Source organism: Scomber japonicus, chromosome 11 (genome assembly GCF_027409825.1).
Source record: "Scomber japonicus isolate fScoJap1 chromosome 11, fScoJap1.pri, whole genome shotgun sequence".
Taxonomy (NCBI): Eukaryota; Metazoa; Chordata; class Actinopteri; order Scombriformes; family Scombridae; genus Scomber; species Scomber japonicus.
Window position 1 is genome coordinate 23131413 of NC_070588.1, and position 288358 is coordinate 23419770.

The 288358-nt window shown below is 39.4% G+C and overlaps 6 protein-coding genes across 11 annotated transcripts; 5 read left to right on the forward strand and 1 right to left on the reverse strand.

The window, feature by feature from the left end:
• The first annotated feature begins 4456 nt into the window (after positions 1-4456).
• On the forward strand, positions 4457-51274 carry itgbl1 (integrin, beta-like 1). Of its 2 annotated transcripts, XM_053328676.1 has the most exons (11): positions 4457-4714; positions 9270-9472; positions 17127-17273; positions 19685-19807; positions 22013-22153; positions 25708-25848; positions 26737-26883; positions 37134-37250; positions 45273-45419; positions 48188-48301; positions 50506-51274. In XM_053328676.1, the coding sequence occupies exons 1-11, from the start codon at positions 4623-4625 to the stop codon at positions 50592-50594; spliced, it is 1461 nt and encodes a 486-aa protein (XP_053184651.1). In that variant the 5' UTR covers positions 4457-4622; the 3' UTR covers positions 50595-51274. The 2 variants fall into 2 exon arrangements, with proteins under 2 accessions (XP_053184651.1, XP_053184652.1); XM_053328677.1 differs by lacking the exon at positions 37134-37250.
• Positions 51275-54753: 3479 nt separating this feature from the next.
• On the reverse strand, positions 54754-156544 carry fgf14 (fibroblast growth factor 14). Of its 2 annotated transcripts, none has more exons than XM_053328485.1 (5): positions 156327-156544; positions 83327-83437; positions 80704-80807; positions 56659-56857; positions 54754-54896 (listed from the first exon to the last, which is right to left on the reverse strand). In XM_053328485.1, exons 1-5 carry the CDS (start codon positions 156532-156534, stop codon positions 54754-54756), a joined length of 765 nt encoding a protein of 254 aa, XP_053184460.1. In that variant the 5' UTR covers positions 156535-156544. The 2 variants fall into 2 exon arrangements, with proteins under 2 accessions (XP_053184460.1, XP_053184459.1); XM_053328484.1 differs by lacking the exon at positions 156327-156544 and adding an exon at positions 90140-90332.
• Positions 156545-171120: 14576 nt separating this feature from the next.
• Positions 171121-179558, forward strand: cdc16 (cell division cycle 16 homolog (S. cerevisiae)). The gene is made up of 18 exons (XM_053328570.1): positions 171121-171314; positions 171506-171560; positions 171816-171913; positions 172086-172124; positions 172245-172385; positions 173113-173272; positions 173376-173470; positions 174102-174235; positions 175031-175110; positions 175240-175289; positions 175369-175442; positions 175546-175671; positions 176260-176412; positions 177145-177208; positions 177306-177367; positions 178087-178222; positions 178480-178570; positions 178752-179558. Exons 1-18 carry the CDS (start codon positions 171267-171269, stop codon positions 179003-179005), a joined length of 1860 nt encoding a protein of 619 aa, XP_053184545.1. The 5' UTR covers positions 171121-171266; the 3' UTR covers positions 179006-179558.
• A 2855-nt stretch (positions 179559-182413) lies between these two features.
• upf3a (UPF3A regulator of nonsense mediated mRNA decay) lies at positions 182414-188619 on the forward strand. 2 transcript variants are annotated; one of them, XM_053328566.1, is made up of 10 exons: positions 182414-182554; positions 183680-183786; positions 183902-184008; positions 184246-184344; positions 184479-184589; positions 184673-184728; positions 184814-184972; positions 185091-185224; positions 186088-186391; positions 187217-188619. In XM_053328566.1, exons 1-10 carry the CDS (start codon positions 182414-182416, stop codon positions 187403-187405), a joined length of 1407 nt encoding a protein of 468 aa, XP_053184541.1. In that variant the 3' UTR covers positions 187406-188619. The 2 variants fall into 2 exon arrangements, with proteins under 2 accessions (XP_053184541.1, XP_053184542.1); XM_053328567.1 differs by having other exon boundaries at positions 186088-186379.
• Positions 188620-190891: 2272 nt separating this feature from the next.
• Positions 190892-192192, forward strand: p2ry8 (P2Y receptor family member 8). Its single transcript, XM_053328568.1, has 2 exons — positions 190892-191178; positions 191493-192192. The coding sequence occupies exons 1-2, from the start codon at positions 190892-190894 to the stop codon at positions 192190-192192; spliced, it is 987 nt and encodes a 328-aa protein (XP_053184543.1).
• A 788-nt stretch (positions 192193-192980) lies between these two features.
• Positions 192981-199560, forward strand: asmtl (acetylserotonin O-methyltransferase-like). 3 transcript variants are annotated; one of them, XM_053328365.1, is made up of 16 exons: positions 192981-193053; positions 193910-194025; positions 194656-194787; positions 194880-194927; positions 195015-195079; positions 195179-195243; positions 195368-195476; positions 195849-196161; positions 196239-196481; positions 196771-196933; positions 197024-197223; positions 197338-197470; positions 197567-197707; positions 197879-198001; positions 198438-198675; positions 198936-199057. In XM_053328365.1, the coding sequence occupies exons 2-15, from the start codon at positions 193933-193935 to the stop codon at positions 198641-198643; spliced, it is 2034 nt and encodes a 677-aa protein (XP_053184340.1). In that variant the 5' UTR covers positions 192981-193053; positions 193910-193932; the 3' UTR covers positions 198644-198675; positions 198936-199057. The 3 variants fall into 3 exon arrangements, with proteins under 3 accessions (XP_053184340.1, XP_053184339.1, XP_053184338.1); XM_053328364.1 differs by lacking the exon at positions 198438-198675 and having other exon boundaries at positions 198936-199560; XM_053328363.1 differs by having other exon boundaries at positions 198438-199078.
• The last annotated feature ends 88798 nt before the right edge of the window (positions 199561-288358 follow it).

Below are 288358 nucleotides of genomic sequence, written 5' to 3' on the forward strand. Positions count from 1 at the left end.
TGACATCAGCTGTTTTCCGGATGTGTTGGGATCGTGTGGGGCGAGTGCGGGAACGCGCGCAGGTTGCAATCACATCAACAGTACCAGCTTGTGAAGCGGCGGAGGCGCGCAGCTCATCTCCATGGTAACAGGTGAACGTGCCTCAAATTGCTGCATCACAGCTTCTGCCTCCCAACTTCCTCATTGCCTTGATTGTTTCCACTTTGTTTAGTACTGTATTGATAAACTGTGTCAGACCACCTCGATTTATTTATTCTCTTTCACTGGCTCTGAAAATCAGTGTCCTGAATTGCATTCGTTATTAGGCATTATTCTGTAAATTGCATGGATTCATTTCTAAAGCAATAACTACTCTAAATGCTCCAAAAACCTGACCCTGTAATAACTGCAACAACAATTTTGAGTGTAATATTAAGGAGAATAATATTGATGACAGCGAGTGCAATGTCGTGTGTGTGTGTGTGTGTTTGTGTGTGTGTCTGTGTGTGTGTATTATGTGTTTATTTTAGTAGTACTAATTTATGTTTAGCATCTTATTTCTTTTTTTACTTATGATACCATAAGGATTGCTTTCAATTTTGACTCCCATAAATAGTAATATATATTCATATTAATATTAATATTAATATTATATTAATATTGTTTTATTGCTTATGACTTCTGAGTACTACAGCATTCTACAACTAAGTACAACTGCTGACTGCTACTGGTACTACTGAGTACTATGGACCTCCAGCTACTACTGTACTATGCACCTCAGCGCATCAACCGCCCAGCTTTTGCATCAGCGGATGAATTACAGGCTCTGTGCAATTCATCTCTGAGCAGTGTCTTTGATCTTCAAGCCCCTGTCAAGATGTGTGAGGTCAGTTTTTTCATGATCTTCTCTCTGGTTCACTCATGACCTGAGGAAAATAAAAACAGCTGGACCTGTCCCGGAATGACGTTTCAGACACTAAATAAAGTGGCCCTCCTTGAACATCAAAGGTCCCTTAAAGATGTTTTGTCACAGTTATATTCCATCCTAATTAATAACAATCCTGGGCGACCCAAAACATCTTTTTTCCACCATAAATCATCTCCTGAATCCACCATCATCTTCAACAATCGAGGAAACAGAAGAACAATGTAACAGCTTCATTGACTTTTTCAGAGCCAAGGTCAACAACATCCACTCGCTGATTTCCATCTCCTCTCCTCTCCTCTCCTCTCCTCTCTGCCTCCTCTTGACATCGACCCTCTGTCTGGGAGCTTGCCATCTCTGCTCCATTTCACTGGCTCCAGGCAGTGCCACATTGAGGTAATCCCAAGGAATATGAAACCCTGCACTTATGCCCTGGAAACCATTCTCACAGCTCTGCTCAAATCATACATCCCCATTCTCAGCACCCTGATCACCCAAACTGTCAAAGTCTTCCTTCAAATTTGTAATGTTCCATCTGCCCTAAAGACGCAGTCATCTGGCCCCTCCGCAAGAAGCCCAGCCTCCCCTTTCCTGTCCAAGGTGTTGGAGAAGGTGGTTGCTTTTGAGCTTCAGGATCATCTTAAACACAACACAACCTATTTGAAAAATTTCAAATAAATTTCAATAATCAAAAAATCAAGTTGTGAATGACCTTCTGACAGCAACTGATGCAGGTCCCCTTCACCCCTTATTGTCATTGGCGTGAGTGTTGAATTTGACACTGTGGATCACACTATCCTCGAGTAGATATAGAGCACCTCCACACTACCATTAGACTGACAGACTCTGAACTTAAGTGGTTGTATGTCTCACTGGGAGGATACAGGTCTAGGTAACTCCTTGTCACCTGTGGTGTTCCACAACGATTGGTTCTCTGCCTCTTCTTGTTTTACCCTCTACATGCTCCCTATTGGTTGTGTCATCATTTTCCAGATTCAGTCATTCCCCCATACCTCATCTAACCTTTGACAGCCCCTTTTCCTCCTCAGTCACTAATCTGGGTGCTTGCTTTGGCCTTCAGCTGATGTTTGCTGACCATATAACACATCTATGCAAAATCTCTTTCTATCTCAAAAAACATTTCTAAATTCCACCCTTCTCTTGACCGTGTCAGTTGCAGAGAAACTTGTTATTTCCTCAACAACTACTCTTCACATACAAACAGCACCTCCAGTATATCAAGAACAGTGCTGCCAGCATCCTGATAAGAGTGTGAAAACATCAACATAACACCAATTTTGTTTTAATTGCACTGGCTCCTTTTCACCTTCATAATTGACTGCAGTGACTGAAGTCCTGCTACTCACATCCAAATCCATCAACAGACATGTGCCTCCCTACCTACAGGAACCAATCATACCACATACCTCAGATCTGCCAGCAGCTTGCTCTTCCAGGCCCCCAGTACTAAGCTCCACACCATGGGGGATCAAGCTTTCTGCTCAGCTGCACCATGCTTGGAACAGCCTTTCTAACCATCTGAGGATTCTTAAAAAAAGCCTAATAACTTTTCTATTCAGGAACACTGTTTCATTTTTAACTCTTATTACTATTCTCTTTACATTGTGTGCTCTATGTTATTTGGTCTTGTATCAAACAGTTTTAATACCCGACCCTGTTTTATTTTGAATGGCTGAAAAACATTAAATAAATTGTGTGTGGACAAATATCAGTTTGGACATGGACAATCAAAAGCATACATGAGAAATATAAGAAGTCAAACTTTTGAATAGTTTGGAAAGAATCCATTTACATTTATTACATGACAACATTTCTGCATTTTATTAAAAAATGTATAAGCGTTTATTGAAAAGTTTATTATAAGTTATAAGTTATTTGCCCCACTCAATAGTATGGAAGACTATAGGAGACAATATTAAAATGATAATGTAAACTTGAAAACAAAAATGTAACTCCACAATAGTATTGTAATGTTCCACATACTAAGTTAGTTGAGTAAAAAATTAAAATGGAAGTACAATAATCCAATTTGCATTTGCATTTTCACACACTTCTATGCATTCTATGACCAGATTAAAATGAATATGGAATGGCTTTTTGATATTTAATTGTTTAAGTCATACCCTACTTTACAGTGGACAATATTCAAATGTAATTTCAAATATTTAAATTAAGATGCACTATATATGATGTACCCTTTCTATTTATCGAAACAATATTAAAGTAACAATTAAAATTAAAATGCCATTTCAAAATGAAGAAACAGAATTGCTCGCATAATGAAAAATCTGACAACAGTGTTTATATTGTATTTTAATTTTCAAATTTGAATGTGTATTTGAATATTTTCCACTAAACAGCAGGCTACAACTGACTGAACCAGCTTTTAGATACAGATACTTATGTAGAAAATTATAATGCTATTGTGGAATTACATTATCATTTAAATATAGTCCTGTATAGGCTTCCATACACAGCATGAACTCTGCAGAGGATAGTGAAATCAATGATGAGATGTGGGATTGTATTATCATTACACTTTTATTACTGAAGAATTTATACTGTGATCTTTCTTCAATGAGACAATTCTTTTATTGAATAAAGTATGCAATACCCTGTTTTCATTCAACACAGTTAATAATGCACCATATCAGTAGGTGATGCTTGTATAGTGGTACTACAGTACTTCTTAAGTGTCCTAGAAAGCCCAAATCATGCACACAATCTAGGCTATGATATGTCAAAATATCAGCTCTGAAAAAGGTCTATAAAAGTGCAACTTCAGTACTCTGCCTCAACTTAGACAATGCCTCATTCTTTGCTCATGGGCAAGAGCAAACAAAGGTATGCTGCAACTAATTCCACTGACTCCACCACTAATTTACAAGCCAGCTTGGTTTGTCCAAATTGGATGGTAGTGTCTTGGCTGCTATGAAATGTCAGTCCTTTGAGACTTACCTGAAATGTATCTTCACATTTTGCTCAAATATATTTAGTATATCAGTTCAGATTTAAAACGTGTATCATTATTCCTGCAGTATTGTTCTTACTAATCAGCCTATTTCACAGCAGATATTTTGATTTGTCATAGCAGGAAAATCACAGGTGTTAACAATAACAAAGATGCTGTTCTAAGTGTTTCAGTATGACAGTGAGCCAGCATACACTACCAGGATACTGAAACTTAAGCAGATAGATGATTATTTACACCTGTGCTTTTCCTAGCGTGAGATGTCAAAATGTCTTTGTGAAAAGGGCCCATTAAGGAAAGATATTGACTTTGGTTCTCGTTTATTATTCACATTAAAATGAAAGATAGAAACAACTACTGCACCATAGAGAGATCATCTGGAAAAGGAAGGGGGAAAAAACTGAAACAAAAAAAATGTTAAAAAAAACAGTCTGCTTCTAATTACATCTCAAACTGGTGACTTAACTTTTTATTTTGGCAGCTTTCCCCACTCCAGCTCCTGCCCAGGACTGTGTCTGAGAGTCAAGACTAATCAAAGGCACTTGTATAGAGAGGACTGTTGGCCTCTGAAGGGATTGAGCTAGTTCAGGCCAGCCTGCTGCTCTTTCTCTCCTTCTCTCATTTTCTTTCCCCCTCACTCTCTCTTCCTGTCCTGTCTGTTTAAGGAGGGAAAGATTGGGAAATTCCTTCAAGCTACTTTACTTCAGGTTTCTGTGGGATTTAAACATGCACACTGAGGCTTTGGTACAGTCCATGTTAGTGCCGTTGTTTCTGATTCTGCTCTCTTCTGTGGAGGACACTTTGTTACAATCGGTGAGGTGAGTTTCCACAGCTTTGTTTTTTTTCTTATTTATTTTGGGGTGAGCCTAGAGAGTAAGAAGGAAGAGGGAGGTACATAGTTTTGCTGACAAAGACAGCATTTGGAGAGTGCAATGTGTGAAAGTTTAGGACTACCTATATATGTAGTTTGTGCTTGAAGTTTTTTTTGTGCAGTTTCTTTATGCTACTTTTCTTGCCTGTCTTAATGCTGCGTGCCAAGTCATATAGTCATAAAAGTCCGCTGCTCAGTTTCTATTATTTAAAGTTGCAGAGCACTTTTTTTAAAACTGAAGGGCACAGATTTATTTCCACTTGGACACCTCACAAATTACAACTATCCCCTACCCATACAATGTTATAACAGCTTTCAAGGTCATGGATTTGGTGGGAAGGAAGCTTGAGTGACATTTTGGCTGGAAGGGGGGATTATGTTTTTCAAAAGCGTTTACTGAGCAATGAACAATATTGAAAAAATAGGGAAATCCCAAATCTGCACATGTTAACACTACATTTATGCAAAATTGCAATTACAGTAGTAACCTTTTGTACTATATACTTGTTTTTTTTTTATTTTATTATAAAATCATAAATATTGACTTAGCGCCTAATACTGTGGAACTTATGATACACGTCTTGTTGAAATTGGCTTCAATATGAAGGATAAAGATTAATTTCTGTTTTTCTTGGCCTTCAACTGTACAGTGGATCCCCAGCCAGCCAAACTGTAAATGTTGCCATATGATTCAAGCTTAACTCAGCTGTAGAGGGGGTGTTTACTCCAAGCAGGTGCACCATGCCTGTGTATGTCATAATGTACAATGCATAGTATTTATTGGATAGCAGTGGCAAAACCCACACATACAGTACTTAAACACAAAAATCATCAGCACCTGAGAATCCAGGTGATTACAGTGTTTTCCTCTGTTTTCCCTCTGTTCATCCAAATAAGATCTACCTTTTTCATTACCAGTTATGTCATTATAACAAATTGACAGTGAGAAAAATGATAGGTGTGAAACACTCAATAATGAAGATTATGCATTTTCACCACATTTCCAAGAACACAAGCGAAGACCTCTAGTCGGTTCTGTTCTGTACTGTACTTAAAAATACTTGACCCACTAGATATCAACAGCACAGTTAGACGATTTCAACTTGACTCACAGTAAAAATATATAACCTTTATTCATCTACACACTGGCTTTGTCCTTTACTAGGCCCTACAGTTTAAGGGACAAAACAAGCTCCAGGGAGCAACACCAGGCTGTGCGAAGACATCCGCAAAAAGGCTTTAAAACAGTCTACACATACTTATATAGAATAATGGATAAAACAGTACATAGGTGCAATATGTATTGTTGTTTCTCTGATACTAAATGTAATTTCTAATAGTACCAGTATAAAGCATGGTAATATATTACAGGACCAGTTGCAACTTCAATCAAAGATTTTTATCAATTTGCATTTTAAGAATATCACAGACTGTTTAGTTAGATTGAGTTGTATGAAAATATTTTGCTTTTCCCTTGATTATTTTTAGACTGCGGACACTGACCAGTTATCTTTTTTCTTATGCAGAATTGTACATGTTGGTAGTCAGGTGGCCATTACTGTATCTGAAGTGTCTGTATTTTGTGTTTTCGATTTAAAAAAAATAATTAATTCATCAGGCCGCTTTTAGCAGTTTCTGACTGAAGCTATTAGGCAGCATTAGTTGGATTAGGATTGTAATAGGCTGCTCAATGATCATACTGACACATTTTGCCTATAGTCTTATTCCATTCCGCTGGCAGATAGGATGCTCTTTTGTAACTCTTTTCTTGTATTTGTATATTTTTGCCACAATAAAACATAATAAGGCTCATACTTATTGGTGACACTTTTATTTGGAAGAACTGGTTTACTTTGATATTGATTTCATCAATTTGCTCTCATCTGCTGATGATGATAATGTTTGCAATGCCTCCCCATATATAAAAGGCAAATCCAGTACTTTGAGTGCCATCAGCATTTTATTGGAGCTCTCTACAGTGTGACATCAACATCAAGAATGATGGACAAATGATGGATTTGATACCATGATTTCATTCCCTTCAATGAACAAATGGCTTGATTGAACAGTGCCACTGAGTTTTCTCAATGAGTTCAAATGGCTTCTTTGATAGAGCCCTGAGATGTACAGTGTCAGAAGGACATACTGGGAGACTGACAGGAACATAGTTGGACTCACCCAGTGCAGATAAGGATTTTGAGACTAAATATATTATGTGAAACATCAGTGCCACATAAAAGCATTCCCTGATCTGCTTTAGGGTGATGTGCTACAGTACAACCATTACTTGTCCAATTTTATCTGGCCAATTTACTTAAAACAAGTAGCCAAAGGAGATGGCCAATCAGGTGTCTCTTCAGACATAGTTACACAACCATTAAAATGCAGTTGAAATTGCTACCAAAAATGTAAATTTGTTCTCTGACTCCATCAGCATCAGCATTTAATTGGACCCTCAGCAATTAATATGCCCTATTTTCTTAGCTTACCTAAGAAAAAAGCTGCAGTTAGACAAGGCTCCCTCTGCCAAAAGCAGGAGAGATTCTAGGCTTGTAAAGTGGAGGTAGGGAGAATGCCAAACTCCCTGATTTTTGGTTATCAAGCACTGAGGCAGTTGTGCTATTCAGATCCTTTACTTAAGTAAAAGTATCAATACAGCAATGTCAAAGTACTCCATTACAACTAAAAGTCTTGCATGAAAAATCCTACTAAAGTAGAAGTTGTAATCTGCAACCTCACCACTATATGCCAGCAATTCCTACATAATGCACCTTTAAAGTATTGCTGTAAAAATAGTGGTTTGGTCCCTCTAACTGATATATTCTTATACATGACATCTTTAGATTATGAATACTGGGACAACAGTGTGTAAGTAGCATGTTACTGTTGTAGCTGCTGGAGGTGGGCTAGTCTATATTACTTTATATACAGTTAGCTGGTTTTGTCCAGTGGTTTCCAACCTAGGGGTCTGGCCCCTACAAAAGGTCACCAGATGTGCGAGATCATTTACAGGAGAGGAAAGAAAGAAAAACAATATTGTAATATACAAATCTGTTTACAATTTTTTGGAATTTCTCTTATCTTTGATTTCAGGTGAAATATTGGATCACTTTAACATGTATTGAAGTTAAACCATTTGAAAAAACAACACTATTTTGTAGAGCTGTTAACAACTCACAGACATGTAAAATGTGACCCTGACTACAGAGCATCACATGCCTAAAAGGTTAAAAACCACTGATATCATCTTTAACAATGTGTTGTATTTAAAACCTTTATCTGAGTAAAAGTAGACAGTTATAATGGAAATACTCAAGTAAAGTACAGGTACCTTCAAATTGCTCTTAAGTAGGCCTACAGTACTTGAGTAAATGTATTTCACTTTCCACCACTGCACAGATAAGGTGGCTAAACTGTGCCGGGGCAGTGAGAGAGATAGAGAGGCCTGAGATGGGAATATCCCCACCATCATTGTTTTTCTTGCTATCTTCTAGATTGCATTACTCTCATCATGACAAAGTCCCAGCATTGCTGAGGCTGAATCAGGGAAAGTATCCAACAGAATATACAAACAACCCTGGCAGCAGCATTCCAAGCTCATAGCATATGTAGCATTCCTGATGGGCATCAGCTGAGGCTGGAGCAGGAGGGGTAGCATGAAATGGTAGAGGCGGTGGACAAGGTCTCATGCTTCACCGCAGAACAGTGTCTTGTTATCATGAGAAAGAGCTATCATCCCGATGAGCAAGTAGTTAAAAATTCAGTGCGCTGCCCGACAGATAAGGGTGGTTAAGCCTAAAAAGATAATCAGTGAGTGAAATGGAACTTGTATAATCTCCCCATGACACATGGCACACATACACGTTGTGTATTTAATTTAATGGGAGTGACCAGAACACTTGATCTGTTGATTATTTAAAATGTGTCTACTGTTCTCAAACTGGACAGCTTCCCCTTATCCAGAGAGGGTAGGAATAGAAAAAGAATGTCAGACATCATCCAAATTAAACAAATCTTACTGAGAAACCCCATAGAGTAAAAACAAAGCTCAGCAACAGCAGCTGGACTGTACTCAATGAAAGGTGAAGGTGGTTGTCTGCTATTTGATCTCTTCACATTCTGTTCCAAGGCATTTTGTTTTTTCTTTTTATAGACCAAACAAGCGGACCATGCTCTGAGAAGTTTCTCCATCGTGTGCTTCTTTTTCTTCATGTGCAATGCAGACAATTAAAAAAAGAAGTTTAAATGAATTATACTTCTAGTGCCCAAACCTGTATCATAATGATATTAATATAAGGAAAATAATGGATTACTAGAATGTTTGTATTCTTACTATAAAAACTATACATACTTAACATGTTGAACAGGTTCTTGTTGGTGTATGAAGGTAGACATTCCTGGTACATCTGAGCTTTGCTATTTTCTTTGAAAAAGCAAAGCACATTTGACCCTTAGTACATTCCACAGCTGCATTACAACTGACCCTTTTTTCTTTTTACCAGCCAGGTGGGTGGTGTGTGTAAACTATCCACAGAGTCATCCCTGCGCCGCTGCCGGACACCTGATGGCAAGGTCTGCAGTGGGAGGGGCAAGTGTGACTGCGGCATCTGCTTCTGTCAGGCCCCAGATCCAGGGAGATTCTATGGGCCTAGATGCGAGTGCCACGACTGGGTCTGCGCCACACACAATGGGAAAACTTGCAATGGTGCGTACAGTGATAGAGTGACATATAAAACAAAACCAGATAGTTTGGTGTTATAATGAGGAGTTAAACATCTTGTAACATTGCTCTCTGTTTTTTATTGGTGTATTGCCTTTCAAAAGTTTGGCTGCCCATGTGTTTAAAAATGTCTATCACATGGCTCCACATATTTTAAATGACTTGGGTATGGTTGTTAGTGATGGGTCAATAAGTGATGCACCAGATCCGCTCAGAGAAACTTGGTTAATAGATTCTCCAGCTGAGGTTTTGAGTCTGCCAAGTGCTGGGAAAAAACTGAGAACTTAATGGTGCTTTCCAAAAACCTAGATTTTTTCTTAATACATTCATTTTTATACGATTTCATGTGGGCAACCATGTATTTCACAGACCTGGAGTGGATTTGGAGTACTTTGGTTTTATCTTTTTTTTTCTTTTCTTTATTGCCTAATCAGAGGCGTGGCAGTGCTGTGTCTTTGACAGGTTATATCACCACGGCACTACTTCAAAGAATTTCATTGGTAGAAGACAGCAGGCTGGTTCACACATGCATTAGCTTTTGTTCAGAGGCTTTGAACTTAGCTTGTTGCCTGAAATGTTACAACACTTGAGTATGAATGCACACTCAACAGAACAGAGAGCAGGCTTATGAAATATTCTCTACCCTGTGCAAGATGAACTTAGTTGCTAATTTATTTGTATTCCTTGTGAAAACTATTGTAATAACTAACAGCAATAATAATGGTAAACTAAAAATATAATACATCAGCCCTGCCCTGTGTTAATCCTTTCTGCATGAGAGGTTTTAGATGACTTTACAGTGTTTTTATAAGCTGTAGTGTGCGGTGTGTTTTTTTGTTGATTCAATAGTTTTTATATTAACAAAGGAATAGCTTATAGTGACAAACCCACTAGAATTAACATCAAATTCTGCTGTTTTTAGTTCTGCTTTGAGTTTATAGCCTGCAACCTCACTATTTTGGTTCACTCTCTCTCTCATCAGCGTCACTTTCAGCTGCAGCAGACAGCTGTTCTCAGCAGAATAAGTTTTGATAAACTCATTGCACATTACCTTCCCAGCAACAAACGGCAGGCAGACAAATTTAGCAACTGGCAGGCAAACATAGTGGAGCACTTAGATGCTGAATAACCTGATATGTCTACAAATATAAAATGTTGTGGAGCTCTTTTTGTAGCTTTCAAAACAGGGCTTAGAGAAGATGGAACATTGCACTTAGTACATTTACCAGTTGACCAGACATGACTGGTAAATGTGTAAAAAAGTGACTGATTACACATTTGCAATAATAACTTTATAAGGTAATAGTATACCAATGTTCAGCCTGTTGCGATGCCCACAACTGGCCAAAAAAAATGATAAATTTACGTTCTAAACTGTGTTGATTCAGCTGGAGTTGTTTTTGGAGACTGTAGTTTGTGGCTCTTTAGAATATTACTATGTTTCTAATTTTCAGTCTACCTTCTTTGATATAAATGGGGCATACCAACCCAAATAAACACCCCTCAGTGTAACATGATGCAATTCAACAACATCACAATACCATGAAATTGAATCAACACCTCCCTGAAACAGTTTCAACAAAAATCGGACATTCTCTCGCTCTCACAAAGGTAGACTTTATTACAGGGGTATACTGTATTAGTTTAAGCTAGGTGCACCTAGTAAAAAAAAATTGGTAGAGCATAAACACACATAAAGGTCACTGGTTGTGACCTGTTACCAAGACTTACCAGACATTTATTAGGTAACAGTAGCATGCTCCTCCTGGAAGATGGTAAGCGGGTGCCTGTATGTGTTGATATAAGAGAAAAGAATCTTTTTGTTGGATGTGCTCTGTGGACATTGGGCTCTGAGTGTCAGGGTTTAATGGAGATATGTGTGCATCGAGATCAGGTCTAATGGAGATATGTGTGCATGTGTGTATGTGTGTATGTGTGTGTGTGTGTGTGTGTGTGTGTGTGTGTGTGTGTGTGTGTGTGTGTGTGTGTGTGTGTGTGTGCACGTGATGGGCAGAGTGATTTATTTGGGCAGACAAGTTGGCTGCTGTGAGGAGCTCATTATGGTTCAGCAGTCTGGAGCGAGAAGGCCCTGCTTCAGCCTGATAATGGAGTTTCACTCACTGCTACACAGACTGCAAATGGAACCTAGATGCATCAGAGGAGGGATGGGTTTTCACACCCAGACACACAATCTACACACGTATGCACACACACACACGTACACACGTACACACATATATGATCAGGCTCATTCTCATGGTGTAATACTTATAAGCACACACATATATGTACAAACGGCCACATACTCACACAGTCACATGCATCTAGGTGCAGCAATTATATTCAAAGCATATTGAGAAGAATGGGCCCACCCCTCCTCCCCCATTGTTCAATGGTCCATGCAGCATGCATGGTCTGCTGTCTAAGATCGGCAGCCAATTTCTCTCCCCACGGCTCCCTTATCTCTGCCTCTCACAACTGCCCACTGATAAGATCCAATCGATTTTTCTCCTTAGGGATAAACTGTGTGTTTTTCCTTTCCAAAAAAATGAGATTTTCTGGCATTGAGATGTTATTTTACCTTGTATAGCATTCATCACGCAAACCTATGCTAATTTGCATTTTTTCGAACATATCAACAAGTCAAGATGAAGCTGTGGATGATGCATTTTTTTTAAAGAATTATGTCTGATTTTTAAAGATAGATTTTTAAAATCTATGTTGAAATGTTGTTGTCATTGTTGTTGTCTGTTGTTCCATTGAAGGAAGACCAGCTGAAATAATTTCAAGTTCATTTTTGTCATTGCTGTGTAGGGCTGCATAGTCAATTGTATTTCCAAGTGAACGCAAGAATGCCTTCTGTTTGAAATGAGTTATTGGTGCTTTCTGTTAGGCTTGCATGGTCTTTCCTGTTACTGCGTGGGTTTTTAGCAGATACCCATGTCAGTTGAGGTTGAAGCTCTAAATTTATATACTCATGTGTTTGTCTATGTATACAGTATAGACTAGTCCAGGGTGTTCTTGCCCTATTCAAAGCTGGAGGTATTATGGAGGCCTATGGCATTAATTCATGTACTGAAATATCCCTATTCTCTGTGGGTGTGATTAGGAGAGCATAAATGTTTTATTCTGAGCAAAAAAAGCATATTATGTTGTTATTATGTATTGCATAATTTTCCTTGGAATAATAGCTGCAGTTATAATCCTCTTTTAATCATTTTTGGTCAGTTTTTGCGATCCCATACATATATCTCAATTCATAGAATTACCAATAGCAATTACCATGTAAACCTATAGTGTACATTATTCATGCTATGTTAAAGAACATTAAGGATATCATTGACCTTTTCAATGAGAATTTACCCTGGTAAAAATACAATGTACCTTTGCAACCAGCAGCTGCTCCTCCCACGCCATGAATCTATTGCATGCATGGTGAGACAACAGCAAAGTGGTCCTGTGAATGGATTGTTTAGCAGAAGGGCAAAAAACATTTTGATTATACCATGTTCATTTCTTTATTCTAAGGCCAATGCCATAGTACACTACTTCAGACACATTTCCTCTACCACTGTGTATTATTTATGCCATATTTTCTATGATAAGACTAAAAACAACATCCATTTCATCACAATATAATATAACCTATTTATTGTAAAACCAACCAGTAACATTGGAGCTTTAATTGAGTAAGTATTGATTCTATGGGATTCTTTCAAAACACTGAGGCTAATTCATGTTTTTTCAACCTCCGGCACATCCAATATTGCAGCAGAGCAGTGTGACGATGACCTGGACCAACATCTGTTCACCAACTGTCCACTGTTTGTGTTTATTTGTTCCTGCTCTGTGTCCCTCATCCCATTTTAAAACATGAGCTACAGCTGTATGAGAAAAACCTCTATTAAGTTATGAAGTTTGAAGTTTTCAAATATTCAATGCTATTTTTCAGTGTTTACAGCTATTTTATATTATGTAATTTCTGCAACATTCCCTTGATTTCAGAGATAAGGCTCAACGTGGCAATGTTTCCTCTTTGCCTTTCACAGCCTTCCCTCTTTTTTTTCCCTCACTGATGAGCCACGTGAAATCTCTTCCTGACTCTGTTTCTCTTCCTGTGCTCAACTCAGGAAAGTGTTTTCCTCTGGTGTGCGTTCAGACAGAATCTGCAATTTATTGTCTTTTTCCATTGTCAGAACACAGAGGGTGTCCTAGGGTGCTGCACGCTAACATTGTCACAGATGGGAAAAAAACCCACTGTATAATCAACTTGTTAATAATTACTATTAATATTACAATACTGAGTAGCATTAGATTATATCTGACTGAACCCCTTAGTGAGCAATCATTATCGTCATTGAAATACAATGACTCATTTATTTGAACTTGTCTTCATTAGAGTTTCTTGTTATAACAACGCCTTAATAGTGCATAAATTGCTCGATCAAGCGGGGGTCAACAGTTCTTTCTGCATCTCTTGTAACAGCTACCACCACCCCAGCCACTGATGTGGCTTGAGGCAGAAAGCCAAGTATGTCTGCAATCCAGAACAATCTGTAACTTTATGATTCTGGCAGACTTTATCATATGCGTGTCCTTCTCACCCTATCTCAAAGGAGCAGTTGAAATGGGGAGGTGCAAGCATGAAAGCGAAAACTCTCTTCCCCCTGATGGATGGTTGGGGTCCTGTCAGAACACATTTTAGCCTCTCTACCACTTTCTCTCTCCCTCTCTCTCTCCCTCTCTCAGGCTATGGGTTTTCAGACCCTCTGTTCTTTTCCTGGCTTATCCCCCAGCCTCTGTGCCCCCTGCCAGAGTCAGAGACGAACCCACTCGAGGGGATGTTATGTCAGCAGCACATACAGTAAGAAGTCAATTGGCCAGCGCTGTTTCAAATCAAACTTCTCCAGATGGACTTTCCGTCAGTATTACATAAGCTCTGCTGCAGCTTCCAGTATAGACACATTATACACAGATGATATAAACTAATCATGGGAGAACAACTCTCTAATGGCAGTTACTGCCCAAAGTGGCTAATAGATTTTAAACATAATTTCTGTTGATTTCCCAAAGAGAGAGAGTCAAGAAAAAAAGAGAAAAAAAGAGAATATATGGAAACAGTGGAATGCAGTCTCTGAGCCATTACTGCCCATTAATTTGTTCATCTCTCTTTTTTTCTAGTACATATTTTGATGCTCTCATTTAGATATTCTGAGCTTTGCTGGGCTATGTGCCTGTGTGGTGAGTCACCTAATGATTCCAGTGTGGGCTGTAAGGAGAAAAAGCCACTTAAGTCTGTCCAAGTCTACTAGTCAAAGGCAATTTAGATTTGGACCCATTAGAGCTCCCAAGATTTCATGCCGCAGGAACAAGTGCTTGTACAATGCTGTGGTCATGTCTTGAGTAGGTTTTAAAAAAAATCTTGATGAAATTACAAAAGTTGAGAATTGATTGCAGTATGGAGAATGATAAAAACTTTGAAGATGAAAACAGGAGTACCTCATTCTGAAGGCAGCGCACACAACGAATGAGTTATTACCTGAGACAGGTGTCTCCTAGATCTTTTCCACAGAACATGACATGCTGTCGTTTTACGCTCCACAACCCACAGCGAGAGGACAGCAAGGAAGTATAATTACTCACCGAAATGAGTATCATGTTTTGGTGAGCATGATCTAAACAAAGTAAGTGGAGAAATGTCATTTGATGAGGAAACATCAATATGAAATTAGCACAGAGACATTGTGTATAGTATGTAATGTATAGTTTTGCTCGAAATTGAAAAGTAAATTTATATCTCAGTATGGCGCTAGATTATCTTGAATATAAGTGATAAGGCATTGTGTATTTACAGAGAGTAAATTACTTTTGGTATTTGCTTCTAACCGAGCAATAACTCAAGATTGCTGAATTATTATTGTGATCCATACAAACTTATTACCTTGTTTATCTCCCTCTCCATGTTAAATTTTCTTTGCAGAGGCAAGTTAAATTCTGATCCTGAAATTAGTTTGCTGTATGAGTCACCATCCTTTCCTTAACAGCACTTAATCATGGTAACGCAACATCACCTGTTATTACAGCCTCTGATGCTGGCACAGATGCACCATCTCCCCGGCCCCTTATTGGATGTTTCTGTGCACTAGTCGGGACCTGATTGGCTGGGTGTGTGTGTGTCCAATGGAGGAGCGTGGGAAGAACTCTGACACCCCCAAGCCACAGAGAATTACTGCCCAGGAAAGATAAACTGTCGACAAGACAGGCACCTTCCCACACACTTAAACTTTCGCCTTGCAGACAAAGAGGGGCCATTTTACATGTCAGAGTGATTGTCAACCACAGATTAATGGCTAGTAGGTGGCAGTGACGTTGTAATATTCTGCTGAATTAAATTGGAAATAGTTTAATTCAATTCTGTTTTACAGCTATTGTGTGGCTGCTCCCATCTGGGAGACTGATACAGTACATTTAAAAAAGGGTGTCAGCACCTCCAAAGTTATTTAGATTGTGTTTGTGTCTGTGCCATAGTGTCTATTGAAATAGGCCCACTGTTGCTGTGGCCTGCAGATATATTTACATGGCCTTATTGATTCAAGAACCACCAGTAACAACAAATTAGGTCTTAATGTATATGAGTGTTATTCTGGATGAGAAAACACATCCAGTGTAGACAGTGAGTAAGAGAACACAATGCACTCATGGCTTTATAACATTATTTCTAGTCAAGCATAGCAATAATATTGAATATGGAACATTGTGTTATTTTTTTGAAATATCTTTATATTTGCTCAGTAGTGCAGTTCCTAGTTCCTAGTGTCACAGTGGTATTCAAAATGTTAATTGCATTGTATAGACAGCCTGCAAGAAACGCAAACTACTTTTTGACAGTTTGTATGAAGACAATTATATAAAAGATTGAGCTTTTTGTGTGTTTTGTTATTTCCAAAATGATCTGGTCTCTGTAGTGCATTCTTTAAAGTGCACTTCCCATAGTCTTCTTTTTCTTGAACTTGTTAGTAAGTGTCCCCTGAGACCTATTGATAATGAGGATAGACAGGGGACTTGCCTGCTGTTAATGACTGATGGATAGCCCTTGAAAAGGACACCACATTTACATGATGAACGAGTCAGGAGAATGATTGAATGTGACATACAAGGCCCCTTGTTGCTAAATGCAATGGACGCAACATTTATAATAACTTGTCAGAAGCCTTCATTTGCATCATGTGATTCCTCCTGTTTTTTATATTGCTCACTACAGCCTGCTGAATGATGAGAAATAGTGTAGCCTCTGAACACTGAACAAGGTAACGCTCAGACTGAGTGATTGATGAGGAAGCCAGTATATCATCTGGAAATGTTGTAACAGGGATGTACTGCAAATAGACTTCAAAATATAAAGAAACACTGCACTGCCCGCTTGCTTACCATGTGTATGTGTATTCATCTCAAAGGAGTTGTATGATATCTCATTATGACATTCATTAAAACAGAATTTCTTCAGAGCACATTGGGTCCCTCCTGGTGGCGCAAAGCCATCATATCCATTTAACACTCATGTATCCTGGTGTTCATAGAGCGATTTGAATGCTTTTCAACACTGATAAACAGCATGTGGTGTGCTGTGTTTCCCTGTCAGACCGTGGCTACTGTGACTGTGGGATGTGTGAGTGTGATGAAGGCTGGTACGGAGATGCCTGCCAGTTCCAGGAGGAGTGTAACCTACCCAACAAGAAGAGCAAAGAGCTCTGCAAAAACCCACAGGGGGTGGTCTGTTCCAACCGAGGTACTGCAGCTACACACAACACACACACACACACACACACACACACACACACACACACACACACACACACACACACACAATGAATCTGTGTTGCACAAAAAACATTAAAGTGTTCAGAAAAAGCTGCATTCATCCCTGCATTGTATTTTTAGAAACACATGCACAAATATATATGTCATATAACACTCATATTTTGATATCACTTTCTGAAGAGTTTATTTCATGATGGTTAAAGGTTGTACAGTACTCACATAGATCAATAGTAATAATTACTTTTATAGATCTTAAATCCTTCTATTACATTGTCATCATTCCTATTTTCTCTCGCATGCTTGGGCTCTAATTGTTCTTTGTTTTTTTGTTCCTTTATTGTTTTGTTCTTTTTCTTTATGTTGTCTTTGATCTACTCTTGTTCAGTCTCATTATCAGCTTGTGAATCAACTGTGAAGCAATTTGAACTACATTCATATTTATGAGTTTGTATAAGTTTGATTGATTGATTGATTGATTGATTAAATACATTGAATGTTTAGAGTTTGTCCTCCTTAATGGCATACTACTGGCCTATAAATAAGTTAAAAAGTCAATTAATTACAATTGATAAAGCAGTTACAATTCATAAACTCCTGATGAAGCATACCCCCTTATAAAGTGAGAAATATTAATTTCAGTTATGGCAGATACTTATACCTGCTAAAAGGCCAGAGCGTTTTGATGCACAAAGCATTGGTACACAGGTACACACACTGTGAGGGGTTGTTTTCCAAGTACTGACAGCCCATCACCCACCTGAGCTTAACCTCACCACTAGCTCACGATGCCTCCAGCTAAATGATGGATGAATGTATATGTGTGTGTGTCTGTGTGAGCATGCACTGTACAGTATGTGGCCTGCTTGAGTGTAAATGAATGCAAATATATTCACAGCATGTAGTTGTCTAGCCTTCTGTCCCTATAGCGCATCATTCAGAAAACTCCATCACACACCCACTCACACACAAACACACCTCCACAACCTTCACTAGTCAGACACCGATCTCACACATGATGCTCAGACAGTGCCTCCCATGCACATCTGCAAACCAGCTGGGTTCTTGGTCTTAAAGTGCATTGCATCAAAAAATACACACATATGAGAGATCCCTTGAGAATTAATTCATACTTGGTCTCACACGCAGCATCATAATCTCACATATACACTACTATACTCATACACAAACACCACTATACTTTCTCACACACACTACTATACTCATACACAAACACCACTGTACTCTCTTACACACACTACTATACTCATACACAAACACCACTATACTTTTTCACACACACTACTATACTCATACACAAACACAATACTCTCTCACACACACTACTCTCTCACGCACACACACACATACACTCTAATATACCCACACACAAACACTACTATACTCTCTCACACACACTACTATACACTTGTTGTCAGATACCCCTTTTCCACCGAGCTGGAGCCAGTGCTGGTTCGGAGCTAGTGCTTAGTTGGTGCTAATCCAAGCACCTCTGACGAACCCGTTGCTTTTCCACCGGCAAGGAGCCACGCGATTATGTCACTGTATAACATAGCCAGCGCGCGCCTGTGAAGCACTTCCATGATTCACCAGTGAGAGGCAGCAACATGGCGCAAGGCATCTAGCCTGCCGGAAACGAAGAAGAAGAGGAGGAAGAAGAAGAAGACGACTGCTCTGGCAAAAAAATGATAAAAATAGTACTTTTAATATAATCTTTAAATAATCTTCAACCCTCTGTAAATGCCACGCTAGTCAGCTAATGAACGTTATCCCCGCTAGTCTGCTAATAAACATTAGCCCCGCTAGCCGGCTAATAAGTGTAAACCCCGCTAGCCGGCTAATAAACGTTAGCCCCTCCCCCAGCCCGCTGATGTAAGCGGTTCTTTCTTTAGACCAGCAAGCGTTGGTGCTTGCTCTGGCTCCGGTTCTGAGGCTCGGGCCTGGAGCTTTGGTGGTAGAAAAGTAAAGAACCGGTGCTTAGTCAGGCTCTGGCTCCGAACGAGCACCAGCTCCAGCTCGGTGGAAAAGGGGTAAGAGACTATAGCAGTATGTGTGAGAAAGTATAATTGTGTATATGAGAGAGTATAGTAGTAACTTTGTGAGAGTAAAGTAGTGTATTTGAGAGAGTAGTAGTACATGTGAGAGAGTATAGTAGTGTCTTTGAGAGAGTATAGAAGTGTTTGTGTATGAGTATAGTGGTGTACATGTGATATTATGGTGTTATGTGTGAAACCAAGTATGAATTATTTCTCAAGGGGCCTGTCACACACATGCACAATCAATAACATATTACACACACACGCAGACATATAGTATATGTAAATACGCTTAGACTGTGGCTAAAGCTGGTATCTTTATTAGGCACATGCCACTGTGGCAGCTGCATGTGTGACAATAAGGACAACAGGGACCTGGTGACGGGACGTTTCTGTGAGTGTGACGACAGCGAGTGTCTTGATGAGGACACCGGAGAGGTGTGTGGAGGTATGCCCCAAAGACCCTCTCTCAACCCCTCACTCTTCCACCAAAACAGAACACACACTATAGTTTAATATGGGTTATTCAAAGACAGTCCATTCTCTTAGTCTCTCTTGATCTATTCCTTCTGTCATGTGTTAGCTGCTATATGGTACTGACTGCAGTAATCATCTGTTTGAATTACTATGTTAAAGGAATACTGCCACTATTTATTCATCTGCTGTCTTACTAAGGGTTAGAGAACACCACTGACCTTTGCTAAAATCATCCTCTGAACTTGTCCAGTCAGCACTGAGTTAGCATGATATAGTGTAGCTGTCAGTTATATTTTGCAGGATTCTCATTTTCAAACCAGTCAGCTGGAGGCACCAAAAGTCAGCTGAAGAAGGAGTTTCACTTACTATTAATTAGTTTGCTAGCTGCAGCTGATAAAATTTGATTATTTCAGCTGCTGAAAATTGAGGCTTGTTTTAGTCAAATTATTTCTGAAATAAAGCTTCTTCTTTTTTTCCAAAATGACTGCAATTATAGAGTGTCTAATCTGCCACATTTAATGTTGTGAACTGCATGCAAAAGTGAAGTAACAGAGAGCTTAGCAAACAGTAAATTAATCCACAGCCGGCTGCACCACCTATTTGTAAGTTCAAACTTAGGCTAGTTATGATTTAAGTGTTTACTGAGTGGGGATTTTTATGTTACTAAATTAAAACTGGCTAGTCTGTAATAAGTAGTAGTTATAAAGAGATTAGTTACTGAATATATACACCTAACTGTCAGACACCTGCATAACCTAACTGAAAGAACCAACTAGCAAAACTAATGTTTGCATACTAGTATGTAACCTGTTTGGATTGAAGACTTATAGAGGTAATATCACTTTACTTTACATTTCCCTCAAACCCCTCAAATGACAGTAATAGTGGTTAGGTTAGTATAATCATATATTTCCCTCTCACTGTAAACTGCATACAAACTGCTGTTTATAAAATACACACATTTCTCTAGCTAGTATTAAACGATACGTTCACAAAGGATTGGCAGTTAAGTTTATAATATCTTTCAGACTGTAAAAGTGTTATTTGGGACGACTTTTTAGCGCCAGTCCACCAAATCTAGCATGCTACAGTGATTTCCTATTGGTTGCTTCATATTGGAAGGCACTACAGATGTTTCCTAGCAACCAATTTACTTATTACTGATGTGTTTACTAGAAAATACATTTCATACATTTTATTTGTGCAACGTGATTGAGTAAATCAATAATTTGAGACTAGTAGTGTAGTTATCAATTTAAGAGGAACTTTACACACAAACTTTGTGATGGATTCCCGATCATAGCTGGTTCAACCCAGTCCACTCTGTTACATCTTCCCTTAGCACAAACGCAGTAGGTGGGAAAAAAGTTTCAAGAAAACTAGCCTCCTATATATTTAGGATTTGAATACCGCTGAAGATGGATAAATCCATTAGCCATCATCTGTTGGTCAAGAATCAACTCTGTAAGCTAATGTCTCCCTAAACCACAGCATATCATTTCATAGTTTCCAGTATGTTGAGTACATAGTTTGCTGTGGAGTGCTTGGTGGTGTCAAGTTGGTTGTTTCCTCTGCGTCTGTGTGTTCTTGGCTAAACACACAATCACCTTTACATTAAAGGTACCAATATGAAATATATATTTATCTTCTAATCTAACTGGTAAGACAGCAATAACCAAGTTGGTACAAGTTCATACAAAAATAATTTCCCATATGTGTCCGTCAATGGAAAGACTCTAAATGAGCATTATGCCTGACGTTTACACAATCTTAAGCTCATCATAAGAGAACACACTAACCTCATGTGTCCATTAAGGTTAATTGGAAAATAAATGTAGTGTCAATTGCATTTGATGGTGTTATAATCACTCTTTTATACCCCACAGGCTTTCCAGTGTCTGCATGTTAATTAACCATATATTGTTGTATTTTGAAAAAACAAGATATGAGAAATACATCAGTTCATTTGTGTTGTAAGTCTCATATAATAACAACTAAATGCAGTTAAAATATTTTTTCATTTGCATGTGACATGGAAAACCCATATCTTTTCTGATATGGGTTAGCAAATATATTATTAACATTTAGAGAATGAGTAGAAATCTGTTTGTCAACCTATAACAGTGACCGAGGTGAACTCATCAGTTGTTTTATGTGCATTCTCATCTGCTTCCAGGCCATGGCCAGTGTTACTGTGGAAACTGTTACTGTGCTGCTGGTTGGCATGGAGACAAATGTGAATTCCAGTGTGACATCAGCCCATGGGAAAGCAAACGGAGATGCACATCTCCAGATGGCAAAATCTGCAGCAACAGAGGTCTGTTTACCAGCTTCAAGGCCAGTAGACAGTGTACAGACTTGATGATTGTGTGGGATCATATTTTTTAAATATTATGTTTTGATAATTGATTCATTAATTAATTTTATCAGAATTTACATATGATACTGATATTTCATATTCATGAAATATAGAATAATACAGTAAATACAAAAACATAAATGCAGAAAATATTTACTATTTTTATGTCAGGAAAAAGTGTTTTTGGTAGTGAACAAATACTATATGTAAAAAATATGTAGTCCATAAAAATGTATAATCAAGGATCCACTATCAATTTATTATTAGCTCTGCTGTACTCTCTTTCTCTAATTTCTAGGTTTGTCCTCTAAAATTTCAAATCCCAGTAGAATGCAACATATTGGCTGCATTCAAAATCACTCCCTTGTTCAATGATTCACTACTCCCCAGACATGCAATAGTTTACACAACAGTAAGCAGTAAATTGAGAATTTGGACACTTACCCACTAACCCTCCTCACGTGCGTCAACACTATGGCTATAGAGTCCCACAACGTTAACTTTCACATTTATAAAATAAGATGCATTGGATTGTAGCATTGGTAGCAGAAAGTAATGTACATGTCATGGACAGTACTTTTTATATCGTGAATACATTTACACACAAAATTCTGACACTCACATAAAATGGTGGACAGTAAACATAACGCTCTACATAGTAAATATGGAGTGATTTCTCACAACCATTGACAATTTCAGTGGAAATGTGTTGCTAGGATACAGAAAACATTATAAAATGGAAATGTATTTCCTGTCTGTTATCTAGGATGATAATAAGAGGAAACATGCACTGTCCCTGAAGAACTGAAACACTAGAAGATGGTGCAGAAAAGAATGGAAGAGATATTTAATCTGGATTAAAAATGTAATTTTGTTTTGTCATAGCTGCAAACATTGTGATACATACCATATATTTGTTGGGGTTATTCCTCTCTAGCTCCTGAGGAGACGCTTATGAAGATCTGTTATCTTCTGTTATCCTAAATGCTTGATTTATTTTCAAATGTGTGTGATCACACTGAAATATTCCTCTCTTATAATGCTAATCTATATAAGTAAGTAGTAGTGGCAGAAATCAGTCTGCTAGCAGTGGATGTAGGGGATCAAAGGGGCTAACCATCATACACAAAATGAACCCTAAAACTGAAAAGAGATGAAATACTGTATGTGGTCTTATGCTAAGTGTGAAATATTAGTTCAGTGTGTCTTCTCTTATCTAACTATCATTGAAGAAATAAAGTCATCTTTGGCATCCACCTTTGAAACTGAGAGTAATACATTAAACATACATTGAAAAGAGAATGAAGAGAATAGACTGGTTAAAAGAAAATCCTCCTCATATAAATTCCACTGAAAGCCATCACAGTATGGTAGACAGTCAGACAGAGAAAAAGCTTCACTTACCTTGTTCAAGTGATCCTGTGGGATTTCAGTAAAGCTCTATGAAATTAATTACAGTGGACTGGCTGAGGGCTGGCTAAGTGGTAGGGCTAAATGGTAGGCTACACGGACAGTGAACCATTGCAGCCGAGCTGCAATTATGGTTAAGTGCACATCGGACACAGTATGAACAACCGCTGTGTGCATGGTGTAGTAGCCCATTGTACTCTTCTTTAGCATGGAAAAGGCCAGTCAAAGGTCTGACAATTCCAAGAGTAAAAGAACAAAGGAAATATGACTTTAAATAATATGAAACCGGTATCAATACTCTAAATAGGTGTTGTTTCTAGTGTTTCTATAATGGACCTGAACACATTTGTTAAAAAATTATTATTTTTTACTTGCTTTATTGGCTTGACATAATTTTCCAATTCAGTCAAAGCTGTTATATTTCATTATTGATTCCTTTATTGATCCCATTATGATACATTGTTTGGCTGGTGTAAAAAGAATCTATGCAGGTTTTATAACCATGTTTTTAATTTGATTTTCTTACACTCTCTGTTGTGGGAAAATGCTAAATTATAAAGAACACACCTCACAGCATATACATATCTCAAAAATGCAAATCATTACACTACTATACAATAAACGTGTAATATTAAATCAATTAAATGAACGAATGCTTGAGATTATTTTTCAAATTTGGGTCTGCCCATGTGGATGTAGTGTTAACAGTCTTGTAAATCAAATTTTGCACTAGATAAAATGCAGCACACCTGTAATGTAAACAGTCCCAAACCAAACCACTTCCCTACATGCACTGCTGGCAAATATGAAAGCAGTATTGTGACCATAAATACTATAAACCATAAATACCATACTATATTTCTTCCTTGCATCTATTTTGGTAATTTGAGCATATGCATTCACACATAAACTATTTTTTTTCCATCCAGCCCCATTTAAGAACCAGACAATTCCTCAGAAGTCAGACAATCTGGCTACTGATTATCATATGAACAATTCTCAATTCCCATCATCCCTGTGTGACATGCAACCATTTCGCTCTGAATTAATCCTCCATTAAAGCAATATGGAGATAATTCCCCGTGATTGTAGGGGATGGATCAAGGAGGATGATTATGTAGAAGATGGCAGATTTGATTTCATACAGTAGATGCAGAGATGTGAAGTGTTTCATATGAGCATGTGAAATGCCTTCCCCCTCTCTCTCCTTTATTTTGCTCAACAGTAGCCTTTATCTGCTGCTCACAATCTGAAATGAATGAGTGAATGATTTGACTGACTTAGTAGATAACTGTTTCATCCAAGCAAACTGTCAACCGCCTCAGCCTGTGAAGCTCACCTAGCCTCCTCATTGGAGCTAATAATACACTAACTGGCGTGCCGTCAAAATGATAACAGCCGCATAACGCTCGAGGCTAAAAACATGCATCCATATAGGATTTCTCGATCAAAACAATTTGACTCTGGGATAATATGGTTGCATGAAACTCACAGAAGAGACATCCCCCTTTTGTATGGAGAGGGAGGATGCTTATCCTGATTTTATATAACCTGTATAGAACATTTTTGAGCAGTACAGGTGCTCTAATATGCTATGGTGAGGCTGGCCTGTAACATTTGTGGCACACATAAAAGTGCATGGCTCTATAAATCCGGGGCTTCAGGGTTATGATGTGGTGAGCGAGACCAAACCTTAGGGCCAGGGGCCAGACACAGGCTTGCCAGAGCCCACAGGCTTGCCAGCTGGCCTGGCTCCCCTGGGGTTCCCCGTGCTCTGTCACCGCTGATAAGAAAAAATGGGATTTCCACTGGCTGCTGCTCAGCTGACACCCTGACTAAAATGTAAAACAAATGAGAAAGAAAGAGACAGACACAGACAGATACATAGATAAAGGAAGAAAAACTGAGACAGGAGGAAAAAGGGTATTTATCCTGTTGGCCGCAGTAGAAGAGTATATCCTCCCACTCCCGCCCACATCTGTGCAAGATGTTTTCTCCCATTTGTTTGATGTTTGCTGTTGATGTATTGCAGAAAAGAACCTTACAAACAATGTGAATTTACGGTTTATATGTTTGTGTTGGACTGTTTGTGTGGGTTTTAGGGACCTGTGTGTGTGGAGAGTGTAACTGTTATGATGTAGATCCCTCTGGCGACTGGGGAGATATTCATGGAGACACCTGTGAGTGCGATGAGAGGAACTGTCATGCGACCTACGACCGATATACAGACGACTTCTGCTCAGGTCAGCATGCTGTTTCTTCATTTGAGAAATACAGTCACAAATATGATGCATGTGCTGCTATCTCTAGGCGTATATACAAGCAGAACTGATTAGTGTAGTGACCATTTTCACCTTTGAGTTTCCTTGCCCTGAAGACCAACCAATACTACTTTCCCATCTGCTCTTAAAACTGGTGCAACTTTGCAGCTGTAAAAGTGAATTTTCTATCTAACATCATAATTATAAACTGGGTGAGATGTCAGAATTAATGAGCAAAATATAATGATTGTTATCACTGCACCTACAACTGATTAGAACTAATGATTTCTGCACCAGAAAAGTTATCTTTACATCCTCATCATGCACAGTCACACTTTGGTGCATAGCTTCATGTATAGTTTATTGTTTGTGAGAATACAGACACAATGCACATTTTAATGTTTTAAATCACATCTGTCTTAATCAGTCTCTCTCTCTCTCTCTCTCTCTCTCTCTCTCTCTCTCTCTCTCTCTCTCTCTCTCTCTCTCTCTCTCTCTCTCTCTCTCTCTCTCTCTCTAGTTGAGTAATCTCTCTGTATCCCTCAGGCTAGACCAGTTTAATTAATTCTGATCATCCAGCAGCTTAGAAAGGACACTGAATTCCTCAGCTCATCTCCTCACTTGTACCACATCCTGTCCCTTGTTTATTTTACTAGCTCCCTTGCTCTTCTGTCTCTCAAACCATCTCCCCCCTCTTCTCTACTCCATCACCTATCCAGCCCCCAACCCTGCTCAGTGTGCCCACTACACTAAATGCTGTATATATTTTTCTCTCCCTCTCTGTTTGCTTATTTTACTTTTACCTGTACACATCATCCACTTGGATTGACCTCTCTGCTTCCTCCACCTCTTCCTCTCTCCTCTTGGCAGGTCATGGCCAGTGTAATTGTGGCAGGTGTGATTGCAAAGAGGGATGGGCTGGAAACAAATGTGAGCATCCTCTGTCCTGCTCCCTGTCTCTGGAGAGCAGTCTGAAGAAGTGCAAGGGAACGTCCAATTTGCCCTGCTTCGGACGAGGTACCTGGTCTTCCCATCTGCTCCTGTTGCCATGGTTACTGCAGTAGGCCTGCACTCCGCTCTCACCTCTTGGTGTAAAATAGGCCATTTCCAGTTGTTCACATCTCTTAATCCATTCTTAAGAGGACCATTGAGGCACTAGGGTGCCCAGCAATCAAAAGGGGAAAGCATTTTAACCATCTTTGAATAGGAACCACAGTAACCACTGCATGATCTTATACTCATACATAACATTTACATGAATGTACAGGCATTTATTTTACTGTTCCTGTTCTTTTTTTATTTAATGGTCCGTGTTGTGCACTTGTGCTCATACCATTCATATTTATATATGTATGTGAGATTAAGGCACACTGCTTGCCTGCAACAATGTGAGCCATGACTAGAACAGTTAATTTGGCTGAACTAGCTGTGGGTCCTTGGTTGTAGATTTTTTACAGTGCACTGTATGCTTCATTAGTGGGCAGAGGACGCCTGTTTTCCTGGAGCCTCCGAATGTTAGATCTGAAACTAAAATCGGCTTCAGATATTGAGACAACACTGGAACTAGGACAAAGGTCCAGGTTGTGCTGGTCCCTGTCAAGGACCCTTGAGCCTGTTGATTGATGACAAAAGTGATCTTGGATCTAGATCAAGAACCTAGTGAGGAGAGAATAACACAAGTAAGTGCCATAATGCTAAGTTCAGGTCTGATAGGATATACAGTAGGTGCCAACTGGCAGCGCATAGAGGCAATGCATCTATATGCATTATCAATCTGTTGCGTGAGCATAGTGGAAGTTGTGCGTTACTATTTACAGTCAAAACACGTTGAAAATATGTTTGTTGTTCTTAAGTCTTTCTATAAAACTAAATACTCATGACAAAATATGATCACAAATAAGTTTGGGGGGGGGGACATCTTCCTTATTTACTACGACCATTAACATTCAAAAACTCAACTAATCTGCTTCATGAGGATTGTGTGGGTCTATATTTGATTTTCTATTCTGGAAAAAAAAGCAAGCAACCCCAAAGCTGTTACCATATTTGCATCCAAATTTTGGTAAACTGTGATTGGTTTGCAGAAGTACAAATATCACCTTCTCCCTGCTAACTTCAAACTAAAGACAGAGCTCAAACAATTAAGTAAAGACAGAAATCTCTCAATTGAATTAACCAAAGCTATTCTAATTTTGGCAGTAAATTGTGTCTTTAAGTAGGAGCTTATCACTCATACTAGGAAGCTGAGTCTTAAATGCCTTTCAATTTTGTCAAAGCCTTGTAAAAACAAAACCATAAGCACCACAAAAACTTTCTTAGAACTGTTTTATGGTAGATTAAGAAACACATGACATTTTAATTTTATTTCTGTTTAGTAGAGATAAAAAAAAACATTTCAAGTGAAACACCCACAATATTAACATTATTAGTTATTATTATTAGGGCCAAAACATGCAGAACATTAAGTGCCCAAGTGCTCCATCAATTGATGCAAAAATCATTAATTAAGGTTACAGAGAAATACAAAGGTACACATCCTGAAGCTACTCAGCCAACAAAGAGAGAAAAAAATGACTCACCTTTTGCAAAGCTGTGGTGATTAATTGTTCCAGGCAGTGGACGAAAATGCCACTGGCCACGTGTACAATATATTGTATTGAACTGATTAAACACAAAACTAATTGGGTAAGCTGAAATCAGTAATACAAACATATGCAGTGCATATCAGGCTCCAATAGAAGTTTGGAAATTGCACTCCAAAAAATAAGCAGTTAAACGAATGAAAGTTTAGGAAGGGACATCAAGCTGTAGTTGTAGTTGTAGTCTCTGGAGGATGGTGTTGTAAGGTCTCATAAGCCAAGCCATAAAAATGGCTTTACCAGACAGATATTGTACTGTTCCCCCAGAGTTAACAATGCATGTTCTTCACTGAATAATACAGGTTGTCACTGACTGACAACTTCCATTGTCTGCTATGGTCATTTGTTGATATGATATATTGGGCAGTAGATCTGAGGTGCATACTTAAAAGTCTTCTGAGGTATCTCTTGGGCCTGTATTTTGAACCGATGCAGTACTCTCAATCAATCACCTTTACAGTCCTGTATGGAGCAGTTTTTGTAGAATACATCAGCAGCATTCTTGTACTTAAGAATGTAAGGACAATTAGATAATGTACCATATGGCAGCTGTATTCTCTTGGTCTCATAGTGATTGAGCTCAATAATGTGGTTGCCGGTGGGCGCTACGAGAAGAAACATAACCTGCTTGGTCTCAGGGCTCTGCGGATTTATCAGGGGTTAATGTTAAGCATTGATTTTTTGTTTCATTTGACTGTGGGGGAAGTCACTGGGGATTCCACAGCCTTTCAGCTGCTGCAGTGCTCCAAATGAAAAGAGAGGATATGTGTAGCCTATTGTATACTGTATGCTATTAGAGTATAGTAGCCATATGTCCCTTATAACTACAGCTGTGGAAGTTGCCCATTAGAACCTGAAACCACATAGGGCAGGGCTACTACTATGGAGACAACTGCGTCAATATCAACAACCCAGTGAATCAACAATGGAATAATGGCATATGAAGTCTTCGCCTTGACTAAGAACGCTCTGCAAATAACCAATGTGTTGTCCTTTGAATACATCAACAATGTATTACATCTGCTCCATTGCAGACTTTGGTTTTGACGGCCTCAAACCAATTCCACAACAACAGGGTTGAGCAGGCATGGTACTCTCCCTTACATAATGAAACAGAAAAGATTAACTTGTGCTGGGAGAGTTAATTAGCTTTAATACCTCCAGCAGTACCTTTAAATTATCTTCAATTGCTGCAACAAAATGGAACTTTAAATTACCCCATGCAAAAGAACAATTAATGGGATCCATAGATTCTTTCTTTAAAAAATAGAATTTTTTACAGAGACTGTTAAAATGTATATTTACACTACTTGGCAAAGTGTTATATACTGTGCATACACCTGAATCATTAGATTCTGATTAGGATGTTCTGTGTGAGGAGTGGTTTCCTTCTTAAAACTGTGTGGAAACATTTATAGAGTTTTTAAAAACAGCCTGTATTGCAGAACCCATCTAAAGCCTTTAGGGCGGCCCTTCATATTGGGGCAGTGACATGCAGTCCCACACAGAGGACACACAGAGCATCATTTCCTATATATAAGGGGCATAGGTTTTTTAGCTGCCATTCTTACCACTGGTCAAGCAAATACCATACTACCATTTAAAAATCCCCAGACTTCAGTAGGAAGAGAACTCTGATGTCTGGTATTTTGAGACTAGCTGAAGCCAATAATTAATGTCCTTTACATATAGAAATCAGACTCTTTATGTCATAACTGTCACACTGTCTGCTTCTCATGCTCCTCCTAATTAGTCATTAATGTCTAAACGTACAGCATTATTCACCCATTCTGTTCAGAAAAACAGAGAGAAACTGTCAGGGTCATAATAAAGGGTGAGGATGACGGTGCATGCATGCATAGTTGAATACTTATGATGGTGAGCGTGTGTGTGTGTGTATTTGTATTTTACTTTATTTACTTAACTCTCTTTATATGAGGAAGAGGCCGTTTTTGTTTAGTGTTTGGAAGGAAATCATAATGGTTGGAAACACATGATTGTGACAGAGTTCATTGGAATTGCGCTGGCTTCGATGGATAGCAAGATGTGAAAAGAAAAAGCAGAGACAACAAAGGTCTGCAAGAAACACACTGGAGGGAGACAGGAAGCAGGGTGGGAGAGTAAGAGAGAGAGAGAGAGAGAAACTGAAGGAGACAGACGTAGAAAATCACTTAGGCATGGATGAATGCGGCTGGTGCAGATGGCAGCTTGAGCGGAAAAGCCTTGAAATTTGAAACAGCAGCTTCAGAGCTTTTCTTCCAGAGAGGTGGAGGCACGAAGCTTGTGGAGAGCACATTCTTTTTACTGGGGTATTTCCTTAAGGAAACACCTGCTTTCATCATCTTTTTTGCTGATTTTTGGGATTCCTTCCTCTGCTTTCTGAGACATGGCCTGTTGTAGACATTAACTATAGGTGATTGTTAATATTTTATAGCACATACCTTTTGCATTACTACACTGCAGTACCTATAATTTTGGGGAAGTCCAGTGATTTATTATTTGACTTGACTTGAGAGAGAGAGAGAAATAGATTTTTTTTTAATAAAGGCCACAGAGAAATGACATTAAGAGAGTCATAAGCTTCTGTAATGTCACATATTTGTTCAATTTATATATTTCAATGGAGAATTGATTAGATTGCTTAAAAGTGGAGTGGGCTTAGCAAATATGTAAGTACACTCATCTGTAGAGACACATAGAGCTGTATGACTGTTCACCTCCACCCACACCGGCGTGTTTTAGCACACATCACTTACAGTACTATGGTACTGATTTGCTAGCAATAGTGACCCACAATGTAATGGTTCAGTGTGGTTTTGTACTGCATGATGTGCAGACTTGGTGGGTCCTAATCACATTTGATTGGATACATTCATGAAAACGCTCCTGAGTGCACGATGAGTCATCAAAACTAGTGTAATGTAACAGGAGGAGAAAATAGTGGGATTTTGATGAGGTACTCTATAAATGTTTTGTTTGACATATATTCGGCATATGAGATAAAAGAAAAAATTACACAGAGACACAGAAGTTAATATTGTTTTTGTTTTTGGTTGTTTCAATAGGGTCTAGGTCTAAAAACCCACTTTAACTCAGTTGCATTACAGGAAGATAAACCTGATTATTTCCATAAGCTTCCCCTAGACACAAAAACATTAAACAGCTGTTTTAGCAGGATGAGCAGTATTGCCCCTGACATATAAACTGATAGTGATGTGTAAAACTGGTGGGGTGCCCCTTTAAGAGAAACAGTTTGCTGTAGTGGAACATAGTGAACATGGAAATGAGACCCACTGTCTCTGTAGCAATGAATGGTGTGAGTATTGCTTGCCGATGCATCAAAACGGATTGATATCAGGAGCTTACTTAAAATGTGCACAATATTGTATGTGTTTCAAATGACTATCATGCACTTAATTCATCTTGATACTGATGTTTGATATAGGATGCACTTTGGAGGGGCTGATGGAATGCAAGGCTTGGAAATAACAAGGCTGCCAAAGTGCCTATTCATGATGAGTCTTATTGAGAAGTTTTGCTTAAAACTCCCCTTGGTTTTAATTGCAGTGGATATCAGTGAATATACAGTATGTAGATTTTACACCCTGGCCCAAATATTTTTCATTAATTCAAGGGCTTTTTCTCATATCCAGGCAAGATCACAGAAGTGCAAATGTGCCATAGGTAGAGGAGCAATTGTTTTGTACATTTCCCTGTTTGTTTGCTTTGCAGTCAAGTTAGATCACAGCTGTGGTTGTGTTTATGCAGATCAGCCAGTGCAGCTCAATTTTGGTACTAGTTTCAGCATGAAAATAGGCAAGAGCTTCCACTGGGTCAGAGCACATCACTGCAAAGGTGCTGAGTATGACATAGTCTATTTGGGAGAGTCACACAGAGTTACAGACCTCTCCAAAATCACATGAATCTTTTATTTTTGTTGAATATTGCATCTTGCCCTTTGATTTGCAAGTTCACATTTAAATACACATCAAAACACTAATTTGCAGTAATGTGCCCTTGTAACTTGATACATTACCTGTTGCTCTAATACCATTGCATAATGTATGATGTTGTTCCATTTACGTTAAAAACTGTAAGTCCATATCTGCAGTCTTTAATTTGAATTTGAAGTCCTGCATGACTTAAACTGGATGGATACTTGCAGTAAAACCTTGGACACAATGTCTACCTATACATCTAATGTATAAGTAAATATATCTGCTATATACCATATGATATATAATCTATAGATATTAAGTACACTCCTATATGCTTATAGTTATATATAGATATGGATATAGAAATAAAATATATATATCTGTATCTCTCTAAATATTAAGTACACAACCTTCTGCTCCTTATTTTAAGCATAACCTCCAGCTATCCCACACAGGATTCAGGTTTATGCATAGTAAATCATTACCAGCACAAGAACAAATAAATTAAATTTCATCAGCAAAATCATCTGCCTAGATATTATACTCTTCAATAATAATTTTGTGTATGTTATCACATGTGAAATCTAATTGAAAAACAGTGAGAATAATTTTAGTGTTTCCTTAAATAAGAATTCAACTTAAGAATAGGTATAGCCCCCCCCCCCCCACCCTGAAAACATACCTGCGTGCTATATATTCATGTTTGGGGGGCTCACTTGGGACTCTAGGTATCGCAAAAAAGAACATTTTGTTCTTTTGAGAAAGTGTCTTGGACTCTCCTTCCTGCCCCTTATTAAAGGTACAATGTGTAAAATTTAGTGGCATCTAGTAGTACAGACTTGGCAGAAATGTTATATGAATTTGTATGTTTTAATGTATGTTTTAGTGTATAAGCTCATGAAAATAAGAATCATGTTTTTGTTACCTTTGAATGAGCCCTATATATCTACATCAGGAGTGAATCCTCTTTCCCAGAGGTTGCCATGTTTTCTACAGTAACCCAGAACGGACACAGCAAATATTGACTTTCACATTTCTCATGAGTTTTGCTGCCACCATAGCTTCTCCTACACACTTGGATGCTAAGGGTTTTGGGCACATGGTATTCAGCTGAAATCTTCAAACCTCACCTTTAGATACCACTAAATCCTGCACATTGGTCTTTAAAAAGGTTTAGTGGGGCTGACTTGTTTGACTATTATTAAAGTCCACCCTACCATTTCCTGGTTAAGTATTAATCTTTTTAACAATGTAGTAATCCTGCTGCAGCCCTTTTTTTGGTTCATTTTGTGTTGTACCATGACAGAGCTTGTGCCTCTGCTCACTTAAATTGGCACACAAAAAAAACTATTTGCCACACCCTTAACTGCCCTGAGTTTGAACATGCATTTGTGTCCGTTGTCATTAAATTGAGACTAAATTATCTCTAGCTCTTGTCTACGGATTTCAAATAGTCATTAAGGTGTTGTTCACCTTAGACACGATGACAAATTAAACATCAACACACACACACACACACACTGGTGTAGATGGTGTGACGACCACAGAAATAATCGATTAGGCAGGGGTGTTATGACATCACTGGTTGCTAGGGTAACTGAGTCCCCAGAGCAGACGGTGGTATATTATATGTGAAGAAGGAAGAGAGGTTGCTAGACAGTGTGTGTGTGTGTGTGTGTGTGTGTGTGTGTGTGTGTGTGTGTGTGTGTGTGTGTGTGGCCATAAGATATGACATGGGAGATGATGCCGTCAACTTACTTGTAAATTCATGTTCTGCACTATTTACTGCCTCCTAATTCCACTCAGTGAGTCATCAAAAGATAAAGGCAGGCACATACACATTAAAGATATGTTTTTGGTGTTGTTTACTGGCACTAAACACAAAATGTACCCTACAGGGCTACAAACTAGGAAACTAGCTCTATAAAAACATGAGAAAAAGGAAGGGACGACCACTTAGAAATCTGTGTTTTTTAGCCACCTGCCTTCACAATGCAATTACTTTACATAGTGGGCAATTTACCTGTTTGTAGCCCTTCTGGGGGTCATTTATGTGCAGCATCAGTGAATAGGAACATTTAAAAGATGTCCAACTGTGTGTTTTTCTCCTTTATCAGTAAATCATAGAGCACAGGGGACAAATGCACATGTCATGGTAATGCCTCATATTATGCTCTTTTCTTAAAGATCCCCTTCAGACTCTATATAAATACTCTGCTTGGAACAATAATGTGTGTCTGATAAGAGAAAGTACTAGCTTTAAAAACCTTAAAATGGCATCTACTCCTTCTCTCTCATTAAAAATTCAAAAATATGCAAATATTTCCTTTTAGAAGTTCATCTGCTGGACACAAAATGTTCTAATTCACTATAAAGTCAGTTCTCAGCGTATGTGCACTGGAGGCTTCAAGTTTCCACATCACACTTCTGTGAGTTGAATATTGGAACAGGATTGCCTTATAAACTAGATATGTCACAAGTCATGCTCATAGGCCCACTACTAAAATCAAATTTCCAATAATCACAGTGAAAGTTTCCACTATTAGCACATGAATGTGAAAACAGCCTTCTAGTGTACGGTACACATCTTTCTGTACATCTTTGAGTGAAGGGGGGCTATAAGCTCTAGTTAAGATCATAATAAAAAGGCATTCCTGCTTTGAACTGAATGATATTTCATCCCTCAGTTATAAGGTATGTTTATAGATACAGTATTAAAGAAACAATTGATTCAGTTACTATGAGGAAGTTATAAAGAGCAAAAGGTTAAAATCAAGTTTGAGTATTGAGAGTATCAGAGGACAGCCTTGATTGCTTTTGAATTTTTCTAAACGTAACATTACTTTAATTCCTAAGAAGGAAGTGAAGAGTTTAGCAAACTATCTAACTGGCCTTTTCTCATCTCCCAGTGGGGGTGACAAAATGGAGGCTAGCCAGACCTCTAGAGATGCAGTGGCTGACAAGATGACTTTACATAATCACCATACAATGTTATTTTTGAAATCATGATTATTGGACCATAGTGTTTGAGTTTTAATTCAATTTACTAAAATCAGGAGATATGAGCTGCAAAGGATAAGCAACCATCTTAGCGACACCATGTTTTTCCACTGAGAACAAAATGATTAATATTCATGAGTAGTTTCAGCGGAAAGAGTCTCACACTCAAAACCTTAGGAACTGATAGAAAGAAGCCTCGGGGGACTTCTTCGCTGAGCTCAGAAACCTTTGTTTTTGTTTTATCTTAGTTTTTCTTAGACATCTTTCTTTAATTTTCTTTTGCTTGCCTAAAGTATGCGTTTTTAACCTCTCTCTAAAACAAGTCTCCATACACCTCAGTGTTGAACTGAGGGAACTGTGTCTTTTAATATCTCTGTGCCAAGAAGCCTTGTGTTTTAAACATTGTAGAGTTTTCCTTTTTGAAGTCTTATCTGTCCAACGCAATAAGAAGTAGCGTAGCCAGATTAATTTTATTCAACACTCAACCACAAAAAGCAGAAGGATTCATCGAGAGGTCACATCGCCAGCCGTGTCTAACTGACTGAGAACAGCACTAGTGACACATCGATCTGGACCTCTGAAGCAAGCCGCTAGATCAACAAGGCCCTGCTGTCAGGTCCTCATCTCTGCAAATACTGCATCCAGAGTTGCCTGAGAGCATAGCCAGCAGCAAAGGCTCCTTCATGGCATAGCCCTGCAGGCAGCCCAGACCGCTTTTTGCTGGTGACAACAACCCAGACCTGCTGAGTTGGTCACATCTCTGCACTGAAACTCTGCAACGAAGTAGGGATGACCCACGGCTTTCTGTGACTATAAGTTGATGCCGAATCAAAATTATTATCTCTTGGAGAAGTTGATCCTCCCCTTAGCGTCCCTCTGTACTCTTAATTTTAAATCACTTACTTACTAGGGCTTCCATCACTATTTATCCCACTGTCTCTTTTATTCATTTGCTTGATCATTTTCTTCATCACTTATTCTTTAGATGTTTAGCTATTAATATTTTCATTTTGTCAGCAAGAAGTTATCAGTTTGTGTTCTTTGAGGCAGGGGACAGAGGTCAATGTTTTGAAAAGAATTCAAATTTCAGATATAAAACTGATTGACAATATTTGTTCCTCCCAAGGGAGTTGGTGCCCTGGTCATAAAGAATAAAAAAAAATGTAATTTCTAAAGGTAGGCAAAACCCTTCAACGGAAAAGTGAGATGAGTAATGTATTAAAAGACCTCCCTCTAAGCCTGCACACTTCCAAGGATAGTTTAGAGTAGGTGATGTTTTTCTAATGAGCTTCACCATTAGCCAGCATGCTCACTCAGTATGTTCCCCTGTGGCCTTCTTCACTGGCAGCTCGCTGATTGAAGTGGGATAGCAACATCTTGAGGTGTGTGTACATGTGGGTGTGTAGCGTATGTGGTTGTTTATTAGAGTGATTGATTTACATATAAGAGTTCCCTGTGTGTCTGGAGGGAACGTTGTCAGGCAGATTAAGTCTACTTTAAAATCAGCCATTGCATGCATCTACTTTAAGTATGCAAATGACTCTCCTGAATTACAGTTTAACTGAGTAAGAAGTCAGGAATGGTGTGACACACTTTACTCAAGCAACACTATTCTACTTACAGCCATCAAAGAAAAACACTGCATAAATGTGGAGAAAAAAAAACACAATAAAGGTCTCTGTTTTTGTAGGTCAGTGCCAGTGTGGACAGTGTACATGCTACCCACCTGGGGATAGTCGGGTTCATGGCAAAAACTGTGAGTGTGACGACCGTCAGTGCGAGGACATGAATGGAGAGATCTGTACAGGTGAGAGCACACACACATACACACGCAAACACACAACAAATCATATTGTCCATTAAGGGAACTGTAAGTTGCATGAGGAACAGAGGGAATGAACAGAACATGGTAATAAACAGATGGCAAGTCTACTGTATGTTTTAACATTACTGTTAAAGGTGTATCGAGCAGACAATTGGGAGGTGTTATTGCATAAATACCTCTCACATAAAGTACTTTCAGAAGTATTGCACATCTGCACATTTTCTGCATAGACAATGGGCTATGCAGGAATCACTTGTATGAACAGATTTTTGGCACACAAATGTGATGAACACAACTTGCTGCATTCACCAGTTTTCTCGTGCTTAGAATTATCTCTTAGGTCAAAGTTTAAGTCATGTGGTGAGTGTTTCTCAATAGGGGAAAACACTTAATAGATTTAATACTTATAATACCTTAATCTGAATAAATAAGTATGTAGGATTCAGTGGCATCTAGCAGTGAGGTTGCAGATTGCAACAAACTGAATACCCCACACCCCTCTCCCTCTAAGTATGTAGGAGAGCTAAAAGGCCCTCTCTAGAGTCAGTGTTTGATTTGTCCATTCTGGGCTACTGTAGAACGATGGCAGTAAAGCATGGCAGCCTCCTTGGAAGAGGTCCCTGTCCCTATATAGATATAAGGGGCTAATTCTAAAGTAAAAAATATAACAATTCCAATTTTCAGGTCATTACACACGATTCAGAACATATGAATATTATATTACATGTCTACATAATCCGTTCTGCTAGATGTTGCTAATTTCTACACATTGCACCTTAAACTCTGTGTCAGACCTTTCACTGTCTTTGTTTCCATCACAGTTAGAAGCTGCTCTGATGACATGCTGTTGGCAGCTGTTCAGATATTTTCTAATTGTTTTTGGTACCACTAATGAGACTCTTGGAGACTCCCATGTTTCTATGTAAACAAACATAGGCATTATCAAATTTAGCAAATTTGCATATTTACAATGAGCAACATACTGTCAGAACTGACAAATGCACCCGCCTCATACATTCCTAGCGCACACAATATATGTATATCTACTGGTGTACACGATTCACACACATTTTGTACAGCATGTGCACACACTCACCCACTTTGAAATTATGCAAGGAGCAGATGCTGAATTTGAAGATCAATACAGTGTGATCCGATCTGCTCTCTTTGATATCCACAGGCACAACCCTCTAAACCCTTGAGCTGAATTTTAGAGAAATTGCTCCAAGCCTTTGAAGCCTCTGTTTGAGGTCTGGGAAGTGTGTGCTCTTAATTTGAGCCATTTAAGCACAACCACTGTAATGGAGAGATTGGACGAAAACATTACAGGCAGAATTGAAATTGATATTTCAAGTTGTAGCTGCTGCTTCTGTCAGAGAGAGACAGATAGAATAGAGCAAGCCAGATTAACGAAATCTGCAATTCTAGGTTGCTCCTAAAGACAGGCAGAAAATAATACAAAGAATATTATAATATTTTACAAAAAAATGAACTGTTTATGAGTTAGAATTGTCAAATGTGTTCCTACCAGACATGATTCACAATCTAAAGGCTTTCATGGGAAACATTGATTCAAGACTCAAACAGGAAAGCAGACAAGCCTTTTTTTTGTTTGTTGAAGTATTGTTTATCAGAAAAACTGGTTCAAATATTACTATATTGCTATATTATTATTAAACTGTTTAACTGTTGGGATTTTACAGTTCATAGATGGTCAAGTTCAAACTGTTTAATGAACACAGCCTACTCAAAACTTCCGCTTTACAAGATGTACAGTACTACGATAGCATGTTCTTCATCAGTAGCCCAGTTGCCTAATTTTAATTGGTTGCACGGTTCATAAATTCAAACTTAGCCCAGGTAAAATGTAAGCATTTACTAAGTTACTAAATTAAAACTTGGTGAACCACAGAAACTAGTCATAACGTAGAGATTAGTTGTTATTAAATATTTACACCTATTGTCATGTGTAGCTAACCACTGCGTAAGCTAGCTGAATTAACCAACTGACTAAGCTAATGTTAGTTTGCTCTGTTTAGATTGAAGAGTATAATGTGGAATACGGTCAACATATCTAACCTGATATTTTACATAACATTACACATACCTTATATTACAAAATGTCTTGCCAATCATATTAGCCTAAATGACCAAATAATCACTGGGTAGCTTAGCATAATTTGATATTTTCCTCTGACTGTAAAATGAATAAAGCTGAATTCTAAAACACATATATTTCTCCAGGTATGTAGATATACATAAAACAAAGTAATATCTACATTTACAAAGGATTGACAGTTTAGTTTATTTGATTTTTTTGGCCCTAACACTGTTGTTTATGAAATTATGGTGCAGGTTGTAATGCTATACGTTTTCATTACTTAAATGTTAACTAGATAAGACATTTCTTAAGTTTCATGGGGAAACTCATTGACTGTATATAATCATGACAACTCCCCAATAGTTAAGGCCAAAACATCTATGTCACCCTTGTAACACATCAAATCCATTTTTCCCAAAGATGGTTTCTGTCATTTAAAGTAGTTCTTATCACACTGATGTTTGTCCAAATGCTCATGTTTCTGAAAATGTTGTTTTTTAAATAGTTATTTCACAATCTAAAAGGGGGTGTGACGTCATGACTGACAACTGTGACAGCCACTCTCAAACCTTCTTTGGGCATTGGGGGTGGGCGCATCCCGCAGGATGTGAATGACGATGCACATGCATGCAAGATGATGATGAAGATGCAGCTCCCAGAGAGAAGATATTTTGGCTTCACTTTTAGCAGTAGGAAGTAGAGAGACATTGTCCATGTCTATATACAGTCAATGGTGAAACCTGATTTTGTAAATCACTAGTCTAAATTAGGCTAAATAGTTACTAAGAACATAAGAAAGACGAACTTAGTGAAGGTCTTATTCCTGAGGCAGTGATTTTTCTTCCAAAAGTATAATCATCCTCTGTTAACATGTCGCCTCCTTTTATTTGTGTGTTCTTCCCTTCAGTGCATATGCAATGAGGAGACAGTCTCCAGCCTATCATCTCTATTTGATAAATACACCGTTTGAGTTAGGGTTGCAAAAGTATATCTGGTCCACAGTATCTCCTCAACAGTGTCTCCTTTTTTGCCTTTGACACAATTGCAGCACATCAAAAGTGATACAACATGACACATGGACAGATTTCCAGCTCTCAAGGTGTAAACTAACAGAGAGCAGATTTTCCCTAACCTGTTTTTGTTTATTAACTCTTTTCAGTGTTCAGTGTATTGTCTGTCTCACTCTGAAATCATGGACACATGTAAATGCTCAGCTTATTTATTTTCACTCTTAAGTTGACAGCTACACCGACATGTGTGTTCAAATTCTTCCCTCTGAGAGGTGCTTTTGGTGGGCTGTGCCATTCTGTATCAGTGGTGCATTGCACCATCTGAGGGTAAATGTCTCCTTTAAAGGGGGGTGCAGTATTTCTGTGAATGGATTACTGGGACTCATTTTGTGCTGGGCCATCCAGAGACAATTATTGAGGCTTGGGGGAGAGCTTGTCTGTGCACCAAACACTGTTACACGCACACATACACACTGTCTCACTGTTTAATACACAGAGGCCTATGGAAGTTATTGGGTGTTTTGAGAAGCTCTGAGTGGATCAAACAAAAAGCAAATTTATAAGGGAGGGGATGGAAGAAACAGGTTACACTCCTGTAAAGCTCCTGGGATTTTGGGCCTCAATGCAGACAGCAGATAGGGGAGTAAAAAGGTAAATAATAAATTACATAAATGAATTCAGTCATTCAGTATTAACCATCTATGTGGTTGTATGAGCTCGTCGTATGAGGGTTAAAAATACTAACTGTTGACAGTATAGCTCACTATCCATTAAATGTGTTTGTCACACAGCCTCTATATCTGCTTGCCTTTTAAGACATCTAATCAATATTTAGCTTCAAATGTGATATACAGTTTTTGATCATTCAGAAATATCTGAATTTCACAGTCATAATTCATGACAGTCATGATAGTCATAATAACAGTATTTAAAAATCAGAAACTGATTATTATGTTAACCCCCACAGGACATGAGCGTGGTATTAGTGTCTAACCAGATTTCTGCCTGATGCTCAGCTGTACTTTCTGCAAGACCCGACTTGACTTGTGATAGCAGGTAAAGCACCAGTGCAACTTATACCATTCAGGATGGCTTCTCTCTATTTATGTTCTCCAGTAAGACCATGTTAAACACCAGGTCCTGGAACTGAAACACCTATATAGCCCTACGTATAGCCATTCCCATACACTCGGACATTCTCTCCCTGCACGTCCATTGAAATGCATTGCAGAAAGTCAGTCAGTCATTTCATTCGGTTTTATGAGATTTTAAGTTTAAACACGGTCAAACAGTGTTCATGGGGTACATGCAACTCTGACACAAGGTATCCTGAGAGGCTGGGCGGCAGGTTGTCTTCTTTGGATAAAGTTGTGCGGTAGACCAAGGATAACAAGGATGTCTACATCTGTTCTAAGGTAGGTAAGTCGACATCATATTTGAGGCAACATATTGTCACTTTGCTGGAAAGAAATATAAAGTTATCTTTAACATCTCTAACGTTAGCCTAACATTAGCTCCTAGCTGCGTTGTTCATCATGTCACTTTTTTTCCTGGGAGTTCATTGGCCTGCTTTGTTCTAGTTTTTGTACTTTGGTGATCGTACATCATTGTTAGCTGTTGAGAGACACTCTTGGTAAAGATGGTAAAAAGTCTGTTATATTTTTCTCATATTCTGAGCCAAAAACCTTAACTTCAGTGGCACTTTGATGTCAACGATGTTGTCTGAGATGGTGATGGCAACGAGATGCGGTTTATCACGTTTGCACTGGGACCTGTACATTTTGGCTTGTAACTGAAGCTTTTTAACGACCTTCTCAACAATAAAATGATTAATATATCCCTCCAATGCTTAGTTTAGACCCTTTTCGTGACTTCTATATGATATCTGATCTTTCTGTCTCCAAAAATCATCAATAGCCTCCTGCAAAATGTCTCCTACTGTGACACCTGCCATAGCGTCTGTCACTGAATGTTGATTGTTTGTCTGAGTGAGTGGAGGGGGGCGTGGCTTAGCCATAGGTCAATTGAGACAGTCCAGCCTCCCAGAGACTGTAACTAATACTGTGTTTTGGCACTATTCATCTACTTACTTTACATCAGTTATTTCCAAGTTCAGTGCCAGTGGGAAACTATTACTTTAAAAGTTGGCGAGGATTGCCTGAGTCCATCCTCAAATAACTGACATTTGTTGAGATTCATAAGGCTAAGATTCACAGCACAAGAAAGTTCACTTTCCAACATTAAAAATGGGAGAGGCAGCCTGTTATGATGTATTTGGTTTAGAAAATGCATAATTTCATCTGTCAAAGTATTGAACTGGGACACTCACTCTTATCAAGTATGTTCTGTCACTAATTGAGTTCTTAAAGTTTTATTTTATTGTTAAGTGAAATATCTGCAACTGCATTGAGCACATTTTAACTTGTATTTTCTAAAACATACTTGAACTTTTCTTATTTCTTGCAGTCTGTCTTGCTGTCTCTTGTTACAAAATGCAGATACTAACTAGTACATTCTTGAAACAGCTTAATATGTTTTGGGAACTCAAAATTTCTAAACACAGACTTGATAAGATTGTTGCAGTGCAGCTTGCAGGGAGCTTAGATCCTTCACTCACCCTCACCAGTCTTCCTCACATTACTCCCTCAGCTCCATCCTTTCTCTCTGGCATTGAACTCTTAACCTTTGACAGACTATTTTGCATACAGTGCAGATCTTTGCTGGGTTAAATACCAGATTCACTACTACCCCTCCCCTTCACAATCCATCTCGAAAAGCTCTAGCACAATGCATGTTCTGTGAAAGGCAGGTGCAGTCTAATTGAATAAGGGCTAGGTTGCTGTTCCTCCAAAGCAATTAACTGCTCTCCCAGACTGGCTGATTGAGGCAGCCATGCGTGGCCTGCCATAGCTGCCACTCCACTCCAACTGTGAGACAGACACTAGCTAACTTTCATTTATAACCTCCACAACACACATCCTCCATACACCATCCCCCACCTTTGCCTCTGACTGATAAAAACTCAGCATCAGGAAGCAAGGTGTGATAGTGATCAAGAGAGAGAGAAGACAAGCCATTATTGATGCTTTTTTTTTATAACGGGAGAATACTTGATAGATGTTGAGTTTATATTATATATATAATAATATTTATATAACAGGTGGTGTCACAGCAAAAAGAAACATCCTCAGTATTCACCAACCCCAGGGTTTAAAAATCATCAATGCATCTTGTTCATCAACATAAAGCTCCATCTGTCTGAAAAAAAATTGATTAAAATAATTGAATATTGTATAAGATATAAGATAAGATATAAGGTATATATTTTCATGGAAATATTGACTGCACTTTTACATTGTGCTTTGAAAACAAATACCATTGATAATTAGATACAATTTAAATGAGATATCAGACTGATCAGTTTAATCATTTTAATAGATTGTGTTATATTTGCAATATTTGAGTCTTGTGCTGAATGTGCTGCTTTAAAGAGCACATACTATGCTTTTTGTGATGTTCTGTTATTTATATAGTGTTATAATGTTGGATAGCTAAGCTAAATATGGTCAAAGTTCTAAAACTTGAGGTTAACATATGTAGAAATGCTGGCTTGCTCAGTACTGGCAGTGTGCTGGCTTCAATCTGAATCTCTGAACGTTTTGTGATGTTTTTTTTCTTCCTTGCTGACAGACTTATGTCAGCTTGTTGCTCATAGCCTGTTTCATAGCCATGTTTTTCATGGGTTGTTTACCTTGTCTACTCTCAGATTTCGGGTAAGATTCTGGCCCAAACATGCACAGATAGCCTTAAAGAGACAGGAGCTAAAACTGCCTGTTTCAGACGGCGGCTGAACTGAGGGGCTGTGTAAGGGTCAGTATCAATTAAAAAATAAAACGTTTTTTGAACTGTAAATCATTCAAAGATATTACAGTTGAACCCCAGATTAAAAATATAGACCTGGCAATGTGCATTATATTTCCCCTTTAAGAGGCAATGAATCTCAGCTGAGAGAATCAAAATTGATATGAACAGCTGTTTGATTGAATCAATACACCCTGGCATCAAACAATTTCCAGCAGCACAGTATGGATTTACAATCATGGAAAATGATGGAAAAATGCTCTGCTCATTATCACCTCTTCAACCTGGCATCTGTAACCAGATGTGAACATAAAGGGATCAATCAATGACGGAACTGCATCGACACATCAACGATTTATATTGAAGTGAGTGTATTGTGAGTGATCCAAAGGAGGGCATAAGTGAATCTGTGTGTGTGTGTGTGTGTATATATGTGTGTGTGTGTGTGTGTGTGTGTGTGTGTGTGTGTGTGTGTGTGTGTGTGTGTGTGTGTGTGTGTGTGTGTGTGTGTGTGCTTGTGATGCTGTTGACTATTAAGGCATCCCAACACTCAACCACCTCTTTCAACCAATTAAATGTGCCTGCTTTCTTTTGTGTGTATGTGTGTGTGTGTGTGTGTGTGTGTGTGTGTGTGTGTGTGTGTATTTGCGTCTGCCATTGCCTTTCTTTGTTTTTCATCTCTCTCTGAAGCGCTGGAGATTTATTAAGGACAGGACAAGACCAGTGATGACAGTTCCTTTCATGTCCCCAGGGAAAATACAATAAGCCTGCTGCGTCTCTCTCGTCTTCCTGTGTGTCTGTCTCCTTGTACTGCCTATTAGTGTCAAGGTTCAATGTCTGCTCCATCAGCTTCCTGTGTTTATGTGCTTTATTGTTATCTTTTTCCTCTCCTGTGCCATATCTTGACTTTTCACTCTACCTGTGAAGGCTTTATTTCTTTTTACTTTCTATTTATGCTTTTTTTTTCTTCTCATGGCCATGCTCCATATTCTGTCTCCTTTAAATGAAGGCCCTTCTGCCCTCCACCGCCAGGTCACGGTTACTGTTCATGCGGACGGTGCATCTGTGAAGAAGGCTGGTTCGGGAAGCTGTGCCAGTTCGCCAGGTCTTGTGACATGAGCGACGCCCAGAGCAAGGAGCTTTGTGAGACATCTGATGGAGTCATGTGCAGTGGGAAAGGTGATTTTCTTTTTCAGTCCATGCTTTAGAAATGCTCTTATAAAAAGTCTCTTTGAGTCAGTGTTTGACTGACACACTCTCACATATACAGTCTACACACAGAAAATACATCAATATTATTTCAAAGAACCCAGTTAGGACACATTTGTGTGTGGGCACATTTACCAACAGTTGAAACCTTGAAACGTACCCTACCTATGAAACCTATAACCTATAAAATATAAGTAACTGAAACTTCCACTGAGATCAGAGATTAATTCTGCCAGTATCAAATTGTTCATGATGTTTCAGACTTTTGTTGGAGAAAGTTATAAGAACAGCAATATAGAAATCAATCGACAAGACACTACTGTTAAAGAAGCTCTGACAATTTATGTTATTCATTATGTTATTCATAAGAATCACAGAAAATGAACAATTTCCAATAAATAAAACCCCTCTCTCATTATAATTGAGCTCTTGCTTAACAAATTCTGCACCACCAATTATAAATATAATATACGTTTTTCCTCTTTCTTCAATTCTTCCCCATCTGTATGTACATACTGATCTAAATTTATAACCCCTTTGATCTCCACTGCAACTGAAACAGCTGAACATTCATATACAAAAAGCATTTGAAAATATAATCTCAACTCAAAGTCCACTGGAGCATTTAACCATATCACACAGTCTTCATTGGCAGAGAAATGAACATAAAGACTTACAAAACTCATGTTTAATTTGTCTTGAGACTAAACTTATACACGCTAATTTATGAAATAGCTCAATAAAAACTTCTGAATACCAAGATAAGGCGTTATCTTTACTCTGTCTCTGATATGAACACTTTCAACAATCTAAATGTTAAAGTACCAAGTAATTTAACTGATAGCAATGCTTCACAACAGATACAAGATTCATGTCACATTTTCACCCTGAAGCCACAATTGTGTTTTTATTGCACAGACTAATGATTAAATAATCTGTAATTAAATAATAATCATTCAAGAATTACTTACTTTTAGCTTCTTTCATGTTGTAATTTTTATGCAGGTATATACACAGATCTTCTCTCCAAACAAAATCCAGAAATCCACCTTACTCAGAGCATATGACTAGTAAACCACTACAAACTCAGATAGCTTCCTGTATTAATATGATTATTGGATATAATTGATTAGTTGATTGACAGAAAATGAGTCAACAAAAAATGATATACCCAGTTAATGGTGTACTGTAAGTCATGTTCCATTCAGAAAGAAGAACAACACAAAAAGCAGGTTTCAATGTATTGCATGTGAGGATTTGCTGCTGCTTTATGTTTCATATCATTGTTAACTGAATATCTTTTTGATTCATTGATTAATCAAGAAGATAATAATCAGATTATCCAATTAAAAATATTGTTAGTTGCAACCCTAGCTGGCTGTCAGCTGTAACCTGTACGTTTATAACGAAGTACTGCACATTATTATTACATTGTATGTATCATTAGGTCTCAAATGACACCACACAACAGGATTCCCTCTGTGTTGTGTAGTAGTGAATCCCCAGAAGCAGAGCGAGTGCCTTGAGTCCAGCCCTGCAGAGCCGAGCAGGCCGTCAAAATGAAGATGCGTGTCATTGTTTACGCTCCACTACCTTCAGACACCGGAGCCAATATGTATAAATGATGCATTTGAACAAAAACCCTGCATATGCCATTTCTCACACATATTAGAGTGCACACTTCACGTAAGGCATACACATGATAAGGTGATGAGAGACCTCATCTTATATTTATATAATATTGCATCTTATCTTCAGTGATGAATTTGTACATTGTGTTTCAATATGAGTGCTATAAATGAATCAATTGTCTTTTTGACATTTAATAATGGCGACTCAGATATCAGTCGATGATGGTTTACAGGTACATGTGATGAATTATTGGTACGGGTGATATAAATAGCCACATCTGTTTGGACTTCTTTTTTTATTGACAGGTTTAAGTGATGGATCAGACAGAATTATTGATTAAGGGCCTGTCATCATCCATTTATGACTAATTGTAGGAGTGGAAATGAGACTCATGCGTGTGCGCCCACTTCCACAAAGATTGAGATTTATAACAGAACCATGCACAGACACAGCCTATTCAATTTGAATATAATGCATATGCGTATTTCTGTATTTGTGCACACACATAGCTTTAGTCCTGAATCTACAAGTTTTTTATATATTGCTCCTCAGTCCCTTTCTTGTCTCGCCTCTGTCATAACTGTTTCACTTTCTCCCCTCCGTACCTCACTCCATCTGTCTCCCTCTGTCTGCCTCCATCTTTCGTAGATTCCTGTAACTCAGTGTATTTTGATAGAAAACTGGGGAAATTGAAAACATAGTTGCTGGACCTCTGGATGTGAGCTTTAGGAGAAAAATGAAGCAGACAGAGGTAGATTTGTTTCCTTCTCGCCAGGCTGCCTCTATTCCAATCCTTAACACCTTATTATCCTGCCCTTGAAAGAGAGAGAGAGGAATACATACTGGTAGGAAAGAGAGGAAATTTAAAGCGTGAGTGGTTTGGTTTCCCGGTGGCAAGTTTCCCCGAGGAATGAACGCCATCCATTCTGCCCAACACTATTAATCTTCTGTGTAAAACAAATAATTTACAGGAAATAATATAAATAGTGTTTATTGAAAAAACACAAGCGGCGAGGGAAAATACACAGTATCATAATGTTGAGAAAAAAGTGGTGTTAATTAACAGTGTTTTGTTTCGTGTGTGTGTGTGTGTGTGTGTGTTGCAGGCTCTTGTCACTGTGGCCAATGTATCTGCTCTCCCCAAGACTGGTGGGTGTCTGGAGAGTACTGTGAGTGTGATGACCGAGAGTGCGACAAACACGACGGCCTCATCTGCACAGGTACAGTGTGATAGGACTCCAGCACACTGTTATTTCTGCAGGTTTTTCAATGAAACATCACACACACGCACAAAAATACACATGCATACATTTCCCCTTATATAGCCGCTTATCCACAGGAGCTGTCTTCTCCCCAGTGATAATAGAAATCCCAGAACATGTTTATAATTATTTTTGCCCCGGGGCCTGTCAAAATCTAGACAGCTGTTCAGAAGTGTTTCTCATCATGACTTCATGACTCCAAATGTCAGCCTTAATGTCATTCAAACGAGCGTCTGTGGTTCCAGATGCAGTCTAACGTTGCTTAAAAACTGTGGAAAAAAAGTAGAAAATAAAGGAGATGTATGGCAAAATGTATTAAATGGTCCTGATTTCTACGTTACTGACTTTGACATGAAAAGGTAATTCCACAGTGGGGAATATGCCGATAAAAAATGTCAGCTTTTCTTAACCTGGTAGCAGTGATGTACCCACAAATGTTAATGATGCAAAAAATTTGTCGGGCCAATAAGTTTGCCGTTAAATAGCCCTGTATCCGGAGATTTCATGGACCCTTCAAAGCTGTAGATTCTCATTACACTACAAGCGATGAGTGATGTGGAAAATTGAGCGTCTTAGGAATGCTTGCTGGTTAATTTCATGCACTGAATATGAAGATTTCAGCAACCGTGTCAGAAAAGAGACAAAAAAAATGTCTGTGTGAGTTAAGTTTAAGTGTAAAAACTAATGAATTACAACATTTAGTCACCATGCAAAATACATAATTGTGCTTATGCATGTTGATGCATGTTAAATTTCATTTTCCCATTACAGCAACTACTGTATAATCACTTGAATGAATGAGGAATAACGCAACATAATAACTGCTTGATTTAAACAAACACATCTTTTCTTAATGTTAAAAAAATTCCCATGAAAACAACCAAAAAACAATGATCCTACAAATCATTCAACAGGAACTTATAAACACATATCATCTGCGTAGCCCAAGTCGGATATATCTTATTCCCTTGAGCCATAGACCTCCACTGTCCAAAAACTGTTAATAACACTTCAGTGAGCCACACAGTAGAACTGTGACATGTTCCTTTATTACAATTAACATGGGCACTAGTTTATTTTAAGTTCCACATACACTATTCTGGTGGCATGAATATTTGCTAGAACATCAAATATGTATTAATCCACAGCTGAAAATAGTCCCCAACAAATGCACTGTTCACCCTTGTGTGCTGAAAGCTACAGGATGCCTGACAAACGTTTATAACCAAAACATTCTCTCTCTCTCTCTCTCTCTCTCTTTCTAATAAAGTCACTACCGGCAGAGTGCAAAAATTATTTTCTTTCACATGATTAAATGTCCTTACGCTCCTCTCTATCAGTCGTGCATTATGCTATACAACACTAAAAATGACAACACCCAGCCGGTTAGGAAATGACTAAGTCGTTTAATAAAACTAAACCTAGAGTGTAAAAATGCACGTCATCTGTTCAAAATGAAATGGACTGGCAACCAGGGCAGATCAGTCAGAAAATATTAAGATGAAAGACAATGTTGGTTCAAGTCTTCTCAAAAGATTTATTTGGCAGTAAGAGGAATATAAAATAAAGAGAAGAAGGTCTATGTAGTCTGCACCAGTGGATTTAGAAGATCAACAAACAGCTCTACCATTTGTGTGGGAAATCATATGTTGACTTCACCAGTCCACTGAGAGTCATGTTCCATCTCATACTCACACTCACTTTCATACTTTCATTTCCTAAATAAGGCTTCAGGTCAAAGAAACCAAATCTACTTGAGACATTAGAGACAGATTGTTGGAGATGGGACATGACCTCAAGTCTTTGGTGCTAAAGTCAAATGCCTTTCCACCCACTAAACTTGAGTCGTTAGTATCACTTGAGGAAAAGCCACACAGATTATGGGATACTGTATATGAGCATGGTAAAATGTGGTAGATATTTTAAGCCATAAAGGTTTTTCACTCTTAATTAAAACCAGAGTTTTTGACTACTGCTGTGTGGGTAATAGCAGTGGAAAACCACAAAATGTCCTGAGGAGTGTTGTCAGCCTCCACCCCCCCCCCCCCAACAGAGAGCTGCACCCAGGGAAGCAGGGTGTGAAAAGAGGAACCTTGTTAAAGGTCAGGCATGATGGCACAGCTCTTTTAATTCACAGCTTTTCTTCTCACATCTTCTCACAGGGAATGGATTGTGCAATTGCGGCAACTGTGAGTGCTGGGACGGCTGGACAGGGAACGCTTGTGAAATCTGGGTGGGAGCAGAGTACTGAGGAGAAGAGGACACTGGTGTTAGAGACAGACGCCTGGCTGCCCGGAGCGACCAGGAACACCACCAATGGTCACAACCAGGCGGGTAAAACACCACAGCCTGAAAATCACAGGAGGAGGGAGAAAAGAGAAGCCAAAACTAAACATGGACGTAATTCTGCATATCTTTATAACAGCGTTCGTTCTTTTATTGTACTGGTTACAAATGATCTTTTATAAAGCTGGGTTTTGTAGGTGAAAAGTAAAACTCTGTTTAAAACATAGTACAATGTAAACATTCATATTTCTTTTTTCCAAAACAGCTATATGTATTTTTTTTTTTTTCATAATGTAGGAATGCTTACATATTGCAGAGGGCTACACATAATAGGATGCAGGTACACGATAAATCCAAATGTTGGAGGGAGAAGAACATGTATTATTAAGGTGACATTTTTGGAATATGTGGGTTAGGTCTGTTTTGAACTGAATTCAGAATGCTGTTGTTGTTCCCCAATAGGACTGAAAGTTCACTTGAAAGCTAGAGGCAGAGGTACTGTTTGAGGTTTTTATTTCTTTTTAATAATAAAACATTAAATGTGCCGCATGACACAACATTTTGCATGGAAAACAATGCGAAGACCTTAATCATACATGGTTACAAATTTGTTATAACATGACATAACTCCAGTGGGCATACTTGCAATGGTATACAGTATATATATTTTTTGAAAATAAATCGTTTCAATAGTGCCTATTCTTTTCCACCAGAAATCAAACCAAACTACCTGCCATAAAACCCACACTGTACTATAGGTACATGATGGACATTTTCCTGCTCAACTCATACTAGTGATAAGGTTAAATTGTAAGTGGAGGAAACAAAGAGAGGGCATACATAGTTCAATCGTGGCATGCTGGATGTCCATGTCACTTCAAAAGGTGGCATCAGGGGATGAGAGCTGCATTGACACAAGAGCTCAGTCACCACTTGAAAAGAGGACCGATAAGAAGTCACAAAGAAAATTTAATGTAAATTCTACTTTGGCCTTTTTCATGCTTAAACTAGCCAACCCCTCTGTTTTCTTTGTCCTATCAAAATGACAGGTGCAATAATATACTGCACACTATATTGCATTAAGTATGTTACTGACATTACAGTACACCTTTATATAAATATTTTATTCAATATGTTGTATATGTGTATACAACAAACACAAACTGTATAGTGTAGACAAACTTGTTGCATATATGTATGTAAAATTAGCGGTACATACCAACAGTTCTTGATAGACATAGCCTACTACATGCAGTTCATCAATGCCATCCTCTCCCCATGCAACAGATGGGACAACGTACAAATAAAAGGTTGAAAACAAGAAGCACAGGTAACAAAGAAACTAAGTCTGATAGATAATCCTGTAACAAGGGGAAGGGGGGGGGGGGCAAAGCAAAAAAGTGACAGCTGTCGGGATCAGGAGACGACATCACACACGACCCGTATACAAGAGAAATTAGAAGAACGGACAAACGAAATAAACAAAACCAAAAAAAAAAAAAAAAAAAACGGTGGCTACAGAGATCCAAACAGAGATGTACATTTACACACTGGTCATTTACAAAAATAAAGTCAGCCTCGGAGGAGCCAGTTAACTGGACTGCAGGGCTGGAGCAGCAGCCAGCCCAGCATGTAGAGTTTGTAAGAGTGGAGGGTGATTGGCTGTAATGGGGACAGAACATCAGCCCCAAATACAACTACAGTGGTTTCCAGCTCCTATGTGTATAGTACGCCATTTTTGTTAGAGCATAAACAGCTTTGTACAGACAAAATATTGAAGTCTAACTAATGTGTTTAAATAATGGTCATGTGTAATCCCAATAAAGTCAGAAAATTATATTTACCAAATCAATTTCTTAATATAGTTGCAATTTTAGCAGCATACAGCAGCAACAATCTACTTAATATTCTAAATCTTATCTAACAAAACTATTAGGAAAAATCATTGAAGCAAGACAAATGCTATAAATTGATTGGTCAGATCAGATAGAGCTTTGATAAAACTGCTAACAGTCATGATGAAAATGCGAACAGAAAAGTGCAATGGGTTACCTTCAGAGTTAGCTATGAGTGTGCCGTAGCCTACAACATGCCCATTCAACTCCCAAAAACTGAGCTTCAGTGTTCTTCAGCTTACACAGAGTGAAGAACGTTTCCTATACACCGTTTTCTTTATAGAAAATACATGCATGTGATTAATTCAAGGTATACGAACTTTTTCCAAAATGACATCAAGTCAAGACCTTTGGGGGAGTGGGGGTGGGGGGGTCACGCAAAGGTCTGAGCAGAGTTGATTCTTTCAGAGAGAACAAATGCTATCACAGTGAAAGCTTGGATGGATTTAATCAGAGAGAGAAAATCAGATTTGTTTTTCTTATCTTTTTTCTTTTGAAGATTCAGTTCTTCTGGGATGAAAAAAAGACTTTGGTCATTTCAGAATGAATAGATCTGAGTGTGACTTTCTGATGGATAATGCTACGTGTCCTCTACATGGATGTATCGGGTGGGTGAGGCACCTTTGGCCCAGTGGGGACTGGGAACCTGTTTTTGCATGCCGGGAATCAAGGTCCAAACAGGCACGTGATAGGCCAAGATGATCAGTACTGGACTCTGCATGCTGAGCTAGGAGACAAATCCTCTCATAATAATAATCATAATATTAATCATAATCATAATCATAATATCTAGTCATTTAAAAAGTTATGATTTTTAATAGTCATTTTCCCTAAGTTTTATACAGTGAAAATGTTACAATATAAGCCATCTCTTGTATAACTGCTGCAAGAAGAGAGAACACAATATTAACCTTGCCCATGCTTTAGTTTGCTGAACCAAATAGGGATGCAGCCAGTATAAAGGTCGCCTACTGGTTTTCAGCCATGTTGTTTTCTGGCTTTAAGTAGACGCTGCCGTAAGATGGCTGCCAGTGCTGCAGTTATAGACCATCTGGGTCAAAGCCACAAGCCTTGCCTCGTAGTCCAAAGAAGTCAGCGAGTAAGGGACAGAGGCCTACAAGGCCTAGAGATATTCCTAGAGCCCACGCTCTGAAATAAGATTAAAGAAAAATAGACTTCAGGTTTCTATTTACCAGAGAAGGCGGACTGAACCGCTGGTGGGACTTAGATAGTGATATGTATACACCATTCCTTACAGCGCTTTCCCACCCACACGCACATCTGTTTATAAATGTGTGTGTGTGTGTGTGTGTATGTGTGCGTGCGTGTGAGTGTGTTTGTATGTGTGTAGGGAGCTCCTCGCATTGATTGCAGTGGCGGTAATTAGCACTTCATCAACTGTGATTGCAGGAGCTATCTGCCAGCCTCCAGTGTGTTTTTGTCGGCCGTAAAAAGCAACATCTCTGATTTCCCCCACAAACTTTGTGTGTCTGTTTGTGTGTGTGCATGTTGTAGGCAAGATGAAAATTTGAATTTTTTTTTCATATATGTTTGTTTTTGCCACATCTGTGTGAATGTGTTTCTTAGAAAATCACACAACTCCCTTGCAAAATGTTTTTATCTTTTCTAGGTTACTTGACAAAGAGAAAAGTGTGTGACTAGAGATAGAAAGAGAGGGAGAGGGGAACATACTCGTAAAAAATAGAGGACAACAGTCCAAATATTTACTCTATCTATACAGTCTCTATCCCAGAACATAGCTGGTGAACTGTGGTATAGAAAATAGATCTGAAGGTACACAGACTCTTCTGCAACAGGGCATTATAGAGGTGGTGGGGGGGAGGGGGCAGGGGTTCTTGGATGAACTGTCAGCAAGCAAAGTACCACGAGAGTGTGGTGGTTGTGAAACACGCGTTATTCACATGAATTCTCACAGTTTCAGAGGAATCTAAAGGCATTCCATGATCAGAGGTCCTCTTCCCCCCCTGTGCTGGAGAAACTCAGCCGCCTCAGAATCCATCCACCCATGTTGAGACCGCTGGAGAAAGGGAGGACAAGGCGGAGAAAGAGGAGGACGAGCAAGAGAAGAAAGGGAGGGAGGTTTGCTTGGATCTGATCCACAGAAGAAAAAGGGTTGGGAGTCTTGTGGGGAAAAGCCCTGCCTCCGTCACGTTCCCCCCTCCACACACACACACATACACACACACACTGGGCACTGGTCAGGTGTGGCTATGTGGTGGGCTTGTCGGGCTTGCTGACAGGTTTACCTCCGTTCATCACCGCCGGCTCACTTGTGCTTTTACTGGGAGGTACTGCCGCCTTGGTTACTGTCTCTCCAACATCATGCAACGATGGCTCTCTGTACATGGCGACTGTAGGAGCAGAAAACAAGGGAATAAAGCAGAGAGACAAGTGAACAAAATGTTAGCAGGAACTTTTTCCATATACTTTTTCTGTTCACCTGTCTAAATTCCTTTTTCAAAAGTTTGAATGCAGATAATAATCCCTTAAAACCTGCACTGAAGACATCCTGCAACCTACAGGTGGAAGGGTTAGGGTTAGGGTTAGCTGATACATCTTTCAACCACAGGCTTCATACTTCCATCCCTCTTTTCCCTTCAGGGTTGATTGTGAATCTCAGCACAGGCTTTTCGACAAACAGCACAAAGTGTTTCATTATCCCCCACTTTACAGCCATTACACTACAGCTGTATTACTGTCTTGACAGGACACTTCAACTTGATTCCATGTTTAAATAATAGGAAGCAATCAGGCTGGTGGTGGCTGACGAGAGTGATGGTGGCATCTGCTGGGCTATCAACGTTTCATACTGCACTTACAAAGCTGTCTTGCCTCCTACATTGTATGCTAAAAGCTCAAAAATAATGACTTAGCACACAAATACAATAATATGTCAAACTCAATTAACATAGTGCTACCATTACTTAGGGTGTACATCTGTCTTATCATGTAATAGGTGTAGTCATGCTTTTTACTCATTTGCAACCCCAAATATCCAGATATATGAATGTTTCCAACCCATAGCTTAGATAATGATCACACTAATTTACAGTAACAGGAAGACTGTACAATAGTAGGGTCTTTTGCAATATTAACAGCTCAAAGACTGCTTCAGGCAATAGTATGTGTAGAGAAAATGTAGAAGAAATGCAAATTAGCTGCTGATTATGCCCCTCGAGTCTCTCTGAGAACAAAACAGAAAATAAGTGTTTATGCTTAAAAAATGTGTTTTTATATTGCAATTTTCTTGTATTTTAGTTTATTCCCAACTGAACTGCTCACCCAAACTTTGAGTCATTAAAAAAATCACTTACTGCTTGTTTAAACTGACCCTGCAGAAACCCTTAGTTTTGTTTGCCCAAAATGTGAGATCTCCATCTTGAGACCTTTGCCACCACAATATGATTGATATACAACTTTAAGAGGTGTACACCTCATAACATCAACACATGAAATTGAAACTAAGAAATTTTTATTTTGTGACTTGGGTGACTCTGGCAATAATCTTTGTTCTTATTATTGTCAACACATTTCAAAACTGTGTTAGTGCCCAACTTCCCTTTGACATTCAAACCTAAGCCCATTGGTTTCTCATGGTATCATTAAATATGAATAGTTAATACATTAATACTTTCATGTTTAAAAAAGGCTAAATACATTTCTAAAACAGCTGGGCACTATAGTTTTTCACAAATATTACTCAAACAGGAGTACATAGTGCATTTACTAGGGACTATTTTCTGTGGTGAATTAATCTACATTTGATGGTCCAGTGAGTATTTATGGCAGAAAGATGGCACAATACAGTGCCCATGTTTATAATGGTGAAGGAACACGTCACCCAGTTCAACCCTCTGGCTCACTGATGTGTTTTCTAATAGCTTTTGGACAACAATGGAGGTCAAAGGCACAGAAGAATGTATCAAGCTTTGGGTACAAGAAACAATAATTGACAGTGAGATCAATTCATTGTTGGTTTTGGCAAGAAGAAAAATGATGAATTATGAATTATTCAAAAAAGAATTAGCTATGCCTGCCATGTTAGAACTAAATTCTTACAATAGTGCAGTCTGAAAAATGTTATTAGATCTGATTTGAGTGTTTGTTGCGTACCTTCTAATGGCTTGGGCAGGAAGTGAGCAGCTGGTTTTGTTTTTTTCACTCGGTTCCCCTTCATGGCTTGGCCTTCTTTATTGAGCCCGAGGAACCAAGCTCTCCCCGACTCCTGTTGTCTGTACAACATGGACGAGTAGATCACATAGTAGTTCTCAAACACCGACTCTTTGAACTTGCACTCTGCTGTAAAGAGTTCCTGTAAAGACAAACACACAGACCAGACAGATTGAGAGGACAAGGTATTGTTAATAAAAAACACTACACAGCCTGTTACATGTATATATATATATATATGGACACAAGTTAATCATTCATGCTTCATATTGTGTAAGAATAAAATAGATGTCAAATTAATTATTTATATTTGAACTAATACAGAGGTCACCAAGACAAATGCCATCTTTATTTTACACTCACAATATATAGAATAATGTTATGGCAGACATAGAAACTGCCTCGCCAGGTGAAATGGACTTCATACTTCTACCTGTCATGAAAAGGATGAGTGCTGCAGAGTCTATTTCGCTCTAATCATGTCTGATTCAAGTCGAGCCTAATGACCTGCTCTGATGAAATGCAACTCTCATTCTCTCCTTGGCCTTCACCTTGACATCAGATGTAAGAGCACTCGTTTAGTCAATTAGCTCATGTTCCCAGCAGAAAGTATATATTGTTAGGCACTGACCCTCACACCTCAACACTGGAAAAAAAATCAGCACTTATTTCCCACAGAAGTCCAACCAGACACTCCTGGCTTATGCTAGGATTTTCATTTTTTAAATTGGTAAAACCCAAAGGGGATCCTTCTATTAGCAATGTGTCTATGACTGCCTTCTGAACTTTATATGAATAATGATAGAGCTAATCAAGTGACTCCTCTATCCTCCATCCACACCTCAATCTGGCAATGACGAATGAATGCCGAGGCACCACATCTCTCTCTGCTGTTGCCCATTCATCTCCAACCAGAAGGGTAATAAAAAGCGTTTCCACATTGTCCGCCCTGCCAGGCTAAAAATAAAGGCATTCATCGTGGTGTATTAATCAAAGCGCACTCATCACAATGGAGTTTCACCACATCTGTTGTGAGCAATCCACAGTGAGCCGGCTCATAGAACTACTGGTAGTTTACAAAGGAAATGGATATACCCTGTATCAGTGGTTTCCAATGTCAGGGTCTATGATCCTTCAGGAGATTCTTGAAGGACCTAAGATAAGTAGCAGTTTGATTTCTTTGCTAGAATTAATCAAAATGGAGATGAGTAGGATGGTTTTGTTTGTAACTAGTGATATATTTCATCATATTTACCATATATAGGGATCTTTGCAGTTACAGGTGTGGTTAAAATGAATTCTCCTTTTCTCAGTTTTACCCGCAATGTCAGATCTCAGTATGCAAATTAGCTAGACGTGGCTGGTGGACTTGTCAACAGAAATTTGTAGCTTTTGCCGGGTTTGCTTTAGTTGGCAGGAAGAGATGAATCTTGGTGACCTTTCAACTCTCTGGGATGATTTTTTCCCTAATGAATGTGGTCACGCTGCACAGATCGCATTCACACCAATTGAGATCCAATCACAATGCAAGCCTGACCACCTCCAAATATGGTCTGGCCTATCCAATCGTATTCCAATCACAATGTATTCTGAGTGCATTTACAACCTGCATTAACATATTTCCCTTACCCAGATAACACATCCAGATACTGATTGTATTTTATTGCCAGGTGTAAATGGGGTGTAGGATTCATCCTCTGGGAGCCATAAATATCTGTACGAACTTTCACAGCGATCCACCCAGTAGTTAATATATCTCAGGCTGCACCAAAAAGGTGAACTGACCGACCAATATCTCAAGAGCCCTGCCACCAATATGGCAAAAACAAAAACATCTCATCATTTTAACACTCAATAACTCTTTTCTTCTCCAGCTCTTAGCAATATTTCCATTTATCATCAGCCTTTCCTTTTATAGTTACTATGGTGAAGCTCTCTCTTTGTAAATCACAGTATATTATTCATGGACTAAATGTTCAGTTTAGAACACAGGACACACCATGCCATGATTATGGTGTAATTAGCCCTTTGGTAAATTACTCCTGTCAGAGCTTATCCTCCAGACAGTATTCAGCTGAAAGCAGAGCTGAGCAGGAAGGAGCGGAGGGACACTTGGGATGACCATAATGATCCCAAGAAGCACTAGGTTACATTTTGAGTGTCCTCTCTACCCTTGATTGACGACTCATGGGTATTTCTAAGCAGAAGGCACAAAAACGCATGATGCACGACATCAGCACCAACTGAGATGTCAAAAAAAAAAAAAAAAATGGGTAGGAGGTGCTGCAATTACAGAGATACGCAATCACAGCTGTCAGTGCAGGCATTGAGAGGTCAGAGTTGTGATCCGTTATGCGAGATATGTGTCAGGAAATCCTACATTCGGACTTTGGTCTGTCTGGCCAGCAATTACGTTACACAAGGGAGTTAACTTTAGGTTATTCTAGTGGCAAATGCAGGGATTAGGATCATAACTATTAATGCTGCCTCTATACCAGACCTTGCTGAGCATAGCAATCCATTGATAGACAGACACATTGCAGGCTGAAGCAATAAAAATTCAGCCTTATAAGATAAAACCCCAAGCACGAAGCTCTCTCTGGCAGGTTTAATATCAAATAAATAAACATTCCCTCTGGACGATGCCCAGGCCCGACCCCACTGTTATTCATCTTGTCATGCACATTGGGATTTATTGTGTCGGCGGCAAGCCACAGTTTATCAAATGGCTGCTTATTATGTCCAAGTTGTCGCAAAGAGAGGACTGTGTCCTGTCTGCCAGGACAGGACAGACAGGTGACAGAATAGAATATATTACACACTCTCCACTGCAAATTCAACTTAATAGATTCCCGCAATATACAAAAGAGGCCTTACTCAAGAAAGGACTGTGATTTATATTTAAAATGCACTCACTTGGATAATCTCTAGCCAACAACAGGGAACAAATGTCTTCATTGTGCCGCTTCATTTGTTAAACCAAATAAACTTTGTCCTCTGAAAGAATGCTTAAACATGTTCTGCACATGCTGAAGCCCTGTTGCTGAGCCGATTAGAAGGCAAACACTTTTACCTTCATGGTTCCCTGAGCTGCTTCAATTAGGTAATTAATTCTACTTTCTTTTCGTCAGGTGAGCTACACTGCAGATTGGTTGGCTGCTGTAATTAGACAGATCATTTCCATGCCGGTCCAGGTTTAGCCAAGCACTGATTACGTATGCGGCACCTACAAAACAGCCTGGAGTTTAAGTAATCAGACAAGCTGGTGCCAAGGCCATAATAGTGGCTAATCAAATGCCTTCACGTAGATGCACAAAAAGTCTGTCTTTGTTTACCGAGGCAGAGCAAGTGGAGGTGGTTTGTTTATGGAATGATGTTTGATGCTCAACAAAAAAATGTGGCCCTGTCATTCACCATAATCAGTTTGACTTGAAGATCAGAGCAGTCAAGGCAGCTGACTTAAGCTGTGATGTTTGTTGCATTTTAAGTATGTCAAACGTCAATAACAAGCTTAATGCTGTTATCTCATTCTTCCTCTGTGTGAAAGAGTCTTCCCTTTCCTCATAGCTCATTGTATGCAGTCAATAATTCTTCACACAGAAATTGTTGCTAATCTTAGACAATCATTTATTTGACTATAAAGCAAGTGGACTGCCAAATATGACTGCCTTATATTATTGTTGTACATCTTATTGAACTGTGATTGTGCAACAGTGTCATGTTGAAACAAGACAGGGCCTTCCCCAAACTGTTGCCCCACATATATACTGTACTATTATTAGCATTAAAGCTGCACCAATCAATACTTTTACACAACAATCAAATGACTGCATGTAATGTGAAAGGGGTCACTCAGAATGTCAAAACCACAGTCCTCACAGTTGCCCTCAGCTGTAGCAAGCTTTTTAGCCTTTTTTATAAGCCCCTAACTTTATTGTTTCGGTTTTGGTCCACTCCCGCTGGCCTCCAGATTAATCATAAAAATACTCAATATCTCCAAGATGTGTATATATTGGTTACATTTGCCATAACAACATAATAAGGTGATAATATATCAATGATTTGTTTACAGCTTGCACCGCTCCCCCCAAATGGCCAAAAAAGTGATTGCTGGTTAAGTTTAAGAAAATGATGTGAAACACTCTTACACCAAAGTACGCAAAAAGATTATAGATTGGTGAAAACTGAGCTGTCTACACACTTTTGGCCACGTGGAGCATAATGAACCACTAAATAAAGTTTTAAATGAATCTCCTCATTACCCTTTTGCTATCAATTGAATGGCAAATACAGCAGTGATAGTCTCACTCTGATTATCAGCTTGTAAATGTAATTAAGATGAAACAAGCACTGCCCTGATTGTGCTTTCTTGACAAACTTTTCCCCTGTCTGCATCGTTTTTAGTTGTTTTTTCTTTCTCTTCTTGGAGCCCAGAACATGCAAATTAGGTTTCCATGGCAACACAGATGGGCTCCAGGACAATACAGTGCTGTTGTAAGGTACCGGGCATCCCCTTCGTATCAATGTACATACAAAACAAGACAAACTGGATGGAAGCAAAATCCACTGCTGTATGCTAATGTGCTGTAACCTTCTCAACACAGAGTATTAATCTAGTAACATCCACGTGCCAATTCAGTTTTTTTCTCTCCTATATTTGTATTCTTATGGATCAAATAGTTAAAAAAAATATATCTTAATATAATTAAATACATCATGATGAAATTACCTGATAGTTATTTAACTTATGTTGTATCAATATGCATTTGTGATCATTTAAAGTCAAATCAGAGAAAAAATGTGTGACAGTATGACCTTCACATTGTGAGTTATTTGCTGTGTAATTCTAGTCAACATCAGACTAATATTTGAAAAAAAAAAGATGGGTGACATTGAAGGAGAAAAAGGGAGAAGGAGCCCGGGACACAGCACACACTTTCACACCAGTGGCAAATCAAATCATTTTTGAGGCACCAAATGGTTGATTTTCTTCCCTGTGCGATCTCCCCGCCTGGCGCTCCACATCAGTGGCTCCCTGGACTGTGATTGGCTATGCTCTGAATGGGTAGGCCATAATTGACCTTGGCCACAGACAGTGTGAGGGCTCAGCCGCGCATTATCAGCACCCAGTCACCAAGGCAAAAAGACAGGGAAAGACAGAAAACGCGAGATGAAGAGCACTTGCAAAAAAAAAAAAAAGAAAAAGAAAAAAAAAACAGATTAGACTTAAAGAGAGAAGGCTGAGTGGTTGAGGGGAAGGGGGAAATATAGGGAGGAATACAGTTTCTACAAAAATAATAACAGATTAAAAAGATTCAAATATGGACAGATGGAGAGAGTGGGAGTTTAAAATAAAACACCCTGGAAAAGAATGAGTAGACATTAAAAGACAAGAGCACAAACAGACTCAGCCTAAAACAAACATGCTTTGGAAAATTCACAAAACATGTCGTGATCGCCGAGCATGATCGCCTAAAAGTAGGTGAGAGGAGGCTAATACAGGAGGGGGGGGGGGGTGCACAGTAATATGCGGAGTGACTGTTCACTACCCCACTGTGAAAACGAAGAAATTGTTTATTAATGCTGCCGGCATAAAACCTATTAATTCATGGAAAAAGGTCAACCCCCAGAAAGCTGAGCTGCATTCACAATGCTAAGACACTCTCATATGTATAAGAGTCACGTCGTTACTGTGTGCAGACAGTGGGGGCTTTGGCAGACCTGTCTGATTATCAAACCCAGAGGAGGAAGAGGAGACGGGGGCCGAATGAGGAGAGTCACCGGTAAACAGCTGGATGAATTGTGTACACAGATGTACAGTACAGTTTTTTTTCTGTAATGATTTGATACACATTATATAACTGGAAGCATTTATGTTCATAATATGGACAGATTATAACAGAAAAAAATGAAATACATGTGAAAGTAATCACAGGTTCAGTACATGACAATAACTGAAAGGCCACTTCCTATCAGACACTTACTCAAAGGCTATTCAGCATGACAGTGACGCATTTGAGTATATACATATATATATATATATATTTAGAAAGAGAAAGAGAGTATACAGATTCAAGTCAGAATAAAGAGCAGAGGACAGAAGGATCAAGGCTACTTCCTGTCTGAGCCTCAAAGTCACAACGTCAAAGGAATATTTCTTGACTTTGCTCTTTGTCTTCACAGCTCTATGGGTCTGCACACAGCACCCATATGTGCACGCTGTCATTCTTAAAGTAAAGTTATGATTGAATGGTTTTCCCATCAATATTTCCATTTTATGCAACTGTGTACTATCTACTGTAATTGTTTTTACTAATCTACTAATTTCTACTTCTATGTGTCTGTCAGCTGGTTACTGGTTAGTTTGCTGTTTACATGCAAAATATATGATGAACAAATGAAATATGATGCATTGTAATAGATTAAAGAATCCAGCATTATACATATTATATAAACAAATTACAATTAGCTCCAAAGTATACTTTTCATGCATGATTTTTACTTTTACATTTTTTTATAGTTTGGTATTAATGTGTATAGTGTGGTGCTAGAGGAAAAATCAGAGGATTACTAAAGTCAGTAGGATTCTCACCTCTGGAGACCATGAATGTGTGTACAACATGTCAATGCATCTAATATTTGACATATTTCAGTCTGGACCAAAATGTTGACTCAGAAAACTCAAATGTAACAAAAGATGGTATTTTTAATAAAACTATTGTTATACCTTTGTACTCTGTAGATATGCCTTCATTCATTAAAGCAGACAGATAGAAACCTTTGCAGCCATGTAATTATCAGTCTGCACTCAAAACCCTTAATGCCAATTTACTGAGTGACATATGAAAACCATTCCTAACAGATCATTTACATTCAGTCATCTTAACATGTTGTAATACTTCCTTTTTGAAACCGAGTGAGCATTAAAGGGTCTATTCACTACACTGTATTTCTTTTTTCTGAAAGGATGACAAAAGGCTCTGACACCTTTAAGGGGTTTGGCCACTAGAAGCACTTAAGTGTTCAATAAAAGTTTCCCTGAAGGCAGACACCCTTTAACACTGACCCCAAAGAGCTCCCCTGGCTCATTGTACACACACATACACACACGCATGCACGCACTCCACATGCTTTTGCAAAGAAGTGTTGCTATTCTCAGAGGGAGAGATGAATCTGTGGCATGCAATGTCACATAAAGATTTAAGTAAGGATCCAGATTTTTAAAAATGTGATAAATGATAAAAACCCTTTTATGTGACGGTTACTTCTGACCAAATAAGAGATGATTCACTGTAGTTTCAAATAGGATTTTTGGCAACTAGCTAATGTTCAAATGTTGATATGTATGATACAGACATTACACTCAAGGTTCACTGTGGTCATCAGAGACAACCACACACTGCCAAAAGCCTGGCCTCCAAACTGTTAAAAGTCTTAAAACTTAGAAATAACTCATTGAATACCACAGTGAAGTCTGCAAGGGAAAAATGTTTTGCTCATTATAAATAAAAAGAGAGCCGGTTGGTGATCAAACACACAAACAAAGCGAAAGCACCCACGCCTAAATCAGCAGGGCTTCAAGTACTTCTCAGTGTGTCTGTATCATGTGTGTGTGTGTGTGTTTGTCCTTCTGCTGCTGTTGATCAGTAAATTGATGCCAGATTGGTGTCAAGGCAGCCAAATTTTTTGCTAGACTGGTTAGCCATCTCTACTCAGGCAAGCCAATAGTGCAAAATGCAAAATGTGTGTATGAATACTGAAATAAAAATGCAAGAGGTGTCTGCAGGTATAGAGTTATTTATTTTCTCCCTCTCTCTTTCTGTGCATGTGTATGTGTGTGTGTGTGTGTGTGTGTGTGTGTGTGTGCGTCTCTGTCTCTGCTCTGTTTGTGTTGTTTACACCCTCAGGAACAGTGTCCCAGTTTTCTTTTAAAAAGGAAGTCTATGTCCTCTCCTTGTAGATTTTCTTGTCGGTGACTCTAACTTGTGCTACTTTGCACTTAAAACATTAAACTCATCTGAGCCCTCATATGGAGTGAGTGTTCATATTTACTGTATAAATAAATTGCAGCATCTGAGGAAGGAGAAACTCTCATCCCTTTTGTTGTCGATGTTATTGATGCTGCTGCTGCTGCTGTTTTGGAGCTCACACAGCTTTCACTGTTGCTTTTGTTAGCACTGTTGCAGTTTATCTGAACAATTTATTACAGGTGAGGGGCTCAAGTAGTTGTTGATCAAAAGAAAACAACACAAAGTATAGCAGACCATAAGCAAAAGTATTGGCAAACTTAAAATGTTGATACTGATGATGGCACTAGATATATCCAATTTAATCTCAATCTATCCTGTAGTTGTGAGATGCTGAAAACCATAAATATCAACCTCTCAGTGGCTCTAGCCTTTTCACTGAAGGGTTGTAAATGGTCCCTGCTTTCAAATATAACCTTGTATCTCATCACAGGATCATCTGATGGCCCAGGAACGTTGTCCTCTCCTCATCAATGAAATAATTCTTTCATAGCTATTTTTATAGTTAAAGCACTCTGCCTATTGTGCTCATATAAGCAAGAGCAGAACTTTACTTGCAGCAGCGTTTTAGCACTATAACTCCAAATAAATCTCTTGTCTGGTTGAAGGATAAATGGTAATGGTAAATATGGCAGGGATTGGGATTATGATTGATGAATTATGAACAGATTATGATTTCCCTTCTGTCATGGAATAAAGAAAATCAAAAAATGATTAAAATTATCTATGTGACTATTGGGTATTCGTACCAATAATGTTAAATTGGTTAAATCACTGTAGCCTTAGAATAGCTGAAAGATCTGTAGCTGAATTACATCTGGATTATCTAATTACAGTTTTAGAAATGAATATACTGTCATTTCCAATGTATTACACACCTGACTGGTAAACTGGTATCCCAGGGCTACATCATCATACAAAATGTTTATCTCAGGACAACAAACAACTTAGCAAATTCGGGACGTGCTGCTGCAGCGCTCCAACACAGAAGGTAACTTTAAATTATGCAAACATTTGGTGTTTTGGAAGGCCTCTTCAGAATTCATCCACCATGTAACCTCATCTGAAACCTTCGAATATTTCATTGGTTTTGAAGGTTTTAGCACATTTACTACAAATCAAGTATTCTGATGTATCATTTTGAGAACCATGCTGGTGTGTTTAAGAAATGTAGTCTGCTGCTCTAGTCATTCATTAGTCATTCATTTTTGTGTAATGTCTTCTACTGGGATTTTGAAACTGGATAGAGACGTGTACTCCATCGTCAATGTTATATTCTTTTCTGGAGGCAATGCTATGAAGACTTTTCAAATCAAGCTGCATTTAAGCTAACACAAGCACAAAAAGTCAGTGAGGAAAAACTCTTAAAAAATATTAAAATCTATTACAGCATGCGCTGAAAACCAGTCAGCATAAATTTGAAGTATACATGATGACTTGTAATTAACTATTTTTCCTTAATGTCAAAAAAAATCTTGTGCAGAACCAAACCAACAGTGTGTTCATCCAACTTACAAGTATTGTGTGTTTGTGTGTGTGTGCATTGAAGCCACAAGTGATCAGTGTTACTACCCTTTGGAACGGCTTCTACACAAGCTGTCATACTTGAAATCTTCCTAACAAAGAAACATGTCATCTAGTGCACCGGTGAGGCTCATTGAAGTGTTTTTAATAATGTCTGGACAGATAACAGATACATCAGGCTTTGGATACACACACACACACACACACACACACACACACACACACACACACACAAAATACTTCTAAGTAGGGTGAGCTCCTTCTCGTTCTGGGTCTCCACATGAGATTGGTTGACAATAAGAAAAATATAGAAAATCGCCAGCCTTATCTTTTAATGCACAACTCCATAAACCCTTCACTCTGGATAATCAGCACATTATATTTTGTCTTATAAACAGTATTATTATGGGAGACCACAACTGCATGTGTGTATGCCCTGACTTAGTGTGCCAAGTTTATACACAAATTGAGCCCTGAAGATTACATCTATCTGTGTTCCTCAGAGGCATGCCAGAGGTTGTCATGGATGATAATATTATGAAATGGACAAAAGAGGTAGAGGTTGTATTGCAGTGTATAATCTGAATGTCAGAGTATTATGTAAATAGATGTATCTATAACTGCTGGCATCGTGAACGTTCAACCTGGTTATATCACACAGTTACTACCACGTAACAGATGTATATGAAGCCAGATGTTGATAGTGATGTGCAGCAAACCTGTGACCTCAACACCTGGATTAAGGTTGAATTTTCTTCAGAGTGCCTGCTTTAATTTATAATATGATTGAGGGATTTGCTTTCCCTTTGGAATTTTTCAAATTTGACTGTAGTGGGGCCATTTCACAGTGTCCATCTCTCCTGAAACCTTGTTGACAAGCAGCCAGAGCACTCAGCCTAAGCGTCTGTGCATAAGGGGAAGACGGTAGAGGATTCCCCAACAGTCTGTGTCTCTCTGAGGATAAAAATGTGGCATGGCTACAGCTAGAAGGGTGAGTGATTCAACCAGTCAGCCAGAAAAGATCCACAACACCAACTGGTCTGCCCAGTAGCTGTTTCAATCACAAGCCAAATCCTGCAAATCTGAATATCAGTGAGTTTGTTCTTGTTGATGAAATGCCACACACTGAATTTAAACAAAAATGAAATCCAAAGATACAAAGATTCTCACTAAAGTTGCTGATAATATGTCGTAGCATCGCCATGCATGAGAAGAACAACAAGCTGAAGCTCTTCATCAGCAGCCTCAATGAAGAATTCATGGTGACCTGTACTAGGGAGGTGCTGTACCCAGAGTCCTGCAACCCAATAGTCTCCAGAGATCAGGATGTGACAGGTAGACTTAAGAGGCAGGATGTTGCTGAGTTGCGGCTAAGGCACAGTGTGTTAGTGAGCACAGTGTCTCATGGAGGGGCTGGCCTGTAGGTATCAGCAGAACACCTCACTATGACAGGGTGATGGAAGCCAATTTCCTTCAGACAGCAACAGTGCAACTACTGTAACTTGAACTCAAAGATCAACTTGGATCTGTATTGAAGCTTTCCTTGGTTCTTTCTCAACAATTCAAGCAATCTTTCTTTTCAATGTCAGGCCAATTTTCCTCTGGCTACCACATCCAGAGATGGCTACAGTTTCATGGGCCTTAAACTTCTCAATAATATTGGCAAGAATGGTCATAGAAACATCAAGCACTTTAGAAATGGTCTTCTAACCTTTACATTGTCCATGCTTGGCTATTACTTTTTTCTAATGTCTTCAGACTTCTCTCTAGTTTTCCTTCTGTTTTTCCATGTTCAATGTGATACAAACAGTAGCAGAGTGGTTATTTTCTCCTTGTAAATTGGCTGCATGAGTGAATATACTATGTCATATTAATTAAAACACAATAGTCTGCTTAAAGTATAACTACAAATCAATTATTTCTTACAATGTCTAAAGGGTAGTAACAATTTTGTCCAGGCCATGTTTTAATGTATTTGAAGGATGAGCATGAGTCCAATTATTTTTGTGTTGTTTCACTGCAAACCAAACACAGACATACATTTATAATAACACATCTTTAAATATCAACACTGTTTAGGGCAAATAGTGCATTAGTTCATTAAAATGCAAGGGTACCAGTCATTTTGTATATTCGAGCCATCCAATTCTGGTGTTTTCAAAACCTTTGACCAAAACTATAGTCAGTTCCTTTTGCCTTTGTAAGCATCTTTTAATCGCTGTGATGCAATTCAAATTCAAATTTGTACCCCTTAATCTCAACATCATAACTCTGTCAAACCAGAATGCACAGCCACGTACACACTGTAAAAATCACTGGATTTGATAAGATTAAACATCAGTAAATCCATCTTTTGTAATCACAGAAAAAAAGTATAACTTGAGGTTTTAGGTAATAATCATCTATCACTTTTTCTCCATTAAAGTTAACCCTGTCAATCTTTTTAGAGCTGTGTGCAAACCAGAAGTGTCAACAAGCAAACAGCATTTTATTCTGCAAAAGAGATTCACAATAAATTCATGTTCCCCAAAAACATTTACAATTTAAAGTAATTTGACATTACTAATGACCTATCGATGTGGTTCTTATGCCCCTGTGACCCTGACAATGTCCCCTAACCATTCATACATTGATCTTTGTGCTGCATTGAAAACCTCTTGACATATAGACAAAGAAAATCTTCTTCTCCACAGCACGTCTCCCAGAGCATGCACTGTACAGCACTGCTCACATGCAAAATGATGCATTTCTTAAAAGCCTACACTTGTTCTGAAAAGCACCTCGCTGACATATACAGTGACTATGCCATAAGTCTATAAATGAAGGAAATTGAAAACACCCTATAGGGTTCAAAAGGTTAATACAAGAGGAACGTTCATGTATTCAACAGCAGCTAAACTTCCTTTTCTTGTGAGCCGTATATGTATGTGCATTTTTCTAGTATGTGGGTGTATCACACTATTACTTCCTCTGACCTGCTGACTTCTGCAGTGAAGCTGTGGTGTGAGTACTGGAACCACAGGATCGTAGACTTGTATGGGTCAAAGTTATTCTTAGATACTATTGTGAATGCAATCTCAGTCTGCTTGACCTCATAATGATTATTTACAATTTTACATGAGCTATGACACTAATGAATAATACAAATCTAGGATGATGTATTTACTATTTAACACAATATACACACTGAACTTGAAGTTTCCAGTGTTCCTGCTGTAGCTGTTGTGTTGACTGGACTTGGACAAAGAGGATAGTGGCTTAGCTCTGATTTAAGGGAATGAATTTTCATGATTTACAATCTTCCTGTAAGAGCTCTCACTGTATTGATTTTAAAAACACCGGGGGTGAAGCTTGATAAAATGTTACTTTCATTTCATGGGTGGAACAGAAAAGGGAAGAGGGATTCTTGTGGAGGAAGAGAAAAGACTGCGGCTACTACACCTGCAGGCAAGCTGAACACCAAGAGCTTTCCTGTCATAGCAAAAGAACCTCCAACCCTCTTACACACACACACACACAGGCACACACACAGGCACACACACACCTTCACTTTGATCCAAGTAACTCAGAACAGCTTGAACAAAATTTGAACCTGCAACCTCGCAGGGAAGACACAAAAGTCCTTCTGAGGTTTAAACCTATGAATTTCTTGAGCCTTAAGCATTTCTTAAGAATTTCTCTTTTTGAACGGTTGCACGCTAAAGAGCATCAAGGGTGAATCAAAATCAGAGCACACCATTACCATTGCTACTTTCCTGAGAAATGCTAGACTAAAGTATTTCTCACAGACTTTTTATACCAAACAACTGGAAATGTGATGACTTAGACCTGTGTCAGTATATTTAAATGCATACAGATGCATTGTTAGAATAAAGTAAAGAGTAAATGAAAATAATGAACTTTTCCATCACTGCAAGCTTAACCGGACATAAAGCCTAAACCATGATAAATAGCTAACTGGACTGCTAAAGAGAAACCCTAACATTACACATTAGAGTCTTTCGGGAGCACCACTAAACATATGAAATAAATTTAGACGTTTCCAATTTCAGAGGGAGCAACATTTGATGCATTTCCTCAAGTGATGTCACTCGAGGCAGTGTTGGTTGAGTTACAACTACAACTTTAAAGATATCATATCATATCAAAACATATCTGGGATTGTAGTGTTAGAGAGAACTGAGGTAACCACACCTCCATAGCCTCCTCATATCTGCTTGAGGCTTAATGCTGCACTAGCATTTGCTAATAGCATCACGCGCCCAAATCTATGACCAAACTGTTAGTGGTCAAACTGCTTTGTAGGTAATGTAGGCATCAGGCTTTGACAAGGAAGACGAAGGTATGGAAAAGTGTCCATGAGTCAGTGTTACAGGAGCACAATGTGAAATGAGTGGAGTACCCCTTTAAATGCATCATCTGGCGTGAGTTTGCAAGTGATACACATACTGTTAGTGTTTAGATACTGAGCTCCGGAGGACTACTTGTTGCTTTACAAGCCCTCAGACGGCTGCTGCTCATTTGCGGATTACACTGCTCTTGAGGCAACAAGCACAAGTGTGCCATTTGTATTTGCATGGTGCTTGACATTTACACAATGGGAAAGCAATTAGGACAGAACTAGGGTCATTAATACAGTGAACAGGCTAGACGTGTTTGCTCTGATAGCTACTGCAATGTGTAATCCATGCCATATGAATTTCGACATACAAAAACAAAAAGGAAATGACAATAAATTAAAGCAAAATCAAGAAATCTTAATCTTAAAAGTTCCTTGCACTTACTCTTCTTCTTCTGTTTCTCTTTTATTTCTGCTGCTCAGTGGTGTAAACACACACTTACACAATAAAAATGTGTCTCTGTTTATCACCAGCAGCCTGAATCTAAGCAGTATAAAGGCCCCATTCTTTGAACATGCATGTTTCAAGCTGTTTCAAAAGAATACAAGACTATAACAGAGGCTCAACTGCTGGGTGAGAATAAAAAGTGCTGTTTGCTTTTGTCAATTCAAGCTAAAAGAAGCAGTTAAGATCTGAGGTAAAATAAAAAAATAACTAAAACTATTAAAAAATCAAATATAAACAGGTCATAGTCATCATGGATCAGTGGTTAATGTCAGCAAAATGTTAATGTTTTAAAGATACTGTATGTATTATATAATGTAATGTGCAAAACCTTATAAAATGTGTTTTCTAATGGAATTCCTCAGTTGGGCGGACAATATCTTTCACAAGCAAGTGATATTAAGAACAGCACTTAAACTATGCAAGCATCCTAAAGACATCACACTAAAACAAATGTGCATGGTAGTTGTGAGGTGACAGGGACATTGCTGTGGTCACTGCTTATTAGACTTACTTCCTACCAAGTCACGACTGTTCCCAAAAGTGTTTTGCAGTTGTGTCTGGTTGGCTTAGTGTGTGACAAAAAAAGAAGTTGGGGAGAAAACAGGTGACTCTACATTAAAGCTTTATAATGTATTAAATCTTACAGTATGTTATATCTGCATTTCCTGGAACTAATATCTAATGAAGGACCTTGCAGACCAATAGGGTCCTATGCATCAGAACTTTATGAAAAACACGTTCTCACTGGTACAATATTCTGGGTGTATTTAAGAGTGTATGTTGTATTTTATATATCTAATTTATTCCATGAAAACCTTTTACCACAATCCTTCTGTCTATAACACAACTTATTCATTTGATGTGCAGCTGTTTTTCTGGCAGTATCATAAGGCCTTGGGCCAATATCCACTTCAAATCAGGGACAAGGGCATCGGCTCTTGAACTACAGTTTTCATTTAGCGACTATAAAAATAACAGTGCTAAGCTTCTAATAGGATGTGCACAAAATAGCCCTGTCTTTTTTTGCAGGTTAATCATAAAAATCCAACATATTGGACATTTTATTAGGTTGTTATTTATTAGTACATGAATAGAACCACTTAGCACAAGCACTCAATAATGTGGATATCCGCATTCGATTACATGATATATTCAATTAAAAATGCTCTTGACAAACATTGTATCTTGGATTGAGTAATTCAGGCTTTTAGTGCAGTGATGAGGAAGAAAGTGGGGCTTTTAACAGGATAGGTAAGCAACCACAGCACAGCTCTTAAGAATAGATTAGGACTCCCTTATGGAAATGATCCATTACATTTTCTTTGTGCTTTCATTTAGTGGCCACAGGGACGACAAATAGTAGCACCCTGCATTCAGTACAAGGCTTGCTTATATATCTGTTCTGATTAGAAATGAAAGGCTGTTGCTGTTGTTGGGTGAATTCTTTTTGTGTTGCTCAAAATGGTGAATGCTGTTGGCAGAAGGCACAACAGACAAATGGGGGCAACAAGCAGAGGTGGTCTGCACGGTACATTGATTATATTGACCACAGCAGGGCTTCCCCTGCCAAACACACCTTGGAGTTTCCTCTCCCCTTTTCTCACCGGACTGTCCGTTTCCCAAACAGTCAATGCACTATTTGTATTCTCTCCAGTCTCCTGCTTTCTCATTGTCTGTCAGCAGCACATAATTTATAGCTATCTGTGCAGCATCCATACCATACCAACTAACCACTGTGTGTTTTTAGCCACTCCATTTTAATAGAGATGTAAGGATTATCCTAGATGGATGAGGGAGATTCAGTGTAAGCTCTAGCTGACAGATCGATAGTTGGCTGGTGGCCACCACAGTAGAAAGTCAGTCCACTCTGGCGGGAGAAATATAGCTGGTACATGATTTTATGAAGATAAAGATAAACAACTTTAGAGATACAGAATGGGGATTTCTTGATAGTTCGCGGATGCTTGTTCAGGCTCTAAGAGCAGCCATTATTTAAATTTCTATAATTGTACATTTACAGTCTTGCACAATACTGTTTACTAGAAGAAAGGACATTGTGAAGCACTGGCTCAGGGCCATTACTAAAGCAAAGCAGATAGTTAAAGCAATCAGTAAATCAGATGGCGAATGCTAAAATGGAAAAGTTTCTATGCTGGCTCTTCCAAACCTTGAGGAAACTATTTGTCATTTTGTTGAGAATTTTGCTTATTTCTTTTTTCTGATTAAATAAAATGTTTGTATTTCAAGGTTTATTTTGTGCTAAGTGTACATTCTGGTTACATACATGAGACACTGTCCAATAGTAAGCTGGAAGACATCTACAATATTTTTAAGGCTTTAAGAAACACAGGAGAACCACAACTGACAAACTGATTGACTGGTCTGCAGTCTTGGGACAAGATGTGCGAATGAGTAAAAATAACTTCTACCTAACTGAGGGAGCTCTCGGTCTGCTGAGATAACTAATCCCACCTTAATAAACACACATTAGACCTTAGGTAAATCATAAGCTTGAGTAATTGAGTGTATAAGCAAAGTAAATGTAGAAAAAAGTTATGAGGTTATAAAGAATGATCTAATGTTACTAGTCAGCTAGTCAGACACCAATCTGCAGCCTGATCGCAATGCTCCATATACAGCACATATCCACCAGGACTACTTTACAGGAACCTCACTGAAATTCATTATAACATGGGCACATGATGAAAGGGGAAGATGATACTCTAACAACGCTTACAGCAAAAAAACTGATTTGAATTTAAAAGCCTCCTACCTTCTGGTATGTACAGTACACAACTTGGCAGATTAATGGTGATGTTCTAGACTTAAGAGTGTTAAGACACTTTCTTGATCCATTATGTATTCACTGATATTCCTCCTCCAGCATATTCAGTCACTGCACTGCTGTACTACATGTTATGAATAACCAGTGACTCAGACAGCACCTGCACATATATTTCACATCACTTTAATTACCACAGATTAGCAGGGGAATAACAGAGGGATTGAGGGACAGGTGGGAAATTGATGTTAAAAGACCTTAAAGTGTTGACCTGGAAAGAAATAGAGGACATATCAGCTGTGTTGCATACTGAAGATTTATTGTTCAGAGAGGCATAATCCCCACAGGTAAAGCCTAAGGGGGAACTCCCTGTTGTGACTTTTTCTTTTCGGTAGCAAAACCCAAACCACAGTCTTTAACATTTTGCAAAGTAGGAAGGTGTCTGGCAAATAATATTCTACAAATGTGTGTAAGATTTTTATTACATGCCAGAGTGTACATCCATTAGAAAGCCATTAATAAGAGCAGTGATATTAAATGGCTGGAATAACTCTATTCTTAGCTCCTCTTGGCACTGACCAACAGTTCACCAGTTCAGCTTTGACGCCCACCTCCGACCTTGTTGTTCATTAATGCATGAAGCTGCTCCCCCTCCAGCCCTCATGACCGCCACCCCTCCTGGTACTGATACTGCATAAAAGGCAGGAGAGAGCAACATTTTGGAAATAATGAGGCCTACCCCCACCTCAGCTCTGAGCCTGACACTCCTTCGGATGGGAAATCATCTGAGTAATTACTACAGGTACCACAGATTTGGAATGTGAAAATATTATGGTTCTCTGTTGTTTTTGCTATGTTTTTATGTAAGTCTGAGGATTTGTTCAAGTGCTTCAAGACATCAGCATGTACTTTTTAGAAGCATGGTTTATGCCAAATAACATTGAAGTGTGTTAATCTCTAAATGATGATGCGAGACAGGCAGAAGTTTTCTTTCAAATTCATTTTAGGCGCCACTTTTCCAAGCTAGAACTTCCAATCTAGTGGTGCCTCTATTTCACATGTGTTAGAAATCTACAATCACAACATTATTGTCTGACCTGTCACTTGTACGTTATTGCTCATCATTCAGTCTAATGTGGTATGTCAAGGAGATGGATAATGAATCTCTTTCCCTGCAGAAATAGTCCTTTCAAATGCAATTATACATACTGACTGACAATTTTCAAAAGTGGGGATGTCACTTTGACTGCTGTACACTTGTAAGTATTTCAAATCTAAATGCCAGAGGCTTCAAAGAACCTTAAATGCCCCTGGCTCCTACAGTACTTTCTAAGTTTATTCTGCCAATAAAACACCTATGAAACTGAGAGAGATCTTTTTCATTCAAGGCATGTCTGCAATCAACACCAATAAAACAAACATGCCATCAAACAACAAAGCCATCTGTTGGGCACTAATGCTGCATGTAGCTCAAACACACACACACACACACACAAACACACAAACACACTTGTGTGGCTCTACACTCAAGGTGTTTGTTAAGAGGTGTCACAATTCAGTTCATCTTCATTTATTTATATTTGTGCTTTCCATATGCTGCATGTAAAGAGCTTCAATAGCTTTAGTTATGTTTGGTGACTTTCTCTTTATTCCCTTACACTTAAAACCTGGTCACAACTGGTATTTGCACAACATAAAATGAAAAGCAAGATAGGTAGCACTAGGAGCTCAGTATGTATACTTGCATGGCTCGTTAACAAGTGACGGTTAGCTAACCCTGACATGCTAGCCATCTGGAAGTAGTATATCACAGTAGCTCTCTGTGCTAGTAAGTTGCCCAAAAGCTACACGTTGTTAGGTTTAATGACAGATGCCATCTAGTGGCTGTAGTAATTACAAGTTTTTTGATCATTCCTCAAACTTAACCCTGTGGTTATTATTGTGCTAGGAGTAGGTCGCCTAACTTTAAGGAAGTGGTAACTTTATCCCACACAACATGTTTCTCTGACCTTAAAAAGGTGACCCAAACCATGATCCTTACCTCAACCCAACCAAGTAGTTTTTGTGCATACACATAACCAAACCTGAACTGCATTATTGTCACATCATAAAACATCATTATTTTTTTAACAGTGATTGGTAATGGTTTCTGAAAACACAGATAAATTATGTCATCCTGGCAGTAATCTGTAAAGTTGTTTTTTTTTCTGTCAGCAGTATAAAAGATAAAGATGCAAGGGATCTGTATTGTAGACAGAGGAAATGCAAACCACAAAGTGCACACATCTCAAGACACTTGAAGATGAAAGCAAGGAAGCAAAGGGCATCCATGGGAGGGTGTCCCTAATAGGTAGAACACTTAAGAGCAGCATTTTAAAAAACAGCGTAGGAGGTTGGGAAGATGAAAACGAGCTTTCGTAGGAAAATGTCAAATATCTGAACCTGTGAGACTCCTGGCTTGAATGTTCTCAAAGCATTCTCTTAGTTTCACAATGACTCCTAAATAAGATGCTCTTTTCCAATCTTCCCTACAGATAGGCACAATGCACTTTCATTGTCATACTGATGCTAACAGAGGGAGCCCTCACATCAAGCTCCTTGGGGCTGTCATCCATTCTGAACTGGGTTCTACAGGACTGGGTTTTCAGTCTGTTGTCAAACAACTGATGACACAGCTTATTACAAGTGAAGCTAAAGCCAGTGCACTGCTCCAGATTGGCCCTCTCAAGGATTTCATTTATTAAAGGGCCACTCAAGTGATATGGCATGTCAATTTGACAATCATAAAAGGTAGCACTAACAAGTGCAGGCTCCTGATAAAGAAAGCCTGCCGTGGGAGACTCCAGTGAAGTGAGGGAATGGGGGACTAGCTCTAAAGACAATCAGCCAACCATGAAATGCCCAACCTTTACACATGAGAGATGGCAGGAGTCTGTATAAGCTGGACAGAAAAGCGACAACAGCACACAGGAGTTGCATTCTGGGGCACCGTCATTTCATCATGTGTAACAAAACTACACAATTCAATACTTCCTTGTTTGCTTTTAGGGATTTGATATCAATTCCCTACAGAATAATTACATTTTGCAGGATTTACCTCATTTGAATGTGTCTGTTTTTGAATAAAGAGTACTATTAGAGTGATCTAGATGCTTCCATAAGGTGTGTTTCCACTACCTTCTACAGCCAACTGAAAGAATTCCTCCCCCCTCTTATTACATTTCAGAAGAAACGCCTGATCCAGGGAGCAGCCTGGAGGAGAAATTAGCCGGGAGTTTATTGGCTCAGATAGAAAAGCAGCAGATTGAAAAGGGGTGAGATGATTGAACTCTCCTTTATTCTGTGGTCTGTCCTTTGTGCCAGGCTGCACAGTCACTTTGATGCTATCTCTGTCATTCCAGCCGCACACTGCGCCCTCGGTGCCACACACAAAGGAATATGATGCACTACCAGAGGACTTGAATGGGCTTTCCATCTATTTTCTGAAAGAGTGGGACTCTCCCTTTGATTCACCTCATCTGGTAAAGAATTGAGTGCCACTGATTATCAAAGTACATCATCACAGTAAAATACTCAGTAATGTATTTAAGAATAACTGACTGAGTTAATTCTAGTTAACAAACATGACCTAGCTTTTTTAGAAATCAGGCTACATTAAAACTAATACATTCCCCAATAAAATAGGTCACTTGTGGATGAATTTCCCTATATGCTGTGTATCACACTAACTACAAAGCATTGTGTTTTTCTGCATTAACATAACCTTCAAAGTAGTTTATGAAAATGTGAGTGCACTATGATCAAATACACCTAAAATATACCTAATAAGCAGAAAAAGGTCGCCTGTCAGACCCTCCTTCACAAAGGAACTGAGTGATAATGGGAGGAATGGTTGTACCTTGCTTACAGAGGAGGATAGAAGTGGCAGGGAGAAATGGGAGGAGGAGGAGACGGAGGAGGATGAATAACATCTTTCAAGGCTGCCATTACCGGAGTAATTCACAGACTAAGGAGCAAAAAGAGACCTTTGAGTGGGTGGCTTGATAATTGAGGTCTGATCAGAACCTCCATTAGCACAGAAATAAGCTGCAAATGGAGCAAGGGAGCTACATGAAGAGAGGAGCAGGGCAAACTGTGCTGAAGGAACATACGGCTCCAATCTCAATGAGACCCACTTCACAACACTTCTGCCTGTACTGAACATGTCCAGAGACTAGTGGACAAAATAATATAAACACTTGATTCTGGGTAGGATTGGTAAAAGGATAGAATATGATAGGATAGGTTGAATGCCAATTAGCGGGGTGTATCACATGAACGCATACAGAATAAGCAGCATTTGTCAACTTTGAAACAGGTCTGCCAATCAACACTTGAATGTGAGTTGTCACAGCAATGATTGTCAGCCTACTACAGACGCCAGTTAAAAAACGCTTCACCAAAATCGAATATGACAAATGGAGTGGCATAGAAAATCACGAGAACATATGCTGGACGCAGACAATCCGTGTAGACAAAGAGGAACATCAGTCAGAAGATGAATCAAACAAAAAAATATTTGTGACTGACATGTGGCATTTAGTTTGACTTATTTTGTCATAGAGTTTGAAATAGTGAGAACCTTCACATAGAGCAAGAATTACCATATTATTGTAAAGTGTTTGAAATGGTAGAGAATCATAGAGACATAGCAGCACTGAGCTGAGTTGAGCATGAAGGAGGTAATTAAGGACATGAAATTTGAACATGATTGAAGTAGTGATGAACATAAGAGTCAGTCCTATTAATGTGGTTATGCATACAGGTCCATTATAAAGGGTCTGACAGCAACTTTTTTTGTTCATTATGTCTACTTTGTCTACCCCATGTTGTATCTTATATCTGTGCTGTACATTCAGTATACTGTTATTAAAGATTCATATACACAGACTCCAAATTTTTACAGCTGGCAGTCAAATTAATGCAATTACTGGGCATTAATAATAGTGCAAATAAATGATAAATCAATGTAAATCAAATCAATCAGCACTGATCCAATGATGCTACAAATAGCTTTCCAACACTGATAAAAGAATAAATAAATAAAATTAAACATTAATTATTAAACAGTCTTCTGAAATGGAGCAATGCAACACACGGTTTACAGTAAGATGCTTACACTGACTACGTTCATAAAGTGTTATGTATGCAAATCACAGAATGTTTTTAAATGTATGTATGTGTGTGTGTGTGTGTGTGTGTGTGTGTGTGTGTGTGTGTGTGTGTGTGTGTGTGTGTGTGTGTGTGTGTGTGTGTGTGTGTGTGTGTGTGTGTATTGGAGCACTACATTTACAGGGATATGCTGTTACTGCCAAAATGTACTGGGGTAACACTATACTTTATATTCCCCCTATTTAGCATTCATATGGGGTAAATGAATAACTCACTATAATGTAGCTGTAAGTAGATATATGTGTTTATTAATGTATTTGTTCACAACTATGTGATTATTATGACTAACTGATTATGATTAAGTCCTGTAGGCACCCATAAGTTGAAGCTCGTATATAAGCAGATATAATAATGGATCATTGATGACAATATAGTGAAGTACAATTCTGTCGTTATAGGAAATTAGATTAGTTATGATTATTGAGAAAAAAAACAAACAAACACAAAATGTATTGTAGTTGCATACGACTTAATTGATTTCAAGTAAAGTGATACCTGTGTCTCTGTGAGGGCAAAGACAACAACAAATAGAGCACAATCAACAAACTGTACAAGTTCTGTCTTCTTGTGGGTTATGCAGTATATGGTACTCATACTGTATATTAATTCATAATCCCTAGTCTGCAATTCCTTAACAAAAGCCATAGGATTCTAGGTCAATCCTCTTCAAAAAAATTCATTTCATGGCTTAGGTCAAGCAGTGATTAAGTATTAGAGAATTCCATGGGAAAACCGGTGCGTTGTACAGTAAGAGAAGTAGCCCCTCTAAACCTCCAAGGTAATGAATGAAGAATAAGATTCGCTTGGCACTCTGAGGATTAGGAATATGAGGACAGCAGCAGGAAGAACAGACAGTGAATCTGATGGATACTCCTGTCAGGGAGAAGAGCACTACTTCCAATGTTCCTCTTACTGATTGATCTGAATGACTGGGCGAGGGCAGGGTGGAGGAGTGAAACAATAGGCACTATCTGAGCTGGGTGAGGTCTTATCACCTTCTTGGCTGTCTAGCCGGTAGAAGACTGGTTCATTTTGTAGAGAAGAAGTCAGTAACAAGTACGACATTTGTCAAGGCTTTGCAGCATTTCTCTGCAACAGTGTACATCTAATTCATTTATGGCAGCAGACCGAAAGATTGATACTTTGTAATATACTCTGTAATAGTATGGAAGCAGCTTTCATGTGCTAGAGCGTAATATATGTTCCCACTGAATTATGTCGCCTGATGTAAATGCTTTTTTCTATGAAAACTCTAGGGGCATTTAACCTGATGAATAGAAATCTGTATGCATGAATTTCTGCTTAATGGGATCCCTCACCTTTACTGAAATGCAATTATCCTGTTGCAAATGTGGTAAATATCTGAAACTATCTACATCTATATATTTCTATTATCTATATCTATCTTTTGTGTAAAACATACAGTACACACAGCACAGATGCAAACTTTACTTAAATCAGGACACATATTTAGCATAATGCATCATGGCTGTGTGTCTTGCACATTTAATATATGCTGTTATGTTTAAACATATTAAAGTACATTTTCAAAACATGTTCAGATAATGCACCATCAGAATAGAATCAGACTGCTTACTGATGTGTACAGATGGCCCTCCCCGTTCATGGCGATGTATAATCCTGTCTTCACAGACTGAATGGCGACAACTCTGAGGCCCACGGGAATAAGGTTGAACAAAGCTGAAAAACACACAGGTGAACAGGCAAACATGCACATACATAAAAATATCACCAAAACCCATTGTTATAAACAGATCTAACCATAACATCAGACATGTCCAAGCTATTCCATAAAGAGTTGCGTGGTAACAGGTTTTTGCTCCAACCAATCAGGGGCATACAAATCGACTAATCAACTGTCTGAAGACTGAGATCACTTGATTAAATGAGTCATGTCTGGTGTGCTTCTGCTTGGTTGGAATGAAAACATGCAGCCACATGGTCCTTTATGAAATAGTTTGGACATCCCTGTATTATGTGAACGTTAAATAAAGTGGAGAAAAAAAAAACATTAGGGTATGATTCATTATCCAAATGCAAGCTGCCTCTCATTGATGTTTCATAAAGCATAGATAATACAATTGCTGTAAATAAATGTTGCATTTCGGTAACCTCTGAAGATGAATTGTTGCATGGGTGGTGAATGTGACAAGTGTAGCATAGCCTCAGCCACATAGAGCTACCTAAGAAGTAGCTGTAATTAGGGCCACCACTGGTGCATGGTATTATATTGATTTAATAGCCCTTTTGTTGTTGTAGCAGACTCCTTGGGCCTGGTAGGTAATGGCTATTGTTTGTACTGGTGAAAAACAACAGGACTGGCCTGGCTGTGACATTAAAGTCTAATTTATGGAAGGTCACTCAACTCTTTTGATAAGTGTCGCTCAACAGAAATGACATGTTTTTCACATCCTTTCATGTCATGCACATAGAGAATTGCATTATGCCGTTGTCATATTTTGTATTGGGTGATTGGGTAGGGTTACAAACGTTGCCATGGAGATTGTAGATTTCATTGAACTTCTTTGTTGATATTTTGGACTGTAACTTTAGATGATTTGTAACATCCTTGTTAACTCTTACTTGGACCGGGTCATTTTTGACTCAGACAAAGTAAAGGTTAATTAACCTAACCTTTAACTGAAGCATAAGTTGAAAATGCTGTGCGACCCTTTAATTTCTGTCAAGCAACACTTTTTAAATATCGAGTGACCTCCCTTAAATAGGCCTTAAGTGTGTGTATATACAAGACTTAAAGGCACTTCACAATGACCTCTGCTGACCCATATGTAATTGGTATTGGCAGATTTGGAGCCTGAGGAAGCCTCGTTAACTGATGCGTGACCATTGGCTTTTGGTGGCCTCTAGCCAATTTACAAAAGGTTAGCATTTTGTGCCAACGTTTGATTTTGATTTTAGGAGTTTTAATGGTACAAAATATCCCTTGTCCACACAATCACTAAGACCTTTCAGCCTATCCAATGTGACATGTGCCACATCTCTTCATTGTGACAGGAGTAAATGACACAATGTAGAGTGTCAGGTTAGCGTTAACATCAAGCACTGGAATCAAATTAACCACCTAGCCTAAAGCGCTATAGAGAAGTGCAAGAATGAGCTAATAATACCTTTTCTCCCCATTAAGCCTAATGTTTCCTGGTCCACTTTCCCTCTTGAAGAGAAGGACAAATCTGTGTGATCCTATACTGTAGCTGCCATTTAAGATGACATTTCTGCTCCAAAGGCTACAAAAAATAAGGGAAGCAGTGAGGGGGGGGGGGGGGGGGGGGGGGGGGTGGAGTGGCACGGGCTCTCCAGAAATCTGATTAGGCACCCCCTACCAGAGTCAGAGGGGTGTAGGCAATTAGCTTGTAAGTATATAAATTAAGAACAGGTAGCATGAGAATTGACTGAAATGTAAGCTTAAATAAATATACATGTTGAGTTTTGCTTATTACACAATTTCATATGTGGTATAGATTCAAATGTCCAAAATATATCGCTTTTTTTAAATCCAGCAAGATATTTTACACATATATCCTCAGAATACACTTTTGATTTAAGCAAAACTAATCCCAATTTTCTTCAGTTTCGCCACTTACATATGATAATGTAATATGCCTAACGGATAGGAGCCACGTACAAAATAAAGGAAAGTGATAGTAATAATGGAGATGCATTTATGAATTAAAGTCGTTGCTTTATTACCTATCTGCCATTGACAGCTTATGTGGAGTTCTGCATGTTTATATTTTGTACAAAAGCATTTCAACTGTTTATATTCACTGGAACCAACCAAGACTTTAAATGATCATTTTAAATAATAACCTTGTTAAAATGTTGACTTGTGCATTCATTAACAGCTGCAGAAAAGAGAAATTAAACCCCTGAGCTGCTGAGTGGTTGGTTTCTCATTCCTACAGCTCTTTTGTGTATTTCTTATGGTTGCATTGTGTTACAAATGGTACTTACTTATTGATAATATGCCATATCAGGACACATAGTGTATAGCATATTTGGTATTTCTTACCCTGAATAAACAACTTAACAGTTATTAATATTACTATTAACAGCAGGACTTTAAATATGACACCTTTCAAATGTGCCCCCTTCTTTTAGGATATGCCCCCCCCCCCCCCCCCCCCCCCCCCCCAATACTTCCAGTTGAGTAAAAACAGACACAACGTCATGGTACTTACAGGAATTACTGCTGTCATCCTTGGTCCCATCAAGAGAGCCATCGGGATTCATTTGCAAGTAGTATCCCTGCCTGCAATATAACCTGGTCACTATACCCTTGAGCTGGGGATCTGCAGGAGAGAGACAGAGAGAAACAACAGCAGGAGATACAGATTAGAAAAAACATTATGCCAGAAAATCCATCAGAGAGTAGCAGGTGCAGGCATGTTGAGACAAAAGCTTGTTACAAGGACTACGGTAAGACTCAACAAATAAGCTATTTGCGTCATTGTAGCGAGAATATTCTAATGTGTTGTTTTTCTTAAAGTACAAAACACCATGAAACACAGTGCAGAACTATTTTTACAATACTTTATGACTCCTGTGTATTTTTACAGGCAAATCCCATATCCAACTTTCTGTGCACATAAGCCCTGCCCTGCTCAGAGATAGGGCATCCAATTATAGGGAACAGAATTAATCTGTGGTTGCCTTACTCCCATAATGAACCCAACAGCACCCTCTCTGGGTCCTCAGTGTGTAGGATGTGAGAGCTTCTGTGCTCAGTTCCTTCTAGCTGACCCAACAGGGGAATTAGCCGCATATCCACCGTAAATAAATCACCGATTCGGTTTAATTACCCAGCAGCACTGCAGCTCAAACAATCATGTTGCAATTTAGTTGGCATTTTGGGGGATTTGCAATAACGTGAGGGAAAGTGAAAATGTAGAAAGTTGAAGGGATGGAAAAGTGAAAAGGATACATTTTAATAAACCTGCCTTTGGGGACGCCTCTGGAAAAATATTACTTGTGCTCAATTTGTTTGTGTGTATGTGTGTGTGTGTGTGTGTGTGTATGTGTGTGTATGGACAATCACTGGGGTCATATACCATCAACATTAGTCTTATGGTGGAGACAGCCATCACACTAGATTTCATTCTAAGAAAGCCCCGAGGGAGGTGAACAATCAACTTCACCTGAGCCTAAACCGTGCTCCTTGCAAGTCTGTGTGTGTGGAGAGAGGTGTGTATGGGGGGCTGAAGTGTAAGAGAAAGAGAGAGAGAGAGAGAGAGAGAGAGAGAGAGAGAGAGAGAGAGAGAGAGAGAGAGAGAGAGAGAGAGAGAGAGAAAAAAAAATGTAGAGAGAAAAAGATAGCAAGGCCACAGAGGACAACGCAAAAGGTCTCGACTAGGGCAGGGAAAGGCTTTGTTTTTCTGTCTGTGTGCGGTTCAAGGCGCTCTCCTCTGAAATGGCTCTGTCAGGTGATAGTATTAGGAAGCTCTGAGACCTTTCTCTGCCGCCTGAGAAGAAGAGAAAACGCCTCTCTCCTGCCTGTGTCTGAGCTACGGACGTTATAACCGGCATTCAGCACCAGAACAATGAAACGGTGGCTAAAGCAAAGCAGCCTCCGCTATAAGCTTTGAGCCAGCTGACAGGACAGTGACAGCATCGCTCTGATTAACAGTAACACTCAGCCCAGTCAAAACTGTTGCACACATTCAGCGGGAGACAGATGTTACTATGCAGACATCATGCTTTCTCTGTCTGCTGAGCTAAATATCTGATGAACTTATACTCTTGAACATCCCTTTATTGTCCAGACTCTGTTACCTATCATACCTCAATTGTTTCATTACAGATTAATCTTTAGTTCATTTATTCGATTAACTGATTAAATGTGACTTTCTAACAGTCCATGACCCAATACATTGATTTTACAATGATATAAAACACAATGGAGACGGTGGAACCAACAAATATTTGGCATTCTTTGCTTGATCAATGAGTTACAGTTAATTATTAATTTTGTATTAATTTTCTTGCAGTCTATGTTGCATAAAAGAAAAGAAATTCAAATGCATTACTGATTTTATTTGATTGCAATCTCAATCTTTTCTTTCTTTTTTTTCTATTTCTATTTCTATTATAACAAAAGACATTGGGTACACACATAAAGCACCCAGAAGTCAGATCACGTACAGCCTCAAGACCACACCCATATTACACAACAATGTAATGATGGAAAGATGGGTGAGGAAACACACAGTCACATAGATAGAAACACAAGCATTACACATACACACACACATTTTGACGCATCACAATGACCACGAGACGCTCCTGTGTGGACCAAGTTGGCTCACCTGCGATCGATTAATGACTTTGATCAGCAGTGTTTAAACAATGTGCGGGAGTGAGATTGATTTTAAAGACAGATCAGCGGGGGCAATGTGCCATCATTAAAACTGCATTACTGGTTGCTGGTGAATATTCCCTGAGTGTACATGTACATGTGAGTATATGGATGGATGTGAGTGCATGTGTGTGTGTGTGTGTGTGTGTGTGTGTGTGTGTGTGTGTGTGTGTGTGTGTGGAGGTGAACTTGGCTCCTCCATCGTGCTATAAATCATGTGATGTTGGCTGTGTTCCCTCGGGAGAGCCGGTCAGTATGTCTCAGGCGTACGTACACACACACACACACACACACACACACACACATACATACACACACATACACACACACACACACACACACACACACACACATTGATTTCCCATCCAGTTTTGAGCTTCAGTATTTTAGAGCGACAGCCAGACTGAGCTGAAATCTGTAACATTGTAGCTGATTTATCAAAATGTAATTAAAGTACATAAGGAAGACATGAAGCAAAGTCTTAATAATATGGCAGTTGAGGCATTATCCTATTCAAGAGTGTCTGAATGAACATTATGACTAGACGTCCTCGAATACCAGCAGCATTCGAGTTTGACTTTAGACATTCATGTTTTCTAGTACATCCCTTAGTGTGACATAATAGGTTTCTCTAATTCTTACAAAGGTGCAATTCATCGTGAAGGTTGAGCCTAACACGAGTCAATAGATGAAATGCTTTATGTATAAGTGATATATTCTCTTGTAAAAGGGAGAAAGAGGAGAACTGTTGATCAAACTATGGAAAAGGACATGGGAAAATAAAAATGCTGAATGCAAAGATCTAGAGGAAAGAGAAGTGTTTTTATGCCTTGAAATGATGCAAGCACTCTTTAAAATCTAATACTGCTTTGAAAATGTCTCTGTGGAATTGTGGATGGTCCTTGACTCAATCGCTTTCTTTCTTCTGTCCTCCTGTCTCTTTTATCTTTGTGTCTCTCCCCTAGTCTGCTGTAATGTTCTCTCTCTGTAACATAGAGTAGAAAGCTATCCAACCTCTACTGAAGTTGGACTTTCCCCACCCCACTAGTATTCGTTTTTACAACAGGAGCTTTGTGTGTTTCTACATGCCACTTGTTTGTTTCTAAGGAAACAGAGTGGTGGTTTGGCAGCAGCAGCAGCAGGGGGTTTCCCTGCAAAACAACAAGCATCAGAACCATAAGATCTCAAATTGTGTTGTTCTGTAGCAGAAGTCCACTCTGCATATTACTGAACTCTTAAAAAGGTTGATTTTCATGATTTCATTTCCTTTTTCTTTTTGTTTGGTTCAAAAGCGGCACCATCTTCCCCTTCCTATCTTACCTTACAACCTTTCTGGTGTGTCATCTCTGTGTCTGTGTGAACATGTGTCTGCGCACACATACAGACACATGTTAAGCTCTGTGAAAAGCAAACAGAGCACTGAGTATAGGACACACACACACACACACACACACACACACACACACACACACACACACACACATATGGGCACAGCTGCAGCAGCAGTTGTAAACTGCTGTCAGCCCTACCCTGCCTGACCCACTTTGGATGTTTCTGGAATAGAAGAAGGGCTTTTCCAGCCTGCGAAGGAAAAACCCCACCAGTGTTTTTTAACTGTTGTTGTTGTTGTCATGGAAAAGTAGATCAAGCAAGGAAAGCTATAGCACTACCACCCTATTCCCATTTTTTTATATCAACCACATCTCTGACATCTGAACAATAACTCATCTGATACAGACAGCTCTGAATGCTGACTGATGAGGCACTGCTGTGTGCTGTCAACATACCCTCAAATAAACAGCTACCGCACAGGGAGGCATTCATCTCAAATGGATTTTTAGATCATGTAAGCTAATCTAACGGTCTGATCTATGTAACATGATCTAATGATCTATGGATATAATCTAGAGAGATAATTAGAGCCAGAGCAGTGAGATTACGGACGAGCCCCAGCTGGCTGCGCCCCCAGCTCACTTACTGGGTTTGAGTGTAATAGGATTTACAACTCATCTAATCCCTTAAAAAAAAAATCAACGTGATCACTGGCTCTGCATATGATATCAAAATAATTTGAAATTACGGCTGATACAGCAGAGAAAACAGAAAGAGGTGTTCCCAGTGTATTCTCTGAAGTGCTGGAGGAGAACAGGAAACCACATCTGTGCATTCAACTTAACAACGCAGACAGTGCTTGATTTTTAAAAAGTGTTCATTATCTACAGGTCTATAGATTTGTATTAATTACCTGTCATAATAATAACATTTCAAACACAAAATGGAGAATAAAGAATATGGGTAAAATTAGTATTGATTGTCAACAGATATGATAATATTTTCTTTGAATTTGACCAGAATGCTGTGATGCTCAAAAACACAATTTATATCAGGGCCAATCGATACAGCCCATAAGGGTTAATCTAGTGTCTCACTCAGAAGATCAATAATCAAAGCCAAAGGGAATACTGGGTGTTAGAGTACATTTCAGACACAAAACATACACTCCCTCATTCTGACAGATCTCAGTGGGATTCTGACTGTGACTCAAATACATAATCATAGTCTGTTTAGAAAAGCTGCTCTATTCTCTGCAGGCTCAGCTGTCGCCCAGTAATGACAACTGTGCATGTCTACCTGTGTTGTCATAACACGTATGATTGGTGGTGCATTTGGTATTATTTACTTACCAAAAAAAAAAGTCTTTCTGGGGTTTCAATTAAGCACCCCAAACAAGCCATTACTCTTCCTGAGCTGTGTGCTCTTGTGATAATAGAAAACAAAGAAAAACAAAAGGGGTGAGGAGAAGAAGAGGTGGGGAGTGGTGAGTCTGATATCACTTGGTAAAGATTTTCCTAATTCTCATGTGAGGGTGAAATTAATGAGGTATATTCCCATTAGGCTTTAAATCACAAATAACACAAAATGAAAGCAAGAGAAAACTGTTGCCCATGTTCCCATTAGTGCTTCTAAAATGAGGACAAACAGGTTTCCCCCCTTATGTTATTTCAATTTTCATGGGAGTTTTTCTCATCCACCAGCCACCAGGCAGTGGGGTCATGCTTTTGGAGGCCTCCTGACACAGTTCAGCAACACTTGTGCTTTTTTTTTCTATTTCATGGTGAGAGAAGTTGCTCTATAAAATGGCCACTCCAGGTGTGATGTTGTTAAGTCATATCAGGGTTGCCAGTGCAGGTTGACTTGCCATACACATTTCTGACTCTCATGTTTATTTGTGACATACTAAAACACACACCATCATCATCTGTCCACACCCCTGATCTGTACGAGCTTCTGGACACAACTGAGGTTTTCAAATAAAAAAAAACAGATGCGCCACAAGCTATTTTAGAGGTGACAGAGGAGGGCAGACAATTAGACAAATATTCAGACAGCCACACAAACACACACACACACACACACACACACACACACACACACACACACACACACGGAAAGAAACACAGGCCTGGAGGATAGCCGATTATAACCTGCCATTTTGATACACGCTGACCCATGTCCAGATGTGTCCTCTATGTAATATCATATAGATCCTATTATATCAAAGCCATTTCAATCCATGTAATCTCTAAGGGTAAGTTAGGGGAGTATTGTTTAATTCCAATATTAATAAAGTCAAATACAAGAGACAAGAGAGAGACTCAGCTTTCAAAATGGTTCTCTTTGTCCACCAGATGAAAGACTTGACATTGCTTCTAGGTGCATTGTTAATGTGAATTTGCCATCAAATTCTAAACACATGAGGCTGTTTAAATGAGTTAGAGTTATATGTGTGATGCAACAGGTTTGATACCTGATGATTCTAAGAGGAACATGCAGCAGACACCTTCCATTTACTCACTAAGAATGGGAAATAATTGGACCAATTTCTTTCTTAAATTAATTATCCTAATTCATTTTATCCGCACAATTGCAACTGAGTCCAACTGTGAAATAATTGTTGACAGTGCTCTTTAACAATCCCAGGTTGCCACATTAGATGGAAAAAAAACCGTTCATGGCATTTTCATAAGTGGAACGAATATCAGTTGAGCAATAAGAGGCCAGTGGCCCACGAATTTGTAAAATGATGAGAGAAAAGATGATGTTTGAGAGGCCTAACCTCCATTCCGTGGGAGATATTGACCTTTTTGCTTGCATATAAATGAATTTCATTTCCTGCTCTTGTGCTGTACTTATGTACTAAGCAGTTCAGCGAATGGTGTATGTGCTTCATAACCATCGGGCCCTTTCCACATTGCCGAGGTGACAGCTGGGTAAACCTGTCCAAACCATTTGGTACAACTCGTCAGGAGCCTGACAGCTACCTGGGATTGCATGTAAATCAGACGCAGGTTTCGTGTTTCCAACCAAACCCACAGACTCCTGACTTACTGCTCAATACAATACAATGTTTTCCCCATATTTGAACTTTTTACGCACGCAGGTGCAATTTGGCATGTTATATTAAGTATAGCCTTCATTATTAATTCATCATCACCTTGTGTGCTTTAACCACATGTAATTATGAGTTATAGGCCTAATTAGAGCTATCAACCAGTGGTTGGATGTATGGACGTTAACACTGAATGCACAATGCGATACGCGAACACAGCAGCCACTTTGCACACTAAAGTTCCCACACCTTGTCTCCGTAGTCTCCGCTTCCTGAGGCCGAAGATGCGCACTTTAGAGAAGATGTCGACCAGGTTCCCATTGCAGAGCCCCTTGTTCTTGTTGGGGCTCTTTCTCCGTCGGTTGGTCGAGGGCCGTTCTAAATGCTGCTCCCGTGCCTGCCTCTTCTGTCTGATCAGCCCACTTGCGATAGCAGCAGCCATGGCTCAAAATGTCACAACTGCTCAGGTCCAGTCTGCACACGGAGCACAGACTACACAAACAGCCGCCTCTCAAGAGCTCTCAGCCCGGGTCACAGTCCCATAGTGGCGGCTAAGTGGTCCGTTCTGTGATGTCAAATGTCAATTTTGATTTTTTTTAAAGAGCTGTTTTCCTTGTTTTGTCCAAACACTACATGGTAATTGCGATATTGAAACAGCTGTCTGTGTCATCACCCGCAAAATTGTTGGACATGATGGAAAAAATGAGATCAGTTCATGCGTAATTCCATACATGCATCTGTAACCATAGTCTTGATGAGGAGCTATACCAAACTCACGCGGACCGAGATTTCAGTGGATTATTCATACCTGCACACTGGTGTTTTTGTTCATTGTCTGAAACACGTTCAGTGGCATCGCCTCCTTAAATGTCCAAAACCGGCGGCAGCCTCCTCACAGAGAATTCGCGCACTCTTTCCTCCTTTCACCCTCCGTTTTCTCCTCCTTGTGTCAGACGAGGTTGCTCTATCAAAAGTCGCTGTGGGGACGCCTGTGCATGTGCATGTGCGCCGCCAGCAATCAGGCGCCTCCTACGAAGATCACCACCCGAGTGAAGAAACAGCAGCCCGGGCGAAACGAACTCCAAGTTTGCAAGAGGCAATCCGCGACAGGGACCCTGCGATGACTGATCAACAGTCACACATTAGGGGGATGCAATGAAATACGCAACCGTATGCTGTAGTTACACATTAACGCATAAAAGGCTAAATGAATGCAAACTTATATTCCAACTACCTGACGATCTGCAGGATAGCGTTTTTTTAAAGCGTATTTTCTCCTCTGTATTCCGTTCAGCAGTTCTTTTTATTAAAAAAAAAACAGACTCACAATCACAACACAGGCGGTTGGGCGCGAGAGGAGCCAGGGAGAAAAAAACATAACCAAAGATGATCTGAGTCCTGTGGAGATGACGTCTGCATTGTGTGACAAGCTGCATACAAATATATAAAGTTAAACCCCCCCGGTGATCAGAAAACTGTTCGACCTAGTGGATTTTCCAATAGAGCCCACGGCGTGAGAGATGCATGTATGACGACCGGCGCGTAATGGGAATAAGGAAAGTATACCGGCACTGCTATAATGCACATTTATTTTCCCACGCTCAAAGAAAAAAACCCCAGCCCGATAGGCAGTGGTAGTCACTCGCCTCTGTCTATGTACCCCCAGATCAACAAATCCTTCCCATCAACAAGTCCTAACCACTCGTTAGTACACGCCTGAGTGGAGAGGGTGCCCTCCCCCACTCCCTCCCTCTCCAACAAGAAAGCTGCTATAAGGAGAATGAGCAAGCTGGTCTGAATGCTGCCACTAAATGCTACGATTTCATTCTTGAAGCAACACATTTGCAAATTAGACAGAAGCTATGAAACACACTCTCTTTTTTTGTTGATGTGGCTAAATTATTGGATTAAACTGACTTTGAGCTGACAGTGGTAAGAAATAAAAAATAAAAAAATGTAATGTTCACCCCACTGTTACAGTCACATCTTCATATTGTGAATAGAAATCCTTACAGCCTATAATAACTTTATGCTCCACAACACCAGAGGGGAAATACTAGTTGCTGCACATGCTGTGTGATAAATGGGCAAATTGTTTTAATTGCAAACCCCTCAGGCTGCGCGCCCCGTTGACTCTGTATGCGGTTTCAGCACCAAGGACAGCGCCAGTATTTCAGCACCGAACAGTGATAGAGGGAAACGTTTCCTCCACTCAAATAGCCTTTACTGGCATGTACACCACATACTGCAGGAGGTCTCATATGAACCACAAGTGTGTGTGAGTGTGTGGGTGAGGGGGGTGGGGTGGGGTAGGGGCACTCTTAATGTTCCACCCCACCCAACCTATTGTTCCTCTGTTTAGATTCTTAAAAGGACAGGTAGGTTCTATACGATAAGACCCCGTGTAAGACAACACGTTTGAGCCTTGTTTCTAAATGAATATCTTCCAAGTCTCAATCACAGCCGCAAAAATTAAAACTCAAGAGAGCCATCTGCTGTTTGTGGCTGTAATTAAACGAATGGGCTCATAGGGGACAGGAGGAGCGGCGCATTGCATAGCCCTGGTGTGCTTTGCTTTCGCTCTCCGTACGCCAGACTCACCTGTTGATTTCCAGCTGTACGGATGTATGAATATAGGATTGAGCTGACAGATGCACAACTACACAGGGGCATCCTTATTCATCCATTCCCATCACAGAGGAAGAGGGCGTGGGAAGAGATTAAAGCAAGCACGGCGGAATGATAGCGGTGTCCCTGCATGGCGACTAAAATAATACTGCCTATAGAAATAAAACGCACCCATACTACCTTATAGATGGTTTATCAAGCATTTATAAAAGGTGTCTAGATGGTTAATCCGCATATAAAATCATGCTTTAGTATGTGTAATCATGGTTAGGCGGATTTTTTGTTTTGCACTGATCTCAATCCTCTGTATCGAGCTGATGAGGTGCATACAGAGTTTATGTCCCGTGGCTGTTCACAAGCCTCCCGCTCCGCAGTGCTGTAGGATGCACTGCAGTTAACGCTCCAACCAGCAGCGGACACTGTCAGCCCAACAATGGTCCCTCACATACACACAGCAGTTGTGAAAGGGAGAGGGGCTTCTGTGCTGCTCACATACTGTAGTGTAGATAATCGATCTTCTTCAATTATAACCATCAAGGATTAGAGGAACTTGCATTGCTCGAATACAATCAAAGCTGAACAGTGAAATAAAGGAGTGCTCTAAATGATGGGATATAATCCTGCGTGTTGAGTCATTCTAACACAGCTGGATACACTTAATCACTTTTTTACAAACAGTTATCTGTATTCACAAGATGGTGATGATTACAGCCTCCCCAGCCTAACACTAAAAACACACTGGTATAAGAATGTGACACACAAAAAAAAAAAAGTTTAAAAGAATTGTGGGGGTAAATGGTAAGATAACTTTAGAATCAGAAACTGTTTACAGCAGCATTATCTCTTATTCTCTGTCTTGCCACAAAGGTATTCATCAGTGTTGTTTTGCTTGCACAGAAAAAGAACCCCCCCCCCCTTCCCCCCTCCTCATAAATTCTCCAAATGTGGCACTCCAGCAAAGCACAGAATACACCGCTTTGGGCTGGATCCATGTTTGGGATAATACTAGAGGAGGAGAGGAAGCTTTGCACTGTGTTTTTTTTTTACATTCTCAGTCACACAGTATGAGGCTGAACGCATGGATGGTCAGACAAGCTTTCCACACATAGCACAGACATGGACTTATCTGCTGCTATACATGCACAAGCCCGGAGGAGCATGAATATAATCCGTGAGAATGCAAACAAATACAATGCAGGGCTGTCACAAAGCACACCAAAAAAAAAAAAATTCATGTGAAACGCACAAATCTACATTCATATAGCAAAACAAGGGCGCACATACCTACATTTTTTTTCCTCCTACATGTGAATGTATGAGAGTCCATGGCAGTCCCATTCCAAAGCCCTCTAAGCCAAGACCTTTTTCTTGTGACTTCTAATGTCCCATTTATACTTCTCCTTCGAGGACCTAACATTGTTACGGTGAACTGACAGTCTGCCCCGGGCTGTTCACATTAATTTGTTCACAGACACTTTCGGCACTTAGGCATTCTTTAAGTTGGGTCACGGAGAAAGACAGTTAGGGGAACACATTTGGACACTTTGCCTGAGACTAAATATTGCCTTAGGGTCTAATTTGCAAGAAATTAGCCAGTTACAGAGAAGACACATGGGTGAAACACAAGGCATATCAGCTTGTATTCCTGTATTAGCAAATACAGTGTTGACGCAGTACCAGAGATAATAATACCAAACTGAACCTATATGGAAAACCATGGAGACCCAAACGCGCTAAGATGCAATGGAGCAGAATTTGATGCAGACTTGTGAAGCCACAGCCTCATCAGGTCAGAACATACTAATCTAATCTCCTCAGCGGAAATTACATTACTGTTAGTTAGATGTCCTGCTGCCCAGGCACAACAAATGTCACCCAATGGAACTAGGATAAACAACCCATTTGATTATTGCTATTACTTTGCTTCAGGGCCATGTGTTTTTATCACCCATCCTGATAGGGAAAACAGTGAGTGAGACTCAGCACTTCTCAGGCCCAGTGAAATAAAAGAAGCTTAACTTGCCAGGATCAAATTACATTGCATAATAAAAGACGTAAAGTTAATTTAATTTGAAATGAGTAACGATTTTGCTTAGCTAGGATTTATGTCATTTTTTTTTGCTCCTTTATCCCACTATTCCCCCCCATGCTTCAGTTGTTTAATCAATGAATATCACAAGTCCATCTACTGGAGTTATAAAAGCTTAGAGAGCCTGCTTATGCATCATGGGTATTCTACAGTGTGTGTGTCTGGATTGCATGAGTGTGAGAGAGTGTGTGTGTGTGTGTGTGTGTGTGTGTGTGTGTGTGTGTGTGCCTCATTTGTTTTCATGAGTCTAATTGTACAAGCTAATCAGCAAGCTAAGATAGAGTTGTTCACATCAAGAGTTGGAGACGTACAATGAAAATTGAGAGCTTTTGTAAGTGGTCACAAATTAGGCTGCGTAGTGGGTCCCTGGAGGAGGGCCAGAAAGGTCAGGGGGTTATTAAGATTCATGTTATGAGGAACATGAACATACAGCACATAGCACATTTTATAGAGATATGGCCCAGACTTTTTGAATATTGAATGTCCAGACAAAGGTTTGTGTTAATTATTCATCTATAATCACTATATAGTGAATGTTCCCTTTTAATAGTGTTGATCAGTGTCTACTCAGAGTTATAGTCAAGCAAAGCCATTTTATTTATGGACTACAAAAACAAAAAATATCTGGACAAAGGAAAACATGAATACATTTTAAACCTTCAATAAATATGTGTAATAAACATAATAAAAGACGTAATCATGTTAAAAGCTGTGGAGACTCAAAAGCAGTTCAAACCCTCAACAGAAAGCAGCTTGCCAACAAGGTAATCATTACAAACTCATGCTGTGCAGCCAAACATTGTTCAAAGCCACAAAGCTTTCTTTAAAAATTGGGTTTAGATCTCAAGTTTTTCCAAAAATACCAAATATGTCAGGCTGGACTTTGAAGGAAAACATGTTTTCAAAAAAGAATAACATATTTCAATTTGATGGAATGATGCAGCTGTAAGAAACTTGGGCTTAAATATTTTCCCATTTGTGGAAACACATATAGTAGCTTCAGTGAAGAGCTGTACAGTACCTTTGAGGATGAGGCTGGTGATTTTGAATTTCTTAAAGAACTTCAACTCAAATAAAATCAGGCTTTGGATACACACACAGTATTTGTGTGTATGATTCATTCATTGTTGGTTTGCACATAAGTTTTGTTGACAATCAGAAAAATATGAAAAAGAATTTGCCGGCCATGGATTCTGACTGTGAACAGAAAAGTAACTGATGGCGTCTTGAATAGAAAGTAGAGGGTGAGGAGATTAGAGATGTGCAAGGCTTTTAAAACAATGCTTTCACAGAGGAGGGGCCTCTCTCGTGACTATTGCCCCTCATTTCTGCAGGTTTCTTACATCACACTGATAACAGGTGAATGAACAAGCTAGCTTAAGTGATCAAGTGAGAAGCAATCTTTAAGTGTTGCTCTTCTGCCAACCAGACAGCTAATGCAACACTGTCAATGAATAATATATTTGAAATGAAAACAACCTTTGAGAGATTTGGTTCCAAGTGAGTGGCACAGCTGATACATTAAGCCTCTGCTCACAGGCCTTTAAATAAATGGTCCATCATCTCATGTGAAGCGTCATAAAATCATTTAAATGTACATCACATAATCGCCGCGAGGTGTATTAAATATGCCACCTGAGAATATGTATAGCCGCGTTACAATATGTCTCTCTGTTGTGTGCGTGACAGAGTGTTGCCCCTCCCCAAGGGCTGAGATTAAAATGGATCTCAGGTGTAGAGCCCCCCAACGGAGACATTAATGAAACACAGGGGCTTCAAACTGGGAGCGCCACTCAGAAATAGCTTCCTTCCAGATTACACACACACACACACAAGAAGAAGATGACTTAATGCTTATGTTGCTGAGTTACAACATGAAACACAATCAACTGCCATGCATTTAATGACTGCCACTGAGAGTTAACAAATAAGAGAGAGGCTGCATAGTATGAAGGATGGCTCGTGGGGAGGAATGATTGGATGTTAAGTTGAGGGTCTCATAGCAGCTTCTTGACCGAACTGTGAGTTTTTGTGGTGATAAGGCTAATGAAACGACATAATTAGGTCTTCCTGATAACAATAACTTTGAAGAGAAAGGTCAATTGGCTGCCGCATACTCCGGATTTTGCTCATTTTAAAGAGCACCTGATTGCAGCAAGTGGAAGGAGAGGGATTGGATACAAGTGGCAGTGATTAACCACAGCCTCTCACCAGCAGTGATTGGTCGACTGCTGAATAATAGCCTGAATCACAAACAACACACTCATGGTGCATTATTTGGAATTATGCAAAATGAGGATATTTGAGGGCACTAATGTGAGCATACAAATATAAAGAGTGAGAGCGAGACTGTGGCTGAGGCAGGGCAACACTGTCTCAATGCACTGAGAAGTCAACATGCTGGTCACACACATCCTCTCTGTTCTTTCTATCTGTCCAATACACACACATTGTCTCTCTCTCTCTCTCTCTCTCTCTCTCTCTCACACACACACACACACACAACCCCATCCTTTGATCCTATTTTAAGTCTGCAGCAGTGATGGAATGTGCCTTGTCAGCACCACTGCAGAGTGAGATTCCTTGGAGAAGCCCTGGGCAGTGTGGGAGAATATCAATTAGTCCAAACCCCTCTGGCAAGGCCTGCTTCCGGAGCTGAAGGCTGACAGTGAGTGCGTATGGATGTATGAGAGTGCACGTGTGTGTGTGTGTGTGTTTGTGTGTGTGTGTGTGTGTGTGTGCATGCTTTATTTTGTGTGTCTCACGTGCAGGTAAGTAAAGTTTGTACCCACAGAGTGTAGGTGTGCACATTAATATTAATCATTTTCTGATACATGTGAAGGGCCTAGGTGTAGTTCAGTGGTGGAAAACTTCATAGAATAGTAATAAGGGTGATATCAGGTCAGACCGAAGTTTCGATTGTGACTTCAGACATGTGTCATGAAGAAAATCAGGTCTGTAAATGCTCCTGTGAATGTTAAATGCATCTGTTTGGTTATGCCTGCAACACACAATCCAGTATAGGTTAGATTCAACTTAACAAAGAAACCCTGTTAAGAGAAGGTATTTTTCCTGTTTTTCTTCTCTCTCCAAATACATAAACAGTGTAGCCACTGACCTTCAGGTGTGGACAGTGACTTTTTTTTTCTTTTTTTTTTTTAAAAGCTGGCTCTCTGTCAAGCTGCAGTCCACAGATGAAGCCTGATGTGAATGCAAGCGTAAGAAGCCCACAGGTCCATCATAATCCTCGGCTATGTCTGATAGCATTATATCCACTGACAGCTCCTGCACACTGTCAAATTACCAGGCACACACACTTGACAAATACTTTTACACAAGCAGGTTTTCTCTGGATCAAATCAAATAGCCTGAACAAGGAAGAGAGCTTTGGACAGACCATATGAGGTAAACTGACTTATTCTTATCCTAACACTACACTTTGATACCCTCAACCCTAATCAAGACAAAGCTGAGCATTAGTACAAACCTTAACAAAAGCAACTTCATGTATTTTTCATCTTGTTGCTGTTGTAAGGACATCTGGTGTGTGTGTGTATAAATGAGTATAGGCATGCTTTTTGTGTTTCTCAGTGCTGCATGAGCATGTAGACTCACTGCGTGCACCCACATGTAAATGCATAGATGTATTCAATATTAATAATTTTCTGATGCATGGAAAGATCCTGGGCATATTTCATAAGTTTAATAGAATGGTAATGAGGGCCGATGCCAGGCCGAGATATAATTATGAATTCAACAATATGCAAAAAATGCAACCATACAAGTTTAGGGGCAAGCAGAGGCCAAAACGAGGAGTTAAAACAGCTGAATGCTGCAAAAATCTGCAAACTTTAATTAAGATTGGTATTATCAGTACATCCTTTCACATTACAGGAAGACAGTTATTTGATTCAATGTTCATTTAAAGATAGTTTTTAATGGAGCATTACATGTATGTATTAGCTACTGTAGTGAAAAAGGTGATTACAAAACCAAACTAGTGTGTAAATCATACACTATGTGTGAGAAAACATGACAAATGTTCTCTTTCTAATGAAATGTATCCCAGCCATAACCATAAAATTACACCTCCGTGAAATACTGTTACTGATAAGTGTGTTTCACATTGCTCATGTTTTAATGTTTCCTTCGTAGAGGTCTATTAAAGTATGCTCATATGATATGCACCATAGATCTCCAATGAGACAGTGTGTGAATGGGACCTTAGCCACCTCTGATTGAGAGCAGCAATAACGTTTTCCCCAAGAGACAATGAAACACTAATGATGTCTGTAATGACCAAAGTTATGACACTAATCGTCATTAGCTGGGGCCGCGCTGTGGCCGCCATGACCCTTTTGGTCATGAAAATAAAGTCAGAAAAAAACAGATGATAACCTGTCACTATAGAAAAAAATATGTGTGTTTGAGTGGGAGTTAATGGAGGTGACGGGGACAAGGAGTCCAGTGATTAGTCTGAAGTGACAGGGTTAATACTGGAGTGTGACAGCAATCATTAACCAGAAGACATTGGACACACACATACACTCAGACACCCATTAATACTGTCACAGATCAAATGTTACCATAGCTCCCAGTACTTGAAATACTTCACGTGTCCCTCGGTAGCACTCAGTTGTATCAGAGGGGTACCACAGGGAGGTAATTGTTAGTCTGTGGTCCCTTGTGTGAAAACTAACACACAAGATGAAGTCCGACTGCATCCAAATTACACAGAAGGACGATTCAAGACAATGTGTTACTGTTCAGTAGTTCTCTTTTAGATTTGATCCCATTTAGCAGACGTTTAGGTTTGCTAGTTTAAGACAACAGTACACATATGTTCAGTGTTGGAAAGTAATTCAAGCAATATAGTTAAGTACAATTTTGAAGTACGTGTACTTTTACTTTTAATGAAGTATTGGCACTTTTAGTTAAGTACTGTAAAGGATCTGAGCATTTCTTCCACCACTGCATATTCATAGTATTTTGCCTCTAAATAGGAACAGCATGTTGTCATTGTGCTGTAATCCTGCATTCTACTCTTGATTTCATACATAATATCCTTAATTTCTGTGTTAGTTTCACACGCCTTCACACACTCCATAACACACACAAAAAACTGTCACATCCACATATTTGAATACACACACCTAAGAGATGATCCCAGGTTTTGGCAAGGAGCCGATAACAAACAAACCGATAAGCTGAATTATGTAAAAATACAGAGAAGATTCATCTTGGAAGAAGAAATGGTCCTTCAAACTGTACAGCAAAACCAGTTCATCATGTTGACGGAACAACACTCTATAAGGTAAGACAGCTGTAGTTTGAGGTAATGCAGATCACATACCCTTCATATGGATGTACACTTAATGTCAAAGTGCAAAGGGATGATAAACAGTGTTATTATTTCTAAAAAAGCAGTTATATTTAGACTTGTGGACCAAATATCAGTGAAATGTGTCAGAGACCAAACTGTAATGTGATTTTCATAGTGTGAACACTACACAAAGAGAAATAAGCAGAGATAAACAATACTGAAGTCATTTGCATGGACAAATTAAAATATGAGGAATCTTACAGCTACAACTTGGGGTACTTTCATATATTCTGATATCGGATTTTGTGAGCATTGCAGCCTGTGTGTGTGTATGTGTCCTCAAGCTATATGTAATAAGAACTGAGGATACTTTTGTTTTCAAGACAAGCAAAAAGAGCAGCACTTGCTAGCTTGCTATATTAACTCATTGGAATTCAGTGAAGATATGACTATATGAACTGTAATAATAAAGAAGACAGAAAATACATGATTTGCCACTTCAAAATGTCAAAATATCACAATAATAACTATGCAGATGAACATGAAGCCTCTTACAGAAAAAAGCAACCCACTGTTGGATTCACTGTTGAATCATGTTGCTCACAGTGTAAATGTTATAATGTCATGGTACAATATCTCTAAGTTAGATGCTAAATTATAAACTTGAAATATATTTTGCTGAATAGTGTGTTTGTCAAGATGCTGAAGACTTAGTCAGAAAAAAAGAAGTGCATTTGCTGTTTTTTTCCAGCTCATTATCCATTTTATTTTCTACATTTCTGGTGCAGCATAGTATCGTTACATGCTTTCTACTGTACTGTATGTGCCATGCCAACTTCACATAATCTGCACCTCCATTGTATTGAAATCATAATGAAAATGCAGACGCTGCAGGGTATCATCTGGTCATGCTTAAATTGCTTTACTTCTTACAAATTGCTTTACTACTTTCCAACCACTAGAGAGCAGTGCAGAGCTCAGCAGGACTCTGCTGCAGGATTACAGGAGATGCAAACTGCTCTGCATAGAGAATTCAATCATCATGTTGCTCTGTTCGTTTTTTCCCTAAAAGAAAGGTTTTGTGATCAACACTGACATGCAAGCAAAGAGGAAACCACTAAATGGAAACCCATCAACTTCAATTAGTCATGAGGCAATACACAGTTTGAAATAATGCAGTGAATTAAACATAGACTTCCAGGAAAGTACCAGTCATTGTGGTGCTTTGTCCTTCGTGTAACCACTGTATCTAGCTGTTTAACCATTTAGCTGCATTTAAACAACCAGCTGTCAGATCACCACCAAACTGGAACCCTTAACAAGAAATAAAACACTTTTTTTTCTCTTAAAACAACTAAGATGCCCTCAAGTGGCCAAAACAGGCTACATCACAGACACTGTTTGGACATGTGTGTCTGGTAATGACATCCTCTGGTGTCCAATTTGATCTGGTTAATCAAAACTACCAATCTGTTTATTGTAATGGTTCTGACAGCATGATGAAAGTGTTGAACTGTGCATGAAGTTATAACCTAACTAAAGCAACAGAGGCTGTGTTGTGAGCAGTAACTAATATTAGAGTCAGTAGTGATGAGCCATAATCTGATAGTGGGTTTCTGAGCGCTGCAAAACATCCATCGATCCTCTGTTGACCGCTGGTATTTGCTCTGTATGTATCTATGTAAGTATATATGTACCACTCGTAAATTGACATGTACTGTATGTGCATGAATGATAGAGAGACAGGGCAGAGGGGAAAGAATAGAGAGAATCATAGAAATAAAGAAAAATATAGAAGAAAAAAAAGAAAGAAAGAGGCATTTGTTTTCATTTCCGTATGTTATGCAATGGAGGCAGAGAGGGCTCTATGATATATGGATCAGAGCCTTAGGACACACAGTTTCCAATAGCAGTCAGTGGTGCAGTGCCGTAGGATCACACAAACTCACTGAGCTGGTCATTGTTAATGTGAACGGCCAAATGACCACAGCCTGACATCGTGTTTATGTGTTCTTGATTTAATGTAGAAAGCAGACATTGACCTTTAGCAGTCGATCGCAGATTCTGTCAAAACAAATCACTGGTTATTAATGGCACACGCAAAATGACACAAACATAGATGATCTCAGACTCATGGAGACCTTTTTAGACTTCATATACTTTTTTTCCTCTCTTTGGCCACGGGTTAAAGGTCTTGGCAGAGAACTAAGTTGTGCGTGTAAGCAGGTTAGAAAAGAAAGAAGTCACATGAAAAGCAGGCAAAGCAGAAACATCAGATTAGGTAAGCTCAGCACAATAGACTTAACAACAGCAGAATCAAAGACTTAAAAACTACGCTTTCTGTTTATGCCCCAAAGGCCCAATTAACATGTATGCAAATCAGGATAATGAAATAATAATGATAGAAATGTAGCCTTTATTAAAATGGAGGAATGAGTACCTTAAAGATGTTTTTTTTTTTTTTTTTTTTTGAAACTTCGAAAGATATAAAAGAGAGGAGGAAAAGATAAGAAAGGTCCTCTGTCAAATAGAGTGTTTCATTTGCATGTCTTCTGTTAGGGCCTAATGAGAAATGACACATTTGTAATTACAGTGGACTATAATTAGCTTGTGTGTAGTGAGATGCCAGAACCCAGGTCTTTATGACTGGCCTTCACACATGGGGGAGGGGTTGTTAAACTGTTTGAAAGAAAAACATGCAAAAAAAAAAAAAAAAAAGTTGAAGCATTAATAATTCAATAGAAGCTTCAAGATTTTTATTTCCTTTCCACGTGAAGCAGCATGTTGGGTTAGAGAGCTCAAAAATTGGCAGGACAAAGCTTTTTTAATGTGGACATGTAGATGTTAGTCTTCGCCGTGGTGCTGCAGCTCACTCACCTCCTCCATCACGCCTACTTGTGGAGGAGGTGGAGATGGACGAAGAGGAAGAGACGTGTTTTTTTTATTGTGGGCCTCGGGGTGTAGATGTTCAAGGTTTTGGCACAAGAGAAACCTGCAGATGATGATGATGTTGATGTTGCTGCTGCATGCTGACACACCTGCATGCATACTGATCTCACGTTACCTACTACTGCTTGACACTCTACCCGAAATCTCAAATTTTCACCCTCGGAAGTAAAGTAGCAGTTTACTGTTTCATGGACAAAGAGACTTTCTTTAGCTCGAATTCATGTCGCTTACAATGGATTCCAATGCCTGTTAGTTTTCATGGTGGAACAAATGGAGGTGGAAAAGATCCATGGAAACTTCTTCTTAGGCTCACTAGGTTCCAGCCATCATTTCTCCAAAAATGTGGCTAAACACAGCTCCCACTAAAGCTTTGCACAGGAAAAATAGTACAACAAAGAAGCAGCACAGCCATTTTGGCAACTGGTTAGAAAACACTGAGCATTTGCTTCACAGCTTTAGAACTAGATGATAAGACAAAACCTGCACTAATACAAGATCCCTGTCTGTGTAAGAAAACACATTTACTTGGGTTATAGTGTATTGAGGCACTCTAAAAAAAATTAAAGCTGAATGATGTGAACTGTGAAAGGTTAAAAAAAAAAAAGACTGATCAATATATCAAGCCACCTACAGTGCTGGCTAGACCATGAGTCAGATGAACATTACACAGTGCCATCACCATGATTTGTCTGGGGTGATGTTAAGCATGTACTGTAGTAGGTGACTGGAACAAAGCGGTGTCTGTTTCCCAGAGAATGCATGTTTTGTTTTGGGTTTTTTGTTTCCCTCTTAAGCCGTCGTTTCAGTGACTCCAGCCAACGGAGGAGCTAACCTTTCAACACAGCTTTAAAAATAGCTACACGCCGAAATAAAGGGGAGCTCCCAGGGTAAGGATAAATAAGATGCTGGTGAACTACAGGTGCACACATGTCCACACTCACAAAAGCGGATACGCAGATGCAGATGCGCACGCACGCACACGCGCGCACATACACACACACACACACACACAGCAATGCCCTCTCCATCAGCCCCCTTGACACCTGGTCAATTTCAGCTCAGGGAAATGCGCTCCTTTCCTATCGATGTGCTTGAATTAGATTGGTTTAACTCATCTGTCTTATAGAGAGGTCAGAGTCTTGTTTCCTAATGCTGAGAGCAAAATACATTGAACAGTTGAAAATGTAGCATGTTCAAATGCATTTGTTCACAGATTACATCCTCGCTGTAAGCGGCAGGTTTTGGTGCTCAGCATGACTAGAGAATAAATGCAGAGAAATTGCTCTATAAAGCAGCGGTTTACACTTATACTCCTTTTGAAGAGGTAGGTATTGATAGGATCACTGATCAGACTACAAATCCCTAATCACTCTGTAAAGAGACCTGTGTTGATGGCACTAAAACCTCTCACTGATCTGGTACAGAAGTGGTGAGCAAGAATGTACCCACCAAATATTATTGGATTAAATATCTTGCTTGCAAACTTAACATTATAGTCTTAAAGCAGAACTAATCAAAGAACACTCGTCTCAGCAGTTCAACATCTACATCATCAACCTTGTCTCTAGCAGTAGGCAGCTGTCTTAAGAATATAAACTGATAAACCCACTGTACACTAGCTGCCCAGCACCAAACAGTTAATACACAAAATTAGCTAAACTAGCAAAAGGCAGCATTTAGCAGCTAAAGAGCCAGATATTTCCCTCATGATGGTGGACCAAAAAAAGATCTAAAAGGTGAGTGAGTACTCAACTTAAAGTCATTAAGTAGAACAACTCCAGCTCCTAGTTAATGCTAATGTTACTTAGTTGTTGCTAACATAGGTGCCATATCAACTATTGTGTACTGTTTGTTGTGATCCCCCAAATTGGCCAAAACTTGATGTCAAGTTCATTTAGACACCCATTACCAGAACGTTTGCATTGTATGTCTCTACGTTTCAATGTTGATTGCATTTTGTGTTATTGTGTGTCGTTTATCGCTGAATGAAATGGCCATTATCACTTCAATGCTTACGTTACATGGTGTGACAATACTGTGGTTAACATTTGGTTATATTTAGGCACAAAAAACTTACAAAAAGATCATGGTCTGGGTTAAAATACCCAATTTTGTTGCTAGAAAAATGACTGCAAATGTGGGGAACCAAGCAGCGGTCTCCAACAGTGGTCTCTGCTGCTTTGATGCTTTTGCAGTTTTCTGTCATGCAACAAACTCTCTTGCTAACCACCCAACTCATCTCCTCTTAACATGGAAGAGAGCTCATACAGATGTCTTCTGAACTATGTCACTTTCCCTATGAAACATATAGTAGTACAATAGTTTATCCTCTGTGGACCACAACTTTCACAGAAATATGTTTTCCTATGGACAAATGTGATGAATGAGTAAAACCAGACACCAGTCTTAAGATCTCACGCCCACAGCAAAAACAGAAGTAAAGCCTTCAAAAGTGTTACCAAACAGCATGGAGGGTTATGAGACGTTTTAAATATAAATTATGACCTGAGTATGACTTTATTGTCAGCTTGGGAACAAAGAGGTGATGAGGACAGAGACCAGGTATGTGTTCCACAGGCAGGTGAACCGACTCCCCTGAGTCAAGCTATTCAATCAGCTCCCCTGACACATCTGTTGATTCACCAAACAGAGAAGTCAATTCTCCCCTCTGTCTCTCTACAGTAGCTCTGTATTTTGGTCTCTTTCTCTGTTTTTATGCACATTCACAATACACAATGACACAAGGACATAGGGAGAGATGGTATCCTTAAGAAAACTAAAACAGACTCTGCAATGCAAGCTCACCGTTGCTAAGTAACACACAGGAAGCTCCCCAAAGTACACTCCAGTAAGTTCAGTGGCTTGTCACAAGCCTACACATGGCGTCTCTCCACCACAGTCTACTTTATACACTCATGAGTTGGTTGAGCAACACTCTTACGTAGGCACGTCTACTGAGGGTTTGATCGTTTCTTGACAACATTCACATGAGGCCATTCAACATCTTAAGATATACTGACACTATAAAATTGAATGACATTTAGTGTGCAACAAAAAACAACAACAGAGAGGTCAAAGGGAGATAAATGTGAGAGTGTGAGTGAAAATGTGAAGAAGTATGAGAATGAGTAAAGAGAAAGGGGGGTGGGGGGGTGTTGGGGGTTAGGGAGAGAACGACGCTGTGCTGCAGCAGCAGAAAAGCCAGCCCATGTAATTTATGGGAGCCCATACTCATAAAACATGAATCTTGTCCATGAAGTGCTGAATCATTTGGTGTGCACACCCACTGGTCCGCCTCCCGCTCCCACATATATGCATGTGTGTACACAAGCAAATATGCACAGTAGCAGGGACACACACACACACACACACACACACACACCATCCACCCACACTGAGTCCATCTCTCATTCACACACTCCAACATGTTCTTGCTGTACGTGAGGCAAATTTGTTTTCTATGTAAACTTGTACTTGTGCTTGCATTGACACAATTAACACTTAACCCACCATTAACACACACACACACACACACACACACACACACACACACACACACACACACACACACACACACACACACACACACACACACACACACAATTCCAGCTCATAAGTTCTTTCTGTCTGGTCCCTTCTAAAACCACAACTGCCACCTCTGCACCTCCCTGCCCACCCACCTTCTCCCTCCTCCCACTGCACTCGATGTGCTAGCTTGAGTATTTCCAATAAAACTGTTTTATTATGAGCCCTCTCTCTTTGAGTTGAGGCCGGGTTCAGCCAGACAGACACTCAATACTTGCATCACTATGACTTCATCAAGTTAACTCAACCCAGTGCAGCATTAGCCTATTAAAAACAATGCATTCTTACCCATGTTAAAAGAGTTGGAGAGACAATGTACCTCAGTTTGCACAACCATGTTTGTTGGGAATCTGTTTATAATAAATTTTGATGATGTTATGGGTCTGACTTTAGTTCTCGCCTTACTCTTTATCAGTTAACAGTTACACAGCTTAACAACATATAAACATTTCATGCTGTTTGTTTTTTCTCCAGAGTTGAAAGTAAATTATTGGAGGGATACCAAATTGGAATTAAATTATTTGTTCTACAGTGTCAGAGACAAACTCTACTGCCAATTAGAGAATGAGTACAAACTCATAAACTCAATATTTATTTGGCATGCTGAGGGAGGGAGAGTTGTTTCACTCTGGAGCTATCTAAATGTTTAATTTTCAGCTTATTCGTTGTGAGCATTTTAGCACCAGTGTCGTGTATGAGAGGTGGCGTTTCCACTGAGAAGCAGAGTCAAACACTGAGCACAGGAGATCCCAGGGCGAAGATGGAAACCACAAACAGGGTTCCTTCATGTGTCTTCCTCTTTCTTCCGCCATTATTTCTCCAGGACTCTATATTTTCACATAATTCAGTGCAGTAAAGTGTTGGTTCAGTGCTCTGGCCTTTACTGTCCAGGTGCTGGTGCGGTAACAGAGAGATTAGAATGTGTTCACATGCAAAGGGCACACATTGATCTTTGCTGCATAGTAATAAACAGTGGACACTTTGCTGAATATTCATGACCCTCCCTGCTCCAAGGTGATGAGTCTGGAGGTGGACAGGGGAAAACCTGTCATTGAGGGTGGACTAGGGCATCATGGAGGACTGTGAATCCTGTGCTCCCTTTGCTCCTTCATTTCAAAAGCACTGCGAGGCAAAAAGAGCATCATTCCAATATGTTGATCTGAGTGAGGCCACTGGTGCACAGTGCAGGAAAAACACACTTTTAATGTATGAGGTCAAAGAAAAGAGCAGAATGTTTTATATATGAGAGGTGCTCACATGAAGTAGTTGATAAAGAGAGAGAGTGGGGGAAAGTCACAGGCATCAGATGAAGGTAAAACACTCACAACATAGAGTAACATGTAGTAATAGGCTTGTCTTCAGTTTTTTGATGCATTACATTGTTCTCAGTTCAAGTAGAGCAAAGGCGCCCTGAATGATTAGCGGATCTCTCCTCTGCCTGTCACTGACACTGACTCGTATATTTTATATAAACACCTCTGATCTCTCTAATTCAGTTAGGTGCTGCGATATTGCCACCCCTCCCTGTCATCACTTATTCTCTGTTTCGAGTGAGAAAAACACCGGCCATTGTTTCCTGTGTGTGACCGCTGTGCAGGCATTGTGAGTGTGTGACAGCAACACTTTGACGCGTGTTATCTCATAACCACCAGGTAATTCATCATGTATACAGCCCCAACAGAGGCCCAGTCCTTTGTGTTAAAAGCCTCTCGAAGACCTACACAGTGGTGTAAATCACCACGACAGAATCAGGGCTGTTACACCTAGCCTTGGTTTTCAGAACGCTCCTATCTGTTTTAAAATATCCTCTGGCCTTCTATAATAAAACCCCCTCAATTACAAACAGCCTACTTTGAGAGGCATCTCGCTAAACAGTCCAGCACAGTTCATGCTGAACTCTCATGTGTGGACATTAGAGACTGGTACCTTAAAGGGATCTGTTGGCATCCTTGAGTTTACTGGAAAGTAAAAGTTTAAAAAGTAGAACAAATGCAGATGCTGGAACTTTTTGTCTGATCTGTGTATGGGGTTTTTGCAGCACACATCAACATGTATGAGTGTGTGTGTGCATGTGTGTATTTTTGTCTTTGGGAAATTTCATTTTAGCAGCAGTAAAGTTCAGCCCTACCCTTAACTTTATTAATACGTCCAACATCATTTCCCTCTCAGCTCTAAGAGCCCCTGATGGACCCAAAAACATGTTAGCTGAGATGTAATTTGAGAGTATATCCAAGATTAAGAGGAGGACAGACACTCCAACCTTAATCACACCCATTAGTGAGTGATTAAGTAGTTCTTCATTGATTATTTCGGTGCAAAATACTCAACATCCATCAATAATTCTTGCCACTGATGGTTACAGATGAGTAAAAGTCAATAAGAACAGATAAAGGTTACACTGTTCTTCCTCATACTCTCACTCTTCACTTTTTAAAAACATATATTACTGAAGCTTTAGTTTAAAAAGACACAACAACCTGCATAAAGTCTCATTTTTATTATTTAATCTGATCAGTATAAACCTTATAATACAAAACAACAAGCAAACAATGTGTGTGGGTGCTCACAAGTGGAAAGTGAGGCTGGTGGGGGGCGCTTAGCCAAGACTGCCTCTGTTATCTATGAGCATCCTATATCCAGCACCATATGTCCTCCACGTGAGAACAGATTTACTGACAAAGTGCTCCATCAACACATGTTGGGCTGCTGATGAAGGAGACATCAGGAGTTTTCTAGACAGAAGATTTAGCCAAATACTTAATTACTGTGTACACGTATAAAGAAATAAATGTATACTCCAAATGTATTTAACTTCACGTTTTCTCTTTTGCCATGTCTGTACACATCATGAGCATCAGAGTGAAAACACTAAAGGCACTACCCCTGAGAATGAAGGCTCTATGGTAATTTAGCATGTGCTGTACTGCGTAAGAGTTGTAGATACCCATGGACTGTTACAGCCACCTTGAATTCAATAAGAAAGTCTTTAATCAAAGACTTTGTGCTAACCTGTAATTAAACGAATAAAGAGGCTCTCCAGCTTCTCCAAGAGCTGCACTTAACCTGCAGGCAAGCTCCCAAGAGGCTAGGATAACTCCTACTCAGGATGTACTCTCCCAGGGTGCTCTCTGTCTCCAACTCTTTATCAGCATCCATCTCTTAATCAGTTTCTATCTATGTGTCCATCTATCTACGCTGGAAAATTGTGCCAAAATTAATTAGTGTGTTAAAGTACAGCACAGTAGACTACAGTTGATTGACTACAGTTCCATTGCCGACACAGTGTCTTGCAGGCAGTCACGGGTAAGAACCTTTAAAACATCTGAAGCCAACTGTCACTAACTCACTCCTAACAGTATATGACATATACTCATGATACAAAGGCCTCAGTGTGCACACAAACATACAAACATACTGTCCAGCTTTGGAATATCTTCTTGTGGTAAATCAAAGGCAAGTGGTTCTTTGATTTAAAGAGGACAGATCATTCTTTTTGTATTTTTTTTTTTACTGTTTGTTATGTACAAACATACAGACTAACTATTTATTCAATTAATTAAAACATGCTATTTTGGAATAGGCATTGTTATTGGGATATGATATTTTAGTCATATTGCCCAGCCTTAATTTGAAGTCTGCATTTGGAGAAAAGAATGAAAAACGGAAGTGACTTCCTGCTGATATGTTTCCGTAGCCTATAGAACTGACAGAAATCCGGAATGACCAATCAAAACAGAGCTAGCTTATTGGAAGGGGGGGTCTTAAAAAAACAGGAACTAAAATGACCTGTTTCAGATAGAGGCTGAACTGAGGGGCTGCGTGATAAATGTATATAATGCAAAGATGCAGCACTAAAGCCCCAGAATGCACAAAGGCCTGGAAATGTGCATGATACATCCTCTTTAATACATATAGAGAATAATTTATGCTAGAGACTAAAGTTTAGACTAAAGTTTTCTGTGACTTCTCTGCCTTTACAGAAGACATCAAAAAGAATGTAGCATGTAGAAATGACAGTGATGATAGCTGACCACCAAACAGTCTCTTCAGAGGGGTACAGAGGAGTGCAATGAAGCATGGAGCTACTGATGTCAAATGGTAATCAAGAGAGACGTAGTAAATGACAAGTACACAAAGCAACATCTCTTTCTCTTTCTTACTCCCTCTTTCTCTCGCTTTCTCTTTCTAAAAGACTGTCAGCTGTTGGCATTAGGAAACAGGAAAATGTATCTCCAAAGTGAATTAAGTCTGAAAGAAATGGCTTTGATGGAAATATAACATGACAAAGGCCCATACCCAAACTCTCAAAATTCAGAAATGTATAAATAATGTACTGAAAGGCATTTTTAAGTCACTCTTGACATTCTTCCCACATGGCATGGATTACAAAATGTAAGTCCACAATGGGAGAAACAAAAGTATACTGAACGTTTGAACTCAAAAAGTTAAATATTAAAAAACTGAAGGTTGTTGATTGGACGAGGTAGAATTCAGATAGAGAAGTTGAGCAGCACCAGTGTACAGTACAGTAAGCCTATTCAGCGAGGAAAGCTTCCTTCAGCAAACAGAAAATGGTTAATGGACTGCACTTACATAGCATTTTCCAAGCTAAGCAGGACAAAGCCTTTTACTATGCCTCTCATTCACACACTCACATACCAGGGGTGTCAGAGCTGCAATGCAAGGTGCTGGTCAGATGATATTAAGTTGTACAAACTGCAGGCAGTCTGAATGGTGGAGATTGCAGAAAGAGGTGTGAATTCCAAAGTCTTTTTTTAGTAGTACTGCAATGGAAAAGCAGATTATTTCCATCACAGCTCTACATCGTGTATGCACTTTTGCACTGCGAAGAGTTTATACGTCATCAGGCTAATTATCAGGATGGACAACTGTCATAACACTAACTGTGGGTCTTAGCACAGTACTGACAGTCATTCAAATATTGGCAACTTTGTCTTTATAGAAGCTATATGAATTCTTGAGAATAAACTTGAGGCAATAACAAATACATAGATGTGTGAGAATACTAGTTAAGCAGAGAATGTATTCATCTTTTTCATAATTGAATTTTACATTAAATACATAGAGAATATTAGAGAATATTTCATGCTTAAACTGGGAAAATTTTGAATGAGAATAAGATGATTCACAACCTGTGTGAAAGTCACATTTGGCAGACTTTATAGTGAGCTTTTTTGTACTTCGCTTATAAGACAAACTCCCACAACAGGTCAGTTATAGTGTGAAATAAATTAAGCAAATAAAGGCTGTAACAGATAAAGAGTCAGTAGGAATGGACAATTTCATGTTAAGAGTAACGACAAAATGTATGGGTACAAGTGGTAATCACCACTCTAAGCTCTAAATTAAGAATATACTAAATATATGTTTGTTTGTTTTTTTAATAATAATTTTTTATAGTGTTCTTAACCCTCCTGTTGTCCTCGAGTCAAGGGAGGGAGGAAGGATGGAAGGGAGGAAAAACTAAGAAAAGGAGGAAGGAAGGGAGGAAAAAGGAAGGAAGGGAGTAAGAAGAAAGGAAAGGAGGGAGGGAAGGAGGATGGAAGGGAGGAAAGGAGGAAGGTAGAAGCAAGGTAGGAGGGAGGGAGGAAACAAGGAAGGAAAGAGGGAGAAAGGAAGCAGGAAGGAAGGAAAGGAGGACAGAGGAAAGAAGGTAGGAAGGAAGGAAGGAAAGGAGGGAGGAAGGAAGGAAGGAAGGAAGGAAGGAAGGAAGTAAGGAAGGATGGAGGAAAGAAGGAAGAAAGGAAGGAAGGAAGGAGGGAAGGAAAGAAAGAGGGAGGAAGGAGGACAGAAGGAAGGGAGGAAAGAGAGAGGAATGAACGAAAGAGAGAAGGAAGGAAGGGAGGAAAGAGAGAAGAATGAACCAAAGAGAGAAGGAAGGGAGGGAGGAAAGAAGGAACAGTCAAAACAGACGGGGTCAATTTGACCCGGGAGGACGACAGGAAGGTTAAAGTATAGAAGAAAGGGGGTGCTCTCTTAATCAAGAGACTGGCTTACAAAGCCTGTCCAAAACCTCAATCAGAGACGAAGACAGACTTAGATGTGTATGCAAACGTGTGTCCAGACATGTGATTGGGCAAAAGACTTTGGTGCTGATTGATGGGTTCAGAAGATCACTCAGGCATCCATGGCAGCAGCGCCCTTCATCAGTCATTCGGAGAACACAGTGGCTATGGGGACTGATTAAGCTGTTACAGCCATAGGACACTCAGGACTCACCACAGAGGGTGGGAGGGGGAGGTGGGGTGGGACGAATAAAGCTGTGACATCAATGATACGAGAGTGGGACAAATGAAAACTGTGAGAACAAGAAAACCTATAAAACGGTATGTGACTCGTACAGCTGTGACATCCTTTCTTCAGATCACAAATAAATCAAAAAATGATGTGACAAAACAAAACAAAGAGCCAATGACAGCACTGCCTCCACTTCTACATTCAAGAGGGACAAGTAAAGCCGTTACAACACATACAGTAAGATGGACACACTTATGAACACACATCAGAGTTCTACATGTATATATATGCATCATTTTGTGGGAAACATTCATGGAACACATGCAAAACTATGCTCACCAACACAGTTTTATACTCAAATATGTCCACCTGCATGAAGGCACACACACACACACACACACACAAACACACATGAGTCACAGGCACAAAAGGGTTAAAGTGAAACAGAGATCTGGTCTTGACCCATATTTTGACCATACTATCCAGGACAACCTGCTTAGCTTCATCTAACTGTTCTCCTATTATACTGTAAGTGGGTCTTGCCACTGCACACATAAATGCCACTCCTCAGCATCCACAGATACTCAGCTGTAATATGCACAAACTCCATCTCTCATTCACACACTCCAAACTGACACAGCTATCATTCAAACGTACTCAGCTTCACTTTATACAGAGCATAAAGTGTGTAAACCACCAGCACAGAGGGAAAAAAAATACAAATACAAATGTTTTTGTCACTGATAATAAAAGAGAGGTGCCTGTATATGTATGTAGACTATGGGTAATTTTGTCAGCATTGCAAAAAAAAAAAAAAAAAGGTAACAAAAACTGCACTTTACACACATGCACACACACACACACACTGAACATTAAATGATAATAAGAATTAAAGTATGGCAGCAAGCTCTGATGCGGCGACTTAAAATACAATGACGATAATGTTGAATTTAAAAGGGACCTATTATGTTCATTTCAGGCTCACATTTTTATTTGGGGCTCCAGTAAAGTAGCTTTGGATGATTCATGCGTGATTCACATTTCAAAAAACTCCTCATTTATCTTATACTGGTCCTTTATGCAGCCCCTCAGTTAAGCCTCTGTCTATTAACAAGCAGTCTTAGCTCTAGTCTTATTAAGGCCATCCTACCAATGAGACCCTCTGTTCTGACAGGCCAGCTTTCCAGAGGCCTGTCAAGGGGCAGCCATATCAGAATCGCGTTCAGTTACCACCGATGCAAACCCAACATTTCCTGCTTTACTGCTTTGTATTAAGAGCTTTGAAATAATTAAATAACAGGAGACTTTTATTATGAAGAATTTATGGGAAATGAAACACACACCTCATTGAATTAGCAGAGCTTCATTAGAGGGACTAAAAACCAGTCAACAAAGCATCATATGAAGATAGTTGGAGCTCTTTGATCACTGGATCAGTTAGAAATAATGCAGGGAGTAATGGTACAAACAAAAACTACAGACTAGTCATCCTCCAACAGGAAAAACACCAGCTCGACTCAAGACTTGACATGATTAGCCCCAACACAATGAAAAAATGCTGTAATATTAAGAGAGCGGAGCGGTGTGTAAAGCAGATGACCATTTATAGAAATCCATCACAAGGCAACATCAGCACGGGCTCTAAGTTAAAAAATGTGGGAAACTGAGCATCCAGAACAGTTTGAAGCTAGTGCATACTGCTTACTTCATTATCAAAGCATCCAAGTTGCACATGAAAATGAGGATTCATTACAAATAATACATTTTCATACATTAGACTGTAAGCGGGTGTGTTAGGGGTTAGTTGGGGGGGGGGTTGCTAAAAATCATGGCCAATCCCATCTGCTCCATGAAGTATTTGGAAAGTTTCAGTCTGCTTGTTGACGTCAACATGCAAATATGAAACCCCCAATAAATAGAAATGACCTTGTGTGGACCTTCAGTGTGGTACAAACCCGATGCGGCCTGACACCTCCTCTCTTCTCTCTGGAGCACCGCCGCCTTGTGTTGACTCTAAACAACAGATGGGCATGAATATGTCAAGTGGTTCTTAAATGCTCAACGATATGATACTGTAGCGCCACATGTGTAAGTGCGTTCGTGCTCACACAAACACAAACACAGATAAGAAGAGAATCAGTGACACACCTCAGGTCTAGAAGCATCTGCCTCCACGCTGCTCCTCATCGCACAGTTATCTGTCACTCATGCACACAGCCACTATGTTCTTTTTAAAACTGATCTGAAGACACAAGTCCACATAAAGTAAAGGATCAGGGTATGAGAATGTAATTGGTTTGTGTCGACAGATATGAATGTGACTTTGGTCCAAGAATTAGATCAGAGATGTTGCTCAGGTCACTGGACTTAATTATAGAAACTCTATTCCATTACAATATCTTTAGTCAACATGATGAAATCAGTAATAAACAATGTCCATAACATCAGACTGAAAACATCCAACAGAAACCTCTCCACATTTTGATACAGATTACAACGGTTCAAGACTAGCAGTTGCCAAACACACAGTCTGTACAGTACCCTCTAAGCTAACACACCATTATAAAAAGGTATCACAATGGTCAGATGACTTTCATTTCAGGCAAACATACCATGACATAGAGCAGCTAAATGTTCATTCCCTCACAAAAAAGTGAAGGGAAAAAAGCTCCTCCTCAACTTAGTCACTGAAAGAAATGAATGCCAACACTGATGACAGTGCTTGGCTTGTTAAATGCTACCTTTCTCGATACTAATAGCAACAACAGCAAATAAAGCCAGTAATGATGTCATTATTGTTAGTATATTTGGTTCAATGGGGGAACTTCAGCCAAACTGGCAAGTCTAGAAGTACTTTGTTGTTAATGAGTTCTTTTCCCTACTCTATGTGCAGTTACATGTGTGTATAAGCTTTTCAGTAAACCACACAGCCTGCATCTGATAAAGTACAGCAGTATAACCTCAGTAGCAAAAAGGGACAGGTGAGGATAGATTTACACATTTTGGACATTTTTATTCATTATTTCAGAATATGAAACTATTATATTGTGTAAAAAAAGAAGGATGAGGATATTTATACATACAATATGACCTAAGGAAGAGCCATTTTGAGCTTGTAGTATTGCACTTTTTCTCATTTTAAATGCAAGCCTGAGAGGCAGAAAATCACAATTACAGCTTTTTGGACTCTGCATCAGGATTTTGTACACAGGTATTTACACAGTGACAAAACAAGCACACATGTTCATTCAATTACATAATTCAGACCAAAAAGCCAGATCAACCATTAGAGGTTGAAATTATGATTGAAATATCTAAAAAAATAAATAAATAAATAAAAAAAGCTATGTGACCATTAAGTTAGGATTATTGAAATAAAGGCATTGTGTTTCTTTTGGTCTTCTGTTTTCTCTTTTCTGTCCTTTCAAACAAATATGCTACAGTATCTGCAGACTTGATGCCAGTTGAAGACTTTAAATTGTCTGGTGAACATAAACTATGTATTCCAGCTGAGTACCATTAGTCAGTGGTGCAATGTACAGTAACTAGGTACATGTACTCAAGTACTTTACTTAAGTACAATTTTGAGGTGCATGTACTTTACTATGCTATACTTGCTATACTTTATGATTGCATTTACATTTAATGCACTTTTATACTTCCACTCCACTACATTCCAGAGGGAAATATTGTACTTTCTACTCCACTACATTTATTTGACAGCTTTAGTTACTTTTTCAGATGAAGATTTGACACAATGGATACCATAACAAAGCGAATACAATATAATATATATGCATAAATATACAATATAAATATATAGTGTGTAGTTGGGTCCCATTTCAGATATCTGTGAGCTGATAACAGCCCCACCAAATGGTGTTTTTTTTTGCCATGCAAGACTTTTGCCTGTAATGGAGTATTTTGACATTGCGGTATTGGTGCTTTTATTGAAGTAAAGGAGCTTTATACTTCTTCCACCACTGCCCATAGTATGGTGGCACTATTCATTCAAATACCTACCTATCAAATGAGTGGCAGCTTCCAGCTCCAAATCACAAACAAAGTTACCTCAGGGCACTTTTCACATAGATGAGGTCTAGATCATATTCTTTAATTTACAGATTCCCTCATGAGCCAGCACAATGGCAAGGAAAAACTTTGAGCACAACAGGGCTCTAGGTGGGTGGCCATCTTCCTTGAGCTTCAGCGTTTTCTTACCTCCTCTCAGCCTCAGCACTTAAAGCACATTAAAAATATATCACTGCTACAAGATCTTCTGACAACACCATCTGTTCTCTGTTGACCATGATGACGGCAAAACAGGTTAATGGTTAATTTATTGCTTTTGCATGATAGACAGACCCTTCTTGAACACAGTGAACTTGGCCACTGCTAATACAGTGCCAGTGAATCATCTGCTGTGTCTATCGGAGACATTCAGGGGCGCCACTTTCTGTCAGCGAATGAGATATTTACAGGAGGGGAGATGATTGCAACTGTTGTGTCTGTAACCAGGGAAGGCTTCTCACCTACTGGAACATGATGAGAGCTGAATCACAGGGTGGCAAAATGGCACCTGATCTGTTAATTTATCACTTACAAGCAAGGCAATTTGGGATGTTGTAACATGCAGAACCAGTGTCACACTGATTAAATTTAAGGATATCTCTTAGTGAGCAATCTATCGCTTCACTACAAGCAGCTGAGAAAACGTGTTTGATAAAAATGTAGATTCTAATTCTAATGTATATGCCGTAATATTTCATTAAATGCACTGAAGTTGTAAGCATCAACATGAGGCTAACCAAGTTTGCTCTATTTAGATCTATATGTGTATATTTATGTATTTTAAGTTTTCAACTTTATTATTTTTTGTTTCATTCTCACGAGATGAATCTACATATTGTTGGTATAAAGGAGGTGCTGGTTTACTGAATATCAGACATGAGACCTAAGTCATGCCAAGTGAAAGAACACTTAGATGCTGATTCTATGGATATAAGTTCACTCTCTACAAGTTGTCCATTAAGAACAGGGACAGTGTTGATGGGTCCATTAGTCAAGTTCATAACTTCCATGCACTTATTGACATGCCATTCATTTATTGCTGGTAGTTTGGGATACTCCTTTGTGTATGGTTTCTACATTGCATATGCAATAGTAATAACCAGTATGGGAAGAAATAGACAATGCAAGGTTATGTTCTTGTTGTAGGGATACCTGCAATTGCTGTAAGAGTCAGCAATAAGAGGGGCATCTTTCAACTTAAGATAGTCAATGAGGATTTGTAACTTGAGGGATTTCCAGCTACATAGACCAGCAGGAGTGAGTGTGCAGGATCAGAGGGCTAACGAGTTAACACTACAAGGAGCGGAGCCGTCTCATATACCTGACATTTACCAGTTCGAAAGGTGTAATGGCAAAAACACATCAGATACATAAAAGCAAGGCTGAGGTGTGAGAGGACAGAAGAATAATGGTTTCAAAGATGAGAATAAGTGGTTGTTAAAAGGCAAATAAATTGTAGAGAATTGACATCTGGAGATGAGCATGTCAGTGAGAGACAGAGTTCAAGAGATTACTGTAATGAGCCAACAGGTTAATGGAAGATCAGTGGGGAGACTTATTAACCTGTTCCATTACATTCTGCCATTATGTGCCATGTAAAGAGGGCTCACTATGCTTTATCACAATTGTCTTCTGGGGCATGGGAGGAAATTCGGGAGGATTTTTTGTTTTTAATGCATTAAAGGAAGGCATCATATTTGCATATATTTGTCCTATATATACAACATTATAAATATAAAGAATTTAAAAGTTATACTTTTCAAATGATGGTGCATTCATAATCAACACGTCATAACAGTGACTAAAACCATTCAATGTTGTTTAAAAATTCTGTAATTGTTCATTTCATTCTTTCATTGCAGTTGTGGCCATGACATCAGTGATGTAGTGAGTGGATTGGGCCTGCTAGTCTGATCTTGATTGCTTTTGCCTTTGTTCACAGAAAGGGGAACATCTGGCATTTTTCCTCATTTGAAATAAAGATGTATCCAATCGGAAACAGGAAACACCGGGTTTGAAGCTTACCTCGGGCACCAAACACCACCAACAACCCCTTACTCTAAAAAGAATGGACATTGTCATGAACTCACTTATTTGGCTTTTCTTTGAAGATCTTTCACAGATTCTTTGTTAGCTTGTGGTGTTGAATTCTGGCACAGTTTGATTCATGTTGGGTTGTTATTGAGGTGTTGTGTTGTCTGGATTTTAGTTTGCTCTGTGTTTTCCTTGTGTGTTCCTTAAGGGTCCATTTATGCTCAACAGACGTATGAAAATGTCTACGTCCGTTTCAAACTATGTTACCGTCACTGCTCACATACTTCCATGCGTCCTTTACATTGGCATGGATATATCTACCAGGGGGCAGCACAGAGTCAAAAGTTTATGACAACAACAAACTCAAAAACAAACATGGCGACTGTGGAGGAGATATTGATAATGTTCCTCTTGCATAAAAGACACAAACGATATGTTTAAAGTTTCTAACCAACTCGCAAAACCTTTCCTCAAAGAATTCCGCCATTGTTATTTCTTCTTCGTGTCTCACTAGAGCTACGTATCAAGTAGTGACGGCAACACTGCCCCCATGGTTTCCGGTGGTACTGCTCTGTTTGGTCCGTATCCGTAAGCTTTATGGAAACGTGCAGAAATACAGTAGAAATGAACGCAGAGCATGGACAAAAGGCTCCATCCGTATCCGTATCCGTATTTAACGTTGACCATAAATGGGCCTTAACTCTTCCTGTGTTCATGTGCTCCTCCTCACACCTCCCCTGCATCTTCCTCATTAGCTCTGTCCTGCTCCTAGTGTCTCCCTCAGCCTATCAGATCCCAGCCTGCCCTTGTGTTGTGCCACCTGTTCTTTGATGGCTGATTAGTTCAGTTTCTATTTAAGTCCAGTTTTCAGTTCAGTCTTTGTTGAGTTATGTGTTCTGGTCAGTCTTGTCTTGTGTTGGAGCAGCTCAGCCAGCTTTTGTTTTTTTTGTCTGTGCATCTCATTTATTTCAGCGCTGATTTTGCTTTGAGTGCATTTGGAGCCACCTGTTCTGCTACTGTGATATATAAAGTAAATGTATACTATATGGACACTATGGATACTTTTGTTGCAACTGTTTTTCATTATTTGGGCAAGGTCCATTAGTTTGAAATATGGGTCTAACCTCCAACTTTGTGGCAACAGATTGGGGACGAATCTGTCAAAGCTGCCCATGGTATTAGACTTTTAACAACCGCATATGATTGGAATGAGGGTACCCATGCATTTAGTATGTATGTATGTAATTTAATATTGCAGTAGTGATATGTTTTTTTTCTGGTAATTTAAGAGAATGTACTACAATAAATGTTTTGTTGGTTAATCAAGTGAATCAAATAACAATTAAAGGTATTTAATCACAGAGAGACATGTAATCCAATATAGCCATTGAGTTGTCCAGCTTTTTATTGAGTAACATTGACCTGTTGTGGACAACTTTTCACAGCGGATAATTTGACTTGTCAAGGCAGGAAAAGCACAGGTGTTACTAATAACATTAACAACGGCTCCAAGTGTCCCAGTAAGACGGTGAGCCAGCACACACAACAGCAGGACCCAAAAACTGCGGCAGCAAAGTAGTCAGATTGCGATTGGGTGAAATTATTTGATGTCACAGAACTTTATAAACCAATAAGAATGATGACAGGTTAATTGTGCCAGACAAAATGAGGAAAATGTCAATCAAGCCAAATTTTGGTTAAGTCCAGTTCTGTGAAGAGGTCATCAAGCAACCTTAGTTAGAGAAATTATCATTTTCAGTTTTAGTCCTTCATGTTTTCCCAAAAAGGAAGTCAGATTTTCCTGATTTCTAACATCACAAGTAATGCTTTATGGTCCTCATTTATTACAGGTCAGCCCTTTATGTCTCAGTGTGAGCATTTGCTCTCAACAAACATTGGTCTTTGCCAAAGTTACTTGGTTAGATTACGTAAGCTAAACAAGAAATGAGCGTGGGATATAGCTTATTTAAATGCTTTAAAAACAACAGCATATGCTACATTATTAAAGCTTGAGGAAAAACTGCTGACTCCCTTTTCCCCCAGTTCACAAAAATGAACCGTCTCTCCTCAGATTTAGGCAAAAACATGCTTGTCCACCCCAATGCAGTTTCCTTGTACAGTCGATATGAATAAAGCATGGCGGATGTACGACAAGGCCTATTCTCTGTGTCCAGTCACTTATCATTAGGAAGAGTGACACACACTAACTGCACTATGTCATAATTAGACAACACTCACTTCACTTGCAATCTGGAGGAATAACACATATGACAAGTTTCTACCGCGGGGTAAAACACAAGTGATGGCTGCTTGCACTGCTCTTTCATCCTGCAACAGGAAGAGGACGTTTTAACTGCAGTAGTGTTTTCTACAAACAGTAGCTGTTGTTCAGTAATCTAAGAAATAAAGAGGTTAACAGTGGCATGGCTCTTGTCAATCAGATGTATTTGTCTTAAAATAAAAACAAATTTATAAAATAAAATCAGAAATTCATCATTTTTTGCTTTTTTTCCCCCACCTGACCCTAACCCTAACCCATTATCAGATAATTTGTCAAGGATTTACAGTCTAATTTATAATCAGAAAATAGTGACAATGAAAATGAAATGTCAAAATATCCCAGAACCTCAGCTGATGTTTTCAGCTAGTTTGTTTTGTCAGACCATTAGTTAAAAGCCGAAAATAATCAATTTATAGTGATTTTAAAAATCCTTATATATAACAAACTGCAACCAGCAAATTTTGCATTTTTACATACTTACACTACACACACAAACTCTTTCTCTTGATTAACTTATTGATCTGGACATTTCTCAGCATTTTTTGGGGTCACATTCACACTGTCATACACACTGCAGGCTGTACCGGACATCAGGACAACAGCAGGTTTACTTTTGCTCAGGTTGCCAGTTTCCTCAGTCCCCAGCTGTGCCTTTCCACACACAGAAAAACAGCCTAGGGACCACTGATAATGATAGGTTTGGATAGATTTTGCATGGCTATAATAGCAGCGCCATCCATATAAAGTGCCACCGGGGAGACAGATATCCATGTCACAGGCGTAAGATATACACATGAATATAAACACCTGCATACACACTTGTCTCAGCTAGCAGACAAGTACTCCGGTGGGGAACAAGCCCAACCATTTACATTAACACAGCATGTACAGTCAAAATCAGTCTCAAACCCATAAAGATACATTAGAAATACACTGGTTGTTTCTTGTTTCTCAAGGGTGAAATCTGTTGTCCGACACTGTGGGGGAGCCCATTTATATCAATGAGTAGACTGAATATGAGAAACAAAACTAAATATTAGCATCTTCCATAAACACCTCTGAGCTTAAAACATAATAGAATTCAAAAACTGCAGCATTTAAGGTATAAAGTCAAGGGAAACCCTCTCTAAAACAACAACAATGAAATGTTATAACTTTTATCAAGGTACTTCGTGTACTTTATAAATTGGCAACTTAGTGCAAACTGCTACAGAGGGACACCATACAGTCTTCATCCAGAGACGACACAGTTATATAGCATGTCTTTTAGACCAAGGCATTTTTTTTTAGTAGACATCAGTCTGTGCATATCACCATTACATGAGTCACTGACGGTGAATCTCCACTTATACTGTAAATGGCAGACTAAAATAAGATCATGTTTCTTCCTGTGAGAAAGCACAGGCACAGGAATTATTACATTAGCCAAGGTCTGAGTCTGTTCCTTCCAGGACAGTTTAAGATTAACAATGACTCAAATACCATCTTTTGAAAATTTCGGGCTGGATTATCACTGCAAAGAATGCCACTTCTCTCTCTTTCTCCCCGTTGCTTCTCAATCCTCCCGTTCATCTTTCTCTCCAGTAGAATAGCACGCCGGCAGAGTACACAGTTTTTTTTCCGCTGAATAAACCACATGTGTCATCACAGAAGATCCTGTGTGTGTGTGATCAGCGGAGGAAGGCGGGAGGCACAGGAAAAACGTGGAAAGGTTAAGTGTACACAAAGATATTGACGTGTGACTCAGAGAGAGAAGAAAGAGGAGTGGAAATCTGTCGGATCATGAGGCATGACTAAACGGAGAGAGACGGGAAAGATGGAGAGGAGAGAAAAAAAAAGGCAGGTAGATAGAGTTTGAGACGAAAGTGGGTTAAAGTGAGAGGCAGAGAGAGAGTGAGAGAAAGGGGTGTGGGGTACAGTAGTATGTCCCCTGTCCCCCTTGTGTCTAGCTGAACTAATCAGCAACACAGTGTCCCCCTGGGTGACTTAAGCTCCTGCAGAACAGGACTCTGGATGTCAACAACCTACTGATCCCCTGCTTCCTGGTGGGAAACACACACACACACACACACACACACACACACACACACACACACACACACACACACACACACACACACACACACACACACACACACACACACACACACACACACACACACACACGCAGGCACACACACACACACACACGCGCAGGCACTCGAGCAGTCACTCACTCCCTCACTCCCTCACTTTGCAGCATACACTCCCGCACAGGGTAGCGCAGGGCAGTGTAGGGCTGGCATCAATACGGTATTATCAGGCCCATCAGGTGACAGGGCTATTCTTAGAGTCTCCATATGCACCAAAGAGGGGGGAGATACAGAGAGGGGAAAGAGAGTGGAGATGAGTGTGAGTGCATGCATGTTTTAGTGTGCGTGTGTGTGCGTGTGTGTGTGTGTGTGAGTGAATTAGAGAGAAAATGGGTTAGTATAGTGACAGAGGAACTATGGGAAAGGAAGAGTGGAAAAGTATACAGTTTAATGGGATGACATGCACTGGATTATACACCACCTATTTTTCTAAACCAAAGAAATCTTTTTTTTCCCAAGTTTATCTTAATACAACATGCACGTGTCAAATGAACGTTCAAAGATATACTGGTCGATTCAATCTTTCCTCCTGACCATGAAACAACCCCTTCTCATGGCCACTACACTGTAGAAATTGGGGAGATTAAATCCACAGTCCTTCTTCTGGGCAAAATAACATACTTTACGTTTAGTTGAAACTAATATAAAGCATCAGCAAAGTGAGTTAAACCAATCTAATCAAATCAATTGCTTCATGGCCAGTACAGAGAGTACAGAGAGGAGGAGGAATGATTCAAGCGACCAGTAACACACAGCATGTAAGTGGAGTGGAGTTTTATTTAATGTTTACATTGAGTGCTATTCACCATGACACATCATGTATATCCTTGAGGTCTTATTTTTTTCATATAAACCATTTGCAAAGCCGATTTAAAAATATATATACATATTATATCCATATTTACTAGCTTGTAGTCCCTGCTTTTGCTGGCACATTGCTATCATTGCTTTAGTACGTTACCACCACCTGTACATCAATGGAAACATGTTAAACCATTATCAAAACTGTGCATACTTTTGCCTGACAAACCAAATCCACTCAAAAAAACTTTAAAGCTGCAGCTATGATGCCCAGATATCACAGCAACTACATAGATTATGACACAAATTTCTAACAAAGTTCACCACTTGTATATGAAAATGAATGACAGATATTGGGCCGATACAGAGGTAGAAAAACAACCTTGTGTATTCAGAAAGAATACCAACAAGAATTTCTATCCTCTGCTGGCTTACACACATAGCCTATGAGATGCCACTTTAGCAAAAACCAAAGAAGGCAACAAATTCCTGTTGAATCTGTCAAAATGCAACTGAATATCTGTTAGAATAATCAAAAAGTATGATGTTGCCCTATATATGAAGCCCTGTGTTTACAGCTGAATATAGTGTTTGTATGTGTCACCTGTGTGCTGTTATATTTACCACAGGAGAGACCCTCTTCATGCTCTGCTATTGAGAAGTGGTGATGTGGTCATGCTCTGTGTGAAACATAAAGCACATGCTATCCTCTCAGCTGGTCACCTGATGATATGTTTGCTTCGGTTTAACAGAGACAACATGTAGCAAAAAAAAAAAAGACCAATTTTGGCTAAACAAACAGAACTAAAGCTGAAGTTGCGTGCTCCCTGCATGTGTGTTTGAAATCGGGACAGATATTTCTATGAATATTTGAAAGCAGAATTTCTAGCATGCAATAAAATTATGTACTTTGAAAATTTGATGATCAGATAAGTGACACACTAGGTAGTAAAAAAAAAAAAAAGTACAAAACTGTATGCGATCGTGGCTCGTGTTCTGACACACAGTCCAGTATTACACAGGTGTACAGAAAAACGCATATACACACAGAGAGAAAGAGAAAGAGAAAGAGAGGAGGAGATTAATGTAATATGCTCCAGTAGACAGTGCTGTAGTGGCTTTGCTGTGGGGAGAATTTGCACTGAAACAGATCCATCAGAGCTACAGTGTTCTGGCCTGGATGGATGCCATTTGTATCTGAAGGCAGAACCCCCCCCCCCCTCCCGCTATAACTCACAGTGCACGCACTTACATAAATACTGAAATGAAACGTGCTCTCTCAGACAAACTGCATGGCTAATACACTTTGATGTGGGACAGGAGCGAACAAACAGGCAACCTTGCACCGTAACACACACACACACAAGTTACATAAAGTTAGTACATGTGCACACTGACTGTCTCACACACACACACACACACAGAGGATATGAACTATACGCAAAATAGTTAATGGAAATACACTCTCCTTATGTCTTGCTTCCTGAGACATGCGCATACAGTGGTAGCTCAAATAAACGTCCTGTCCTGCTGTGGGAGTGCTCCACCTCTGCACCGCACTATAATACGTTTCACTCACAGCTTATACACGGCTAAACTAAGCCAATCCGCTTGGGTACAGTACACTTCACTGAAGATTTTCTACAGGAGAGAGTAGGTAAGATGATGGGGGGTAAAAAAAAAACAAAAAAAACTAACAATCTAGCCACATAAATCCCACTACTTGCAGCTGTACAACAGTCATGGTCAACTAAAAGTAATGTATGTTTTGTATGGTGGCTGAGACAGCTCAAAAAACAGAACACAAACACCACCAAGACAAGCACACTCAGGAACACATTCACCAACTGGAAGACACACACATTGCAAATACAGAAAACTCAATAAATACATAAAAAGTTGCAAATCATAAAACAGAACTGACTTCCAACCAGTATAAAATTCAAAGAGTTTTAACAATGTGACTGCATGATTCTGGTATTACTGATCACACTGACTACAGATGAATCCGCCAGCTGATTTATGTGCTGTGCTCTCCGCTCTGTCGCCACCATTGCTGACAATGAAAGCAAGAAATGTTTGTGTTAATCACGATCTGAAGCTGCTCCTTCTGGCAGATGAAGGAAGTCTTGTGTGAATATGGTTAAACACTATTGTGAAATTTGTTACACAGACTTAATGTCCACAGTTTGGATGTGATAGTGTTGTGTGGAGTAGTTCATTAACCCCAACAGGAATTTACTTATTACAAGCTTGTGATTTAAATCATCAGACTGACAAGACTCTATTCAACCTCAGCATGAACAAAATACCAATGTTTTCAACTAACAGCATCCCTGTGGAGGTGTGGTTCACCTGCAAAATGTCAACCAAAGAGATGCAAAACATACATTTTTAAAACTCAAATCACATTCTGAACTGACACTTGCTGTCATATGATTAAGTGAAATCACCTGCTGTTTGTGGCAGTACAATGCTGTGCCATCAGTGTTTTAACACAGTGTGTGATCATTTTTGACAGCTGTAATTCCAGGAGCTTTAACCAGCGGCCTATTAAGGATATATTAATAAAAAGTACCTGGATTGGCTCAGCTTTATTTCAATTGTCATCCCAATGTCATACTGTCTTGTTAAACTAATTACATCAACTTGTCCAGGTTATAAATCTCAATCCCAGATGTGATCATATACAGGACATGATGTTTGTATACAACATGAGTAGTCTAATTTGGTTATTCATGTTTTTGATTTTTATGCAGTGGTGTGAGTCAAACTGCCAGCACTTTTGATTAATGATATGACAGCGAGTGTCAGCCTCCCAGTGGAGTGTCCATGTACACAGTCAGCCTGTAGACTCCTTGAAGTAGTTTTGCTACTGAGCTGTTCTTCTCCTGGCATTGGCTAAGCACAGTCGTTCAAAACTGTTCCTGACTGGTTGTTCCACACTTCAGTCAAAGTGTGGATGGCCAGTTTAAAGGTCTACAGATAGTATATACAATAAAGCACTTATCAAACACACACACACACAAGGATGCAATCTTACATCAATTATTACCAATTGCTGAGCAAGTAACAGGTGTTTGAGACTGTTGGTCACATATGCTTCTCCATAAACTTCTCTTTCAGCCATGATTACACCATTTCTTCACCTGCACCCATTACTTTTGGATACCTATGTATTAGTAGTCAATAAGGATAACATGAGTCTTGACCAAAAACATCCTATTTGGACTAATAGGGGCCTCGATACATTTTCTAGTTGCCAACAGCCAGCGGTGATAAATCAGATGTCTGAGCCAAACACCCCGTTCCTCAGCTGTGATGGATGACGGGGAGACAAAGTTGATTCAAGTCAAACGGGGCATAAAGAAACAATTAGCTATAATTCATTTAGTATTTTTTCCACTAAAATATAAACATAAATAGGCCACGATAAAACAGGTTACAAATAACATGAAGGGCTGAGATAAATTTATTGTGCGTAGTAACTGTTTGCTACCGTACAAGCATGCCAGAAATAAAATCAATGTTTAAATACTTTCATAGTAATTTCAGTATCGTCCAAAGCCAAAAATTCTAAATGAATTATGGTCCCGGCCTGCACATCTAACAGTTTTTTCCTCCACCAGCTCTTAAAGTGATGCTCTCACCAGTTTTGTCATACTGTTAAACTGATCTGCAAGTTGCAAGTTTACTGTAAAAAAAATTAAAATAAAAAAATACACGTGCTTGCAGAAAACAGCCTGACAATAATATTTGGAAGATATTTGGATTCAGTCCATAAAAGGCAAGCCTGTATCTTGATTGAACTTTCTGGTTGCATGTTACTGCTCTGAACAGGAACCACGTATCTATCTGTTCATACATGTGTAAATATGTGCGTGTACATTGATATGTCACTGTAGCTGTGTTACAGCACTCCTACTGAGTAGATATCATGTTATGCTGCTGTAATCACTGCTACCACTCAGTGAGCAAACACACAGAGTGCTCCCCAGCTCTATCAAGACAATAAGAGGATATGTAGTAGTGGTAATCACATTTATATACATGATGCTCAAGATGGTTGAATATAGCATACTAATTATTTTATAGCACAAGACCTGTTCACAACTCAAGAGGACTGACATTAACATGAGTCAGACTGAAAATATCACAATGTGCTCTTCTTAATTTACTAGAAAGCTTAGTTGACCACCGATGAACCTTTTAACTCTTTAACTGTTACACAAAGTCAATGCTGGTCACAAAGTGGAACAGAAACAACTTTTACGTCTGCACAACTGCAGAACACAGTAATTACAGTAGCAGCCTTGTTACATCCACAATTCCAAAAAGCTTTATTGTCTACAGAGTTGAATCTACTCCACTTAAAAACTCAGTCTAACTTTATGAAACCCAGTATGATTACAGGCATCACTCAGGAATACACTGAGGCTTGTATATACTTGTATATAAGGTTTCTACTCATAATTTTGATACTGAATTTGGTGACATTTCAGTCTCCTTTAGTGATCTTTTTCCCCAAAATAATCCAAAGATTTGCAACAGCATCAACTTTACTGTCAGTAAACCCATCAACCATCAAGCTGATGCACTGAACCACACTTATTTAAGTCTGCACTACATTCATTTTTTGATATACTATAACAATATGACTGTTTCTCCTTGATGCACCATGTGTTAATACGCACATTAATACAACAGGATAAATACACACACAAATAAACAACTTTCCACTGACAAAAACAGTGTAAAGCAGAGTGCAAAAGAGATAGTGACACTATTACATTTCTTTCTCAAACACACACACACTGAAATACACACATACTACTGCACTGTAATGTCATCATAATGTAATTATGATTTATATAATGGTAATAATGGCTTGACTGGAACACCACAAAACACATGATGCACGTGGCTCCTAGCTGAAAGGAGACCCATCACTTCTTCACTGTTACTTAAGGGCCAGCCCCACCGTGCCTCCAAACCCACAACAGGCAGCGAAAGTGCTTCCTGCTCCGTGTTCTAAAGAGAGAGAGGGGGGGGGGGCTAAAACCATTATAAATTTAACAGGACAGAGTGCAAGCAACAGCTGCTGTACTGTATTCAACTGTGCCGGGCCCTGGCAGCCCCGCCACACACATTAATGCAAGCAAACATATATGCACACATGCACTCATTCACAAAGCTAACAAACTCATGTGTTATGTTATGTGCTGTATTACAAAGCTTCATGTGTGTTTTGAGTGCTTGCAGTGGACAGCAGCTCCTTATGGAATACCGGTGAAGCATTGAGAAAAACATCTGGCTAAGACGCAGAGCTCCATTCAGACTTTAAGGCAGTAGATGCTGCAATGAGCATGAAAATAAAACTATGGTAATACATTTAGATTTCAGCTGTGTTCATACCATGATATATACACACACCAACACACACACACACACATCCACACACTCTGTATACTCAATTATTGACCCAGACTAATTATACCTTTTCACATTCTCCACGTACAAACAAGTCTAGACTTCACACCAGGTGGAAAACAATGGTACTCCAATTAGAAGTGACAACTAGAGCAGTGGGTATATGTGTATGTGCATGCACAAACACAAACATGTGCGTGTGTATGCGTGTGTGTGTGTGTGTGTGTATGACAGAGTAATATGTCATGGGAGAGGGCTTTTGTTCCAAAAAAGCATCAAGGTGTTGAATGAATCCCACACAGGTGAAATGAAAAATGATTCCTTGGACACAGGACCACACACACACACACACACACACACACACACACACACACACACACACACACACACACACACACACACACACACACACACACACACACACACACACACACACACACAGAGGTTTCAATAAAACACCCCTAACAGTTTCCTGCTTGTCAGCAATTCCTCTGTGCACACATGCACACACATAACACCTGCTATACCTGTAGCTCACCTTTTGCTGCAACAGCATGGTTATCTCAGTGAATTAATTCACTCAGGTAACTATACAGAGGATTTACTCTGTTGGTGGGGAAACAGTAAAATACAGGAGAGGGGGGGTACAAAAAGTAGTGTTCTGAGAACAGAAAAAATGCAATCATCATATCATCAAAGCCCAACCTCACTGCTCATGTTTCCTGTGTGAGAGCAGGTGGGACATCCAAGTCTGGACATGCTGTTGAGTTATCATCTACAGAGGTCATGTCTCCCCAGGCTGACTACAAACAAGCAGCTTTTAACAACTGCAACATTGCTGATAGCAGAGAGAGAGAGAAAAGCAAGCTAGCACTGGCTTTTAAACAGGGGCTGTTTCCTGGCTACTGTAAGGAGAATGTGGGACAGGAAGAGCTGGGAGAAACAAGGCCAGGGCAGCTAAAATACTCTGTAGGTTTGCACAGAAGCCCCCTGTTTCACAAACATGTTTATCCACACACAATCACACCCCAATTTCCATCACATGTACTGCATCAATAAATAACAATTTCCTGAGCCATGACAATTCCATTATGAATATTTCACTGTAATGTTTTTAAAACATTACACACTGCTGAATAGTTAATGCTTTTGCGGCCTGAACTAAGGCATCTGCACAAAAAGCCATTTAACTTCCAGAGAGCAGAGACTCAAGTGACAGTCATCACTTGGCCCTCAAAATAAGTTTGAATCAAGTACTATGTGGTTTTACCGTGCCTCCTTTCTCCTTCAGTCTATGACCTTGTTTTGTAAAAGGACTCCCAGAGTGTAATAAAAAAAGAAAACACTTTCCAACCATGACAACTGAAATGTTATGTCCCTGTCAGCCTGCTTTCATGGTGGAAATAATCACGGCATCACAGTCATTTGTATGCCATGTTTCTGGGCACGTGTGATAAAAATGTATCCAATAAAAGAGCATATGATAAAGGTTCAGACAGGAACATGAAGTCGCTTGCACCATCCAGATCAGCTGGTTTTGTGCTTTATGTTAACAGCCATCTGCATACATATTATGGAGAGCTGTAGTTCTGCTCCATTTTACTAGTCAGCCCACTAGCACCTGTGATTCAGTTGTTTTTCTTTATTATTGGAGGGTTTCTGAAACACATCACCTGTGTAGTAGTGGTAGAGTGTAGGCACATAACCCCTTAACACTTGCAGAATGACTTCAGCTTAGTCATATGAACATAATTGTTTGCAGGTATAAAGCCAGTAAAGGTTCTCCTCCTTCACTGCACTGCACTTTTTACTGCAGCATATTTACATTAACACACTAACACAACCTTAGAAACAACTAACAACAAAAAGTTACACAACGGATGGCCATTTGTGGGCATGTGTGAACAATCTGACGTCACATTGATGGAGAAGTGGAAGTAACAGAGCATTCAGAGCAGACTAAAGCCCTAACCTTTGACTGACTACATCTAACATCAGTATATAAATGACAGAAAACCACAGAAAACATTGTATATTCCCTTTAATATTTTTGTCAGTGTTTTTGACTGTACATTTTTGTTGCAGTTGCACCTAGTTCTTGGAAGGAATAGCAAGACTCTGATGACAGTGCTGTACATTTTTTTTTTTTTTTTTTGTATAATTGGCTGCTTCAGCCACAAAAATGCTACATAAATTAACTTTATTGTTATTGTTACTAAAGCTTTATTCACTCCACCCCCGATAGTTTATCCTGCCAAATATGAGCTGGCTTTCTCACTGAGCAGGGAAGCAGCTTTGAAAGGAAAAGTAGCACCTAGGTCAGTTTTATTTGCAATCATGTCTACCATGTTAACCATGACGGGAATGCTTCTGACTTAATACCCATCATGCGAGGAGATGGAGGCTTTGAATATCAACCACAAACCATTATTTTTTTTTTCTACATGTTCCATTTTCAGAGGAGGTTGTAGCATTTTTATGGAGTAAACCAAAGTGCAATGGCCATATGTAGCTCATCATATCTTACATTGTTGTCTCATGCTATACATCACGTTGTACCACAGGGCAATAAGAATAGGGCTGGACATAATGGCTCTCTATCTTCTGTGTGATATATTGAACCATAAAAGGGCCATGATCCTTCTCTCACCATGACATAATGTGGATATACAGGCGAGCACTCTAGGCTGCACACACAACATATATCAGTCACAGTCATATTTACTATGTCAGAAATACATTTTGTTATGTCATTTGTCAACGCTCAATTTGATTTGACAGGGTCTGACATATTTATGATGAAGCGCAGTGTCATAAAATTTTGAATTCACTGGAAAGACAATAAAAATTCACTTCCCCGTACATTTAATGTGGTTTTTATGTTGCGACGTGCATTTCCAACTAAGACCAAAACACTTGTTAATTGACAAAATGCACATCTGGCATCTCACTGCGCTGACGGCTTTTCTGCTTATGTTGTAGTTTTACCACAATGCCATTAACCCTCAGGTGTCCTGTCACCCACTTTCTCCTTTACCTTCAATTCCCAACAAATTGTGTTCAGTGGTCTGTTCCTCCAATCTATTTATGTCCCCGGTACATTTAATAAGATCAGCTCAAAACACATATTAATAAAGAGAGTCTGAGGAGGCAGTTTTCTGAAGAGCTCAGCAACAAGGAGTGGCACCGTACAGGGGGTGTGTGTGACACAAGGACCTTGGTGCTTCACTGAGTGTCCTTGTCAGTTACTCTTACGTTTCCTCACCATCAATGTTGCTGCCAACATCTCGCATCAATGGGGTAATCAAATAAGAAGCGGTGCGAATCAGTAAATCTGACAACTGGATTTAGCCCGGACTGCACGGCTGTGCCACAAAACACAGCCACGTCTAAACTGAGATTGTTTGTAATGACATTAGATGACACCAAGCGCATTAAGGGCTTACATGGTGAAAAATTCAAATCTTTAATATCATTAGTACGGAAACTGCAGTTGACTGAGTACTCATTTCAGATCATCGGTGACAGATGTTTGCTTCAGCTACTGTAGTCATGGTAATATGAAAGAAAAAGAAAAACATCACTCAGACAATGGTGAGATCACCAGAAATGAGATCAAATTTGATTAATTATGATGGAGCAGTGCAATAAAGAACATACACACACAATGAGTGAGACAAACTTGAGAAACCTGCGTGTTCCTCAGTCATTGTAAAAGCACACACTGCTCAAGCTAGTCTAATTTCATAATTTAATAATGAACAGTTTTATCACTGTGAAACAATTCTCTCCTGCACTACGCTTACGGGAGCGGAAAAAAAAGAACAGGATATTTGTCTTAAATAGAACTTTTCTGTCTCTCTGGAACAAAACATGATGACTTTCCTTTTTTTTTTTTGTTCCCCTCATCTAGAAGATTCAACAGTAGCTGGGGCTCAGCTTCCCTGTCAATGCTCATTGTGTTATAAAGTCTGAGATCTGACATATTTTGCTCTTGCACTTTGCTCATTGATCCATGATTGATCCGTGACTGTCTCACATCCCTATTCCGACTCTATTCTCACTGTCTCTCAAAAAGACTGCTGATTTGGTTAGCGAGAGATGCGCGAACACCCCCCCCCCCATGCTGTCGCAACCCTCTTTGTCAGTGTCAACAGAATCTAGAGTTACCGTGGAGATATTAGGAGACCCTTTTCTTGCTGCCGTGGTGAGTTGGAGGGCACCGGGAGGACATTTGGCCCCCATCAACGAGACTTTTGGCATGCAAAAGACCAGTCCTGCTCAGTCTAAAAGGATCAGATTTTACTGACAGGTTATTTTGGAGCAGGTCTAGGGGAGCCGATGTTGCCCTTACAGAGAAAAGTGATACAGCAGAGGAGGAGGAGAAGGAAATAAAGTGCACCACAAACAGATAAGGGGGAGATAAGGAGCCCCACCATCGAGACTATAGCGGATTAGACTGTTGGCTTTAAAAAGGCACACAAACACCTCAAGGTAGCATTCAAATATCTGATGCCATGGTCACCTGCACATACATTTCAGAGCTTTTACACATATGAAGAGAAAAACCAAGAGAACATTAGTTTAAGCATTGACTTCATCAACAGAGTGTCTGCTGACATTTGATCTAGTATACAGTTTACAGTATGTAGCATTAAATGAGCCAAATGATGTAGATTTCAATTTTACAGCAACATAAATGCAAGTCAACAATTAACATGTCAGCAGTCAGATTAATCAATTTGAGGAAACAAGATGCCAATAAAAACACACCAGCACAATAAAACAAGCATTAAAGCCACAGAATACAGTCGGTGTGACAGGAGGAAAAGAAAGCTCAATAAAACTCATGGCACCATAACCATATTGTCTGGATCATGTCCCCTTATGATTGCATTAATTATACCCTATTTTAAACCCACGTATGACACGCTCTACTGAACACATTCAACCTGAGTTTCCTGTCACAAGTTAACCCCTGCATCAACATGTAGAGATTCAGGTGTGCGACTGTGTATGAGCATACTTTTGTTAAACCCCACAATTACATTACAAATTCATTAAGTTTAGTTTCATGCTTTTTTTTGCTTTCTAATGATTTCTATTTCTCTATTGCGTGTATTATTTTTAAAGGAGCAGTTCAACATTTTAGTAAAATACGCTTTTTTGCTTTTTCTCCAAAAAGTGAGTCTTGGTGTAACTATTTCTTGACAAAAAATAGCCGGGCACAGTGATTATACATAGCTCCAAGAAGTCCTGTGGTTACCAGGTTAGGTACCATCGTGCCTATGCAGAGATCTCTGAAAAAAACTTTTACCACTGACCACATCTGTCAACCCCTGCTGGACACAGTTACACCACATGACTACCCTTAAAATGTTTTGCAAAGCTTGCATCTTACTAGTTAGTGAGCTAAAAAGGTGCCAAACTAACTCTTCCCCCGATTTCCACTCTTTATGCTATGCTAACCACGTCCTGACAGCAAGCAAGCACACGTTCCTGGTGTATTACTCAAACGTAACGATATCATGGACACCATATTCCACTGTTTATCTTGCCATCATTGCAATAAAAGCTGTGACAACTTTCCAGAATTGTAAAATCCTGTCTGTGAGTATTATAAACCACTGCACAGAGGTTTGGCTTCTGTTAAACCTTTAGATACAACAATCAAACTCTAACATGACTTGATGAATTGTGTTTCACTGTCTCACCGGTAAGCTACCAATCAAGCAGTGGCCCAACTGCATTCAAACCTGACGCAAAAACGGTTGCAAACCTAGGTTGGAAAATGCAGTTCAACTAAAATGTGGATTTAACCACATTTTCAGTTGCCGATCTAAAAGGACAATTAATGACACATGACTAGACTGTGCCATGTGATGCAAAGCAAAGCACTGTCAAGCATTTATTATCTCGAGCGCACAGATTTGTCAGCTCTGAGAACTTCCAGAAACCGTCCTGTGACAACTTTAATTTACCTGCGGAGCCATTCATATGCTATGACATTTCACAAGCGATTGCTTCCCTCCCCCGGTGTATCCATCACTGTTTTACACCAGTGATTTAGGAGGACTCTAAACTTCATTATGAGAGGCTTTCAACGGCATGCATGCGATAGCAGCATACCCCCGCCCACACACACACACACACACACACACACACACACAACTGTATCAGTAGCAGAGTTTAAACACAGTTCTCACTTTACACAACCGGGGCAGTGACCTCTGTTAACCGTGAAGATACTGTGACAGAAATTTTTTACTCTTTGCTTCATTGATCGTTAACAAAGACTCCTCTCCTTGTCAATCTGCCATGTGATTCTTAGCAGCATCAGTAGGAGAAAGTCTCTCTTCACCCTTCCTGTCTCCTTCATTTACCTCCAGAAAAAGGCTGCCTCCTCTGTCTGTACTGGGAAAACTAAAAGCCTATCACTAACCCCTCCACTCTTGTTTCTTTTAACACTCTTAGTATAAACAGAGAGGATAGCCTACTTATTATTCTACCTTTAAATTTCATTGATCTTTCAACTCAATTTACTCACAATGTACTTATAAGTGGTTTGTGCATTATTCCATGAATGAAACATTCAATATGAGGTAACATTATCTTACAATTCAGTACTTCTAAAGTAGAATATTATGCACTAGTATTTCTCACTCTGAGTGTGTAAGTGGTAGCGTCCCTATTGATCTCCTTGGAAACAGTGAGGCAGCTATATCACACGGATGAATAGCATGAGGAGGTTAGACGGTTAGGTCAACATCGTGATGTTATATTCGGTTTTCATTACTTCAGGAGATTCTGAAGGAGAAAATACTAAAGGAGAGATTTGTTTATCTTTGTATTTATGAAAGTCTGCTTGTTAAAAGAATCCAATGATTGCTTTAAGTAAACTGCATGTCATCAGAAACAAGCCAAAGAAAAATAAACTGGTTTAAACTTATTTTAACTTTGGTTGGGTGTGTTTCTTGCAGCTAGCAAACACTGTTTACTGCACTCTACATTAAACGCCATCTTCCAGTGGCAAATACATCACAGCAAATTTTGGAGAAAATTGAAGAAAACATAATTTGATGTTTTTTGTTTTGTTTTACTTTGAGGGACTCTGGGTATAAGATTAAATATTTTAACAGGTTTTTATAATCCAATAATTATCAGGATCTCACATTTTTCAATTTAAAATGAAATGTTCACACAATTTTGAATAGTCAAAATAATACAGATGAATTCCCTCATTTCCTTTAATTGCAAATTTAAGAAAACATTTGTTTAAATAAAATAATATCAGGCTAATAAGTAAACTGGATGAAACCCTCAGTGTTGAATTTGGATTATTTTAGGCAAGTCTACAAATTGATATTAATCCTTTATGCATGAGGGATGCAATTTGCATGATGTGCGTGCACATCAGACACACACTGTTAAAAATCTGTTTAACCTACCCTTTAAAGATGCCGTTGCTGTGCAACCTGTTACGGATAAGCAGTAAATCCACTTTGAACTTGATCTTGGTTCAGAATGATCAAATTTTCATCCAGTAAAAGTAACTCAGTTGATCTTTTCACAACTACATCACCAGAAGCACATAGACAAATGTCTGATGTCTTTCCCAAAAAACATAATTACAGTTTGATATCAATCATGATTCTGTCACAAAATATACTGATGCCCTGCTGTGTGATGCAGAACGATCACAATGAGAAAAACAATAAGAGTGATACAATCAGTGAAAATTGTGTTTTGTTCGTTTGGCAAAATCAATACATTTTTTGATAGGCTTAGAATATCCCATCAACATGGTTTTTATATCTCTGGAAATAATCAGACTGATAATCTCTATCCATTCATACTGAATATTAGTGTTGTGCTGAACACTTCTGGACACAAAAGTTTCAAAATGATTGTTTTGGGGAGGGTTTAATAAAAAAAAAAGTCTCCTACTGCATGTATATTATTACTACGAAATGATTGCATTTGTGAGGAAAAACAGGACAATAAGGCCTGGTTGACACATATAATGATGCCATAAGTCTATAAAGGCTGAAGAAATGTAATGTTGAAAGGGTTAAAAACACATTCCCCTGAGTTTGTCTGTGGATAGGAAGGAAAACTGAAAAAAAGATTGTTAGGGAAAAGCACTCAGGTTTAGGCATATATGGTCCCTGCTTAAAAGTCATATTGTTCTATACTGTTCTATCTTTTAAATCAATAAAGGTGATCAGGCACACACTGGTCGCGAATCATAAATTAGTCATGAAACACAATAAGACAGTACTGTATCTACTGAGAGAGCTAGAGAGGAGTGGAAGAGGTGAAGATGAAAACAAGCAACAGATTCACAGAGTTTGTCTGACAGTATAATTACTCAGCAAAAAGGGATTTCGCTTTCACACAGACCAGAGGCCTTGGTTGTTGCCTGAGCTAGGTATTGTGAAAAACCTTGGCCAGACCTCTCTCTTTCACTGTGCTGTACACACAGTGTTATAACACACTCCCACATTCACACTGAAAACCCGTCCTAGTATAAGGAGGCTGCAACAGGCACAGGGACCATCATTAAAGCACTGTGTAAACCCTTAATGATGCTGCAAAGAAAAACGGCCATTATACTGAGGAGCTTCCAACGACAGCAATCACCAGAGACCCTCAGATGTACTAAGGAAATGGCACGGCTTGAACGTGCGTCAAAACTGGCCATTTTTGTCATTCTCATTACAGTATTTTTACTCTAGGTATTTTTTGTAGTGTGCTCATTCTCTGTCTGACGCCATTGAGGTAGAATAAAGAATAATTCACCTTTCTTTTCCCCCGTCACCTCCCTCGTGACTTGCGCAAGACCGGTCTGAGTTATTTTTACACCCGGTCTTCAGAGGTGGAGAATTTTCCATACAAAATGCACGTGTAATAAAGGACGAAAGGTGCACGCTGCAATATAACACACAAACAGAGACTCTATTGTCATACCACGGTGGACAAATCTACAGCTTGTCTATCTATCCTACTTTCCCAGTCCTCCTTTATTCTTTCAGCTCCTCCAACACTTGTGTGGCTGCAAAACAAGAAGGCAGAGCCAAGACATACAATCACAGCCCTACTCCCAAATGGCCCCTGTGAGATCATAATTAAAAGATATTGTCTGCCTTTAAAAAAACAAGTCAATATTATTGTTTTTGGGAAAAAAGCGACAGGCTAACATGTCGGCCAATTTGGGCGACAAACTTCACACTGTAACTGTCTGCAAGTAGCTAATTTTTCCTCACATTACATCTACTGATATTTCTGTCTCTCTTTTGAATCCTGCAAGCTTGTTTATGTTCATATTTTAACGTGATGTGTTTCATTGTATGTTTTAATTATAGAACAGTAAATATAAAGAAGAGTCTGAGTCGGGGAGATTCTGTTGAGCGCATCACAAAAGACAGCCATGATGTTTAGCCTTGGATGTTCAGCCTTAGCGGATCGAGACTTCGTTGCTGTCAAAGTGACTATTCTATTAGCATTTATCAAAGAGAAATTCTTACATCACATGTTAGGTAAGGTGTTTAGGCGTGACTGCAGACTAACTTGCTGCGAACTGTGTAGGTCTGTCAGGTTTTCAGCGTATTAACAAGAGGACACAGCTGACGGATCGCTTGTACTTAAGACTATACTTCACAGAGATGTGAGGAAAAGAGAAGAGAAGAGAAAAGAAGAGAAGAGAGTCTGGTGTCAGTGTGGATCCGCTGCCATGCATCAATCTACTTGGCTTCCTTACTTGGCCTCGAAAAAAGGTTCATATTTTATGCAGGACATATAATATGAAATAAATTCCAGAAGCATTGCATACATAATGAAATCACCTCCTCCTCTCTGGCATGCAGCTGCATAAAAAATAATTGGGGACCATGTACACACATGGAAACATGCTCATTCTCTCACTCACACACACACACACATACACACACACACACACTACAAAGTGTGACCTTCAGGTTTGATCATCTGCAATGCAGTGATTAGTTTTATTGATGTGGGAGCAGACTGCATCGATAAGACTTTTCCCCCTGCTCATATGGAGTCCACATCATCTCCATGTGCTTCTGTATGTGTCGCAAACTCTTTACGTATCAATAAAACCACGCTGCCAGTCAGTCAAACAAATACATCCTGAGTTTAAACTATCTACAGTCACAACATCTATTCTTCTACAGCACTTTTTAAAGTAATATCAAGGCTCTAATCAACAGTTCACCAAGCTCTCCGCTCAGACTCACCACGCTCTGCTTCAGCCTTTATTGCCTTGCGTACACGTTGCTCCACAATCTTAGCAAAAGATTTTGTCTCCATGTTTGGCTGCAACAGTCTAAACTTCTTATAAGCTTTTTTTTTTCAAATTAGATTTAACAATGGAGTTACAATAATTCAGAACAAACATATCCTCCACATTGTTACTCAGGTTTTCACACCCCTGCCATGATGTCCTGCAGAGCTTGGCACAACCTTTTAACCCTCACTCACATATATATATATATACACACACACGCGCACACACAAACACACACACGTAGCCTGTCACCCACTTGTAAAGACCCCATCACCGTCTCCCCACCAGAACCGTCCAACATGCAGATAACCATATCCACACAGATAGTACTGACACGTTCTCAGCTGGCTGGAGGTAACCTACCAGCAATGTCAAGTGCTGTCATGTCACAGCTAAATGGTGTTGGTGAAGCTGTATGGAATGCAACAGCAGGCCAGACTGTGCACTGACTCCCTGAACAAAAGGTCTGAGAAATACAGTGGGGCTGTACAGTAAGTGTGTGAGCCTCCACTCTGCCTGCTGCTGCTGCTGCTGCTGTTGTATCTGTGAGCTCGCTGACACACTGTACCCGAGTGCTTCACTGTCTCTAGCCTAGTGTGTATAATTGAAATCAACTAGCCCTTCTGCGCAGAAAGCCGAGCACCCACCACTACCACAAACAGGTTAGTCTGTCACTGGCCTCCCCATCATCTCTCTCGCTCCCTCTCTCTCTGTCTCTCTCTGTCTGAATAAAAGACAACTGCCACAGGGGGGACCAGTTGAAAACTGTGGGAATTGAACTTCAAGATAGAGGTCTGCAAGAGGTGAAAACAAGTAGGAAAATAAGAACTTCATAAAGGTCATCATAAAAATGTTGACAAAGCTATGCAAGTGCCCGGGAAAAAAAAAGATGGGGAGACGAGGGGGGGGGGGGGCAACAAAGTGCTGGGCTTGCCTGGTGTGATGAATGAGACGGAAGCTCTGGGGCTAATGTCATTTTTTTTTTTTTAACAACAAAACTGTCTGGAAGTGTTCCACTCCTCCACAACATTGTAAACAAAAATGAATCTATACAGAGAGAGAGAGGGAGACAGAGGGAGAGAGAGAACGAGAGGGAAAGACAGAGGCAGCAGCAGCACAATACTGCCTGCTGCACTGCAGCAAAAATCTACACAGCATACCGTAGCTACCACACAACCTCCAATACTGCACAGAACAGACCCCCGAACGCAGGGGGACGAGTGATAGACGGAGTGAGGGCTAAAACTGAACGCAACACCAGACACACAAACCATATTTGTCAATTCAGACAGCCAGAAACTGACCTGTGTTCATTTTCAACTGGTGAGGTAACTTTTTTTTGGTGGTGGGGGGCATTTTGCCTTTTATTTGACAGTTATTGTGGAGAGAGACAGAAATCATGGGAAGAGAGAGGTTTCTGACATGCAGCAACAGCCCCGCAGACAGGCATTGAACCATAGGCATGGTGGTTATGCTGCCATTAGGTTGGCCTGGGTAACTCAGTCTTCACAAAACCACGATCCAAACTCAGATACTGTAATGATCATCTCCAGAAATATGAATAACTATTTTGTTTCTCATGTTCTGTGTCCTTAATTATCAAAACCAGGCTTCAACTCCAAAACCAGTAAACTAATGTGCATGTACTCAGCTGACATCCTGCACATTAGCATCCTCAATCCACAAAAAACACAATTTTCTGTAATGGAGTCTCCCAGCCAAAGTGTTTCACATAATTGTACTCGTATAACCGGAGTGACAATAAATATCTTGTATCTTGAACGACTATGCCAATTTCCACTTTGAATCAGGATTTTAAAAAGAGCAATAAAATGGAGAGAAGTTCCTTTCGGCCAGCTGGTCAGGTGGCTCGGCTCCTCAGAGCTGGCATTCAGAACAGAAACTGTCCCACATTTAAAAAGAGGGCTGGTTGGTGGGGGGTATGTTGTTTCAGGTACTAATGAGACAATAAAATGTGGTCCAGGAAGTCCTGTTTGAGTGATATATCCATGAAGGTTTATGCAGCAGTTTGTGACATTATGAGAAAGGACTTGACTGCTATCCTCAGGACAGAAATCATTTTTATCTTACATCACAATAATGGCGAGGTAAGAGGAATTTGTGCTTGCATGAATTTAATTGGCCAATACAGCGATTTGGCTGATGACGTTACATTGCAGGCCAGCAAAAGTTAAACCGGGGTCAACTTTTTTATCATAGGCCTCTTCACCCTTGGTGGGTTGATGGAGTGGCCTCATTGAAAAGAATGAGTGGGCAGCAATTTTGAATGCAGCCTAACAGTACAAATCCTCAGCAAAGACTGAACACAATCTGGACCTACCAGTGCACTTCAAAGCAATTTAGCACTGAACAGACAATCCCAAGTGGCAGATTATCCTGGCATCATGAGTGAATACAGACAGACAAACTGAGAAAGACTGAGCGACCAAAACCTGGCCGTTGAGACCGTGGGCACAGAAAAACCTGGCAACCCAGAGAAAACAGAGAGAGAGAGAAAGAGGGAGAGGGAGAGGAGAAGAGAGAGCATCCTGTTCAGGTTATTCTCTGAGGGGGCACAGTCCGAACAGTAATAAACGAGCTACAGGCCAGCAGTGAGTCATGAAATCATGTCAGCAATCAATTATAATCAAATCATTAGGATGTACTCTCAGCACAGGAAAAAGCAGACCCAGCTGACCTCACTCTTTAAGGTCTAATAGTAAACAAAAATCACACATTTGTATTTACCTCTGTTTTTCGGGTCAGAGTTCAGTATGATTTTCGTACAGCAGAAAAACCAAAAAGCAACTTTGTCTTTTTAAACGTAATCCCTTAAGAAAATAGTGTCAATCCTGGTATCCTGGTCTGTGCTGGTATACCATTTTTGACTATTGTAATTTTCTGTGCATCAGCTATAACCCAGGAAAGAGACACTGCTGTGCACGAGGTATCTTTAGTTTTTTTCCTATTACTGAAACAGGTTAGTTGTGCTGCAGTGGAAACTATCACTGAAACAGTTTAGTTGTGCTGCAGTAGAAAAGGAAAACAACATTTCTGTTTCTTGCGAGGAGTCAGGACACCTGCTGACAACTGTTTTATGCTGATTTATGGTACAACTGTATATTGGAGTTGAAACTGGCTCCACCTCCAGCAGCTACTACAGTAACACGCTGCTCATAGCTGTTGCTTCAGTATTAATAATATAACAAAGTAATATATAATATGTACAATATATATAGACATTTTTATGCCATGTAAAAGTGTCTGAGAGCTGCAACTGATCCATTTGAGCTGGATTTAGTCTTTTCCTTGTGTGTTTGATGTTTGTATTCCCTATCTGTTGTGTTGTATTTCAATTTAAACTGTAACTGGTGTGCACTGTGTCTTCAACATCGACTGTAAAACAAATAATGGATGTGGCTATTGTGACAAACTCTTTAGTTTGGCTTTTGATGCACCAAGTTTGCATCTTGACTGTCACCATTTTGGGTTTTTGGAGCCAAAAGTGACCACATTTGGACGAGAGGGTGAAGTTGACTGTGATGGTTGCTGCTAGCTTGGTTAACACGGTGCATTTACAGTCTTGCTAATGCTAATTTTCGCTAGCAAAAACAGGCTTAAAATTATTAAAACAAAATGAACTCACCGGAAAAAAAATGCTCCTTAGATGGCCTTTTACTGCAAACAAACGCTGTACAAGACTTTTTAGGTGACCCAAATGTTGCAATTAGTTTTCCACTTAAAACACACTGAAATAGCCACGGCTACACCTGGCCAACATAGACGGTATGACAGTGACAGCAACTTACCATGATCACTCAAAGCAGCCACGCCATTAATTATGCATAACCCTCAGCCTTAATAAAATTTAAATGGTTCAGTTATATAAAAAATCACTCCTCATAAAGTAAATAAGCCATAGAGACCCAAACCGTTTTTTGTACTAGGCTGTAAACATGGTTATTTCTGCTGTAAAGTTGGGCATTTTAACATGGGGGTCTATGAGGATTGACTCGCTTTTGAAGCAGCCTCAAGTGGCCATTCAAGGAACTGCAGTTTTTGAAACTTCATTTTGTTCATTGAAGGTTGCTGCTTGGATTTCTACTGCCCTCCTTAATTTAAAAGCAGTAAAACAGCAGAAAGCCATCACTTTAGCAGTGTGCCTCCAGCTATATGATATGTAGTAACGCATATCTCTACTCTATGACACACACTCACACACTAATATGTTCAGTCTGGTGTGTTTGATAAAGGTTAAAGACGCTTCATTCTTGTCACCAGAGCCACAGGGAACATGACCCAACTTCTCGCTGTATGGCACCAGCAACATGTTAATGCTACTGCATCATTTCCTGCTCATAGATGATGGCCTGGAAACACATATTTTCACTTTATTATCACTGACAGTACAAATAAACTGGATAGTGACAGTGTCCCAAAATTATTTATAATTGCTCTGACCTATCAAAGCTATATCAAAATCACAATATTCAAAACTATTTCCATGAATGTTGATTTTGTGTCATACCACTGTCCCCATTATTGAGTTGTGCAATTATTTGGTTTCTAAAACACACTTCAGTGGTTTGTCAGTTTCATTTTCTACAGTACTCGTTGATTTTCTCTTGGATTTATTTCATTTCATCTGCATCAGTATTCTTTCCACTCCCTTCATTTTGCATTTCCATCACGCCCTATCAAGCATGAGGTTTTGCCGACTGTCCTCATCATGTTGTTCTCAGGGCTACAGGATCACTCGTGTGCAAACATTATGTCCACTTACTCCAGCCTACACAGAAAAACTTTGAAATCAACTTGTAATTACACCAGAATAGTTTAATATCATTATTCTGATTTGACATTTTCTTGATTTATTGAAAGAGTGAATCTTTATGTCCCATCACCTTGAGGGAAAATCAGAATCAGAAAAAGGAACTACACTTTTAAACTTCCACAATAACAATGGCTGGTCTAACCAAAAACAGTTATATACAGACAATATCAAACTATATAAATATTTTGAACCATATGTTGTTTGCATGCTCACATCAATGGTACACAGCTATGGCTGAGAAATGAGAATATACAGTATATGTTACACTTTCAGTAAAGCATGACATGAAACTGTTTTCTTTTCAAAACTATTTTTTTATTTATATCAATTGAGGATTAGTATAAAATTATTAATTACACCATGGAGCTACACCTGACTAACTGTGAAGATTTGAGTAACATCTACTCCTCAGTAAACTAAACTGGCTTTTTCCACAATGTTTACTACATCCCTGGATATAACCAGACAGATGTCATGGTATAGCCATTTTGGATGTCACTGTGGTAAAGCTCTCTGCTAGGAAGAAACATTATTATGTTACTCTTGACATGATTCAAAATCAGTGAGGGCTACCTGGAGGGTTTTGGTATCTCCATTAACCTTTAAACCATTTATAGTGGTGCAGCTGTCTATGCAGTAGAAGCTGATCCATTAGATCTACAGTGTGACTGTACTGGAACTGTTCCAAGGGCTCTGGTGAGCTATATAGGAAACAAAACTGAAATAGCTTTAGATACACTCGTAGTGTGTTAAATTGTTTGTTTTCAACACAAGCATAAATCAATGTTACGGTGTTACAGTAATACACATATCTCTGCAAGTTATAAAACCACAACATTACTTTGGGCTGGATCCAGATTCAGGATAAAACTGGAGAAAGGGAGAGGAGAGGAGAGGAGAGGAGAGGGTAGGAGAGGGTAGGAGAGGAGAGGAGAGGAATCGCCACAAAACAAAGAATCACTAAAAACATGTGTAAAAGATTAAAGGCTAAGCAGCTAGCTGACATGAACCATAGGTTTCCAAGGGAACATTTTAAAGTCTGGGCCTTGGGACTATTTTGCTCGTTTCTGGAGCCTTGATGGAATTCTGACATCTACATCCTTGTTGAGGAGCTATGCAATCAATGACTGTGGCGTGCACTGTATAGTTTACAGTTAACTGCAGTGAAAAGCATCCTCTAATAGCAGGAAATTCTGAATGCATGAGAAGGTGAAATTTAGTTTAAACTGTCCTTTTAAGAAAATATGGGTATTTTTCATCATTGAGCCTTGTCAATACAGCACAGCTTTATGCCTCTGGGGACCACTTTGGGCCCCTCATGTAGACAATCAGACTATGGAGCTTTTCAGATTGTGTCATGCTGACTTGTATAGCTAAAATTATAGCTCTCCAGGTTTCTTTCAGCGGGAGCTAACTACTCCCTTTAAGACCATCTCCACTATAATCATGTCAGCTTTCAATCTAAATAGTATTTTTCAGTGGGTGAAAGGATTATTTATAGTTGTTACTGCACCAAAAAAAGGGAAATGGTTGCAGCAAGAGTATAAAAGGAGACCATGGAGGACAGGTGGGCATGTATCAATACCAGTAAAAATGATTACTTATGACAGAAGTAGAAAAAAAAATGACTGAAAGTTTTGTTATCGATTCACTGATAATGAAGTATATCTAAATGAATGTTGCTATATTAAATCTAAGGATCTCAGAGAAATTGTATGTATGAAATGTATGACGTTTAAATACTAAAAGCAGCAATGACTGCGCAAGAGTCAGGAAGTGTTACTAATTTAACTCCAGTTCTCGCTGCCAATCCCTGAGGACAATACTCTTGTCCGTGAGTCACTGATCTCAAACACAGAGGAAAGCTTGCCACCTGCTGTGTCAGGTTTCTGAGGTTTGGCTTTAGTCAAAGCATTTACTGTCAGAAATCATTTGAGAAGACATACTGCCTTACAAAGAGTGTATGAAGTCATTGTCGTCTGTTCATTTTACAATTACTGCGAATCATCGCTATCAAAAACAAATGTTTTATGACAGACACGAATTCACACACCGCTGCACCGGCGCTCTGAGTTGACCTTTCATTACTTTCATTGATGCTCTGTTAATAATGCACAGTTTGGTAAAACCTGACACTGACCTGCTACTATCGCAATAGCCGCCACTGGAATGAATAACGTCTGGTCCCTATCAATTCAAGCTGTGACTACACTGCTACCAATGACAAATGTGTCAACACAGCATGACAATTGACACACTGTTCGCAAAGGCATCAATTTGTGCTGATTATTTAGATTTTAAACCTGGTACCTGTAGTTGACAGTGTTGGCTACATTACAATGAAATGTCACAGCAATAGCTTGTTACCCTGTACCCTGTAACAAATGCTCTCTCTGGAGACAAAAGCCCTTCACACACCTATTAAAACTGTTCTCATCCACTTTCACAGTATTGACATCAGTTGTACACAGAGGCATTTCTGACACCATGTATTTTTTAGTAATAATGATGAACTTCAAACAGTGCATCCATCTGTGTCAACTGCGCTATACAACTGTTCAAACTTTTGGTCCTGTAAATCAATAATCTCATAGTCTTACTGCACTATTCTCACTTGCCCTCACGCTCTCTCTATCATTCTCATCACTTTGTCATTTCATTGTGAATCAGAGTTACTCTGTGCGTCAGCCCACAGGAGATCAGCAGCTCCTGGAAAATCACAGTCGCTCCACAGCAGCTATTATGTATCCGCTCCTTTGGGATCCTGGAAGTAGTGAGCGTTAAGATGTGTCATGTGTTAGAGAGAGAACCTGCTTTGTGTTACACCTCTGCTCCTCACACAATGCCGCACCTTCACTCACAGAAATGGGGCATATGTCACACAGCTCCTGCTATTAAGGGCAGAGGATGAGCCAAATTACAAGATGATTTATAGAGCCGCCATAAGACACAGGGCAGAAAATCAAGTTGAGAAAAGCACAGGCTTACTATCCTGTTGTGATTACTATTGTGAGATGTACCTCAATTTCTTGGTGTTCCTGGAGAAGAATAGAGCTATCAGTATTGAGCATGCCCTCGGTAAAGCCTTTCACTATACAAACTACTGAGGTCAGTGAAAGTGGAAGTCCTTGAAATAAATCTGTCATAAGAAGCTTAAAGCAATAGTTTGATCATTTGGAAAATATGTTCATCAACTTTCTTACCAGATGGATGAAAAGACTAATACTATACTCATAGTCAGTCAATCAAAGGTTACCAGCAACCTGTTAGCTTAGCTTAGCATACAGTATAGAAGCAGGGGGTAACAAAATCCACCAAAGCTCACTAATTCTTTTTTTTCTAATCTATACAAAACCTGAAGTTCAAAAATGTCATATTGTCTGACTGTTGTTTGGCTGCGCATCATTCTTTGAACTGAAAAGTTTGAAAAATATTCTTGGAAATCAGTTGCATAAAAACTGGAAACAGGTGAACACAATTTTCTTGACTCTGTCCAAAAGTCACCAAATCTACCTACCAGCACCTCTAAAGCTCATTAATTAATGTGCTATATCTAATTTGTGTAATCCATACAAAAACTGAAGTCTGAAAACGACAATTATTTGACTATTTCTTGGACAGGGTCAGAAACTTCCTGGGGTATCTGCTATTTGTCTGGTCCTGGCTAAGAATAGACATTTTTAAACATATAGTTAAGCAGTGATTGACACAAAATACAAAGTAACCACACTTTACCCCCATCCTCATTCAAGTTATATTCTTTCTTCCATCATGTAAAATTATATTTAAACTCATTTTAATGTAATTTCTGGTGTTGTGAGATTAGACATTGATCTCAGTGTCACATTTAAGTGTGGTCAAGATATCACTCATGGCCTAACAAGAAATTTCATTCACCTCAAATGACTGAGGGCAAGAAAGTTCATAAAACTGACAATTGAGGAACAATTTATTACTCTTCTTTCAAATCTGACAAGACCATGTCAGTATTCCGTCCACAAATGGCCAATTTCACCCCTCTGTGTCGAACATAACTCAAAACAGCCACAGAAACAAAGCTGCCATCAGAAACTGTGGCCAAGAACAAAGTGTGAAACGCTTACAAGGATTTGTTACCAGAGGTTTCTCAGTGTGCCTGCTTTTGATTATGTTTTGTATAAAGCATGTAGACCTCCTAATAAAAAAATCACATAAAACAGTCCCTAACGCCGATGTTTTATTTAGCTAAATCAGCATCATTCACAGTAATCACGTTGTAATTCTCAGTCAGCCACATGATGTTCCTCACAGCAACGTTTCACACCACAGGTAGCAAACTGCATCTATGACTCAAATCCCAAAGCAATCAGCTAATCTTCACTCCTCACTCACATTTTACCTGTAGTTCATTTGGAGGACTTTAATTTGTAAAGGTTGCATCAATTAATAGTGTTCTTAAACAAAACAGACATGTCTCTTTTTGAAATGTTTTAATACTTTTTCTGGGAAATTAAAAGGTCCATTAGAACAGTATGGCCTTTAAAAGTGGTTACCAGGACGACCGCTGTTTGTTCGACACAACAACATCATCTCTATTGTCTTCAGTCTACTGCTGTAAGTGCAAATTACAGAAAAGGTAGCCTGCTTACACCATTAGCTTGAAACACAAGTACATCATAAATACTTTACTTGACTGACAATTTCATTGTGTTATTATCTGATATGCGAGCTAATATTGACCCATGAGCTGACAGAAAGTGGATCTGATTAGACAAGTTGGCTTTAGAGACCAGACAGATTAGGTTAAAAACAGGATATCAAATGATGCTAGTACAACTGAATCCTGTCATTCAGTCGCACATACTGTTTTAATACATGTGTACGTGTTTTATTTGGTGTATATGTTTAATTGTTGTATTTCTGTATTGTTAAGATTTGCTTTAAACAACTTTATCATGTTGATCAGTTGCCTTTAATCTGATGTAAGCACCTTGAACTGCCATTGTGTATGAAAGCTGCTATACAAGTTGAATTGACTTGATATGTTTAAATACAGAATTATCATGGAAGTTAAAGTTCTTAAAAAAGGACAATAACTCAGTTCTCAGAGCCCAATATGACATTTTAAAATATCTTATTGTGTGGAACAGTCCAAAACTTATATTCAATTTATAATTATATAAGAGAGAAAACCTGCAGTATCCAAATTAAACACAGGACATCCCCACACATGCCATACAGATTTTCAGTCATTTCACTGCATCAGTGCATTTTAATTTTCATACCCACATGTATGCACACACAACTTCACTAACAGACCACCACATAAGACAAACTTAAAAAAAAAGATGTTATTGATCACAGAATCTATGAGAAAAACTAAACCATTTCAGGGTGCTCAGGCCTAACCTTGAGGGAACAGAGAGCAGAACCGTGCACGGCCTGTGAAACCATCCACCTGCAGGTCCAGTGGCAAGAGTCACCCTCATAGGCACTGAGCCAGGACCACATGGGCCATCATCCCTCTTACCACTGCAAACTGTAGCATCTGGGAACTATCTAGAGCATCCTTGGTGATACTTCATGTAAATTATGAGTTTTGGTTTTTAAAACTCCATGTACCCTTGTTCACCCTTCTCTGTGTGTGTGTGTGTGTGTGTGTGTGTATACTGACACACTACATTCACCTCATCATCTTAGTTGATTTGTATGTAAACTTGATTGTCTCTCAGAGGGAGGCAGAATGGCAGCCAGGGACTTGAATCTCATCACCCCTGCGGGTCATATTTCTCAAGAGCATGATGGAGACAACGCAAATTAATTCACTGTGGAACTGATGATGTTGCTGCCATTATCACACCCAAAAAGATGAGAGAGAAATTATGTTACTTGCTGACTTGTGACCCAGTGCGGCGACACACAGCGTCATACCTTTTTGATTACTCACTTACAGCATTTCTGAGGTTTTACATGAGAAGAAAACAGTCATTGACAATCACAAAATATACCTTTTGCTTTATATTAACACACGTCCATCCTCTTTCGCTATATTAATTGCTATATAAGGATGTGTCAGCTATGGACTGTTACATTGATGAAGATGTAGCACTGTTTTTAGAATGGCCTTTAATAAAAATGTGAGCACTTGACTCTTTGCTGTGGTATGACAACGTCTATAAAAACCTTTGTGTGTTATCAGGAAACTAATGCAGTTTAGCCATTTAGAAACTTACTGCAATGTTTCTGTATGAAACCTAGCAACATACCACACTGGTTGGAGGAGGGTATTTTTAGCCAACCCTGCTGTTATTCTAATTGTAGGAGTTGTTTGAATCGTACCCATCCCATTTAATTACACAGTTTTTTTCTTTGTTGCCACAAATTAAACTAGCGTGTGTATTTTACACAAACGAATCAGGCAACTTTTAACTGTATAAAAATCCTGGCCCCTTTTTCCTTCTTTAACAGACTTGATTTTTATTTTTTTTTTATAGAAAGAATAGTATTTGAGATAAATTGTTCTCATATTGTTCTGAGGTGAGAACTGCATGCAGAAAGGACACCAGCAGCAGTACCTAGTTATTAAAATGCACATGCAATTTCAGATGACATTCTACTCAGCCATGAATAGTGAGTGCACGGTGAAAAGAATATTTTATACTCAGAGATTCATAAATCTGATATGACAGCAAACAACAACTAGATAAATGAAATTGCATCTTATCACGGCATCATTCAATATGCTGAATGCAAAGGCAATAGTTCTTAAAAATATATTAGCAGCCTCATCATCAACTTGTCAACAAGAGTTTACAGTAATGCAGATCATGCAAACTTACAGAAATTGACATTGCCCAAACACAAGCACCAATCATTTATTTATGTCCCTGCTTATTCATTATTTTTATGATTTTAGCTAATGTGAGTCACCACAAATCCAAATATTTAAATTGTAGTCTTTCTTAGCTTAATCATAGATTTTAGTGCCAATACAAGATTATAGTCTTCCAATAGTTTGTATGGTTGACCATGCCAGAGACTCAAATATATGATCTCAGGTCACAGCTTCAGTGCGAGGTCAAGACAGAGCGTTAATGCTCCTGTATACAGGATGGAGCACAGAAGAGCAGTAGCCATACAGTGCTGAAGCTTCAGGGTCTGCATCCTGACTCTGTCACACACCACAGAATTGCGTTTCACTTGATACGTTATGAACCATCATCATGTGGACGCCTGGGTGTTCTGTGACCTGTACTGTCACTCTGCTGTCAATGAGCCGCTGCTGTGCTACTCTGAAGAAGCCACCTACTGACTTCACACATCCACTGCAATTCTGCTCGTTCATCCACCTGGATACACTCTCCATCTACATTTACAGCACTCAACGCTTCACAAAACCTACAAAGCCCAAAATACATCAGCGAGCACCAATCAAACATCTGCCTTTATTACAAATGGCAATTTATGACATAACTTTCTCCACTAACGTTTCCCACCAAATGCCCTCATTAGCCAACTGTCATTCATTGTGGCTATATGTACCATTCAGTGACATTTGCAAAGTTTCAAGATGACAGCTATGTGGTCATTTGCGCAATCATTACTGCTATACATGCAGGCTGAAGGGTAAAACTTACTGTATCTCCATTCCTTCCACTCAGCTAGTTCATTACTTAATTGACTTAATGAAGTATATTCACTCAGAGACATGTAGCCATGCTGGAACATGAGAGTGAGCATTAAGTGTAGGCCAACAGTTGCACCAGATGACCTACTCTAATGAAAATCTACCAAAGATGAAACAAAGATCTTGCTGGAAAAACAGTATCACGGCTGAAAGAGTATTAACTAGTCACTGACTTTAAAGGCTTATTGTAGCTTAATAGTAGTGGTTTTGCAAAAGGGCTAAAAGTGGATGTGTAGTCTTTACATTATACTAAATTGCCATGTATGCTCTCAAGAGGTAAGTAGATCTGTTTACAGCTTTGACCCAACATTTTAATTTGCATCATCTCTCAGTGGTTTATCTTAACCACAGCTTCATGAAGCAAAGTGACAACTTGTTCAGTGCATGGCTCCAAAGGGAGGAAATGCTTTAACTCATGTAATGTTTTAGCCATGCACTACCCATTAAGCCTCACAGAAACACAGCACGTAAAACAATGTGGTCCATTCAAAGAAATGTCATGTGTATCTACGGTCGAGACTAATGCATTACCACTTAGTTTGGAACAAGAGAATGAATATTTACTTTCCCTCTTTTCTGTACATAGTGCAGCAAATGAAAGTCACAATGTGAGGAAAACTCATGGGATGTATGTATTCATGAAAGGAATGGGAAAACAACTGCAAACAGAAGTAAGTGAAAATTATCATAGAAGTGAGATATATTATACATCAAATATATATCTACCATGACGCTGAGAAAATAAGCTGACAAACATGTAGCTTCTAAAAGCACTAGCATGAATTTTTAAATCACCCAATAATTAACCCATGATGCATCACTTTAAATGTGATGATGCTGGAGAACAAGTCTGACAAGATTGTACTTTTACTTTGTACAGTTGTGTCAACCTTACATTTTCAACTACTAAACATTTTGAGACATATAATGACCTGTAGACAGAATCTCTGCACACATATGACCTCTCATTTGATCTCTTCAGCTGGCCTGGTCATGTATAATTCCAGTCAAGTTTGGAGTGTGACTATGTTGATAAAGGCTGACAGTCTTATTGATACAGTCCGGTTGGCTTTCTGTGTTCTCTCAGTTATGTTGTGTTACTAAAAATACAGCCCAAGAGCTAGAGCACCATATCTAGGCCTTTGCAGTTCAGGCCTAATGAGCACTACTCTGGAAACACCTGCCTCTGCTGACAGACGGCCACACAGAGGATTCTCTAACATACTATGAAAGGGTACTAGAAAATCCTCTGAAGGAACCTCTGTAGCTTAAACAAATCTGTTGTTGGATTTGTTTGACAGTTAGTGTTCAATTAGTTGGCATCTTAAGAAGCACCCTGATGACACAGTCTGCATATTGGCCTCTACTTCATTTTCCAGGATCTTACAAGCTCTTTTCGCTGTATCAGCGCAAATCCTGACCATACTGTGCCCACACCATCACTTTAAGTGAATTCAATAATGTGCCTCCACAAGTTGGGCTGCTCTCACTTTGAAAGGCACACAGCTTCAGATTGTAAACACCTGACAGCAAGTCTCAGCTTTGATCCATTGGCTGCACGGCGTTGAGCTTGAGTTCGGGTAGGCTGTATTCATACCAAATCAGGCCATCTCTGTCTTGTCTTTCTTAAAACGAGTCAGGAAGCCAACAAGCAAAGTCGAACTTTACTTTTAACATTATCAAACAAAGAGAAATGTACTCCCCTCCTCCCACTCTGATTGCTGGATTGGCAAACGCAGTGTGACGTTGGACTGTGTTTCTCCAAAAGTTTACTCTCGATCAACTTTCATGCCACAGGCCGGTGCGTTGCCGTTCTAGCCAACCCCCTCCCCACCCCCCACATCCTCTATTCTAATGAGTAGATGGACTGGCATTTTTGCCGCAACGCCTGATTTGGTCTAAATATGGCCTTGGTGTCATGCTGCAGCTTAGAACCTCAATCAGTCAGTTTTCACCCAAGACTCTACTGTGGCTTAGCCTCAGATTGTGCCTTTCATTTGATTGCCATTTTTACATTTTAAACTTGTGCACCGATAATTTCATGCAATGCTATCACGTTTTTTTTTCAAAAGATAAATACTAGCTAAATAAAACACACACACAGACTCACATACACCTACACACACACACACACAAAGGGCTGTTTGAAAACACTTAAGAAAGTTGCCCTGATTCTTCAGAGCCCTTTAACCATACTGACTAAAAGATATTCAGTCCGCTACACAAGAACAAAATTGAAAATTGTATATCCCAAGTTACGATGTGGTTTTTAAAAACCAAAGATGGCAGCTGGAAGTGACACACTTCCTTGCTAGGAAAAATAAGTGTTGGCACAATTGATTAAAATATACCGTAGACTTAATAGAACAAATCAACATAAACATATAGTACAGATATAGATATATAGATGTGTGTGTGTGTTTGTGCGTGTGTGTGTGTGCATTTGTGCGTGTGTGTGTTTGTACATATATAAATAACTAGACAACATGAATGTGATACTTCATTTTTATATTTTCTTGTTTCCTGCTCCAAGCTAAACTTGGGTTAAAAAGAGAGAAGGGGGTGGATGGTGGTGGGGAGTATGGGGGGGGGGGTGATAATAGGTTAAAAATAGCAGACCTTTGAGTATTTTTAGCCCTTTTGTTTAACAAGTCTCAGAGGAATTTAGAAATGTCTTCAAATCAGTTGAAAGTCTTGCCATACAACCTGTGAGGGTCTCCAAAGCTTAGCTTGTGCAGCTATTTGTCTTAGAAACAAGCTAGCTCCTCTGTGACTTGAATGTCTCAAATGTTGAAATCACTAGGTGAGGGACACACTGAAGCTAATTGTTGCTGCTCACACCAAACTAGGTTTAACCAGCGTCCACTATAGCTGATAGTAGACAATGTTTTGACGTTGCTCCTGCAGTGTCAGCAAGGCAAACTAGTCCCGCTACAGTGTGATGATGATATACTGCAGCTGCAGTGTCGAGGAACTGTACTGCTGCTGAGCACATCATCTTCAAACCCTCAGCATGAGGTAACAAGTAGCCTGCACTACATGCTGTCCACCTGGGGCTTCTCTGTCCTACCTACAACAGCCTGTTGAAATGAACATTGCTCATTCTGCAATGTGTTGTTCATTGTATTAAAAACAGCATATACTGTATAACTAATGACTGCTGCTACTGAAGGCAGGGCTTGTGCATTGATTTTCCACACACACACACACACACACACACACACACACACACACACACACACACACAAAAGTCAAGAATCAGAGTCGAAACGATGTCGACTGCTCAGGTGCAGGATTTGCATCAGTGCAGTGGAGCCCAGTTCCTTTCGACGTGCACTGTTCGCACCTCAGCTGCCCCTGTCTTCTTCAACACTAAATCAACTCAAGTGCTCGTAGAAAATCATGTTTCCCTATGGGCCCGCATGATGAGTACTGGCCTGCAACAGTCGAGAGATAGACAAGAAAGAATAGTCTGTCTCCTCCGGCTGGCTTGCTAAAAAGACATAGCGAGTAGCCCATTTAATCGAGAAGTGGTGTTGCAGAGGGGGGAATGCTGCTGCAGTAAGCCCCGGGATGGAATAATCTGGTTATGGGGAATCACGTTGGATAGAATAACTGTGCGTGGATTTGATCCTCTGAAATAACATCTAGCCCGTGTGTATGTGTGTGTATGTGAGTGTGTGTGCGTGTGTGTGTGTGTGTTTGAGAGAGAGTGAGAGCGCTATTTAAAAAGTTAGGAGATCATGGTGCCGTGGCGATGCGGGGGAGCTTTTGTGTATGTGCGCTGTGCGTCCCCAAACCAGGGCTCGCCGATAGTAGCTGCACAGAATAAGTTGTTCCTCCCTCCCAGCGCCTCTGCATGATCAACTAGCTGCATAAATATGATTGCAGATCTATCACGATTACAACAAACAAACGAATAACGCAGACACACACACACACACACACACACTCTCCCTCTCTCAGTCACACACACACGCGCGCACGCACGCACAACGCCGGTTCACAGCGAAACGGAGGAGTAGGCATAATGGTGATGAGCTTACCACTTGGATTCTTGTTTTTCTTAAGACTCTTGCCACAAAGACACTGCAGCATATGCGTTCCTTTGCTGAAAATGTTCCAAAGAAACCACATTGATTTGGGCGAAGAGCAATCCAGTGGCTTAAACACCCAGATATAGATGAGATCCTTGCGGTTGCATAATAACACAATTGGATCAGTTCTCCAGGACAAGGCTACCAATTGTATCATAGAAAAATAGGTATATCCAACTCCTATGCGTTTTCATTCACGTGGCAAAAATATTCAGTATCTGTCAGACTTCGTAATAATGGTGTGTTTTCTTCTTCTTCTGGCGTATAAAGGATGCCTCCTCAACTAGTCGATAATAGAAAATATACTCTGTAAATTGCATGTGTCGCACCGGGAGGAGACGGGCCGCCAGTAAACAAACACAACTAACGTGAAAACAGTAAAACACGGTGGATTTCCGAGGAGAAAATCATTGCCTATTAGTTCATCACTCTGAGGAGAGGAGGGTGGATCTGCACAGCATCAAAAGCCAAGGGAGGATGCATCCTATGCACAGACTGCTGCAATGATAGCCCCAACAAAACACCACATTGCCGGATCAAGTCCAATTCGTTTCTGCTATAAACCCGCTTGTTTGGTGAGGTCAGACAACACAAGCCGCAGTTTTCATCTCTCACAGTCCCACACTGCAACGTTTCTGTTGAAGCCAGACTTGGGTTCTTGGTGTGTGTCCGTGATTCCTGGAGTGTGCGTTTCTTCCCTTTTTGTGAGGTATTTTCCTCAAGCCGTTTTCAGCGCCACGCCACTGGCATCTCCAAAAGTACGGTGCGCCTGTACAAAAACATTTGCATGAATTTCCTTTAGCGTCGGACCTCTGTTAGAAATAGACGGGGAGGAGGGGTTAAATTGAAAGATTGGCTTTCCATTACGTAAACACGTGGTTTCTGCGCCGTCATATCAGTGATGCTCTCGGAAATCTTTATGATCCGACTCAGACTATTGTGACAAGCTGTGTACCAGCTTACGTTTTTGGAAATGACTGTGTGTATGAAGTAGATCTTTTTCACATAGGGGGGCATTTGTGCACCGAACGTCAGAGTCCACATTTACATCACTCAGCTTCACACAATTTCACAGTTTCACAGTGTCATTTCTTTGCTCACAGTTCCTCAAGTAGTTACAGCTTTCATGCGTGTTAATCGAGTGATTGCGCACACAGGTGCTAAGACTCACCTGCTGTCATATATTGATGGGCAGTGTGTGTGTGTGTGTGTGTGTGTGTGTGTGTGTGTGTGTGTGTCAAGCATTGCTAAAGCAGAGCTGCAGCCTATATGGCACTGCAACAGATCACTATTACTTTGGTAGGTTGAATGAATTCAGTCCAACATTTGCAGCAGAAAATATGTATTTAACATAAAAGGTATTGCAGAAGATTGCAATGAAGAAAAACATATTTTTAAAACCATTGAGCCTTCCACTTTATAATTACAAGGTACACATTCTGTATTTTATTTGACAAAACATTCATATGGAATATTGTGTGTTCCTGTTTCTGTTTTGTTCCTTCATCTCTGGGGAACACGGTCCAGTTAGTGTTGCTCATGACGACTGTTACCACTGTGTGACTACATTTCTCCATGGGTTTAAAGGTTTTCCATCACAGACTAAAGGGGGAGGGGGGACATTGTTTTCCCTGATTATGCCTGCCTTGCTTAGGTAGGGGTTGTGTGCAAAGTCTGTGTCATTGCACAGAGGCAAAATTCTGTTTTATATTCAATTTGGCACCAGTGGTGCTTTTGTCCCTCTGTTGTATGGGTTACCATACTTCAGATCTAATAATCCTAGATCTGTCAGCGTGACTCCCTCTCAGCACAAATGGCAGAAGTCAGTTTGCCTGCCAGTGTTTGAAAGTGGACCCATTAGATGCTCAGTGCAGAACTCACCCACAGGTGTTGAATACAGTAAGTCATCCTCATTAGGCTGCCATGCAAAGAATTACAAATAGAAAAAAAACAAATAACCAACATAACGGTCACAAATGACCCACTTAGAACTGATCCTGTAGTTGTGAATTCATTAGAGCGATAAGTATTTAATTATTTTACTTACGTGGTGATTTGCTGTAAATAGCGTAAGTAAAAAGGTTGATTCATAATGAAACAGTGCTGCATTAGATCACTCACTTATCCATCCATTCTCCAAATTACTTCAACATCTAGCACTAAACACTTGTATTACACAGATGTATTGCCGTCACATTATATGTTTATAAAGTGTATTTCACCCTCTTGAGATAATCAGTTTTTCATAGTATGTTTTTGTGGACAATCGATGACAAATCACAGGTGAATGCGTTATTGTCAGAAGCTGCTTTTGTCCAATGTAATGTCAAGTGAGCAGAAGAGACAAAAAGCTGAGCTTCGGGTAAACAACATTAACCGCAGCACAGGAAGCATGATGTGAGACTGGAGGGGTTCATTAGTGGGGTTGTGTTGTGTGTTCGTCTCCGAATTACAGCATTAATCCACTTTAATGACCTAGTTTTGTGGCGCCCAGGTCTTCTCAGTTGTCTATGTCCTCAGTCCTCAGGGATGTGGGCCACTTTGAAACAAAATGTTTCCAGATTGACTTTCTTTACACAGCAGCATCATTTTGCTGTGTCACTGTTTAAAGGCCAACTGTAAAGAATGTTTTATTGATTTTAAGAAGGAGTTGTCAATTCTTCAATTGCTGATAGATTATATGCACGTATGGCTGCTAAGACTTTAAATGTGCAGAGGCACTTAACCAGACCACACACACAATGCAACAGAAGCCCATACATACATATCTATACAGCACACCACCTCACACTTACACAGTTACTTAAGCAATTAAAGAAATTTCCATTTGTGTGCTGTATACTTCCATACATGTCCTGTGAGGTCAAATGGACTCGCTGGAATCAGCACAAGTTAGTGCAGTGCACCGCAGGCTCTCCAGCTTCCTACCCCCGCAGATGCCTCTCATGTCATCCTCCCTATCGATCCATCTACTGTAATGTAAAGTATCATCGCACCCTGGAGGATATCGTCTGACAATTTTGTCAGGGATCATTAGAATATTTCTTTTTGATTGCCCAGGCTGCGGCCAGCAGGAAGTGGCTCCCCTGTGAGTTTAAACAGCCTCTTTTCTCCTGATGGTGAAAAATAACTTGATTTAAGATGCAGAGAGATAAATGGACTGGTTCCAGTTTTACTCATGGCCTCTGTGGCTTTACTGTACACATTTTAAAAGGCTTGCACAAGGGGGAGTGTGAAGACTGCATGAATGAGTGTTATCATTTGGAGATATATGGTACACATGGAGGGATTCATAAATGATCTGATGTGAAAAATGTAAATATATTTAAAAACATGGTTTGTATTTTAGAACACAAATGTAGCACACACTTACAGTATATTTTCAATTTGAGTGAACTGACCCTTTAAAATAGTGAATGCAATCTATGAATGAATGAGCCAGTAATTAATTACAGCATGCGCTATACTTTAGATAAGATTTAAGATATTCAAATAAATGAGTTTAAAGGTTACAGTGAGAATGATGAGCTGTGTTGAAGTAATTCAAGGGCCATCAGTATTAATTGCTTGAACCTTGAAATGATAAATGCTCACATATGCCAAAAAAGCCTAACTTAATGTGCTTCTTTGAAAGGAGAAGATGTTTAAGCCAGTTTGCCTTTTACTGCTTCAGGATGAATAAGAATATACATAATGAAATACTGGATAGTGGTGAACTAATGTCAATTAGCCAGTGAAAACACATTAAGTGCTTCAACTAATAATTTTGGACAGTACTGAAGATCACTTAACGATAAATCTATTTTTACTATTGATTTCAGACAGAGTTGTTAATAGAGGAGTATGACTCTGTAGATATATAGTTTTGCAATATAATCCAAGATTTTCTTAAATCCAGTCTGCTGAAAATGTGTAAAAAGCATTGTGTTTTGTAATCAGCCTGTTGTAGTTTAATTTAGAAACTTGTCCATTTGTTCAAGCCATGTCCAAGGCTTTCAGGGAATGCTAGACTGGGACGACATTTATGTCCATGTTCAGTAGCAGAGTTAATACCATCCGCTCCCCTTCACCCGGCATGCCCACAGCCAAGATGTCTACCAATCAGAGAAGGAGTGTGGGCCGTGTTTGGCACTGCTTAGAGCAAGTGTTCACTAGGAGATGAACAGCTGCTGTGAACCACTTCATGACCAAAGACTTCATTTAAACATTACACACACTCATATATACATAAACACAAACTCTGTATGTAAACAATTTGTAGCCAGCTTATGTTCATTCTGTTCATTCCCTCTGCTCTTCGTCCAGTGAAGGCCCTCCTTGAAGTTGTCTGCAACATAGTCACTGATGTTTAGACACAGAGTTGAAGGGCCAGAACTACTTGATGTGCATCACTGGGCTCAAACAGTGACGATGCACTATAAACACCATTAAGCAACTAACTGGGTTTATTTACTCATATAAGATTAATCAGAATGAGTATAAGGTGTATTTATGTATTTATACTGCACGTGAAATACAAAACACAGGCATGCAACACTTTTTAAGCACTTAGCACCGAGCTTTGATTTCCTGCTTACTGGTACTTGGCTAATATGCAACACCATATGTGATGTTTAGCGCTGGGCTAGAAAACCTCTCCAATGCACCCACATTGTGACTAATAGGGCAAAAGACCAATAGAACAAATTGAGGAATCCCACGCACATAATAACCAACTCCTCTTTAAAATCCATTGTGACCAACAGTATTCATTATTGCAGAGAGATAAGGGCAATGACACCGAGCCAGTGCAAGGGCGCTGGAAGTAGGTGGACCAAGGGGCCATTGCAGCCCCCCTCACACACACATAAACACACACACAGAGCTATTGTAGGCTATGAATGACATTCTTACAACAGCATGGCATGTTGATAATTAGCAAAGGTGAAGCAGCAGTAAAGTCACGTTTATGGTTAAATATGGATTATGACACGTGGACAACATTAACATTCCTATAGGTTACTTGCTGTTACTCAGTTGCAGGCGTGTTACTTTCCTATAAACTTGTAGTTGTGGGTAATTAAACAAAAAAAACAAAAAAAAAACTTGTATATAACTCCACACACATTAGTTAGACTCCTGGCTATCTACCACTACACACACACACACACACACACACACACACACACACACACACGCACACACACGCACACAAATACTTTTTGGCCCCCGTACCTTTGAAATGAATATGGCTCCCATGGGCTAGTGAGGATTCAGGCATCCTCCACTGTATAGTGAGCCAGCCCACATTCATTGAGTACAGATTGCTGGTTATAGAATGCATTTATATCCTTCAAGATATACAGTAGGCCTACAGTTTAATGGCCACATAATGATGATCTGAGGAAACTGTATCGAAATAGTCTAAAATCTTACTATACAAATACATCTTTCATTATCCTGCTTCTGACCCTGGAGTAATGAGTTAGGGTTAGAGTTTTCAATTAGGTGACATGTTGTCAATGTAAACAGACAGATCTCCCCTTAAGATCACTCTAATCACTCCCTAAATGTGTTGTACTAATTCTAGGCCTCACCCTCTCCTACCACAAAACTTTGGGGCTCATCTAATGGCTGTTCTATGATCCTTGTTGAAAGTTCAAAGTTATTAGTGGCAACTGGAGATGACTCACTTTGCATTGATTTCATGCTTTAATGAACCACTTGGTGAACTGGTATTCTCTGTTCTTACAAAAAGGCAATTTTTTAATCTCCATTAACAATCAAAAATGCTCCAAGATGATTTATCTATTGTCTATTTGAAAACATTTATCAAAAAAGGCTGTGAAGTAACTGGACAAGTATACTGTAGATGTTCTCAGTATTGTTTTAGGCGAGGCAAGAAGTGGCTTCACTGCATAGTCACTCAAAGCATGAGGAAGGGCCTGCGGGTCAAATGGACAGAGAATAAGTGAGCGGATATGAGTAATGAATGTTACAGTGGTCACTCATGCCAAGCATCGTTTGGCGCTGCTGCCACTGCCCTTCCTCTGGCTTTTCTCCCCACACCCTCATCTAAACTTTACCCAGAAGCGGTGCACACATGTCTTAATGATGCACAGGGCCTAAAATAAAGCACGCTCTCAAATCACGCCCTTTTATAATCATCTCTCGGGGAGTTTCCTGACCAGTGAGAATTGTCATAATCATCATATTTCCTGCCTTATGGTGAAAGCACTCTCCATTTTTAGCCTGGCTGAGCTCTCCTCGACCCCTTTACAGTTCAGTTTGACCCTTTAGTAATTTGAACAGCTATATTTCGAGTTTTCTTTCTCTCATGGCAGTGAGATGCACTCCATATGGTTGTAACAGTGCAGTTACATAGTCGTGCTCATGAGGTTGTACCCGAACATACAGTCATGTGGAATCGATTGGTTCCTGCAGTGCCAAACAAGATAATCAATATTTCAACTATTTCCCCCCCTCTTTAGGCACTGATCTGCCATGTAGTGAACTACTTTGTTCTGCTCTTTACACTGTATTTACCCTGTAGAAGTCATTGTTAGGACAAGGATGTAAGATTATCTTTTGTACTACTTGTACCAGGAAAAAAATGCACAAGTACAAGGACAATAAAATGTGATACTATCAGATTATTTTAAGTGTCAGACATGAGCTGAATGTTTCCTCAGGAACCTCTTTATTCCACACTGAAGGAAATGTCTTTATTTCTTTTGCACTACCTGACTGGTAGGCTAAGTGACTGAATGCAATCCTACCGGCTCATTGTGACATCATTTTTATTCAGAGGCACAGCAGTACACATGTATGACTTATCAGGTTTATTTATAACCCTTGTACATTGAAAACAGTTTGATTTTGCATATGATTTGAATCAATTGTATCTATGTATGTACAATTTAAAGACATTTACATTTTAATTGAATTTGTATGTTTAACACATTTTACTACAACGTTTGTGCAGTTTTATAGCTCAATCTAAATTTTTACATTCTACAACTAAGTACATTTACATCCAACTAAGTTCAAGTGGAAAAGCTCCTTATAAACCGACTATACTGCATACTAAACAGCAGACAAACTAAGTCATCTGGTGAACATAGTGGGGCATTCAGCTACAAAGAGACAGATATTTATTAAAGAAAACTGATCAATGTGGCCCCTACACCCCCCCTTTATTACAGTATCATAAATTAATGAATGATGCTTTTGTTGTTTTGGAATAAAATAATTGTCGACTTGTTACATTTACATGATCCTCTCCATGAGAACATACAGTAGCTCTTGAATGCAGCTGTTTTCAGTAACTCTTATATCTCATGTTTCTGAGACTCTCACATTCACATTTTCTACTGCATTAACATGCAACAATTAGATGTATGCAATGATAAAACAGAGACACACAATGAGTTGCATTATCTGCCTTGTGCAGGTTTCAAGTCTTTTTAAGAGAACTATTGTCATACACATTGTCACAGTCAACAGTCTACCACATGATTGTATACTTTAGAAAGTGTGGCCTATCTATTAAAAAGAATATGATTTGTCTCAAAGTGACAGAACACAGTTACACACAATATGCATTACATACAGAACAGTTAGCTCTAAGTGGAGTCTAATATTCTTCACCTTTGAAATACAAAACCCATGCACAATATGATCTCAAACACAGAGTTCCTTAATATTTCATTTTAAGTAGAATTAAATAACCTGCAATTCAATTATTTTTACAGTTTATAAATCAAGATAAAAGGAAGAGGATCCTTGCCAGTAACCAACAAACTGAAATGTTAAGAAGAGGTGAAGTTGCCAAGGGAAACAGGAAAACATTTATAGTTGTGAACAAAGCAGAGGTTACATTTAAGAGGATAAATCACACTGTAAATCTGCGTTTATGTTCACTTGCTGCAGTCGATTAGTCTGGCATGTCACTGTACTCGGCCTCACTCTGCTAATTTGTTATCCTCATAACTCTTACCACTGTTATGTAACGGCACTGTGGGTCTTTTTTTAACTTGCAAAGACTGCATCTTTCATTATTTATACCATTTCATAGCGCAGATCTATCTGGGATATAGGCTTGTATGGGTTGAGTATAAAAATGGGACAAACTTCCTGCATCCAAGAGGAAGTGCAGCATGTGTGCGCCAAACTGTCATCAAAAGAGCCACTTTTAGAGGGATAAAGCCTATTTCCGAGTCAAAGCATCCATTCCTCTGTAGCTCAGCAGCATTAATGGAGCAGGAGAGCTGAGAGTATAGTGCCTTAGAGTCGTTACCTATTCTACCATCCATTAGCTGAAAATTGTGTTGACTTTGAAACTACTTTTTATATATCAGGTAAGATGGATTTTCAGATTTTGTTAGGGTTATCCTTTTTTTTTTTTTTTTGCACAAAGGTGCAGATGTGGGGAAAAACCAGAGGGGCTGATAACACTCACATAATACTCAGACATGTCATCAGAATGGGTGTTTTCTGTATTTTCTAATATGATCAAAGATTACACGTATTATACTTTATTGCTTTATCATGTAGATAGTGTCTCTAACATCTGTTTCTATATTTAATGTTCAAGACAGTGTTTATAATTCCTTCTGTTGGCAAAAGCTTCCTGGTCCATCTCTTTGAAAGCCTCTTGAGCCAAAAGGTATGAAGTGATACATTTGAGCCAACTAACTGCACAATAAAGGTTTCATTGTTTTAATTTCAACAGTATCTTATTCTACCTCACTTCTGGTGTGACATTAGAATTACCTTGGCATGATAAAATTATGAAGACGGGAGAAAAACATATTTTTACTAACAAAAAGTCTTGATTGTAGGTGTCAGGTGTTCAGGCTGGTATTCAGTTAGATGCAGCCACCTCTAAGCAGGATTCTGTCATGGGACCTGTTACCTTAGTTGCTTTCCATCACTCAGATAAAAAAAAAAAAAAGCCTCGATCGTAACCTTGGGGGAAATGCTCAAACGCGTCCTGCTGATCTTTCTGTGGTTCTGGCCACAGGCATCAACCAGCAAAATATGAGCTCTGAGGGAACTCCTGGTATTTGTCTCAATCTGTGGAGACAGCATGGCCAACAGGAGAGACAGTGGGTGGTACTGTTCAGTGGCCATACTGAGGTAAACAGAGCTACAAATATGTGAAGTATTATCCTCATTTCTTGTAAATAGAGACCTGTACTGCCTAACATAATCCAACACTAACAAAACGGACAGAAATACACCACAAATGTTGGAATTCCGTGACCATAATGCAACATATTTGCCCAATGTCTCTCGCCTGCAATATCAATACATTTTCTCCTTTTTCTTTCCCTGAGGTTGTAATATTCTACAGAACATACATAACATATGTGCATCTGGGCTTTAATATTAAAGACTGGCTTCATCTGAAAAACATAACACACACACATACACACACACACACATACACACACACACACACACACACACATACACACACACAGTATGTGTTATGTTGATATGTGAATCGGCTCTTACTGTACTTCCCTCTCCCATAGAGACCTTCTTTCTTAGCACCAATTCCCACAATGGTGCAATGGAAGATCCACCACTGAGACTTCCCTGGAACTGCTAACATCCCCTGCCATTATGAACAGGACATGAAAACAAGCTTCGTTATCTTAAATGCATCATTATCTCCCATCTTATTTAATGGTGATATATAAGGAACCAACAAAACATATGCATGTGTGCATTCTCTCAACACTGAATTTCAATTGATATGAATGTAATTTTTGACAGGGATCAACAGAAAGAAAAACTTGAATCAGTTGTTTTTAGAGGGAGCATTGTAATTTGAAAAGAGATCTCCTGTGTGTAATCAAGGTGTGTCAAAGGGATTTTTGGTTGAATGACTAAGGGCCAAATAAATAAATATGAAGGATCCTTCTAGACAAGCCTATAAATTAAGAAGTTAACTGAAAAATACCAGTCAGATGCACAAAGTCAAGAAAGGTCAGTCAGGGAAAGAAAAAGAATTTGGCACAGCTGTAAATCTGCCTAGAGCAGGTCATGCTCTACACTTGAGTGTTTGAGTGAGAAGGCCATTAGCGTGGTTGCCAAAAGACCTGTGGAGATCATTTTGGTGGCCACCTTGGCTGAAATGGGAGATGCTGTACATGATGCTGTGTTTGTAAGTTTGAAGCTCTTCCTGTGTCTTCATGGGTTTCCTCCAGATGCTCCAGTTTCCTCCTAAAGAAATCCAATTTAGGTGAACTAGACTCTTTCGCCCAAAGCTGATATGCCCTTCCTCTAGCCTGGTGTGTACTGGGATAGGCTCCAGCACCTATCCCCAAGCAACCCTAAGCAGAAATGAATGGACATCTGAGTAAGTGTTTGCCAGAATGCACATGGGAGACCCTGACGATGGAGGAAGACTCTTGGCTCTTATGAGTCCAAAGTCTAATTTCTTCATGCTAAAATCTGTTTCATGAAACCCAAACCATGCACTTCAGCAGAAAGTAACTCTCCATTCTTACCATGAAGCCTGGTGGTGGCAGCAACATGCTGTGAAGAATGTGCCTCTTCCACAGGATGTCCAAATAAAGTCCACAAGAGAAATACAACTCAGGAAAAAATCTGTTTTTCAACAAGACAACAACCCCCAATATGAAGCCAAATTTACACAGAAACACCATCAAAATGTGTCCTTCAAATATTAATACCCTGATGTGATCAAGTCAGCATCCAGATCTGACAGATTTACAAACGGCTGAAATCTGGAGGGTCCAGATCAGCAAAGCTCTAAAAGATTGACTTGAAAGGTGTAAAATCCTTAAGCAGTTTTTTAAGTGCATTTTTTAATGTTAATCAATCAAGTAGAGATTTGCAGAGATTTGTTCTCTGTATTTAAGATTTTTTCAACTTGATCAGTGTCAAATAAATCCTAATCCTTAATCCTAAATTATATCGAGTGTGGAAATAAAACATGTCACAGTGTGGGGTGGTATGGGCAGGCATTTTTACTTTTTACATGTAAAAAGGTATTGTATACATTGTTCCTTATTCAACTCATAATAGTAGAGTTTTAAAAGTAACCTGCATATGCTTTTTGCAATAGTCCCATTTGAGACTCAGCTAACTAACAAGGGATTTTCGTGTTTGGAAATGGGCTAGAAACAACCAGCACAAAGAAAGAATATGAAAGGTTGAGTTCCTATTTTAACGCCCTGGTATCCACCATCTGTCCCATCAAGTTGTCTTCTCTTATACAACAAAGTAACAAATTGGCCTGGAAACGTTTTACTGCCTATAATTCATTCATGAAGGCTCTTCCTATGCACTGAGATGTGACTGTGCTGGGGAGAATGGTTAATTGGCTTTTGAGGGCATCTGTGGGGAGATGTCAGACATGAAGAATCACCTTTTGCCATGGCAGCTTTATAACAACTCCTACAATGTTATACAACTGCAATCTTTTGTAATACACTCATGAAAGTTACATGTATATGGTTGTTTGCTCAAATATAGCTTGAGCCTTGATAGTTGGTTACACAGGTTTTGCATTGTTGAGTTCATTGCCAGCTTTAAAAAAAGCACACTACACCTTGTTGTGCTAAACATGGGAAAAAAATGAGAGATTATCATGGTGCAAGGAAAAGAATGATGATCATCTATTACTGTTATCTATTACAGTTTTATGAGCTCTTTGGTTGTTCATTCTGGCATGAGATTTGAATTATTAACAGTTGTGATCTCTGTTGCACTAAAAATAGTCATAGCCAGCTCTAGTCAGTAGAGGGGGGTGTTGTAATGTAGATAGATGTTCATTCATGAAGTCATACTGCCTCAATGGAATTCATTCAACAAATCTTTGATGATACATTCTTTGTATTGTATTATCTGGAAGTATATCTGTATTGGGTATGTTACATGACAATATAATTTAACATGATATCAAACATAGTTCATGTTGTTATCTGGTGTATGTATTCAGTTTAATTGAAAGTATTTTTATACCTTTTATACCGTTAAATAAACGTAATTTCTGTGCATATTTTTTATTTTCTATGTGGATTGGATTATGTGGTTATCGTCTGTATAAACTGTATAAAATGCTGCACCAAGTGTGTTTATGTTGTTCTAATGTAAGTTTCCAAGTAACCGTTCCCAAGGCTCTAATTGTCTCCATGGAGCAGGTAGGAAAATACAGTAACATACACGCTTTTAGCCTTGTGGATTTTATCTTGGTCTTTTGGGGGGTAGCAGGGTTTCCATTAAATGTAAAATTCTACAATTGATTTCATTTTCGGGATCAGCAACTTTGACTTTAACAGTCTGTTTCTTCATTTTTCCTTCCAGGCATGAGCACCAGTTTAAAATAGCATCAACACATTTTGTATTCCAGTTCAATTTCAGGCTTTGAACTGTGTGAAACGGTGTCTTTGCACAGCAGCTCATTTTGCAGTCACTCTCTCTACCATCTCCTCACTAATTAGCCTATCTCTATGCCTGTATGCCTTTCTCTGTGTGGAACTTGCTAAACAAGCACATGGTTTGAAACCATTCATTCATCTCCCCGCTCTCCAGCTGCTGTCATGGCAACCATGTATGACTGGCAGAAAACAGACTACGGTCTCTGAGCTCCAGTCAACCTGGAGGGTTTCGGCATAAACACACACTTGGGCAGATGAAGAGTTGTGATACTGAGACACGAGGCCAGCCACAGACTGTGAGGTGAGTCAGAGATCCCCCAGGGGCCAGGTGAGCTGGCATACTGTCCACTTTTATGTGATTAGTGCTGGACCACAGCTTAATAATGCATTATTGTTTTTTTGTTTTGTTGTTTTGTGGGAGTGGGGGGCTTGTAATATTGCCTGTCTAATAAAATATTGTTATCTTTACAGAATATAATGCAGTACCTGGCATATCAACCTCTGCTTCCTGCTGGAAGCAAATATCTTCAGCAGAAATGGGACCAATCTTCATATGATTTACACAAGAGAAAGGTTAGGTTCTATAACTTGTAACTTGGGCTTTTATTCAATCATTTTTTTTACCCATCCAGTTAGTGTATGTTGAAATTAGTATTATTATACAAGCTATATGTGCTGTATATGTCTCCCAAGGTGAAGTCAGCTAAACCAACAATAAATATGACTCCACCAAAGACCTACAGTCATCTGGCTCTGAAGATGAAGAAACTAAAGGTTGCTTTTTATCTGACATGTTTTCAACTCAGCTTAAATCATGTCTGTGGGATAGCAGCAGATATTACAGTGATGAAACTACAGGATCTCAAATTATTATGAACTTAATTATGATATTGCATTCAGCTTGAAGAGGAGTGGAGGATGAAGATTCAGAGGGAAAACAGTATGCTCATGGACAAAATATCACACATCATGAGAACAACTGGAGCAGTTGACAACAGGAATTACTATGACAAGAAAAGGTAAGTTGAGGTTTGGACTTTGCATTGACAGCAATAAAGAAATCAGGATATGGAAAAGTAAATATCTACAGTCAACATGTGAAGGTAACAAATTGTATTGCCAAGAAATAGGGAGGCCTCTGAAACTAAAAACCCAGCCTGTCTTTACTCGTCATTGTAGCCTTGGCAAGGAGAAGCGACAGCTGGAGTTGATCCGTATTACCAAGGAAAATGAAATGATCCTGCTCCGTCTAAGCCAATGCAGGTCACACTACAATGTGAGGGGCTGGCATGAGGATTGGCTCCAAACTCTCAAGGTGATGGACGCCATTGCACGTTACCCACGAGGAGCAAGTCAACAAAAGGTTTTTGTTTTTTGATGTAATGTACAGTATAGCATTACTGCTGTGATTCACATGTTGAGCACCATACTATCTTCTTCACTCTATACACGAATAAGAGTCACAATGATCTCCTAAACTGTATCAGAATGATTTTGTGCCATACAGATTTTATTTTGTCTATCAATTTCAGGGCAAAGGTAATCCCAGAGAGAAGAGCTGTAGCTGTAATAAACAAAAAAAGACCTGTGCTGATGAAACTACACACAGCCCTGCGAGCAATAAGACCAAGGGCAAAGCAAAATCTAAGGGAAATGAAAGCAGGAAAGAAACCAGCAAGAAAGAGGATACAGGAACAGAGCAAGAGGAGACAACAAACCCTGCACCTAAACCAAATGTACCTGCGCAATCCATCTCACCAGATACACCTGAGAATCCTGGTTCTTCTGACACCATTCAAGTCACACCAGATAAACACCCTCACACGGCTGAAGGGATCTTGTCTCCTGATGGACCTGAAATGCCCAACACTCCTCACACAACTAAAAAACATTAACAGGAGATCACAAGTATTAAGGAGGGAAAAAATGCCTTGTAAAAGCAAAGTAATCATTTTCTTGTTAGCTCAACTTTGAGCAGTTTTGGACAAGTACAAGCTTAGCTCCAAGTGAAACTGAATCCTGATATTGTGTAGCAAATATATTGTACAATTAATCGTCATTAAAAACAGCATTGGTAGTCCTATAGGCTGTGTACCAGGATTATTTCATGAGCACAATACTTACCTTAATTCACAAAGAAAGTTCAGTAACCTTTTGTAATGTGTTTATGTGATGAGGACACAAAGAAATACAAAATAAAGAAATAAGAAAAATATAAAATGTGTAAATGTGTAAATGTTTTTATCCTAATAAAATCATTTACAACGCAACATGCAGTGAAAGTGGAACCTTCTATACACTCGAGTTTCCCCACGGCGTAGTTTAGCGGAACACTCGCAGCAGAAGAAGCCGCGGATTTGATTTTACGCAGCTAGCAAGCTAGCGTGTACTACAGTAACGTTACTACAGTTTGACACATTGTTTTTGTTTTTTCTGTCTCTAAGAATGAAACACTTTTGATAGTCAAAACGTCGACTTAAAAACAATCAAAATGAATCTCGACAGACTTCGGAAGCGAGTGCGGCAGTACATCGACCAGGTAATATTTAAGGATTTCTTTCTGAGTTTCTGTGTTGCTAGCTAATGCTAGCTTGCGAGCAAACCTGACATTAATAGTGACAAACCTTATCACTCGAGACTCTAACCCCGCCAATTAGTCGGCAAACGACAACAAAAACACTCATTTGAATGACTCTTACCCTGTCTTTATGTGTGTTTGTGTGTTTACAGCAACAGTATCAAAGTGCTCTGTTTTGGGCCGACAAGATAGCGTCCCTGTCTCACGGTGAGTGCTGTTTATAACCGCGTATTTACTAATCTGTCACCTGAAGTTACACAGCTTGTGTTAGTGGGATGATATTCGTGTTTTGGTCCTATTATATTTATCAATGTTACGTGCCATCACACTCTGTACGGCAACTTTTCAACAGTGGATGTGGCGGATAGCACATCAGCTGCAGTGGCTTTGTGTAGCCCGTCTGTCTGTGTTGGCCATCTAACTTCACAAATTAATGAACCTAAATTACTGTTTGACATACAGAGGATCCACAGGATATCTACTGGCTAGCTCAGTGCCTTTACTTGACCTCACAGTACCACAGAGCCTCCCATGCCCTCCGTTCACGAAAACTTGACAAGGTAACTTCAGGATATGTGCAAAGCCCTGTGTGAATGATATTGTGTTTTGAATTTGTGTAATGAACTGTTATGTGTTGAAATCTAAAAAAAATCCTACAAAAACTAAGTCAGTGGGATAATCTCCTATATGTCAGTCCCCAGTCTGAAACAACACTTGTCTTGTCTCACACAGCTGTATGGAGCTTGTCAATATCTTGCTGCTAGGTGCCATGTAAGTGACTTAAACATACCTCTACTGTATGAACTCGATTACCCTCTCTTAGTTGTTAATAAACTTCATAATGTAATGCAGAGAGTTTGTCTAGCTATATTTTATGTCTGTTTGTTCTAGTATGCTGCCAAAGAGTTCCAGCAGGCCTTGGATATCCTGGATGCAGAGGAGCCAGCTTGTAAGAAGCTGCTGGACAGTAGTGGGAAGGAGGACAGTGGGACACCAGAGTCAACCAAGGACTGGGACATGTCCCCTGCTTCTGTAAGTCTGCCGCTAAAACACTGGAATATGTCTAATTCAGCACACAATTTCATGATTTCAAAGCTCATTTAGATCACAATGATATCTTTATTGCTGTTTTAATGATGTTTGAGCAGATGTTATGATCCTTTGTCCCTCACTTTGGAAAATACAATCAAAAACAGCTTTGAGTGCCCATGCCTTCACTGCCACTCACCTAAAACAATTAATCTACAAGGCATCAATCCAATGTAGCATGTCACTTTGTACCAACTATTTACTAATTGTATTAAGATGTGCTATATTAGCATAAGTGTTGTTACTGGGATATGAATACATTATTGGTATTTTTGTCCTTTCTGGTGTTTAATCTTTCATTTTTGAAGGGGAATGTATTATTTCTTATACATGTAAGAATGTCACAACAATCATTGAATGCAGTGTCCTATGTGCAATCATTTAATCTCCCATTTTGACATGCCAAACTGGTAGGCTCATATATCGATTTTGATTGACATAAAGTGCAAAATGATACTAGAAATAAGTCAGTGGTTAAGAAACGATTGAGTCTTACTTAGGTAGATTTTCAGCAAAGCAGTTGAATGCAGCAGAATGATTTTTTGCAGATGCATGACATCAATGTTTGGAATATAATACCTCTGTTGTGCAATGTTTTTACAATGACATTCACTAAAGACTGACCTCTGCCCTCTTGCTTCTGTTCTGCCTGATCCCTCTGAAATATCAGATCAACAGCTCCATCTGCCTCCTGCGGGGTAAGATCTATGATGCCATGGACAACAGGCCACTGGCCACCTCCAGCTACAAAGAGGCCTTAAAACTGGATGTGTACTGCTTTGAAGCCTTTGACCTTTTAACTTCACACCACATGTTGACTGCACAGGAAGGTGAGACTGATGTGTCTGTAGATGTGTGCTGTTTATTATCGTTTAAGTGTCTTTCATAATATCGTTAGTATATGTGAAACCTTCTGTGCTCATTTTTCCATAGAAAAAGACTTCCTGGACTCACTTCCTCTCAGTCAACAGTGCACCGAAGAAGAGGAGGAGCTGTTGCACTTCCTATTTGAGAATAAGTTAAAGAAGGTAGAGGAGCTGTGCTATTAGTTTTCCAAATTATTGTGTATATCCTTTGCTTATTAATTAATTAAAGGATAAGGCAGGTGATATTTTACATTTCTGTTACTGTCAACAAATTCCATAAAAAAACAACAAGGAATTTATCCGACTAAGAAGGACTTCCTTTTGTATTCACAGCTAATATAGCTTAAGCCTCTGTTGTAGACCCCCATTGTTGTCCAAAAACTTTTAATTATTAACAACAATTAATTATTGCAGGGGGTCTTATGGTCCATCATAATGAAAATTGGCACTGTAGTGTATTTTGAGTCAATCACATATTCTATCCCGCCTCATCCTTTAATCTGACCTCAGAGACAGCAAATAACCATATCATGGTGCTCTACACTGTTGCAGGGCATCATGGTTTATTGCTTTACAGTTAATATTAATTAATATGCAAATGCATTTTATGGATATTCTGCCCTGTTTATGTTTAATTCTTCTAATTTGTTTCCTTTTTCTTGCCTTTTTCATGACCTTGCTTTATTCCTTTTCCCACCTACTAACTTTAAACCTGGCACCCACCCATCATTCATATGCATACACATGCACTCACTCTCTTTCTCTCTCTCTCTCCCTCTCTCTCCCACTGCAGTATAACAAGCCCAGTGATTTGGTGGTGCCAGAGATGGTCAATGGTCTTCAGGACAACTTGGATGTAGTGGTGTCTCTTGCTGAGAGACATTATTATAACTGTGATTTCAAGATGTGCTACAAACTCACATCAATGTAGGTGTCTTCAGTTTTTCACTGTTGATTTGTGTTGTGTTGTGCAAAATAATGTATAGCCTCGTAATATCTGAGCTGAAAATTATTCCAGGCCTTGTCAGTATGATCAGCTGTGTACTAAATGTGTTGTTTGCTTTTCTCTTTCACATAACTTCCTCACTTCAGAGAAGCGTAGTGTAGTTGAACAGTCAAACTGAGGAACCACATAATGTACCCTTGTGACACAGAACAGCACAGTTACATAATTTCTTAAATAATCGTCATTACACAAACATGTTCTTTTCTACTTTGCTCACATGCTTCCCTGTGTTATCTGGCAGCTTCCACTCGTGCCAATATCTCAATCATGCTGGCAGAACAGGAGATCTTGACATGTGGTTTCACTACTGGAACAACAACATTCAAGTCACCTGATATACAAATTTAGAATCAACCATAGTAACCATCACATGTTGCTTTTTTTTTACAAGTAGAGTAGATTGTATACATTTCGATGAATGACAGTTAATACTAACACTTAGTTAACTTTGATTTTTATTCCTTTTGTCTTTACTTCATTGTTTTTCACACTAAGGAGTTTATATGAGTTGTCATTTTCTATTAACTCTAAATGATGCGAAAAGCTCATGAATAGTTGTGCCTGGTTGATGGTCAAATATGAATATATTTCAGGCTGTAAACATTACAAAAAATCTAAAGTTGGATTCAACAGTATGTTTAAAAGTGTATGAATGTCTGAATGCTAAAACAAAACACAATACAGTTTGATGCAGCTCTGTTTGTTTGTATTTTCAGGGTGATGGTTAAAGATCCCTTCCATGCCAACTGTCTGCCAGTCCACATAGGAACTCTGGTAGAGCTTGGAAAAGCAAATGGTAAAATAAATGATAAATACCAGCCATACATAATGTTCAGTATGATTGTTTGGCCTATTACAGTAAGAGTGCTTTTATAATGTATTGTTAGAGGTTGGTTAAACTTTTTTTTCTTTTTTTCCCTTTCAGAGTTGTTTTACCTCTCGCACAAACTTGTAGACTTGTATCCGAACAACCCAGTAAGTGTTGCTACTCTAACACTTCTCTCTGTTTACCTACGTTAATCTGTTTGGTAACCAGATGAAAACCTTTTTGCAGGTGTCCTGGTTTGCTGTTGGGTGCTATTATCTCATGGTTGGCCATAAAAACGAACACGCTCGGCGCTACCTTAGGTATCTATTTGTATGGTTAAAGGAAGTCCATCCTGTTTTCAGCTTCAGGCAGTTTATATTTAGGTTTCAGTTCTAAGTGCCACATATCTCATTTCTCCTGTAGCAAAGCCACCACCCTGGAGAGGACGTATGGTCCTGCATGGATTGCCTATGGTCATTCATTTGCAGTAGAAAGTGAGCATGACCAAGCCATGGCTGCCTACTTCACTGCTGCTCAGCTGATGAAAGGGTAGGCACATGACTGACAAATCATTAAGTTCTCTTCTCTTCTACATCATTTTATCTGAAATGCCACAAATGAGGACTACAGCTGAGTTGGCACAGTCTGTCAGTCAATAAACCCCCACATTGCCACGACTAATGGTGCATAAGTCATGCATTGAGAGGCACATTTTTTGTGCTACGATTGACACATAAAATGCAGACAGGCAGAAGTACAAGGGCATTTTATTTAATGATTTAAAAGACCGGTCAGCCAAACACAGGGGTGTTTTGTTTGTCTTTTGGTTTCAGTTTGGCAGTTTATTATATGATTTAAAGTGTCTGGACTGGTCATTTTGCCATTGAAACCGTTCATGACATTTTTCAAATTTACAAAAAAAAGCAGGTTTAAGTATTTATACTTTTCAACTGCAGTGGTTATTCTTTTAGCATACTATACGATATTCAAACAGCGTTCATTTTTTAGCTTCCACATAACTTGATAAAGGCCTAAAAGCCCTTATTGAGGGTTGAGATTGAGATTTGAGTCAGTGTTAATAAAAAAAAAACAATACAGGAATAGCTTGCTTATTGTCTCCTGCTCTTTCTTATCCAGGTGTCACTTACCCATGCTGTACATCGGCCTAGAGTACGGTCTGACCAACAACTCCAAGCTAGCAGAACGTTTCTTCAGCCAGGCTCTGAGTATCGCTCCAGAGGACCCATTTGTCATACACGAAGTGGCAGTGGTTGCCTTTCAAAATGGAGAGTGAGTCATGCAGCTACAAACACACACATTAACGTGGCTGAGGCCTCTAGTTTGATAAAGGTAACATAAAGGTTACTACAGCACATATGAATGGTGACACACAGCAGTGGTATTTCTAAAAGTAGACTAAGAAGGTGGGGCTAATTTAAAAAGAATCAACATCATGTACTGTTCATGTATACTAAATATAGACTATCGGGCTGAATGAACAGTCCCTGCTTGACAAAATTAGCATTAGGGTTACATTTTCCTTATTCAGTCACTTTTTTCTTGCAGTCCAACAGTTGGCTGAGAGATTTACATAAAATTACTCCAATTCGTGACTCTGTTAATCATATAATACTCATGCATTGATGTAACTCCCACTGATGAAATTGTACATTCTTAAAGAAAAGATCTTTTGGTTTACTCAGATTATACAAAAAACATGTTCTCATTTTTCATTTCATTTGATCCTCAGTAATATAGTTTTGGTTAGATTTTCCCTGTTTTTGACACATTTAATTGCATTAATATTAATAACATTAATATACATAATGTGATTTAATCTGGGTAAACAGATTCTTTTAATCCAGGAAAACATGTTTAAACACAAAATACAGACTGATTTAAAGATGAACTGAAACAGCAGCCACACATTGAGAATACACAGATTACACAAGAAGTACAGTATGGGGTTTATTATGCAGAAAGTTCATGCTGTGGGAATATTTTCCACATCTGTCGTTTCAGCTGGAAGACAGCAGAGCGGTTATTTCTTGACGCAATGGAAAAGATCAAAGCCATAGGGAATGAGGTAACTGCTAATTTATTACATTTGTGTAAATGATGAACATCTTCAAACATGACTGTTGCTTAACGTATGCTCTATACTATTTTTCATTCAATTTAAGGTAACGGTGGACAAATGGGAGCCTTTGTTAAACAACTTGGGTCATGTGTGTCGAAAATTGAAGTAAGTATGGATCCAATCTTTGATCTTGCCTTTTTTTCCATATGACATGGGTTTCATGCTCGCCTCTGAGTTAGGACATATAATGCCAGCAAAGTACAGAAGGCTAATTTTATCCTAAATGAAAGATTGTAAGACTGTTGATGAACATTCTCGTCTGATTTGTTCATTCCCCTCCATATCTTTTTCTTTCGCCTGCCTCCTTCAAACTATATTCAAAACCGCCCTCAGTTGTTCTCTAACAATATAAATCAGCATAGGTAGGCCCCTCATTGAGAATTAATTTGAATACACCACTTAAATGAATTATGCACAGCCTCCACTCAGTAGATGTGAGAGGCTTGCAGAATGTGTGCCGCACAAGTGGTTGTTTTTGAAGGGTTTGGATAGTTTATATGTAGAGAGAAGATATCAGCCATACAAAGTGAACGCCTCGTGACGGTTGTTGGTGCGCCATCAATACGTTTCTGGTCCAGTGTTTATGTGAGGCTACATTTAGTTGCCACTATTCTATTCTAAGGATTGTATTGTTTCTCTATTTGTACCTTTTTTCTATATTATTTATTGTGATTAGAATTGAAGTATCTATACACCAATGTAAACCACCCTCTTTACTTGTATTAAGTTTCACTGGAATAGTAAAAGCTAAATGGTATCATACCCATTTGTACACATTTTATTTCCTTTTTATAATGACTGTTTTATACTGTGTTTTTCTGTAGAAAGTACGACCAGGCTCTGGAGTACCACCGTCAGGCACTGGTGTTAATCCCTCAGCATGCCTCCACCTACTCTGCCATAGGATATGTGCACAGCCTCATGGGCGACTTTGAGAGTGCGATTGACTACTTCCATACGGTATAGTCCCTTTCTCTTCAGTTCATGTGACCAATAAATACTATTTAAAAATCCAGTTAAAACCTTCAGCTGTATTCTTTACTTTTGCAATGAAATCAAAATTGAAGAATGTATATGTTTTGTTAGTTTTTATTAGACAGTCACCAGTCATACCTAACACCAAAATATGGAGCATCATTTGTGATTGGTTGAATGAATTTCCTTTTGGTCAATAAATACATTTTTTATTGTGTTGTATTTTTTTCTTTCTGTGGCAGGCACTTGGACTGAAAAGGGACGACACGTTTTCTGTGACAATGCTTGGCCACTGCATTGAGATGTACATTGGTGACACAGATGCCTACATAGGTATGACACAGTTATAAGTGGCAGTGCCAGAGAATTTCATCTTGGCTTTCATTACTGTGAAGGAAATTTCAACATATCCTCTCCTTAGCTTTTTTAATAAGGCTGCTCTGAAATACTCGATTGTTTCATTAGTCGCATTAGTATTAATGTGGTGAAATTTGTCTCTGAATTTGTCACAAAGGCACCGACCTCAATGACAAGGTGCGAGGAAGCTTGAACACTCCGGCGCTGATGAAGATGCTGAACACATCAGAACCCAGCGAGCTTCTAGCCACGCCAAGAATGGAGGACACCAGCATTGCATCCTTGGAAACGCCACTGTCAAATCAGGACAAGATGATGCTGGAAACACCCCTGCGACTCTCTTTAACCTTGGAGTGTGACATGTATGAAAGCGACGTGATGTTAGAGACCTTGTCAGACACCAGCACGTGATTGCATCCTTTCAAGGGGTGGAACTGTTGTAGCAACAGGTCGTCTTAGGTACACATATCCAAGCCCAAGAACAACTTTCAAACCTAAACTTGGGCACTTCTCCTCCACCAAAGGTTTCTTGTGGATTTCCCTTCTTGTGCATTAGATATGGCTGTGTTGTGTAGTGTGTGTTGTGTAGCATAAAAGTGGGTGAGTGAATTTATGTACAGCACCTGCTGTACATCAGATCAATTTAGCAAGAATGCACTTTCAAAGGGGAATTAACATGTGCCTTGGTTAAGGGGTTGAGAATGAAGATTGGACGTTGGGTTAAGCCTGAAGTCACTGGGAAGATGTGATACTTTGACACTTGATTGAACGGAGCAAACACAGCCGTACGCCTCATGTCACTATTAAAAGACTACAGTCACTTATTACTGCCTATGGCAGGACCTTCCGTGTTGCTTAACCTGTGGATTTTCACCTTGAATAAAGAGCCAGCTCAAGACAAGCAGTTTGGGTGAAAACAGTTACTGGTAAATAAACCATGCATTTATCTTTAAAGATTTTATCATATCTGGTGTTTGTCTTAATTTGAATAAAGTGGTTAATTTGTAAAACCAGCAGAACAGATTATGTCATGGCAATATGGCTGAGCATTAGAGTTCTGGTGACTAAATTGATGACTTGCAAATTTACAATCATAAAAGTAAACCACTGAGTTAACAGATTGAAGAAACAAGATGTGTCATTTTAGTGTCATTTTTAATACTCAAATACATTTTGTTATAAAGATGCTGTGATAATTATTCTGATATTTGTATAGGTCATTAGAGTAGATTTATATTTAAACCTAATAACACTTAGCAAAATTAGAATGTTACAAGATTTTGTGGGATAACTTGTTTTCAGTGATTTCCTATTCAACCAAAATGCACAGAAATGTATGTTGTGTCTACAGAGTCAACATATATTTATTATTATGCATACTAAACTCTTCAAAGCAGGGAATACACTACAGATTAACATTTGCTGAACTGAGATTTTACCTCTTAATTACCCTTCAAGAGAAAAAAAAAAACCTGTTCAGAGATGTTCATGTTGTATTGAGGTGACTAACTGGAGCATAGAGCATCTTCTCAAATGTCATATTGTGGTCTAGGGGAGGAGTGAGGGCTTCAAATGAAAAACACACAACTCCTCTCCATCCTCCCTCTGACAACCACCGACCAGTTAGAGCATTTCACCCTTTACCTCTGGGTCCTGTTTTCCAATGGAGAGTGGCTGGAGCAGTTTTATAAGAGATGGGCTGCACTCCGTCTAAATCTGCCGTCATTTACACCCAAGACAAGGTCTGCCAAGACCTGGACACCTGCTCCACGTTTGTCCCGAGCCTGAAGAGCTTCGTGTCGACGCCAGAGAGACCGTCACCTCTGCTGTGTGTGGAGACTAGCAGTGGGAGGCAAACTTTCCTCAGTGGTGAGTTAATAAAGTAGTAAAAAAAAAAAACCGCGTGGATTGTGATTTATGGAGATGTTATGGCTCATGCATGCGTGAGGAAGAACGCAATTGGAGATGTAAATCCAATAAAGAACAAGATGTAGTGTCGCAAATGCTTCTTTTTTTTAAAGTCAGATTTCTGCATCATTATTTCTATGTGCTCCCCAGTACCCCAGAGAGATTTCCACGGTCGGTCAGTGAGCCAGTCGTCCTACTCTGAATCATGGAGCTCTGCGGGAATCTCCGCCTCAGGCAGCTCGCCGTGCACAGACCAGCTCAACATGATGCCCCGCAGCCCGACACCGGACCCGCACACTGACGCTGAGGGCTGCAGGAACATTTAACTCAAACCGCAGTTTACACAGTGACACAACAGGTGGAAGTCGGATTATCTTCACACACACACACCACACACACCACACACACACAGGCGTCATTATTGGGTGTAAAAGCTGGACTATCCTATATGCTCTTATGCAGCCATGCGATGGATGGTCTATTGGAGAATATGAGTTATGGATGACATCTTGAAAGAACTAGAGATAGGCTGAATGTATGCTTTAACTGATTAAACTGAGTCTTTTTTCTAATGTTGGTTTTTTGGTGCAGTATTCAAAAAACCGGAACAACTGCATACCTTTGACTAAAGTAACATAAATGCTGTGTGTTTAGACATTTGAGGTCATTCAGTTTACATTATGAATATTTCCTGTAAAATATAAACATGATTTTTAAAACACAATATAATCAAAATAAGACAGAATAAAAAGTTTAAAAACATAACTTTGAGCTCTGCCCGTGTCATTTGTGATTCATACAGTAAACTATAGTAGAAAATGGAATGCAGCATTAGACCTTAACTCTAACCCTAACCCTTAGCCCACCCAACTGTAAGTATTGAGAAAATGTGTGTTTGTGGGCCTACAATTTGGAAGGAAAAGGAAAATTGATTATTGGCTGTTGTGGCTCCTACATATAATTAAATCTAATACAATTAAGGAGGAAATGAGAAAGGTCCAGCTGGCAGTAATGTAAGCCTATCATACCAGGATGCAGGCAATCCAGCATGGTTGGGAAGGTTACTTTGGAAATGCAATAAATGACAGATTACTTGTTACCCTAGTATTATGTATTATACTTATTATATATAATAAGTAATTAACTATTTCAATTACTTCATCAAAGTAATGTAACGTATTTAACCTTTAATTACTTTTCTAATATTCTAATGAATGTTTTCAATTTAAGGGTAAGTACCCATTAAACCCACCAAAATCTAAATGTAGGCGTTATTCATGGATACTGACATCATATAAGGGAGATCATTTCTTGTACGTAGGATCTATCTCTCATTTGAAAATGTATTAGTTAGTTCATAGATTTGGGAATATGACTTAAAGATATTTTATGCAAACATTCAAAAGTCTGGCATAGGATTAATTGGTATCGTGACACATTTAAGCCCATGTGTGTTCCAAATAAGCCCACATCATTATTGATATACAACATATAAAACAATATTGATTTCAAAGAATTAAAAACAGCAATATGTATTCTGTAGCATGTTAAATATTAAAAATGAGGGGGGAAACCGCTCCTGAGCAAAATCTTAAAGGTCTGATTTCAGATGTAATCATCGACATTTTCATAAGTAACTCTAATTTAATTACACCGTTCTTCTCAGTAACTGTAACGGATTACACTTACATTTAGTAACACTGTCAATGTAGTTACTAGTTACTCCCCAACACTATCAATGTATGAACCGTTTTCTTGGTTTTGGATGACACAGTTGATGGCTAGAGTCATGCCACACAGTTCAATCTCACTGACATCAAAGCCGTCGTTCTAACCCCCCCTCCACTCGCGATATTACTGTAATCTCGCGAGTACAAAGTAACAACACTGGCGAGAGGGAGATGGAGAGAAATGAGGTCTGAAAAGGACCAAATGACGGTGGGCAAGGAGAAAAACGTCGTCGAGATAAAGTTTAGGGACATCCCAAGAGAGCAAGACAATACTGGCTGTAACCCCAAGCAGAAAGAAGAGAAAAAAGAGGTTTTTACAAAGGTAGGAACCCGAGCGTTTGCGATGTGCCCCGTTGTTTACGCTGCGTGGGAAAACAGACATGGAGGAGGCTGGGAGGAAGGTGGGATGGTTTCAGCACCGCGGACAGCGACAAGAGGAGGCGGAGGACGATCCCACTGCTTCTCCAGACTGTCAGCTGGACCCACAACCTCCTATTTTAGTTTATTTAGCACTCCTCGCTGCCTCTATTGATGTAACGACTGTTTTTCTCTGGTAACGGAGCTGACATTGGCAGCTAAGTGATTAAATGGGTGCTGCAAACACTGATCATAAGGGACTCACATTGTAATCTTATTTACTATAGCGATTATCTTATCATTTAATGAGCATCATTTCATTTTACAATGTTTAGAATACGTTTACATAGCCGTTTATGGTTGTAATACGAGGTTTTTAAAAAGACAATATTGTCAAACGTTTGGACACACTTTCTCATTGAAGCGAATGGGAAGGTCTGTCCAAACTAGTAACTGGTACTTTGCATTTGCCCTTATAATTTGTGGCATATTACTATATGTCCCTAGTATATATATAGTATATATACTATATAATATATATACTAGGGACTACGGATGCAAATTAGCAGTTTTGCTATAATCCGGCATTTACAGAGATGTTTTAATATCGATGTTCATCAATATGCACTGTCCCTATCCAAAAATAAAGTGTTATTATTATTATTATTATTATTATTATTATTATTATTATTATTATTATAAATAAAGTATTATTATTAAGTAAGCCAGTGTGAATTCTTACTAATACCACTAATACTACTATTATCATTGTTATTATTATTCTTGTTGTTATTAATGTTGATGTTTCGGAAGACAGGAGAAATGTTTTTTGCAGACTTTCTCACATTGACACAATCCTGGTTGTTGATACTTTCAATAAAAATGTGAGGAGAGTAGCTTTAACACTGAAAAAAATAATCCTTTTGCCACAGTTTGTAACTCGGGCTATAAAAAGTTTTCAAATATCAATCAATCAAATATCTTAAACTCTGGTATATGTATATAACAGAATTAGTACCCAAAGGTTGGTTGATCCCTGAACTCACAGAAACACACGCACCAACAACAATACTGTGTAAATGTTTTACAGGTGGTGATTCGAAGACTCCCACCTAGCCTATCAAAGGACCAGTTAGAGGAGCAGCTCAGTCCACTTCCTTCCTATGACTATTTTGAGTTCTTTCCAGCTGATCAAAGGTAAACATGATAACCTGTTCAACCATTCACAAAACTACTTATGCTTGCAATAGCAAATACTGTTGATTTGTCCCTTTTATACAGACGTTAATTACTTTTTGCTTTGTCTCCGCAGTCTTTACCCCCACCTGTTCTCCAGAGCATATATCAATTTTAAAAACCCTGAAGATATACTTTTGTTTCGGGACCGATTTGATGGCTATGTCTTCATTGACAACAAGGGTAACTCTTGATTTTGTTTCAACTCAGTTTGACTTTTATGCTGCTGTGGTGCCATGAGGGTGGACGTACACCACTACCCATTGCTATATTAAATGCAAACAAAAGTGTGTTTGTTTTACAGCTGCACACCACACTAAATGGACAGAGAGGTGGCTTTAGAGCTTTTGTTGCCATTGTTACTATTTGATTGCTGGTGTGTGAAGTGACAAGCTGGCTTTTATGTCAATATTTACTCAGGTCAGGAGTACCCTGCAGTGGTAGAGTTTGCCCCGTTCCAGAAAATCTCCAAGAAGAAGCTAAAAAAGAAAGATGCCAAAGCTGGGAGCATTGAAGAAGGTAGTGAAATACAGAGCTTGCAATTTAAACAACTCATGGATTTAAGAGCCATAGAAAATACATCTTTGGAATCTTGGTGTATTAAAACATACGTTTCTATAGTCTTTATTCATCCTGGGTCTTAAATCCCTCAGACCCAGAATATAAGCGATTCTTGGAGAACTACTCCTGTGATGAAGAGAAGTCTATGGCTAACCCTGAGACTCTGTTGGGAGAAATAGAGGCAAAAACTAGAGAGCTCATAGGTAAGTCACAAAGTCACAAAATGATCACAAATCTCAGAGTAATAGCTCCCACAAAATGACTTCTGTTTATTTCTCGATTTCAGCCAAACGGACCACACCGCTGTTGGAGTACATCAAAAATAAGAAAATTGAGAAACAGGTAAGACAGAAAAAAAGTGCTCATATTACTTGTCTCTAAAGATATGAGACATCTTTTGTAATGTGCATCATCCTTCCCCTTGCAGAGAATAAGGGAGGAGAAAAGAGAGGAGAGGAGAAGAAGAGAGCTTGAAAAGAAACGGCAACGGGAGGAGGAGAAGAGAAAGCGACGAGAGGAGGAGAGACGCAAACGGAAGGAGGCAGAGAAGCAGAAGAAATTGTCTGATAAAGACATCAAAATTAAGGTAACCATTTAAAAGAAATCACACTTATTTTTGTGTTGTATGTCCCAGTTGTTTGGATTCTTTAACTGGTTAAGCATGTGGTTATGCAATCTGTTGCCTCTTGTATAATCTGTTTTAGCTCCTAAAGAAGAGTGACAGGGACGATGATGTGGATTCAGACCGAATAAAGGACAAAAGCGATATTGGGGAGACAGACAGAGGGAAATGGGAGAAACCCGGTGCACAAATGAAGTCAAAGGACCCCAAGGAAAAGTAAGAATCATCAAAATCTGTCACTGTAGGTGGACAAGTTTCTATTAAAGGTGTTAAATCTATCAGGATCAGGGTGGCCAGTGATCATACCACCGGTTGGACCACTTTACATTCAAGCATACTTAGTGTGTAAATACTAATCTAGGAATTTTACACATAGTAAATAATTGAATGATCCTGTTGGTGTATGTTTACACTGCTGAAGTAGTTTGCTTTTTGATAAGCACCCTTATTAAATAGGAAGGAGCCTTTCACTGACTGAGACTGAGATTGTGAATATCTGCAACGAAGTATATATGTTAACATTTACATCTGGGAGCTGTGTGTGGGTTGACTACTAATGAAACATAAGTGAGAGGTCAGTGGTCACTAGGAGGTCTCACTACACTTAGAGATATGTTTTCCACTTTACAAAAAGACATTAATACTGTAGTTTTCAGTGTCATTAAGAAGGCTGTGTTTGTGGATTAGCTCACAACCTGCCAACCGAATGTCCTTTATTTTAATCTAATGGGTAATTGCTAATCTGTGAGGTGTTAACATATTTCTTAATTACAAATGACATTACACTCATTGTACATGACATTACATTATGATCCAAATATAAACAAAAGCACATTCTCAATAATTACCGTAATTAAAACACACATTTGAAATCTGCTATCGCTCCTCTCTTAATTGGAGTACTGACGTGACAAACAACATGTTGAGTTAGTTATGTTTTTAATGTTGCTTAATGGTTGTTTACATCCAAAATGTGCCATCCTATACTGCTATATTATCAATTATGATGAGCCAAAAAAATAACAGTGTCTATGTAATAATCATGTATCTGATGTCTATGTAATCTCCGCTCTGACCACTAGAGGTCAGCCTGAGAGTGACAAGGAACAGAGAGAACAGCACTGCCGCAGACAGAGAGATAAAGACCACAGAGGGAAGGATGACGAGAGGAAACGTCAGCGGCACCACTATGAATTTGACAAGTTTATGCGCCGCAAAGATGAAACAAAATGGGGAAAGGGTTACTGCCAGGACCGAGCCAAGAAAGAGGGGCACCATCACGGCTATTCTTACTGCCCTGACAGTGGAGACAAACTGGGAAAGGAGGACAGGGAGGACCTGGGTAACAGGAAGGAACGCCTCCGAAACAAGGTGAGCGAGAAGGTGAGCATGAGATGGGGGGGAACGGTGACAACTAATTGCTTTGTCTCTTATGATGTAGTCCTTTAACTTCATTGTTATGACTCATTGCAGATGGTGACTGACCTGAAATTGCTCATAAGGATGAATACGTGTTTGTTTGGTGTATCTGTGTGTGGCCCTATGAACAAAACTGCATTGATGTTAGCAGCATTGGCTCACAGAACATCTGGTGTGAGGTGCACATTTAAACACAGGGATCCAAAAACCAAACAGTTGATCAGTGGAAATCATTCAGGGATGAATGAATGGATGGATGGGTGATTATTTCTATACATGAAAACTAAATATCAACAATTGAAAATATGATAAACATGATATGATAAAAAATTAGAAAAATCCTTATTTTCACTGACATTGTGTGTTTTACATGGATTACATTCATAACCTTGGAATAATGTTATAAATACAATACAAAACAATCCATTATACACTCATCACAATATATCTATGACATATTAACTAAATAAAATAAGATTATACAATATGAGTGAAAGATTATTATTTTAACCCACATAGTCTGTCTGCTTGTTGAGCCCTGAGTCATAGTTTGGTGGAAATCCTGGGTTTCATAACTTCCTGGGAGTGTCTCAGAGCTCTAGTGGTAGTGGGGGTGGGGTCAGCTTGTGATGTCAGATGACCTATTCAAGGTATGTCACTATCTGCTAGTCCCGTGCATGTTGGCATACATCCCTGTGTAAGTGGATTAAGTGGATAAAGAACGTGAATGATTAAATGTACATACTTGTGCTTTTCTCACCCATGTTCTGCGCTCTTGTCTCCCTGCAGGACCGTCCAGCCATGCAGCTCTACCAGCCTGGCGCACGCAACCGCAAGCGCATGAGCTCAGCAGGCAAAGGCTATGACTGCATCCCCGTGGGGCACTCACCTGAACCCGGGACTGAACGTTGCTATGACGTTGTCACTATGGCAACAGGGCTTGATAAGGGGTTCGAGAAAAGCAAAGATGAGCAGTGAGCAGTCCAAATGTTTATAGGCAGTACAAATAAATTATTCAGCTTTTCAGCCTAAGTTGATGGTGACAGGTTTGACCGATTATTATTGAGCTTCTAAAAATAATGTACCCGCCTGAGGGGAAAAGGTTACTCAGTAATATTTATTTTCTTTTTTGTTTTAGTCATTGTCAAAATAGGTGTAATCAAATTCAGAGCTTTGAATATTGGTGAATTTTTTGTTTTTGTTTTTGGACCATGAACATTTTTGTTACATAAATATTTTAACCATCTCACTGTTCAGCATTCAAAGAGGTATCCAACAGTCCCAATTGATCAAATCCGAGTATTGGGATGTTATTTGTATGATAGCACAATAATTCACTCAATTTGTCACAACTGTTTGGTATATTCCATGTGCTACCTTGGTGCTGATGCACACATTGAGATTTCTCATTCTTTTTCTTTCTCATTTTTTAAATTGCTGCCCGATATGTAGTGTTTGTTTTAGTTTTCATCAAATTTGATCAAAGCATCATCATTAGAGGCAGTCCTGTCATTTCCTTTGGTCGTGTGTGTGTGTACTTGTAAGAGGCAGCTCACCTGTAGTGTCCATCATCAATTTGCTAGTGAAACCATGACCTCATCCTCCACAAGAGATCTTGTTTCTAAGCCTTTGTAGAGTCCACTGAAGTTGGATGTTTTTAAAGATGCTATAGATTTTATCAAAAAGAATTATATTGTAAGTAGAACTTACAGACAATGGATGTAGAGAATGTAAGAGTGGAAATCGTGTGTATTTGTACCTGTGAAGGTGCGCAAATGAGAGGAAGTTATGAATGATTGAGAGGACAATGTTTCATGTTGTACCACTTTTTTCCTAATTTTTATGCATCTTATGACATTTTGTCCATAATCTTATTCTAAGGTGTCATGCAATACAGTCGGTAATTTTTCAGTGAGGAACGCTTTGTGAGCCAGGAAGAACACATTGTCTACATTTCTATGAAGCTTTTCCTAAAAATAAAATTAAGGATTTCCCAGCCTGACACAGAAAACTATTGATTTTCTAAGATGTTTGCATGGTTTTCTATTAATTCTATCAACTAAATGTAATGGGAAAAGCTGCAAAAGCTGCAGATATTGCTATAGTAATGCAGTCTGTTTAACAAGCCTTACTGTGTATTGTTTTTGCACATGTCCTAACATTTATCATACTTATTATTATATCATTTTGGTTTCTGCCCTTATGCTGTGAGAAAATAATAAATCAGTTATGAGAGAGTCATTTGTTTCAGTCTTGGTGGAAGTTCTCAGGCCTTGAAAATGTGTGGCGGGTAGGGTGAGGCAGCTTTTACATAATGTACTGTGCACAATACACATTTACAGATGCTAGTTATGAGTCAGTTATAGTTAGCAATGAATTGATCTACAACTGAATCTCAACTTTCATGGGTGTCATGTCTAACTGTTTCTTGTGTGATACTGGAGGCACATTACCCAAATCTTAAATACAACCCTGCTCTTACTTTTCCTTTAAAATGTTCAGTCACAGTGATACGTGGAAACAGGTGGTATGTTGATGTTTTTTACTCAATGTAGTGTCTGGCACCCTGATACATAAAGCAGAACTGTCAATCAACAGGAAGTCGGAGGCATAAGAGTGTGTCAGTGTGTCTCATGAATCTGGTATTCACACTTCACTGAATAACAACACTTTCCTGTATATGCGTGCAAGTGTGAGCTTATTGACCCCCCCCCCCGCCACCCCCCCCCCCCACACACACACACACACACCCCAATGGTGCTGTTGCATTAGCACTGATAAAAGATATTTAATAGAATTTACTCAGACTGTATGATCTATCAAGGATTTTAATTATTATTCATTTGCATACAAGGCATCACAGGAATTCCCTATTCCATTTCAATCACAGCAACAATATGACTAAGAATGAGAATGAGTAAAAATGAACCCTCATCATGTACTTAAAGACCTTTAAGAGTAGCCTACAGATTTGTAATGTTTTAGTCCTAGTTAAGAGACTTGAGATAATTCATGAACCACGTGGTGAGAGGTACAGCCATGCGGTTAATCAAGATGAGTAGATATGCTTTCAACATTGCAACTCATCTCCAAGACGGAATATAAAGTGCGACTGTTACTACAGTTGGTATAGGATGAATATTGTCACATGGTAGCATTTCCTCTCTGTCTCTCCCTAGCAATAACGTATTCACACCCCATTTCCTCATCAGTCAAAATCTGCTCTCAATCTCCAACTGACTCTTGTGTGTGAACTTATCTTCCCTCTGCTCTGCCTTTGTGTTGATAAAGGTAAGTGTTCAACTGACTTTTACTGAGCTTTATCAGTACTTTATATTAGTTATGTTGATGTAGTATTTAAATGGGCCTAAAATGCACCATGTGTCAATATTGATTTATTTTTAGTGTTTTAGTTTTAGTGACTTTTTTGTTCTGTCTGCACTTTTAACTTTAACGTTTTTTAAATATGACCAGTCAATGAAGTGACATAGTATTTTTAGTAAAAAGAGGAAGAAATTACCACAGTATGTTTCTTTTTTTTATTGATAATATTTTTATTCTTCTTAAATGATTGTCTGCCTTACATCTGCAGTGCAATATGAGTATAGTGTGTGGACAGCATGTAATGTGACATACTAAAATAGATAACGGCACACACTGAAAATAGTATGTGAAATCATCATATATCAATATATTAAGTACAGAAATGTAGTAGTTTGATGCTGTAATGTGGGTAATGGTGACTGATCTCATTGTGGTATATATACTGCATTTTCAATTCATAACCTCTAGTAAAGTGGTTCAATGAAAGTGTCTGCTGCTTATTTGGTTTGAGGTAATTCCCTCTAAACCACCATGTGCCCTACATGGGTTAGTTTGGGCGTTTGTATTTCTCACTTGTGCTGAAGCATTAACTGCCACATGGCAACCAGGCTAGAATTAAGTTTTGTCTTCTGCTGCAACTGTAAGTTTGAGTTTTTTTTAACACCTTTACTGATAGTCTACCCCACATCCATTCTTATGTGTTGATTGCTCATGAACCACCAGAAATGACAGTTAGCGATCCAACCTCAAATAATGCATGTCCTTTTCCTGTGTGAAAACTCCACCCAACACATGTTCTTCTGTCACGCAATCAACACAACGGCACAATGAGTCCTGATATGAATTCTACACTATCTGTTGCACACCTATGACTTAAACTGGTTTCGTTCTTGCAAAGAGTAGAAAGATTGTGTGAGTAGCGTGTGTTACTAGTTTCACAAGGTGTTTTTCTTTGTTCTAATGGTGTATGTCAACTGATGGGTTTTTCTTTACAGCTAATTCAGATATTACAAAATGATCATGATATGCATAAACTAAGATGTACATGATAATGCCTTACTCTTAAGAAAAATAAATTGTACCATGAGCCTCACTGAAGCCTTTGTTGATCTATGACCCACAGGCAACTTTCCTCCAACCATGTTGCGGAATTCCAGCAAATTAGACAACGCCACCCTGTCCGTGTTTCTGAATGTAAACGGCAGCATCGCCATGTCTGTCGTTTACGTAATAGTTACTGCCATTAACATAGTAGGAAATGGTCTTTCCCTGTGGCTCCTCCTCTTCCGGACATCTCCTAAGACTCCATCCATCATCTTCATGATTAATCTCACCTTCACTGACTTGGCCATCGGCACTGCCCTCCCCTTCCAGATCGCGTACCAGCTCCTTGGATACCATTGGGTTCTGGGACCAAACATGTGCAGGTATTGTTTGTTGACAGGACAGTTCTGAAAATGTGAACACGGGATGTCCTCAACAAAAATTCATTGAAATTTGGGAGAAATTGGCTCCTATTATGTTTTTTACTTTCACAGATTTAGGACATTGTTAAAGGAATAATTTGACATTTTTCACTTTCTTGCCAAGAGTAAGATGAGGCGATTGATACCATTCTTCTCATCTTACTCTCAGCAAGAAAGCGAAAAATGCATTTCTCAAAATGTCAAACATTTCATCATTATTTTGCTTTCCTTTTGCAGTGATTAAATAAACCCTTTTTCTGTGTATCTACCTACAGTGTTATGACCCTTGTCTTCTACACCAATATGTATTGTTCCATCCTCACCATGATGGCCATTGGTATTGACCGCTACCTGGGCATCGTCAAGCCCATGTGGTTCCGAGAGACCAGGGAGAAGAAGTCCATCGCTGTCATCAGCTGCCTTCTCATGTGGGGTTTGGTCCTGTGCGTTCTGTACCCGCTGATGACCACAGACCTGACCTTTGACATTCCTGAACTGGGGATTACCACATGCTTTGACGTGCTGAAGAAAGACATGCTCCCAAACAAGTTGGCCTGGGCGGCCTTTGTCTTCGGCATGGTGTTTGTCCTCTTCCTCTTCCCTTTCTGTGTCACGATATTCTGTTATGTCAATGTCATACGTAAACTGGCCAAGGATTCCAAGAATGCCCAGAAAGCTAAAGCGATACGTCTGGCCTTCATTGTTCTCCTGGTTTTCACCCTCTGTTTTGCTCCCAACAACATCCTCCTCTTTACTCACACTGTGCTAAAACTCTTCCATGGGAAGTCTCTCTACATGGCCTACAAAATCTCTCTCTGTTGTAGTTGTTTGAATAGCTGCCTTGATCCGTTTATTTACTACTTTGCTTCTAAGGAATTCAGACAGAAGTTGAGGCAGATAATGAATCTGCACAGCCTGAGTAGTGCAGATTCAATAAGGATGGAGTGTAAAGAGACCCTGTACTCTGCAAACTAAGCTGTGAAAGATTGAGAGACTGACAACAGCAAGGTGTGTTTGATGCTGCAGCACAGCAAAGCATAGAAAGAGGGAATGAGAGCAACAAAAAAGTGAGGAAATGTGTGAAAGGAAGTGTGAGAGAGTAAGTAAGTCTGTGTGTGTGTGTGTGTGTGTGTGTGTGTGTGTGTGTGTGTGTGTGTGTGTGTGTATGAAGGACTTTTCTGAATGTTCCAATCTCTTGTGACATAGCCTACGTAAAATACTTATACTTCAGCTTTTTTTTAAATTTGTCACAACCACCCAAGAGATTATTTTGACAAAATGTAGCATGTGTATCAAAATGTGATATAATGTGTATATTACATAGCCAAAGCTATAGCTGATTTAATTGCAATATTGTTTATATTAATGTCTTGGTAAATAATCTGTGGACATAGTTAACCTTGTTTCATGTTCTTCTTCTCATTATTTTGGTTTCACTCATATGTTGTTGTTTTTTTTTACAACAAAAATAATCAGATGTACATATTTTAAGTGAGAAGAACTGGTTTAGATTTTAAATAGAAGAGAATGTGATGTAATATAGCCTACATAATATATATGCAGCGTGCAATAATGCTAATGTCATAATGTTGCACCATGTTAGTTCAGAGATAACAACATCAAATAAAGACAAACTACTATTTCTGTCATCTTTGTTATGGTTATGGTTATTGTGTCATATTATGCACCCACTATACACCCACCACATGTCGACCATATGATCTTCTTCCGTCTCCGATTGGTGGATCCGCCCACTGTATAAAACGTCATCACGTATGTGCCGTCACGCTGGTTGTCGTAGCAATCCGTCCGCTCGCCGTTTCCTGACTTGTGCAGGTAAGTCAAGCGGTATATTGCATGTTTACTGTATAAAATGCAATGTTCCGACCATGAAAGATGGTTTTAAAGTGATTGTGTTCATGCTGCTGTGGGTGAACTGGCAGAACGAGGTCTTTACAGTAGTGTTTCGTTAACATTGGTACAGGAGCTTGTTCTGGACATTAAGTCCACAAAACAACCAAAGTTAATGACTTAGCTTACACTAAGTTAACATGTCATTTAGAAGGACACCAGAGGTATGTGATATGTCTGTTAAATTATTAGTTATGTGGTTATATAATATAACGTTACGTGTACCTTAGCTACTTGAAACACCTTAGCTACTTTCAAAGACGCCACTTATCAGTCAATAACGTTGCCATGTCTCTATAGTCAATGGAAATGTCTCTACTATACTTAGAGCAAGTAATGTATCACATAATGAGAAATATGGGCTTAGTGTTGCATTTACCTTTTAATTATGTTTGTTATAGGTTAACCTGTCAATTATTTTTTGCAATATATTTTGAAGATAGAAATAAATGTCTAACACAATATTAGAGAATTGTTTTGTACAATCAACTGTTCAAATCCCAAAATATATTCATGATGTAATGCAGGGAAAAGCTGTAAATGTTGACATTTGAGAAGCACGACTCAGTGAATGTTTGGTACCTTTCCTTGATAAATGATTGATTAACAAATTCAATGTTATATTGATCATCTAATCAAGTCATGAGCTATATTGACCTATCCTCAATGACAGTATGCATTAGAACACAGTGCACAGTGCAGTCATCTGATTTCTAACTCCTGAACTTTTGACTCAAACTAGGCCACATCTGTAATGTTTAACTCTGTTCATCACCTTAAGGGCAGTAAGACAAGAAGACCACCATGGTGCTGAACCCTGTCATTTCTAAGCTTGCTGGTAAACTGGTTGTGCTGGCCAGTGCTTCTCCTAGGAGACAGGAGATTCTCAGCAATGCGGTATGTGTCCGACATGGTCCACTTTCATGAAACCCTTATGACTGCAGCATTAGGACAGCTGTCGAGTTGTCATGTAAATCTGACTGTAAATTACTTTTGTTTTCTGACTTGGAAAAATATGATTGGATCTTACATGTTACTACACAAATCAGACGTGTTTCTCTGCACATCCTACTTGGAAATATGACTTGAATTATTGCAAAAACATTACATTACATATTGCATAACCAGTAGTGAAAGTAATCGAAAAAGTAGCACACTAAACCAGTTAAACAATAAGTGAATGCAATAATTAAAAATAAATGAAAACAGGTCAAATCAATAAATAAGAATACATTTTAATGTTTTGTAATTTAGCATTTAATTTCAGTGCTGTAGTGCTGGTAACTAGTATAGAGGGATGCACATCCTAAAAAGTAGTGTTCCTATCTACTGCACCTGGTCCTAAGGAGTCTATACCTTCACCTTAAAGGGGTTTCTGGGCATCAGTGTTAATTAGGAGACCTACCAGTACATTTTCAGATCCTTGGTCTGAATGTATGATGAATGCTTTGCCACATCTCTTGCACTGAATGATGATAACAATATGATGAATGTTTTATTATTGCTGTGTGCTCTCCTACATGTCAGGGCTTACGGTTTGAGTTGGTACCATCTTGGTTTAAAGAAACACTTGACAAGGGACTATTCAAAGCACCTCATGAGTACGCTGTTGAGACAGCCAAACAGAAGGCCCTGGAGGTGGCCAGGAGGATGCCCTTTGTGAGTTAATCTACTTTTTATATGACTGTATACAGTTTACTTTTCCTGTAGAGTGGCATATTGATAACATATTTTGTTTTAATTTGTTTTAGAAACATCTGAAGACTCCCGACATAGTAATTGGAGCAGACACTATTGTGGTAAGAAGAGGAAGCTTACTTACTGACTGCATTATACTGTATATACTATGTCTCCTGTCTTTTTGCTAATGTTAATTATTTCCACAGACTGTAGATGGCATGATTCTGGAGAAGCCAGTGGACAAGCAAGATGCTTACAGGATGCTGTCAAGGTCAGTATAATTTTATGTTGTGTCATTACCTAACAGAAGTAAAACAGTCACATCCTTGTTTACAATTTATCTCTTCTAACTTCCCTTTTCTGACTACAGCTTGAGTGGAAAAGAGCACAGTGTCTTCACAGGTGTAGCTATCATCCTTTGCCATGAGAAAGAAAGTAAGTAAATAATTGTTGCAGTTGGCTTTCTGTTGAAATTTGATGAAGCAATGGATCGTTTACACTGTAATGTTGTGCTTCTATGAATGGACACATTTCATTTCTAAACTCCCTTGTACCCCAGACGATGAGGTGGATTACCAGTTAATAGACTTCTATGAAGAAACAAAGGTGAAGTTTGCTGATCTCTCAGAAGATATGCTGTGGGAGTACATCAATAGTGGTGAACCCATGTGAGTATGAAGGCTTGAACTTGCACATATGTAAGAACTATTGATTTCCTTTGGTGTAGTAACTGCACCAAGCATTTGATCAGTGGAGGTCATGTTCACTGGATGTGAGCTCTCTGGACTTGTCCCTTGTTGGACTTTGATACCACAGTTTTATTCCAGCCTTGTTTGTCTTGTCCTGTTTGACATGAAGCGACTGTGTCAGCAAGATAGAAAAACTGAAGTCAGGTCAGCAAGTGTGTTGTTTGATTTGCTTTGCATTTGAAGGGTGTATCATACATGCATACAAATCCCTCATGAATGCATGCAAGTATTTTCTATTAATCTCAGTCTGTATGTTGTTGTGTAAGTGAAAGTTTTTTCTGTATGTGTCAGGGACAAGGCCGGCGGTTACGGTATTCAAGCTCTTGGCGGTATGCTTGTGGAGTACGTCCACGGGGACTTCCTCAATGTTGTGGGTTTCCCTCTTAACCACTTTTGCAAACAGCTTGACATAATTTACAACCGCTTGGGGCTAGAAAGTGGGTCTGTCCTCAACAACGGCACTCATTTGATACTCACTGAGCCCTCACCCAACCTGCCAGCTTCATCCAAAAACAGCTCCTCATCTAGCCCCAGACCCAAAAGTCCCTCTGCCATTCAAACAAACGGCACCCAGAGCAGCCCTTCAGACAGTCCCATCCATAAGGTTTGTACTTCTCACTCAAAGAGCATAATTTTGGTACTGGTTTTCCCCCATCTGTAAGAGGTTCTCTCTTTTTATAGGTCAAACGAAAAGGCACTGAAAGTGAAGTGGGTGAGAGTTCCTGGACATTGGTCAACAGCTTGTCTAAACATACAGATGACGCAGAGACTGAGTTCAGAGACTCTGAGAATACAAAGTTACCACCAACAACCAGCAGAGGGCACACGATTGGCCATAATGTGACAGAGCCTGAGGACAGTGGACCCAAGAAAGAGGAGCTGCAGCGAATCATTGAACTGATGGATGGATTCAAAGCCTCAAAGGTAATTAGGAATAAACTGTGATTGCAAATATTAATGTTCATGTTGTAGTTGACTTCTACAGGAAATAACATTTTAGCTATACTAAAGAATGCTGCTTTGGAAACTGTAGTGGAACACAGGAAATCATTTATTATTATTTTTAAAACAATATTTTTATAATTTTGTATGTGTTTCAAGATCCCAGTACATGATTTTATTGTGTGATATCATCAAAATAAAGATAAACTTGCTTTCATAATTTTTAAACAAACTAAACTGTACTCTGCTTTTATTTCCAAAAATATTCCAGGCACTGTTTACCGCATCCGAGATGCGTGTGTTCGACGTGCTACAGAGCCAGCCAGGGCTGGATGCAGCACAGGTGGCCCAGGAGATCAAAGCCTCTGAAAAAGGGACTGAATGCCTGCTTGAGGCTTGTGTGTCTCTGGGACTGTTGAAGAGCAAAGAGAGAAGTTAGTCAGCACTCTCGGCTGATAATTACAAGATGAGGCATTAAATGCTTCACTTAAAATAAATCTCTTACATGTTGTCTTCACCCCCAGAATACCAGAGGCCAGTGTACAAGAACACCGACTTGGCAAAGCGTCTTTTACGGTCAGATGCTCCTTTTTCTCTGCATGGCTACATCCAGCACTGTAACAACACTGTGTGGCCTCTTTTCTCCCACCTGGAGAGTGCTGTGAGGGAGGGAAGCAACCAACATGAGAAGGCTTTCGGCAAGAAATCTAAGGATGTGTTTCAGGTGATTATCTCCAGGTTTGGCCTTAGATTTGTTAAAAAGTGGTCAAGATCATGTTGAAAGTTATGTTTTGAAAGTTATTTTCTGGTTTCTCTTATCATTTTTCTCGATTTACAGGATACTTTCTACAGTAGTCAAGAGATCAAACTGAGATTCATGAATGCCATGCACAGCATCGCTAAAGTTACAGGAAAAGCTATAGCAACAGCTTTTGACCTCTCTCGTTTCAAAACCGCCTGTGACCTTGGAGGTAAGGATATTTAGAAGGTAAATGTAAAAACTAATTTTCTTAGATTAAAAAAACCAACCTTCTTCTGCATTTCATCTTCTGTTTTTTTCCCCCCAGGATGTACAGGTGCCATGGCTTATGAGTTTACTAAAGCCCATCCTGGCTTGTCTGTGACAGTGTTTGACTTGCCAGCTGTTGTTGAAATGAGTGAACATTTCCATCCGCTGCACACAGACAACAGAGTATCATTTGTAGCAGGTCAGTTTGTGTATCCACTCTAAAATACTGTCCTGACTGCTGGTGTTGCTGGCCAATGCTGTGTAATTAGCTTATTCAGGTGTTCTTGGATGTCAAAGTTATAAATGTTAATGTACAGCCACTCTCTCTATGACTCTATAACTCATGACTTTGTCCTCACTGTATGTGCAGGAGACTTCTTCAAAGACGAGTTGCCTAAAGCTGACTTGTACATCCTTGCAAGAATTCTCCATGACTGGCCTGATGAGAAAGTGCACTTCCTGCTGAACAAAATCGCAGATGCATGTACACCAGGTAAATTTCACACAGCTATTTCAATCTTTTCATCTTTTGTCCCACTGCAACTTTAGTAAAACAACAAGTTTAGCAGCTAATGATTTCACTGATTAGATCTTTTGGTCTAGGTGAAGGATTGTTCATGATTGATATCAGCCGATGGTGTTTGATTAAGTTTCAGTTCAAACCTGCATACTATTTGACCTTTGTAGAGCTCTTTTGAAACTGATTTGTTTACAGGCTGAAAATGATTGCACTGTAACAAAATGTAAAACAACATATTGCAAGAGTATGGCAAGTTCAAAAAAGACAAGTTGAAATGCCAAAATATTGATAGTAGTTTTCTTGCTATAAGGCAAATAAATGCACAGAGATATGGGAGTACAAGAACACTAGTACAATATTGTTCTCTAAAAATCTGCATACACATCATGCACTTGCACCATGCTGCCAGGCTGCGGATTCCTGCTGAGTGAGATCTTCCTGGATGAAGACCGAAGGGGTCCGAGTCGTGGGCTGCTCCAGGCCCTCAGTATGAGCCAGGGGAAACAGAGGGGCGCAACAGAATACAGTCTGCTTTTGGAGAGCCATGGTTTCATCACAGCACAAGTCAGACATACAGACAACTTCCTGGATGCCATGCTCTGCATCAAAGTGTGACTGACAACACTCTCTGCAAGACTATATATAGGGTCTTGTGATATATATTGTGGGTAACATTTGCAAAAAACAAAAGCTAATGTGAGAACTGTTCTTATGATGAAGTGACTCACTAAAGTAAGTAATTCAATAAGTGTTCAGCACTACCCTTTTTTTGGCAAATTGACAAAGACAAGGCAACTGTAGGTAGATGTTTTTGTGCCATTTAAATTAAGTATTATTTTTTTAATTAGCCACTGTATAATTGTCCAATACACTAAGCACCAGAACAATCTCTTGTGTTGGGCCATAGGATGTGCAGTGCTTATAGCTGAGACCATGTTGGATGGACAGACAGCCTACTCTACTCTGCAGTCTCTTAACATGCTGGCCCAGACTGAGGGACTGGAAAGGACAGAGAGCCAGTATGCAGACTTGTTGAACAAACATGGATTTGGGGGCACACGTGTAATTCACACTAAAAACTTTCTAGATGCTGTTATTGCTGTTAAAATGTAGCAGCAGGGGAATCATGCATTTGAATCTTAATGTTTTTTTATTCAGTTGATTATGGCAGATCAGTGTAGTTTTTGGTGTTATTGATCAGTGGTGGAAAATATATTGAGGTAATTTTCTGAAGTAAAAATAATAATGTACCAATTACACACAATTGATTGTTTCTGAACATGTGAAGGCATCATAAACACTACATTAACTTCTTATCTTTTAAGTTGTTGCGATGAAGTCCAGTATTCCTTTCCTTCAGTAACTCTTGATGAAAATATCTCCCAAACAATAATTATCTAAAAAAAGCATCTTGATTTTTCATATGCATCATTATACAACTAGAATGTGTGGTGAAAAATTACATTGCCATGGTCATATACTACAAATTATACAAGTATGTGAAAAATAAACAAGATTTTTATTTTCATCTATGCATGTGTGTGTGAGATCATTTTAACTGTTTTATATTCCATTGGGTGTTTAATCTATACTTATATTTTTTATTTATTATGTGGGCCATCACTACCAGTTACTGAAGTGATGGCTTATGATATATCTTCCACAGAAGCTATACATACAGTACATGCACCTGTTCCCACCAGCTGCAGGAAGTAGTGCTGATAAGCGTGTCATGATACTTTTTCGCAATGGTGTGGTGAAGCTGTTGACTTTCCTTTGTCTGCTGATACAAAACCGAAGCATTAGAAACCGCACAGTGACACAAACTGCAGCATCTGCACGCAAACCTGAGACCTGTGGTTGCTTCTCTAGTCATCCTTTGGCTGGTCTATATTATGTGAAATGCACTTCAACCTGATCCTCATTAGTTCCAGCAGATAAATCAGTGCAAGGGCATTGTAGAAAGATATGTGTGCATCCAAAAAAAACAAAGAACAAGTTCATTAATTTGGCACAGAAATTTAGCCAATGTCATCCACATACTTCCCCACCCAAGCACTTTACTTTAAGGGAAGCACAGATCCTCTTAAAGGGAACACTTGGATGAACACTTGTGGCACTGCTGTCTCTGCAACTTTCTGTTACATCCCTGCATCCCTTTCCCTAATTCTCACCAGATGAGGAAACTCAAAGAAGAGATTTTGGTCAGATTGGATGCATCTCTAACAGGGCCTCATTCTATCTATCGGGGATTTCACACTACTCAGCTGGACTGCCTATTTTGGCATCTTTAAAACAGGGAAGTGCAGAAAATGAATAGGAAACACAAGCAGACAGCCCCAATAAATGAGTGATGATACCATATCTGTTATGTAGATAGTCTACCTCACTATCAGACTGTTGTTGTAAACAGCAAATCTCACACTGTTGGTCATCTGGGTGTCGGCTGTGTCCAGAGCGTGAATCCTGCCTCTTTAACACTGTGAGATGTCATATGATGATGCAATCTGGATGCAATGGGGCTAAGATGATTAAAGAAAGAATACTCACTTTTAAGTAGTATTATCTCTGTAGTACGTAGATGTAATTTTTGTATCTCCCCAGCAGACACTTTATGTACACTTTCATTTTAGAGTGATGGAGGAAAACTGCCAGTGATGAGCTGGCCTTCTTCAAAGGGTTCCTGTCAAACATCCTCTGCGGCTTGGGTGGAGCATTCATCTGTCTTGCATGATGGCTTCAGTACATTTTTCTAAGTTTACTTTTTCAATATACCTTTTTTGGAAGATTTACATAAATGAAAGCAAAAATGACACATTCAATGAAATGCATCATTAACAACTATAATAATGCAATGATAGTCATCAATCTTAATGATCAACTGGTACAACCCTTGTAACCCTAAGTGTGATTTAAGCTTTTTCCTTTACCTGACCATCATGATCACAATTATTATTAGTTTTTGTTAACAATTATCAAACTCTAATTTCATATCCTCTCACATTATGTCTTATCAATACATGATTTAAAAAATGAAAGTGGTGTATGAATAACTGTCATAAGATATGATAATGTCAGAGGATAATCAAATCTCTGACTTCTCATCCTGTGACAGGAATCTATTCAACGTGATTGTGACTGTTTTACTTTCAGTAGATGTAGCTTAGTTCATATTCTGGAAATGTAACCCGAATATCTCTTCTGCAGTTGAAAGAAGTGCACGCTGTGCAGTGCTTTAGTTTCATGCCATGTCAGTAAAGCTCCTCAAGATGGCATCAAAAACCTGCAGATCTCTCCAGAAAACATTTAGAAACCCCGTCCAGTTAAACTGTATTTTTGTCTTATGACAGCTAGAGGTAAAGATTGTTTAACACTGAGTGACAGTAAGCTATCAGAATTAAGGTATATGTTGCCAGGTAGATTAATCATCTGTGCTTTTTGCATTTGGTTGGTGAGCATAATCTCTTAATGCATACAAGCATATGACACCATTCCTTAATTCCTTACAGATAAACCTCTACATCTCAGTTTTTGAGGCAAAGCAGCCAAACAGCTGATGGGAATGTGGGAATATTTCTGGCCAGAATAGCTTTTATTCCTTGTGACACTGAAAGTGTATCCGGATTACTCTTCATTTTGGATCCCTCTCTAAGTATTTTCCTAGTAGGGTAATAAGGGTGGTCATGTTATTCATGGCTATTTTCTTGTCAGTCTGGGCTCAGGCTTTTTGTGACATCAAACTGATTTCCATTACCCAGATTTTGTTCTTTCAATGGGAAGAGACAGAGGGAGGGTGGACTGAAGTTCAAATATGACACTGAGTGTAAATCACATAAGGTTTGTTTTATATAGCGCACACTGAATGCATCAAAACAATATATGTTTGCAACACTTCCCTGCCATGCTGAATGTGAAAGCCTGCACTAATTCAGTAAATTCAGTTTTTCATACAAGCTGCATTACTGATCAGTTCTGTTTAAGGACAACTAAGTGACACAAAATAGTTGTGAAGGAGGAGAATGTCAGGCTTGTGAACTACAGACGAGCGTCACAATTCAAATAGCAGTGTCTGCATTCCCTTAAAACATGATGAAGCATTTCCATGAAAGGATTTGCATATCCGTTCACTTCCAGTGTCCCAGCTGCACTCGCTCACCCTTGAATGCCTCAACTTTTGTGTACGAACATCAACAGTAAAGCCTCTGCGAGGCTTTCTAATGAAAACCATTCAAGTCAATCAAGTTTACCAGAGACCAAAGGCCAGTGTAATTTGGGAAAATTGCTGAAACTCTAAAGTAATCTTCTGTAATGTGATCTTGCCTATTGAACACTGGCTGTACTGTACGTGTCGGATAAGAGCTCAGTCATTTTCTTCAAATGCAGTCTTGACAAGCAGCATGGATATCCACCTGCAAGTAATCATCATTCTAGTGTTAAGTGCTTTGATATTAAAATGACTGATTTAAGACCATTTGCTGCTAGTAGATAGCAATTTGAAAACACTTCCATATGTTGATAGTGACGATAAGCCGAGTTTGTGAACTGAGTGGACTGCATGTTGTGTTTACTGTTGTAAAGCATCCAGTAAAAACAGATCACAGTTAAGTCAGGAGTTTTTCGGTTTTTAGTCTTGAAAGTTGAGTATACATTTAACAGGAATGATGTAATCAAAATATGTTAAATATTAGTGGGTGCAACCTTTTGGAGGATTTGGTTGAAGTATGTTAATTGTCGTGTAATGTAAACTTGCAACTTCTAGTGTAACCACTTGGGGGCAACGTTGGCTAAACAAAACCTCTGTACAGTGGCTGATTTTATCAAGTTATATTGTTTGTTGACATTTATATCAATGTGACAAGAGAGAACAGACAATTTAACTGCTGAGGTATTTGAAATAGTGCAAATATCCCTTTAAAAAAGTATTGTTATCTTAGTTGAAAAATAAATAGTTTGTTTATACCGAAAGCATCTATGTGACTAGGATAGACAAAATCCAAATAGTTGCATGCAGAATAACTCTCTAATCAGTCGGTTTTCCGAATTGCCTTTCAAAACTGAACTCATGCTCGGGCACCTGTTTCAAAGAACGGGCTTGTTTATCAAAGTCCTCTTCTGTCAACAAACAGAATAAGCGCAATGATGGCTGGCTCCTCAACCCACATCTGATTTCAGCAAATGTGCAATTGTTCAAAGTGAGTTGTGCTTCATTGATTTGTTTCAAGGCAGAGGAAAAATAACCTCAGGGCTTCTACCAGTTAGAAATAACAATGGAGTCCTTCTCCACTGTTTGTAGTTTTTTTGGCCTGACATCAGTAGTAGAACATGGAGGGATTTTTTCACAGTGGATTTAAGTGCTAGTGGGGACAGTGTAAAAGAGTGCTTCTTGTTAGAGAGGGGGCTTTATTTTTGGTGCATCAGATCAGCAAATTATACAGTCATTCTACTCTAATGCTACAGTGATTCTGCAGAGATTTTAAATTGATTCATGTCTGCTTTTCTCTTTGTTGCCTTAGATGATTTATATATTTTTTGAATTGTTGACTTAAGGCCATTCAAAGTAAAGCAAATATGCTTATTTGCTATTTTTCCCTTCCTCACATTGAGAAGAAAAAAATCAATGCCAACAGCTAAATACAGAGCTTCAGCAAAGAGGCAATTAGCTTAGTTTAGCATAAAGCCTGGAATCAGATTGAAACTGTTAACCTGTCTATCCAATGTTTAAAGAAATACACCAACCAGCACTTTCAAAACTCACTAATACATTTTGGCTAGCTGTTTCCCCCTGTTTCAAACCCCTATTATGCTAAGCTAAGCTAATCACCTCATAGCTCTAGCTGCATGCATACTTCACAGACACCATCTAATTCTTAGCAAGAAGGCAAAAAAGCGTATTTCCCCTAATGTCAAACCATTCCTTTAAAAGAAAGAGAAAAAAAATGCAATGAGGGCTAGGATGATCAATCTGATTCCTCATAACTCCCAGCTTTAACTTTTACCAAAACCCACTGAATGTTTACATCAGCAGTGAAATAGCAAGCACACTATAACTATTTAGTTTAGAACCACAAGCCATTTGACCCTGTTAAAAGCCAACAACAATCTCATTAACATATGGAAATATTTGTTGCGGTCAGATGCGGGAGACTGTCTCCCCTTCCTGTCTTCATGTGATGTGTGAGGTGTCACTCAGAGATACAGTAGGGGAGGAGACTCTCTGTGCTGAAATGGTTGGTGACAGGGCTTTCATCCGACCCACTGAGGGCTCTTTGTTGTTATTTTGGGATTTCTCATGGGTGCAATCTGAGAGAGCAGCAGACAGACTGGGTCTCATCTCTGCACCGGCACATGCACACACACACACACACACACACACACACACACACACACACACACACACAGATTTACACATGCACACACTAACAGGCACCTGCATATACAAAAAAAATGTAATAACATGCTCACTGTCATGTCAATCAAATTGTCTGGTTTTCTGTGTGCATATGGAAAAACCATTTATTCTCAGTAATTAAGACATATGTAGAGTATTTCAGTGCAGATGAATTATTTGCTCCATGTGATCTTGTATCATTTGTGTGGAAGCCTATTTATGATGGTAGAAAAAATAAAAAAAATAAAAAATAAAAAAAACTATATGTACTATGTATGTAAAAATATTTGACACTAGGCCAAAATTTGATTTGCTGTCTCATCATTTTTATTTTCGTCATGTTTAATTGTAATTATTTTCATTACTTTGCGGAAATGAGCTTCCATAAATTTGAGTCTCTACAATGAACTAGGAGTTTTGGGTAATCGCTGTTGAATTTCTATTTGTTGCTATGAGGAAAGTCTGCAATTTAGACATTTAGGTGAAGACTAGGGCTTGTTCTCAGGTTGTTTGGATGTGAGTTATTTTCTTTTGTACAAGTCTAATCTCTTCTGTTGCTGTGGCCTCAGTTAAATGCCAAGCTAACAGCTCGGTTCACACAGCATTATTTCCCTCACTTATACTTGTCCCTGCCAAGGTTTTGAGATATCATGATAATCAACCAAAAATTGCTCCAAACTACTTTCTGTCATTCCAACAAATTATGCATTACACCAGAGTAACAAGAACATTGGTAAGACATGTTACATTTGAGTCTCATGGAAGGTTTTAATCCTTAAAACCAAAATGATCTGCATGGCAATCACCGCCAGTGCTTAGTGAGAAACTGTGGTTTTTGTGATATGTCTGAACTGACCCTGAAAAACAGCATACTCTTTGCTGCAGTTGTGCGTCAACATTCTTCATTTGAAAGTTACGCTACATGAATGAAAATGAAAGTCTGCACAACAGCTTAAGTCTGTTTGATTTCACATTCAAAAACGTAACAATGTTCATAACCTTTGACAGTGTAAGATGCAAAACAAATGTTTAGCCTATCAATGGTTTGTGCTGATAAGATATTTACGGGGTTGACAAAGTTGTCTTTGTGTCTGTCTTGTTGTCTGTTATCATGAGTTGAAGGTGCTTCTGCAGTGGCCTCTGACACCGATCAGAGACGGCTGTTGTTTAAAACAAGTGAGAAGATATATTCCTCTCACTGTGCGATGATGACCCTTGCTCTTAACCCCCTCCACCAGCAGCTCATCCTCCAAACAATAACAATCAGTTCCCTCCACATCTGACAGAGCTGAAGAACAACTTATAAATGATATGCATCTCCTGCTGGTCCCATGGCAACCGCCTTGACTTTATTGTTGCGTTTCTTTGATCCTACCAAGCTTTGATTCATTTCTCTTTCACCCTTTTAGCTAAACATATCATGTGAATTTGGAGCTTTGTTCCTGACAGGCCCCGTCTTACCTCGCTCTCTCCACAGGCTCCTGACGCCTCCCAGAGGAGCCACGGAGGAGGAGAGGAATTCCACTGGATTCAAAGACTTCTCTGGCTTTCTTTGACTCTTCCGTCTGCCTTGCCTTGCCTTTTCTAGCTCATCATGTTGACCTGTTCCTCATGATCCCCTGCCAAACCATCTTCCTGGCCCTGAGGGACTGTGGCTTTATGTGCACAAATGCACAAAAGCACACATATTACATGGGTGCATGGAGGGTTTTAAGGCTTTTATACCAGACAAATTCCATAGTTGGTTCCTCTGCATGTCCAGACCTTGGATTCAGTGAATGAGGAGAAAGAACATGGGTCTGATCCACTGGGCGTTTTTCATCAGGACTCATGAGTTTGTTGACAGAGCTGGAGATGTGTTGCCAGGTTTTTTACAAACTGCAGCCTTGAGTGTATTCTTATCAATTCAACTAAGAAATGAATTGCAGGCAGTTTGACATGGGTTTTACTTTGGAGACTCATCTTCAAGAGTGGGATATTACATTTAAAGGACTTTCACCAAATTAGACTGTAATGAAAAATGAAAAGTGTGTATTTTCACAATGCCATCTGTTTTCAATCATAGCAATATCCCAAACATGACCAGTTTATTGAATCAGCTACCTTCAGCTTGCCTCTCAGACGTTTGAGGTTTGAGGCCACTCATTATTCTAGTCAGGCCTCTCTGACAGCTACACAAAGTACGTTTCAGCAGCGCAGCCCAAACAGAACATAGAACTCAGCTATCCTCAGAGTAGCTTAATCATCACTTTATTCTATAATGTGATCCATAATGGTCGATTCTGTATGATAAGTTATGGGACTTAGCCTGGCTATGAATAAAATTCCTGAGATCTTTTTTTAGTAGCTGATCAGGACTGTCAGATAAAGATTTACAATGTTACAATTAAAGTTCCTCTCTACTCAAACATGTGTTTTACTTATTGTGGCTAAAGTTGGATTTTTGAGCCTCACCATACAGTATGACGTAAGTGCAGCATTTGACACTGAAATTAATTTGCTGAAGGTGGAAAGTTTAATTTTGCCTGCCCTTAATCTGCGTATCTACGAGCAGGATTTGTGACATCACGACTTGTTTGGAGCGATTTGTGGTCCAGTATACAACTTTCACAAGTGTGTCATGAAAACGTGAAGCCTCCAGTACACACACACTGAAAGGTTTTTTATGTCTTAAAACGTAGCCACTAACCTTAGCTTTTACATAATGCAATTACAATCTTAATGCTAAAACAATTAGAATAATACACAACTCATCCTAGTTTTGTTCCCCCCCCCACACACACACACACACACTTCGCCAATGAAAGTCAACTGTGAGCATGGAGAAGTATTTATAAAGGAAAACTAATTTTTACAATAGTTTTGTGTCATTTTTTTCCAGTTATGATACAGTTACATGTAATTTACAGGTGCTGCATTTCAGATCACATGATGACACATATTTTAAACTAATGACCAGTCTTATTTGGAAAATCAAAGTGAATTCCCTGAAATGTCCATTTTAACCATCCTTTGTATTGTAAAACTGCTTGAATCTATAAGTCCACCTCCAGATCTACTACCACTGTCTACAAAATGTTAAACTCTATACTGTATTACTTGATTATTCACCTTTGTCACTTAATCCCCAGGCCTTATCAATAAAGATGAAGTGAGTAAAATGTTATCAACCAAGTTTAGTTAGTTCTACATGGCTACCACAACAGTACACAGTGACCAATGAATGTGCTGAGAAAAAATATAGCAGTTATGTAGTTAGGCAATAAACAATGAGTTTGATCCCGTTTAAAGACACTAGCATTTTAAACAGTAATATATCAACTTAAAATTAATTGTTTGGCATGGTAACAAATTAAACTATGGTCTACATGACTTCCTGGCTCTGTCTCATGCCAGATGTGCTATTAAATCAGCACCACATTTCCCATAAACTTCACTACTAACTGCTGAAAAAAAAAGGTGTAGCCACTTGTTGGAAGCCTTAAGGAACAATATAGGATCTGAATTCAGGACTTATTTTGTTGAGATTCCCATTCTGACAATTTATTGTGTGTCACTTATTCTACTGTAGTGCATTACTCTAGTTCAAAGCTATTAAAAACACATCCTTTCATGAGCTCACACAGCTACCTGCAGAGATCCTTTTCAGAGTTTTCTTCTCAGGTTTTTAAAGCAGATTTAGCTGTCAGTTTAGCAACTAGCTATCACAGGTTTCAGCCCTTCACCTACTTGCTAACTAACATTCTCTGGTTTCATATGCCAAGTGTATAGGAAGCCGTGTATGCATGTTATCTTCAGAGGAATTTGGCACTGATTGTTTTTTAACGACCCTGCACACCCACACAGGTGTTTACACTTATGCTCATTAATTAGACCTCGGCCCAGGTGGAGGTTGGGCAGAGCTGTGCAAGGTCATCAAACTACATGTACCAATAACAATAATAAAGGTCCAGATTTTTATTCCTTCCTAACTACTAATGTATTTTAATGTTTTTTGACTTTTATTTAATGCATTTATTTATCACTAATTACTAACTAAATATTGATATACTATATTTTTGAACATTCCTGTATTGTACTGTTGTGTACCTGGTGTAATATGTACTCTTATTTCTTGAATAAAGGTGTGTTAAAAAAAAGTATTACCACAGTAATAAAAGCACAAGTTGTCTTACCCAAACAGGAACAGCAAAGCAAACAAGAGTTTTAGCTTTTGACAGCTTTTAGCATGGCTCAAAATCTCCACCTTTGCTGCTGGTTGAAGTGAAATGCATTCCGCGATATTCGGCTGTCCCAAGTCCATACAAGACCCCCATCAGTCAGAGCACTCTTTGTACTTGGGGTGGCTTTTTTGTAATTGTTTTCAATGAGAGTTGAGCTTTTTGCTCTCTGCTTTTGTGTTGGTGAGCATTTTTTCCTGCTCTATGCACCTTGCTTTTTGCAGGAGCACCTTGAACGCCTCAAGTTGAAAAAACTTCAACTCAAATCAGAAACGCACCCAACATCATTTGCCTTTTTTCCCATTGTCCAATTGGCTGAATTTTCTCTGTAGAGGTCTTAATTTGTCTTTAACATATTAAGGCACTATTAGTTAAGGAACTTTAGGTCATCAGTTTACATTCTGATGTTTCAGTTTGAGGTGGGCCCTCTGAACAGAGGACAGAAAACATCATATGATCACTTACTGTGTGTATGATATACACTGAATTGTTTCAATTTTTAATCACACAGAAATCCAACATGTTATACAGTAATATGCATCACTGTAAACGTTGTGATCTTTCACTACTGTGAGTTTAAACAATGTTCAACCACTCAACAGAGTTTATTGAAAAATGATTTATGAATTATGACAAACTGGTTTAAAGTTTAATGTAAAAGTGGGAAACACTGGGCCAGCTGTGTTATACTTGGTCCCTACTTGTGTGTCCTCTGTAGGGCAGTGGAGATGAGAAAGAATTCATTAGAAAATGGAGGATGTTTGCAACACTTGAGGCCTAATGTATGATCTATGAAAAAACTTAGTAATGTGTGATCTGTCTGTTAAAGTTATAACAAGGAACTTTTCACTGGTTATGAAACAGTTCCATGAAGCCTCTGATGTGTCTCCATGACCCACATAAGCAAACAGGACAATCAGCCAGAAAATGAGCTATTTCTATATAATTATTCTAAATTGCCGCCACTGGGTCAGAATTACCGTGAAATCAAACAAAATGATTTATGACATGCAGACCAGAAGTGCTTATGTTAATATACATGTAACACTGTAACATTAAGGAGTACAAAAGCATTACTAGGATGAGAGGAGGATAAGCTTGATAACTAAAGTAAAGTTAGACTTGTTAGAGTCTCTGTCTTGATATGTGTCTGTCTGTTCTTCACTTTTCCAAACAGTCACATTTTGAACGGGCATTACATTTGTTTTTAAAAAAGACAAGAGAAAAAGAGAGAGAGCGAGCATGAATTTGATGATTGTTTCACAGCCAGCAATGTTGTTCCAAAGGACATACAAACACACCCACATCTGTACACAACTGGAGGAAGGTGCCGCAATGCTGGTGGTGAATGCAGCCTTATGAGTAACCTAGGTGTGTAATACTAACACTATTAATACTACTAGCATGCACTAGCCAAGCTCTTTACAACACAAGGAAGTAGTGCTCATAGCAAATGCAGTCTTCAGTCCAGGAAAACAGTACCACGTTTGTCCACAGGAGCTGCTAAAATCAACACAAAATGAAAGTTACTTGTAATGACTATAAATTTGCTTTCTAAAATGCTGCTTATGCTCCATGGGGAAAGCTATGAACTTGCAGTAACACCCTTGACAGTATACATGGGTCTGGATCAAGCATGTCTGAATCTGGGCTCTTTTACCACATTTCACTTCCAGTAAATGTACCACAACCATGAATCTTTCAGAATAGGGCTCAGATTGCCACTATTAGTTGGTCACTTCATCACTTACTTGACGTTATCGACAAAAATGGGTAATCCTGTAAGTATGCAGTAAGTACTCACTTTTAAGGATGTTGGATTCAGGATTATGCAAAACAAAGCCTTATATCCAATCAAAGGTTAAAGATTATATTTACTATTTAAAAATACGCAAATATAATAAAATTCTATCAGGACATTACCTTTGTCACTATCTATAGGATGGTGAAATCACAAAACACTAAAGTAGTTTGGCATAGCGTTATTATCTTAAACTGGTTTGTTTGAAGTAGAAGTTTGGAGACATGTTTCAACTTCCTCTGTTCACACTGTTGCTGTTTTCCCTGAAAAAGTTGGCATGGTGATGAGAACCTACTCTGATGCATGCCACTTGTCTATGTATTTTCAGCTTTTTGTGTCATTTAACGCCATTGATTAGGTTTGCATATGGTTTGGGTTAAAATGATGAGTAAAATGCAATAAAAATGTCCCAACATGACAGTAAAAATGTCCGGTTAAAATGCCCTGATCCGTTTAATGGCAGAATATTGTTTAGGGCCTCAGGGAGGTCAGGACCGGCTCTACCCTAAATCATTTTGTAAGTGCACTGGTCTTCATGTGCAGTATGGGAGGCACACTCATAACAAAGTGCAGAAGCTCCTCTGCCACAAGGCAAGGCAAGGCAAGGCAGTTTTATTTATATAGCGCATTTCATACACAATGGCAACTCAATGTGCTTTACATAAAACAGAAAAACATGTAATTTGAGAAACATTAAAACATACAATTAACCCCCCCCCCCCCCCCACCCCCATAATAAAAAAGACATAAGACATAAATAAAATGCTAGAATAGAGCATTAAATATAAGTTAATAAGTTATAAGTTAATACAAGTACAACATAAGTCTAAGAGAGGAGTTATATATTTTACAATTAGTTTTAGTCATTGCTCATACTGCAGCTTTTAAAATAAATATAAATATGTAAATTAAAAAATAGTAGATAAATAGATAATCACGTTTCCTCTGTTCTTTCCTTTTTTTTCTTACAACAGATTATACAGTGCATACAATAAGTAGATGAAGATGATGATTGGAGACCTTGTTATACTTAATTGTTAACCTGAACACATAGATCAGAACCAAATACATAAGAATTTCAATTTTATTTGTTTACTTGATTCAACAAAATAAATTACTGCACTTGTCAACAAAGCAAGCAATTAACTATCAATTAACTAGCAATTAACTATCAAGGCATAAGAAGATGGTTAGAAAGAGTACATCCTGGTCTGTATCACATATTAAAACAGCTTAACCTCAATAACAACCATGTGTGCAATGCAACAAGTTTCAGCAGTCATACATTCATTGTTTTTCTGCATACCATGAGATACAAGACAAGAGTGAACAGTTCTTGAGTTAATTGAAACTGATATTTCAGTGATGACTACATTCAGTTATGTGTAGTGTAATATTGCCTATAGGTTGCACAAACCACAAACATGCTGTTTTACGAACAGATATTCATCAGTATTGGCAAATAGTATGAAACTGAATTTTTTTTGGAACACTTACTGCCTCCATTGGGTAGTTACTGGCAAAGACACCAGTGGGGAACAAGGGTAGAGAGTAATGGTTATGACATGCAACAAAGCTCCCTTGCTGGACTCAAACCAGAGACGTTGCTGATATGTGGCGTGCAGTAACCACTCGGCTACCAAAGCACTCCAAAACTGAATTTTTTTAACATCTAATACTGACTTGATATCCAATACATGACTCTGGGCTGTGAAATTGGATTAAGAGGGAGGAGAACAATGTTGATGAGATGAAGAGAGAGCAACAAAGTGTTGGAAGATGGGCTTTGTAATTAGTTACAGATCTTTATTTTATTTTATTTTTTTAAGTACATTAGAATATTACAACAACCTTGAACTGCTTTTAGTCAAACTGAAATGTCAGGACTGACTTTAAACTCTGCACATGTATTGTAATATGACTTTTAACCAATGGAGGGCAGTATGACTATGACGACAGGCAGCGTCACAAAAGTGAAGGCCCAAATGAGCTCTGTTCAGCACCTACAAAACACTGGTGTGTGGGGATATAGTGCATGATAAATACTATATGATGAATTTTGCATCTTTGTCATTCAGATGTCACACTCTAACAAGTTTTACACCCTGTGATTAAAACCCACAAATGAACAGAGGGGAAATATGTTAGATTGTTCATTTAAAAAACCCAACACAAAAAAACCCCAAGACAATTGTGATTGTATGTTGTAGTCCTCTCTACGTATACCTCTAGAATTAAAGTAAAGTCCCTCAGCCCAAAGGATGTTTTACTTTATCCAGCATAGTTATCTGGTCTGAGAGATTCTGGAGTCACAGATTTTCATTGTGCTGTAACATCATTATCTATTTGTAATGTTGATGGATCAGTAAGGTTTAAGAACACAATAAGATCATTGATAGATTTAAAGATAGAGACAGATGTTCATTAGGGCTTTCATGTTTTTAAATCATTTTTTAGAGTTGCTCATGTAGATATTTTATTTCCATTCGCTTAAATGTCTTTTACCTTTCCCAAGTATTTCTGCCTCAAACATCTACCAATATTCTCATTCGCAAATCATTGTTCAATTCTTTTTTCTTTTTTTTTTCTTTTTCTTTTTTTTTTTATTCAACCACGTTTTGTTTAAAGCAGTCTTTGAAGAGCAGCGGTGGAGCCTGGGGATGGTTGGGGGTGAGCAAAGCTTGGATGGCAGACGGCACCTGAGAGCGAACCTCAAACCTGGGGGTAAGACCCACAACGTGACCTCTACAGTCAGCACGAAAACAAAGAAACAAAGACTTCTACCATATTTACTAAGACACAAAGAGCCCTCTGTGTTCCCTACTGTAGTAGAGTAATTTTCTTAATTTGGTTTCATGTAGTCAGCAATTTAAAATAGGTTATGATTGTGTTAATTCTTGTTGTCAGATCCATTTGTATTTGCACAATGTTTTTTTGTTTAATAATCAAACATGCGACTTTTTCAGGTCCAACAAACTTGTCAAATCAGTTTTCTTACTTGGTTATTAATTTAGCACATAATAACACTGTAATATTTTCTCCCCCTATACACACATACATACACACACACAGAAACACACACCCATGCTGAGTTATTACTGTACCTCTTCTTCTGCATTTCTCTGAAGAGCTACAGCAAACAGCTGCCTGATTAATAAGTTAGGTCCTCTAAATATGGCTCAGAGTCATGTATCTTTAAAAACTACTTAATAATGGTAATCAAGATTATCAACAACATACCAATTACATCTTTACACTTTCCTCTCTTAATTATGTATAGTTCTCCTTCACCGTGGATAAAAGGGCTGCTCTCACAGTCTCAGGTGGATTGTTCATCTTAAGTGTTTATGATGGTGTATTTGTATCCCTTAAAGTGGCAGTGAGCTAAAAGGGCCTGCACCACAACCATGTGTGAATCAACCACAATGGAGGAGTTCCTATGTTTTATTTATTGATATGTTTTAGTAGGGGAAGACCTAGCATTCATTATCATAAAGGCCTCAAGACATCAAGTCACACACAAAAGACCCAGCCATCCCACAGTCTCTCTCTCTCTCTCACACACACACACACACACACACATACATACACAGATCAACACATCAGCACAAGAGGAGCAGGCCGCTTTGCTGTAACGACTCCTCACCAGCAACCATTGGTAGCTTCAGTGACAGAAGCTGACAGTGTCAAAGTATCTTTGTCTCTCGCACATAAACTGTCCCTGAAGCTGTCGTTGTGAAAGAGATGTAAAACACAGGCTTATTTTTTTTTCTTCATGGGGGAAGTGTTTTTTTTCATTTCCCCCCCTTTTAGTTTTTTAAAAAAAATATGTCATATCTTCTCTGTCAGGGCCCTGGGGCGCCTGGTGGTGCTCATCCTAGAAGAGGAGGAGTGTAAGCATCTGCAGACCCAGTGGAGTCTGACCATATTGTACCTGCGTCGTCTTCATCTCGCTTATTTTGTCAAAAGCTCAAAGCGGTGAATTTCAGACATGTTGTCATATGATCTGTATGTGTGTGTGTGCATCTTTATGTGTGTGTGTGTGTGTAAAGCAAGACAGCCAGTATGAACAGATGTGGGGAAAGTCAGTAAAAACTCAATATGAACCCTGCAGAGGCCTTCCTCTCTCTGTTCAATTATTTAGACTCAAAGAAAGAGGCAAGAGTAACATATTTCCTCAGAAGCCACTGTGTTCAGCAGGAATGAATAACATATTTATCTCATCTTTGCCAAATAGCCGGAAATGGAAACAAATACCTTCAATTGGATTCTTGGCTCTGGTGTTTTCCTTGAGCTGCTGGTATGTGTACTCATGCAGTCATATTAAAAAATTCCTCAGGACCAAAATCTACGCAATTGCTGACAAGAATACTTTTTCATGGTATCTAGATGTACACTTGGCAGTTTCAGGCAAAGCTTATCCTCTCCCGTCTCATGTGATGCGAGGGAGAGAAAAAGAGAGCGCAAGAGAAGGAAAAAGTGCTCACCTATTTAATTTGATTAGAGATTAGAGGAGGAAAAGAGTCACATTTCCTCCCTGGCACGTCTCTACTTGGCGCACTCTGACACCTGATTTTATAAAGAGATGTCACCGCCAAGCACCACGGTAATGCCTGTAATTACTCTGAACTCAAATAAATAAATAAATTTGCTTTTCTTTGTGAGAGTCTGACAGGTTTTCCAACATCCTAGACTGGAAAATTGCAGGCTGGGTTTTTTTTATGGTTGTGTATTTGCGTATGTGTCTTTGTGTGGGTGTGTGCTTGTGTTTACATGTAGTGAGGCACTTGTAAAGAAGAAATTCAGACAGGATGAAATTTTGACAGCTACAGTATAGCTTGTTTTCCCTTCTCTTCTTTTTTTGACTGTGATAATCTCCGTTCAGCTGCACACGCTGAAGGCAAACTTCCGTTTGAGACTGATAAGGTTCGAGGTGCAGCTTTGTAAATAATAAGGTTAGAGTTTCTACACAGTTGCTAGTGCCGCCGTTGATCTCACTCCCATTAGCGACAATTGGCTGTGACCTCACCTGCTCAGCCATGCTGTCATCACTGAAGGTGAATCTACAGCAACAGCAGCAGGCGATTAGATCATCCGCTCTGGTCATAGAAGGAGACATCCAGACAAATGTTGCTCTGCTGAACCAAAGGATGTCTGATGCATGTTGTCATGAAGGTTTGCTCCTTGACTTTTGATATTGTTTAACTGCAAAAAAACAGTTTTTCATTTCCTCTTTGGAGAAGAAAATGTCAAGACTCTCAAAAGCTCACAAAGCAACCAGCCACCTCATGTGCACTGCCATTGTGATGTCTGTCATCATAGTCATACTGTCCTCCATTCATTAGCTATCACAAGCCATTCTGACGGTAAATTGCATTTTAAAAGTAGTTAATTATATCTATTGGTGCACCCACAAAATCTTTCAATATCATTTGATTCAATACAACACTGTCACAAACATTGGCCTCCAAATGAGATTTATTTTTTGTAAGGTTTAAGTTGTATTTGCATACATATATGTACAGTATGCATATCACATTGATCTCCTGGGAGTTGCAGCATGTTCATGTGTCAAACATTTAAATGGGTCTGCCGATTTTTTACACAACAGTCATTCAGATCATCATGAGGACTACTACTCAGTGCGTGAAAACAGTTGTGCAATGCCCTTTTTTTAAAAAAAAATCTGAAAAAAACTCATTAGGGTTATCTTAGCTTGCAAATACACACAGGGGACATAGAGTTTGAAAAAAACATGGACATTTCTCAGACAGGGAGGATCAAATTACACTATTGTTTGCATTATGGGAAATGTAAGATCCAGTGTTTTTGAAGTTTAACCCATAATAGGGAATAAAAGTCTAGATTTCTTGGCCTCTGTTGCTTCAGTTTTGACCTACAGCTGTGTCCCCCAACTTTATGAAAGTGAAACACTAAATAGCTGGTGATTCCCTTTAACTGCACACTACCAAAGTAAACTTTCACATGAGTCTTTTTCATCAAATAAATTGTGTTAATATCAATAAGTGTTAAAAAGAAAATCTCTCCTCAGGCATCTGTAAAGAAGGGATATTATGAATTACTAATCAATAGCTTCCCTGAAGCTTAGAGGGGTAGCTAACAAAGAAATACATTTCCCTGATAAAGAGCAGCAAAAAGAAAAAAAATCACTGGGCTTCCCTGTACTGCTTGTTGTGAAGAGTGCTGCTTTATTGATGGGATTGCTCACCAGGAGGGAATTAGTGGGTTTAGAAAGGATCAGAAGATCAGAAAACGACATAGTCAGATAATTACAGTAATGCTTTTCAGTGGAATCACAATCCCTCTTTCCTCCTTCACCTTCCCATCACTTCCTCTCTTCTCTGAGTGACAGTCATGCTGATATTCAAGGCCTTCCAAATCTCTCTCCCTCCATCCCCTGTTACTCTGGTCAATGAGTGTCAATCAGCGTTTCTCAAACAGTTTGGCAACAGACTCAGCCTCACAATGCCTCTTTATCCCATGAGTCCCCTCTGTATGCCACAGTAGTGTCAAACAGTCACACCTCTCCGGCAAAGCAGATGTTCAGGATGCTCTTTACCGTCACGATCCAGGATTCACAAGTACGAACTGAAACTCGCCCTTTTTCCCTGACGAAGCCCCACCATATAAATTATAGATGGTGAAACAATCTTTAAACATGTTCATTAAAGACAACGCTTTCTTAAAAAAAAAAAAAAAAAAAAATCAGCTCATAAATATTTCTTTCAAGCAAATCTCAATACAACTCCCCCACCCCTCCCATCTCCTCTCTATCCCTGTATCGCTCTCTTTTCCCAGTCAACTGGTACGTGTGTGTGTGTGGGGTGTGGGGGGGGGGACAGTGCCTCAGCAACCTTGACTGGAGACAAGCAGGAGACACATGCGTGACTGTATCAACTTCGCCTGTGATGGCTGTTAGCTAGCTTTCCTCCAGAAGCTGAGCTGCCTGCCTGCCTGCTGATGTGCTATTACTCGCTCTGGAAGAGATGCTTGTGTGGAGGATGACACATTATTATCCTTTAATCTTGGTCTCAGCTTGTTGAGCATCAAATTGAAATATCCTGAACAGATGTAAAAACACATGTGAGCCTGGGCGCGCAAGCTGTGCTGCGCTTTGTTTCATCTATCCGTGATGTGAGCCTTAAGGAGAAGCTTTTTAAAATTTCATCACTATTCAAAAGGATAATTAATACGTACCCCCAGGCTTTGATTATGCGATACCCAGTGTGTACTGCTGGTGTTGCCATAATGAGCCACTCATCAGTGCTCTGCCTGTGCCTCCCCAACAAACATACAGTTTGCATAAGGTACTTAAGATTCTGCTAAGGTACCATCCTATGTGTGTGTGTGTGTGCGTGTGTGAGTGTGTGTGTGAGAGAGAGGGAAAGAGAGAGAGAGAGAGATAGAGAGAGCTTACACGTGTATGCACCTGCAGGTACTTGTATGTACTGTATGCTTGTATGTGTGTATGCGAGGTGTGAGTCCCCTTCTCATTTGCAGTACAATGCTATAGGTAAGATCACACTGGTTGTTGCAGTTTGTTTACAAGAGGACCCCTGTCAGATTGTCAGCAGAAAGCTGGGCCCTTTCCATAAAGCTTGCCACTGCCTACACCCACACACCCCTCCCACACATACACACAAACACAGACACACTATCTCTTTCCCTCTCCCCAGCTCGTTCTCAGGGTAAAAGCCGGTGAAGAGATAGTGGTTGTCAGCGAGTGGGTACATAGGTGATGCAGCAGCGAGATGGGCAGGCAAGGTGGAGACTGACAGGCCATGGAATCCGAAGGGGAATATTGGGAGTTCACACATAATGAGACCTGTCAATTTGAATGCCTCAAGGCTAAGCAGTGAGCAGGCTGTGGCTGACGAGTGAAGCGGCCATTTCTTCTCAGGAAAAATATTTCAGGGTAATCTCTCACCCTTGACCCTGATCCATTTCCAAACAGCACTGCAACCACAGCAATTACTCTGTCGTTGCATGAATGTTACCACTGTTGTCTGACTGGTAAAACACAAGCTGAGAATTCAAAGATGATTGTTCACATTTTACCTACATGCCATATGGGTTTGTATCAAAAATGAGTTGATGACAGCTAAAAACAAATCTTCAGGTGTATCATTGAGGGCATATCTGTTCAAGTCAAACCCAGGGTGTTCTTTTCTTGTGATGTCAGCCTGACAGATAGTAGGACATCACTGTTCAGGATCAGGATAGCCACTGACTTCCTATTCTGCTTAGAGATACTTGGGGATCCTGGTTCAAAGTAGTACGGTATATGGGAAATTGAGAATGTCATCAGAGATTTGCCCAGGGCCTCTGACAACCTGTGATGGCACTTTACCCTGTTAGGAAGTTAGCATGTTCACCCAGCACTGAAGTGACACACGAGAGGGTCACTGGGACCTGCTGACAGCAGACGGACTTGTGCAACTTCTCTGTCCTTAAATCCAATTCCATGCTTGACACTGCACAGAATTAGCTTTGGACAGGTGAGTGATAAGTTCCCTGGGAGCTTTTGCCAAATAGATCTGAGCCATCTCACAAAGCAGCGGAGCCCAGGGTTTCAGATTCTAAGTTGTATCGGCAAAAGCAAATTGAGCTATAGAGCATATGGTAATCACAATCAGAGTTGAAGGCCTCTTTGATAAAGCAGACAGGCGTCTGTGTCTATTTAAAGAGATGATCTTATCAATTACTAATCAATAGTTCTCCTGCAGCTTAAAGCGGATAAAATATACATTTGCCCCTGTAGAGTGAAGTGCTGAGAAAATCATTACGTTTGGCCGTGCTGCCTGTTTTCAGGGTTACTGCTTTATTGACTTGTGTAAATGATCGTTCACCAGGGAGAATGTTGGATTTTTTAAGGATGAATAATGAAAGAGGAAACAATTAGATAAGAAGCTGGATAATTACACTTAGAGGGTGGATACCCCGCCTGACAAAAATTTAGAAATGATATTTGGGTTCAGGTCAGGTTCAGTCAAACTTGATTATATTTATACCCGCTGATGATATTGCATAATGTGTTATGGGTTATGTAATGTATTGAAACAATCCACACATGTCCTATATAAAACAATGCCTTTTGACAGTCATTTATAAGGTGCCCACAAATGTGTAATAAGAGTAAACAGGCAAGCTGTAACCATGGTAACAACAACTCTGTGACAAAATAATTCAAACTCAGTGCCCCAGCTTACATTAACTACGTTGGGTTGGGTTCAGACATGAAAAATCAGAATGCCCATCGGGTTCGGGTCAGGCTCGGTTCTCTCAGACTTGGTTCTAGGTTTGGACAGAAATATGCAATCCAAGCTGCACTCTGATTACAATAATGCATTCCAATCATAATTATAATTTCCCCCCTCTTTTCTTTTTTCTCTCCTCTCTGCTTTCTCTCTAACCTTCCTATCACACCCTCTATTCTTCACTTCTCATCTTTGAGTGACAACCAACAGTGATACTCAAGGCCTTCCAAACCCCTCTCCCCTCTCTCCCTCCATCCCTCGGTCTCTCTGGTCAATGGGTGTCAATCAGCGCTTGGCCCTCACACAGATTGGCAACAAGTATCCTCGTGCTTACGAAACAATTATGACTGGGCTGCGGTGAAAATGGATTCCCGCGTTGACTCTCCACACTGTGCTCCTCTTCTCCCGGTCGACGGGGTCCTGCCATGGGAAGCAATTATTGCTAGATGCCAGCTGACAGCCCGATTCTATTGCCAGCGCGATCAGCCCTCATCCTCAGGCTTTCTCTAGGCAAATAGCATCCTCAACACTCAAATCAAACCTCTTACCAACCATTGGCTTATATCAGAGAAATAGATGGTTCCCTTTGTTCCCCCGGACAATGCAGTGGGAATAAGGCGGATACAGAGGCAGACAATAAAGAGGTGTTTTGATTTCACAAGCTCTCAACTCCAACTGCTCCATCTCCCCGGTGTACAACCCACAGAGATGCCTTTGCAAGACTGGTGAAGAGGAGGTGTAAGATAGTGTAGCACTGCCCTGTGTCCTAAACTTAAAGAGACAAGAAGAGGACAAGAGAGAGCGAGAAAGAGTTTAATGAGTGCCCATCAAACCGCTATCATGAATTGATGACTCCCACTGCCCTTTTAATATGGATGTGTGGTTGCATTTATTTCTACTTGCATCACAATTTTCATCCTACATCTTGTAATTATCAGAATTTTCACATTTAAATTTGAGACAGGCTGATGGGCTTACCCAAATAATCAGACATCTGTTGTTTTAGATGGTTAAGTGAGGGCGATTCACAGTTTACGTGTTGTTCTCTGATAATCAGTGGGTAACATTGTCCTTCCAGTCCAGTAATATTATGCTATAAAATCTGTGTATAAGAATAAAAAAAGGGTTAACTTGTAATTGAAACATTTTAGCCGGTTCATTTTGAAATTGAAGACAGTAGATTCTCTGGTAAACAGGCGAAGATTGATGTGATAGCTTAAGAGGATGAGTGTAAGATGAATGAGCCTAAATTAACGAAAACGGTACAATTAATCGTTATAAAAGTCAAACAGTCATCTGCCACTTTGCTTATTAATTGAATAAACACATCAAGGCAAAGTTCAGTCAATCCTTTAATCACTTTAATTAATGCACATTGTTCTGTTTCCCCCTCTTTCTGTAGCTCACTCTTTCCCTCTCCCTGTGTACCTATATTTGTGAAATAATAAATAAATTAGAATACACACACTGCCACCAACTAATTATCATGCAAATAAAGCAGCAACAAAGCATGGTGGGACTGTTAATCTGTGCCAGATCGCGAGTGAAATTCCCCAATGTGCTCAGAGATGTCCACCGTGCAATTAGAGAGAAGAGTGACTTGGGATGCGATAGGAGAGGAGAAGAAAGCACAACACTAAAGAACAGGATTGCTGTCAACTTAATTCTGTCCTCTTTCCCTTTCTCTTTCATGGAAAAGTAGCTGCAGTGTCTCACTGTTATTTTGTCTTTGTGTCCTTCTCTCTATGTCTGCGGTAATGCTGTGCAAAACTTAAGACTAAAGCCCTCCTAGCATCCCAGTGTTGGATGGAACAAACACAAACAGGTTTATCCCCTCGAGAGCATGAACGTGCCCAACAAAGTTCATGGCAATCAGACTCATATGGGACATGGAGAAAAGCTAAAAATGTCCTGAGGGTGGTGCTAGAGTAAATGCTATATGTCACAAATGAGCTGTTTCACTTCACCAAGGTAATTATTTGCTACTAATGCTAACAGGCAAACTCATGAGTTGCTGTCTTGGCTCTGCTCATTTGGTTTTTGTGACAGATATAGTCCTACAGAAATACTCGAAATACTGTTAAAGTGGCATTTGCTTAAAGTGTAGTACATAGCTTTAGGAAAATATATAGCCTTTTAAAATCTGAAAGTATATATTCCTGACATTTTCAGATTTACAACAAATGGGCCTAGGGCTGAGAGCCACAGGCAGACAGTTATAGAATAGGTTTATATTGGACGGTTATTGACCTCACAATGTATGCATAATGCTAAAATTCCACACCAACCCGAAAGTAGTCTACTCTATACAGTACTGAGGTGGAAAGTTAGTATAAATTCCACAATGATGGATGGGTGCATCCAACTTTCATGTAGGACTGCAGTTTGACTAGCAATTAGCATTTGATAACCATGATCCCTACCTTTAACCATGTTAGATTATTTGAGAATTCATGTGAGAATTGGCATTGGATGTAAAATCTTCCTCAACGACTACCTTCCAGTTGCACTCAAACCAGTCATCGTGAAATGCTTCGAGAGGCTGGTTCAGTAGCACATCCAAGCTAGCTTCCCATCCATCTTTGACACATATGAGTTTGCCTACAGAGCAAAATGGTCTACAAAGGACGCCATTGCCACTGCTCTTAACACTGCTCAAACCCACCTTGAACTGCTGGTATCCTTCTACTGTTGCCCCATTAACCGTGTGCTGGCATACTGCTGCTCAGCATCAGGCAGGAGAACTCTTCATGGTTCATCAATAATGCCCAGAAGATCATTGGCTGCCCACCATCCTCTTGGGGGATTTCTTCAGTTCCCGCAGCCTCAGTAGAACAGCCAACATACTGGAAGATCCATCTCACCCTGGAGCTCATCTGTTTGACCTGCTGTCCTCTTGTAGACGCCTCAGGTCCATCAAAACATGGCCAAAGAACAGCTTTTACCCCAGAGCCATACAAGAACCGGACACTGACTAACTACGCTACTTATAAATAGGGCCACTACAGTCCAACAAATGTGCAATAACCCTAAGTGCAATATTTCAGTTGCTAACAATTACATTTTTTCATATTGTTTTATAAGTTACAGCAAATACATATATCTTATTCATATATTTAGCACATTAAATTACTTAAGTTTAATCAATTTACCATTTTGAATTTCTTGGTGATGTGTAACTGCACTGTGAATTATTTGCTATTCTATTCATTGTCACTGAATGTAGTCCTGGACTTGCAGAATCGTCCAGTTATTCCAGTTAGTCCAGCAGTTTGGTTACTGCTACACTCACAGGACATAACTCTGTTAGTTACATATATATTTAGCACATCCTTTGCAATAAGAACACCTATTTAAGCTGTCAATATTCTGTCCACTTTCTCTGCTGTGCTGCTGTTTTACTGCTCATTTACAAACTCTCCTGCAACCAGTGCTTCTACTGATGCTGCTGTTCACATAGCCTTTAATAAGCCTCAACCTTATCCCAGCATCCACCTGTGGACTCTCCAGAGTCTGCTGCGCTGAACTTGGTGTATGTTTACACAGTTGACGAGGTAAGAGCCTAGACTGCTAATATTAACTGAGCATACTTTTGACTTGCATAATAAATCCGTTCCACATGAGTCGGCTGACTGAACTTGTGTTTAAATGCATCCACTATAATCCCATTACCAAACATTTTAATCTGGACAAAGGGATCCAAAGAGGGATTTGTAGTTGATAGCTTGTGTAGTACCAGCACTGCAGCGCCATAGTCTTTGTTCTTTGTTTATGAAGCCTTTCATAGATTAAACACACAAAGACACACCCACCAAATGCATCACCTGCTGTGTCAAAGCAACTGCACTTTCAGACAGCGCCTCCAACTTTTAGGCATTAACCTACTTTAGAAGACTTGAATTCTCACAGGTAATTACTTCCATATACTACCCCCACACAAAGACACTGATAATCCTATAAAACAGTCTGCAAAGAGGACCTTGTTTAAAAATTCAGACCCTATCTTGATTCATCCCCAGTGAATTCAAAGCACACACCAAGGGTGCTCAGCTCTGAGAATTAAAATCAAAGAAAAGACCCAATCAGATGCATCCTTTTTTCCCCTCAGTGGTGATGTAGGGTAAATATGCCACAAAATAAGAAAACAAACAAGAGCAAAAGGCCCTTATTATCAGCAGCCCCATTATCATAACGATCTGATTTGCCTAAATCATGTCCTTATTAGGCCCAAAAGTCTTTCTGTCCCCTGTGGGTAATGAGAGGCCTGGCTGGGATTCTTCTCCCGGCTCTGACATGTCTTTTATTACTCTTACACTAAATGGAGGCAATGATGAACATTTCAGTCATGTGATTACTTGCTGTGTACCCTTGATGTCAGAGGGGAAAAGTGGTGTGCCCTCTTTTAATATTTGATTGTTTTTTCTGTGTAATTTGGTCCAATTCATCATTTGAGCCTTTCATTTACTTGCTCTGTGACATTTGTCTAATGTGGATGTCCTGATTACTGGACTCTGATGCTGTTTTAGCCTTTGATGTCCAATTCCTTCTTCTTGTCCCAATTTTGGCCACAGCGTATGAGGAAAACTTTCCCCTCACTCCATTCCAACTTTTACAAATTTTGCACAGAGCCTATTTGCTGTGCCTTGCAAATGACATAGTCAAATTATTCACTAATGCTTTGCAAAATTATGATAAGGGCAAAGCTAGATAATTTAAATATTTGTTTTTCGTGTTTTGATTAGTGAATGTTTTCAAAACAGCTAGAATACTTGGGAATGTACGCTGGAAAAACACATGAGCTATGCAAGCTTGGTTGAGCAAGAGAAGCTACAAGAGGTCCAAGATCTTAGTGGCATCAGAAAGGAGAGTATTGCCCAAAGAACATGCATTACAGCAATCAACATCATTGGCAGAATTTTCAAGCACCACATGTTTAACATATCAACAGCTGTTTTGATCAGCTAAGCATGTATTGTACAGAGGAAAATGAGTCATTTCACAGTGTATTTTGTATTTGGCTTACAATTACTTTGCTGTTATCTTAAGGGAACACAGTTGTCTTAATGCATAGTTTCAAGTTTAGGAAGGTTGCTTTAGGTACTATTCTGGCATTATTTAGTATCAAGAAGCACAAAGTCGTTTGTTGTCTTTCTCTAGTTTATTCAGTTGCCTGCATTATATACAATACATTATCTTGTGAAAGGATGACCTTGTTCTATCATCAGAACAATGTAAGCACAATAGTCACGTCATAATGTGTGTACAATCAGGACAATGGTTAGTCAGTAGATTATAACATACATAATGTTCACTCAATGTTCAATGATGTTCACTCAATCAGCATTTCATGTAACATAAGTGGTGTCATGGTCAGCAGATTATGACACACACATACACCTAATCATATGACATAGTTGCTCATTTGTGTTAGAGAAGATGAATAATAAGAATTCCCATTACAGTACCCAGAGTAGAACAGTAATGTAGCGGATGTTCGCAAATGTCTGCTAGCATTACCAAAGTAATAATATCAATACTAGCAAAGAACTTTTCAAGCTGAAGCCAAACCAAGGTTGAAGACGTACTGTAATAACACATAGCCAGACATGAACGCTGGCCCACTTCTTTGTATTTACAATTCTGTAGATGTTGAATAGTTTGACTTCTGTGGGATTACAAATGTGAAGATAGTGTCAAGTTCAGGTGCGTAGCTAAAGTTAGTGTTTGCTATTAGAGTAGGTAAGGTTGATGGCAAAGGTCAGCTGGTAAATTGAAAGTTGATTATATTTTCTGTGCTGCAGTTGGTTTGGATTTTAAATGTTGGTCCAGGTCACACACTTATCATCCCAAATTGCTGTTTTTGGAGAAGCTCATATCCAGAGTGTTACAGAAAGCACAGTTTCATCTGTATGAGGATGTAGCTTCCATTTCAATGTTTCAATTGTAAATAGTTTTAGGTGCTTTATACTGTAAATAGGTAAGTTATGTAGGTTTATTTGCTGTAATAGTTCTTGTGCTAGTGTTTGTTTTACAATGAAGTGACTGCAATTAATTGTTTCTGGACAAATACATGTTTGCTACACCATTAACTATTTTTTCTAGACCCACACCTTCATTTAGAGTAATGGACTCGACAAATAAATGAACAGTTAATCATGACATCCAGTCTTAAAGAAACAAAATGACTTTTAAGAGTGTAGAATGTATTTGGCTCAAGAATAAATATATACAGAAGGCTGGATGAGAAGTCACTAATACAAATGAGCAGCTATATTGAGGGCAATTTAAAGTGGCGAATACGTAGATTGATGGATGTGGTGGGGTGACTGGATACTTCACAGGTGGTCATTTGATGCATGGGCAGTCTCTGTCTCTGTGGCCTCTGGAAAAAATACAATTAAAAACCTCAAAAAAAATCCACATATTGAATCCTTAAATGCCAAGAGGAAAAAAAAGAAATGTGACTGTTTGGAAACATTAATAAAAAACAGATGTGGTCTGTATTGTTTTGAAGTACGTTTCTGTTTTCAGAAAGCAGCACTGACAGTTTGACCAGAACGGATGCTCATGCCAAATAGATTAACCGGATGAACAATATTCATATTTTGTATGTATGACTTAAGTGTAACAACCACCTCTTGCACAGCAGTGGAGTCAGTGATACATTTTCATGCAATGTCATGCCTCTGGCTGATCTGTGTCTAAAATGGCTCCTGAGTGGTCGAGGCTGGTACAGCAGACTGCAAACCATGATGATGTGGATCATCTGGCCTTGTGGATCAAAGCTGTGGCATCCTGGGCCTCATTTTATTACCATGGCCCTCTGAACTTTTGGGATGGAGCTGTAGTTTTTGGTCTCCTTAAGTATTTGAAATAGGAGAATGACAACTCTTGTCTAGTAGCAAATGGGTGTTATTATCAGGTCACACAAAGCTGCAGATAGTGCTGCTTCTCATGGATGTATTTAGCAGCTTCACACAAAGTGAATTATTTACTTATTGGAACAATGGAGGACTCCCTCTTTTTAGAAATATCTTACAAATAAAGCTTCAACATCATTAATGGCAGCACAACACATTTAAAGGTTAGCATAGCAATTCTTACAATTTTAAATCAAAAATGCTAAAGCAGAAGAATAGTATGTAATACAGCCAAATTATTAGTTTTAAATTTCTGCTAACATCCTGAAGCTACTGTACTGTTACATGCTGCTGGTTACATACAGTAACGCAGCCTTCCTGAACATGAATATACATTTGGACAACTGTGTTACCTTAGAATAATAGTGAATCTTTGTGTCCGTCTCTCAGACTAGGTAAAAGCTTACTCTAAAACATATTCATATACAAATTTTAATTACATATACAATTAATATTTCTACAGCTACATGTGCAATATATATCTGTGCACAAAACTTTTTCACACATGGAAGAGATTTTTTAAGTCAGATACTTGGATGCAATTTTTTTTCCCACATGCACAAAAAAGGCGCAACTGTGAAACTATTTGTGAACATCTTTTCACAAACTCAAAATATTAATGACCCTTATTTGCTTCCATAAACATGAATCTTGTTATAAAAACTGAAAACAGAACAAACTGGTATGTAAACAGCTAAAAAAGAAATGTCAAGGAAATATTTTAGCCACACCGAAATAGACGAAGAATTAAAATCTTCCAATTATTCACTGTGTGTGTCTGCCTTGGTCTGTTTTGTTATTTCAAGAAACAAAAGAAACCCATCAATTTTAAGTTCAAAAAATTTGAGGGAATCACATTCATTATTTTCATTACACGTACCCACTAAATTGCATCAAGCTTATGAAATATTTCTTCCTCCTGTTCAAAGGCTTGTTAGAGCTTGTATTCAATTACAACTGTGGCTGTAACATGCTGTCAGGTCTCTTTAGCCAATCATTAGTCCGGGACTATTCCTTGCTGCACAGTCAGCCTGGCAGAGTCAAGCTAGCGAGCGAACGACAGTCCTAATTGTTGTTCAGTGGCTAAAGGTCGGCTAATGAACCAGGGGGCTGACGGAGGCTGTTGGTGCGAGGGTGGCAGAGTGGGAGGAGGGGGCTGCTCTCAACACACAGAATTTGCAAAACTTTCCCCAGATCAAAGTCATGATGAAGCAGGGCATTTTAGGAATTTTCAGCTCCAGATTAGGTCTGTCTGAGATGTAGCAAGATTTGCAAAAGCACGAAGGAAAGGAGTGTGTGCATCTGTGTATGTGTGCGCATAGGGGTAAGATTAAGCCCCCTTTTCTGTAAATTGCAGTCAAAAATTAGATCATTACTTATGACTGTAATCTGACCATTGGTCTGATTAACATAAATCAGTTTCTCTTTACTTAGGAACAGCGACTAACGTCTGACCAGCTAAAATGGACTTAAAGATTGATTCTCCAGCATTAAGTGACTTTCATCAGAGACAAAACTGTAATTATTTCCCTTTCTCTCTTCACGGTCAAATTACTATTTGACTTAAAGTACTCCATGTCAGGTGAGCTCTCTACGTCACTCTCATACACTTTCTCATACCTTAATCAGTCCTTAAACACTGCGGCTCTGACTGAAGCCTTTACTCTGTATGACAGGGCAATGACGTGAGAATGGGCTGGAATAACATGCGACTATTCTATGAGCCCTATTTTGGCAAAGAAACAAAGGGAAGCTTAAGTAGGCCTAGACAGTCACAATGCTGTTGATTCCCTTTAGGCTTAGAGGACGGGTAGTGTGTTGTGAGAACCTGCCACAGTTTTTTAAAGCTGATGGGGCAGAACTACTGTACAGTACCTACAGCACCAACACACATACTGTAGGTACTGGAAGTTAAAACAACCCTAAGCACTCATGCTTTCCGGCCAATCTTTGTCTTTTTTTTTAAATCCTACAGGTCACTTACTTGTGTTTATTGTTAATAACTGTAAGAAATTATGTTCAAGACACATTGTACATTATCAGGGGTGCAGAACAAAAATTCTTGACCCAGTCGATATTTCCCAAAGTCCTCTGAATTCAAAGACAAAGTATGTTGTTGCCCATAAAAATGGAAGCATTTTCTGATGAAGCATCCTCTGTTGGCAGTTTAATTATAATAATAGTAATAATTTGTCTAAGCATGTACAGTATATGCTATGGTAAAGGTTTGATCAGACTTAGACGCAAACCAATTTGGTTAGGTTTGGGAACAGATCATAGTTGGGTTAGAATAAGTACTTTGTAAAGGATTGTGGTTTGGTTTAAAATTACTACTTCTTTAAAGTTAGGGGACCTTCATCATCATGGTTACAGTAACAACCATGTGGGTCGGTTAGGATACAACCTACCCACATGGGTTTTAAAAAGACAATATCATCGTGATTTTAAAAAGACAATATTGAGTCATGGTTGGAAACAGTGACCTCCCATATTAAAGTCCAATGCTTTGTTGACCCATCTAACTCATGCCCGCATGGACTTTGTCGCTCTAAATAACATCATCTGATCTCCTCCTTTGCCCCAGTCATAATTACTATGGGCACTAGTGGGTTTCTGTCACTTGATCATAAACATATGTCGTTCTGGGAGACTTGCACTAACAACTGATCCTGTCATTTTTCTTGGAAGGACACTCTCAGATATCCAGGCTAAGTGAGCCCACTTTCCTTTTTAATACATTCTCAAGCAATAACTGAATTCAATTTTAAAATGACCTTCAAATAATCTTGAAGGTGAACCCATGTTGGGCCCTGGAGTTGGTTACATTAGTCATTTGTGGGTTTTGACTTGTAAGTGAGATGCAAGTGTAGATGTACATGTCACAAATTAAAAAATACTTCATCACACAAAAGATTGGTTGTTACTAAATATTCACATCTAGTAACTTGCAGGGTTTTGTGGTGAACTAACTAACAAAAACATTCAAATAGAATATATGGTTTGTGGTTATACCTGACCTGACAGAAATGCTGTTTAATAATGATGTAAGTATTGCAGAGTTCAGACTGTATTTCACAAACATTAACACAATTTACCTTAAATCTAATGACCAAAATAGTTTCTGAAGTTTGATTGTTTGTTTGGTCTGTTTCACAATTAATGGTATGTTCAGTGTGAGTTTGTCTGCTGGAGAGTGTAGACCAAGAACTGTAACCAGTAACCCATGGCATTGGGTCTCTCCATCCACTGAGAGGCTGTGTATGTGCGCCATTGAGGGAAGGGAACTACTAGCTGACTGACCTGCAGAACTGTAGAGGAAGGACTGTCGCCCTCTGGCATGCCGGAGGGGAATGACATCACCAGTCTGTACTGGTATACTTGATTTGTTTTAAGTACAAAATGCGTGATGGTTTCTGAGTGAGAGGATGTATAGTCCTGGGCGACCTAGCAGCGGTAGTGTACTGGTCTAATGATAAAGCCTCTTGTTCATCCTCCAATAAACCATACATGTCCAAGTCGATGTCCAGCATGTCATTGTCTTCATGCAGCTGACTAATACTACTGGAGGACTCTGGCAACTCGGCTAACCCCTTAGCATTTGGTCAGCCCAGTTACCAGCAAGACTTCAACCCAAAAGCTCCCTGCCATCAGCCTCAGACATAGCTGGGTCTCCTGCTTCAGAGAGGGGGGAGTCCAGTCATGTAACAGTAGTTTTTTCCAGCACTTTAAACACAAATGTGACGTGTCTCTCCAGAGTTGAGGACCAGAGCCGGCAACAAGATGCACAGCACTCGGGGTCAGTCAACACTCTCGTGGCCCCTAGACAGATGGGACATTCCTCATGCTGGTCTTTTACATGCAAAGCACCCCTGAGGTCAGGGGCAGACAGAGAGACACAAAGCCTGTGGAAATGCACAAGAAATGAGTGCTCCATTGGTTGCCAGTGGCTTACACCAAAAGGGGCTGTTAAACTAACTTTGAGCTGGCAGAAGCTTACAAAGGAAATAAAGAGTGAAGAGTGTAAGAAATGAAGGATGACTGTGGTGATGGATGCATATACAGTGTGTGCACCCTTAGAGGCATGAATAGAGGTGTCTTCAGTATATGCGTTGTGCCGACTGAATCACCTGAGAAGGAACCAAATATTTTTACCATCACACCAGGACATTTTAACAGGGTAGTAAATTAACTTTGAAATATGTTTCAGGGGCATTTTGGATTATTTCCCAGGGTAATTTTTCCAAATGATGGGAAATGCCTTAGTTCTGTGTTGCATGGACTCACTCCATGTTGGTAACCTTACCACACAACTGCCTCATAACCTCGCAACGCTCAAGCCAGAGGAGGAGGTAGCAGGGATTGTGCAGGTACAGTAGACTAGCTGTCCAAGCAATTACCAAGTCACAGAATCCAGACACGCTTTGCTTAACAATTTTTGTTTAAAATGTACAAGGTTATTCAAAAGCCCCATTAATTTCTGAACCTGGACTCAAATCACTATCTATTATACTACATAGTGCATCATATGTATCCTCCGCCATTTTACTAAATTCATATAACCATATAAATATCATATAATCATAATCATCCATTATATAGAGCCATCAAAAATTCCACAATGGAATGTGGATGTGTCCAAGGGATGTATACTACTGTATCTTGTGTTCCACAATGCAGTGCTCCTCATTTATAGAAAATGACCAATATGTGACTATAGCTGGAGACCATGGTCACATTTAAATCATTGTATAATACATTTTATAATGCTTTTAGGTAAATATGAGTCATTTTAAAAATGTTAGAATGGTGGAATGAGACACATCATTTAGCCAATTGATAAGTAAGAACAATAACATCATGCTCCAATTTTTTGCCTGTTCTTAAATTGGCAGAATCAGGGTGCTTTTCCTCCTTCACAGCAAAACTGATACATACAGTCTTAATCCAGTCTGCTAAACAGCTCCTGTAAACTCCTGTCAAATACTCAGTGTGCCTCTCTGCAAATATGTATCAAAATACGCAACTCTCTAATCTAAGGTGTAGGCTATAGTTTTTTTTATCTTTTACCAAGAGAGCAACCCAAATACCAAGCCTCTGTGTGAGTTTGACTATGTCACCACATTTCATCAGAATACCCCAGACTCACCATCAGTCTGAACCAGTTCAAATAGCTCAACTCAATCTCTCAGCAGCCGACGCAGAGGCACGAGGCCTAATAAGCACATGCTAAATGTGATAAGCTGCTTTGTAGCTGCGTTTTTTGCCTGTTATTTTTTTCTTCACTATTCTTCTCTTCCACCCTGGTGATTTACTCACTCCAGGCGATGTGTGCTTTCTATTCAGCATAGACATACATGCACCACAGAGCAGTACAAATAGATTTCTGTCTCAATTGGTCCCTCGGTGTCACAGTGGAAAGATACTTGGACAGAAGACAGGGCGAAAAGGGATTTTTATGTTAGAAATATTCAAGCACTAAATCACAATGTGTACTCTGAGGAGGTTGAGTTTAGTATTTTTAAGAGGCCCCTGTTGGAAACTGTGACTGGAGGCTGAATCCAAAGCGCAGCACAGTTCAGCACCACTCATGAAAATTCATTCACAAGTACCTGTGCAGAGGTCAAACCAAAGTTTGGGAAATGTTGCCAAAACATCTCCCACACATGAAAGACATTTTGTCATAGGCAAGAGAGATAGGTGCCATTTGGTTTCAGTTACAGTCTAAAGAGCAGACATAAATGGAAAAACGTAACTCCTGATGGTTAAAGTTGTCTTATATTAATATCTATGTGAGCGTTTTTTTATGTTATTCATGTGCCCACATCTCACTTGTGCGCTTGTGTGCAGATAAAGACAATGAGCCACTTATGAGTACAGCACTCTGGCGTCTCTGTCCTTTTTACCAAGGGGCACTCTGACCAGCTGGCGGATTGCACAGCCAAAGAGATGAAAAGCAACTCTCTGCAACTCGCCGGAGTGGTACTGATGGAACCTTTTAAGAGCAGAATTGCTCCAGTGAGTGAAAACATGGCCAACACTCTGGCTGATGTCATATCCCAGCTGTTACCTCAATCAGAACAGGTCCCACCACGACTAAGTGAGTCTCAGTGCGACGCATTCCACTTAACACGCAGTTGCTCGATAAAGTACGGAGAGCTTTTTGAAGCGCCTTGTCTCTGCTGGTACTCTTGTGACCCCGCTGCCAACTACCAGGTCTCCAAAGGCCTGCTGGTTAAAAAGAGCAGGGCTCAATCAGCACATGCTTAGATTGGTGATGACTCCCCTCCCCTTGTTGCTGCTAGTCTATCAGTGTTCCCTTGTATTGCCCTCCATTTTCCGTCCTTCATAACAGACGGCACTCCCATGCAGCTGTTGAGAGGTTGTCCCTGATGTCATCTTAATAGTGCCCTGCCCCCTCTGTTTAGCATCCATCTTTCAGCATGTGTACCTAAGCATTTTTGTTTGATGACATCTTCTTTGTGGTTTTCACAGTTCAGGCCACTGATTGACCCCCCCTCCTTTCTACTAGCACTACTATGTGGAATGTTGATTGTGCAGTGTATTGTGTTATAATGGCATGAGGGACTGAGAGTCCACTTCGGAGCAGTGAGTTTGCTGTCTTCTTGTGTCAACAGCTATTTTAGCCTCCGTCTCACCAAGAAGGGCACCACATGGCCGGTGCACACATGGAAAGGACAAGCAGTTATTCGGTTTTGACAACCGGTGCCAGCGAGACCTCAGCCTGTCAGTGTGTCTGTGTGTGTGTGTGTGAGAGAGTGTGTTTGTGTTTGTAAGATTCTACGAATGTTATTGTCTAAGGTTTCCAGAGAGACTACAGGAGCAGAATGGGCAAACACCAGGTATGCTCTCTTTCTTTCTCGCCCACGGCAAACTAAGACATGTTAGCATTCATAGACACAAAGCACTAGAGGCCAACTAGCTGAAAACAGGAAGAAGAGGTGAAAAAATGACATGCACAGCACAGTAAACCTCATCTGGGGTCAGGGCAGAGGGACAAGCGGGTGGAAGATTGGGGAATATGGAATAAAGCAAAGGAACATTTGTTTGTGAATGCATCTCAGTGTGCAATGCAGACGAGGAGCTTGTTGTTTCACTGTTAAATGAGTGGCACTGTTGTTTTTTCTGTGTCATCAAGTATTCAGCACTAACACTCAATGGAGTGTCGCGTCAGAGATACAGGTAAGAGAAAAAAAAAGAGGAGAGAACAGAGAGAAAGACAGCAAGAGAACTCCTGTCAGTGCTGACTTGATTGGGTATCACAATCCTACAAAACAGAGTTTACTTATTTACATTAACACTCCTCGACAGTTCCTGCAAATTCCTCCAACGTTGCCAAATGCAACTGTGAAAAAATATCCGAACCCCCAAACAAGAGGAGACTCTATTATTATTTTAATTATGCTCTTTTTGTTTCATTTCCCCCAGCTGAAAGTCAGTAGAGGAGTGTGTGAGTGAGAGAACAAGAGTGTTTGTCTAGTGTTAGGAAGCACCCCAGTGATTCTTCGGCAGGTACAAAAGCTGGCATGTAGGAAATAGCTCTTATTAAAGTCAATACATATACATATTCCTGATGCATAATTTATTGCTACTTCTGTAGCATTAGAGCAAGCACTGGAGAATAGCTTCACACACAACCACAGTTTGGGATTTTTCAAAGCATTTCGAAAAGGTGCACAAAATATGCCAAACTCAGGGTGAGGATAAAAATCTAGTGTGTTTGAGAAAAGCTATTCATGCCTTTCAACTGCTCAGGTCACTGCAACACAACTTCAATTGTAAGATTTACTGCACATGAAATATGATAAACCACAAACTTTTCATTTTTTTGTATGATTTTTTTTTAGTTTTAATGTTAATATGCCACAAATAACTAGACCTTTGACTGCCTTACAGCTACAGTATGACTGAAGAGAAGACAACAAATCTTAGACTGTTTCCATTTTAGAGTAAAGCAAAAACATTCCCGACTCACGTGTCTGCAGTGTCAGACAACAGGTTAATGGGGCAAAACAACTCAATTAAATAAGTCAACAGTTTTTGGTTCCCATCATTAGCAGTGTAGCCAAGCAGGCCAGAATATTGCACATTCCAGACTAAAGCAGGCCATCTGGTCCCCGACTGCACAAAACATCTCTTTCATATTAAGTGTTTATTGTTTGGTTAGATTGATGCCGTTAATATCAGCCTTTCAGAATGACAGATTAGCATCACCTCCTAATCAGCGCTATTAGAAGATAAATATCAGTAATTTAATCACTACAGCAATTTCTTTTACAATAATAAGATTTACAAATGTAAGTGATTAAGTAATTAGCTTACATCTCTGAAGATTACAATCCCCTGGACTTTGGTGCATCTGGTTTTCTGAAGATTACACAGTTTCACTTCGGTCGCCTGCCTTCATTTTTTTGTGAATGAGATTTGTGCTTGACCTAAGCATAATGTTTGCAAATGACCCCAAAATGCTTCAAGTGATTTTTTAAATTTTTTTATTTCTTAAGTCCACCATTTTCTGAGTGGACATGCAGCACAAGTACTGCACACCGGGGAGATGAATGTCTTACATTTATTTCAATTGAAAAATTATATACACTTGATAAAATAAAGCCAGGCTGTGGGGTGACATATATAAACAGTTATCAAGGATTTCTTTGTTGCTGGGAGAATACTGGCCCTTGGGCTACTCTTGGTTTCAACATTCTAAAGCTCTACCTTTTGTATTTACAAAGTAATTTGTCGGTTAGTGTTAATTTCCTAAATGCAACATAAAAGGAGCGCAGTGCGGTGAGAAAAAAAAATTAAAGGGGAAAATCATAAAAACAGCAGAGAATCAGGCAAATTGCTTCCATGTGTCTGCGGCTGCCAGAGCTAAAGGAAGCGGAGCGCTGCCTAAATGCCCCTGACCCGCCGAGACTGGGCCAATTCAGTTTGAAAGGCCCAGCTCTCTAATGAAGGCCTAATTTTTATTGCCACTCCATTGACTTCAAAGCAGTTCAGGTTGCCAAACATAATTTCACTGGAGGTATTTTCAGGTGCACTGCAAATAGTTCATAAATAATTTCCCCATTAGTCCAGGCGATGCACTTTTTGGGAGAATGTTTCGTCTGTTAGTCTCCTACCACACCACTCCCTCCCTCCTCTGGCCTTAATACCACCACCACCACCACCAAGAGCACACCAAGCAACAACCCTGCATCCTTCCTCTATCCCTACACCCCCATCAGCCCCTAACCTTAGTACTCTTGGAGCTTAAGGAGTCAAATACCGCTTAGTGGCTCTGTGAGTTTTCTGGTGAGGCAGGGAGACAGACATGGCTCGGCGCTGTCAATTCCTGAGTAAGGAGCCCCACAGCCAGGGAGACATGGCTCCACCATTACAGGATTAGTGAATTAAAATTAATCCAACCCGAGGAAGCCCAATCACTATTAGCTTATTGCTTGTGACCATGCTGACACTTTGAATGGCTACCTGCAATTGTGCAAGGAATGGCAGGTGAGATACAACATTGCCACAATTTACCAATCTGAGCTTTCATCAAATCTGCCTGAAGGAGCTCTAACTCTCTGAGACACAGATGAGGATGATTTATGTCACTTTTAATGAGTTACATAATTTAATTTATCCTAAGCAAAATCACTGAGTACAGAAAATGGATGGATGGAAATTACTATATTTAAATAGAAATAGCCATTCAATGTAGTAACGTTCACTCAAGTGAAATAATAATAGTCTCTTAAATTCTTTAAAAAGATTGCAAAGGTGCGGCTACGGTTTCTAATCATAAAAGTTTGTCTTTTTTTATACAATCCATCCTTATTGTTGGATGCGTGACAGTAAGCGTCAGCCAGCCACAGCAGTCTGATGGTTTGTTGGTCATTGAACGGCAAGCACGGGATCTGTACTTTGGATTCAAGGACCTCAAAGCCCTTGGGCTAAATAAAAGAATAGTGGTTTGTGTAGAATGTGGAAAAAGTTAAAAACACTGAAACCAAACCTCCTGAAAACACACCCAGAAAGGTCTGCGTGTAAGCTGTTAGTGAAAATCACTGCTTTTCTTGTTCTGGTGTAAAATGTGACGACTAGGAGCAATGAATTAAATTTCAAATTGTGCTTCAGTTTCTTTTTTAATTTAACTGTTTGGTAAATATTGTCATGGCAGTGCTGTTCTTCCTCTGACCCTGCAAAACACTTCAGGAGCCAGGTTATCTCTAGTTACTATTGTAGTCTTATTTCATTTGTCTGAGACTGATCACACTACTGGTGACCCTTAACCTCCCTTTAAAAAGTCTAGGGGAAAGGAGAACTCCCTTATAAGGACCAAAATAGTATCACATTACTTCAGTGTGATCGTTATTAACAATGGTTAGCTTTTTAAGGTGTGCAAAGGCACCTATCCAAAATGTGGTGTATTCAGTCAAATCAACATTTTAATGGATAGTGAAAGCCTCCCAGAATCCTGCAATCACAAGCCTAATTCAAAACAAACTAATAATAAAAAAGAATCAATGCCATCAAAGCACATGTGTTTCCCATTTCCAGGCATTCTCAGAGACGTAGTGGAATCTTGTGGGGCCGTGCCTTGACTTAGCAAGCCGTTAAAGTAGTTTTTTCCCTTTGTCCAACGCTCTGTAAAGAACTTCATAAAAGCTATGAACCTTTTGATAGGTAATAACACACAGGAAGCTGCACGGGCCAAGATGAGTTGGAGAGCCCTGGAACCGACTGGGCACCAAATGTAAATCTCACAAACAGGAATACCAGGCTGATTGCCCATTAACCACCACCCCCCCCTCACTCCCCCCCCCCCCCCCCCCCCCTCCTCAATCGTCCACATTTCTCCTCCTTTTTTTTACGTTAAGATATTATTATTGTTCTATAATTGCGTTTCCTCCCCTGCAGCAGACCAGCTTCTTTGAAGAGAGAAGAATGGAACACTTTTATATTGTAAGCAGGCAGGTATTTTGCAATAAACTGGGGTGTTGTCATTGTACACATAACATGTTTAACGTGAAAACAGGCCATAAATCACAGCAGTGATAAGTGATTACTCGCAACTCCGTCTCTTTCTCTCTCTCTCTCTCTCTCCTCCTATGTTTCCTCTTCCTTCCTTCGTTTCTCCACATAATAGCCTCCATCCCCCAGCCGCCAGTTCTGAATCACTACACTTACTTGTTGTGGTGTTGATGTGTGATAGCGCAAGCACGTGTTTAACCGCACTGAAAGTATGACGCAGGATGTGGCAATTAGATGTGTACAGCTGTATCTTATATCAAAGAGCTGTAGGTCGATAACTTTAAAAGACAAACATATGATGCTGTACCAGCTTTCTACTTCAGATCAGTGTTTTGCATGTTTTAGTAGAGAGCCTTAACCCTAACCCTAACAAATAAGAATACAGTAAATTTCACTGTCATTTCAGTTGTCTTATATAAGTTAGAAGCTAACATAGATGACATTTAGAAGCTTTTTTTTTCTTTTTTTTTAAATCTGACAAATACATTTAAGTTTCACTTTTTTTTATTAATTTCATGATCTATTATGTCAGTTTGTTTTATTACATAGTGCCATTCAGTCCTGCCCTGTTAAATTTACTTTTTGAAATGTCTTGTTTTTTTCCATTTGTAAAATAAATACATGAAAGAAAGGAGAAGAGAGAAAAAAAAGAAAAGAAAGAAAGAATAATTAAATCCAGATTGAAGACATTTTAAAACTGGACATGTAAAGGATAGTGTGAATCTGGTAGATTTTTGGATGATGACATTCACTGCTCCAATTATAAGTCTTGGTATCGGAGCACCCTTCAGAGCTTTCAAAACAATCCCTGCTCACTATAGCGTTACCATTTCTAACATAAAAAAGGTGACACCATATTATCTTGATGCATAACCAATTTGAAGCATGCTTTAAGTCTTTCTTAGTTGGTTTGCATACTGTATGGAAATCAGTGAAATCCTGTAAGAAATACAAAACAATAAAAAAAATTAAAAAAAGATTGTCAGTAATGTTAAAAATGTCTCTTTCAGGTAAATAGATTAAAGCATTTAATATGACACCATCACATGAGTATTAATAAGCAAATTCAATAGGTATTACTAAATGAATTATCTTTCTATTCAGCATAATCATGTAGAAAGTTATTCAATAGTCATTCATGAAATCATCCAGATAAGCTGAGATGTATAAACAGTCCTTCCTGCTTCTCACATGGCTGCTGTGTTTATCTCTGTCAGCCTGGTGTTTGGGATCTGATCAATAACACAAGACTGATGTATCTCATGATTCATAGCTACAGCCACTCTAATTCCCTTACACACACAAACCTTCATTAATGAGTTGTTATTGGAAGAAAGAGAGCCATTGGTATCTGTTAAACACACATGGGTCCTCTTAATGAGCTCTCTCTCAACACACACAGTCGTCTCTCTGTCAGCTCTTGGGCACAGTCCTACTCCAGGGTTCAAACTAACCAGCACCCCTGAAACACGGTGGAGAAGTGCCATTGTTCCACTGCTAGTGTTGAAAATGTTCTTAGAGCTGAAATCGCTCCCTTAACTGTACCCTTGTCTCAACTGCGGCACTTTTCTTGAAGCAAAATAAAAAGCACCTGCTTTAACTGGAGGGACATTTTTTCCTCTCTGCGGCTAGGATTGAATGGGTCCTTGAATGAGTTTGATTTTTGATGGATGGAGATGTGTCCAGACTGGCTCTCTGTGCTCCAGCAGGCCCTAATCCGGGCCCCAAGAGGCCCCTAGCCGTGTCCTTTATCCAATTCCACTGACTCCCAACAGGAAATGAGAGCTTCAGGGGGCACTGGTAAGGAGACGGGAGGCTCAGTCACATGGAGGGGTACAGACACACTGCACACCCAGAGCAGATGTGAAAAGAAAGAATCCAACGATAATATTAAATGGATCACTGATAGAAAACAGGGCACTTGCCAAGAAGCGCATTTTCTTTGTCTTTCTCTCTATTTCTTTTATTCTTTGACATAAATCAGTTTGTCTGAGCCCAACATGCAGTGCAGAATTTACACCCAGGAATTACTCAGTTCTCCAAAACCATTTCAGTTCAAAGGACGCTTAAAAAGTTTAGGGGCTTTTGTCTCTGTGAGAGGCGACCCCTCCCAAGCAGAGGCAGCCATTAGACGTTCCGGACATAATTAATCAGGGAGAGCGGCACGACACTGATCCGCATCAAACACTACCCTTTTCGAGATATTTCCTCCAGATTTTTCGCTAACACTTTCTAATCATAAATAATCACACACACAAAAAAGACACTCAATTAGATTAGTCTCCAAAGTCCTGGCGTTACAGGGAAAAGAAGACATTCCTCTGGTCCTTTACTAACTATCAAGCTAAAGCGTAATTGCTCTCTGGTGACTTCATACCAGTTGCAAGCTCGGGGTTTAACTTGCCTTATTAGGGGATTTTCAGAGCAGCGTGGATTGAGTGTATTGAGTTTAGACTGACTAGTATGAAAGAGAAGATTGGAATCATCCATAGACAGTATATGGAGATTAGATTGCCCCTTGTTTTGATTATTGTGTGACGAGATGTGGAGTTATCGTCTGCAACATAATGATGTCTGGAGTTTGTGCCCGGAGTTTCATAGTTAGATTTGCAGAGAGACAAGACTCCAGTGAATAACATCAAGTCTTTAGATGCCTACAGAGAGATTTTATGATGTCTTAGTAGCATTTGATATGTTATTCAACTTACATGTTTAATCCATATGACTGACCAGTGTAGTGGTTGCCTTTTGCTGCCTATACCTTAACCTCCTAGCCATATGCTTTGACTCAAAACCTTTAAAAGAAGAGAGCATATCACTACCTTAAATCAGACTTGCTTTGCCACATTTATGATACTATAAGTAGCTTATCACAAGTCAGTGAATAACCAATTATTTTGCATTTTTAAATAGAAATAGATCCAGTGTCTGTAATTTTTGACCTATTTGGTTCCCACAGGATAGTAACCTCGGACAATACTGAACAATACTGTTATTTGATACTTTCTGAACCTTGCTCCGTTAAAGTCTGACTAGTATAAATTATCTTTCTCTAATTTACTATCAGTTTGCCATTTGAGATGCTACTCCCAGGGAGAGCATGAACATGGATGGGATCTACAGTACAACATCATGTCACCAGATCCTATCGGCGATAATAGGAGTGATTGGAGTGGGTTTGGAAGGGGTGTGGGATTGTTATTGGCTGGTAAAGAAATCAAGGAATCACTGCACTGCAAGGAATTCCTTTTCCCCAAAACCCCAGATTTTTGTTTCTTCCTATGCCAACTGAGATTACTGCATAAGGGTTTTACTCCTTGCCTCGTCCCCCCGGTGAAAGAAATTGCATTGACCTCTTCTATCTATTGCTTCCATATGCGAGCAGTTATCTCTCTTGCAAATGGAAATGAGACCCAAAATTGCAACAAATGGGGCCATGCCACTGAATGCAGATGTTCTCTGCTCCTCGCCCAGAGTACACATGCCCGATCAAATTAACTTTAACCCCTATGCCGACAGAACAGACATCTCTTTTACAAACCCTCTGCTTCAGCAATTTGTTTTGAGTCGAGGCCCGAGGAACAACTGTATGTCCACATGTGGTAAATAAGAAGTGATAGTATCAAACACCTGGACCAGGCGAGGTTCAGTGTTACCCCCAGCGACAGGCCTCTAAGTCTTCCCCTTTCCCCATTCATGGGCCCAGTTTGGCCTCCTGGTCAGTTCCCTCTATTTGAGTTTCTCCCTCTCTCTCTCTCTCTTTCTCTTTCTCTCACTGCTTTGTGAGTGGAATCTGCTGTTTGACAGAGAACACCTGCTTGTGGGGTGATTCTAGGGGGTCGAGGCTGAGAAGCTGCAGTGATGGAGGGATGAAAGAGGGGCGAGAGAGAGGGCGGAGGGGGAAGATTGTGAGAGGCTAACAGGTGCTTCCTCTACGGGACTCTGGGAAAGGCAAAGCACTGATAATGTATGTAAATGGGAGCAAGCTCTTCATGCCCACATCCCTTCATCAAGTCTCTCTATCTCTCTCTCCCTCTCTCTCTCCACTCCCCCTCCTCCTGAATAATAAGAAAGCCCTATAAAAGTGGCCTCACAGATAATTTACCAAATTGGTTAAATGTTGCTGAGAGCCTGGAGTGTTAATATGCTTCCATTCAGAGCAGGCAGGGGTCAGAGGAGTCACTGGTTAGCAGGAACCAGACAGAAACAACAGCACTCTGATGATCCCATCCCACACAATGCCCTTTAGGGTTGTTCTGTAATGACCAACATGTCTGAGCACATTTAGCACTACATACAGTATATCCCCATTGGATATGAACTGTGTTTTGTTTACCCATACACACTTCAGAATAGCTTTGATACTATTGTTGATGACCATGTCCTCTATCATTGGGTCATTTTGTGTGGGTTGTTTGTATGGTTTTTTGTTTGGTTTTGAGTTTTTTTGCAATGTATTTTTTTTTCTGCTCTCTGCCACCATCTGCTCTCCTTTAGGGACTCTGATTATGGCTAATGAGTGTGTCCAAGCCCAGTCCCTCATCTATCTCCACAGACCAAAAAACACAGAACATATCCCTGCTATTTCTCCATCCGTGGCCCTTTTCCCTTCCTTACATCCATCTCGCTCACAGCACACAGCACACAGCAGCAACTTGCACCGTACCTAAATCTATGCCATCATTTATAAGGCTGTCAGCTTAATACACACAAATATTACATACATGTAGAAGGCATGCAGAATTGGAACATACAGGTGCTAACTTATTTGGCTGGGTCTGTTCCTGGTCCGGGCTAATGAGGAGCAGGTGAGTGGCTGTTGCTTTAATCAAGTGGAGAGTGGGCCGCGCACAGATTTGCAGCTTGTTGAAAGGGCCAGTCGTACACATGGGCTTCATTATGGGGTTAGGGGAAAATCAGTCAGGAACAATTGTTTTCCCACTCCTGCTGCTAAACTGGAATATTTTTCTCTGCCTGTGTCTCACAATCCGACCCACACACACGCACACACATCAGAAAAGAAAAAAACCTGTCCTTTCTCTAAATACCAAATGCAGGTTTGAGTCAGTGTAACAATAGTGACGACAGTTCAACTTTGCCAGATAACAAAATGTAAGTGAAATTTAGCAGAATGAGATACATGCATTTTCACTATTTAATATAATGTTATACACTTTAAAAAACTAAAAAATGTTTGCAGGCCAACACATATGAGCAGTTCACAAAACATCATGATAGCACCCCTTAGTGAGGGATAGAAAACCTCACATCTTATACATGTTAATGAAAGTTTATAGGATTCATTTTGTGTTAAACAAACCTCTGTTTTATAGACATGTCTACTCATTATTTTGCTATAAATAAATACATTTAAGCTTGATCAGTTAGCCATCATGCCCCTTCAGCCTCCCTCCGTCTAAGTGTTAAGAGTCAATAGCCAACTGGTTGATTTAGGCTAGGCTGAAATTTGGTTGGAAACGACATTCTGATGCTGCCAAAACCTAACTGTATAATTGTACTCCAGCAGCCTTCCACTCAAGCTAACTACCAATCAGAAGTAACTGTCACCAGCATTACTTAGCTATTTACCAGACTGACAGTGAAAATCCATGTATCTGTTGTGCCTCAAATCTCAGTGTGAAAGACTGAAAGACCCACACATATACATGGGAAGACGTCGGGTCCCATAGCTTCCCTTCCTTATATTGTCTTCAGATAGCTTGAAGCCATGGGGAACCAAATATCTGAATTCACATGTTTATTTGTTTTACAATCTGCTACACAACAGCTATTTTCCCGTTTCTGCCATTACGTGAAGGTGCGATTATTACCCCTCAAAGGGGGCGCAGGGTTGGCACTATTGATAACCGTAAAACAGCTGTCCAAAAGCATTTATAAGTAACATTTATTTTTTCTGCAAACTGACTGGCAAAAGGTAAGCTTCAACTAACAGGAAGAGGACTGCCTCACTGCTTTACAGATAGGAAATCAATTCACATACACATCTGAAAGTGCTAAACAAGAGCTGGTGATTATGTTGTATTGAAGTTACTGTAATTATACAATCATCAGGATAAACAAATTCAAAACATGTGTTTCACAGCAACGGATTCCGTCTTCTGCACTGCTGTGGCGCACCCAGTCAGCTGTCTTTCAGTATAAGCCAGTTAGTCAAAATGTTTAATAAACTCATACAAATAGCTAAATCTTGTATGACATGCACAGATTATTCTCTACTAATATAATAAAAAGCAAAAATAAACACTGGTCAAGTGAGAATTTCTGTGTTTGGCTTCACACCACTTTGATTGGTCTGCTTGCTCTATTGGGTTTCACTAGCTCTTGAGAGCTAGTGAAACCCAATAAAGTCATGACAAGCATCAATGACAATAGCTTTCTTGGTTTTCTGAGTGTCTGGGTTTCCTTGCTTTTGAATGTACGGTACATAGAGTTAGCATTTCATCTACATCATAGGTTTATATATTTTATGGTTTTAGAAAAAGATTAAAAAAATGAATTTACAAAAATGGAAATATTTCTAATGTTTATGTCTGATTTTACAACACAGCAGAGCATCTCTAACCAGTTATGTGATAGCTTTACTTAGAATGCAACTTAAGTAACATGGTATAAATTATTGCTCATCCTGCAACAGCCATTCACACTTTGATGCACATACCACAATTTTGCACAGAAGGACTAAAATAATATCTACAATAGCAAGTGGAGCTGGATGTTCCCTATGCACCGTGTATTTGTCTCCCCTTACAGTATGCATGAGCATATGAGGGTCAGGGCCATCTGCAGGACAGATGATATGAAATACTATTACTGGACTCAAGGCATCAACAAAGTCATCAAATTTCAAATCAAAATAGTAGCTTTGAGTAATGAGTTTAACAAGAAATATACTGCACAAAAAATATTCAAACTGACTACATGACAAATTCTGCAAGAAAGATTTGCCTTACTATGAATCAAGCTTTGACTGACTAAAGTGGGATAAACAAAAGGAAACAAATTATGTTGGTGGGCCACAAAGAGCTGTTTGTGATTTATGGACCACTGGGGAGATATAAAAGCACATTCACACAAATTATTCTTACAATTCAGACAAATGAGCAAATAACTCCATGTTAGTCTTAACGGGAATATATGACTATTTTGGAGAGTTACAGCATGGAGCCCCCTCATTTCCAGTTTAAATGGAGTGATTCTTAAGAATTATGACGTTTAGGGACTACCATGAAACTGAGGAGGTCTGTGTTTGAAAAGTTCACATCTGCATTTGATGAATAGCTACAAATATGCTATAAATATGTCATAGCTGCATGTAAATAGTTACTTTAGTATTTGACAAATTAACATTCGATTCCCAAATTTTGTAGATTTATTAGATGTGGTCCCGGCTTATATTGCCACTGGCAATACACACATACAATGCAGTAATTCTGCTTAATTTCATGGTGTCAAATACTTGTATTTCTGAAACAAACCATATTTGTTATGTTTCCTTGACAGAGACAGTAGCTGAATAAATAATACTCTACTTTTGTTTACTTTTTGAAAGTAAGTACACCAAATACATACAGAATCCACAGAGGCAAAATCCATCCTCTTTCTTTTTCTCCTTGTGTTGGTTCCTTGAAATATTTGTTATCGTTCCAACTCCCATAGCCTTAGCAAGGCCACAGAGCTTTTACCCAAAGCTTTTACTCATGCAAACCAAATCGCTTTCTGTTTACCTTTACAAACTCTCGTCGTATTCTGTGTTTTTGTATTTGTATTCACAAGAGGGATGTGTAAATCAGTGCTAGCTCTCTGAGTCCAAACTTTAATGACTACTCAGTACTTAAAAATCATATGCTTTATCCTGCAGTTGAACTTTCTTGGGGTGAAATTTAGAGGAGTGTGTGTGGGTGTGTGTGCGTGCGTGCGTGCATGAGCGAGAGAGAGAGAGAGAGAGAGAGAGAGAGAGAGACAGACAGAGAGAGAGAGAAAGAGAGAGAGCCCGTGTTTATAACTTTGCATGCACACAGTACATGCATGCCCATGTGTGTTAAACTCAACAATGTCTGCATCCAAAGTTGAAAAATTAAACTCGACCTAGCTCTGCATCCGCAATACTTCAAGTGAACTTTGGAAGGTCATCTCCGAGTAAACGCGAGGCCTGATTTTGCATAAAACTCAACGGACGGATCTTTGACAAAGCTGCTTAATGTGTCGCCCCACTGACAGGCTCCCATCAGTCCTCATTAAGTCCAGCCATGTCAGAGGTGTCAGCTGGAGTCTCTCACCATACACCAACACCCTTGTCTTATGAAAGCAGGTGACAGGAGGAGTTACTGTCATAGAGGAGGTACGGTAAACTCGCACCAACCCTTCTGTCGGCCGTGGCTGGAAAAACACTGCAAAGATGCAATAACAAGGAGTGTTTTGGCTGGTCATTGGCACAGAGCAGGTAACAATTAAGAGTATTTTTTTTCCTTTTCTCACCGGTCTGTCTGTGGTGGCAGGAGGCTGTTAAGTTGTTTCAGAGAAACCCTGCACCTGTAGTGTAGCTCTGTGAAGCAAGAGCAGGCGTGGGAGTGTGAAAAGAACTTCTCTTTAACCTTTGAACCATGACCCTTCTCACTGTTTCAAAGTGTAAAATGGGTGGCAGAGGAAGACATGGCTTTATGTTTGATGAAGAAAGCACAGAAGAGTGGGAGAGTGAAGGAAAAGCAGCAGTTAAGTCGATGCTTGTTTGTCACCCTAGGAGAAATGTAATAGCCGTGTGACACTTCATGCTTTCTATGTCCAAAAGGTGGTATCTATTTGGATTGATGTTTTTTTTTCCACAAGGGAGAATTACTTGAAAATGAAACAGTAGACATTTATGCTCTCTATAGCACTGTATTCATTTTACACTTATAGCTTTGTTGCACAGTCATCTTGGGTCGAATATCATTCAGTGGCTGAATAGCAGGGAGCCGGAGCCGCACTCAGAATGTGCCTCTCTGTTGCCAGTAGGTGCAGCTGTAGTTTAAGCCAGCAAAAGAGCGAAAGTGCAGAGGGGGAGGGGGTGATATATGGTCTGAGTTAAGTTAGAGTTAATTGAGGGATGATATTAACAGACCATGAACATTTTTGGAGAGCTGTTTTGGAGCTAAACCTTCTGTACCATAAGGAGCTGGACTACTTGGCAACAGACATGTTAAAGGGGACACTGGGAAATTATTTCACCAGTCTCCCATTGAGCCTGATCAGCTTTCCAAGTACTAAGACAGAAAACAGACGCTGTTTGATTAGTCAGTGTGAGCATCAGTGTGAGCTTTTTCACTTTTTTTTTTCACGAAAGCTAATGAATCCCTCTTCCAAGAAACTGACACAGTTGGTTCTTTTTGTTCATATCTGCTGTAAGCTCTGTGTATTATTTAACTTTAATGTGTCAGATAAAATATACAAAGCATGAATATAGTCTTTGTAATGCAGGTGTGTCAGGTGGATTTGACTAAAACCTTTGACCTCCTCGGAGTAGGAAGTTTCACCAGCAGGCTCTGCTAGTCGTCTGAGCAGGTCCACTTCCTATGGATACAACTACGTTTCCTGTTAGGCTGGTGGCCCTCTCGGTACGGTTCTGTATGATGTATAACGGTCTGAGCCGCAGAGTGTCTGTATATTCTCTGACATTTGTGTGTGTAGCTGCCCTGCAGACCATAAAGCTGTCTTAACTTGAGCAGTGATTAATACACCCATCACTTTCTAAATGCTGCCTGCCTGTTCTCCAGCCTCAGCCCCAACAGAGCAGACCAATGTTTGCCTTTCCCAAAGCACCCTCCCTTTACGACAGCACGGGGTCAGGGGGAGAAAGAAGCATTCTTTAATTTGATAATTAGTCCGTGGACTCTTTGGGGTGAAAGAAAAGGATTGGCCTCATTAGCTGTAATTGTCTAATTGCCTTTCATCTAAATAGTGCGTAATTTTCACTTCACGGATTATACAAATACTATAAATGCGCCTCTGTGTTGTTTGTGTATCTTGCAACTCACCTCTGAGAAAAAAAAGCAAATTCTGCTGTCAGAGCCTGGCTGGAGTGAGAGATGGGTGTGTTTAAATAGTGAGACTGGTGGAAGGATTGGAAAATAGAGGGAAAGAAGAGAGGACGAGGGCATAGAGTGACACATAAGACTGATTCTAAGAGCTGATCTGCCAATTAACTGACTATTCACTAAATCACTTCCCAAACTGATTGGACAATAGCTTAGCAACCGTAACTAGGCACAGGAAGTCTGTAAAGCTTTGTACATTCCGAAGCAGTCGAGCATAACACTGCGTTCACGTTATATCGTTTAGGCTGTCATTATGAGCAACAGAGTGGAAAAGAAACATTCATGTCAGTCTCCTACTTGTTATTCCAAGTCAGAGATATCAGACATTTCTGACTGGTACGACTTAACAAAAAGAGCTACAGAAGCGTTGCTAGTAAACTGGCTGCTGAATGTTGAATATTGACTGTAATTGAGTCAATTTAGTTAATTTAAAATAATCTATACACTGGATAAGGGTTTGGGGTTCTGGTTTCATTTGTTAAACGGCTGGTATTTAGAAAAAAAACAGAAACGTGATCTTTGGGATGGACTAAGTGACTCCAGAGACACTAGAGAGCACTCGTTACTACATACTGTAACACCAAAAAGTCAAATCAAATATACAGGAAGCTGTAGTCGGAATTAGCGTTTCAGACTTTACAGCCTACCAGAGGATGAAAATGTATGTCAGAAATAACTCAAATTCATTTTTGGTGACGATCTTTCCTCTGCTATCAAATATTGGGGTTAAGTTTTAAAACACATACACAAGTCAACATTATTTCCTTCTGTTACTTAGCTAAAGGAATATACCTATGCTAAAGCTAAGCTAGTGACCTACAGCTATGTTTGAAAAAATGACTTTTACTTTGTGAGGAAAGTTCAATTGTGAATAGAAACACAATCTGACCATTCTGAAACACCCTTTTGAAATCTCAACTGTACAGCAGGTTTGTCCCCTTCATTCAGGTTCAGACTCCAGTTTATAGACCTCTTACATAGCCAACAAGTCTGAGTAGCGTGAGGTTTTTCTGTTGGTCTCAATATTCCTGTAACGTGTGAATGCAACACAAGATCAACACTCTGCCTAAAGATTTTGAAGGGTTTTTTATCAGTTTTCTAAAAACTAAAACATAGATTGAACTACTCTCACACAAGCTACAAACATTAGTATAGCAGGCTTATTTGCTTACTACCTATGTGAGTCACTTGCGTTTTGTTGTCTACATGGTGAAGAGTTAGATTATCATTTGCTACTCTAACCCAGTCTAACAGCAGTTTATGAAATAGTCACTAAATTGAATCTACAGTATAGACTCATACATGGACACAAATTATCCTTTTTTTTACGACACTAAGCACAACTTTGAAATGGATGTGTTTCAATTGGAAGCATCTTGCACCAATTTTTTGCTGCTGCTCACATGCATACAATAAAACATGAAAGTTCGACTGACAGACCCACTAAAATTTTTGTCAAATTTAAATTAAATGAGTAACTTCATTTTTTAAAATCACAGGCTATAAAACACACTTTCTTTGCAGATAGTGGTGTTTTGATTGGGGTTTCAGTGGACTGGCAGCAATTTGAAATGGAATTAAGCCCACTGACAGCAGACATCCCAAAACAGTAGTTGAATACACCAAATCAGCCCAGAACACAATGGGCCTCATGCATGAATCGTGCATACGCACAGATTTGATCTTAAATTGCGCATGCAAACAATTTCCCCTGGACCACATGTAAGCCAATAAGCACAAAAGCCAACTTATGTTTTGTGGCATGAAATATTAATAATGATTATGAAAAAGCAATTTACATCATGAAAGCACAGAAGAAAAATGTTCTACAATTATTGATTCACTTAATAATGTAATAATGTAAAATGTTTTCACCTAAAGATGAAATGTTTGATCTAAGCATGATGATGTCTAGCCTAAATGACAACCAAAAATAGACCAATATGCCTGAACGCAGACACACACACATCCATCCAGTCATTATCTATGACAACACATATTATTGATTAGGATAGAAAAGTAGCATGAAGTGGTGCCCAGCAAACTCCGTAATGGCTTATTTGCTCATTTGCTACTGCATGTTCTCTGTTCGAGGCTTGGCCAGCCAAAAGAAAAGAGAATGCTTATTTAGAGATCGAGGAGAATTGTTCAGTCAGAGTGATGAGTTTGCAGTTACATCTGCCACACAGATCTTCGAATGCTGTTCTGGACCCTCAACTAAGATCAGAGACAAACAGTCTAATCCCACTCCACCTCATCTGCAACTACTCACCGCCATAGGTTTTCTTGGCTACCGGAACCTTCCAGAAGGAGATTGTCACAGGTTTGGCGTATTCCAGTCCACTGTTAGTTGTGTGCTCGAAGTTCTCCAGTGAATCATCCAGTTAACCACACAATACATACATTTTCCATACACTGCTAAGCAGTAAGGTTTTTTATGCCATTACTGAACTGCCCAATACTATCCGAGCAATGGACTGTACTAATAGAGGCATCATCTCCAAAACCGTTCCCCTTTGTCAGTAGAAAACTATTCCATTCAATTAACAATCAAATAATACGTGATGGACAGAAACACATCTTGAATGTGGTGTTACACTGCTGTACAACAGTTTGGTGGGTATGTGGTTGGATTGAGGTACTGCTAGAGATAGGTGGCTTATTAGTAACTTTTATAAGATGATAGAATTGTCATAAATCTGCATTATTACCATTCACCATAAATCCAACTTCTATTTTTGGTGATTGGGGCTCATTGGGATACTGTACTATCAGGATACTAAAAGACTGGTGGCTATGCTTTTATCCACACCTGAAAAAGTGTGCAAAAAAACTACAATGCTCATTCATTCATCGACACATTTCACTTTTTTAATATGTAAGCAAGGTAGAAAAACTGCAATGACATTTATTTGATTAATGGATTTTATTATTTGTTTTTTAAAGTTTTATTTATTTCTTTGAGAGTGTCTTTATTTTGTAAAATACGGAAAACATATGCTGAAGAGTCTCTAATATCGTCTCTTATGACTGACTCTGTAATCTCTGCTCGGATGGATTGTGTTGATATTCCAGGTGCACTCTGGAAGGTGGATGGCGCACCAGAGCCAGATGCATCTGAATAATAAAAGACCTTTAATACATGAGTATTTTGTTTCATTTATTCATATACATGGCATGTAGCTTAAAACAAAAATGGTTATGGTGGGCTATAGATTAGGTCAAATTCAAGTGTTGTTTCTTTTAAATACATTTAAAAAGGAATCAAGTGAAGCAATCAATTTAATTATATTCCTTCTGAAGATTCATATTTTGGATTGATGCTTACCATTATCTTCAGATCTTGCCAGTTGATCCTGGGGAATGCTGTCTGGTGCTGATGGGATGTTTCCTGTGGCAGGTCACTGTCCAGTGGAATATCAGATTGCATACCCGAGCGAGAAACCTCTCCAGTGTGCTTATTCACGTCTGTTGACTTGACAGTTTCCTGGCCCCTTCTGTGGCTGTCACAGAACTTTTGGCAGCAGACAGTCGTTTTTTGGCATCCATTTTCAGATCAAACCTTTTCTTTCTTTTTTTTTATTTCACTAAGACTCCTTTCTTCTGCACATTTAGCATTCATTGCACTGGTGATCTCTTGCCATGCAATGCACTGGACTGGTGACCCCACTTCTAACACTTGAAAATGAGACTTTTTTTCTTAAAGAAACTTCATTAAGTAGATATTCTAACTCGTCTTTTTAGTGCCCTTAGGTAGCATTTTCCTTTTCTTTTTTCTTTCCTTTTTCATCTGAGTTTAACGTTACCTGACAAATTTCTGTGGCTTGTTGGTTTGGCTTTTTAACCAAGTGACAGAGATGATGTCAATTCACAGGATTAACATTGATTGGCTAGCTCGCCACATATGAGAACATCTGCCAACCCTGTTTTTTAGCCAGCAAAATTTATAAAAAATTACAACCCTAATTACAAGGACCCATGGATTCAAAAGTCGTCAAATTGCAAGTGGTAAATCTGTCACCATTAACATTGCAAACTGCATTCATGCTGTGCAATGTTGGAAACCAACATGCATAGCAACAGTAACTAGGGGTTGGAGGTATAGAGTGGTATGTGTTCTTTAAGCTTTAAATTAAGCATTTGTAACTTGAACCTCCTCAGAAAGGCACACATAAGAGAGCAGAGAGTTTGTAGTCCCTCTGACTCTGTGTGTGTATGTGTGTGTGTGCAGAGGCTGGATTGGAAGGGGGTTGCTTATGCATTAACACAGACATAAACAGATCAGCATGTCTACAGTGTACTCCTTCACTCTGAGTTCCACCTCCTTGTGTCACACCCACAGGAGGCATCAGAAGAAGAGCAGTCCCCCTTTTACATCACTGATCCCCCTAACCACAAAAAAAAAAAAGAAAAAGAAAACACACTTATCAACGCCTGGGCCACCTGCTACTGCAGGCCTGTCCTTTGTGTAGATGTCTGTATAAGCCTTGGATTCTGTTACCCTGCTCCCTAGGGAGAGCAGACGCTGCTGTAGCCCAGCTACTGGTAGACTGGATACTTGGACAGGATGACAAACAGGCTTGTCAGTGACAGGTGGAAGTATGTCTCTTATTATCTGAGCAGATATAGGCAGTGCACATCCAGCAACACTTCTAGAGGTAGCTTCTCTTCAACTTGCTTTCATTGCTTAATGGACATTTTGGTCACATTTAATTTTATGGTACATTAATAAGACATAGTTAGCTGATTTTGTATCAAATTAGACAAAAATGTTCTATATTAGACATTAAACAAACACAGTTATACCCTAAATAGACACTACACACCTAAATTATGCTGTAATTAGAATCCACATAAAATGTAGTATTACACCAAATTGTACTCTAATTAGAAACCAAATAGAAGATCCACACACACTATTAGACACCACTTTACAAGATCATAGCTTAATTAGATATCAAATGCCATATCAGATCCAAAAAGTCCCAGTATCATAGCTTAATTAGATATCAAATGCCATATCAGATCCAAAAAATCCCAGTAAACATTGTTTGGACTGGTATGTTGTGTCCCCAGCCAAAAATGGTTCCTGTCAGACGCCAAAAACAGCAACATGCACATGAAACATAAATCATGAAACTCGAGTGTAATTGCTTTTTAGCGGACGTGTGCACATATTTGGAATACAGATACAGATCCAATTTTTGACAGTCAAAGGGAATTGTCCTTACCACATTCAAAAACACTTGAAATACTTCTCAAAGTTTTGATGTCATATTTTTCATACACAAACTTTTGAATTCATTAATTGGTTGAGGGCAGCGTTGAGCATCATATATTTTTAAGAGTTTAGCAATGATGTGAGCTTTATCTGGGTTAATAAAACTTTATTATTGAGTTGCATATCTTCATCATGGATGTATTATTTTTATACTTGCAGACGAGACACACTCCCGTCTCGTGAGAATACGTGTAGTTTACTGTGAGAGTTGAAAGCTGAATGTACATGCTGCTTGCAACAGGACCAAGAGGACAGAAACAGTGCAGAAATAACGCTGGTTGGTAAGTTTGTTTTTATGTTGGTGTGTATGTTCTATAACACCCATGTTGATAAAGACTTCAGTGAGCTCCAACGAGGACTGTTGGCAGCTGCAGCTGTTTACATCCTGCATTGGTGTTAGCATTAGCCTGCAGCACCTTGATGGAAAAAGAGTTAAGAATTGTTAGATTGTTTACAAGAAGATGTAATTCTGTGTTGTTTATGCAAATAAAATACAGTTGCACATCAATATTAGCTGTTGTATCTCTGTAAAAATTAAAACATATGTCCCAGCTAAAGTACCTAACCTTTTTGCTGTGTGTTTCAATATCATTGATTATCAGGATTATGTTGAAAGTGACATGTTGTTGAGATGTATAACGGACATCCAGGTCAGGCCGGATGTTGTAAGACCATTTTAGAGCATGTAGCATATCAAATTGTTAATGTGAACATATAGGATGAATAAAGGTGCAAAAGCACACTGTATACATACAGTTTAGCAGAATAGTTGAATAGACACATTAATGATGGTAACATCATCAACGTGTCCACACCTACTCCCCTACCCCCAAGAGTACAATAACTGGAGCTCATGCCCAGTACTTTGCACACACACCCAGTGTGCAATAACTAGAGCACAAGCTCAGGACTTTATTTTATACTATTTACTGCAATATGCACTTTATACATGTGAACATGTCTATAATGACTGTGTATGTCTTTAGTTGTTTGTCTGTTGTCATGTGTCACATGTGCTGTACATTAAGGGCCTGATTTACTAAGATCCCAAATAATGGGTAGTAAATTGCGTGCACGGTGCAATAGATTGCGCGTTTCGTTTGTGTGCGTTTTGCGTGTGATCTACTAAGAATAACTGTGTAAATGAAAACAGGAGCAACAGGACGCAGACAGCAGTATTTAAATGAGGGTTTTGCGTGTCTTTATGGAGAGTTTGGATGAGCAGAAAGCTGCAAGCGTGAAATGAAATGTGATCAGGTTCTAGTGGAAGAGAGTTAACTAATATATTGAGTTATAACAAAAACTAATATTACCTGAAAAACCGATATATGGGAGAGTATTAGTGACGAAGTCAATTCTGTTAGTAAAACCAAATATATTCCACTCCAAAATTATAACACAGGTGGAAAAACTCTGTCCTGTGCGTATTCTATCATTGTGCCTCCGCCTCCTCCTCTCTACAGTGACAAAAGTCATCTGTGTGCAGTGCACAGCTGGTTAATACCTGCCCTTCAAAGGTATTATTCATGGACACAGTTAGCGTCAGAAATAATACCTTCAGGTTTGGTCAATCATAATGCGCGTGCTAAATAACATATTTGCATTTTCTCTTCCCTGTATTTTGCACACTGGGGTTGAAACGCCCCATATTACATATTCATTATGGCAAACGTACTAAATGGACAGCACGTACTGTCTTGCACATTTGCAAGACGCAAACCTCAGTGCGCTGCGTTAGTAGATCAGCTTGCACATTTTTTGCGGGTGATGTCAAGTTGCACACGTTTTTACACACTCAAACCTTTATTAAATCAGGCCCTAAGAGTTCTGTCATTTCACTGTCTTGAACAATGACATTAAAGCTCTTTGAACTTTGAATTTTTTGAACTTGAAACAACATAATTGGAGGGAAATGATGGAGAGAGAGGGATGCAACAAAGGTCTCTGGCCAGATTCAAAACAGGAACATAGTGGTTCATGGTCATGCATGCCATTTTAGAGATTTTCTGGGGTCACAGGGCTAATATTACATCCAGTCAACAAGTGTACTTTTAAAACATGCTGAACAAGCTTTGAGGATCATAGTCACAATGATTTACATGGCACATTTCAGGACCTCATTAGTGGTTTGTGTTATTGGGTCGTTCTGTGATGTTGTGGTTAATTCTGTTTACACAGTTGTTGGAGTGCAGATTGACAAGGAACATTTATGTAACTCAGTCTCCCTTCGGAAAGCTGTAAGTCATCATTCACATACTGTAGCTCCAAAAATGGAGACAAACATAATCTGAGGCTTCACCTTCTAGACCAACTGTCAAATGTGATTGTAGGAAAGCATTTGGGGGCTATTTTCCTTAAATCAAATGAAATTATGTAATCATTGTGGATCTCCAGCAGGAGCATAAGACCATAAGAAGTGTAATGAGTTTTGCATGTTTGCATTAAGAAACTCTCAATCTCAGAGGTCTGAATGGGGAATACAGCCCATCTGCTGAACAAGGAAGTAGGGATAGAGATGATTACATCACAGGATCATCCATTAGTGCTGTCATCTGGAATTCACCGTGGGACCACAGTGCAGTAATCTACTTGGCTCGGACCAGTTTATTTAGCAGCACTCAGCATTTAGAGCAGTCTATCAGCAGGTAAGATGTGCAGTAGGTTGGCAGTTTTCTCTGAGCAGCACAACTTTACTTCTGGTTAGTGATGCTCCTGCCTCAAACCAATACTGATTCTGATACCTAAGCTCATGCAGAGGACACATCTCATACCAATTATATACATTTTTTGATTGGGATCATCCTTAATATAAAACATAAAATAGAATTATATTTTTTCTTACAATTTCAACAAAAACTGAAAATGTGTAAGCTTTGTAAAACTTGAAAACTGCTGTATTGAATTATATTGGTAACAGGTGTTCCTAATAGTGTATATTTACCAAATGGACACAAATATGTCTCAATGAATGAATGCCAATTCATTGAATGTCAATGAATGCTGAATGCTGTTGAGTCATACAAAATAGACAACTGTCTGCTAACAATATATCAACTTGATACGTGATAATACTGTGTATCAGTGATTGTTAACAAGTCGTCTCAACTGCCCGAAGTGTCTAAAAATTCGCTATTGCCTAAAATGAATAAGAAGGTAATAGTGGAGTAATAGTTTGATAGTAAAGAGGTAATAATGTGATATAATTGTAATTAACAATGGGTATAACGAGATAATATCAGTGCTGCAAAATGCATCACTACATATTTCTGTTTTCATGATGATATTATTTTATTGTGATCTTAGGTAGAACAGTATCAAAAAAGTCAACATTTCCTGAAATTCTACTAATAGTGATTTTTTTTTTTAAGTTTTTAAAATCACTTTCCAACATGATCACCTGGACTTGTATTCACTGAACACTGTTCTGTATTTTGCAGCTTTATTGGATTTAATTTGAAAAAAAATAACATCAAAAACTGTTAATACTCTATAAACAAAGTTTTAGACTGTTGACTTGACATCACTTTAAATGCAGGTCAGTCCCTGAGTCTCTTTGATTATACACACCCATTCATATTTTTTAAAATTCATTAATTTTTATCTCCACCAGCTGTAAGCCTGGAGGGTATCATGTGTTTGGTTGTGTGTGTGTGTGTGTGTGTGTGTGTGTGTATATCTGTCTGCAGATGATCTCGCATACTAGCCTACTGGACCCATCAGTCCGATATTTTTTGTGCACATTTATGACTGTATGCTCAAGGACTTCTCGTGGTTGTGGTTCACAGTGAAAAACGTATTTAAAAACACTATTGACTACTCTGTTTTATACCACCAATGACCGCTGATTCCTCATTCCTCTTAACTGGCCAGTTGGGGCTGCAAGTTATCAACAATTGCTTGGAATCTTGTTTCTACTAAGTACAGCTGATGATGTCTTGTTGCCACTTTAGATTAATCAGTGCCAAACTTTGGTGCCTTGATATTGAGCAGTGTTGGGAATTCAAATAAATACTGATTCTTGGAACCCTCTCTATCCCTCAGATTTGATCTATTAAAGTTGGCCACGATATTAGATGATTAATCCCTGGTCTTGTTATCTTCATCGTCACCTTGACACACCTGGTAGATATCTGAACTTTGAATGCACTGTTGTAGTTCCTGATAGGGCTGATTTCTAGTGTGCAAGAACTTTGTAGTGAGTGTTACCTGCTGGCAGTTAACAGTTAAATTCATGTTTAAAAGGCAGAGAAATGTAATGAGGGAAATGGAAATGGTCGGCAGTATTGATATCGTCCAGATGTTTCACTGCAGTGTACAGAAAAAAACATATATCAGTGCATCTCTAGCATACACTAAAATAAATTTAGGATTAAATGAAAAACAGTCTGTTGTGGATTTATATTCAATTTAAAATGACATATCTGATTCTCTGGTCGTTGGTTTTCAATTTTAGGAAATATTACCATGAAATTAAATAGGAACAGTTAGTTATGCATTGTACATCACTGATTCATGGCACATAAACTACCAAGTGTGTTTCCAGGTAACAAATCACAATAGTCATTTTACAGTATTACCGTAAAACAAAAGAGAACAATTGGAACAAGGGAGAAGATAAGATTGCTAATTACCAATTTGAACTTCCAAGAATTGTTATGTCATTTAAATGTATTATGCTGATAGTAGCCCATAATAGCTTGAAAATCTATGTAAACCAAATTATTATCAGGTTATTACCCCATGAAGGTCACTACATTAATTGAAAAAAAATCATGTAGGCCTACCGTAATTTCGTAATGCGACTATAAGCCGCTACTTTGTTCCCACGCTTTGAACCTTGCAGCTTAAACAATGACGTGGCTAATTTATTTTTTCCCAGTTTCACAAGCTTCATGCTTGCTGCTAAAGTTGTAAACATCGTTGAAATATCGTGCGACCACACGGTATTTCAGTGATCGCGCGACATTTCGACAATGTTTACAGCTTTAGGAGTAGCAGCAGAGTAAAAGCCATCAGGTAAGTGTTTATTTTAATAAACTCCTGGTGTACTTACAAACTTTCCAATGCATCATTTTATGAGTAAAGACCGTATTTGTACTACTGTAAAAGTTTCATAACACTCCAGGCATTATTAGTGGGGTAATTAACGAGATACACTGGTGGTCCCGTTAGCGCCTGTACTAAGCAATTTGGCTGATGGCTCTAACTCCACTATTTTATATTAGATAGACCTCATGGTGCATATGACGCTAGGTCAAAATTACGCCGAACCTTTAAAGCCTGTCTAAAGTTCCTTTGTTTCAATGTATGTATGTATGTATTTATGTTCAAAATAAATATATTTTTTAAATTCAGTGGGTGCGGCTTATATGTAGGTGCGCTTAATAGTCTGGAAATTACGGTAATCATATTATTATAGGGTTACTGTATTGTTACTGAACTGAGTTGACTGTGCTATTTCTTAAATAGGTCTGCCTCATTGGTATCTTTAGATGTGTTTCTGCATAATTACCCCTTTTTTGGGTCCTTAGTACCTTGTTACCCAGCGTTAATACAGTGGTCTTCATTATATTACATTATTTACTTTATTTTCTAATATCCCACTGTTACCTTGTTATTACCAAGCTGGAATGTAAAGTACTATTGGATACTACATAAACTGCATTCATATTTAAGAAGGGCTACACTGTGTTGTAGTGATCATTATAACTTAGCTGAAAAAGCCCATCCCAAAAATCTTCATACGGTATGACAGTTAAAATGTTATCTGTTAACAAAAACATTGCTTGTGCCATGAAAAAGTGCATTTTAACAAATCTTGTAATCTGCATACAGGCGAAAAACTCCACAAGCTACATTTACTGCATTTCTTGTCAATGGATTTCACCCTTTTGTCAGCTAATGAGCAGTAAGCTGCTTGGCCTACTAACGAGGTTCTAGTGGCTGTTGACTTGAATAATAACATGTTAGTTACTGAGTGGAGAGAAGAACAAAGACCTTCTCCTTGTTACTGCTGCTGCCTGATTGTTCTCAGTCTTTCTGTGAAGACAGCTCCTAATATCATCGCATAATCTGCCATCCTCTCCTCCAGATGCCCCCGCCACCACTCGCTTTCATGTCTGACTGTCGTTCAAAGCCTAATCATTAATGTGATTTATTTCTTGCTGTGTATTATTTTGTTCCTCTAATTTGTTTGGGTTTTTCAGCATGGGTGTAAATCAGAATCAAAGCGATTGCCACTGCTTTTCCCTGTCACCTCTGTTAATGGCCTGTCTACTGGAGGTTTGCACTGAGAAGAAGCAGGCCTGCTGTCTACCTAAATCACCTCTCCATCCTCTCTCCCCTCATCATAAACACAAAGAGCCCATTGGCCCCCAGCACAAACACCTTCTCTGACCGACCCCAAGCAATAAATCATGAGCTCTGTGCAATTGCAGGGCCAAAAAGTGAAAATTGGGGATGGTGGAAAACAAAATACAATCATTAATCATCATCAAGTAAGTAAAAGTTTTGATACAGAAGGTGTTATAGTTTGACACTTTTACCCACAATATAGTTTGACACTTTTTAAAGATGTAAATGGGAACAAAATCTCTCTAAAAAAAAAAAACATGTATCCTACCAGAGAGATGAGGAGACTGAGTGAAACAATAGAACGGGGATGATTGTCATCTGTCCGTCATGTGAGGAAGGCGAGCAGCCTCTCAGACGGCATGATGTGTAATGTGATTGGACAGTGCTGTGACAGTGAGCTGTGACCTTCAGCTGCCTGCCTACTCCAACCCCACCTTCCAGGGTTCTGGGAGGGATGTCAATGCTACTGATCAGTGGGGGCATTGGCACCCATCATGTCAAATCCACTCTGTGTCCATTTTCCATCTCTTTTGTCATCAGGTCTAAACTTTCTTTCCGCTAGTCAATCACTCGGAGCTATGAACCGAGCTGTTCACGCGTCAGACAGAAGTGGTGATGTTGCATAAATTCACCCTCATTTTTTTTTTTTGGCTTACATGTTGCCTTCAGTTTTAAGGCTGCTGTTTTTCATCATCTCAAAGCACTCCACAAACTATGCACACAACCAATGTGAGTAGCACACACACACAAAATCATAGCCAGGAGAGAATTATTTGCAGAGGCACATAGTCACAGCAGCCTAAATGAGAATTTCACCAAACAAACACAATCAGGCCTCTATTACATTTCTCTTTCATGATGCTGAAAGGAAATGCAAACGAGATTAGATAACACAAAAGCCACAAGGCTCATTTCTCTCCTGCGTCTGGAGATGGCTAAATGCTCTAATTCCCCTCTCCGCTCAGCTCCTCAGGCCAAGTCCCCCTTTTGTTGAACCCAAACCAACTGCATTAATGTAATGTAAAATCGCCTCTCGCGGGAAAGTTTTTTATTTTTCCTTTTTTTTCTAGCACCCCCCCCCCCCCCCCATTCCCCCACCCTCTTGTTTCTGTCTGACTCTAAATTAAGTGAGCACAGGCCACTCTAGCTTTAAGTGGGCATGGCATTGTTTTGAACTGCACAATTATGGAGAGATCTGTCTGTCTGCCAGAGGTTTTGATTCATGGTGCAGCCTTGGCAGTTAGAACAATCGGAGGAGTCTGAACAGGATCTAATGGATAAGTTTGGACTGAGAACAGGCATGGATAGAAAAGCAACTGAAGGCCTTAACATCACAGCTGCTTGCCGGATCACAACAGCAGCGATAAATGGCAGCTACATAACTTCCCTTAATCAGATTGCAGCAATCAGCCTGAAAAAGTTTCCCATATGTCGTCGTAGCTGAGCTGAGCTGAAAGGGGTTGGGGGTGGAGGGGAAGCAGAAAACAAGAGGGAGAGAACAGAAGTGGGCCAATTTTTTTTTTTTTTTTTTTTTTTGTAAGAAGGCTGATAAAACAGCAAGAGAAGAGAAGAGCGAGGGGCTGAATTTGAAAAGGAGAAGTGCCAGGGTTACAGCCAGGACACAGGCCACAGGGAGGTTAGTGTGTCTGGCTACAATTAGCCAGTCACAGGAGAGATTGAGATGATGCTTCGGGGAGCTATTGGTCCTCAGTCATTAGTGATTATTCAGTCAGAAATTACTGACTCTGAAGGCAACGTGTGGCTGCGTCTGGTAGTTTACTAACACATGTTTCCTTCCTACCCTTGCAGTAATTCAGCAAGATCCAGATCTGAAAATACTTGGTACAGGAAGCGTTTTAGTAGACATGTTTACGTGGTTTCCCTTTTTCGGATGGCAATATCGATAGTCTAAAATGAAATGTGACATCACTGACACTTTTTAAATTACAAAGTACACACATAAAATTGAATTTTTCTGTGTAATTTGCCCCAGTTGTACCTCAGTTTGCCAAACACCATCCTGAGAATGCAGATTTCGAAAAGCATGGCAGCGGTCTGCGTTAATGTGGGTTTGCTTAAGAAATCTTATTAACTCTGAGCACTTTATGAGATGTGGTTACAATTGTTTAATTAAATAAGCATTAGGGGGTGTTTTCAAACTCAAAGAAGTGATTCCATTTCCTTTGCTTTCAACAATCCCTGAAAATTGTGTGATAATTAAAACCCTGTAAGTGTTTCATAACAGAGGGAACATTTTACACCTGACACTTGCTCTCTTTCTGCACAAACACATACAGTTTGGGCAGAAAACAGCCTGACTACAGTGGTCTCTGGTTTGCAGAGATTTTAATTTAAAGATGTGTCGTGATCAGCCTCATGGTCTGGCACAAATACATTCACACAACACAGAGTAAAACTTTTTATATAAATCCACATTAATTCCGTGCTGGGTGTTTTTAGCCCCACAATGAGCTTGTGCATATGTGTTTGTTATTACAGCTGATGCGTAACGTGGTGAACAAACACAACATTTGCAATTTGGCACACCATGTAAGGTGCCTTCTAAACCTCAGTCATGCTGCATCCAGGAATTGCGCACATACAGCTCACTAACAGATGTGCACACAAATCGATCCACCATCCAAGCACATGTTTTCTAAGTTGTTACAAAAAGCAGACAGAGTTGAATACAAGTGCTAGTACTGATGATCTTACTATAACCATAACAATAATAATTGGAAATGATCGTGTGGTTTGCTATCCTGGTGTGTTCGCCCTGAGCTCACCTCAGCTCCACTCAACATCTGAAGTACCTGACCTGCAAAGTTGGAGCTCCAGATGTGGCTGCAACACTCACCCCTGCATAGTCTCCCACACCTGATTTATATCCTGCTCTTAAAGCACTGCACATGTGAACACACCCACACACAGCACATACACTGACAAACAAAAACATGCGTACACATTACTGCATGTACATACTGTACAGTATCTGTGCACACATGCATGTAGAGAAGACACACATACAAGTACCCCCACATTAGCACACATGTACACACACACTCAGCACACTCACAAGCACTCACAAATAAAAACAAGAAATCAATGTAACCTGTAATTTTTACAGGGCTGATTTGAGTGTGTGTGACAGGCCAAATCCAATAGCTGCAGCAGGGCTGACAGGCCTGACATGAGTCTTGCCTTGCCGGCCCCTCAATTATGCATGGCCCAATGTTTCCCCGGATCTTAATTGAATCACACTGTCTCAAACTTGTTATTTCTAATTTGTTGCATTTGATTTCTGACATCAGCGCTGCTGTGTCATGAATTATGCAAACAGAGGGACCTTTAATTGTAAGTGTTATTAAAACAAAACTAATTGCAGATGATTAAAATGTGACTAGGAAGCAGAATGTTGGGGGCTTCACCCTGACATGGCTTCGCTACTACTGCCAAATAATGATTAGGTTTCATGGCTGTCTTAGCTGTTGTTGTTTTGTGGTTATGACTGTAACCTTGGGTGGAACATGTCGCTTGGTTTATTGGAGGGAGATGATGTAGTCTGTTGGTGGAATGGATGCTGTGCACAAGGCTCTGTGGTCACATCATGCACGATGATGACACACACCGCATACACTCATATAACACACATGCACATGCTGGAATATAGGAACACATACACATAAATACATATATCCTTACAACGGGAGAAAGAAGAATTGGGGTAATTCATCATTTCAGACGAATTATAAAACTTCGCTCTCTTTTATTGATTATACCTCATGCATTTTGATTAGTTCTTCTTCCAGAAATTGTTTGACTCGCCCCTAAATGCTTAGAAAATTGCTTTCAATATTGCCATCTTTGAAACTGATCATTTACAGACATTGAAATAAAATGAGAGCCCCATGGAATTCATTCTTTTTAAGTATATTGCCAGACAAAAGTAATGAGGCATTTTGATTGTATACATGAAAGTGCAATGGAAAAAGCCACATAAAAAGTCAAATGGGTCAATATAACGTATGCCTGTAACATTCCTAAATGTTTACCAGGTAATGAGGACAAGAAAAAAAATATAGTATGTTACTTGGGTTAGTAATAACCTTTTTGTTACTCACTACAAAATACTCCTGCTCTTTTAGCCCCTACTTAAGCAACAGTGAGCAGTCGAGCAGAACATGATTACAAAATGAGATACTGTGTAAAATAACAGTGCAATTATTTCAATAAAGTCAAAAACATGCATATGTAAGGCTGTAAGCGGTAAAATGAACCCTCTTGCTCTACTCATACGAGATTTAACAATTGAATTGTGCCTGCAGGGCAACAGCTCAGCACCTGACTGTAAGGTAGGGATCCTCACGGCTGTGTTCCATACAGGACGCTGGAGATGTCTGGAAGTCATTTCCACATGTGAGGAGGCGGGAGGGAGGGCACACTTTAGTTTCGTGAATGTTCAATCAATTCAATGGGACAGCTTAACTTTCTCTTACCCTCTCAGAGCACATTTATAGGCCCACAGGCATTCGCAGGATGCATTCAAAGGCCTCATACAAAAGCACAGTAATTTCACCTTTGGGGGGCAACAACTCAAATGTGTAGTAAAGAGAAAAAAACAAAGGAATTAAAGCTAAGCAAAAGGCACCTTTGGAGCTAACTGAAACAAATGTGATCATACCTTATTTTGTTTAGTGTTCTTCATGACGAGCTGCATATAAAACTCTTTTATTGTAACAATACATAAACATGGCTTAACATCAGGAGATCATTAGTCCCCCTAGAATTTTCTATGTACTGTCAAATGTGGGCGTTCCTCAAAGTAACCAACTTCAGCTTTTTTGAAATGTCTCTCCTTTTTTTAATAACAAAAACAAAATACTCAGCTCCCATTACTTACATTTCGAACTGTGTGTGCCACAGCTGAGATGACACAGCATCAGATTTAAACTAATGCTATCGAGCATTGAACATTTGGTAAAAAGCTCCACTCCAAGCTAACACAATCATCTATAACCAGCCCAGGTCCAGGAGATGAGGCAGGAAATATATACATTTCCTTGAACTCTCAAACCCTACCTGTCAGATGCTTGTGTCTCAGTCAGGGTCTAAAAAGCTTTGTTCTCATTATGTATGCATGCTAAGCAGCGGCTGACGTGACCTGCCAATTCAAAAAGTCTATCTTTGCATAAAAGTCTATGTCAATAAGGCACCTTGGTGGTTGGGTTCTGTCTATATGATAAAGTAGCTAAGTATATTTTGCCCATGCCTCCAGGATGGCTGCAGAACCTTGTCTGTGGAGATGACAATTAGAGTCACTTTCCACCCAGGTTAGGCCAGACAGGCCCTGTTAACCACCAGGAGAAGAGAATGGAGTGAGACAGAGAGTAATATGTGTACCACTCTGATTCAGCTTCACCTCGTGATCCTTGCACTGACCACCACAGAGAGGGGAGGAGGCTGAGGCGGGGAGAAGGGAGGAAAGTAGAAGAAATACACCTCAGCAGTTACTGCGGATCTATTTCTAGTTTTAAAATGGTTATGAGCTGTCAGTGAGTCATTCTTATATTTTTCAGTTAACATGCCTCTCATATCAGCTTTCGTAGACATGCAATGTTCTCTGACCAATAAAAGTGCCAAAGGAATCATCTCTGAGATTGTAAAGACGTATTATATACGATTCAATAGGAAATGATCTAGCTTAGAGTGTATGAGCCACACAAAGCACACTATGAAGCACACTGTGGAAATTAAACATCCAGTGTTTTATTGCCATACAGTCCAGCCAAGCCACTATTACAATTGATATGCACGAGACATAGCAATGATCTCAGATCAGTTTTTGAGTCTGACTCACACTCTGCCCCAATGTCTTCTTAACAAATCTAAAGTAGAGCAGGCTGTCAAACGTTTTGGCACAGCAGTGCAACTGTCAGGTTGGAGTGTGTAAGAGATGTGCTGCATGCCTTGGTGTTGCAACTTCCCCCTGAAAGGATTAATAATTTACATGGGATTACTCTAAAATTCCACCATTTGCCACAAACCTGTGTAACATTGATTTGTTGAACTGTCATAATAGCACATCACTCAAAGTAAACAATCATTGCTTCACCAAGAGGTAGAGGTAAATGTCTCTCTCCCAGAAAGTCAGAAGGAGGAGGAGGAGGAGGGGAGTTTTCATTCCTTTCTCATGGATTCCCATCGAGTGGCTCTCTCGTTGCTGAGAGAGAGGGGGGAAAGAGAGAGAAAGAGAAAGCTGTAATTGCTGTCAGTCTCTCCTGAGCACAGCCTTAAAGGCAGCTGCTGTTTCACAGCCGCAGAGTGAAAGGAGTTTGGGCTGTGTGGCTTCCCCTCCAGGCCTCTGGAGGATTTGGTGAGTTCTCTCCCCCTTCTTGTTTACCCCTTATTGTCAACAACCACACACAGTTTTTAGGTGCATGGGAATCAGAAGACTTAGAGCCTATCACACTCAGAAACAGAGACACAGGTAATTGAGAAGATTATCCTCAACATGCCAGCTATGATTTAGAAGGTTTTCAAATGGTGAAAGTTTCCCTCCAAAATATTGCATACAAATATCAAAACACAAAGGGCTTTCCCAAAAACATCAATGTGCAGATTTTGACACGTCTGTGTTTACTCTAGATGCCTTGTCAACCACTTTGGCAGATATATATTCATCCAAGCGCCTCCACTTTTCCATAAAGCAGCTTCTAACCTGACAGACTGTATCGTGATTTCATGAGCGTTTAGAACATAACCCACATACAAGGTCTTAGCTGTCCAAGCACCCTGGCTCCAACCTAGCAACAACAGTCATGTCAACAGCAAAGACTTACCATAAATGTATGTTATTTATGTGCACATGGGTGTATCTGAAAATATATTTTTATACACTGTAAGTAATGTGCTTTCATTCATATGTTTACTCATATACACATATTTACGGCTGTTAATTGCAAACAAGCACCTTCACATTCTTTTTTCAGGTTCCAGCCGACTTAATCCCTCCTTATTGGCAAACATTAGAATTTGCTTTAAGTGTTGCCCACAGAGGTCAAATCCCCTCTTAGGGTGAAAAGCTGCAGGAAATTGCCTGCATTAGGGAGATGTATTGGTGTGAAAAGATCCCATGACATGCCGCTGAACAGGTCAGCTTACTGCTATTGGTTCCTCCCTCCAAACCCCTCTCTCTCTCTCTCTCTCTCTCTCTCTCTCTCTCTCTCTCTCTCTCTCTCTCTCTCTCCCTCTCTCTCTCTCTCTCCCTCTCTCTGTGTGTGTGTGTGTGTGTGTGTGTGTGTGTGTGTGTGTGTGTGTGTGTTTGCTATAGAAATAGTTTTAATAACAGTGTCTATTAGTCTATCTACATGAATCCAGTCTGTACGTATTTGGAACATTTGTCAAGTTACCTAGATTAGCATTGCATTCAACACATCACTGAAAGTATTCCCCAAATATCCAGGTCAATGCTGTCTTTCTTGTTACATCTGGTTCCTGCAGATTTTTTGACTGTATATTCATGTCAAACTCGATTCCACCTTATGTCAAAGGCACAGTGATATCTTTGGACAAATGAGACCCTTCTGACATGTTCCTGAAACTACCTGAAAATGGATGGATTTATGGATTTGTGTTGTTCACAAAAACCCCTTTTGTCAGTATATTACAGCAGATGTTTTAGACTAGTCTGTTGTCCAATTTTGCTTATACTGTGCCCACTTCATATTTTCTTCTTTGTAGCTGACACGACTGAAATTCAAACATGGTGCTGTAGCTCCATGTATTTAAGGTATAAAACATGTGTACTGTAAGAAATGATTTTGCAGAGTACTTTTATACCAGATTGTGTCCTTTGCATCTGTTAGCACATCCCTCTGTTCTCATCTGACTTCTCTCATCAGTGGGGCCTTTTTATCAGCAAGAATAGTGAAAAATTATTTCCATGGTCAAAGTAGTTTTTGTTTGGTGGAATAAAGCAATCTAACATCATGGCATAAACAATATGCATGATCCAACCCCCCACTATATAATATCAAATGCAGTATAGCACACTGTAGCTACATGGAGATGTCAGTATTGTTGGTGTTTTATATTTTTAATGATACTTGTACTTAATATCTTTACGTAAAGGAGGAGTGAAGAGGTTTTTTTATGCTTTGTAATATTCTATAGTTGCCATTCATTACATTTGTCAACAAGAAAAAACAAAAATTTGTTGCAATGTTTGCAAAACAACCCAGCAGAGGATGTGATGTAGTGAATCAAAATTATATTCAGATCAACTTTCTAAACAGACTTTTACCATATCTGCAAAATCCAACAGCACAAGCCCTAAAAATATTCAACCATCTATAGAAAAAACTGGAACCCTCAGATGTTAATCAACACGTTTGAATTCGTTTTGAAAGTTAATGAGTTTTTAAGCAGCTTCTGGGACTTCCCGTCAATAAACTACAAACTCATTTTATTTTCTCTTTCAAATTCCCATAAAGACTACTTCCCCTCCGATGCCGCAAAAGCTTTACTTTGAAATGCCTTCACTTTGATAAGAAATGAATTAACGCTTTGGAGAAAGGCACAGTGATAGCAGCATGTGATGGGCTTTTCTGCTTCTATCTGATACATATTCTAATTGCTGAGTGCTGACCCCTACTCACACTGATGAGCAGCCAGAAAGATTTTGACCTTGTGGTGTGTGTGAATCGATGGGAAGTTGATAAAGCCAAGTTCATTGCTGCCTAACATAAAACAAAGCTGATTTGTTTACCTAGCTAAGCCTGCGCGTGTCAATCCCATTACAGAATGATTTATAGACCAGCACCCAATGAAATTGTTTAAAGCAGATTAGGTGGAGCCACCGATCACCACTAATATGACAAGCTGATATGCTGTGACAGGTAACCAAGCAAACAAGTTCCTGAAATTCAGATTGAATTAGAATCCTAATAATCCTACAGGGAGCTGCAGATTTAATCAGGAGAGGAGAGGAGGAAGAGGGGAGAAGAAAAGAGAAAAAGGAAAGAGAAGAGGGCTAAATGAAGGATGCTGGTTCTTCAGCCACACAGGGGAACGCCACCTCTTTTGTGATTTACTTGTCAGGAAGCATCACTCAGCTTGTGTGAAAAGGGAGAGAGTGAGAAGAAAGCAAGAGAGATTAAGAGAGGGAGAGCTGTCTCCATACTAATATACAGCCAATAATTTCAAGGCCGCTTTGATTATTTTCTGATAAATATCCAAATTTCCTTCCTCTCTCTGTTTCCCCACACACTCCCATATCTATCTGTGTGTCTGTGACTGTGTTTCAGAAATTAATTCAGTTAAAAATTGTATTATAATATCAAATATCCCATGAGAAAATATTTGTTTTTAGAGTTATACAATATGCATGTGGTGTATTGTGTTACATATGAATGTGGTGCCACAAATAGAAATATTAATGTAATTTAATGTGCAAAGACTCCACTAAAGGATACAAGGAGCCAATGTCCCTCTCAGAATGATAAAAGACTCCCTTAATGGTATGGATATTGTGTTCCAATAAAATCTTGTTTAAGGTCATAGTACAACTGGAACATCAAGTATTTAAAACTGGAAAAGTAATCAGCAGATATAGTTTAAACCCCACTAATATCCCAGCAAGTTTCTACATATTCATCATTTGTCTGCTGAGCCCCCTTTTCTCCACACACAAAGTCCTGTTTATTTGAAAATAATGAGAACAAAATGAGGAATAATACTTCTTTTCCTGGACACATTAAACTGATTGTATCTAAATTATGGTATTAATGTTTAACTAAGGTGTATTGTTTGGACATTTGAATATGCATGATAATCATTACATTTTGAGGACATAAAATCTCTAGATCTTGCTTCACATATATTATGCATGTTTAATATCTGAAACGCTGGTCCTCACAGAACACAATTAAAAACTTTTGATAGATATTATTCTCTCAGTTGAATATTGGTCACCACAACATAACCAAATTAATCTGTTATATTTGTGCATCTCGTGGAAAAAAATGAATACTCTGTAGCTGTGAGATGCAGATAAATCTATAAAAACACACGTTTGAATCAGACTTTTCACAAAATTTCCAGAAATAAGTGGCGTGCATGTCTCTTTAGAAAACTAAAGGAATGTATTTCCTTCACATACGCATACAGACACAAACTGTTACTAAAACTTTCCGTCTACATACAGCTGATTAAACTACCTTCCATAAATGTCAGCATTCTTTTTTCCCTGTGATGAAGGGACATGGGAGGAAAGGAGGTGGAGGGAGGACGGGGGATGAGGGGGAAGACAGAAAGTTTCATATGGGGACCTAATTAGGGAGCGCACAGCCCAGTTCTCTCCCCGCTCCTAATGAGGGGTTTGTTATGGTGCGGACGAGCGGCATGTGTCACGGCGAGGCCGAAGTGGAAGAGTAGAGCGTGGCGCGGCCGACAAGCAGATCCCCTGCACAGTGTGATTCTACACCTGCAAATCCCCAACACATTGAAACCAGGCCTCGTTTGATGTGCTATTCTTTTCATGTTGAGAAACGGGAGGGACTGAAGAGCAGGGACCTAGTTGAAAAGAGGCAGGGGGGCTTGGGAGGAGTACCGGGGTCTATTAGACGTTTTAATAATGTTAATTAATGAATAATAGGGTTTGTAATGAGCTACCGGCTGCATTTTATTCATGTGATTATCTCAACCTCTCTCTAATTCTCTCTATGAACACTGTCAAGGGAAGGCGGTGATCAAGTCAAACGCAAACAGACACGCACGCATACTTTCACACACACACACACACACACACACACACACACACACACACACACAAAGTTGCACATGAACTGCAAGTACCCTGAAGAGAAGGATATCCACATTAACATCGAAAGTCACTACAAAAGTGAATTTTAGTGTAGATTAGGAGGCAGTCAAACAGGCAGTGGTTTGGTCAAGCGACATTCAAAGCCCCACAGGGACCCAGCAGGCCCCCAGTGACTTTTAGACCTCCTCCACAGGAAATGAAAGAATTATCAGCCACCAATTAGGCCATGGGAGTGATTTACACACACATGCGCACACGTGCATGCAAAGATACACACATGCAGATACACTCACATACATCACACACATGATTCATAGGAGTTAAACAGGTGGGTCTGTCCTTTTTGACTATGATCTCTCCTCCCAGTGGTGTAAGAGGCGTCCACAGTGAGGGAAGCAGAACGATGAGCATGTGGATCTAGTCTCTACTCTCTCTTTCTCTCTTTCTCTTTCAATCTTTAATCTGTCTTTTCTCCTTGTGGCTGTCATCTGCTCTTCCCCTCAGTTGGAGTGGCTGAAAAGGCGCAGAGCAACCACTAGTGGGCCCCAGGAAGACGTCCTCACTCCTCCCACCATCTCACCACCCCATGCCCCAGACTCCCTCCTCCTTTTTGTACTTCCCTCCCTAAGTGTCTCTCTCAGTGGCTCACCAACACACACAAATGTGCAGAAGGGCCAGTTGTCAAAGACAGTTCAATGAAAACACAGTAGACAATGGCCAGAAATTAAAACCACTTGGAAAACACAACAATGGATTTGGATTGAGTTGATATTTATTGACTTACTTCTTTATTTATTAGTGCAATGACAACTTACCAAACAACTATTCCAAAGATATGTCTGGATAAATATATAGCTTTGTGTTCACTGAAATCAATTGAAATAAAATAAATTTTAATATAATTATTTCAAAGTTACCATTTTTTGATCATAAAAACTTTGACACTGGTATACACACACACATACACTCACATACACACACCTGCAGCACCTGACACTTTACTGGCTAGCCCAATTCCAAGCCATTTCCACCCCATCGCCCTTCACTTTCTATTGATTTTAAAATCAATAGCAGCTCCACCACAGCTGTCTGTGTGAAATCGTGTTACGCAGAATCTGCTTTTTGGAGGAAAGAATTTCAAACTACAACTGGGGTTGAATCTCCACACTTACAAGCTATATAATGATGGAAACAAATTAATGAGGTCAGTCTGGCAACATTATCTGCAGTGACTAAGAAAAGAAATCAAGTGCGAACTAAAAGCAATCATGATCTTCAGACGGAGACAAGAAAGATTTGCAAAGCTGGCTCCATCTGCTTGCGCTGTGGTCGTAATGAAGTTATCAGTGGGCGTTGGACTTCTATAAACACCCATCCAGGTCTGTAAAGATTCTCATTAAGCCTATCGTCATTGTCAGCCTGAACACAAAGTCGGCCAACATTGTTCCCGTCCTTTCTTCCGCTGCTACTCTTTCCCTCTCCCCTCTTTCTGGGTGCGAGAGAACAAAAGGCAGCCCCGGTCCCAATCAGTGCCTCACGAAGGGGGATCCCACTCAGGTCTTAATCAGTGCTCTGCTTAATAGAGCAACACTTCCCAAATATTATTAACCTCATCTGTCTGCATTAGGCCCTAATGGCCTCCCTCTCTGTGTATTGTCTTTGCAGCAGCTGGTAATGTACATATATATTAATCCACTCTCTCTTCTCCTCCGCTGAGAGATTGCGCAGCGCTCTCAGAACAAACGGTGCCCTTCAGAGAGCGAGGCAGACACAGGTTAGGAAGCCACTAATTAAATGTCAGACTTGACAGATTAAAATTATGAAATTTAAAATCTGCAAGTGGCTCTTTGTCATTGTCAAATTAAGGGGTGCACTGTGTGATGAAGGGGAAGGGGACGGTGGGCTCTAATGGATTGAAAGGGAATGTGCTTTAGCAGCAAGCAGCTCTCAGTGAATAAAGATTTGCCGCTCCTGCCTTAGGTAGCATGGCTGCATGTTCAATTCCTCCATATTCTCCCAAGTCTAGAGGTTAAGAGGTCGCTCCAGTGCTGCCAAGCCCATCCTGACCACTCCATTTAGATTTTTCATTCCTCTGGCAACACAAATACCTGGCCACGAAGCCAACACTCCAGAAAAGCTATTCCACCTTTGGCTTCCCGTATCTCTGCGTTAAGCACAATGTATGGAGATGTCAGCAGTTATTGTTATCTCCCTCATGACCCATCAAATCATTGAGTTTTGTGAGGAAATAGCCAATCGGGACTGCATTTCTAAAACTGTGATAAAAAAAGTAATGTGATTTCAAACTAGGCTTTGCTGTTTTACAGCATTTAAGAGGCAATTTATCTTCCAGAATAAGCATTAACATAAAAAAAAACAATTTAAACATTTTGAATCCTCAACAGAAATGGCTTAATGTACATATGTTTTACAGAGTCAACTGGCAGAAAGTGTTATTATCTCTTTTGTTCTATCTGATTTTTGTTTTCCCTGTAATTTCTGGTGTTGTTTTATGGACTTAATGTAACCAGTTTTCAAATCAAGCCCAATAGAGGATCAGGCACGAGTATTTCCAGATACTATCTGGAAATACCGATGACCTCATGCTTAAATTAGGGCAGTTTCTTTACACACATCTGATGATCAGGGTTCAAAGCATTTTCAGCCTCAGCCAGGTCTTAATGCATCTGGCCCTGACCAGGTTGAGGCGGCAGACTGTAATAAAGCTTGGTACGAAGCTGAGGCAGCAAACACTCAACAAGGATCAAAACACCGCCAGCATAAGAAGTGACAAGATCCAATTAAATTTAATTACTCAAGCTGTAGTTTCATTTTAACTGACAATTTTGATTAAGGTAGCTACAGACACTTAAAGCTAAAAGCAGGGGCCAAATTGTATCAGAGTAACAGTATTAGTGTACGTGGAACATTGACTAGCTAATTGGGTTTAATTAAAGCAGGGCCAAGAGGACTGTAACAAGTTCAATAACACAGAGGAACAGGTCAGACTCATGGTGTAGTTTAGTATGTGTTGCTTAGTGTGTCTGCGTGTGTGCGTGTGTGCGTGCGTGCGTGCGTGCGTGCGTGTGTGAGTGTGTGTGTGTGTGTGTGTACAAATACAAGTGAAAAATTCGCTTTTCTCAAAATCATTCTTGAAATCTTACTTCTTGTCTGCACAAAAAAAAATTTTTCTAATAATAAAACATCAGTTTAGATAAACTGGCATAAATATTAACTGAATACGTTTTCAATGTGTTGTACCTTTTTATAACACAATCTACTGCAGGTATACTGTGTGTGTGTGTGTGTGTGTGTGTGTGTGTGTGTGTGTGTTTGTGTGTGTGTGTCCGTGCGTGTGCGTGTGTGTGTTTCAATAGCTCACAGCAGAACCATGGAAACAAATGTACAAGCTGTGTCACACCAAGCAACTATAAACATGTTCACTAAACCCCTGCAGGCCAATAGCAGCACCACACAGATTCAAACTCCTGTTTCTGCAGCCCTGCTCACAACATTAATGTTATTCTGAGATTCATCCAGTTTGTGTCCAGATCTAATTGAGAAAGATTGCTGTTCACAACTCTGAACTCATCTCTCAAATGCGTCTTAAGTGAAAATTTGTCATCAGATTTCTCCTCCCCACTAATTTGATTTATCATGTAAGGAAACTACAACCAGCGCTACACAGAATAAAATACTCATTTGTGTTCAACCGCAGGCCAGTGAACAAGACTGTGGTGGCTGTTTGGTAATGACTTGTTTGGTAGTTTTCTTGTGATTACATACACATGACTAGTTATAAATGTGGCCTGAAAGATGGGATCCCACTGTGTTTTGGTTAAATTCACTTTCTATGTATTTACTGGGAAACTTTCCAAATAGGATCCAAAACCCCAAAAGGAGGAACATAAAATTATAAGGAAGGAGGAGGAAGCAGAGACAACTTAACATTAAGGGTTTCTGTTGCATTTGCACCCTGTGACTGTATGTTTGGCTTTGGTTGAGAGAATAAGAAATGGAGATGGAGGATGTATTACAGTTTTCAGTTGTATTTTAGCTCACCAACCCTTCCCAAATTAATAAAAAAAAAAAGGGTTAGGGTTAGAAACAGAAAAAGCCATTTTTTCTTAAATAATAGTACATTTTCTTGATGTTTTATGCTATAGGGTAGTATTTTATACTACTATTTTATATTTACCGTGTGCATAAGACTGTCAAAACATTACAGCGGTGGAATGATGTAATGCACTTTGAATTAACTGTGTTCAATCTATAAGTAAAGTTGAGCTGAGTTGAGTACAGTATGTCATTTATTTAGCAGTGTTGCTGGCTATATTACATTGGTTTTATTACAATAGCAAGTATATTGGAAAATTCACCAAAATCTTAACACATAAAATGAGGCAAGGTATGTCAAGTTGCATTTTTGATACATTATAGTTCTCATTTCATCAATTATTTCACTGTAGAGCTAGATGTCTTATGGTTTGAGGGAGAAAAACTCTCCAGTAAAATCCTGTAAAGTGAAGACAAAACCCATGAATCCAAAAAGCAAGAATACACTCTGCTGGTTATATGCCTTCAGCATCTCATATCAAAGAAGTTACAGGAGATATTGACTCAGCATTGGTTTACATCACCATAGTTTACTGACATCCATGGATAACAAAGCCTCCTAAATATTAGAAATCCGTATCATGAAGTGCAGTCATCGAGCTTCACTACATTATCCCACTGAGATACCCTCAAATGTGAGATGACACCTCAAGACTGGATGGTGCGTGTTCGAAAGGTTAGTGGGGAGTGTGAGTGGCAGGAACAGCAGTTAGCCTAAGGTGCTTCACTTTTATAGTCACATGCTCTGCTGTAAGCGCACACACACACTCTCACCTATACACAAAGAGAGGCACATCTTCCACTGGGATGAGGCTCATCTGCCTGCCCTCTGGTGTTATACACAGTTTTCAAAGCACCTGCAGCATTTGTTTTCTCAGGGAGTGTCTGTCAATGAAACATGCTCTAGCCTATTTGTCAATTTACTTGTGAGCAGGTTTGTTCTTTTATTGAGCATTTTCCCTGGTATTAGCTTCATAAATGAAAGGGACTGACTGTATTCTAGCAATATTGCCCTGTAAGGTTCTCATTCAGGGGAATGATTGGTTTATTATTAAGTCCTTAAATCAAATCTTCTCTAAAGAAAGAAGCCAAAACACCTGCTGATAAGGTGATAATATTCGACTTGTTTCCAATTTTAAAATATTTAAGTCACAGAGTTGACTTTAGTGCACAGATCTGCTATATTCTGACTTGTTTCAGATGCAGAAATCTATATAGAATATTCCTGGAATCAAAGAGATCTCAATCAATTATCACAGCATAAAATTCAATTATTTCACTTCATTGGCACTATTAGTTTTTCTTTTGTGTAAGTCTTCAACTTTGACGTCTGACTTTGACGCTAAATAATGCTCTGAGACTGAAGTTTTTGCATTGTGTGTGAGTCTGAATGTGTCTATCAAAAGCATGCTCGCATGTGTGAATGTAAATGTTGTTAATCTATGTGTTAATCCATTCCCATCTGTGCCACTTTCCACTGCTGCTCCTTTGCAGTGGTGTGGGTGGTGTGTGTGTGTGTGTGTGTGTGTGTGTGTGTGTGTCTGTGTGTGTGTGTGTGCGTGTGCAGGGGGGGTCAGCCGGGTCAGACCTGACACCATCTTTAACTGTTATTTACTGTGATTCCACGACAAGACAGATACCAGCTCCTACGACTCCACTGATGTATGTTAAGCGCGCTCCAAATTACCCGCCTGATGGATCTATTGATGGCCCATTCCAACCTGTCACCTAGTCTCCATCAGCCTCTCAGTTATCCCCCTGTTCCTCCTCCTCTCCCTCTCCCCCCACCACCCCCATCTTCCCTCCCGCCCTCCTCACCCTCCGTCCCTGTGGGTCTGAATAAGAAATGAGGAAGCAGGCAGATAGAGACCTTTGTAACCCGCCGTGTGCTGCCTGCTACAAGACAATGGCCACCACGGACGCTGTTGTAAAAGTTAAGCAGGTCTGTGTGAGAGCACAGCTGGAGAGCACACGCACACACACACATTCATGCATGCACAAAGACACACATGCATGCACGTGTCCCTGGAGAGACAAGAAGGGCAATGTAGACCATGACCGTGTCTGCTAACAGCCTAGTCTTATCACATCCTGTCATTTATTATTCTCTATTCAGGCTTCTGCTCCAGATAGTCGACCCTGTCATAGGGGAGATGAAGATCCCAGAGGTATCTGTTACAGGTCTTGTAATACGCTGTCACCTGTGTGCTATGCTGATGATATCCTGCAAGCATTTATTGAGGGGAATACAGGTTAACACGCTCATAAGATCACAAACGAACATGATCGGGGGAGGAAAAAAATCAACTCTTAAAAGACTTGTTAGTGTTGCAAATCAACAGCTACTCAATTTCAAAACTCCCCACAGGCTTTTCAAAAAACCTAACGTCGTACTTTAGAGTGGAGTTGATGATGGGCCCTATGGTCCCATTAGGCGAAAGATAAGATAAAGATGGTCAATACAGTGCGGCTTTTCTGGTGTGTGTAGTTGCCGGGTCTGCTCTATCAGATAAATACCACACTGAATCTAGTTGCGCTAATTGACTCTCGCAGGCATTACTGGGATTAAGTTAGCTAGCGTCCAAAGTTCATTACGCAGATAAATGCATCTCTTAGCCTGCTAAAGAGCCCTCGTGCAAATTTAACTCCCACACAATGCAGGCTGCAAAGGTTTCTGATGCTTAGTAGAGTTAACGAGGTTGGATAATTTTATTTGTTAGCACTTCTGCGTACCCCCAAATACCGGTGGAGGAAAATAACAAAGTACTAAAATGTAAGGTCTTTGTATTTTCTATTTATTCTGCAATCACTTGTTTTAGAGAGAAATGTTGTGCTTTTGATCCGACTACATTTTTGCATGCAAAGCACATTACCAGTTTATAAATATATTATGCATTTTATAAGAACTTCAACTCTATTAAGTAGTCACAATTAACTTCCATTTGACAAGGTGAAACTTTAAAATCCTGTATCTGTAATAAACATCCAAAGATATACGATAATGCTTTGAAACTGACTATTCTGCATAATCACTTCTTGTATTTTTGCTGATAGTAATACATTTTCTACATTGTGATATTACTGCAATCCACATCAAATTCCCACTTGTTCATTTTATTAAGAAAGAAGTGGATAATATGTTATAGAGAAAGCGTTTGCATGCATATCATACATGTATTAATACAGATCTTTCAGACTGAAACAATCCCCTTCATAAAGCTGTTGATTATCTGTAATAATAATAATATATCCATGACAAAGAGAGCAGCGATGACATCTGAGTTGATTATGGCAAAGCAAGTTAACATGTGATCTTTGATAGCATTTGAGACACTTGCTCTGTCTCTCTCTCGCTCTCTGTGTCTGCAGTGATGAGTGACACAACAGCAGGTGCTCAGAGAACCGTGGAGAGTGCTTTCATTTTGCCACTTATACGACAAATTACCCAGACTATGGACCTGGCGAGCCGGGACCCTAATTCAATTCCAACTGTTGACTCTGGGCATTCGCCTGCATGCATTCGTCTGCCTTGGGAAAGGAGATTCCCCTCCACAAATAGAAAAGAGAAAAAAAGATAATCTGAACAGAGTCAAACAAAATGAAAGGTAATATTCTTTATATGGCCGAAGATAGCAGCAGATGAACTGCCTTAATATGAGCACAAATATGATTTAGGGATTCCATGCTTCAGAGAGCCCTCAACTCAAAGTGATTTGGATCAATAGTATTTGCTAGGCACAGGGGGAGAAAGAGCGAAAGAGAGAGAAAGGGAGAGAAAGAAGGAAGGGAAGAAAGAGAAGAAACACACATTTCACAATGGGGGAGCAAGAGAGCACAGCACCAGAGCTGTAGTCAAATTTCAGTGGTGTCAAATTAATTTCCGTGTTATCTGGAAATTCAATTAGAAAGGACCCCCCCCCACTCCCCTCGCTCTCCTCCCATGCTCCCTCCCTCCTCTCCTCCTTTGTGAGTAAGAGAGTGTCGGACATCCCAGCGTGACAGATTACACTGCTCAGAGTGCATATCAGGCCGAAGTGTTGAGGCCCACTAATCCGCCCTCTAATTCTCAATTAGTGTAAAATGAGGCCATAAATCACGCAGACAGGCCGATCGATGGAAACGTTGTTTTAGGAGTGATTGGCAGCCTCCCCAAAGGTTACTGTTTAAGTTGGTTTAAGGTTACAGCTCTCTCCAGGCTGGAGGCAGGCTGTGTGTGTATGTGCATGTGTGCGTGTGTGCGTGTGTGTGTGTGCGCGCGCATTGGCTTGGCTTGTGGTTGGGAGGGCTGGGGGGGTCGAACTCAATCTATATGATGCAGGGCCTTGGTCCTTTGGGGATACAGCAGAGGGACAGCACCAATTTTTAGCCCATCAGCTGTCCAATTTTTCTCCTTTTCATACCTGCTGTAGTAAATGAGAAACAAATTAAATTTCACCCCACTATCTCCACAGAAACCATTTAAATCCTTTATGGAAACCAAATTGTCCCCAGACAAATCGCCCCTGGTTCTGTGGAAATACACTATGGCGCTGCAACCGAAATAAATTTGTGTCACTCTGGATATGGTATTGTCTGTAATGCCATTCATTGGAGGATCCTGGTGAAAGAGAGAGGGGAATAAAATAAGGGGCACTTTTGAAGGAACAAAAGGGGTGAAAAAGACCCCAGCTCCGCATTCTCTTTCTTACTCTCCTCTCCATCTCTCTCTGTCTTTCCATCCTTCTCCCTTGCGCCCACTTTTCCCCTGCGTAGTGTCATTAATTTTCGGCCAGAGTTTTTGCATTCATGAGGTTGAGATTGAAATGGAAATGAGGGCTGGCTGAGTGAGCGAAGTGAGCAGTCTCAGCAGTGGCCGCGGCCAAACAGGGGCCCCAGCGCGGCATGGCACACCTCCACTCAGCCGACACGTGTCAGAGACAGAGGGGACTCAGTGGCCACCATCCAGCCTCTCATTCCCCCAGATTACCAGCCTCTGACATCAATCATTGCATCAGGGAAACAATGCATAAAATGGCCCAAACAAGGGCGATGAAAAATCACTGACAGTGCAGGAGTGGAACACGTGGAGGGGTAGAGAGAGGGAGGGAAGGAAGGAGGAGACCTCGCGCCATCCTACCTTCACCGAGCTAGACGATTAGTCACATTCACAAGGGAGAAAGGAAAGAAAGGGCTAGACAAGGAGAAGACGACAGTGAGAAAGGACATCAAGCAATAATGAAAATGAAAAAGGAAAAAACTGAAAAAAGAGATTAGAGGTTTAAAGAGGGAAACGTTATTGACAAACTAACTGTTGAAATTGCTCTAATGAGATGACAAGGATTTGTTCCCCTTGAGTAACTGTTGATAGTCAGTTAATAACAGTAAGAACCAAGGTTGAAATCAGTCTTAAAAATCTGTAATTTATTCGATTATTTTCTTTGTAAAAACTACTTTAGCACAGTGGGGGGAAACTAATAGCATAACACTTACATATTAACACCTAGTTGACATGGCAGACCTATTAGCAAACACCTGCCTATTTACATCTTTATGCAACATTAGCATTCACCTGGGGTCTTGTCCAACCCTCCCCCTCCCTTTAGGCTCTGTTTTGGGTTCCACCTATTCCTGATAAAACTATCTAGCCCTCTAGCTGCTAAATGTGCTGCTATGTTCACAGTTGTTTGGTCCTGAGCTGTTCCATATGGAGTTTGCTCGTTCTCCCGGTGCCGGCATGGGTTCTCTCTACTTCAGGTTCCGTGCAGGTTAAGTTAATTTGTGACTCTAAATGGCTTGTACCTGTGAATATAGCTAGCACTTAGTAATATAGCTAGCACTGTGATGGACAGGCAACCTATCCAGGATACCATACCTCTCATCCAATGTCGGCTAAGATTGGCTCCAGGTCTCCTGTGACCCTATAGAGGATAAGCATAGGATGGATGGATATATACTGACGTTCATATTGAATGTGAAAAGTTTTTTTCTACTTTCAGCCCGAGTCGATGTCAGCTTGTGACAGATTTCTTTATTTGTCCCACTGCTCTGCGAGTTCATAAACTCTGTAAATGGAAATGTAAACACAGTGGCTCAGAGCAAGCCACACACAACACTACTCCGTCCAGAAGGGGAGAGGAGGGGGGGGGGGTTTCAAGCTTGTGCACAGGACAAAGGGAAGTCATCAGAGCAGCTGTCGTGTGAGGACATGACAGTCTCCCGTCTCTAGCACCCGTTAAATGGTGAGGGAGGGCTGGCAAACTGTGGAGAGAGAGGCTGCAGTGGCCAATTCAAATAGTGTTTTCTCACAGAACATACACACTTCTTTCTTTATTAAGTGTATCAATCCACACTGAATCCAAAACACTCTCACTCTCACTCCCCCCCCCCCACATTTTTTACATTCCAAATCCATCTAAGCGTAATCTGAACAGGCAGCTTTTTAAATCACACAAATATCCCACTATATATGTGTTTTGAACTTATTAACTACATCAATAAATACAAACTGTTGATTTCTCTTGGTGGAGCCGACTATTTTGATTCAGTAAATTTCTGCTCTCAGTCAGCCTGGTCAAGGAGATTCCCTAGCCGAAAGAGACACTGAACGCAGGTGGAGTGAGAAGTGGGGAGGCTGAAGAGAGTTTTTTTCCACTCATGATAAAATTTGAGAGGAACGGAAATGACTGCAGCTGACGCATTACTCTGTATTAAGCCATATTTCTTGTTTGGTCATTACCTTGACAATGGACATCCATGAATTTGGGGGTGAGGGTGGAGCTGAAAGAGTACAGAGGGAGGGGTGTATTTGATTGAGTGTTTAACAATGTTTTTTTCCAGAATGACTGATCCTACCTTTAAAAGCTGCCTGCTGTTGCTGGAAATGACGCTGATGAGAATGACGAGCCTAAACCAAACAGTGAAGTTGAACCAAAAACCAAAACTATAATTTTCTGTGGGGTTGTCTCTACAAGTGATCTGTTTCACATTACACATAGTCATTTTATCCATTGTTAATATAAAAATATAAATTATAGCAGCTTTAATTGGTCATAAATAGAATTATAGGACTGTGTTGAAGCTGCATACAGCATCCAAAAACATTAGTAATCTCATTAAACACTATATATAAAGTTATTATAATTCACTTTGAGAGTGATAGCAGGGTCCAATCCAATTTTTGAAAGATGTTTTTGTTAACATTTGGATTGTACCTTTAAACACAAGCTTTGGGGTGACCTGTCACATGAGTTGACTTTCTCCAGGTAACTCTTTTAATAGCTTTTTTTTGAAAGGCCGCGTCTCTGGCTTTGCCACGGTGGGGGGTGCGGGGGGGGGCTGTCACCTTTTACGACAGTGTCACCTCAGGTTCACGTCTAACCCAATCCAAGCTGTTATTGATGACATCACCACTTAGGGGGCCATTTTGGGGCTGGTGGAATTCCATTTCAGCAGTGCCAGACTGGTCCATTATGATGATCATTATTAACCGTGGGGTTTTTTTTTTCTTTCTCTCTTTCTCTCTCTTCCCCCCCGCAGTTGCTCGGTGTCTGCTTTGTGTCCTCCGCAGCAAAAAGCTAATGTGCTGAAAGGCTGGTTCTTGTCTCCCTGAGCTTATTGAAATCATGTGAATGCCATTTGTGCTTAATCCTTCTGGGTGTGCCATAAAGAGAAGAGAGTCGGCAGCTCCTGAAGAGAGATGAGAGGACCTCAGGGGATTCACTTTGCTTTGCCTCGTCTGCTGAGAAGGAGAGGGAGAGAGGGAGAGAGAGAGAGAGAGAGAGAGAGAGAGAGAGAGAGAGAGAGAGAGAGAGAGAGAGAGAGAGAGAGAGAGAGAGAGAGAGAGAGTTAGACAACTGACAGCCTAACCAAAATATGTCTCATAATTTGATTAGGTTACAATGACAATCTTTATTTATAGTCGTCTCAGATGCAGGGAGTGGGGGGGGGGTGCTTTTTTTCAGATTCATATTAACTGGTGCTGGTTTCATAGCTAGAATCTAAATAAAAACAAGCAATGCTCATGTAGCTAGAGGCAGTCAACAGCATGTCCATCTGATGCCTAGCCCCAACTGTTCCAGACACTCATTTGCCTCATTAGCTTTGTGATCACTCATTTTATTTAGTGAAAGGGTCGCCTTCTCCTCAAAACCAGGATATCAAGTCACTGGAACACCTTCCATATGCATGAGAATTACATCAGAGACAGCGCTGTTGTCGAAGCTTTTGAAATAATAATGCGGCAAATGATAACGCCTCGGGATGCTACAACACCTCATTACAGCTCAGAGTAGTTCTTGTAAAGGAGAAAACAGGCTGGAATGAATAGGAAACATGGCGGTGCTTGAACAACAGTGGTATTTATATTCATCCGTTTACATCAAATTGTTGCTTCACCACAAAAGCCTGAAACAGCAGCAGGGTTTGAACTCAGGGTTAATGAAAAAGTCCCTGGCGTCAAGTTACCTGCTCGTCTGCAGGCGAACCCCCGTCTGTCGAAACAAACATTTCATTTGTGCGCCACATGTTTCTCAGACGAGACCCTAGTAAAAGTTGTTCAATAAATTTTACCGTCTGTTTTACAGACCTCCCCTTTCCCCCCTGTGTCATTTTTTTAATTGAAAGTAGATTCTAACTCGGCTATAAACATCATTCCACCCAATCAGGGCTGGTTTAGATCAAATGGTTATTTCAATGGGCCGCGTGCTTACAGATGCCTTCAACCTCGCCTTGTCTCCCAGGCTCTCGTACTGTTAAACACTCTGGCACTCTTTTAAGGTTGGGAGATGGCTGTCACTGTATTTTGTCAGCAAAGCATAATATTTCTTCAGGAGTTCTGAACCTGGCACTCAGCAGGGTAGAAATGAAAATAAGGCAGTACATAAACGGAGGGAGTCAGCCGTAAATCACCTAACACGCAGAGGAGGCAGCAGGTAGACACGCTGCTGGCTGTCATAGCGCTCCCCTGGAAAGCAGATTGGACACAAGCCATCATGCTTTAATCAAACTGCACATAATAGACATGTCCCTGCTCTTTATGACACACACATACAGTACAACACACACACAGACACACACACACCAAAGAACCAAGCTTTCAGACTTTTCCAAGTTGTGCTATTTAAATGTGACTTATGTTTGTTTGTTTGGGTGTCAGAGGTTATTCTTTTGTGGTATCCTAAAAGCGATCTTTGAAGCTTTAAAATCAGCGGTTCACACACACACACACACGCACGTGCATACACACACACAGACACACACACTCTCTCTTCAAAGGTCGATTCTCTTTTACTGTGATATGAAGCCGGGTTTTTTTGACATGCTGCGTGTCAAACGATAATGTTATTGTTGGCAAGGCTCTTTTATAGCAGTATAATTTTATTCTGACTTTTTCCTTTCTTTTTTTTAATTAAACAGTAGATGTCTCGCATGGCTGTGGGTTTTGCAGCTAAGTGTGGTTTGAAAGCTAACACCAAACAGATGGGGAAGTGTTCATATTCTTATGAGACCAGAATTATGCAGACCACTGAAACAACAGAGAACCTTATCATACCCCGAATGATGAATTGTCCCAATGAACTGAGACACTGAGGTTGTGTGGACTAAGAGATCAGGTTCAGGTCACGATGTTGGTCTCAGTTCTTTTTAGTTACATGTTTCATGACAGATTGTGTTTCAAAAACATCCCTCAAGTGCAGTATTATTAGAAAATCTCCTTCTGAGCTTATAAACCAGGGCTCATATTCCATATTTTCAGCGTTTTTTATTGAATGTCACAACTTTAGAAAAGTAACAGCTCTTAAAAAAGGAATGACATTCCCCCTCTAAGATGATGTAAAGTAAAACATAATTTTAGTCAAAAACAAGATTTTTTCAAAACATCCCCAACACATCCTGAGTTGTGGGGAAGTGACTAATGATTCTCTCATTATGTGGGTGGTTCATTCTAGGACACTCAAAGGTTGTCTACCAAATGATTTCTGTATTCACCTCAAAAGCAGAGCTGATTGTGTAGAGCCTCTCCAAGAACAAGTGTCCTCAGAGGCCCTACAAGTCAAATCATCAAATTTGGGCTGTATAGCAGTTAAATGCTGTCTTTTTTTTTTTAATGGGAAAACAAATCTCCACCTGCCACTAATTTGAGTCACTTGATTGTTGAGAAATTAAAACCAGACTGTGAAAGCATCATAATTAAAAGGTGGTTAAGTCAAACGGCTACAGAAAATCAAGCAAGCGAATCCTGTGTTTGGATTTCTGATTGTTCATGCATGCTGCTTCTTAATGAAGTGCTATTGTAACGTTGTATCACCTGAAAAGTGACAATGGCTCCACTGCAATGCACTGGTCCCTAAGGGGAGAAAGACAGATGCAAGCCGATTTTAGAGCAGGCACCGGGGACGGCAAACCAAAGCCAATCGAGTTACTGCTTCATTACATAAAGCCAGTGAAGGTGGATTAAACTATATGAATGATAACCCAATATATTGGACATTAGCAGCACAGATTGACATGTGACAGGGGGGAGCGTGGTAAAGAAAGGAACAGATGGCTGGCCTTCTCTCTAAGTGTCTCTGCTGTAACATGGTATATCTTGTCGAGGGGTGAGTTTTATTGATTGAATTCCTGTCCTCAGACATGGGTCCTATAGCTACATGTGTCAGGGCTGATACTGGCTGTCGGAAACCCAACACCGGAGCACAGGTTGTGCAGCAGGGCGGGGAGTGGTATATTATGATAGTCACACACTCTCAGTCCCATCTGTCATCTGAAACAGTACTGTCCTGTTGTCAGGGCCTTGCAGAATAGAGCCTCATTATCACTTACAAACAGAGGTGGGGACAATAACAAAACATCTTCCCAAATTATCTTTGTACATCTGAGTTTTTTTTTTTTTTAAAGTATTATTCTCTATCTTTCATCAAATTACAGCTGAGATTTTATTCACCATCTTAAAAAGAAAACAAAATTCAAAGCTTCATTTCACAAGAAGATGAAGAGGTTATGTAGAAAGAAAAAAAAAAGGAAAAAAAGCCTTGGATGTGATCATGTTGTTTGTTGTTTGTGTTTTGTTATCCTGTCAGAAGGGTAATTGCTGCGGTTGCAATAGATTAAGGTCTTGTGAGAAAACACAAGTATTGAGTGGACGCAGTTATGCCGCTAACCGCAGCACAGAATGACCCCACTGCCGCTAACAGACCACTTAATTGCATACAGAAGGCAGCAAAAATGTTTCCTTTCAACAGCAACCAGTTCTTCATTTGGTGTAAACTATGAAATGATAGTATACTGTATAATGATAACCATCAACAATAATCCAGTGCACCCAAAGACCTTACTCATCAATTATCTGTTATTGGAGCCTCTGTATCCTGTGTATTGTGATATTCGTTTACGTTTGATGAATGTTGCGCTCGGCGGGTGTTTTGGTCCCCAGGATATCTTTCTCCCACTGATGTACTTATTAATAATAAATTGAGCGAGGAATGTGTGAGTTCTGCCTCCCTCCTCTGTGATTATAGAGACAAAAGAGCATTTGAAGTATCCATCTTAATACAAAGACACTTTATTAGATAAAGCTAACTTGCCCAAGACAAATAGTGACGCCTTGGCACTGGAGTAACAGCAGTACTCTCTTTCTCTCTTTTTCTTTCTTTCACCTCTTTTCTAAGCGATTTCTTTTTCAGCCATGATGGGATCTATTTCATCTAGCACTGATCATTGTAAAAAGGGGCAAGACATCCGCAGCAGCAGCAGGTGAGGAGAGACCAGAAGGTAGGATGTGGTCTGAGGTGGGCTAAATAAGTTTCTGGTTGTGTAAACCACCAGAGGTTGTCTGCAGAGTCATATGTCATCCATTCATATTACCCCATTTGCCACCACCAGGCCTAATTCCCCACCCCCCTGCCGTTCTAACACTAACAATACATAATCTTCATGTGTCAGACATTCAAATGAAAATACAGAGAGTGTTATTTATGCCTTCATCGCACCTCTCGGATATGTGTTTTTTCTCCCTCTCTATCAAAGAGCAGTCAGTCACCTCGGCCATATAAATCACCCTCAAGCTGCACTTTGTGAAAACATGCCGATTAAGTTTGTGCACCGTGGTCGCCCGGGAAAGCAGTAAATTTCCCTAGTAACAAAGTTAACATTGATTCAGATATAAGCACTTGTCCGCGTGTAACAACGATAACCTTTTAGTAGATTTGGAAAACATATTTGACACCCATTAAAATAACGAATGATTTTTCTCCTCCCCAGAGGAAGGCTGCGACAGTGTGTTTGGACAGGAAGGGGGGGTTAACACGCTGTGACTTCACGGCAGTCCTGTATCCTGAGTCCTACAGCTCTCCAGCAGCACAGGATAGAAAGCACAGAGCAAACTGCCTATTAAATCACAAATCTGAAAAATTCTGTCAGTATCTGATGACATTGGGAAGCAATAAACTGGAAATTACATAAATAATTCCCAACCTTTTTATTTATATAAACATATGCGTGTGTATTTGAGTAATATACAATAATAATATCAGTTCAATGTCGTTCAATCAGACACTTACAAAGTGAGTGGTACCACTCAAAGATCGTCAACAAGATTTCTGGATAAAAAGCTACAGCATCACTGGGCCAGAGAATTGAAGAAGAACCAACAAATCAGCACCACAATTACTGCCAAAAAGTTGTAGTAGGCTAGTGTAGTACAAAGAAGTCTCTCCAGGATTCATAGTTGTTTTTTTGTTTGTTTGTTTGTTTTTGTGATTGTTGCACTCAAAAAGGTTTTATTAGATTTTTTTTTTTTTTTTTTTTGCAGTAAAATTGCACATTTAAAGTATTTTAAAACATTACCTTAAGGAAACATATAATCACTATGATAGTAATCACTATGATGAAAATAATAATAATGTTGCACATCAAGAAATAGAGAGAAATATTTTACTTCTTTATTTTCTGAACCATGATAAGACCACATTCCCATAAACCCCTTCCCTTCCTGTTTTGCCATATTTTTCCAGTCAAACAGAATGGTCTGTTTTGATGATGAGAGGTTTAAGAGCCTTGCTAGCTGTAAATGAGGAGTTACTTTTGTCGATAAAGCAATTTTTGTTTGGAAAGATCTCTTTCAGTCTCATTGCAACGTATGGACATTAAATTTAGAATGATATATTGATATCAAAATCTTCATAGTAGCACCTTTAATGTGGAAAAATGAGGGAAATTTTGTGAAATTGCAAGATCCTGCAAATATTATGCATATTGGTTGAATTTGCTTTAATTACTGTGATTGCAATATTTGTGAATAAAATGATTTATAACACAGATATTAATTCATCATATTATAGAAGAGGCTATATAGCCCACAAAGTTTGTTTATATCTGATTTGAACATGTTATTAAAAGGATAGAAATATATTACCCAATAAAAAATACTTATTCCTGGCTACTTTTGAATTCATATGGTGTACTACAGGTCAGGTAACTGTCTTCAAAAAAACCTGAATTTCATGTGTTTTGCACCGCAGTGCTTCTATGTGTTGTGTATGTTGTCTCTTTGTTGTAGGGTGCGCGGTAGCTGATGCTGTGTTTGAACATCTCCTTAACCATTTTCCAGAGAAACACATGAAACTTCTTCTTCAGTCTTTTCATGATGATTGTGTGCTGTTCAAGCATTCAGGTAATAGTTTCCATTTTAAGTGCATACATAAGAGAGTATGTACGTGTGTCCATCCTTTTAGAGCTGATTTAGTCAGGAATGTATTTTCATAATGTCATATTCAGGTTAGCTTCGACTTCAATGAGTTATGACAAGAAAAGCTCATAGTCTTGAATTTGTAAAAGTATCAAAGAACAAAAGAAAGAACAAGTATGGCTCTCTCATTTTTTCTCTTCCAAAAAGCAGGAACACATGTCAGTTGGTTGTGTGTTCTTCCCAAGGTAAAATATTTTTCCTTGCAAAAGCACCAAAGTGACAACTCCATCACTGAAAGTAGTTTGTCCTCTGCAGTTCAGTGAAAATATTATGAGAAGCTGAAGAAGCAGAACTAAGGAGGA

What these genes read in the sequence shown, in the direction of transcription:
- fgf14 (XM_053328485.1), bottom strand. Translation starts at nt 156,534, where the DNA reads ATGATACAATTGGTAGCCTTGTCCTGGAGAACTGATCCAATTGTGTTA. An exon ending in GGATGACAGCAGTAATTCCT is followed by an intron (nt 80,808 to 83,326) that starts GTAAGTACCATG and finishes TGTGTTTTTCAG; the next exon opens with CTTTGTTCAACCTTATTCCC. An exon ending in AGGGCCATCTGTACACATCA is followed by an intron (nt 56,858 to 80,703) that starts GTAAGCAGTCTG and finishes TTGTCTTTACAG; the next exon opens with GAACTCTTTACAGCAGAGTG.
- asmtl (XM_053328364.1), top strand. Translation starts at nt 193,933, where the DNA reads ATGGTGCTGAACCCTGTCATTTCTAAGCTTGCTGGTAAACTGGTTGTG. An exon ending in TGGCCAGGAGGATGCCCTTT is followed by an intron (nt 194,788 to 194,879) that starts GTGAGTTAATCT and finishes AATTTGTTTTAG; the next exon opens with AAACATCTGAAGACTCCCGA. An exon ending in ATCAATAGTGGTGAACCCAT is followed by an intron (nt 195,477 to 195,848) that starts GTGAGTATGAAG and finishes TGTATGTGTCAG; the next exon opens with GGACAAGGCCGGCGGTTACG.
- itgbl1 (XM_053328676.1), top strand. Translation starts at nt 4,623, where the DNA reads ATGCACACTGAGGCTTTGGTACAGTCCATGTTAGTGCCGTTGTTTCTG. An exon ending in CAATGGGAAAACTTGCAATG is followed by an intron (nt 9,473 to 17,126) that starts GTGCGTACAGTG and finishes TTTCCCTGTCAG; the next exon opens with ACCGTGGCTACTGTGACTGT. An exon ending in CGACGGCCTCATCTGCACAG is followed by an intron (nt 48,302 to 50,505) that starts GTACAGTGTGAT and finishes ATCTTCTCACAG; the next exon opens with GGAATGGATTGTGCAATTGC.
- p2ry8 (XM_053328568.1), top strand. Translation starts at nt 190,892, where the DNA reads ATGTTGCGGAATTCCAGCAAATTAGACAACGCCACCCTGTCCGTGTTT. An exon ending in CTGGGACCAAACATGTGCAG is followed by an intron (nt 191,179 to 191,492) that starts GTATTGTTTGTT and finishes ATCTACCTACAG; the next exon opens with TGTTATGACCCTTGTCTTCT.
- cdc16 (XM_053328570.1), top strand. Translation starts at nt 171,267, where the DNA reads ATGAATCTCGACAGACTTCGGAAGCGAGTGCGGCAGTACATCGACCAG. An exon ending in TGCGGCAGTACATCGACCAG is followed by an intron (nt 171,315 to 171,505) that starts GTAATATTTAAG and finishes GTGTGTTTACAG; the next exon opens with CAACAGTATCAAAGTGCTCT. An exon ending in CATGTTGACTGCACAGGAAG is followed by an intron (nt 173,273 to 173,375) that starts GTGAGACTGATG and finishes ATTTTTCCATAG; the next exon opens with AAAAAGACTTCCTGGACTCA.
- upf3a (XM_053328566.1), top strand. Translation starts at nt 182,414, where the DNA reads ATGAGGTCTGAAAAGGACCAAATGACGGTGGGCAAGGAGAAAAACGTC. An exon ending in TTCTTTCCAGCTGATCAAAG is followed by an intron (nt 183,787 to 183,901) that starts GTAAACATGATA and finishes TTGTCTCCGCAG; the next exon opens with TCTTTACCCCCACCTGTTCT. An exon ending in TCAAAGGACCCCAAGGAAAA is followed by an intron (nt 185,225 to 186,087) that starts GTAAGAATCATC and finishes CGCTCTGACCAC; the next exon opens with TAGAGGTCAGCCTGAGAGTG.